At 45.0% G+C, this 288,358-nt stretch overlaps 1 protein-coding gene across 1 annotated transcript; it reads right to left on the bottom strand.

The window, feature by feature from the left end:
• Window positions 1-64,309: 64,309 nt before the first annotated feature.
• CAP2 (cyclase associated actin cytoskeleton regulatory protein 2) lies at window positions 64,310-208,072 on the bottom strand. The gene is made up of 13 exons (XM_040432692.1): window positions 207,847-208,072; window positions 175,601-175,733; window positions 174,170-174,270; window positions 130,396-130,473; window positions 107,719-107,862; window positions 104,457-104,542; window positions 88,294-88,396; window positions 81,611-81,791; window positions 78,360-78,532; window positions 75,260-75,383; window positions 75,044-75,126; window positions 73,244-73,384; window positions 64,310-66,312 (listed from the first exon to the last, which is right to left on the bottom strand). Exons 2-13 carry the CDS (start codon window positions 175,722-175,724, stop codon window positions 66,229-66,231), a joined length of 1,422 nt encoding a protein of 473 aa, XP_040288626.1. The 5' UTR covers window positions 175,725-175,733; window positions 207,847-208,072; the 3' UTR covers window positions 64,310-66,228.
• Between the last annotated feature and the right edge of the window lie 80,286 nt (window positions 208,073-288,358).

The following is a 288,358-nucleotide window of genomic DNA, read 5'->3' as shown; positions in this document are numbered from 1 at the left end:
TGAACGAACCAACATCTCCCTGAGGCCTAGTAAACAACAAGCAAATGGGAGCAACACTTTACTAAGAGAAGTACACTTATCTTCAATAAAATAATGTAAGTATAATGTTACGCGTTTCAGACCTCTTTTAATTCGGGTCCTTTATCATGGCACACTAAACACTCAAATGGATGCACTATATGTGCTTACCCGCCACCTGGCTCTAAAATTAGAGGATCATGTGATTGGGGCACACAGAGCGCGATTAAAGAACACATGTGCACACATATAAAACATTTGCAAAACATTTACAAAGAAATGTGCTAATAAAATCCTACTATAGCTCCAATTAGTTGCCAAAGGCAGTGGCTCTATTAGTATTAAATCATGCCCCTTGTTGAGGCCGGTCGGATGACAAGTAGCTAGCTGAAACATCTAGTACGCCTCCCTATTCAATCATTTTCTTTTAGAATCTCCCCCTCTCACAGGAATTTTTACTCCCTCAATACCTTGTGCCTTGAGTCCAGATGTAATCCCACCATGCACAACCGCAGACATGTTGCAACTTTCATAGTGGGGAACATCTGAAATGTGTTTGCGAATCCTAGATTTTATTTGGCTGGAGGTACACCCAACATACTGTAGTTGGCATTCTTCACAAGTGATTAAATATATTGAGTATTTTGTATTGCAATTCAGGTACGCTTTTATTGCAAATTCCTTGCCATTTGCTAGTGATTTAAAATGGCCACCCACCTTGAAATGATCACAACAAATACACCTGTTGTGACCACATTTGTACCTACCTCTGCTTACTAGCCAGGTTGGTTGAGATGTTTTTTTTTTCTCCTGAAACAAACTAGGACTAATTAAGCTACCCAAAGTGGGAGCTTTTCGTGCAGCACATCTTAGTCCAGCAGACCATTGGTGTCATAGCTTAGCACCGGTAAATGTTTTTTTAACAATTTTGCATATTTTACCATATTCTTCACTATATTGTGTAACAAAAGTGGTGTCATGCGTTCTAGAATGGCTCTGCTCACACAAAGCATCAGAGTGCCGTTTTACCGGGAAAATTAACTCATTCCTATCTATACTGGATATACACTGTCTCTGTTTTAGCATCCGCTGACGTGAATATGATCTGTTCGAAAGCCTGTTGATTACACTATCAGTTTCAAGAATGAAAGTACCTACTTCAGAACAGTTACGTCTTGCGCAGATTAATTCACCCTTAGGAATATTGTGCAAAGCATGGAGCGGATGACATAAGGAGGCATGAAGGATCGTATTACCTGAAGATTCCTTTCTATACCTAGAGGTACATATCCCTGATGTGGTCCCATCTCCCCTCAGACACAAATCCAAAAAATCACCTTCAAAGTGGTAGGCATGCTGTATAAATCCACTGTTACAACCTCCCCAAAAATCCACATTAATTCCAGCTTGTAATACAACAAAACCCAGAAAAAAGACCAGTAAGGGGAATGCCTTTGACTGCATTGTATGTTTTCATCTAATCATCCTATTTAACAATCCAACCTCTTTCCCTCCGTTGTTTTACATTTTGTGGAGTAATTGTGTAATTACCTGCTATGCCTCGCTAATGTGGGTGTAAAATGCAAACCTTTAAGCATCTGCCTGTTTCCTTTCTTGTTAACAATTGGCAGCTCGTGTTTCCTAATTTGTAATTTTATAATGCAATTTTATATATTGCTTGGATTTATAGAACACCAATTTAGTTTGTAAAATATTTTATTGCAAAAAGAATAAAAGATGTCATCATCTTAGACATATAAGATACATCAGATCGTTTCCAAACATTGCACGTCAAGAGTCCGACATTTACATGGACAATTTTGCATAGTTTTACATCACATAAAACAAAATCAACAACAAAAAGCGACAATAAATGAAAAGCAAAAATAAGCATAGTATTTCTAGATTTTGTCTGCCTAAGTACTGTAGTATATCGGGTGTCTGTACATCATTTTCCTATGCACAGCGGGGATGTACATTTTGATAGAACAAACGAAAAATACAAATGTGATAGCACTCTACATCCAGCAATTTGCCTCCATGCTGGATGAGGCATTGGTGTACATTTTGGCCAAAGCGTAGTAAGCCACTCACCACGTCAAGGTCGCCTCTATTTGAGTGGTCCCTAAAGCAGAGTGTGCTTGGCGTGCACGCTGACCTGCATTCCCTGGATTTTGTGTGGCTGTCATGGCCCATAAACAGGTAGGAACTAGTGTTAGGGACCACTCAAATAGAGGCGACCTTGACGTGGTGAGTGGCTTACTATGCTTTGGCCAAAATGTACACCAATGCCTCATCCAGCATGGAGGCAAATTTCTGGATGTAGAGTGCTATCACATTTGTATTTTTCGTTTGTATATGTATTTCGCCATAGTGATGTGCACCACATACAGGTTGTGCTGACCCAATTCCCCACATTTTTTCTTTGTAGTATATATTGGAGGCGTGGCGATCTCCTTGGAGTCATTGCACACCTGACCAGTCAATCTGTCCTGGAGGCTGGTTTTAAAGTCAGTATAAAACTGAGTCTGCTTATATAGAACCTACCAGTAGCCATTTGGCTCCAGGAGAAGTATATGGTGGGCTCAGCGTGCATGTTGGTACTTGCATCCCTGGATCCGATGAAAGCTGTAATGGCACCGGACGGGGTTAAAAGCAGAGTGTGCTTGGCGTGCACGCTGACCTGCATTCCCTGGATTTTGTGTGGCTGTCATGGCCCATAAACAGGTAGGAACTAGTGTTAGGGACCACTCAAATAAGGGCGACCTTGACGTGGTGAGTGGCTTACTACGCTTTGGCCAAAATGTACACCAATGCCTCATCCAGCATGGAGGCAAATTGCTGGATGTAGAGTGCTATCACATTTGTATTTTTCGTTTGTATATGTATTTCGCCATAGTGATGTGCACCACATACAGGTTGTGCTGACCCAATTCCCCACATTTTGATAGAACAGCTCGTGAACAATTCAATATCTTTTAAGTGAAGTCACAGAATTTTTTCCAAGGCCCCCACACCCTCTCAAAAAGGTGGGTGTTGTTGATCTCCCAATGGGTTATTTGCTCCATCCGGAACACCTGGTCACAACGGGCCAGCCAGTGCGTGATATTGGGCACTAATGTCGACTTCCAATTTGAGGCTATAAGGAGTCTAGCTACCGCTAATAGGTGTTGGTGTAACCGATTGGCATAAGGAGAACGACAGGTCATCGGTTTTAGACCAATAAGACAATACTGTGGCAAACGTAGAAGAGTTTCGCCCTGCAGCTTAGAAATAGTGTCACACACTCCTCTCCAGAAAGGTGTCAGTAAGTGACAGTCCCACCAAATGTGAACAAATGAACCCTCAGCATCCAAACATCTCCAGCACTGCGAAGGGGAGGAAGGAAAGATCCTGTGTAATCTCTTCGGAGTGTAGTACCATCTAGTAATCATTTTGTAATAATTCTCTTGCAGGCGTACACATCTAGATATTTTATTAGTTTGAGACAGCAATAATTTTATTTCATAGAACACCAATTTAATAAAAAATAAAAAAAAAGGTGAGAATATGGCTGCCTATTCTGGATTGTCTGGGTGTCTTGGTGTATTCCGCGAGACTCAGACACCTGACAGAGAATGCAAAGAAAATTCATTGTAAAATTGTGGCTATTGAAAGTGAAAAAAGTTATGTTGTACAATTTTAGTTTTGGAATATTATATGGGATGATTTTGTAATGCTACAGTTTCAGTTTTCTCTAAATATTAGGAAATGTCTTTACTCCTATTTATTGATTAGTAAGATATGCTGCATTTCAGCAAAGCTACAGATGACAACTCATCCAAATACTTTGTCCAGTGGCCCCATATGATGGAGACATTGGGGGTGGTGTCATCTGTGGGTCTGTGTAAATGTTTCTGACTGTTTGTGTATTTTCTTTGATCATTGGTCTGTATGCCTATTATAAAGTGTTATCTATATAGTTATTTTGTGAACTTTGTCTTTATTGATACGTAATGTGTATCAACGTGTGTCGTTAGCTCTTTAAACAAGTGTAAAAATCAGTTCAGAGGTTGTCTAACTTCAGCTAATGACATTTATCATGTAGAAAAAGTTAAAAGAAATGTCACTAAAAATGTTATCTGCCTGTTGCATACCAGATAGTAACACATCTCCTTTTTTCTAATGTTTTTATTTTCTGATTGCAGACTTTTATTATTTTATTTCCTGAACATTAGTATGAGGCTGTCATCTTCCCTGAGCTGTTCTTAAAGGGGTTCTCCAGGAATTAAGAAAATGGAAATGCTTAAATATTACTATTATAAATATATTCCCGAATACCTTTCATTAGTTATAATGGCTCGTTTTGTCTAGGGAGCAATCATCAGAATAAATAAAATGGCCACTGTCCTACTAGTACACACAAAACCTGTCCTAATCACACATCAGGACAAGTTACTTCACAACACTGAGCCAAAGAGCTCCCTCACCCTCCTCTGTGCTCTACTTGTCAGGGTATAACACCTCCTGACTCAATATGGCAATAGGAGAAACAGTGCAATTAGGATATGAACTTTTCAAAAATCCTGTTCATCCGCTTCCCATTGTTGTCCAAAAATAAATTCCCCTTGAAGGACCAATACAATTTGTGAAACATCCATACAAAATATCACTTTTTATTTAAGCAGTTAACTCCAAAGACTTGACATTTCCCAGGTCATTACCACTAGCATGTATAATGATCAGATCAGAATCGGGCAATAAACCTTCAACTAACCCTAACTGCTGCTGGACCTACCACTATCTTAAGCGCCGAACCCCAAACAAAAAAAAACAAACTAGAATCCATGCCCAAATTTAAAGAGTAATTGTGGCCCAAAGCTCTCATCCTAGCCCAGTGGATATAGGAATGGCCTTTGATCCACGCACAGAATTATTTGCGACCTAAAAGGAAACAGAGCTAAATTAAAACTAGCTGACACCTAACATATAAACTATACCTGTTAGACTTCCATCTGCCTAACTGTTTGACCCCACACTGAGGCTCAACCAATACAGGGAGTATCTGCAAATGGTTTGTAATGCTATGTACACCCAGCCTGACTTGGTATGATTGGCAGAGACAGGGTTAATGACCCTTTTCCACCCCTCTCAAGAGGGGCAGGATTGGGATGGTCCTACTTCCTGATAGAGCAGGTATCTGCAACCTCTGTCACTCCAGTTGTTCTGAAACTACAACTCCCAGAATCCTCCTTTCACTTCTATGGGAGTTACAAGAGCAGTCAAGTAAATATGCATGCTGGGAGTTGTAGTCTCAGCAGCTGGAGTTCCAGAGGTTGCTGACCCCCCTGTGATAGAGAGTTTTAGTCTAGTGAGTGAGCAGGGAGGAAGCAAGTGTATGTGTTCCTTCTCCTTGGGACTCTGGATCCAGAGATTACCAATCTCTGTGAAATGTACTGCTGACCACTGCACTACTACACCTCCTGCCAGGCACCCATACATCCTCTCTCACACATTGATATTCAATATTTTGGACATGTTGACCTCATTATTATATTGTCATATTTTATTCTCCCATAAGAGTTGTAACCTATTTATAATTGAATGTTATTAGGTGGTATCATCCACATGAACTAATGCATTGATTTAAAATGACACTTGGTATTGTTGTACAACGCAGCACATTTTATTATATATTTTAATATTTTAGATCACATATCTAGTTTAAGGAGGAGCCATATAAACAATGCAATGGAAGCTAATTGTTCTATACAATATCTATGCCCACGTAGTCCAGGCTCCGGATTTTAGGTTTAACAATATGACATCAATCCACAATTCCCCATAAAAAGCAGGGATCCGGAGGAAGACCCTTACTCACTGATGAAGGGACGTTGTGTCCCGAAACGCATTTGGGAAAAGAAAGGGTCCACCTCATACCAAAGTGATCACTAAGGACTTAAAGGGCTTCTGTCACCCCACTAAAGTGTTTTTTTTTTTTTGGGCTAGTTAAATTAGTTATATTGCGATATATGAAAATATAATGCTCTTACTTACTTTGATTCAGCAGTTTCTTCTAAAAACGAAGTTTTATAATATGTAAATCCGGTCTCTACCAGCAAGTAGGGCGTCTACTTGCTGGTAGCAGCTGCAGAAATCCGCCCCCTCGTCGTGTTGATTGACAGGGCCAGCCGGGATCTCCTCCTCCGGCCAGCCCTGTCGGCATTTCAAAAATCGCGCGCCTGTGTTCATTCGGCGCAGGCGCTCTGAGATGAGGAGGCTCGACCTCCTCAGAACTCCCTCAGTGCGCCTGCGCCGATGACGTCTTCTATTTCGGTGATGTCATCGGCGCAGGCGCACTGAGGGAGTTCTGAGGAGACGAGCCTCCTCATCTCAGAGCGCCTGCACCGAATGAACACAGGCGCGCGATTTTTGAAATGCCGACAGGGCTGGCCGGAGGAGGAGATCCCGGCTGGCCCTGTCAATCAGGGGAAGGTCAGAACTAGAGGTAAGATCAGTGCCATAGACCACACGGGACGCTGCGTCTAGGCACATCCTCGGAACGACACTACCCCCAGAAACGTGAGTTATCCTATTAGACCAAAAGGTGGAAAATTGTTCTGATGACCATTAATTGCAGCGCATGAAGGTTGTATTTGGAGCTAGTATTTGTATAGTGGCGTCGTGTGAAACCACTAATTGATTACTATACACAGGGCCGGCGCAACCATATAGGCGTTTGCCTAGGGCGCCGGCCTGCAGGGGGCGCCCTGGTGGGCTCCCCCTGACTGGGGCTGCAGCCCTGGGCGAGCGGCTCTTGAGCCGCCCCCAGCGCCGTTACAGGGGGGCCAGGAGGTGGAGGTCCTTCTTAAATATGGCAGAGCAGGCATCTAGCAGCTCCCCACTCCTCCCTTGTGCGCCCTCTGTGATGCTAGAATATGATGTCATTCCGGCCCCGGCATACTAAATGGCGCGCTGGAGGACTGAGGAGCTGCACCACACTGGACCCCAGGGAGGTGAGTGTCTGCCTGTGTATTTATGTCAGTGAGTGTGTGAGTGAGTGAGTGTATGTCTGTCTGTCTTTCTGTCAGTAAATGTATGTGTGTCTGTCATTGAGTGTCTGTGTGTATGTCAGTGAGTGTGAATGTCTGTCGGTCAGTAAGTGTCTGTGTGTTTGTCAGTGAGTATGTGTGTGTTTGTCTGCCAGTGAGTGAGTTCCCATCTACAGATAAGGTGGAGTAATAATACTAGTTTCATGTCACAGAGTATGTGACAGCTCGGGGGACACCAGACTCCACAGTCACCTCTCTATTTATTTAGGTCGCTGCCTTTGGGCGCCCTACTACATGCAGCAGGGGTGCTGTGTGATCATTACTGGGGAGGGGGGGGGGGGGGTAACGCTTTATTAACCACTTCAGCCCCCCTAGCTTAAACCCCCTTAATGACCAGACCACTTTTTACAATTCTGCACGACACTACTTTCACGGTTTATTGCTCGGTCATACAACTTACCACCCAAATGAATTTTACCTCCTTTTCTTCTCACAAATACAGCTTTCTTTTGGTGGTATTTCATTGCTGCTAAGGTTTTTAGTTTTTCCGATATTAATCAAAATAGGCCACAATTTTCAAAAAAAAAGTGTATTTTTAACTTTCTCTGGTTAAATTGTTCAAATATAATTACATTTCTATACAAGTTTGTGTCATAATTTATTGTGCTATATGTCTTTGATAAAAAAAAATCCAATAAGTGTATATTTATTGGTTTGCGCAAAAGTTATAGCATTTACAAACTATGGTACAAAAATGTGAATTTCCTCATTTTGAAGCAGCTCTGACTTTCTGAGCACCTGTCATGTTTCTTGAGGTGCTAGAATGCCAGGATAGTATAAATACCCGCCAAATGACCCCATTTTAGAGAGAAGACACCCCAAAGTATTCGCGGAGGGGCATGGTGAGTTCATGTATGATTTAATTTTTTTTCACAAGTTAGCGGAAAATTACACTTTCTGAGAAAAAAATAAAATAAATACATTTTCCATTTCTGCTAACTTCTGGCAAAAAATAAATAAATCTACCACGGACTCACTATGCCCCTCAGTGAATACCTTGGGGTGTCTACTTTCCGAAATGGGGTCATTTGTGGGGTGTGTTTACTGTTCTGGCATTTTGGGCGGGGCTAAATTGTGAGCAACCCTGTAAAGCCTAAAGGTACTCGTTGGACTTTCGGCCCCTTTTACGCACCTAGGCTGCAAAAAAGTGTCACACATGTGGTATCGCCGTACTCAGGAGAAGTAGGGCAATGTGTTTTGGGGTGTATTTTTACATATACCCATGTTGGGCGAGAGAAATATCTCTGTAAATTGACAACTTTGTATAAAAAAAAATGTAAAAAGTTGTCATTTACAGAGATATTTCTCACGCACAGTATGGGTTTATGTAAAAATACACCCCAAAACACATACCAGGGCAGTATAAATACCCCACAAATGACCCCATTTTGGAAATAAGACACCCCAAGGTATTCCGTGAGGGGCATGGCGAGTTCCTAGAATATTTTTTTTTTGGCACAAGTTAGCGGAAAATGATTTATTAATTTTTTTTTCTCTTACAAAGTCTTATATTCCACTTACTTGTGACAAAAAATAAAATTTTACATGAACTCGCCATGCCCCTCACGAAATACCTTGGGGTGTCTTCTTTCCAAAATGGGGTCACTTGTGGGGTATTTATACTGCCCTGGCATTTTAGGGGCCCTAAAGCGTGAGAAGTAGTTTGGAATCCAAATGCGTAAAAAATGCCCTGTGAAATCCTAAAAGTACATATTGGAATTTGGGCTCCTTTGCGCATCTAGGCTGCAAAAAAGTGTCACACATGTGGTATCGCCGTACTCAGAAGAAGTAGGGCAATGTGTTTTGGGGTGTATTTTTACATATACCCATTCTGGGTGAGAGAAATATCTCTGTAAATGACAACTTTTCCCATTTTTTTTATACAAAGTTGTCAATTTACAGAGATATTTCTTTCACCCAGCATGGGTATATGTAAAAAGACACCCCAAAACACATTGCCCTACTTCTTCTGAGTACGGCGAAACCACATGTGTGACACTTTTTTGCAGCCAAGATGCGCAAAGGAGCCGAAAGTCCAACGAGTACCTTTTAGGAGGGCATTTTTAGGCATTTGGATTCCAGACTTCTTCTCACGCTTTAGGGCCCCTAAAATGCCAGGGCAGTATAAATACCCCACATGTGACCCCATTTTGGAAAGAAGACACCCCAAGGTATTCCATGAGGGACATGGCGAGTTCATAGAAGATTTATTTTTTTTGGCACAAGTTAGCGGAAATTTTTTATTTATTTATTTTCTCACAAAGTCTCCTTTTCCGCTAACTTTTGACAAAAAGTTCAATCTTTCATGGACTCAATATGCCCCTCAGCGAATACCTTGGGGTGTCTTCTTTCCAAAACGGGGTCATTTGTGGGGTGTTTGTACTGCCCTGGCATTTTAGGGGCCCTAAAGCGTGAGAAGAAGTCTGGAATCCAAATGCCTAAAAATGCAATCATTACATGTATGGCCAGCATTAGGAGTTTCTGTTATTCTTCTTAGGCCTCATGCACACGACCGTTGCCATTCAATTCAATAAGGGCCGCAAAAGAAGCGGACAGCACTCTGTGTGCTATCCGCATTCGTGGCTCCGTTCCGCGGCCCCGCTAAAAAAATATAACCTGACCTATTCTTGTCCGCGCTTTGCGGACAAGAATAGGCATTTATATTGCCGGCGCCCGTTCTGTTCCGCAAATTGCGGAAGTCAACACGGGCGCCTTCCGTTTTTTGCGCATCGGCGTATTGCGGACCGCAAAAAACGGCACGGTCGTGTGCATGAGGCCTTATATTGAGCATACGGGTAATGAGATTTTTTTTTTTTTCATTCAGCCTCTGGGCTGAAAGAAAAAATGAACGGCACAGATTTCTTCATTCACATTGATCAATGTGGATGAAAAAATCTCTGCCAAAAAATGTGCAAAAAAAAAAAAAAGCTGCGATCGCTAATAAAGATCCAAAAAGCTCAAAAGTGATCTTTATAGCGCCGCAGCGATTTTACTGTGTTTTTGCAGTGATCAGAAAAAAAAACATTTCTGTCACTGTGGTGGGGCGGACTGAACGCAAGTGTGCGCACAAGATCAGGCCTGATCGGGCGAACACTGCGTTTTTTGTAGAGCCTAAGGTGACCCTAATGTACTGATATAGATCTGATTGCGATCAGTCTTGATCACTTACAGATACTATATAGTACTAGTGCTGATTAGCGACAGCGATGACGCTAATGAGCAACTAATCAGTGACTGCGGTGCGGTGGGCGCTAACTACCTATTAAGTGGCTAACTTACTGGCGGTGATAAGGGACCCTTAGGCCCCATTCACACGTCCGCAATTCTGTTCCGCATTTTGCGGAACGGAATTGCGGACCCATTCATTTCTATGTGGACAGACTTTGTCCCGCTCGGATCCGGAATTGCGGATCTGCACTTCCGGGTCCGCACTTCCGTTCCGCAAAAATATAGAACATGTCCTATTCTTGTCCGCAATTGCGGACAAGAAAAGGCATTTTCTATATAGTTCTGGCAATGTGCGGATCAGCAAAATGCGGAAAGCACATTGCCGGTGTCCTTGTTTTGCGTATCCGCAAAACACATACGGACGTCTGAATGGAGCTTTACAGGGGGGTGATCAATGACAGGGGGGTGATCAGGGAGTCTATATGGGGTGATCAGGGGTCAATAAGGGGTTAATAAGTGACGGGGGGGTGTGTGTAGTGTGGTGCTTGGTGCTACTTACAGAGCTGCCTGTGTCCTCTGGTGGTCGATCCAAGCAAAAGGGACCACCAGAGGACCAGGTAGCAGGTATATCAGACGCTGTTAACAAAACAGCGTCTAATATACCTTTCTGATGTTAAAAAAATCGCATCTACAGCCTGCCAGCGAATGATCATCGCTGGCAGGCTGTAGATCATATTGTTTACCTCGCGATCCTGTGAACGCGCGCTCCTGTGAGCGCGCGTTCACAGGAAATCTCGCGTCTCGCGAGATGACGCGTATATGCGTGATGACGTCATCGCGCCGCCTGCGCCGGCCTCTGATAGGCTGCCGGCCTAGTGCGCCGGCAGCCTATCAGAGGAAGGGGAAGGGACACACCTCTCCCTCCCCTGCACCGCCGCAGCACAGGCAGATTTCAATAGATATGAGCGCAATGGAAGCGCTCATCTCCCTGTGCCCGGCGGCGGCTCACTTGGGGGGGGGGGGCATTTTAGTTGGGGGGGCACAGCATGATGTAGGGGGGGCCGTGGCCCCCTCTGGCCCCCCCCTGGCGACGCCACTGGGACCACATCCCTAAATGCATTGAAGCAACTGCCATGTGATTGGTTGACTAGATAATTGCATTAATGAGAAATAGAACAGGTGTTCCTAATAATTCTTTAGGTGAGTGTACATATCTGGAATCTGTTACGTTCCGATTGCATTTATAGATCAGTTTAATACCACTGAGAGCTCTCCGCTTTGTCTGCAGAGAGCAGTATAGGCGTCGCTACAGGGGGGGCAATTGCCCCCCTAGGTTATTCCTTGCCCCCCTCGTGCTCCCCCGCTGAGCTCAGTTTTGCCAAACTGAAAATACTGCCCATGCTGCCCACCACTTCACTACGGGCTCCTCGGCAGTCGGCAGCCAAGTGAATCTTCCCCCGCCCACCTCAGCTGCTATTGGCTGGGAGGGAAAGGGCCTGCAGAGGCAGAAAAGAATGCGGATTGGGGATTTAACATCAGGAAACGTTGCGCGCCCCTCCCCCTGCCACCACGCCAAGAGGAAGAAGGCACGAGGACAGAGCACATCAGAACTGTAAGTACCTTTTCTATCTGTGATGCAACCATGACAAGAGCCCCCTGCGTTACATGCACCCCTGACCAGCGCCCCCTGCGCTACATGCACCCCTGACCAGCGCCCCCTGCGCTACATGCACCCCTGACCAGCGCCATCTGCGTGACATGCACCCCTGACCAGCGCACCCTGCGTTACATGCACCCCTGACTAGCGCACCTTGCGTTACAAGCACCCCTGACCCGCGCACCCTGAGTTACACGCACCGCTGACCGCCGCACTCTGCTTTACACGCACCCCTGACAGTCACATTCTGCGTTACAAGGAGAATAAGTAGTATTAGGCTACTTTCACACTAGCGCTTGATCGGATCCGTTCTGAACGGATCCGATCATATTAATGCAGACGGAGGCTCCGTTCAGTACGGATCCGTCTGCATTAATAACTTAGAAAAATTTCTAAGTGCGAAAGTAGCCTGAGCGGATCCGTTCAGACTTTCAATGTAAAGTCAATGGGGGACGGATCCGCTTGAAGATTGAGCCATATGGTGTCATCTTCAAGCGGATCCGTTCCCATTGACTTACATTGTAAGTCTGGACGGATCCGCACGGCCAGGCGGACACCCGAACGCTGCGAGCAGCGTTCAGCTGTCCGCCTGGCCGTGCGGAGGCGAGCGGAGCGGAGGCTGAACGCCGCCAGACTGATGCAGTCTGAGCGGATCCGCATCCATTCAGACTGCATCAGGGCTGGACAGAAGCGTTCTGCTCCGCTCGAGAGCCCCTTCAAACGGAGCTCACGAGCGGACAGCAGAACGCTAGTGTGAAAGTAGCCTCAGTTGCATACACCAATACCACAGGCTTATTTCACAAAAGGGTGAAGAGTTTGGAGAAGTCAGGAGAAGTGAACAATATAGGACAACATAGCTGATTTTAAAAAAATTCTCCAATTCAACTCACTTTCCTATTCAGTTATGTTGTCTTATATTGTTCCCTTCTCCAAACTCTTCACCCTTTTGTGAATAAGCCTGTGAGCGTCTGTTCATTGGTCTTCTTTAGTGACATGTTTAACATATAGGATTATTTACAAAGCCCTGGTGTTTGCTGAAACTGCTTTAAACTATAAAGAAAAGTTTTCGAGAGTGTTTCTCTCTTTCTCAGGTCTGAAGCAATACCGAGGAAGAAAGGAAAACTCTTGAAAGCTTGTCTTTTAAGTATTAGGTTAGTACAATAAAAAGGTATCCCTGCATACCGCAATTCTCTCACATTTTGTAATCTTATTTATATATACTTATTTCCAGGGCTTTTTTTTCTCAGAGAAAAGGTCGTGGAACTCACCCCCCCTCCCCTGGCCATGCCCCTACCCACCCACCCCTAGGACCGCCCCCTAAAACCGCCCCTTTAGAGATCAGGGGCTGACTGATTCACGCGCATAACAAAGCACAAGGTGCATATTAAAATATATAACACTATATAACGACTATATAAACTGACTATGGTCTCTGCTGCACTGGTCTCTGCTGCACTGTACCGTATTTTTCGCCCTATAAGATGCACCTAGTTTTAGAGGAGAACAATAAGAAAAAAATATTTTTCATTACACCTCAGGTCAGACCAGCAATCAGACCCTCAATGTTAATCAGACCTCAGATCAGACCACCAATGGCTCAGATAAACCCCCAAACCTTTAGCCATCTATCAGCACCCAATGTCAGCCATAAACCCCCCCAATGTCAGCCATAAACCCCCCCAATGTCAGCCATAACCCCCCCAATGTCAGCCATAAACCCCCCCCAATGTCAGCCATAAGCCCCCCATTAGCCCCTCATGTCAGCCATAAGCCCCCCATTAGCCCCTCATGTCAGCCATAAGCCCCCATTAGCCCCTCATGTCAGCCATAAGCCCCCCATTAGCCCCTCATGTCAGCCATAAGCCCCCATTACCCCCTCATGTCAGCCATAAGCCCCCCATTACCCCCTCATGTCAGCCATAAGCCCCCCATTAGCCCCTCATGTCAGCCATAAGCCCCCCATTAGCCCCTCATGTCAGCCATAAGCCCCCCATTAGCCCCTGATGTCAGCCATAAGCCCCCCATTAGCCCCTGATGTCAGCCATAAGCCCCTCATGTCTGCCCAATGTCCCCCAGGTCAGCCATCAGCCCCCAGTGCAAATAAAATAAAATAAAACACTTACCTCTCCTGCTCCTGGTCACCATCGCGATCCTCTTCCTCCTGCTGACGGCTGTGTATAGCGGCGCACAGCGTGAGGTCACAGAGAGACCTCACGCTGTGCGCAGCCATGCACAGCCGATAGCCGAGCCGTGGACCAGAAAGTGGTGAGTACAGATCCTTCACCGCTTCCTGGTCCTTCTGTACTAATGAAGCGCTTCCGGGGGCGTTCCGCCAGAAAAAAAGCCCTGCTTATTTTGTTTTTTTCAGTAGTATGATTAAGTGGTGCAAATTATTAGTGCCCCCCATTTTTGACTGTGGTATCTTATGTGCCCCCCCCCCCCCTATATATTGTTCCTAGAGTACCACTGGAGCAGTGCTAGCTCCAGCCCTCACTTACTTGATTCTACACTAGATGTCCACCTGTTTGCTCTTAACCCATTACTCATTTCTGCCACTAGATGTCCTGGTTAACCTGACTACCAGGATGTTTTGCTCTTGTCACTCTGTTTCCCTGCTGATTCGGAACCCAATCCCGGTTTCCCCAGGTACCACAAATTACAAATTTCTTCACAGTAGATGACTTTAATATTTTGTAACAATGATTAAATGATTTATTAAATGTTTTTATATGAATAGTTTATTTTATAGCCATTACTTTTTCAATACATGTTTATATATAATTTATTATGCTTGTTACCTGTGAACCCTAACCTAGATTGTGTATATAAATATGGATCTGGATATTTCCCATCTTATACTGGAAGTCAGGAAGAAAACAATCCGCTCTTGAAACGCATTTTTAAGTCTTTGCGACTTCCATTTCCATCTGGAATCTCTGCAGTTCCTTGGCAGCCTGATATAAACCCACCTTTACTGATTACATTTTCTTTCGTACTGGACAGCCACTACATAGTTAAAGGGGTTTTCCGAGACTTTTTAACTGATGAGGATAGCTCATCAGTATCTGATCGATGGGGGACCAACACCCGGACACCAGGTGATCCGCTGTTTGAGATGGCAGCGGCACTCGCAGAAGTGCCGCAGCCGTCTCCCAGCTTTTCCTGGGCCATGTGATGTCACGTTCATCGGTCACATGGCCTAGGCACAGCTCAGTCCCATAGAGGTGAATAGGACTGAGCGCGATACCAAGCACAGCCGCTATACAATGTACAGTAATGTGCTTGGTAAGCAAGGAGAAGCTCCAGTGCCTTATCAAACAGCTGATTGGCAGGGGTTCTGGGACTTGGACCCCCATTGATCAGATACTGATGACCTATACTGAGCATAAATCATCAGTGATAAAATCCTGGAAAACCCTTTTAAATATGGTTAGTCGGATATACCAAAAACAAAATGGCTGCACACAGTTATATATACAAACAATAGAGCTAAGAAATGGGGGTCATTCTAGATAAAAGTGGTACAATAAAGACTATAAATGAATAATGGAAGCTCTTAGCGCACATACGTGTCGGGCCCATCTACCAGGCGTCAAGGTGGCTTCCGCAGATGGGTCCCTATCACTAAATATACTGCCTCACTTTGGACTTACTTAGTCGGATATACATTCATACATGGCAAAGAAGCCATCCTGTGCAGAGGGAAGGGGAAAACATGTGTACACAGGGGCTTATTAAGTGTATGATAGGCCCGGGGCTGTCTACCCAGCTTGGGCCCCTCCCTCCATTTTATTTTTATTTATTTTTTGTATAAAGAGGCTGCTATGCTTCGTGAGTGCCACAGTCTCTTCCTAGGCCATATGACATCTTCAGACTAAAAAAAATACACCAAATTACCCCAAATTTAAAAATGTTGTCGCCAAATTTAAAATACATATAATTATAATAAAAAAGACATTGAGGAGAATACAGCACCACATACAGTCAGGTCCATAAATATTGGGACATCGACACAATTGTAACATTTTTGGCTCTATACACCACCACAATAGATTTGAAATGAAACGAATGTGCTGTAGCTGCAGACTGTCAGCTTTAATTTGAGGGTATTTACATCCAAATCAGGTGAACGGTGTAGGAATTACAACAGTTTGCATATGTGCCTCCCACTTGTTAAGGGTCCGAAAGTAATGGGACAATTGGCTTCTCAGTTGTTCCATGGACAGGTGTGTGTTATTCCCTTATTATCCCAATTACAATGAGCAGATAAAAGGTCCAGAGTTCATTTCAAGTGTGCTATTTGCATTTGGAATCTGTTGCTGTCAACTCTCAAGATGAGATCCAAAGAGCTGTCACTATCAGTGAAGCAAGCCATCATTAGGCTGAAAAAACAAAACAAACCCATCAGAGAGATAGCAAAAACATTAGGCATGGCCAAAAAAACCCTGTTTGGAACATTCTTAAAAAGAAGGAACGCACCGGTGAGCTCAGCAACACCAAAAGACCCGGAAGACCACGGAAAACAACTGTGGTGGATGACCAAAGAATTCTTTCCCTGGTGAAGAAAACACCTTTCACAACAGTTGGCCAGATCAAGAACACTCTCCAGGAGGTAGGTGTATGTGTGTCAAAGTCAACAATCAAGAGAAGACTTCATCAGAGTGAATACAAAGGGTTCACCACAAGATGTAAACCATTGGTGATCCTCAAAAACAGGAAGGCCAGATTAGAGTTTGCCAAACGACATAAAAAAAGCCTTCACAGTTCTGGAACAACATCCTATGGACAGATGAGACCAAGATCAATTTTTACCAGAGTGATGGGAAGAGAAGAGTATGGAGAAGGAAAGGAACTGCTTATGATCCTAAGCATACCACCTCTTCAGTGAAACATGGTGGTGGTAGTGTCATGGCATGGGCATGTATGGCTGCCAATGGAACTGGTTCTCTTGTATTTATTGATGAGGTGACTGCTGACAAAAGCAGCAGGATGAATTCTGAAGTTTTTCGGGCAATATTATCTGCTCATATTCAGCCAAATGCTTCAGAACTCATTGGACGGCGCTTCACAGTGCAGATGGACAATCAGGGCCGGCCTTAGGTGTTCAGGCGCCCTGTGCGAGCTAACCTTGTGCCCCCCCCCCCCCAAAAAAAAAAAACAACACTGCTTGTTGCTGGCATCATGGCATAGGCTGGCTGACTATCCAACCAAGTAGTTACCAGCCCACACAGGCCAGTGTAATGTTATACTTCCCTACTTCGTGAGATTTCCCTACCTTCGTCACTTCCGGTCGCACCGGACATGACGTGAGGAGGTGTGCAGCGCCGCGCAGGCGCATAACGACAGGTTGGGGAAGTTTCACAGCAGAGTGCGCATGCGCCAGGAGCCTCGCCGGCGGTTAGGGTAGGGAAAAACTATGGGCCAGTGCGCAGGCGCAGTGATCCGATGGATGTTCTCAGCTGGACACCGGCCGACATTGCGCATGCACCGGGAGCCTCACCAGCGGTTAGGGAAGGGAAAAATTACGTACAGGCCAGTGCTTTTTCCCTACCCTAACCGCTGGTGAGGCTCCCAGCGCATGCGCAGTGTCGGCCAGTGTCCAGCTGAGAACATCCATCCGATCACCGCACCTGTGCACTGGCCCATAAATTTTCCCTACCCTAACCGCCGGCGAGGCTCCCAGCGCATGCGCACTCTGCTGTGAAATTTCCCTAACCCATCGTTGTGCGCAGTGCGCCCCCCCCAATATAATAAACATTGGCGCAGTGCGCCCCCCAATATAATAAACATTGGTGGCGCAGTGCGCCCCCCCCAACACCCCAGTATAATAAACATTGGTGGCGCAGTGCGCCCCCCCAACACTCCAGTATAATAAACATTGGTGGCGCAGTGCGCTCCCCCAACACCCCAGTATAATAAACATTGGTGGCGCAGTGCGCCCCCCCCAACACCCCAGTATAATAAACATTGGTGGCGCAGTGCGCCCCCCCCCAACACCCCAGTATAATAAACATTGGTGGCGCAGTGCACCCCCCCTCAATATAATAAACATTGGTGGCGCAGTGCGCCCCCCCTCAATATAATAAACATTGGTGGCGCAGTGCGCCCCCCCCCAACACCCCAGTATAATAAACATTGGTGGCGCAGTGCACCCCCCCAACACCCCAGTATAATAAACATTGGTGGCGCAGTGCACCCCCCCTCAATATAATAATCATTGGTGGCGCAGTGCGCCCCCCCAACACCCTAGTATAATAAACATTGGTGGCGCAGTGCGCCCCCCCAACACCCCAGTATAATAAACATTGGTGGCGCAGTGCGCCCCCCCCCCCAACACCCCAGTATAATAAACATTGGTGGCGCAGTGCACCCCCCCTCAATATAATAAACATTGGTGGCGCAGTGCGCCCCCCTCAATATAATAAACATTGCAGTAGAGGCCTGGCAGAGCATCACCAGGGATAAAACCCAGTGTCTGGTGATGTCTATGCGTTCCAGACTTCAGGCTGTAATTGACTGCAAAGGATTTGCAACCAAGTATTAAAAAGTGAAAGTTTGATTTATGATTATTAATCTGTCCCATTACTTTTAATTACTAGTAATTTACCCCACACTGCCCCCACATAGTTATTTGCCCCCACACTGCTCCAACACAGTAGTTTCCCCCACACTGCCTCACATAGTAATTTGCCCCCACATAGTAGACCCTCCCATAATAATTTGGCCCCACACAGCCCCCACATAATCCCCCCAGTAATCCGTCCATAATAATTTTTCCCCACATAGTAATTTGCCCCCATACAGAAGCCCCAATATAGTAATTTCCCCTCCTATGTACTCCATGTCTCTTAATATGTCCTGAAGCCTATGGCGGTGATCGGCGGACGGCGGAGGGGCAGGGAACTATGCGCTCCCGTGCCCCGCCGCAGTATGTGGGCGTTCCGGTCTGCGTTGGGCCCCCCAGCAGTGCTGGGCCCGGGGCTGCCGACCCAAACGCCCCTATTGTAATCCGCCACTGTGTGTACACACAGGGTACTACCACACAATGCGGTTGTGATGCGGTCATGATGCGGTTATGGAACGCATGTGGTTACCGCATGCATAGTCATGTGTTTAGGGTGTGTTTTTTGTCCACGACTGTTGTTTGAACTGTTGTGAATTTTCCTGGTTCTTTAGCATTTTGATTAACTGCAAATAGTAGCACCTGTGGTAAAACATATTCTGCAGGCAGCTACTCAACTGTATCTCCCATGCAGTCAGCAGCCGCAAGGAGCAGGACATGTCTTATGGGCAGTGATCACAACTTTGAAGGTACCAGGTCTATCTCAGAAACATACACTGCTCAAAAAAATAAAGGGAACACTTAAACAACACAATGTAACTCCAAGTCAATCACACTTCTGTGAAATCAAACTGTCCACTTAGGAAGCAACACTGAGTGACAATCAATTTCACATGCTGTTGTGCAAATGGGATAGACAACAGGTGGAAATTACAGGCAATTAGCAAGACACCCCCAATAAAGGAGTGGTTCTGCAGGTGGCGACTACAGACCACTTCTCAGTTCCTATGCTTCCTGGCTGATGTTTTGGTCACTTTTGAATGCTGGCGGTGCTTTCACTCTAGTGGTAGCATGAGACGGAGTCTACAACCCACACAAGTGGCTCAGGTAGTGCTTATCCAGGATGGCACATCAATGCGAGCTGTGGCAAGAAGGTTTGCTGTGTCTGTCAGCGTAGTGTCCAGAGCATGGAGGCGCTACCAGGAGACAGGCCAGTACATCAGGAGACGTCGAGGAGGCCGTAGGAGGGCAACAACCCAGCAGCAGGACCGCTACCTCCGCCTTTGTGCAAGGAGGAACAGGAGGAGCACTGCCAGAGCCCTGCAAAATGACCTCCAGCAGGCCACAAATGTGCATGTGTCTGCTCAAACGGTCAGAAACAGACTCCATGAGGGTGATATGAGGGCCCGACGTCCACAGGTGGGGGTTGTGCTTACAGCCCAACACCGTGCAGGACGTTTGGCATTTGCCAGAGAACACCAAGATTGTCAAATTCGCCACTGGCGCCCTGTGCTCTTCACAGATGAAAGCAGGTTCACACTGAGCACATGTCACAGACGTGACAGGGTCTTGAGACGCCGTGGAGAACGTTCTGCTGCCTGCAACATCCTCCAGCATGACTGGTTTGGCATTGGGTCAGTAACGGTGTGGGGTGGCATTTCTTTGGAGGGCCGCACAGCCCTCCATGTGCTCGCCAGAGGTAGCCTGACTGCCATTAGGTACCGAGATGAGATCCTCAGACCCCTTGTGAGACCATATGCTGGTGCGGTTGGCCCTGGGTTCCTCCTAATGCAAAACAATGCTAGACCTCATGTGGCTGGAGTGTGTCAGCAGTTTCTGCAAGACGAAGGCATTGATGCTATGGACTGGCCCGCCCGTTCCCCAGACCTGAATCCAATTGAGCACATCTGGGACATCATGTCTCGCTCTATCCACCAACGTCACGTTACACCACAGACTGTCCAGGAGTTGGCAGATGCTTTAGTCCAGGTCTGGGAGAAGATCCCTCAGGAGACCGTCCGCCACCTCATTAGGAGCATGCACAGGCGTTGTAGGGAGGTCATATAGGCACGTGGAGGCCACACACACTACTGAGCCTCATTTTGACTTGTTTTAAGGACATTACATCAAAGTTGGATCAGCCTGTAGTGTGTTTTTCCACTTTAATTTTGAGTGTGACTCCAAATCCAGACCTCCATGGGTTGAAAAATTTGATTTCCATTTTTTTATTTTTGTGTGATTTTGTTGTCAGCACATTCAACTATCTAAAGAACAAAGTATTTCAAAACAATATTTAATTAATTCAGATCTAGGATGTGTTATTTTTGTGTTCCCTTTATTTTTTTGAGCAGTGTATTTTCCCATTGACTTCTACTGGGAAATGAGATGCTGCAGTTCCTAAGCACATCATGGCCACGACAAAACCGCGCCGTGTGGCTGTACCCATAGTCAAGGGTGTGCATCATCCATATCATGGAAATAGACTTCAAGCAAAACATGCGTGATAAGAACAGAAATATAATTTTTTTTTGCAACATGTCTCTTTGCCTGTGTGTCATTCTCGTCCCCTGTGTCAAAGTGAATGGGAAGAGCAGTTGTAATTACTCTGCAAGCAAAACAAATGAGGTGATTATTTTAAAGCGGCGCTCGAACTAGAGCTTCTACCGCTTCAAACAGCTGATCTTTGAGGGTTCTGGGAGTCAAACCCCTGCCAATCTGGCATTGATGACCTGTCCTGAGGATGGGTCATCAATATTTACCCTCTACACAACCCCTTTAATAGTCTATTTGTATTAATTAACAAAATGTAAACTGAATAAACAAGAGTAATAGCTAGAGTTGAGCGGACACCTGGATGTTCGGGTTCGCCAAGTTCGGCCGAACTTTGCAAAAAAGTTTGAGTTCGGGACCCAAACTTGACCCCGAACCCCATTGAAGTCAATGGCTCTAAAAAAGTCATGGAAAGGGCTAGAAGGCTGCAAAAGGCAGCAAAATGTGGTTAAGAGCATGGCAAGTGCTCTGCAAACAAATGTGGATAGGTAAATGACTTCAAATAACATAAAATCCGTAAAAATAAAAAATAATCTTGATCTAGGAGGAGGAGGTCCATATGGAGTAGGAGGTTTAGGAAGCGGTGGATGTGGCGGTGTAGGTGGAGGAGGAGGTAGCCAACAATAGTTTTTGGTTTTCTATTTTATTTTATTATTTTATTTTATTTTTTTGTTCAAATTTGGGTAGACCCCAAAACAGTGGGATATAAAAAAAAATAAAACAAAGAGAAAGTGCGCTGGAGTACAACAATGGCTAGGTGAGGCCAGCATTCATGTCTATTCTGCACAAGGTACGGACAAATCCTGTGGGATCCCTGCCTGGTTCATTTTAGTGAACGTGAGCTTGTCCACATTGGCTGTGGACAGGCGGCTGCGCTTGTCTGTGATAGCACCCTCCTGCCGTGCTAAACAAACGTTCAGACAATACACTGTCTGCAGGGCAGGCCAGCACCTCCAAGGCGTAAAGGGCAAGCTCAGGCCATGTACCCAATTTGGAGACCCAGAAGTTGAAGTGGTGAGAACCGTCATTCAGTACGTGTAGGCGTGTGCACACATACTGCTCCACCATGGATGGAATGAGTAATAAAAATTACAGAGAATGTCACTGCGGTATTTTGGATGAGGAAACGTTATACAAGAGAGGCCCTGCTGCTGCTTTATTGACTCTAGATAACTTCTGCCAGATTGCACGTCCCTGTGACGTCCACGATCCAATTGGATATCTTCCCTATCAACTTTTGATGTTCTTTTATGCGCCTACCATGGTGCTCACGGGTAACTGGGAATCAGGGTTCCATGCCGGAGAGGGAGCCTGACAAAGAGATACCACATCCAAGGGAGGTCTATGGCTGAAATATGATCGGGTGGAAATGTGGGACAAGTTATTAAAGCGGAAGAATCGAAGGAAAGGAGGGGGCGTGCGGCAATAACGATAAATAACAATACAGGACTCTTAAGATGTCCTGTTATTGGAATGAGTAATAAAAAATTACAGGGAATGTCACTGTGGTATTTTGAACGAGGAAACGCTATACGGGAGAGGCCTTGCTGCCGCTTTGTGGACTCTAGATAACTTCTGCCTGATCGCACGTCCCCATGACATCCACGATCCAATTGGATATCTTCCTTATCATCTTTTGATGTTCTTTTATGCACCTACCATGGTGATCCCGGGTAACGGGGAATCAGTGTTCCATGCCGGAGAGCGAACCAGAGAAAGGGATGCCATATCCAAGGGAGGTCAATGGCTGAAATATGATCGGGTGGAAATGTGGGACAAGTTATTAATTTAAATTCAGCACATGCGCCAGGCAAGGGATGTGCGTCAAACCGGCTAGGCCCAGAGCTGCTACAGGTTTTGCCCATTATCGCACACCACCAGGCCTGGCTTGATGCTCACTGGCACCAACCACTCATCGGTCTGTTGTTCTATGCCCATCCACAGCTCCTGCGCGGTGTGGGGTTTGTCCCCCAAACAGATAAGTTTCAAAACTGCCTGCTGTCGTTTCGCCCTTGCTGTGCTGAAGTTGGTGGTGAAGGTGTTACGCTGACCGGATGAGGAGGCGGTAGAGGATGAGGAAGCGGAGTAGGAGGAGGAAGCAACAGGAGGCAAAGAGAAACGCCCTGCAATCCTAGGTCGTGGAAGGACATGCGCCAAACTGCTATCCGCCTCAGGCCCAGCGGCCACTGCATTTACCCAGTGTGCTGTTAGGGAGATATAACGTCCCTGACCGTGCTTACCGGTCCACATATCTGTAGTTAGGTGGACCTTGCCACAGATGGAGTGGCGCAGTGCACACCTGATTTTGTCCCCACTTGGTTGTGCAGGGAAGGGATGGCTCACCTGGGAAAGTAGTGGAGGCTGGGCACAACGTACTGTGGGACAGCTAGCACCATCAGATTCTTAAAACTGTCCGTGTCCACCAGATGGAATTACAGCATTTCAAAAGGTTAGGAATTTTGAAATGGTGGGATTCAGGGCCAGTGATCGGGGGTGGGTAGGGGGGTACTTCCTCTTTCCCTCCAGTGTTTGGGAGATAGACAGCTGAACGCTTCCATGGGACATTGTGGAGATGCTTGGTTACCGAGGTGGTGGCGTTGCTGGCACATCCTCTGTTTGCGGGGTGGCAGGTGCCACTGTCACTCTAGAGGGGGATGAAGAGGCCGAGACTGCAGCAGAAGAGGAAGCAGGAGGGGCCAGAGTCCTTTTTTTGATTTTTGAGGTGTCTACTCCACTGCAGCTCGTGCTTTGCCCTTAGATGCCTGGTCATGAAGGTTGTGCTCAGGTTTAGAACCCTTATGCCTCGCTTCAGGCTCTGATTGCACAGCGTGCAAACCACTCATGTCTTGTTGTCAGCACATTGTCTGAAGAACTGCCACGCCAGGGAACTCCTTGGAGCTGGCTTTGGTGTGCTCGGTCCCTTGGTGCGGTGGGCAGTAACAGGTGTACTGTCTAGGGGACAGCCGCTCCGCTTTTGCACCCTGCTCCCTCTTCTGCTGTGCTGGTGGCTCTGTGCGACCACCGCCTCTTCCTCCAAACTAGACAGGTCACTCGCATGACCTTGATTCCATGTGGGGTCGAGGACCTCATCGTCCTTCACATCATCTTCCACCCAGTCTTTACCGCTGCCCTCCTTGTCGGTCTGCACACTGCAGAAAGCCACAGCAGTTGGCACCTGTGTTTCGTCATCATCCGAGACGTGCTGCGGTTGTCCTCCCATGTACTCATCCTGAAAGATAAGTGGTTGGGCATCGGTGCACTCAATCTCTTCTACTTCTGGGGCAGGGCTATGTGGATGGCCCTGGGAAACCCTGCTAGCAGAGTCATCAAAAAGCAGAAGAGACTGCTGCATGATTTGCGGCTCAGACTGCTTGGCTGATTTGCAAGGGGGTGAGGTGAAAGACTGATGGTGATGGGCTGCAGGTGCCAACTCTGATCTTTCAGCAGGGGACTGGTTGGGAGACAATGTGAAGGAACTGGAGGCACTGTCAGCCACCCAATCTACTATCGCCTGTACTTGTTCTGGCCTCACCATTCGTAGAGCGGCATTCGGGCCTACCAAATAACGCTGAAGGTTCTGTCACCTACTCGCACCTGAGGAAGGGGTTTCACTTGTGTGTGTAGCTGGCACAGATCGACCACATCCTCTCCCTGAAACAGGAGCTCCACCAACACCAGCAGCACCACGACCAGGGCCATGTCCCTTATTTGACGCGCTCTTAATTTTTTGCGGTCACCCACCGAAGTAACAGACGTTTTTACTAAAGTTAGTTCTCTGTCAGCAATGCAAAGCATGGGTTAATGTCACCCACCAATGGAACAGACGAATTTTAGAAATTTCGGTCCCTGTCACCTATGCAGAGCAGGGGTTTTTCAACGGCAAAAATGGGTTAATGTCACCCAACAATGTAACAGACAAATTTGTTAAAATTATTTCCTTGTCTGCTATGTAGAGTAGGGGTATAAGACAGCCAACAATGCAAATATGTCACCCCCCTGAACTCACAGACAGATTAACTATATTATTGTCCCTGGCACATATGCAGGTGCAGGTGTACTTCACACAAAAATTGGTTTGTCGCCCACCTAACTAACAGACGGATTAAGTATTAAATTATTAATATTTCTTTTAGATGTTGCATTGCGCCCACCCAAAAATTTCTGTAGGAAGGTCAGCCACAGAATAAACAGACAGATAAATTATCTTTCTGTGTCCGGGGTGTAAAAATGGTGTATTGCACATGTGCCCTGGCTGTACAGTTGTGTACCTGGCCTATGTTGGTGCAGGAACCCACCCGAGCCACTTGTGAATGACTGGCCTGATAACCGTGGAAATGTCACCCCACAATCCTACAGATGGATTTACTGTATTTATTTGCCTGGCTTTTAGATATGCAGCGCAGGCCGCAAAGGTACTTTCTGGCAAAAAAAAAAAGATTTTTTTCACCCACCGTGAAACAGATGGATTTAACTGACTTTCTTTCACTATCAAATTTGCAGCGCAGGGCGAAAAAGGTTATTTATGGCCAAAAAAAAAAGTTTTTTTCACCCACAATGTCCCAGTTGTTTTTCCTGATTATATTTCACTATCAGATTCGCAGTGCAGGCCGCAAAGGTACTTTCTGGCAAAAAAAATATGATTTTTTTCACCCACAGTGAAACAGATGAATTTAACTGACTTTCTTTCACTATCACAAATGCAGTGCAGGCCGAAAAGGTACTTTATGGCCAAAAAAAGTGTTTTTTCACCCACATTGTCCCAGTTGTTTTTACTGATTCTATTTCACTATCAGATTTGCAGTGCAGGCCGCAAAAGTACTTTCTGGGAAAAAAATATAGATTTTTTCACCCACAATGAAACAGATGTATTTAACAGATTTTTTTTCACTATCACAAATGCAGTGAGGGGCGCAAATGTCCTTTTTAGCAAAAAAAATTTTATTTGTCCCCCCAGAATCTAACAGAGGGATTTACTGAATTGATTACACTCACATATGCAGCACAGGGGTACTTTTACAGAAAACATTTTGAATATGTTACCCCATGGGTCCCTGAACTCACACAGACGGATTACCTATATTATTTTCCCTTCCCCTGGCACATATGCAGTGCAGGTGCACTTAAAAAAAATGGGTATATGTTGCCCACTGAACTAAAAGAACAGGATTAAATTATTGTCCCTGGCACATATACAGTGCTGGTGCACTAAATGGCCGCCGACGCCCACCTAACTAACAGACTGATAAAACTTATTTTTCTGTGTCACTGGGCTCAGGGCAGGTTACAAAAATATTGCATTGCACCCACAAAAAAAAAAAAAACGCTGTTGATCGCAGAGTTAACAACAAGTTCTGATATCAGATTCTTTCCTATTCTCTCCCTCACAGCAGCAGCATCCTATCCCTACACTAGTAAGAGCTGAGTGATGTGCGGCGCTACGTGACTCCAGCTTATATAGAGGCTGGGTCACATGCTGCACTGGCCAATCACAGCCATGCCATTAGTAGGCAAATGTCACGGATGTATGTGAGCAACAATAGAACTACACAGTACAGAGCTACTGACTGGACCCAGAACTAGGGAGGATAAAGGGTGACCCCTGTCCGACCCTCAACGCTCTCCCTATTCTGCTAAAGCACATGCCCGGATCCAAATGGCGGAACGAGGCATGCCCACGTGCCTAAGACTAATGACCCCTGTAACCCCTACAATAGTGGAAGGGACACGGCCATCAGTGCCCTACTCAGTATATGGAGGGAACCGTGGCCACCTCAGATCCAGTCAGAAAATAAACAGGAACACAACAATGTCTGCACACTTAGCTGGAGGTGTTGCAGCCGCAGAGAAGACGGATCCAAGGACAGGCTGGCAATATCCGGAGTGCTAGCTGCAGCAGAACACAGGTCCAGTGAACTGATAGCTACAAGTGAAGAAACTAAAGCAAGAGCTACAACTGAAGTGAGAACTATAATCCACATCCTATCATAGGAGGAGGGGGTATATAAAGAGAGGGAAATCAAACACATGAAAAACAGCTGTGGTGAAAGAAACCAAAAGTAAACAGAGTAGTGAGAACTCCTCCCAGCTCTAGTAGTGACATCATCACAGGGGTGGAGAAACAGAGCTGTGAGAACGTCCCAAAGCTCTGGTAGTGACAGTACCCCCCCCTCTACGGGTGGACTCCGGACACCCAGGACCCACCTTCTCAGGATGAGCCCTATGAAATGCCCTGATGAGGCGAGTGGCTTTAATGTCCGACACCGGAACCCACATCCTCTCCTCAGGACCATAACCCTTCCAATGAACGAGGTACTGAAGAGAACCGCGGACCATGCGAGAGTCCACAATTCTGGAAACCTCAAACTCCAGATTGCCATCAACCAAAATCGGAGGAGGAGGCAAAGAGGAGGGTACCGTGGGCTGGACATATGGTTTTAAGAGAGATCTGTGAAATACATTATGTATCTTCCAAACCCGTGGAAGATCAAGACGGAAGGCAACAGGATTGATGACTGACAAGATTTTATAAGGCCCAATAAACTTGGGACCCAATTTCCAGGAGGGAACCTTCAACTTAATGTTTCTAGTAGACAACCACACCAGATCACCCACATTCAGGTCCGGACCAGGCACACGTCTCTTATCAGCCACACGCCTATACCTCTCACTCATCTTTTTAAGATTACTCTGAATCTTTTGCCAAATGGTAGACAAAGACGAGGAAAATCTCTCCTCCTCAGGTAAACCAGAAAGAGCCCCTCCCGAGAATGTCCCAAACTGCGGATGGAACCCATATGCACCAAAGAATGGTGACTTATCAGAAGATTCCTGACGACGGTTGTTCAGAGCAAACTCAGCAAGAGGGAGAAATGAACACCAATCCTCCTGGTTCTCTGCCACAAAACAGCGCAAATATGTCTCCAGATTCTGATTGAGGCGCTCAGTCTGACCATTCGACTGCGGATGAAAAGCAGAAGAGAAGGACAGCCGAACTCCCAGGCGAGAACAGAAAGCCTTCCAGAACCTGGACACAAACTGCGTGCCTCTATCGGAAACAATATCAGAGGGAATGCCGTGCAATTTAACAATATGGTCGACAAAAGCTTGCGCCAACGTTTTAGCTTGGGTAAACCAGGGAAAGGTACGAAATGAGCCATCTTGCTAAAACGGTCCACCACCACCAGGATCACCGACTTCCCCGAGGAACGAGGAAGATCCGTAATAAAGTCCATGGACAGGTGTGTCCAAGGACGGGAAGGAATGGGTAACGGGAGAAGGGAACCTGAAGGCCGTGAACGAGGGACCTTAGCGCGAGCGCACGTCTCACAAGCAGCCACAAAACCCTCCACCGACTTACGAAGAGCCGGCCACCAAAATCTCCGAGCAATGAGATCTACCGTGGCTCTACTCCCGGGGTGACCAGCAAGAACCGTATCATGATGCTCCTTAAAGAGTTTGTGACGTAGCTCAGGAGGCACGAACAACTTCCCAGAAGGACAACGGGCAGGTGTCTCAGTCTGGGCAGCCTGGACCTCGGCCTCCAAATCGGAATATAGAGCAGAAACAACTACCCCCTCCGCCAAAATGGGACCCGGGTCCTCGGAGTTTCCTCCTCCCGGAAAACAGCGAGAGAGAGCATCAGCCTTCACATTTTTTATCCCAGGTCGGAATGTAACAACAAAATTGAATCTGGAGAAGAACAGAGACCATCTGGCCTGTCTCGGATTCATACGCCTGGCCGACTCCAAGTATGCCAGATTCTTATGGTCGGTAAAAACGGTGATAGGGTGCCTGGCCCCCTCCAACCAATGGCGCCATTCCTCGAAAGCCAACTTGATGGCCAACAACTCCCTATCTCCCACATCATAGTTTCTCTCTGCCGGGGAGAGTTTTTTTAGAGAAAAAGGCACAGGGTCGCCACTTGGCAGGGGAAGGGCCCTGGGACAAAACCGCACCCACACCCACCTCGGAAGCATCCACCTCAACAATAAAAGGTAAGGAAACATCGGGATGCACCAAGACGGGAGCAGACGCAAAATTCTCTTTAATCTTAGAAAAGGCTGTAAGCGCCTCCTCCGACCAAGAGGAAAAATCCGCCCCTTTTTTTGTCATGTCAGTGAGGGGTTTGACAACAGAGGAATAATTCAAAATGAACTTTCTGTAATAGTTCGCAAAACCCAGAAAGCGCATCAATGCCTTCTGATTCTCAGGAAGCTCCCACTCAAGTACAGCACGGACCTTCTCGGGATCCATGCGAAAACCAGAAGCAGAGAGGAGAAAACCCAGAAATTGAATCTCCGATACCATAAAAAGACATTTCTCCAGCTTGGCGTACAATTTATTTTCCCGCAGAATCTGCAGAACCTGAAAAAGATGATCCTGATGGGTCTGAACATCAGGGGAAAAAATCAAAATATCATCAAGATACACCAATACAAATTTCCCCATTAAATGATAGAAAATACTATTAACAAAATGCTGAAAGACGGCCGGAGCATTCATCAGGCCGAAAGGCATAACGAGATTCTCGAAATGCCCGTCAGGGGTATTAAAGGCCGTTTTCCATTCATCCCCCTCTCTGACCCTGACCAGGTTGTACGCGCCTCTCAAATCCAATTTGGAAAACACCTTGGCCCCAACAATTTGATTGAAGAGGTCCGGGATCAGAGGAAGGGGATAGGGATCGCGAATCGTGATACGGTTCAGCTCCCTAAAATCTAGGCAAGGTCTCAGAGAGCCATCTTTCTTTTTAACAAAAAAAAAACCCGCGGCCACAGGTGACTTTGAGGGACGAATATGCCCCTTTTCGAGACTCTCGGAGATGTAAGTTCGCATAGCGATTCTTTCCGGTTGTGAAAGATTGTAGAGGCGTGCTTTTGGCAGCTTGGCGCCGGGAATGAGGTTAATGGGACAGTCAAACTCCCGGTGAGGAGGTAGCTCCTGAACACCGCTCTCGGAAAACACGTCCGAGAAATCAGAGAGAAATGATGGCAGCGTTTTAGTAGACACCTCTGCAAAAGTCGCTGTGAGACAATTCTCTCTACAAAAATCACTCCACTCATTTATTTGCCTTCCTTGCCAATCAATAGTGGGGTTATGTCTAGTGAGCCAGGGTAACCCCAAAACTAGAGGAGACGGCAATCCATTAAGGACAAAACAAGATATATCCTCCACATGAGTGTCACCTACAGCTAGCCGGATATTGTGAACAATGCCCTTTAGAGATCTCTGTGAGAGTGGAGCAGAGTCAATAGCAAAAACAGGTATATCTTTATCTAATGTGCAAACCTGAAAACCATGCATGGCTACAAATTGAGTGTCAATAAGATTGACGGCCGCTCCACTATCGACAAAAATCTCACAAGAAATGACTTTGCTCTCTAGCGCCACCCTGGCAGACAGGAGAAAACGGGAACTGCAGGTCAGAGGAAAAGCATCAAATCCTACATCAACTTTGCCCAAAGTAGCAGAACTTGATGATTTACCTTTTGAGATTTTTCTCTTATTATCGCTCTTAGTACGGTTCAAGAATCTCCTAGACGGACAAACATTTGCCAAATGACCTATGCCCCCACAACAAAAACAGACCATACTCTGAGGACTAAATCCTCTTTTATCAGGGGCAAGTCGACCTAGCTGCATGGGCTCCTCCTCAGAGGGGAGCGAGACAGGATGAGGCCCCTGCACACTGAATGAGTCCGCACCACTGCCCCTAGACTGACAATGGCTGGACAGAGAGGTCTCGTTTCTTTCTCTTAGACGCCTGTCAAGGCGTACCGCCAATGACATGGCAGACTCTAAGGACGTTGGTCTCTCATGGAAAGCAAACGCATCCTTTAATCTCTCCGAGAGACCACTGACTCCGGAGTGCAGCATCATTCCAACCCGAATCAGCTGCCCATCTCCGAAACTCAGAACAATAAAGCTCCGCAGACCGTTTGTTCTGGCATAAAACACGTAGGTTAGATTCGGCCAGAGCAACACGATCCGGGTCATCATAAATCTGCCCCAGGGCCACAAAAAATCCTTCCACGGATCGAAGGGAGGGATCCCCTGATGGCAGCGAAAAAGCCCAAGTCTGAGCATTACCCCTGAGCAGGGAAATGACAATCCTCACCCTCTGCTCCTGATTACCAGAAGAGTGAGGACACAAGCAAAAATGGAGTTTGCATGCCTCTCTGAAACGAACAAAATTCTCACTGCCCCCGGAGAACGTCTCCGGAAGTGAGACCTTTGGCTCGCAACAGACTCCATGAGCCGGAGCAGGGCCCAATGCTTGAAGCTGGGTCATAGATTGACGGAGATCCGCTACTTCCAAAGAAAGACCCTGCATGCGGTCAAACAGGTCAGAAAGCGGATCCATGTCAAAAAAGGACGGTTTTGGTGGATTATAATGTCACGGATGTATGTGAGCAACAATAGAACTACACAGTACAGAGCTACTGACTGGACCCAGAACTAGGGAGGATAAAGGGTGACCCCTGTCCGACCCTCAACGCTCTCCCTATTCTGCTAAAGCACATGCCCGGATCCAAATGGCGGAACGAGGCATGCCCACGTGCCTAAGACTAATGACCCCTGTAACCCCTACAATAGTGGAAGGGGCACGGCCACCAGTGCCCTACTCAGTATATGGAGGGAACCGTGGCCACCTCAGATCCAGTCAGAAAATAAACAGGAACACAACAATGTCTGCACACTTAGCTGGAGGTGTTGCAGCCGCAGAGAAGACGGATCCAAGGACAGGCTGGCAATATCCGGAGTGCTAGCTGCAGCAGAACACAGGTCCAGTGAACTGATAGCTACAAGTGAAGAAACTAAAGCAAGAGCTACAACTGAAGTGAGAACTATAATCCACATCCTATCATAGGAGGAGGGGGTATATAAAGAGAGGGAAATCAAACACATGAAAAACAGCTGTGGTGAAAGAAACCAAAAGTAAACAGAGTAGTGAGAACTCCTCCCAGCTCTAGTAGTGACATCATCACAGGGGTGGAGAAACAGAGCTGTGAGAACGTCCCAAAGCTCTGGTAGTGACAGCATGGCTGTGATGGCTTCTAAGGGCACACGAGTTAAACGCTTGTTGACTAGCTCCCCTGCAGCATTTTAAAAAGCGCCATTAAATCGGCGAACACCGAACTCGAACCCGAACTTTTACTGAAATGTTCGGGTCCGGGTCCAAAAATTTTTAAAGTTCGGTATGAACCCGAACTGTAAAGTTCGGGTTCGCTCAACCCTAGTAATATCAATATTTGGTGTGACTGCCCTTTGCTTTCAAAACAGCATCAGTTCTAGGTACATTTACACACAGTTTTTAAAGGAATGCAGCAGGAAGGGTGCTCCAAAGAACTTGAAGAACTAAGGCTACTTTCACATATGCGATTCTCTTTCTGGTTTAGAGATCCGGCAGAGGATCTCAAAACTGAGGCCTCATGCACCCGAACGTATTTTCTTTCCGTGTCCATTCAGTTTTTTTGCAGACCATATATGGAAACATTGATTTTAATGGGTTTGCAAAAAAAAACGGACGTTATTCCGTGTGCATTCCGTTTCCATATGTCCGCATTTCCGTTCCGCATTGTCCTATTATTGTCTGCATTATGGACAAGGATAGTACTGTTCTATTAGGGGCCAGCTGTTCCGTTCCGGCTAAAATACGGAATGCACACGGACGCCATTGACTTACATTGTTTTGCCGAATCAGTTTGGCAAAATGGTGACAGAACGCATCAAGCCAGAACGGAGTACATTCTGGTCAGGGGCGGACTGGGAACTTAAAGTGGCCCTGTAAAAGAATCCTAAAAGAAATTATTATTAAGATATGGAGCAGGGGCCTCCTGTTGTGGCCACAGCAGTAAAATTCAGGACATCATGTGTGGTCGCTGGCCAGGTACCTGATTTTACCTGATTCTTACACTGCTAATTACCATTTAGAGCTTATCATGTACCTTGCCAGTGGCAGAAGGCAGGGCTTGTGTGGCCCCCTGTGCTTCGGCCCTTCGCGAAATTTCCCTGGAAGGTCTATAGCCAATTCGCCCCTGATTCTGGTGCACTCCTTTCTGGTTTGTTCAGTTTTATCCCTATTGACAATGAATAGGGATAAAACCGAAACCTTTTCCTCTGTTTTTGAGATACTCTGCTGGATCTCAAAACTGGAAAGAAAATCGCATACGTGAAAGTAGCCTAACCAAAGTTCTTCTGTGGATGTAGACTTTCTCAAATCCTTTTGTCTCTTCATGTAATCCCAGACAGACTCCATGATGTTGAGATCAGGGCAACGTGGGGGCCATATCATCACTTCCAGGACTCCTTGTTCTTCTTTATCTTGAAGATAGTTCTTAATGACATTGACTTATGTTTTGGGTTGTTTTCCTGCTGCAGACAAGGGATTAGGTCCTCAATATCGGGTGCCTGGAAAACCCTTTTAAAATGTCCCTGTGTTCATCCTGCATTGTGATGGAATGACATATTAGGCTTCTCTACATGTTCTGTCTCCCTGATAGTATCTCTGTCCATGCAAGTTTATCTCATAGCATTCACAAATGTATGTGAAAAAGCTACATTATAAATAGTAGCTTTAGTGTAAAAAGGTTAATATTGCAGCCTTTCTTCATTAAAAGGTGGTCAGGCTGTTTTATACATGTTGCATCTGAAATGCCATAGATCTCACAGTTGGTGGCGCTGTTGCGCCTGTGTCCAAGAGCAGGACTTAAAATGCATCATAATCATTTTGAATCCTGTACTGCGATGGGTAACGGGAGCTATAGATGTATAGTTTTTCATAATGAAAATGCTGGTTAGGAAAGTAACATCTTCAACAGATGTTCATAATGTGGCAAATACTGTCTTTTTGCATTGTCACTCCATACATTTTCTAATAAGAAATGAAGTAAAATGCAACTACTGCAACATTTAGGCCCCTTTCACACGGGCGAGTATTCCGTGCAGATGCGATGCGTAAGGTGAACTATGGGGCTGTTCACATGAGCGGTGATTTTCACGCATCACTTGTGCGTTGCGTGAAAATCGCAGCATGCTCTATATTCTGCGTTTTTCACACAACGCAGGCCCCATAGAAGTGAATGGGGCTGCGTGAAAATCGCAAGCATCCGCAAGTAAGTGCGAATGCGGTGCGATTTTCACGCACGGTTGCTAGAAGACGATCGGGATGGAGACCCAATCATTATTATTTTCCCTTTTAACATGGTTATAAGGGAAAATAATAGCATTCTGAATACAGACTGCATAGTAAAACAGCGGCCCGGCATCTCCTTCTGTTGTGCATTTTCATACCTATACAATATTATCTAATGACATTATAATCAAAATGAACGCTCATCTCATTGCCTTTAAGAATAAGACCAGCCTGAACCAAAGTTATATTATGTGGCTGAGGAAGCCAAGATGAGTTCATGGCAAGTTCAGTCTATATAAAAAAAAAAAAAATTGTTAACATAAACGGACATTGTATTAAAAGTTATTGCTTAAGATATGAGACCATCTGTAAGGAGTATACCAACTCCCTAAGACATATTTGTCTGGAGGTAACATGGTTACTTGATAAGGACTCATGTCCTTGGAGCACACCTGCTGTATGAGCTTCAATTTATATATTCATAATCATATTTTATATATATCTCTGCATGGTATATTTAGTCTACAACATATGTTAATCAATAATTCATATAATGTGTTATCTATATGTAACAATGTATCGATTTATATATATGTTATACCATGTATTTACATTTAGAAGGTATAGAAACAAATAAGTTTAAATTAATTGGATTTCAAAACAATAGTTATTCATGGATGTAGATAAATGAAATGTACAAGTTCCGATGCCAAGCATCAAAGCCGCTACATAAAATTTTCATCAAGTCAACCTATATTTCAAAAAGATAGGAGAAGGCAGTCAACTCCAACAAGTCCAGGATATAGGTAATTAAAAGTGTAAGGAAAAGACCTTCCTCAGTGATTTATATGGAAAGGTCAAAGAGGTCCTGAGAACGTATTATTAGATATTTAATTTTAATGCTTAAAAGTTGGGATGTTCACCTACAGTACCGCAGTGCCATCTGGAGGCAGGTGGGCAACATTATATTATTTCATTATTTGCTCTATACCATTTTAGGAGTTGAGATAACGTCATGAGGTTATTAGCATGCGAATACACCCACCCTACCTGATTGGGAATCCATAATCTAAAGGGGATGATTCTTAGATAAGGGGGGATATAATTACTCGTGTGCGGAGTAGCATGAGAGATTAGCAAGAGAAAAAAAAGAGCTAGAGAAAAAGATCCATATATCCATTGATCCATCCATTCATTCAATCAAAAAGAAAAACTTTACTAGAAGAAACTTGGATTATTATTTTTGGATTACTAGGAAAGTTCCTCAGAACTGGCCCCATCTGAACTCTGTCTACCTTTGACCCGGTAACGTATATTTTGTTTACTACTCATGATATTAATAAGATATTTCTCTCGGTATATAGCCAAGAGTTCCCATATTGTGGGAATATATAGTGTTAGGTGCCTCCATAATGCTGATTATTCTCTTAGCAAAGATGCATATTGTTAATGGAAGATCTGACATTATTTGAAAAGAGGACCAAAACCTTGGGAAGTTATTTTCCTTAGTCTGATTGCCGAGCTGAATATTTTATCATATTAATATCATATATTTTTGATTGGTCATAGGAAAACAGAGTCAAGGGATAACAGTTATTTTCCTGTAAATCCGTGTTTTATTGTTATAACCTGTTTGATAACAGAAGATCCAAAGTTTCTCTTGGTATATGAGTCCGTTTGTTAAAAGTATGACACTGGTTGTCATGAATCAATAAATCATACTGTGCTAATCAGATAGGGGTGTGTTCACACCACCGTGTGGTACATTTTGGATGTTACGTTGTAACGTCATCATTTGTTTTGCAGTTGTATTGTTTTTATATTCTTTGTTTTTATAATAAACTATTATATATTTTTGCATACAATTGTTCCTTTGTTTCACTGCTTGCACAAATCAAATAAAGATACTTGATAAAAAGAACTTAGAGGCGTTTTTTATGTCCGCCTTAAGGATAATATATTTTTATATTTTTTTTATCCTCTCTTTTATATGAAGATTCTTTTTCATATAGAAGATATATGACACTTCTGTCTCCTTTGCTAAACAGGACCTGTGGTGAGCATTAATTACAGGTAAAGGACCTTTGGTGACGTCACTCCGGTCATCACATGATCCATCACATGATCTTTTACCATGGTGATGGATCATGTGATGACCGGAGGGACGCCACCAAAGGTCCTTTACCTGTAATTAATTCTCACCACAGGTCCTGTTCAGCAAAGGAGACAGAAGGAGATGCCGGGCTACGCGATCAAGTGGACTAAGGTGAGTTAAATTATTATTATTATTATTTTTTTAACTCCTCCAGCGCTAGTTTACTATGCATTCTGTATTCAGAATGCTATTATTTCCCCTTATAACTATGTTATAAGGGGAAATAATACAATCTACAGAACACCTATCCCAAGTCCGAACTTCTGTGAAGAAGTTCGGGTTTGGGTACCAAACATGCACGATTTTTCTCACGCGAGTGCAAAACGCATTACAATGTTTTGCACTCGCGCGGAAAAATCGCGGGTGTTCCCGCAACGCACCCGCACATTTTCCCGCAACGCCCGTGTGAACCCAGCCTTAAAGGGGTTATCTGCATTTTTAAAAATTTTTTTAATGCCCCTCCCTTTAATGTGATAATGCACCTTAAGGCCTCTTTCACACGAGCGTGACAGATTAAGTCCAGATGCGTTCAGGGTGCGTTCAGTGAAACTCACACCATTTTGCAAGCAAGTTCAGTCAGTTTTGTCTGCAATTGTGTTCAGTTGTTCAGTTTTTTCCACGCGGGTGAAATGCGTTTTGATGAGTTTTTCACGTGCGTGATAAAAAACTGAAGGTTTGCAAACATCTCCTAGCAACCATCAGTGAAAACCGCATTGCATCCGCACTTGCTTCCGGATGCAATGCATTTTTCACTGAAGCCCCATTCACTTTTATGTGGCCAGGGCTGCGTTAAAAACGCAGAATATAGAACATGCTGCATTTTTCATGCAACGCAGAACTGATGCGTGAAAAAAAACGCTCATGTACACAGACCCATTGAAATGAATAGGTCAGGATTCAGTGCAGATGCTATGCGTTCACGTCACGCATTGCACCCGCGTGAAAAACTCGCTCATGTAAAAGGGGCCCAACAGTGATAATGTTGAAAATATTCCTACCGGGCCAGCGCTTCGCTCCCTGGTGTAATTACGTTGTGGGCAGTTCCTGGATCACTTGCTGTACATTCGGCGTGTGATCCTAGCCAGGTTATTTATGCAGATTATGCCTGCGCAGTCAGGCAGCCACGGGAACTGACTGTTCACAGCGCCCAAGATTGTCTGACTGCGCAGGTTCAACCCACGTACATTGTGGGTTGTAACTAGGTTTGGATCACATGTCAAATATATAGCACGTGATGCAGGAAGTGCCCGCAAAGTAATTAGAGCAGGGTGCGCAGCACTGGCCCGGTAGGAATATTTTCAACATTATCACTGTTAAAGTGCTTAATCACATGCAAAAAAAAAATAATTTTTTTTTATGAGATTACCAAAAAATGAAAAAGAACACCTGGATAACTTGAGCTTATTTGATAAAGTATAAACTGCTAGTGGTGCTTGGTCAATGATCACACCGCCAAGGTTGTGCCCCCTTTTTTTTTGGGTTCTGCTGCAGGGCCTATGTTGAGGCGGGGTCACATTAAAGGGGTTCTGCAGTCCTTTTAAACTGATGATCTATCTTTTGGATAGATCAGCATCTGCTGGGTGGGGATCTGACACCTGGGACCCCCGTCGATCAGCTGTTTGAGAAGGCAGCAGTGCTCCAGAGGCCTTCTCGCTGTTTACTGCAGGCCCAGTCACATCACGACTAGTATCATTGGCCTGGGCAAGGCTAAACTCCGTTCACTTGAATGAAGCTTAGCCGTTCCCAGGCCAGTGACACTAGTCGTGAGGTCACTGGGGTTGCGGTAGACACCATTTGACTTCAATGGATCCATGAACTTCATTTTGTGGGCAAGTATAGGACAGCATGTCCGGGCGGGTCCCTGTGGAGGTCGCTGTCAAGGGGTTGGGGTGCTGTGGAACTCGATGTTAAAGAGGCAGGCTGCTGTGAAGGTCAAAGTATAGGGAGTGGGCTGCTGTGGAGGTCCCTTTTTTTTTTTCTCGTCACGTATTGTACTACATGACAGTTGTAAAATTGAGTCAAAAAAATACATTTTCATTTTCGATACAATTTGGAAAAATTAGCTAATTTCCTAATTTCAATTTCTCTACTTTTATAATATATAGTAATACCTCCCAAAATACAGTCCTGATCAAAAGTTTAAGACCACTTGAAAAATGGCAAAAAATCATATTTTACATTGTTGGATCTTAACAAGGTTCCGAGCAGAGCTTCAACATGCAACAAGAAGAAATGAGAGTGAGACAAAATTTTTTTTGAATATTCAATTAATTGAAAATAACGATTAAACTGAAACAGGCTGTTTTTCAGCTGATCCAAATTTTAGGACCACCTGCCTTTAAAAGGCCAAATCTGTGCAAAGATGTGGATTCATTGTCATTTTCTGTCAGGTAGTCACACGTTGTGATGGCAAAGGCAAAAAAACTCTCCCTTTTTGAACGTGGTCGGGTTGTTGCATAAGCAGGGTCTCTCACAGCGCGCCATCGCTGCTGAGGTGGGACACAGTAAGACAGTCATTTGGAATTTCTTAAATGATCCTGAGGGTTATGGAACAAAAAAGTCAAGTGGAAGACCCAAAATAATTTCATCAGCACTGAGCCGGAGGATCCAATTGGCTGTCTGTCAAGACACTGGACGATCCTCGACCCAAATTAAGGCCCTTACTGGTGCTGACTGCAGCCCCATAACCCTCAGACGGCATCTGAGACTGAAGGGCTTCAAAAACAAAAAATGTCTTCAAAGACCTCGTCTCCTTGAACGCCACAGAACTGCTCGTTTGGACCTTGCAAGAGAGCACCAAACATGGGACATTCAAAGGTGGAAGAAAGTTTTATTCTCTGATGAGAAAAAATGTAACCTTGATGGTCCTGATAGTTTCCAACGTTACTGGCATGACAAGCAGATCCCACCTGAGATGTTTTCTACGCGCCACAGTGGAGGGGGCGCCATAATGGTCCGGGGTGCTTTTTCCTTCAGTGGAACAATGGAGCTTCAGAAAGTGCAGGGGCGTCAAACGGCCGCTGGCTATGTCCAGATGTTGCAGAGAGCATTCCTCATTACTGAGGGCCCTCGTCTGTGTGGTAACGACTGGGTTTTTAAACAGGACAACGCTACAGTACACAATGCCCGCAGGACAAGGGACTTCTTCCAGGAGAATAACATCACTCTTTTGGCCCATCCTGCATGTTCCCCTGATCTAAATCTAATTGAGAACCTTTGGGGATGGATGGCAAGGGAAGTTTACAAAAATGGACAACAGTTCCAGACAGTAGATGGCCTTCGTGCGGCCATCTTCACCACTTAGAGAAATGTTCCTACTCACCTCATGGAAACGCTTGCATCAAGCACGCCGAAACGAATTTTTGAAGTGATAAACAATAACGGCGGAGCTACTCATTACTGACTTCATGTTTGGAAGTTGGATTTCTGTTTTGGAGGGGTTTATTTTTTTTTGGGAGGTGTGGTCCTAAACTTTTGATCAGTTGAAAAACAGCCTGTTTCAGTTTATTCGTTGTTTTCATTGAATTGAATGCTCAAAAAATGTTTTGTCTCACTCTAATTTCTTCTTGTTGCATGTTGAAGCTCTACTTGGAACCTTGTTAAGATCCAGCCATGCTAAATATGATTTTTTGCAATTTTTCAAGTGGTCTTACTCTTAAACTTTTGATCAGGACTGTAGTTATTACTTCACATTCCCCATATGTCTACTTAATGTTTGGATCATTTTGTGAATGTCATTTTACTTTTTGGGGACATTAGAAGGCTTAGAAGTTTAGAAGCAAATCCTGAAATTTTGCAGAAAATTTCTAAAACCCATATTTTCAGGACCATTTTAGGTCTGAAGTCACTTTGTGAGGCTTGCATAATAGAAACCACCCAAAAATGACCCTATTTTACAAAACTACACCCCTCAAGGTATTCAAAACTGATTTTACAAACTTTGTTAACCCTTTAGGTGTTCCACAAGAATTAATGGAAAATAGAGATATAATTTCAAAATTTCACTTTTTTGGCAGATTTTCCATTTGAATCAATTTTTTCCAGTTACAAAGCAAGGGTTAACAGCCAAACAAAACTCAATATTTATGGCCCTGATTCTGTAGTTTACAGAAACACCCCATATATGGTTGTAAACTGCTGTACGGGCACACAGCAGGGCACAGAAGGAAAGGAATGCCATATGGTTTTTGGAAGGCAGATTTTGCTGGACTGTTTTTTTGACACCATGTCCCATTTGAAGCCCCCCCCCTGATGCACCCCTAGAGTAGAAACCCCTCAAGGTATACAAAACTGATTTTACAAACTTTGTTAACTCTTTAGGTGTTCCACAAGAATTAATGGAAAATAGAGATAACATTTCAAAATTTCACTTTTTGGGAAGATTTTCCATTTTCATAATTTTTTTACAGTTACAAAGCAAGGGTTAACAGCCAAACGAAACTCAATATTTATGGCCCTGTTTCTGTAGTTTACAGAAACACCCCATATGTGATCGTAAACTGCCGTACGGGCACACGGCAAGGCGCAGAAGGAAAGGAATGCCATACAGTTTTTGGAGAGCAGATTTTGCTGGACTGGTTTTTTGACACCATGTCCCATTTGAAGCCCCCCTGATGCACCCCTAGAGTAGAAACTCCCAAAAAGTGACCCCATTTTAGAAACTACGGGATAGGGTGGCAGTTTTATTGGTACTATTTTGGGGTACATATGATTTTTGGTTGCTCTATATTACACTTTTTGTGAGGCAAGGTAACAAGAAATAGCTGTTTTGGCACAGTTTTTATTTTTTGTTATTTACAACATTCATCTGAGAGGTTAGATCCTGTGGTATTTTTATAGAGCAGGTTGTCATGGACGCGACAATACCAAATATGACTACTTTTTTAGGTTGTTCAGTTCTACATAACAAAGCATTTAAAAAAAAAAATGATTCTTTTGTGTCTCCACATTCTGAAAGCCATAGTTTTATTTATTTTTTGGGCGACTGTCTTGTGTAGGGGCTAATTTTTTTCGGGATAAGATGACGGTTTGACTGGCACTATTGGGGTGCGTATGACTTTTTGATCGCTTGCTATTACACTTTTTGTGGTGTAAGGTGACCAAAAATGTTTTTTTGACACCATTTATTTTTATTTTTTTACGGTATCCCCTGCAGGTTATTACGAAGGTGGCGATACCTAATATGTATACTTTTTTAAGTTTTGATGTTTTAGTGTCTCCATATTCTGAGCCATAGTTTTTTTATTTTTTGGGCGATTGTCTTAGGTAGGGGTTCATTTTTTGCGGGATGAGGTGACGGTTAGATTGGTACTATTTTGGTGGGCATACGCCTTTTTGATCGCTTGCTGTTGTACTTTTAGTGATGTAAGGTGACAAAAAAATTGTTTATTTAGCACAGTTTTTTTTTTTTTTTTAAGGTGTTCATCTGATGGGTTTAGGTCATGTCATATGTTTTTAGAGCCGGTCCATACGGATGCGGCGATACCTAATATGTCAACTTTTTTTTCCCCCTATTTTCTTACCATTTTTTTTTTTACTTTATTTGGTGAATATGATTTTAATTTTTTTGGGGGAACACTATTTTTTCAATTTTTTTTTTTCACTTTATTTTTTGTCCCCCTTTGGGACTTCAACTTTTGGGGGTCTGATCCCCTACAACGCAGTGTGTATTACTGATACAGCTTCCTGCCTGTGAGATCCAGGGGGCTGGATCTCACAGGCTCTTCACCGTAAGGCAGCCCCAATGCCTAAGGAAGGCATTGCGCTGCCTTCCATGCTATCGGGCTCCCCGTCACAGCAGCACGGGGACCCGATGGCACCGCCGATCCCCGCCGGCAAATGCTGCAAACCGCAGGTCTGCCCCCTCGGCATTGTGGCAGAGTGCCTGCTGAATGATTTCAGCAGGCACTCTGTTTCGATCACCGTGTGCTGCGCGGCGGTGATCGTACATACACATGACGTACCGGTACATCAAGTGTCCTTAAGTACCAGGGCATCATGACGTACCGGTATGTCATGTGTCCCCAACATGTTAAGGAGATGGGGCACTCTGGGTAGGTCAATGTTAAAGGGTGAAGGGCTAGGGAGGTCACTGTTAAAGGGGTGTGCAGTGAGCCAGACTGACAGAGGAATTATATGTGAGGTCACGGTGTGAGCATTAGATGGGCCGAGGTAAATACAGTTCTGGTTACTCACGGTTATGTCGTCCTTGGGCAGGTCTGCATAAGTGATGAGGAGAACGGCACAGGAATTCTCTGGGGCACACTCTGTTGTAAGGGACACAGGCCAGATGGTGGTTCGAGGTGCCCTTGATGGTCTGTATTAATGTGCCTATGGCAAGGTCCCTTGTAGTCGTGACGCCAGTACCTTTTATGGTGGTACAACCATTTACTGTAGTGTTAACTGAGGAATTGGAGACTGAGACAGGGATGGTGCAATCCAGCTTATAATTTTTACTGAACGTTGCTCCTAATAACGGTTACATCCAAGTATAAAACAGTCTCTAGTACATCCAGATATGAAATACAGTCTCTTATGCATACGGGGGTAGGATATTGTAAGTTCTCAGGTAAAACAGGCTCTTTGTCTTTTATATATATGAAAGCTACTTCTTCAGACTAGGCTTTTGAAGTATAAAACTCTTAGGCTGGTATTAACTCTCGCCTTATTCTAACCTAAATTAAAGGTGGTTTTCAGAATCCTTGAACCTCTATTTCCAGTGCCTTTCTGTCAGTTGGCCTAACTGTCCTCAGGATTTAAACTGGAGGTGTGGATGCCGGAAGCTGTGTCCTACACCTAATTGCAAATGTGCCTGGGAAGCTTTTGAGTACGGCCGTTTGCTATCCTTTGACTTGAATAAAATATACTAGTCCCCTTGAATACTTGCTGTAGCAGCTTGTCACTGGTCACCCCGGAGGAGCGAGCTATAGAAGTAGATTTCTCACCTCTAAGCTGGATCTTGTGGGCTTCAACCCTGGACTGTGGAGCTAACAGGGAGAGAGCAGAGAGGCAGGAGGCCTCCCTCCAGCAGGCAGCTACATCTTGGCTGCACACTGACTAGACTAGTCTAAACCTGCCTAACTGGGCATGAGCTAAGCTATATATACACTGTAACACTGCCCTCATCTAGTGGAGAAACTAGTGTAGTGCACCCTAACTAGGCCCGTGTAAAGGATTTTACACATAAAATCACATAGTGACATGGGAGAATATGACATCAGATGAAGTACAGCATACAGGCATAATATATGACAATAAAACACAATAAAACAAGTTTGCGGTGCCCACGATCACGAGTAGGACAATGCAGGTGGGGTACTGTAGATGTCACTGTTATAGTGGATACTGTCAATGTCTTTTAATGAGGCACACAAACATTAAATTAAATAGATAAAATATACCCGTGCGAAGCCGGGTCCTTCTGCTAGTGCAGTGTCCCACTCAAGTAACCGTGGGCCCCGCAAACGTATCTTAATTATGTATTAATGTCATGTGATATGCCTGTATTTTGTATTTTATCTCCTGTCATATTCTCCATGTCACAATGTGATTTTACATTCAAATATCCTTTACACAGGCCTAGTCAGGGTGCACTACACTTGTTTCTCTACTTGATGAAGCAGTGTCAGTGTGTATAAATAGCTTAGCTCAGACCTAAGATAGGCTGTGCAGTTGTGTGCTGTTCAGTTCAGTTCCTGGTTTAGGCCTCATGCACACGACCGTTGTGTGCATCCGTGGACGTTGTGCCGTTTTCCGTTTTTTTTTTTCGCGGACCCATTGACTTTCAATGGGTCCGTGGAAAAATCGGAAAATGCACCGTTTTGCAGCCGCATCCGTGATCCGTGTTTCCTGTCCGTCAAAAAAATATGACCTGTCATATTTCTGACAGACAACGGTTCACGGACCCATTTAAGTCAATGTGTCCGTGAAAGAACACGGATGCACACAAGATTGGCATCCGCGTCCTTGATCCGTGGCCGTAGGTTACTTTCATACAGACGGATCCGAAGATCCGTCTGTATGAAAGCTTTTTCAGAGCTGAGTTTTCACTTTGTGAAAACTCAAATCCGACAGTATATTCTAACACAGAGGCGTTCCCATGGTGATGGGGACGCTTCTAGTTAGAATATACTGAGAACTGTGTACATGACTGCCCCCTGCTGCCTGGCAGCACCCGATCTCTTACAGGGGGCTGTGATCCACACAATTAACCCCTCAGGTGCTGCACCTGAAGGGGTTAATTGTGCATATCATAGCCCCCTATAAGAGATCAGGGGCTGCCAGGCAGCAGGGGGCAGACCCCCCTCCCTCCCCAGTTTTAATTTCATTGGTGGCCAGTGCGGCCCTCCCTCCCTCTATTGTATTATTTTCATTGGTGGCACAGTGTGCGGCCCCCCCCCCCGGCCCCCCTCCCTCTATTGTATTATCATTGGTGGCCAGTGTGCGCCCCCCCCCGGCCCCCTCTCTATTGTATTAATATCATCGGTGGCCAGTGTGCGGCCTCCCCTCTCCCCCCCCCCGATCATTGGTGGCAGCGGAGAGTTAGAAGCATCATACTTACCTGCTGCGATGTCTGAGACCGGCCGGGAGCTCCTCCTACTGGTAAGTGATAGGTCTGTGCGGCGCATTGCTTAATGATCTGTCACTTACCAGTAGGAGGAGATCCCGGCCGGTCACAGACATCGCAGCAGGTAAGTATGATGCTTCTAACTCTCTGCTGCCACCAATGATCGGGAGGGGGGGGGGGGGGGCCGCACACTGGCCACCAATGATATTAATACAATAGAGGGGGGGCGGAGGGGGGCGCACACTGGCCACCAATGATAATACAATAGAGGGGGGAGGGGGGGGCCGCACACTGTGCCACCAATGAAAATAATACAATAGAGGGAGGGAGGGGGGCGGGGGGGCCGCACTGGCCACCAATGAAATTAAAACTGGGGAGGGAGGGCGGTCTGCCCCCTGCTGCCTGGCAGCCCCTGATCTCTTATAGGGGGCTATGATATGCACAATGTTCAGCACCTGAGGGGTTAATTGTGCGGATCACAGCCCCCTGTAAGAGATTGGGTGCTGCCAGGCAGCAGGGGGCAGTCATGTACACAGTTCTCAGTATATTCTAACTTGAAGCGTCCCCATCACCATGGGAACGCCTCTGTGTTAGAATATACTGTCGGATCTGAGTTTCACGATCTAACTCAAATCCGATGGTATATTCTAACATAGAGGCGTTCCCCCATGGTGATGGGGATGCTTCAAGTTAAAATATACCATCGGATTGGAGAAAACTCCGATCCTATGGTATATTAACTCCTGACTTTACATTGAAAGTCAATGGGGGACGGATCAGTTTGAAATTGCACCATATTGTGTCAACGTCAAACGGATCCGTCCCCATTGACTTGCATTGTAATTCAGGACGGATCCGTTTGGCTCCGCACGGCCAGGCGGACACCAAAACGACATTTTTTTTCATGTCCGTGGATCCTCCAAAAATCAAGGAAGACCCACGGACGAAAAAACGGATCACGGAAAAACGGAACCCCATTTTGCGGACTGTGAAAAAATACTATCGTGTGCATGAGGCTTTAGGTGAATCCAAACCAGTGCAGATGAGCTCAGGTAAATCCAAGTAAGAGTTCAGTTGAATGCAGTTCTCTCATGAGCCTTCAAGAAAGCAACAGCGATGTAGCTGAATATCTGGAGGGAGGCCCCTTCCTAGCCTCTCTACTCTGTCCCTGTCGGCTCCATAACCCAGGGTTAAGGCCTGCAAGTATTCTTTCTAGAGGTGAACAATCCACTACTATAGATCGCTCTTCCAGGGTGACCAATGTCTAAACTGTATGCAGCCAAGTATATAAGGAATTATCACGTTTATGCACGACAAAGGATTAGCAAGATAGTCATTACCTGAGGACTTATTAGGCACCTTTGTAATAGGTGTAGGCGATAGCTTGAAGCATCTACATCTCCAGTTTAAATCCTGAGGACAGTCAGGCCAACTGTCAGAACACCATTGGAATAGAAGTTTCAGGATTCAGAAAAGCCCCTTTTTAAGGATTAGGATCAGGCCGGAGTTGTTACCAGTGTAAGACGTTCATTATTACCAGCCTAGTCTGAGCAGTAGTTTTCTTATATATTACAAGAGCCTGTACTTCATTGAGGATTTGCATTTCCCTTTCCCCATATGCATAGGAGATTGTGCTTAATGCCGGATTGTATCAAGATACTGTTTAATGCCTATGGATGTATTGTAATCAAGAGTCATCATCGGTAAAGGGCCATTTGGAGTTTCACCCTGTTTGCCTCAGACTCAGTTCCTCTATTAACACTATAGTAAATGGTTGTACCTCCATACAAAAGGTACTGGCATCACGACTACAAGGGACCTTGCTGCTGGCACATTAATACAGACCACCAAGGGCACCTCAAATCACCATCTGGCCAGTGTCCCTTACAGCGGAGTGTGCCCCAGAGAATTACATGATTTTCCTATTTTATGACGTAAAGTCATGATTTTATTAAAGACACGGAGGCGAGTATTGCTTTCTCTTTCTTTACTAAAACTCACAGCAGCAAAGAAAAAAGCATCAATCAAACTGATAACCATGGCAACAAGCTCCTCCCCACTGTGCCTGTATAATAGTCTCTGGCTCTGTTGACTCCTCCTCTTTCTTTGGTGACGACTGATGTCTATAACTCTGAAGGCTAGAACCAACTTCTCCAACCACGGAAACTGTAATCCAACGGAAAAACAATTCTACTCTTCAATGGAAGACAGAAACCGGAAGATCAAACACCATCCGTATCCAGAAGACAGTATATTTAACCTATGAAAAGAAATAAGATAAAGGTAGAAAACATCCTAATATCTCACAAAATATCGTCATTAATGTACAGTAATGAATATATCGCATAATCAGATGATGAGAGAATAATGTAAAAAGACTAGTAGATAATGTATAAACAGAAAAGACTCAGGGAGGGCAAATGAAATGGGAGGGGCAATACTCGCCTCCGTGTCTTTAATAAAATCATGACTTTACGTCATAAAATAGGAAAATCATGTAATTTTATTACACGACACGGAGGCTCCTATTGCGAGTTTAAAGCTGACCTACAACAGAAGAAAAAACATGAACCGTAGGCCTGAAATAAAACTCACGAAACGTAGATACACGAGACCAATCCGCCATCTTCATAATATCCTCCAAACGCGCTCCAGCTAGTGCCATAGATGTCGCAGAGGCTCCTCTAGTGGAATGAGCAGTGAAGATTGCAGTATCCACTCCTGCTAATGTCATAACCCATTTCACCCAACGGGCTAATGTGATCGTGGAGACTGGACGGAAAGGACGCCGATAGGACAGAAAAAGCTCAGGAGAAGACATGGAACGATGAGAGGCCATACGAGCCTCATATTCCTGAAGACATAACACTGGACAAAGAGCAGGAGAATCTGGGAAACTGGGGTATGAGACCGACCGAATACTGGTTTTGGTGCGACGTGTGATGTTGAACACGACCCCATCAGGAGTGAAAGAACGAGCGTCGTGATCCAAAGCGCGGACGTCTGACACTCTCTTGCAAGAAATTAAACAGAATAAAGAGACCAGTTTGGCTGCAAGTTGACGGAGGGAGAGGTCCGTATTAGAGGGCCATGAGGAAAATAAGGAAAGGATCAAAGAGACATCCCAAGTGGAAGAGAAACGAGGCCTGGGAGGGCGAGAGAGACGGGAACCCTTGAGAAGTCTGCAAACTAGAGGGTGCTGACCAGCGGGACACCCGCCAAATCCTTGATGAAATGCGGAAATGGCAGAACGGTACAAATTGATGGTACGGTAAGCCTTTCCTTCAAAAAGTGAAGCAAGAAACTGAAGAATTTCCGTTACAGAACTTGAAATGGGATCCAGGTGTCTAGCCAGGCACCAATCAGTCCAAGACCTCCAGGCTGATCGATAAGCTCGTCTGGTTCCCGGTGCCCAAGCTTCGTCCAATAGACGTCTAGCTGTTTCCGAAATTCCAGCGATGTCCCAGGGTTCCCTGAAATTCTGCATGCCAGGAGCTGAAGAGAGCCGTTGATGATGAGAGGGTGTCCTAAACCTGCTGGATCCAACAAGAGGTCTGGAAAGACCGGAAGAAGTAGAGGGCATTGGATCAGACATTCCATGAGTTGAGGGAACCAGGATTGTGTGGGCCAGAATGGAATTATGAGTACAAGATCCGCTCCCTGACGGCGGATCTGAGACAAAACTCGAGATACCATCGCAAATGGGGGAAAGGCGTATGCGAGGTGGCCGGTCCAATCCTGGAGGAACGCATCGATTGCTTCTGCGTCCGGGTCCGGACGCCAGCTGTAAAAGCGTGGAAGTTGGGCGTTCAAACGGGACGCAAAGAGGTCTAAAGAGAATGGACCCCAAAGGGAGGATATGGATGAGAATACTGTGCAATCTAACTTCCAATCTCCCGAGTCCGACAGGAAACGTGAGCTCCAGTCTGCGTGAGTATTGTGGAGTCCTGGCAAATACTCCGCCGTAACTGTGATTTCTCTGGCCAGGCAGAATGTCCAGAAGTCCCGAGCCAATCTGGATAGGACCGCAGAATGTGTGCCTCCCATGGCATTGACATATCGAACTGCGGAAATGTTGTCCATCCGTAGTCTGACGCAAATTCTGGATAAGCCGCTCGCAAAACTGCGAACTGCAAAACAACCCGCCAGAAGTTCTAAGGTGTTGATGTGGAGCTTGGATTCCTCTGGTGACCAAGGTCCTCCGGTCATTACACCCTCGCAGTAAGCACCTCAGCCGAGAAGGCTGGCATCCGAGTCTATAGTGAAGTCCGGTCGGGGATCCAATAATGCCTTCCCGTTCCAGGTCTCCAAGTTGTGGATCCACCACGTTAGTTCTTCTCTGGTGTCCTCGTCCAAGGTGACTAAATCTGCGTAAGATGCTCCCGCATGGAGGTGAGTAATCTTGAGACGCTGCATGCCGCGATAGTGTAAGGGAGCCGGAAATACTGCTTGAATTGACGAGGATAGGAGGCCTATGACTCGGGCAAGATGCCGCAGAGGAACTTGCTGGAGAGACAGAGTATGAAGAAGTTCCTTGCGGATGGCACGAACCTTGGCAGTTGGAAGGCTGAGAGACACTGTGGACGAATTGATAGTGAAGCCCAAGAATTCTATGGATTGGGCAGGAGTCAGTGACGACTTCTCCAGGTTGAGTAGGAATCCCAACTGGGACAACAGATCCATGGACCATTGTAGATGCGTAAGAAGGACTGAAGGGTCCTGGGCCATGATGAGGATATCGTCCAGATAAATAATCAGACGAATCCCCCGAGCTCGGAGGTAGGATATAACTGGGCGCAGAATCTTGGTGAAGCACCAAGGGGCCGAGGAGAGGCCGAAGGGTAGGCATGTGAATCTCCAAATTTCCGCGTCCCAGAGGAAGCAAAGGAGATCCCTGGACGATTCGGCAACCGGAACTGTCAGGTAGGCATCTTTCAGGTCTAATTTGACCATCCAATCTCCTTGGAGGAGCATATCTTTGAGGAGATGAATGCCCTCCATCTTGAAGTGCCGGTATCGCACGAAGGCGTTTAATGCCCGGAGGTTGATCACGGGTCGCATCTGGCCTCCTTTTTTGGCCACAAGGAACACACTGCTTATGATACCCTCGGATGAGGAGGGAGCTCGCTCTATGGCGCCTTTCTGACATAGTGCAGTCAATTCTTGATGTAATAGCAGGTGCATTGAGGACGAGAGAATCACAGGATATGGGTGAGGGATCTGGATTTGGGAGCAAACCAGCTCTATGTGAAACCCTTGGATGGTAGCAAGGACCCATGGATCGGCCGTGATGGTTGACCAGACATGGGAAAAAAGACGGAGCCTGCCCCCCACCCAAGGAATCAAAGAAGACATTGGTATATGACTTACCGAAAGGGCGTCTAGAAGATGAACCTCTGGCTCCACGTGAACGCCATGAAGATCCGCGGGTGGGGAAGAAGGTGGGCGGCTGTCGGTATTCCTGGTTGAAGGGACGATAGGAGAAGGAGCCTCGACCCGAACCCCGGGTCTGGTATGATGAACGGCCGGACAGGCGGCCCCTAGAGCTGCCAGCCCTGTTAGAGACCCGTCCCTGGAAGACTCGCCTCATCGATGTTTGAGCCTTATCAAGGGCAGTAAAGGCTCCTACATATCGGGACAGATCCTTAATGAAGGTATCTCCAAATAGCAATCCTTGAGCCTCTTTACCTGCTTCTGTCAGGGCTAAATTAGAGAGCTTAGGTTCAATTTTGAAAAGGATTGCTTTTCTTCTCTCGATAGAGAGTGAGGAATTCACATTACCCGTGATGCACACGGCACGTTGTACCCATCCCCGGAGTTCCTCCGGATCCACCAGAGTATTCTGGGTTCTGGCCGACTCCGCCAGTTCAAATATTTTTGTAAGTGGGCCCAAAAGGTCCAATAATTTGTCCTGACAGGACTTCAAGGCCGATTCAAGGCCCTTTCTAGGGTTCCAGCCCGATTTTGATAGGAATTGGCACATTTTCGGATCTACTACGGGCGTTTCACAGACCTTATTGGGAATAATAGGTCTGGGGCATTCAGCTTTTAGCTTATTACGCGCCTCCTTAGAAAGGGGTTGGCGCACACGGGCCTCTAGGTATTTGGCCACATGGGGAGATGGGAGCCACTCCGCCGACCTCGGATGATGGATTGCATCAGGGTCAAAAAGGGGTTCACCCGCGGGATCCAAAATGGCCGAGGATTCCAGAGGAACCTCAATGGATGCAGTAGGCAGTGTATTAGGTACTGAGGATGGACCCGGATGGTCCGTATCCAAAGAATCCTCCTCCTCCATATCTATAAAGTCCGAAGACTGGTACAGAGCCTCCTCATCAGATTCGGAAACCGAACCACTCTCAAATTGCGCTCTGGCGCATTTCCATTGCCTCGCCTTTTCTGCCTGGCGGGCGTAGGCTCTCTTGCGCGAATGATGCGCGCCATCTTGGGTGGCTATTACTCCACCAGTCATATTGGTTCTGGAGGCAGGTAACCCCTTTTCAGGTTTTGAGGAGGAAGGATGAGCCATAAGGGCCTCAGAGATGGAGCTGGAAATGGCTGAGGACATGGATCCCATAGCGGTCTGAATAGCAGCAGCCACAGAGCGTTGAATCGCTAAGGACTGCGCCTCAGAATAAATGGTATCTGATTCCTGGACATGAGGGGTAACATGCAAGCCCTCAGGGACAGGGCTACTCCCATGTACGTTGTCCCTAGACATGATGTAAAATGGGGCAACAGAAAAGCTATTTTACCTCAGTAAAGTTAATATTAATCACTCCCCAGGTAATGTACTGGGCAAGGAGAAGCTAATTGTTAAGAATATATAAGAAATTTTATAATATGAGGGTCCGGAGAGCAGACAGTATCTATGCTGTGTGACAGAAGTAAATCCCGGTGTTCATAGATAAGAAACGGCCGAAATCCCGCTAAATCTCGCGATATCTCGGCGTTTCTGAGCGCAGAGAGCGCGAAACTACACCGCAGCAGGAAGGAGACGAAATGACGGCCGAAATCGCGCGAGACTTCGGCCGTCTGAGGAGAAACTGTGAGCACCAGCGGCGCAGACAAGGTAAGGGCTAAGAGCCCGCAAAGCAGATAAAAACGCCAAGCAGGGCGGGAAAAAACGGGGAGACTGAACCCTAATAAGGGGAAAGGGAAGCCAAATAAATAAGACACCTATAAAGGAAAAACATATATTACCTCCAGAGCGGAGGGGGGGAAAAACCCCCCCCAAGCACAAGGAGGTTAAGCTATCACAGAACCGATAACTTGAATACCACAGTAAAACAAACGCAATTGTCAGAATAATATCCCCCACAGATATATGGAAAAAAACCAGTACTTATCTGTGAGAGGAGCAGCAAAGAAAGAGGAGGAGTCAACAGAGCCAGAGACTATTATACAGGCACAGTGGGGAGGAGCTTGTTGCCATGGTTATCAGTTTGATTGATGCTTTTTTCTTTGCTGCTGTGAGTTTTAGTAAAGAAAGAGAAAGCAATAGGAGCCTCCGTGTCGTGTAATAAAATCCTTGTGCCATTCTCCTTTTCACTTATGCGAGCCTGCCCAGGGACGACATAACCGTGAGTAACCAGAACTGTATTTACCTCGGCCCACCTATTGCTCACGCATAATCCCCCTGCAAGGTCTGGCATACCGCGCTAGTAAATAAATATAGCTCTATGTGTTCTTTTTCTTATTTCTCTGTCCACCTTGCTGAGGTGATCACACATGCTCAATTCCATCCTTCAAATGCCTTCAACGGTGTCTATTGTTATAAGCTGTGACAGTTATAGGCGGACAGCGGAAAGGGCAAATCATTTGAGAAAGTACACAGCCCCTGAGCTGCAGATTGAGGTAAATCTAGCAGAGCAGTTAAAGCAATGAATGGGGAGATTTCTGGATTCATTTGAGGTACAGTGATGGTTCTAGCTTTGTTAGGAAAAGATCCTCATGTACTATATTATGTCTTTTTTTTTTTACATTAATCATGGGCTAACGGGATACGGCCATGCAACAAGGTGCCAACTGTGGCACAGCCGCATCATGTAGACAGACAATTGATGCAATTTAGTGACCAAATATATACCAAATGGGTGTGATACCTATCATTTAGTAGTCAATGTAACTATCAGTACGGCATGTACATCAACACCCAAGGACTACAAAAACGTTTGCATACTTGTAAAGACGGAAAATGCAAATGTGATCGCACACTACATCCAGCACTCTGCCCTCCATGCTGGATGAGACATTGGTTTATATTTTGGCCAAAGCATAGTAAGCCACTCACCGCGTCAAGGTCGTCTCATGAGTGGTCCCTAACTCTTGTTCCTACCTGTTCATGGGCCATGACAGCCACATAAAATCCAGGGAATGCAGGTCAGCATGCAAGCCAAGTACACTTTGCTTGTAACCCCGTCCGGTGCCATTACAGCTTTCATCAGATCCAGGGATGCAAGTACCAACATGCATGCTGAACCCACCATATACTTCTCCTGGAGCCAGATGGCTAATGGTAGGTTCTATACAAGCAGACTCAGTTTTATACTGACTTTAAAACCAGCCTCAAGGACAGATTAACTGGTCAGGTGTGCAATGACTCCAAGGAGATCGCCACGCCTCCAATATATACTACAAAGAAAAAAATAAGGGGTTGGGTCAGCACAACCTGCCTGTAGGTGCAGATCACTATGGCGAAATACATATATAAACGGAAAATGCAAATGTGATCGCACACTACATCCAGCACTCTGCCCTCCATGCTGGATGAGACATTGGTTTATATTTTGGCCAAAGCATAGTAAGCCACTCACCGCGTCAAGGTCGTCTCATGAGTGGTCCCTAACTCTTGTTCCTACCTGTTCATGGGCCATGACAGCCACATAAAATCCAGGGAATGCAGGTCAGCATGCAAGCCAAGTACACTTTGCTTGTAACCCCGTCCGGTGCCATTACAGCTTTCATCGGATCCAGGGATGCAAGTACCAACATGCATGCTGAACCCACCATATACTTCTCCTGGAGCCAGATGGCTAATGGTAGGTTCTATGCAAGCAGACTCAGTTTTAATGTCTCATCCAGCATGGAGGGCAGAGTGCGGGATGTAGTGTGCGATCACATTTGCATTTTCCGTTTATATATGTATTTCGCCATAGTGATCTGCACCTACAGGCAGGTTGTGCTGACCCAACCCCTTATTTTTTTCTTTGTTGCATACTTGTAAAGGTTATATTGGCTCAGGGGAAGATTGGGAACTTAAAGTGGCCCTAGAAAAAAACCTAAAAGTGGCCACATGTTGTAGTTGGGTTCAAACTGACAGAAGACAGACCAAAACAAGTAGGTGGAAACAACCAAATTGGGTGGGGCTTGCAATACTGTAGTGCAGCGCAGAATGCCGCTCCAGCAGAACCAAATACCACAGGACAGCACAAAATACTGCCGTCCTCATCACAGTATTCAACTGTATCACCATCATGAGGACAGTAATACATTTGAGTTCAGGAGGGCACCTGCAGCCGTTGATCATCAGATGTCACGCCTTGCCCTGTGAATGTGGGGAGATCGGTCAGACTGGCTGCACATGTCTGACTTCTCTGTTTGTTTTGATTTGGGTCTGAGCTGGATCCACCTTCCCTCAGGTGTACTGGGTTTCATTGTTAGTGAGGCTATTTATCCTTCTTTCCCCCAGTGGCCTGTGCGGGTTATAGTTCTTTCCTGGGAGCTCTTGGTTTGTGGTGGATCGTCTGCTCCAGCTCTGCTCAAGATAAGTCTTCTCCGTTATTTCCCTTTGTGTGTTTTATCTAGGCCTCTAGGGAGACGCTTGCTTCCTCCTGGTTTGAAGAAGCTGGCTGCCTCTCCCCTTTTCCCTGCTGCTTAGGGTTTGCCCAGGGTGTTTAGGTTTAGGCACGAGGGCACGTGCATATCCACCATAAGGGTATGCACATGGGCACAGCAGTTTAGGGAAAGCTTTTAGGGATGGCTAGGAGGTGACCCTTTTCTCCCTAGCTTTTGGGCCTAGTCGGTTGTTCTGTTTGTTTTCCTGTGTTTGGTTATTTCCCCGCTTACCTACCTGTCGTGACATCAGATCATTATATACCTGGCCTGCAGCCATCAAGAGGGCTTGAGTGACCCACTGGACATCGCCCACCAGGAAATTTCCCTGTAGGGTCTATGGCCAATCCACCCCTGTATGGGCTATACATTGCACCATAGGTATGCCTTTCAAAGACTGATAAAGATTGTGATAATGTAAAACAAGCACCAAAATCCCTTTTGCAGCCCGTAAAAGTCTGGGTGATGCAATGCTGCTTTAATAGAGTGAGTTTGCCTATTCCATCAGTACAAAATATTGCAAACAAAAGTCTTTTTCATGGCTGAAATGATGTTGGCGTGTCTGTTTGTGTGTTTAGGCTTAGCATGAGGGTACAGTATTAGGCCCTTTTCACATGAGCGAGTATTCCGCACGGGTGCAATGCGTGATGCAAACGCATTGTACCCGCACTGAATCCGGAGCCATTCATTTAAATGGGTCTGTGTACATGAGCATTGGTTTTCACGCATCACTTGTGCGTTGCGTGAAAATTGCAGCATGTTCTATATTCTGAGTTTTTCAAGCAACGCTGGCCCCAAAGAAGTGAATGGGGCTGCGTGAAACGGATGGTTGCTAAGAGGTGTTGTTTGTAAACCTTCAGTTTTTTATCACGCTCGTGCAAAATGCATTAAATCGCATTGCACCCGTGCGGAAAAAACTGAACAACTGAAGGCAAAACTGAAAGGACTTGCTTGCGAAATCGCACATTTTTCACTGAACGCATCTGGACCTAATCCGCTCACACTCGTCTGCAAGGGGCCTTAGGGTGCATCCAACCGGGATACAACTGCGCCAATAACATAACGCAAACCGCAATAAATACCAGTCACACATTTGGATTTTAGCAATGTTAATGGAAATAGAAATACAAATAATCGAAATACAAATCATTATTTAAAAAAATGACGTAACTAGAGCTGGAAAGGAACAGAATTTTATAAGATATCAATCACTGCACTATAGGCAAGTCACAATAGCTAAAGGCCACATTATATGGTGGTAACGTATACTTAATACCCTGTACAAAACCTTGTCAGATTGTCTGTGGTGTCATTGATAATAAAACAGGACATTCACCTTTAGAGAATTACATTTTCTAACAGATACACAAAAATCTAAAGAACAACCATTTCAATCTATACACTTAATACAGTGAACAGCTCATAGGCATTAAAGAGGACCTGTCAGGTCTCCAGACATGTCTGTGCTAGTAGATACTTGTTCTGTACGATGCTCTATCATTCCTCCTAGAAATGTATAAATAGATTAACAATTGGGTGTTACCATTCTCCCTGTCAATCAGATATGTCTCCATGTACTCTAAGGCCCCTTGCAGACGAGCGTGAGCGGCTTAGGTCTGGATGCGTTGCGGATGCATTCAGTGAAAAATGCGCGATTTCGCAGGCAAGTTCAGTTTTGTATGAGATCGCATTTAGTTGTTCGGTTTTTATCGCGCAGGTGCAATGCGATTTAATGCGTTTTGCACTCGTGTGATAAAAACTAAAAGGTTTACAAACAACATCTCTTAGCAACCATCCGTGAAAAACACTTCGCATCCGCACTTGCTTGCTTATGCGTTGCGATTTTCACGCAGACCCATTCACTTCTATGGGGCCAGCGCTGCGTGAAAAACGCAGACTATAGAACATGCTGCTATTTTCACGCAACGCACAAGTGATGCGTGAAAATCACTGCTCATGTACACAGCCCCATTGAAATGAATGGGTCCGGATTCAGTGCGGGCGCAATGCGTTCGCATTATGCATTGCACCCGCGCAGAATACTCGCTCGTCTGCAAGGGGCCTAATACTGTTCACTTCATGCTAACACATCACATTTCACATCAAGTTGAATGGGTCTGGCCCGCTGCATGGATGTTGCCCGTGCATTGGGGACCGCATTTGCGGTCCCCAATGCACGGAACGGCCGCACCACGGCCTTGTGCATGAGGCCTAAAAAGGGAACGGTAACACACATTAATTCATACATTTACAAGAGTTATAAGAAAAGACTCTCCAGAACTGTTCTTTTCATGGGAAATACAAGCATTTACCAAAACAGAAATGATAGCAGATCGGATGGGTCCTCTTTTAATCATTCATAGTACACATAGATAAAGGCTTTGTATTCTGCATAGAAAAGTGTATCTATGTGACCGGCCAGCAGCCTACTGAGCCTTCATAAATACTGACTAGGAGGGCCCTAGAGAAGAAGCTGGAAAGGCCAAGAGCTGCATCTATCGAGCCTATCCATAAGGTATAATTATGGTGCATCCGTTTTATATTCGCAGTGGGCTCCAATATTATAATTCTGTAATTAAAGGAAAAAACTCAGCAGCTGACAAACTCTCCTTAAGCTCATAGCAGTTAAACCAGTGTCATAAACATTGAAGGGGTTTTCTAAGATTTTTTAACTGGTGACCTACGGTATCCTCTGGATAAGTCATCAGTATCTGACACCCAGAACCCCCACCGATCAGCTGTTTGAGAAGGCATCGGTGCTCGCAGTAGTGGACCCCCACCAATCAGATACTGATGACTATCCAGAGGATAGGTAATCGGTTAAAAAATCTCAGAAGACCCCTTTAAAGAAAAGCTATTGTTGGATGCTGCAGGTCTCTGCAAATTTGTGCTTTAATAAATAAACCACTAAGAAGCTGATATATAACAATAGGCTTAAACGAGTTCTCAATTTTTTAACACTTTTTGGCTTCCCCCGTTTTTGCCAGATCTGTGGAGGGAAGCATACTTACCTGCTCCCTTCTACTTAGTTCTGGATCCTTTGGTCCACTGCTGCATTCACCACCATCTGGTCACCGCTTGCTCACTTATGAGATGGATGGGGAGGTTACATGTGGAGCTGCAGCCAAGGACCGGCTGCAGCAGTGACTTATTCCCCAAGCAGCACGTGACTTGCTGGAGTTTACAGGCCGAGACCAGAGCGTATTGAATCAAGCAGTGGACTCAGCAGTTTGGAGCAGGTAAGTATTCTTCCCTCCACAGGTCTAGCAGGGATCGGAGGAGCCAAAAAGTGTTAAAAAGCTGGTGAACCCCTTTAATATTATCTACCAGTAACACACATACAAGAAAGGAAACTGCACAGTTCAGATTTCTATCGTGGGAATACATGCCAAGAACGGAATGCACTTACAAGTTGTAATCAAGTTGGTTTTGCATTTGACATTCTTTGTAACTGAGCTTATATACATGAAGAAAAAGATAGCACAACATAGAAAAAGACATAAGGGTGAAAAATCGGAATTTTGCTGATCTTTATAAAATTGGACATATGCCTAAGTATACTTAAAATGGTTGTTCACCTTTTCTGAGGACCCCCATGTGGGCAGATGCATGATGGTAATCATCCATACATGATCCGCGCCTCTGCGCTCCGGCTCCATCGCTGCACTGCTGGCTTTGTAGGTCCTAGGTCTCTCATGTCAACATCTGGTTTGACCCGGGGTCATGTAACCGCTGCAGCCAATGACTGGCCGCAGCGGTCACATGTCACCCATGCGTCATGTCCCTGGGTCATGTGACCTGACTAGGGATGAGCGAATTGACTTCGGATGAAACATCCGAAGTCGATTCGCATAAAACTTTGTTCTAATACTGTACGAAGCAGGAGCTCCGTACAGTATTAGAATGTATTGGCTCCGATGAGCCGAAGTTATTGCTTCACGAAGACTTGCGAGACTTCGCGCAATAACTTCATAAATTGATTTATACTGTAAAAAAACATTTTCCGAACTTGGGTTCGGTTCCAAGATACCACTTGGAACCGAACCCGAGTTCGGGAAATGTTTTTTTTACAGTATAAATCAATTTCTGAAGTTATTATGCAAAGTCTTGCGAAACTCTGTAAAGTTATTACTAATGACCTATCCTCAGTAATAGAACAAAGTTTTATGCAAAGTCGATTCGCTCATCCCTAGACCTGACATCAAATTGGATGTTGATGTGGGGAGACCTGGGACTTGCAGAACCAGTAGGGCAGCAATGGAGCAGCCACCCGTGGTGGGGATCAGGTAGGTATGATTACCACCGTGGGTCGCACCCCGCACTGCTGGAGGATGCACTTAATGTATGACAAGTTGCACACCTCATCATACGTTATGTGCATCCACTGGCAGTATGTGAGCATAGAATGAACTGGAACAGATTTCAGTCATCATTTACCCCAGAATACTGGTGTGAATGATGACAAATCTGCTGGGCCGATGGACCCACCGCTCACACCACTCCGTCCCCTTTTCAGAAGGTGAAGGTGGCATAAAAACGCCATTTGTGCAAACATTTTTGCGCAAATGGTGTTTAAAAAGTTGCAAACCCGCGTTTTTTTTTTGTTTTTTTTCACACCAGTTTTCTGGAGTAAGGGCTCATGCACACGACTGTTGTTGTTTTGCGGTCCGTTGTTCCGTATCTGAGGTTTTTTTCTCTCTGATTTAAGTCCTCTTCCGTTCCGTTATTGCACAAAACACATCCGTATGGTTTCCGTATTTGATCCGTTTTTTGCGGAACGTATGCAGAAAGAGTAACTTATTAATCACGAAACACATGAGCAATATGGGCTGGGCATAGCATTTCTACAGTATGGATCCGCAAAATACAGGTGAAATACGGATAACATACGGATGTGTTCCGTGTGCGTTCCGTATTTTTTGCGGACCCATTGACTTGAATGGGGCCTCGGACCATGATTTGCGGACAATAATAGGACATGCACAACTTTTTTGCGGGAACGGCCATGCGGACAAACGGAAACGGAATGCACACGGATTAACTTCTGTATTTTCTACAGCCCGATTGAAGTGAATGGTTCCGCATACGGTCCGCGAAAAAAAGGAACGGAGGCGGAAAGAAAATAAGTTCGTCTGCATGAGCCCTAAGAAGTTGATAAATCTCCTCCTATGGGTAATGTGAAAGAATGGTATTTGTCATAATGTGAACAATTATTTGCATTAAGGCAACTACTTTGGCCCATATGTCTGTTCTCCCTATGCACGTCCTTATTAGAGGGGATCTTTATATCTGTCCAGCTGTAGTATACACAAATGTAACATTTTTTCACTATGTATTTAAATGGGTTGTCCCATTAGAACAACCTCTGTTCATATGCACTATTAGAAAATGTGGAATCTGGACCATCTCTATTGACTATAGAGGAGATTGAGCGCGAGGACATCTCCTGACCCACATATATCAGGAGAGGAAACACAAGTGTGAAACATGGCCGAGTGTTTGCTTCGAGGCTTGGACAGCTTTGATTCAGCCGCTAGTAAAAGACCCCCTATAAGATTAAACCATATAAAAAATATTTGATAGTGGGAGACTAATTTAGAATGGTTTATAATATACATGAATATTTTGAGGGCATCTGTCAGCAGATTTGTATGCAAATGAGGCTCTAGGAGCAACGGGGGCGTTGCCGTTACACCTAGAGGTTCTGCCATCTCTGCAGTTGCCGTACCCTCTCCACACTGATTGACAGGGCCAGGTGGGCTGTTGCTTTCACTGCCTGGCCTTGTCAATCAATGTGCAGAGGGTGTAGCAGTTGTAGAGACAGCGGAACCTCTAGGTGTAATGGCAATGCCCCCATTGCTCCTAGAGGCTCATTTGCATATATTAAAGCCTCATTTTTCTCAGCAATGCGGGCACATATGAACATGGGACCAACACAGATGCCTTCAGCTGCCAAGTGCACATGCAACAGGTCAGCCAGTGTCATAGGTACAAATACTAATATACCATGTACAAATGATACCATGTTTGATCTGAAAATGACTATAAAGACATTGCTTTTGCTTGGATATTAATCTTGTGTATTGTAATGAGATAATCTTTTCAAATCTCCCATACTACAAAGTCCATAGATCATTTTAGGTCAGCAAGTAAGAAAAGCATGTTAATACATAGACCCCAGTGTGCAATAAAAAGTGCAAGAACGACGGCTTTGTCTTATGGGCATTTAACCTCAGCGTCAAACATCTCCTCCTGCAAACAATTTAAAATAAATACATACTGAATAAATGCACGCAGTGATATTAAAGTTTTTTCCCCCCTAGCGCTTTATACTGATGACCTATCCTCAGGACAGGTCATCAGTATGTGACTTGTAGGTGTCTTACTTCAGACTCCCTTGCTGATCAGCTGTTTGAAGAGACTGTGGTGCTCAGGCAAGTGCAGTGGCCTCCTCGCAACTCGCCAAGCACAGTGCTGTCCATTGGTGAAGGCTGTTCTTGGTAGTGCATCTTAGCCCAATTCACTTGAATGGGACTGAGCTGTGCCTAGGCCATGTAACTGATGATCGTGAGGTCACTGGCCCAGGAAGAGGCTGTGGTGCTCACCAGAACACCATGACCTCTACAAACAGCTGATCGACCACTACCGATCACATACTGAAGAACTATCCTGAGGACTGATTATCAGTACAAAACTCAGACAACCCCTTTAATTTAGACATTACTAAGCGTGGTCTTATCTGTAATAAAAAAATAAAAATAAACGGAGAATAAAATGGAATTTGTCAAAATCAGTAGACACTGGTGTTACCATCATATTCCACTATGATGAAAAACTTTTATTACATTTAAAAATAGTCTACGTGTGACTATAGTTTATTAAGTGGTTTTACACAGTATAAATAATTATTGTTTCTTAAAGGGGTTATGTCACCATTAAATGTTTATACACTGAACAAAAATATAAACGCAACACTTTTGGTTTTTCTCCCATTTTGCATGAGCTGAACTCAAAGATCTGAAACATTTTCTACATACACAAAAGACCCATTACTCTCAAATATTGTTCACAAATCTGTCTAAATCTGTGTTAGTGAGCACTTCTCCTTTGCCGAGATAATCGATCCCACCTCACAGGTGTGGCATATCAAGGTGCTGATTAGACAGCATGAATATTGCACAGGTGTGCCTTAGACTTCCCACAATGAAAGTCCACTCTGAAATGTGCAGTTTGATCACACAGCACAATGCCACAGATGTTGCAACATTTGAGGGAGCGTGCAATTGGCATGCTGACTGCAGGAATGTCTACCAGAGCTGTTGCCCGTGCAATGAATGTTCATTTCTCTACCATAAGCCATCTCCAAAGGCATTTTAGAGAATTTGGCAGTACATCCAACCGGCCTCACAACTGCAGGCCACGTGTAACCACACCAGCCCAGAACCTCCACATCCAGCATGTTCACCTCCATGATCGTCTGAGACCAGCCACCCGGACAGCTGCAGCAACAATCGGTTTGCATAACCAAAGAATTTCTGCGCAAACTGTCAGAAACCGTCTCAGGGAAGCTCATCTGCATGCTCGTCATCCTCATCGGGGTCTGGACCTGACTGCAGTTCGTTGTCATAACCGACTTGAGTCCGCAAATGCTCACATTCGATGGTGTCTGGCACGTTGGAGAGGCGTTCGGTTCACGGATGAGTCTCGGTTTTCACTGTTCAGGGCAGATGGCAGACAGCGTGTGTGTGGCGATGTGTGGGTGAGCGGTTTGCTGACGTCAACATTGTGGATCGAGTGGCCCATAGTGGCGGTGGGGTTATGGTATGGGCATGCGTATGTTATGGACAACGAACACAGGTGCATTTTATTGATGGCATTTTGAATGCGCAGAGATACCGTGATGAGATCCTGAGGCCCATTGTTGTGCCATTCATCCACGACCATCACCTCATGTTGCAGCATGATAATGCACGGCCCCATATTGCAAGGATCTGTACACAATTCCTGGAAGCTGAAAACATCCCAGTTCTTGCATGGCCAGCATACTCACCGGACATGTCACCCATTGAGCATGTTTGGGATGCTCTGGATCAGCGTATACGACAGCGTGTTCCAGTTCCTGCCAATATTCTGCAACTTCGCACAGCTATTGAAGAGGAGTGAACCAAAATAGGCCACAATCAACAACCTGATCAACTCTATACAACGGAGATGTGTTGCACTGCGTGAGGCAAATGGTGGCCACACCAGATACTGACTGGTTTTATGACCCCACCCCCTCCCCCCCAAGAAAGGCAAAACTGTGCACATTACAGAGTGGCCTTTTAGTGTGGGCAGTCTAAGGCACACCTGTGCACCTTGATATGCCACACCTGTGAGGTGGGATGGATTATCTTGGCAAAGGAGAAGTGCTCACTAAAACAGATTTGTGAACAATATTTGAGAGTAATGGGTCTTTTGTGTATTTAGAAAATGTTTCAGATCTTTGAGTTCAGCTTATGCAAAATTGGAGCAAAACCGAAAGTGTTGTGTTTATATTTTCTTTCAGTGTATAATTCAGTGTGAAAAACCTGTTACTTTTGTGATTTACTTTCTGTTACAAAAATGCTACAGTTATGAGATATTCTCTTTACTTTAATATACTGCAATGTCGCTCCCCGGTGTTTAATCTGTATAGTAATGTGCTGGTTGGCCTACTGAATTGGTCGCACATGCTCAGTTCCATCCTTCAACGGCCACTAGCTATATCTACTGTTATAGGCTGTGACAGTTACAGAGAGGGCTGCAGCAGAAAGAAAACACCCCCTGAGCTGCCAGCTTGAAGACAATCTATCGGAGCAATTGGCCCAGTGAATGGGGACATTTCTGGATCCATGTGAGGTACAGGGCTGGTTCTAGCTTTGTTAGAAAGAGATTGCCCTGATTGAGATCATCATATTAATTGTTGCATAACCCCTATAAGTCTGGAGACAATGACAAACCCCTATAACAGTGCTCCCAAACCAACACCCCAATGGACCAGCATACATACCAAATGTGCTAGTGGGCATATGTGGCAGCCAGGACGGCCTGATGCTGAGTGGTGCCCTGTCCTGTACTTTCTGTTGGTGCGATAGTGTACTATCATACAGTGTACAAATAACCATAGCATACAATACCTAATTAACAGCATCATATTGTATGATGCCTAAATAACAGTGCCCTACTTTGGCCAAATAACACTTCTATGCAGTTGCCTAAAGAGCAATGCTATACAGTGCCTCTAGCACCACATACTGCAAGAATAGGATACAATACAGTGCCTAAGTAACAGTGCTTCACAACGCCTAAGTAAATACCAACATACAGTGATCAACTACTAACATACAGTGACCACATAACAGCTCTATACATACCTTAATCTAATAGTGTATTACAATGTCTAAGTAATATTGCTATACAATTAACACTGAGATTCTGTACAGCCGCAAGCCTTGAACAACAAGACATCGGTTACACCTCCTTAAGCTGTGATGGGTGATGTACCCAGGTGACTGCACAGATCACACAAAACTAAGGTCGGCCCCAGCGGAGCTTACTCCCTTTCTTGTGACAGCACATAGACATCTCATCTGGACTTGTAGTTCTCACAGAGCTGAAGAGTGACGAGGGTTTGATATTACTAAGTAATATAGTGCTCTAAACATTTTCCTTTTCATGTGTAATAGTATGAGTTTAAAAAAGTTACAAGTTAGAATATTAAAGGGAATGTATCCCCCATATTTATTTTACTAATTTAAACCAGATAGTGATAGATGTTCCTTTTTTCTAACCTGTTTTATTATGTTTCTGATTGTAGACTTTTTATTTTATTTGTTTTGTATTTTTATTTCCTGAGCTGCTAACGGCACATAGAGATATGCTTTACTGCAGCCACATGGACCACAGACACAATAGTCCTGAGGGGACCTCAGTAACACCTATGGAAGAGATTTCTAGACATGCTATGTAACCTGTGCAATAGTCATTGTTCAGGGTGCAGATAAGCTGTGTTCATCATCTAGAAAATTTAAAATAGCAGCGCCAAAAATCCCTTCTTTAATGATATGCAAGCTATTATTTTTTCTGTCTTCTATATAGAAATGATATAGATATTTTAAAGGCTATGTATACCTTTGGAGGCATTTTTTTTTATTGTTGCATTGTACTCTTTTTGAGCAAAATTATTTTTTTCAATTGGTCTTTATTAAAAATTTTCAGCCCCTTTCTCTGTACAGCCTTCAGATTCTCTAGTAGCTGCTCTGTACTTTTACTGCTCCTCATCTCGGCTCTCTGACCTTCTAAACACTCATTATAGCTCAATTTGTATCTTATTGATAGAAATGTGGCTTAAGGTGGATTTACATGCCCCATTGTTAGGCAGATTATCGTTCCCTTGAACACTTTCCCGACAATCTGCCCATCTAAATGTGCCGCCAATCACCTGATGAATGAGTGAAATGTTCGTTCATTGGGTAATCCTGCTATTCGTGCAGGCACATCAATCATTGTTTCTGGGCAGCAGAACGTGCTGTCTAAACAGCGATCTGCTGCCCAGAAACAATGATTCTGTATGGGGACGAGGGATCACTGTCTTCATATTGTGAAGGAGATAGCTCCATGTAAATGCAGAGGTCTACTTCACTGAACGAGAAGCCAACTGTCGGGAAGGAATGCTTCCTTCACAACAATCGGCTTCTCCTCAACTAGTGTAAACCCGCCTTTAAATAAGTGTTTCAGACCTTTTAGTAATTTAGAGTTAAGATTTATTAGATGGCCGACACAAAATGAAAGTACGATTCAAACACATAGACAGTTAACCCTTTGTGACAGAACGGCTGAATATTTTTAACTAAGACCGATTGAAAAAAATTTTTTTAGCCCAAAATTATTAAAATGCAATCATAAAAAAAAAATGCTCCTAAAGGTGTGCATAGCCTTTAAGTGATGTGTTTTCAGGCAACTGCTAAATGCTTAATATGTGCTAAGGAGCAATTCAGTATTCAAGATGGAGCTGTCACAATTTATTTGAGGCCCCACTCTGGATCTGTGGTGGGGAGAATGTAAAGGATGGTCTGTCTATCTGCTAAAATGCTGCCCCCTACGGTCAAGGAAGGATGCTGCTTGAAGCAATGGATTATGTTACTCCCAGCACCAGATCTGCTTTGATCAGTTTTCATTGCTAGGGGCCTAGCTAAGAAAATGACAAAATATAAGTGTGCTGCCAACGAGATTCTAGAAGTCCAAATAGGTAGTATCAATGCTCTACCTGATGAGTAATCTGTAATATATTGTAAAACTTTGTACATCTCAGATTTATTAGAAGTTGTTTTTTGGAGGATTTGATGCCACATTAAATGCCCACAAGAGCAGTAAGGTGATTTTTGTTCTGCATACTCCATGGGTACATGCAATATGTGCCATGTGTTCTCCATCTGGCGAGGCTGAAGCATGTACACAATTACTATATCCGATTAGCCCATCATTTCTGCAGGTTCAGTGACTAGCTTGGAGCCATCCCATGAAGTCTTGAACTGTTCAGGAACAGGAAATTCTTTCTGCAGAGACAAAACCAACACAGGAGATTACGGTATATAAACCTAGGGATACAATACAGAAAAGGGGAGAATGTATGAATGATTAGGTCTATACAAGTCAGACAAGCCTGGATTATGATCCTTTTCTCATTCCATCTCCCAGGAAGTTGTTCTAGTGCAGAGCTCTAAACCTCACTGGGTTCACACACAGTACAACCACTGCAGGCACATACGAAGAGATGCCATGCTCAGTCCTGGCACTAGAAAAATTAGTTCAGTGCTTCCGCAATACACTAATGTAAGGAATCGTGCACATGGCTGTACCTGATTCATGCCTTATACCGTGGAGGTCCGTGATTGGCTGCAGCAGTCATGTGCGGTATATGAGCACATCATCACTGCAGCCAAAAAATCGGGCTCCGGTGGCAGGGAGGATCGGAGCAGTGGTGCTGGAGTGGAGAGGTTCAGGGCGGTGAGTATTTTAGTTTTTAATTTTAGATATTTGAATAGCTTCCCTGCCTTAAAAAAAAGTTTTAACTCGGACAGATGTTCTCCAGAAATTAAAGTTACTGGCTGAGATGGGAAAGGAACAGCTTTAGCAGTGACGAGCTGCATCCCTTCTATGATGAATCCACAAAAAGTTATTTTTTTTTGGGCTTTGACCACATATTGGCATTTAGGCTGTATAGCATTAGTGTTAAGCGAATCGAAGTCCACAAAGTTCAAGAAAAATTAGATTCGCCGCAAAGCCAAATTTCCTCGTGCTTCGTGGTAGCGAATCGATTTTTCCCTGAAATGGTGTAAAAAAAATACATACTTACCTCATCCATTTGCTCGCGATAGGCCGGCCGCCGCCATCTTGATTGAAGATCTCACACGAAATCCAGTGCGCTGTGACGTATGATGTCACCACGCCAGACGACGGTCTGACGTCATCATGGGCTGCGCGATATTTTGTGCCAGATCTTAAAATCAAGATGTCAGCGGCTGGCCCGTCAAAAGCAAATAGATGAGGTAAGTATGATGTAATGTATTTATTTTTTACATTTTACAAAGGGTTATTACTGTCAGATGCCGCGATCAGCTATGAACGCGGGAAGGGGTACAATGATGAGTGTCATGGTCTTACCTGCTTGCTGCTCTCCTTCGTTTGACATGTGCTGGCGGCCATCTTGGATTCTGGGTTTCTTGTAGCCTTCCACCCTGCGGCTCCTCCTTCCCCTGGGAGGAGCTGGATGCCTAGCTCATATATATAGGAGGTCTGTGGCTTCAGTTCCTTGCTTGGTCCTCTTGTGTTCACATGCTTCTAAGACTGCTGCTGCTTCTGGTTCCTGATCCTGGCTTCGTCTGACTACCCTTCTGGTTCCTGATCCTGGCTTCGTCTGACTACCCTGCTGGTTCCTGATCCTGGCTTCGTCTGACTACCCTGCTGGTTCCTGATCCTGGCTTCGTCTGACTACCCTGCTGGTTCCTGATCCTGGCTTCGTCTGACTACCCTTCTGGTTCCTGACCTCTGGCTTCGCAAAGACTCTGCTCGGTTTCACCATCCGTTTGGACTTTTGCTTTACAGCTTTATTTTCAATAAAGCCTTCTCATTTTCACTTATCTCTTGTTGTACGTCTGGTTCATGGTTCCGTGACATTAGGACCAAGCCATGAATTCTGACGGTACAGGGCCATCCTCGCTACCCACGCTGGTTGCCAGACTTGATCAGCAGGATCACCTGTTGGGTCGGTTCGCTGTGGCGTTGCAAACCCTGCTTGAACGCACGGCTCATTTCGCTCCCGTTGCCGATGGGTCGGTTGTCGCTCCTGGGCTCGCTCCTACTGCCGCTCCTGTTGTTGCGCCAGAGTCTACCCCGACACCTGTTGTTGCGCCTGCGGTGTTTCGGGGTATGACCGGTTCTGCCCCTCTTCCACAGCGCTTTGGGGGAGAGCCAACTCAGTGCCGAGGTTTCCTTAACCAGGTGGGCATTTATTTCGAGTTGCTGCCACATGCCTTTCCTACTGAGAGATCAAAGGTGGGCTTCTTGATCTCGCTGCTCTCGGACAAGGCCTTGGCCTGGGCCAGCCCTTTATGGGAGAACAACAATCCGGTGGTTGCCGAGTTTTCCGGTTTTGTTGCTTCTCTTCGGAAGGTATTCGATGTGCCGGCTCGTGCTGCCTCTGCTGCGAAGCTCCTTATGTCCATCAGACAGGGTTCACGATCCGTAGCTGAATACGCCATTGAGTTTCGTACCCTGGCAGCAGAGGTGGGCTGGAATAATGAGGCTCTGGTCGCTGCTTTCTCTCATGGTCTCTCGGATGCCTTGAAGGATGAGGTTGCAGCTAAGGACCTACCAGTTGAGCTCGAGTCTCTTATTTCTTTCCTGATTTTGATTGACACCAGACTCAGGGAGAGACCTTCCTTTAAGGAGAACCTGCGGAGGTCTTCTAACAGATTGGTGCCTACGTTTGCTGTCCCACCCGTGCCTCCCTCTCCTCCCACGCCTCCTGGGGATGACTTGTCTGGGGGTGAACCCATGCAGCTGGGGTTTGCTCGCCTGTCCGAGGGGGAGAGGGCACTCCGGAGACGTGAGGGCCGATGCATGTACTGTGGTCTCGGTGGGCATTTTCGGTTGGCATGTCCGAACCGTCCGGGAAACGCTCGTACCCTGAGATCCTGTCGGGGGCAGATCTTGGGTGGAGTCTCCTCGTCCCCGGTTTCCCCTGTTGACAAACCACTGATCACTGTTGTCCTCTCCTGGGTCGGGGGCTCGGTGACGACCCAGGCGTTGGTGGACTCTGGTGCTGGTGGTTTGTTCATTGATAGTGTGTTCGCTGCCGCCAATTCCATTCCTCTGCAGGCTCGAGGTTCCCCACTGGCTCTTGAGGCGATAGACGGCAGACCCCTTCTGCCGCCACACGTGACTCATGAGACCCTTCCAGTGGGGATAGCCATTGGTGCCGTTCACAGAGAGTCGGTCTGCCTCCAGGTTATTTCGTCTCCACACTACTCGGTGGTCTTGGGGTACCCCTGGCTCCAGAAGCATAATCCGACTTTCGATTGGAGATCGGTCGAGATCCTCTCGTGGTCACCGCAGTGTGGGGCTAGTTGCATCCATGGGTCTGTCAAGTTGCTGTGTACTTCCTCGGACTCTCTGTTGCCTCCTGAATATGAGGAGTACCGGGATGTATTCGATAAGGTGCGCGCGGTTGCCCTACCTCCGCACCGCCCATATGATTGTGCCATAGAGTTACAATCTGGTGCCGTTCCTCCTCGTGGCAAAGTCTATCCACTGTCGGTAGCGGAGAATGAGGCCATGGAGGAGTACGTGAGGGAGGCGCTTTCACGCGGACACATTCGCAAATCTTCGTCCCCGGCAGGGGCTGGATTTTTCTTTGTGAAAAAGAAGGGCGGTGAGTTGAGGCCTTGCATCGATTACAGGGGTCTCAATCGCATCACGATCAAGAACGCTTACCCGATACCCTTGATTTCCGAGCTGTTCGATCGCCTTAAAGGGGCCACGGTCTTTACCAAACTCGACCTGAGGGCGGCATATAACCTGGTAAGGATCAAGGCGGGCGATGAGTGGAAGACCGCGTTTAACACCAGGACCGGTCATTACGAATCCTTGGTTATGCCCTTTGGGTTGTGCAATGCGCCCGCAGTCTTTCAGGAATTCATCAACGATGTTTTCCGTGACCTGTTGCAGCAGTGTGTGGTAGTCTATTTGGATGACATCTTGGTATATTCTGAATCCATGGAGGCCCACATTCTGGATGTCAGACGAGTGTTGCAACGGTTACGAGAGAACAAGCTGTTCGGTAAGCTTGAGAAATGCGAATTTCACCGATCCCAGGTAACCTTCTTAGGTTACATCATTTCCGCTGAGGGGTTCTCCATGGATCCTGAGAAGGTTTTGGCTGTCTTACAGTGGCCCCAGCCCAGTGGTCTTCGTTCCCTGCAGCGCTTTTTGGGCTTCGCCAATTATTATCGGAAGTTCATCAGGGACTTTTCCATGCTGGCCAAGCCTCTCACGGATCTGACCAGGAAGGGCAGTAATTCCCAGGTCTGGCCGCTCGAGGCCATCCGAGCTTTTGAGGCCCTAAAGTCCGCCTTTGTGTCGGCTCCGATTCTGTCGCATCCCAACCCTGGGTTGCCCTTTGTCCTCGAGGTGGACGCGTCTGAGACGGGAGTAGGCGCCCTTCTGTCTCAGCGTAGAACACCAGAGGGTCCTCTGCTTCCTTGTGGGTTTTACTCCCGGAAACTGTCTTCCGCGGAGTGCAACTATCAGATTGGTGACAGGGAGTTATTGGCCATCGTGCAGGCCCTTAAAGAATGGAGGCACTTGCTCGAGGGTTCGGTGGTTCCGGTTCTCATCTTGACGGACCACAAGAATCTGACCTACCTTTCTGAGGCCAAGAGATTGACACCACGTCAGGCCAGATGGGCTCTGTTCTTGTCACGTTTTAATTACGTGGTCTCCTACCTACCCGGTTCCAAGAACATCAGGGCGGATGCCTTATCACGGCAGTACTCCGAGCTGTCCAGGGAGGAGTCGATTCCGACTTCGGTCATACCTCCGAATCAGATCCTGGCCGCCATTCGCACCAGCCTGACCTCTCCCCTGGGTGAGCAGATTTTGGCGGCTCAATCTGGTGCTCCCTCTGGGAGACCCAACGGCAGATGTTTTGTGCCTGAGGAGTTGCGCACTCGGTTGTTGCGTACCTACCATAACTCCAAGACCGCGGGGCATCCTGGAAAGAATCAGCTGTCTTGGGCTGTTTCACGTCTGTTCTGGTGGCCTTCCCTACGTTCCGACATCGCCGCATATGTAGCGGCATGCTCCGTTTGTGCCCAGAGTAAGTCCCCTCGGCACCTTCCGTTGGGCCTTCTGCAACCCATAGCCACCGGGGAGCGTCCATGGTCACACCTGGGGATGGATTTCATTGTGGACCTCCCTGCATCCCGAGGCCATACGGTCATTCTCATGATTGTGGATCGGTTTTCCAAAATGTGCCACTGTGTTCCTCTCAAGAAGTTACCCTCTGCACAAGAGTTGGCCACGATTTTTGCCAGGGAGGTCTTCCGGTTGCACGGTTTGCCTAAGGAGATTGTGTCGGATCGGGGGAGTCAGTTTGTGTCCAGGTTCTGGCGCGCCTTTTGCTCCCAGTTGGGGATTCATCTCTCCTTCTCCTCGGCCTACCACCCTCAGTCCAATGGGGCCGCAGAACGATCCAATCAGGCCTTGGAGCAATTCCTTCGTTGCTATGTCTCCGATCACCAAGACAATTGGGTTGACCTCCTGCCTTGGGCTGAGTTTGCCAGGAACACGGCGGTGAACTCTTCCTCTGGGACATCTCCCTTCATGGCCAATTATGGGTTCCAACCTGCCGTGTTACCGGAGGTATTCTCTCCCCAGGATATTCCGGCTGTGGAGGATCACCTTTCCGTCCTACGTGCTTCTTGGGTACAGATCCAGAAGTCTCTTGAGGTCTCTGCGCAGCGCCAGAGATTCCAGGCTGATCGCAGACGAGCGCCTGCTCCTTCCTACCAGGTCGGAGACCGTGTATGGTTGTCCACCCGCAACCTCAACCTTCGAGTGCCCACTCCCAAGCTGGCGCCTCGCTTTGTTGGTCCCTTCCGAGTGCTTCGCAGGGTAAACCCGGTAGCCTATGCCCTTGCGCTTCCTCCTGGCATGCGGATCTCCAACGTGTTTCATGTCTCCCTGTTGAAGCCACTGGTGTGTAATCGTTTCACTTCCTCGGTTCCTCGGCCTCGTCCGGTCCAAGTGGGCAATCGTGAGGAATATGAGGTGAGCAATATCCTGGACTCACGCCTGGTCCGCGGTCGGTTGCAGTTTTTGGTCCATTGGCGTGGTTATGGTCCAGAGGAGCGTTCCTGGGTTCCCTCCGCAGATGTCCATGCTCCTGCCTTGCTCCGAGCCTTCCACGCACGCTTCCCTCAGAAACCGTTTTGTGCTCCGCGGAGGAGGGGTCCTTGAGGGGGAGGTACTGTCATGGTCTTACCTGCTTGCTGCTCTCCTTCGTTTGACATGTGCTGGCGGCCATCTTGGATTCTGGGTTTCTTGTAGCCTTCCACCCTGCGGCTCCTCCTTCCCCTGGGAGGAGCTGGATGCCTAGCTCATATATATAGGAGGTCTGTGGCTTCAGTTCCTTGCTTGGTCCTCTTGTGTTCACATGCTTCTAAGACTGCTGCTGCTTCTGGTTCCTGATCCTGGCTTCGTCTGACTACCCTTCTGGTTCCTGATCCTGGCTTCGTCTGACTACCCTGCTGGTTCCTGATCCTGGCTTCGTCTGACTACCCTGCTGGTTCCTGATCCTGGCTTCGTCTGACTACCCTGCTGGTTCCTGATCCTGGCTTCGTCTGACTACCCTTCTGGTTCCTGACCTCTGGCTTCGCAAAGACTCTGCTCGGTTTCACCATCCGTTTGGACTTTTGCTTTACAGCTTTATTTTCAATAAAGCCTTCTCATTTTCACTTATCTCTTGTTGTACGTCTGGTTCATGGTTCCGTGACAATGAGGAGCAATCGCTGTTCCCTGTCATGCTACTTACAAAGAAATGCGCTTTGAGATGAAGCGAAGCAGCCGAATTGAATTTTTTAATACTTCGCTCATCACTATATAGAATATAAGAAGCAATTTTTTTGCAAAATCCAAGATGTCAGGAGAGTACAGTAAAGTGAAAGTAATTTTTTGGAAGGATAAAAGATATAAAATATAATTGCTGGTAATCTAATATTCCAATCACTTGAAATAAATGTATTGTAATTAAAGTGGGGACTAGATACAGGTCTAGGACATCTATAAACCACTGTATAAACCAATATACTCTAGTCTAGAGAATTAGGATAATACCTGCCTTCTTGATATTGGCTCTAGATCATTACACAAGACAAACAAAGTGCAGTAGTACATCGAGAAACGACTCCAAGCTTTGTGACTTACATAATCACCATTGTGTGGGACGAGGATATTCATCTCTGATGATTTGGCACTTACGATCTCACAGTCTATTGAACTTTCACTCAGGTAAACATGGCAGCCATCTGTCTTGTTAATGGAAATGGTTGGCACTTTGCCTATGACCTTTGTAACAGCAGAAATATAGAACAGTTTATTGGCAGTTCTGAAGGACAAGGTCACTTAACGAATGAATATTGTTCAAAAATAAAGTCCACTTTATACTAATTAATGCCTGCCCCCCTGTGGAGCATGGCGGGAAAAGAGTCTAAAACCCTTAAAGGGTTGGCCACTTTCCGGTTATGTTGACCAATGTGTTTGTGAGATGATTATACGGCACTTACTAATATAGCCTTTGTTGAAATCCTGAACCATTTTCTATATTTCATAAGGTTTACCCCCCTTGTAGGTCCTACCCATAAGATGGCTGCTAATTGAGGGTCATGTGACCAGGCAAATCACCTCAATATGCTGCCTCCTCCATTCAAATGTAGGCTACACCTGCCTCTGCACTTTACTGCTGTGAGTCTAGTAAAGGTACAGTGTGTTAGAATGGAGGAAGCTGAATGATTTGCCTGGTCACATGACCCTCCATCAGCGGCCATCTTATGGACAGGACCTCTGTGTGGGCAGCACAAAAGACTTTGTAAACAAGGGCATACCCGTATGCCTTATGGAATATAGAAAATGGTGCAGAATTTCAACAAAGGCTATATTAGTAAGTGCTGTATAATCCTCTTACAAGCCAGAAAGTGGAGTGAGGCAATAGTAAATCTACCTTGCCCGAGTTAACAACTAGGTCCAACTAAACCCTCAACAAGATACATTACTTCATCATAAAATTACAACATCATTAGTTCAAAAGATAACTGGTCCAGATTTACTAATGTGTTTGTGCCCAGAATCTGTCTAAAAAGAGGTGCAGATTGGCACAATTTAGTTCAACTAGGGTTTCTACAATTTTTTCCAACTTGCTTGCAAAGGGGTGAGGCTTCACAGACAGGGGCAGCCTGAGGAGCCTAACATGCAGCCTTTTGCACCAAAATTTAAAAATTCTGTCTCAATGTAATCCAACCAATAGTTGGTACAGAGTGAGAGAAAAGTCACATTTATCATCCAGCCTGAACCTCTGTGATAAATCGGGTGCAGGTCTAGACAGCCTTAATAAATTGGCACATCCATGTCTTGTGTAATAGTCCCAGGAACATGACATAAAAAAACACATTTCTCTGATTGTTGCTCAGCTACTATTAAAAGAAATGAATGAAGAGAATCTAACATATAGACATCCACCTTTCCATTCTTTTTGGCGGTCAGCGGCCACTTCACAAGGCTAGGTGCATGTTGGGGCACCCTGTTCTGGAGACAGGTGCGAGATGCAGAAATGGGACCCACATCAATCAGATATTTATGGCATATCTTGTGGATACGGCCGGCCAGTTTTATTTACACTATTTAAGTGAGATTCTGAATATAGATCTTCATATGCCTATATATGATAAAATCATCCAAAAATGCCTTAGAAAATGGAATAATGAAGTATTTGATCAGAAGAATACACAGGACTTAAAATGGGCTCCAATAAGAGCTATACCAAAAGTGGTAAGCCATTTTTTTAAGTTAATGTCAGTCTTTATGTTTAGGTCCAAAATTCAGTGCTGATTAATTCCATACTATATCTGTATAGGCAAGCTGTATCTGGGCTCCCCCTAGTGGCAGACCCAGAGAGCTGCTATAACAGGGGAAGCAGTCCAATGCTGAGGCTTTTAACATCCCGATCCTTACCTGTATCTGAACATCTTTAGAATTAATAACTTCGACAATGCCCACAACATCGTCAAACACTAGGCCAAGTTTAGTGCAGTTGTCTGAAACACAATAAGAGAAAAATCACAGAAAATGTCTATACAACATGTTTTCCAAGTGACTACTCATACAAATCATAAAATGCAGTCAGCATTTATTACAGCCATAATCATTTCTCACCGTAGGCTTCCTTACCTATTATTATGGAATTTATTTTCCCTTTAATTTGCAGGGTTGTTTTCTTGCACTTGAAAACGTAAGCTACTTGCTTCAGCTCAGTTTCAGAAATCACTAAATCCTTTACACCCTCCTGGTACTCCTACATGTCAGAGACAGATAAAGCAGAGCTGAGCATTGGCATTGACCAGTACATAATTCCTGTAACATGAGATAAAATGTGAGCACTTATATAATAGGACATATTTATAAGAAGAGCTCGATGGCTTGGCTTTCCATATATAGAGTCATCCCTGGGGGTATCCCCAAACACTGTTGGCATTCAGACAGTGTTTGGGGACACCCCTATATATTTGTATTTTTTTATGTCACAACTTTTACATTGTTACTGCTAGGTCTCAAACCCAGGATCTTCTGTATGGGAAACTGACATGCCAACCAGTGTGCTACAGAGCACAGGAGGGAGGGTGAGAGGATGAGGATTGGCTCCTACTAGTATTCTTCCCATGTACAATATACTGACATACAGATACATCTCTATATACCAGTATATTTTATGGTATTACAGTAAAAAGTATAATTTATTTAGTAATTACAAAAAATGTAATGGAGTAAAATAAATTACAATAGACACATTTCTGCCATGGTCAGATGCCGTGACCCCTTAGATGCCATGGTCAATTCCGATCACAGCATCAGAGGTGTGTTTTTCCAGGAGTGGCACCTGAACGGTTCCTCTACGTTGAAATCGAGGAAGCCGTTCAGTTGCTATGGCCGTCTTGGGCTTTTCGGAAGGGTCCAAGGCCTGCTACAGCGATGTTCCCATGCCTGTGGCAGAGCTCCATAGGAAAAAAGTGAATCACCCATTAGGGGTGGGCGATATAGGCGATATAAATTTGGGTCACGATATGGATTTTCGCCATATCGCCGGACCGCGATATGATCGCGCTCTCTGCACGCACCATTTTCTCCTGAGCAGGCACAGTGGAGAAGGAGGGAGTCCCTCCCTCCCCACTGTGCGCGGCTGCCGCTGACCACCAATGAGAACAGAGTAGGAGGAGGAGGGGAGGGACTGTGGCCACTGCGCCACCAATGAATGTGCCGGCCATATCCCACAGGGTCCCCCTCCCCCTCATTGGTGGCAGTGGGCAGTTCCGATCGGAGTCCCAGCAGTGTAATGCTGGGGCTCCGATCGGTTACCATGGCAGCCAGGAGTCACGCTACTGAAGTCCTGGCTGCCATGGTATGTTAGTGAGCAGCATTATACTCACGTGCGCCGTGGCCGTCGGTCGCTCCTTCTTCTGTCTGTGCGGCGCATTGCTAATGCTTATAGCATTGATGGGGGGAGGAGGGGGACCCTGAGGCCACTGCCACCAATGATTAATACTGGGGAGGGAGAGGGGGCGGGTTTGAGTTACCAGAGGGGGCTGATAAGAGGGAGAGGCTGGGGGGCTGATCAGAGGCTGGGGGACGGATCAGGGGCTGGGGGGCGGATCAGAGGCTGGGGGGCACATGAGAGGCTGGGGGGGTGGATCAGAGGCTGGGGGGGCACATGAGAGGCTGGGGGGGCACATGAGAGGCTGGGGGGGGGCGGATCAGAGGCTGGGGGGCGGATCAGAGGCTGGGGGGCACATGAGAGGCTGGGGGGCACATGAGAGGCTGGGGGGCACATGAGAGGCTGGCTGCCATGGTCAGCTCCCTGCTGTTGTGTGCACAAAGCACAGGGCAGCAGGGAGAGTGTAAAGTCCTATTCACCCTAATAGAGCTCTATTAGGGTGAATATGACAAGGGTTCTAGCCCTTAAGGAGGCTAATAGTTATTAAATAAAAAGTAAAAAAAAAAAAGTTTTAACACCCCCCCAAATATAGAAAACAATATATTGCGATATATATTGCATATCGCACATGCTTAAAATTATATTGCAATATAGATTTTAGGCCATATCGCCCACCCCTATCACCCATAGGCTGCAAGGGTAAATAATTTGCAGTCTATGGTAGAAGTGATCAGACAATCACATGTTAAAGACCCCCAGGAGGACTCCGGCACCAGAACTAGCAGTTCGGAACGGAAAGCACAGCTCTGTTCATAGTGTAATGGCCTTTCTGGGTTACTACAGCTCAGCTCCCTTTCACATCAATGGGAGATGAACTGTAGTAACCTAACGTGGCCACTACACTTTGAATGGAGCTGTTCTTCCTATTCCATTCAAAGAGCCAATTCTGGAGCCGGAGGCTGCAGGGAACAGCTGATAGGTGATGGTGCAGGGTGTTAGACTTTCATGGATCAGATATTAATGACCTATCTGAATGATCAAAACATGGAAAACAAAGCCTGGAAAACATGTCAAACTGTTTAATGGTGGCCCTGAGCTCATCATGGGACCACTTATTTATTTTAATTCATTCTTGCCAACTCCCCCGGAATATCTGGGAGGCAGTGTGGAGTTCTGGAGTGCCTTAGGCCCACCAGAGGAAATTATTCTTGAGGTCTATCAATAAAGTCTAAAAGGTTTTAAATCAAAGAAATAGACCCAAGAGGAAAGTGACTGACTCTAAAAGCAGCCAAACTTATTTTATTTTTTTTCCTAGACCTTTGGGGCCCACTATGGTTAGAGCCTGGGTCCACAGTAGGATCCTCTGGTACTCTGGTGGGCCAGTCCAGCCTTGCTTGGGAGGCTCCCAGAAAAAGGGGAGACCTCCCAGACTCCAAGTAGAGCTGGTAAATCTCCTGGGTGTCTCAATGAACTGCATCTGTATGTGGTGTCAGGATGCTGCATCATAGGAGTCAGCCCAGGGACCCAACCATGCATTGTGGGGCAGGGCATGTCACAAAAAGGGGTGTGAAATATCATGAAATGGGTATGACCTACAAAGGAAGGTTGGTTGGAGAAAAGGGATCTGTCACACACTCTCTTGTGATGCCGACAGTGAAAAGTTAGCAAGTATGTTTTAATTACAATAGTCTAAACCAGTGTTCCTTAACCTGTAGCTATGCAGATGTTCCCACATGCCATGATAACTTGTAGTTTTCAGGGCATGCGAGGAGTAATGGTCTTGCAACAGCTAGAGAACTACAGGTCAAAGAACTTTGGCCTAAACAAAAAAAGGCAACCTACCACTCTCCATTTCTTTCCTTCCAGCTCAAGAAGAGGGGGATAGGACTGCCGTGTAGCAGATTTACTAGAGGTGGAGCCGGAAACATGACTTTTGGTAGGTGATCGAACTGGTGCTTGGCCGCGAAGCCTAGGGTTCTTATGAGTCTTCTGATCATCAGAAACATGTTTTAGCCCTGTAGAATGCAAGGGAGAAAAAATATAGATGTTTGCACATTTATTTTATACTTATGGATATATCAAAACTCAGTTTATGCTCTGTTTAAAGAGTATCTTCACCCTTGTTCTCCTATGTGATCTGACCACATAGTGTGGTGCAATGCTTCCACATGCTGGTGGGTACAGTGCCCATGGCGACCACATCACGTCTGGAGAGCATTTTGTGCAGGCCCAATTTTAATTAGGCTTTACAAGGCTTTTTTTGTGAAGTTATTTTCTACTAGTTTTTAACATGCAACTTGATGAATTTTTGCCGCAATTTGGTGCATCTAGTTGTAGAAATATCCACTGCTAGAAGTTAGCCACTGTTATCTAGCTCATGCTAGCTCAAGACTTTAAACTATTATTTTGTGCCAAAAAAGTGGTGCACGTCATTAACGTCTGTCGTATTTACAGCTTTACAAAGCCACATGCCTTTCATAGACCCTTTTGAAAAGTGTCTAGAAAGGTACCAAAAAGTTCCTTAACACATTAACAGCACTGTAATAGTATGGTACTATGATGGCGCATACATAAGAGCTGTGCCATCACTTGCGGTTGCTATATGTATTATACAGCCAGCACCCTGTTCTTACTGCTGGGATCCTAGATAACCTGATCCTGTCAGTTTAATCCCTCTGATTAGACAGAGGGGGCTCATTATGTCCTTTGGCATCCCTGTAACGTAATTAGAGGGTGGTGAGCAGTTGTCATGGCAGCCGAGGGCCTTCTGAATGTGCCCATGGCCACCTTGGTACCGCACCTATTACACCCTTCCTCTGAAAGGATGTAGGAGAATTCCAGTAAAAATCCCTATGCAATGGAATATAGGTTCTAGCCCCCAAATGGGACTAAAAAATGTAAAAAAAACATCTAAATCTTTTTTAAATATTAAAAACAAAAATATGAAAGATTATAAAAATATTTTCCCCATTTATTATATATACATAAACAAATAATACAAAGGCTATGTTGAGCCCTGGAAACACACTGCATGTGATATCTGCATTTACCGGACAGAGCTGTACTTCTCTAGCCTCCTGCACCGTGGCTGTGCTGCGGCCAACAAATTGCAGGCCGCAATGCACGAACACCGGAGGGCAGCCATAGCGGATCGCGGACCCATTCACTTTAATGGGTCCGCAATCCGCCCATTCTGCAAAAAGATAGGACATGTTCTATCTTTTAGTGGAACGGAAGAACTGGACGAAACCCCACAGAAGCACTCCATAGTGCTTTCGTGGGTTTCCGTTCCGTGCTTCCGTTCTGCATCTCTGGATTTGCGGACCCATTGAAGTGAATGGGTCCGCAACCGTGATGCGGAATGCCCATGGAACGGCGCCTGTGTATTGTGGATCCGCAAATGCGGTCCGCAATACGGCAACGGGCAGCACACGTTCGTGTGCAGGAGGCCTTATGATGTGAGTACCTGCCTGATCACACGTCTTCTGTATTAAACTCACAGCATTCTCTGAGTAGTGTACACTAGACCAGCGGGCAGACAGGAATTTACAGCATCATAAATGATTGTGATGCTGTGAGTTCGGGTCAGAAATAGCGGTCCAGGTATAGCGGCGCTCACACGTAGTGTGATTGCAGGACCAAACATTATCCATGTTAAACTGGCCTAATGTTCTTTCTTTTCACTACACTAAGGCCTCTTTCACACGGGCGTTATGGATTGGGGCCGGATAGGATACGGGTGCGTGGTGGGGAAATCTTGCGGTGAGCACACAATTTCAGTCAGTTTTGACTGCGATTGTATTGCGTGGTTCAGTTTTTTCCGCGCGAGTGCAATGCGTTTTGCACGCAGGTGAGAAAAAACTGAATGTGGTACCCAGACCCGAACTTCTTCAATGAAGTTCGGGTTAGTTGTAGTGATGGACCATGTGATTGGGCCATGTGATGTGACGTCACCACAGGTCCTTTTAGCCGGCAGCTCATGATTAAAGAAGTAAGAAGAGATCGGCAACTACGCAATCAAGAGGAAGAGGTGAGTTAATTTTATTTTATTTTTAATCCCTTAATCCACATTTTAGTAAGCATTCTGTATTCAGAATGCTATTATTTTCCCTTATAACCATGTTATAAGGGAAAATAATAATGATCGGGTCCCCATCCCGATCGTCACCTAGCAACCATGCATGAAAATCGCACTGTATCCGCACTTGCTTGCGGATGCTTGCGATTTTCACGCAGCCCCATTCACTTCTATGGGGCCTGTGTTGCGTGAAAAACGCACAAAATAGAGCATGCTGCGATTTTCACGCAACGCACAAGTGATGCGTGAAAATCACTGCTTATGTGCACAGCCCCATAGAAATGAATGGGTCCGGATTCAGTGCGGGTGCACTGCGTTCACCTCACGCACTGCACCCGCGCGGAAATCTCGCCCGTGTGAAAGAGGCCTAAAATTAATCAAAAGGTTGCATTCAGCCCAAAAATGGTATCTATAAAAACCACTGCTCCCATGGGGGGGAAAAAACAACCCCCAGCATCATCGGCAGCAAAAGTAAAAAAAAAATTCAACATAAACATGCTTTATTTATTTTTTTAAAGCTCTTTTTTTTTTAAATATTAAAATATGAAACTATCTAAATTTGGTATCTCTATAATCACAGAATAAATATAGCTTGTCATTTTTACTATACAGTAATCATTGTAAAAATGAAACTCTAGAAAGAATGGCATAATTGTGTTGTGTTTTTGTCTTTTGAATTGAAGTGAATGGGTCTGCATCCGACCTACGAAAAATGCGGATTTGATGTGGATCAAAAATACATTTGTGTACATGAGCCCTTAACCAGCAGTTCGTGCAGGGACATTCACAACATAAAACATTCCTGTCTGATTTCCATCTGACACTCCACAAAAGGACAAACCCAGATGTCCTACAACCATCCAGATACATCTGTGTTTTGTGGCTGGAACTTAGAACGGACGTCTGAATCAGGTCTCATAAACTAAGAGTCCGTGTAACAGAAATAGCATTTACATTTAGAGGAGACAATAAATCATGGCTAAATTATATACATATGCGTCTCTTATTAGCTAACCTCTTGTAATTTCTTCTCCTTGGTTCAGCTGGTCAAACAATGCAGATCGGTCTTGAGAAATGTCATCTTTGGGTTTACTATTAAAAATATCATAACTGGGAGGAGGTCCTGGGGGTGGAGGAGGTGGAGGGGGATGACTTGGTGCTGATGTTGCATCCTTAGGTTTAGCTTCTGAAAACATCTAAATAAAAATAATACATATCTAAATATAAAAATGTAAATACAAATAAGTAAAAATTTGGATTTGCTAAAGATTTACCTTTAAACCAAAAAATCACAATGAAACAGAGGCAAATACTTGTACAGACATGTAGCGCATCTCAATAAATTAGAATATCATTGAAAAATTAATTTTTTTTCTGTAATTGAATTCAAAAAGTGAAACTCATATTATATAGATTCATTACACACAGAATTGCTGAAATAAATTTTTGATGTTATTCTAATTTATTGAGATGCTCTAGTACAAATATTAGATGGAGATTCTAGAGAAAGCCACCATGGGTGATGGATGCTCCTCAAACCATGATCTCCCACCCCTCATATTTATTTATGTTTGATTTTCTTTGCTATCATCTATGATATGCATGGCATTGAGCATACCTCTGTTAGGCAAAGTAGGTGCATACAAGGATGAGGCCAGATCTTGTGAAACAAATAACAGTTCTTTACTGGAGGTAATGGTGGGAAAGCGCAGTCCTTAGCAAATTCCCAGTTTGCCTCCAAAGTGTGTCCAGGCTCCAGAAGCCTTACATCTCCCAGACTAATTTGCTGTGGAAGCCATAAGTTTTACACAAGTTTTCTCCACAGACTCTTTTGCACGCACCTCCTCTCAAAAGGCTGGTTTTCACCCAAAATGCATCTTCAATTGCTACCTCAAAGGCTGGTTTAAGGCTCTGTCTGACAAGCTGGCTAGTTATCCTACCCAGGATTGGCCTTTCTGCCTCCTCACTCTTCACAGTGTCACACTATTCTGCTCTTACTCCTCAGACTATGGTGAGGGTGCAACGCTCCCACCTAGCAACTGTAACTAAGTGGGCCGGTTAACCCCTTATACAGCCTGTAAAATAGAAAATAAATCTTTAACCCTTTATGCAGTGGGCAACCATCACACTGTATTGTGCACAGTGAAGACACAGTATGGCCTCATACACGCGACCGTTCTGTTTTTTGCGCTCTGCAAACCGCGCAGCCGCAAAAAACAGAAGCCGCCCGTGTGCCTTCCGCAATTTGCGGAACGGAATGGGCAGCCCATTGTAGAAATGCCCTATTCTTGTCCGCAAAACGGACAAGAATAGGACATGCTATATTTTTTTTGCGGGGCCTTGGAACGGAGCAACGGATGCGGATAGCACACGGAGTGCTGTCCGCATCTTTTGCGGCCCCATTGAAGTGAATGGGTCCGCACTTAAGCCGCAAAAACTGCGGCTCGGATGTGGACCCGAAAAACGGTTGTGTGCATGAGGCCTATAGGAATAGTGCACACAATGATGTCACAATATCGGCATAACACACATGATCACAGTACAGAGATAATAAAGACAATGAAGTCCCATGACAGGAATAGTCTACTCAGTGATGTTGCAGCACTGGAACTATGCAAACAGTGATACAGTCACATATAAGAATACTGCACACATTATGTCTTCCAGGAAGCACAGCACAAAAAAAATGCTAAAAGTTATGTTGTGCGGAAGAGATATCATTTTACTGTGAATTTGCCAGTGTAGACAAAATTTCAGGTTTTTTTTTAATATATAACCTAACATTTTCCTAATACTTTACTGCAATAATTGATTGCTTTTTATGCATGTAGTGTTCCTACTATACTATACGGTTTCTTTCATAGCATTCTTATATACAATATATTTTATGTATATAAAGCAGAAGGTAAAGCCACCACAGATCATATGTCATCTGAGGAGAACAGGTGGATAGTCAACCAGACACTGATCCTTTGTTGAGGTGCTTCTGCTGTAAATGTAGATGCTTGTCTTATTGAGGTCAGTCTTACAGCCACCTGTCGGCCTGCAGCCATGTGCATTCATGTATAGAAATTACAAGACGAAGAAGCTGATGTCTATGCACTTCTGTTATTGCCATCGTGCAGACAGCATTGCTTGTTTCTTGTGAGCGGGCTCTGCGCACTTATGTTATTTGTTTATACCACTGATTGCCAACCTTAGAATGGCAGGGAGACCCCTATAATTATTTCTCTACTGTGGAACCCCTAATACTTTTCCTGCCTCTAAGGGTATAGCTACACAGCGACATGACACTGTCGTGCGACAAAAAAGCGACTTCTTGCTGCGGAAAAGTCACGCAACATTTTTTGTAATGATAGTCAATGGTGTTGCACTGCGACATGCTGTGACTGTGACGCAACAGCTGCACAAAAATCCAACTTGGATACATTTTTTGCGACTGTCGCGTCAAAGTCGCAGCATGTTGCATGTCCCATTGTAACACCATTCTTGTCCAGTAGTTCTTTTCAGATATGTTTACTGCTGTGCAAAGCATGTTTGAGCAGGCTAAAAGCAGTTTGCTTTCCCTAGTGTAAAAGTGACAGGTCTTATTGTTTCTGTGTTCTGGGGAACCCCTGATCAGGCCTGGATGCATCAGTGTCTGTGAAAAATAACATTTCGAGTTGGGTTATCCTTAAAGGGGTTATCCACCGTTGGGAGCTTTTCAGCCATAACCCCCCTATGTCGCCAAACATGCGCAAGGAAGCATACTTACCTGCTCCCCGTCACAGGGTCCTGGCTTCTTTGGTTCCCAGCTGCCACGCTTTGGCCCCACTTTTCAGCATCCATTTGATGAGTGTCATGTGTGCTTCTGCAGCCATGACTGGCCTCAGCAGTGACATGTCTATGCGTCACAAAATGGCATTGAAAGAGCAGTAACCCTGCAGTGGGGAGCAGGTAAGTATGCTTCCCTCCACAGGTCCGGAAACGTGGGGGGATCTGGCCGAAAGGCCATCAAAGATGAACATACACCACCTTTCCTTGGACAGAGCACAAAACTTTTTTATATGAGACATAACTAGTGCCTTTACTAGGACATGTGACATCTGAAAAACCAATATAATGCTTAGCACTAATATTATTAGGGATGGCAACGTTTTCTGTCCCAGAGCTGCCTTTTTATGTCTCAATGGAACAGCAACATTCCTGTAGGATGTAAAAAGGGGTCCTCGTGTTGCCCCAGGGATAGTGCTGCTAGGGCACCCCTCTCTCTTAGCTCACTACTTGCTGTAAGTATAGACGCGACAATGGGAATGAGTGGGGTGGAATTACTGTTATTTCTTTAGATGGCATGGACAATAGCAACTGCAGCATCTAAGCAATTTAAGAGAGGAAAGCGTCTTCCTCTGTCAGCTCATGTAACTACAATGGTCCTAAAACATTACAACACATCCCGCAAAAAACAAGTCCCCATAAGAACACATTGAGAGAAAAATTTAAGGTAATGGGTTTCAGAAGCTGGTATTCCAAAAAAGATAGGTATGGCCATATCTTTAAAATTTAACAGGGTTTTCCGGGACTTTTATACTGATGAACTATCCTCTAGATAGGTCATCAGTATCTGATCAGTGGGGGTTCAACATCCGGGAACTACACCGATTAGCTGTTTGAGAAGGCACCGGCACTTGCAGTAGCGCCGCTGTCTTCTCACAGCTTAACCTAGGCCATGTGACGTCACGTTCATCAGTCACATGGCCTAGGAGCTTCTCAGCCATTGAAGTAAATGTAATGTGCTGTGCTTGGTGAGCTGAGAGAAGGCCACGGTGCTACTGCAGTAGGTCATCAGTATAAAAGTCCCGGAAAACCCCTTTAACATTTCATTTATACTACATAGTCTATGGTGTAAAAATAACACAAAAACAAGCACTCATGAAGCTTTGTTGATTGAAAAAATCAAGTTGTAGCTCTTGAAATGCGTTAATGAAAAATTTGAAAAAAACAATTGGTCCTGAACAGTGATGGCCAGTTCGCCGTGTTCGCCCGCGAACACATGCAGGCTGCCATCTTAACTCACAAGTCCGGCGATGCACAGGTAAGCCCTTACCTGTGCCTGTGCCGCGAGCCGGTCTGAAACAAATGCGGTCACCGGGAGCAGGCAGTTCCGAGAACAGCCTGATGAAGGCCCCTGGCGGCTGTTCTCGGAACTGCCTGCTCCCGGTGACCGCATTTGTTTCATACCGGCTCGCGGCACAGGTAAGGGCTTACCTGTGCATCGCCGGACTTGTGAGTTGTGGGCGAACACGGCAAACTGGCCATCACTGGTTCTGAAGGCCCAAATTAGACTGGTCCTTAATGGGTTATTGTACTTGGCATCAAATTAAGACCAATACATGACTCATTTGACTTGACTTTAGACTTTTTTCAGTATCTGGCACATGAAACAACAATAGACCGCAACAAATATATCACTATGCTTCATAGCAACCTACTTCTAGGGCCCTCCATCTTCTTACCCAGGTGCCATGAACCCCACAATGACTTAACCGTGATCTTAATGATTTTTTTAACCTATAGACAAACTTTTTAAATTGTTTTTGTAACAGAAACTCCTCCTTCGACTCCATAATTTGCTACCAGCTGTCTTCATATTTCATGGAGCGTGTAAGATATCACAAGGCACACGTGCCTATACTAGTTAAGCTCTTGTTTTTGTATAGCTTTTTTGTTCCATTAATACATTCACAAAACCCTTCTATCCTGCTGCCACCGAGGCATGCTACTGACTATCATTTCCTTAACGCATGCCTTTTGGCCGACACGTGTTTAATGCTATTAAGAGCCACCAGTTGTTCAGTTGTCTTCTGAAAGTGTGACGATAGCCAAAATGACCAGCGCTGAGGTCTTTCTAAGCCCTTCTTGTTAGGCTGTGGCACAGCTGTTGGGTTTCTTCCTCTCCTCACTTAGCAGTGAAGCAAACCACAATTCAGTAACATCACCAAAGGAAGTCTTACTTTTTTGGCAAGTGCTAATAAAATAAAAGGAACAGTTGCACTCTACAGCTGTTAGTTTCTTAGGGAGGTCAGCTATGGTCAGTTATCCAGGGTAGGTTTCCATCTCCTTATTTCACAGGTAGAAACAATTCATGCCGGGACAAAAGGTCTGTAATTCATGACTCTGTCATGACATACAAACATTGTGATATTTAATATTGTGATACCTGCTGAAAATGAATGATAGGGTGAAGGAAAATAAGTTAAGCAATATTTGTCTCTACAATGAAAAATTCCACTACAAATATAAAGGCCCTTTAGGGTATGTGTGCAGCAGATTTCCCATGTGAAATCTGGCACATATTCTGCACCAAAAATCAGTGGGAAAACAGTCACTGGGTCATGTATTGCGTGAGTGACACGTCACTGCTCATGTGCCCCGTGTAAAAATGGATACTGATGTGGGGGGGCCTGGGATATGCAGATCCTGTGGGGCATCGATGGAGGTGGAGCACTAAGGCAGGGATCAGGCAAGTATGATCACCACTACTGGTCCAGCCACGCTGTGGGGTCTGTTAAAACCCCCATCCTTTTAAATGTCTCTTATTGTTTCTCAGTGGAAATCTTCACTATGGTTCATAAGGATCATAGTTCAAAAAAAGAACTGACATGCATAATTGCTGCAGAAAGCCCTCGTAGATTAGCCCCATTGAATAGGGTTAAATTCGTTGAAGGATCTGCAGTATGTACAGCTAAAAATCCATGGCAGAATTCCAACCGTCAGCCTTAGGCCCCTTTCACACGGGCGAGATTTCCGCGTGGGTGCAATGCATGCGGTGAACGCATTGCACCCGCACTGAATCCGGACCCATTCGATTCTATGGGGCTGTGCACACGAGCGGTGATTTTCACGCATAATTTGTGCGCTGCGTGAAAATCGCAGCATGCTCCTCTTTGTGCGTTTTTCACGTAACACAGGCCCCATAGAAATGAATGGTGTTGCGTGAAAATCGCAAGCATCCGCAAGCAAGTGCGGATGCAGTGCGATTTTCACGCACGGTTGCTAGGTGACGATCGGGATGGGGACCCGATCATTATTATTTTCCCTTATAACATGGTTATAAGGGAAAATAATAGCATTCTGAATACAGAATGCATAGTAAATTAGGGCTGGAGGGGTTAAAAAAATAATAATAATAATTTAACTCACCTTAATCCACTTGTTCGCGCAGCCGGCATCTCTTCTGTCTTCTTTTGTGAAGAATAGGACCTTTTATGATGTCACTACGTTCATCACATGGTCCGTCACATGATCCATCACCATAGTGTAAGTCAAAACGGATCAGTTTGCATTATAATGCATTTTTTTTGTTCATGGTAATGCAAACGGATCCACACCTAACGCAGGTGTGAAAATAGCCTAAGTTATCATCCCTCTCCACTTTAGGTGACCTACCCAAACACAGACAAGATAACACTCTAATGGAACCTGATCTCAGCAGGGAATCTACCTCCAAATGCAAAAAAAAATAAAACATTTACACATTGTAGAAAAAATCTGCATAGTTTTTAGTGCATAGTGCACATTTGTTTCTTAGATCTGTAACATTTTAAGATTTTTTTTCTCAGCAAGCCAGTTACCTAAACTAGTCTAAAAAGGCCCATGGTAATGCAAGAGTCAAGAAACAGACATAACATAGATAACAAGAAATGCTTGGTAAATACTTACACTACTCCAAGAAGTTCCTGTGGTATGATGCTCCTTGATGTATGCCTGAAGATCATTCCAAATACTCAGGTATGACTTCACCCAGTCAACATGGCGCACATCACTATGGTCACATGAAAGCCAAATAATTATATCCATCGACGTTCTAAATTCACATCGTACATCAGCATCAAGAAATGACTACAGCAAATCCATCCAACTGACATCAACCTTATGCTTCATTTTCCTTGTGTAACGTTCAGTAGACGCTTAAAGCCATTGTCCGTGAATAAATATTAATTTATCTGTTAAGTTGAAATTATTTGTAAAAAAAATATGATATACTTGCTATGACGCCCCTTGGTGTTCCTTTGATTCCCTCTCAGAACTTCCACCTAGTAGGAAGAATTTATCAATGTGCCAGTTTTGTGGCGTAGATTAGATGTACAATTTTGAGCAAGCCCACTTTTGCACAAAAAGTTGTGAATTTTTGGTCATTTACACCGAACTCACCACTTTTTCTAAAAAATGGGCAGGGTGAGGGTGGCAGGGTCAGGACATATGTGCTTCAAAGATTAAGGATTACTTATGACAGAAATGTGACGTAAATAACACCTGAAATCTACACCAGCATCAAGTTGGCATAGTTTTCAGCTTCTGACGACCAGACCTCTTGCATCCTATGCCAGAAGATTTTATACTAAGACCATGTTATAAAAAGCCGGTCTTAGTAAAATTCCCTCAATGTGTCCAGTGATGGTGAGAAGAAGCTGCTTCTAGTGCACTGATTCTTATTGGCTGCCTGTGAAATAGCAAGAATCTCTCTGCCACCCATTTACAAGAGGATCCAGGCAGTGGGACTGAGCTACCAGGCATGCCTGATCACTGGTACTGGGCGCAATAGTTGGACGTTCTGAAAGAACAGCAGGGGGCACCATAACAAGCATGTAGCTGTAATGTCTAGACACAGGAGGCTTTTTTATGATTTCAATTGAAACATTACATATTTGGTGATAACTGTCTACACGAGGGAGATTCCATTTAAAGAGGTTGTAGAATATTCAAAAAACATAGATGTTTCTTCTAGAAAGAGTGCCACAACTGTTCATTGGTTGTCTCTGGTATTGCAGCTCAGCCAGACACAACCTTTGGGTGGTTGTGGTGCTGTTTCTGCAAGAGACCAGACATTTTTTTCAATCCTGTGCAACCCCCTAGAGCAGTGGTCCTCACTCCAGTCCTCAGGGCCCACCTACCAGTCAGGTTTTCAGGATTTCCTTAGTATTGAGCAGGTGATGTAATTAGTGTCCATGCATCAGGACTTACCTCAGGTATTCATTCTGTAGGATATTCTCAAATCATGACTGGTAGGTGGGCCCTGAGGACTGGAGTTGGGGAACACTGCCCTAGAAGGCTTGTCTGGTTTCAGGAAGAAACCAATCAGAGATGATCCGCTTGCAATAAAGAAGTGATTTTTACTTACCTGGCAGATCTTGCTCCACCGCTTCAGTTCTCATGCCTGAGATCTGTTTTCTGGGCTGCAGAGGTGACATCATGTCAGCAGTGCACAGAAGAGGCCAGGGATTGGCTGCAGTTGTCGTTTGTTGTCGATGTGATGTTACCGCTACAGCCAGGTAACAGATCCTGGCCCTGGAGAACTGGAGTGGTGGAGTGGGATCTGCCCGTTAAGTAATGATCATTCCTTTATTACAGGCGGGTCCTCTGTGTCATCCAGTTTCCTCCTGAAACCAGACAAGCCTGTTAAAGAGCACCTGGTTTTAATAGCTTTATGCATTTCCCATGTAATATCAATTCTGGAGCATCTATTCTTATGGCTCTATGCTGTGCCGTTCCTTTATTATTGCAACTACGGTAGAAGTTATGAATTGCTAGCAGTCTGCAGTAAGGGTACAGAGGGGAGGTAACCAGTTGGGGGTACAGACTCACTCTATCCAATCAGTGCTGCCATTTTTAGTGTCGATTGCGAATATTCTAATCGCAAGTTTTTATTGCAAATTTTCAGAGTGACGATTTTCGCAATCAAGAAAATGACTAGAGATCACAAATTCTCAAATTCGCGAATATATGACGAATATTCGCCCAAATATTTGTGAAATATCGCTAATTCGAATATAGCCCCTGCCGCTCATCACTGGCCATTTTCAGACTGGCCCATCTCATTTACCATTTTCTACTCCTGTTTTAGGTTTAGAAAATGGTCTAAATGTAAGACAGCTAGGAAGCTGTCTTACATTTAGAAGTGGCAGAGGATCTACCGGAGTTATGTAGAGGTCTGCGCCTCTTCATAACTCCAGCAGATCCATCGCCAGGTATGGGGATATTAAGACCGGCATCTAAAACGCCAGTCTTAATAAATGTGCCCCATAGAAATCACTAGTCAGACCACACATGGAGTACTGTGTACAGTTCTGGGCTCCTGTGAACAAGGCAGATATAACAGAGCTAGAGAGGGTCCAGAAGAGGGCAACTAAAGTAATAACTGGAATGGGGGGGGGGGCTACAGTGCCCTGAAAGATTATCAAAATTAGGGTTATTCACTTTAGAAAAAAGACAACTGGGGGGGATCTAATTACTATGTATAAATATATCAGGGGACAGTACAGAATCTCTCCCATCATCTATTTATCCCCAGGACTGTGACTGTGATGAGGGGACATCCTCTGCGTCTGGAGGAAAGAAGGTTTGTACACAAACATAGAAGAGGAATCTTTACGGTAAGAGCAGTGAGACTATGGAACTCTCTGCCTGAGGAGGTGGTGATGGTGAAATCACTAAAAGAGTTTAAGAGAGGCCTGGACGTATTTCTGGAGCGGAACGCACCGGAACAGCGTTCCGCCACCTTTTGAAATCGCAGCCTGCGATGTATCAGCGGGGAGGGACTGGGAGGAGGAGCTGGGGGCCGGTACGTTCACTGTGCTCCGGCCCCGCAGCTCCAGTAGAGACTTATAAAATGTGTAATTAAATTAATAATGATTCATGCTGCCCCCTCTGTAGTATAACATTCAATATATCCTACTCACATGGCTACTGTTATCGTAATGCAGGCCGGCCGGGCAGACGAGCGGCAGCGTCACTGACTGACGTCACGTGCCTGCGCCGCCTACTTCATTCATAAAGTAGGCGGCGCAGGCACGTGACGTCAGTCAGTGACGCTGCCGCTCGTCTGCCCGGCCGGCCTGCATTACGATATAACAGTAGCCATGTGAGTAGGATATATTGAATGTTATACTACAGAGGGGGCAGCATGAATCATTATTAATTTAATTACACATTTTATAACTGTACTGGAGCGGCAATGGGGGGGTCTGTGGATGACACTGTTATGGGGTGGAGGGGGGTCTGTGGATGGCACTGTTATGGGGTGGGGGGGGTCTGTGGATGGCACTGTTATAGGATGGGGGATCTGTGGATGCCATCCACAGATCCCCCATAACAGTGCCATCCCCAGATCCTCCACCCCATAACAGTGCCATCCCCAAATCCTCCACCCCATAACAGTGCCATCCCCAGATCCTCCACCCCATAACAGTGCCATCCCCAGATCCCCCATTAACAGTGCCATCCCCAGATCCCCCATTAACAGTGCCATCCCCAGATCCCCCATTAACAGTGTCATCCCCATCTGGGGGGTTTCTTTGCTGGGCTGGACTTTTATAGCCCCCCCAAATTTTACTTGCATCCCTGTTCATTAAAAAGGGGTGGTTTTAGGGGGCGGTCCTAGGGGTGGGTAGGGGGGCGGGTCTAGGGGGTGGGTTGGGGGGGCGGTCCTAGGGGCGGGTAGGGGCATGGCCAGGGGAGGGGGGTGAGTTCCACCACCTTTTCTCTGAGAAAAAAAGCCCTGATTACAGGTTATAGCCACTAGAAAGGGGTTGTTGATCCAGGGAGTTATTCTGATTGTCTGATTGGAGTCGGGAAGGAATTTTTTTCTCTTTGTTGTTGTTTATAGGCCTCTTTCACACGGGCGTTGCGGGAAAATGTGCGGGTGCGTTGCGGGAACACGCGCAATTGCAAAACATTGTAATGCGTTTTGCACTCGCGTGAGAAATATCGCGCATGTTTGGTACCCAAACCCGAACTTCTTCACAGAAGTTCGGGCTTGGGATCAGGGTTGTGTAGATTGTATTATTTTCCCTTATAACACTTCTATGGGGCCTGTGTTGCGTGAAAAACGCAGAATATAGAGCATGCTGTGATTTTCACGCAACGCACAAGTGATGCGTAAAAAAAAACTGCTCATGTGAACACCCCCATAGAAATGAATGGGTCGGTATTCAGTGCGGGTGCAATGCGTTCACATCACGCATCGCATCCGTGCGGAATACTCGCCCGTGTGAAAGGGGCCTTAAGTGGGGAAAATTGGCTTCTACCTCACTTTCTTTTTTTTTTGCCTTCCTCTGGATCAACTTGCAGGATAACAGGCCGAACTGGATGGACATAAGCCTTTTTTTGGCCTTATAAACTATGTTACTATGTTCATCAAATGAAAAGTGGAATCTGATTGGTTGCTATGGACAACAAAGCTAGTTTTCCTTTACATCACTTTGGTAAATCTCCCCCATAATGTGTGTGGTCTCTAAAACACCAAAATATCTGATTCTACTGCATTTGATCTGACGGAAACTTTTAGATGGTCCTGAAGTGTTTGTTTCTTGAGACTAAAGTATAATTGTTTTCTGTCATTACCGGGCGAGTGATGTACAATGTTTCTATATTGACGTCGCCTAGATACAACTAACATGGCTGCTAGGATTTCTGTCTCAAACTGCTTTCGCTGGGAAAGTGACACTGTTGGCTAGATGTCAAGCTTCAATGACATACAAAGAGTAAATCTCAATCGCGGTTAACTTGCGTCAGCCGGAATAACCATTTTACAAAAAGTAAGCCTTGTTGTTTATTGTTAAAAAAAAAAATCATCCTAAAAATCTAATAAAGTCGTATACTTTTGTCTTAATATTATCTGTGGTGGGTGCCAAGTAGTATGGCTGCTATTACAGCTACAGTGTCAGGCCTTGTGTACGTTGCAATGATGATATATAGAATTTCTAACAGCTTCACATAAGAGGGAAATTCATTTACTTACAAAATTACAGGTCATTTTTTTTTTTAATTTTTCGTTTTTATTTTCAGCCTTATAAACTATGTTACTATGTTAGGTGGATGTGGTTTTAAAAGGCATGTTTTATCAGGATCAACCCTTTTAAACCGTCCATATGCCTAATATGGCTGACCCTGCTGATTAAATGCATACTGCTCCTCCCCAATCCGTTGCTGCATTTAGTGTGTTTTTTAATATGCAACTTAGGGCTTAAGTGCACAGATGGTAGGTCCTAGCCACTCAGTGCACCTTAGCTCCTGCGCTCTCCACTTGGAAGGTTGCAGTGCACTAACTGTCCAGTAGTAGCTGCTGTGGCGCTCACAAAGCAGATCATGTGTGCTATGAAAATGTATGCATTTTTATTTTGGGGGGAGGGGGCATTTAACAGCTGGAGCAACAGTACATAGGTAACAGATCTCCAGTTGGTATCACTGACTACTTAGTATGCGGATTGAATCAAAAGAAATGGACGGCACAGTGCTTACTTTAAAGTCCGGGTGCACGGTCAATAGGTCGGATCCCCACAGGCATATAATAACGAGACCGGCACTCCGTAATTTCTTTGCAGAGTAGAAAACTTCTTTATTCGTCACCCATACGTATGGGTGACGAATAAAGAAGTTTTCTACTCTGCAAAGAAATTACGGAGTGCCGGTCTCGTTATTATATACTTAGTATGCGGGTCTTGTGGAACATACTGAAACATACCACCAGCTCTTCTGGAAGCAACAGCTAAAGCAAGAGCATGGCCCAGTAATCCTTAGTGCTGGTTCTGCTGGATTTTAATTTTTTTTAGTAACTGCTTATGGAGATTAAGTGAACAAAATTCAGGCTTACAAACACAGGAACCCAAAATGTTTAAAGGGGTTGTCTGAAATGTTTAAAGTGTACCTAACTTTTGTATATATTTAAAGGGGTTCTCTCACTTCAGTAAATGGCATTTACCATGTAGAGAAAGTTAATACAGGGCTCTTACTAATGTAGTGTGATTGTCCATATTGCCTCCTTTGCTGGAGTGATTCATTTTTCCATCACATTATACACTGCTCGTGTCCAGGGGTTATGGCCACCCTGCAATCCATAAGCAGTGGCTATGCTTACACACTATAGGAAAAAGCTCCTGTGTGCTGGCCAGGACCGCAGCCACCAGAGGGGCCGCACTTTTTCCTATAGTGTGTAAGCACGGCCACCGCTGCTGGTTTGCAGTGCGGTGGCTGCAGTGAGTGATGTACAGGCAGAAGCACACTTCACTACTTCTGTATGTGCCCGCTCGGCTAAAATCTGTGAATACCACATCAGTACAAGGTCTCCTGCACTGATGTGGTATGCAAGGCTTTTTAGCAGAGTGGAGCGGGCACAGGCAGGAGCAGCGATGTATGCTCCTGTCTGTACATCATTCACTGTGGCCCAACATCGGAATCAGTACACCAGTACACCACTGTCTTGTGTATGGATTCCAAAGAGCTATAGGCACCTAAACTTCAGGTGTATATTTCGTAAGAAAAAAATAAAGTATATTACAAAATACATTTTATGAAATTTAGAATAGTTTTTAATAAGCTATTGTGACACAGTGAGAGGTTTTGTCTGGAAAACAGGTATTTTCCTCCCAACATGTGCTGCTGGGCTGCTTTCCAGCCAGGTGAGGTCAAATACCAGATCGGATTTTAAGTGCTGGTCGGGGTTTTGGCAGCACCTGGCTGTCCTTAAATAGGCAGCTGGGCTCAGAAGCCAGGTCTCTGTGTTGGGATCTGGGAGCCTTGTGTCTGGATGACGGCTTGCTACCTGTTTGGCATGAAAACAGGTTGGTGCTGCTATGGTCAAGGACTCTTTGAGGCAGAATTGCTGCATGGTGGGAATTACCATCAACACCGCAAGGTGACTTTTTGTTTGAATATGACTGCTTGTTTTGTCACTTGCCTAAAGTGTGAATAAAACACTGAACTGTTTAATCCAAAGAACTTGTTGTTGCCTCTATACGGCGCCTGCTAATCATGTCTACCAGAGCGAAACCCCACAATTGGTGGAGGATGCAGGCAGTAGCAGTGAGGCTGGCGTGAACGTCAATTTTTTTGGGTTTCTGCATTTTTCATGCATGGTCGCATGTTGTACATTAAACCAGCTGTATTACAACCTGTGCCCCACGACAAAATGGAGGCTGTTGTGAAAGCCCTCATGGAGGCTAATCTGCAGCAGCGAAAGACAAGCCTGCAGCAATGCGAGGCTAATAAGCAGCAGCAGGAGACTAACCAGTTGCTGCTACAACACGTGATGGCTTTGCAGACAGCAGGAGCAACCCCGAGCGTCCACGATGCCCGGAAAGCAGTCCATGCCACAATTCCTAAGATGACCCCCTTGAAACCTACCTGGCTATGTACGAGAAAGTGGCCATCAGGGAAAAGCTACCCCATGACCAGACCTGGCTCCGATAGTCTGCTGGCAATGTCAGGAGCCGGGCCATGTAAGGGCTGACTGCCCCCAGCCACATTTCCGTAGTCCGCTAGTACCTCTCCCGATTATCGAAGTACCGTTTGACCGAATAGCTATGGACCTCCATAGGCCTGGTACCGAAGTCCACCAGAGGACATCAACACATCTTAGTCATTCTAGACTACGCCACTCGGTACCCGGAGGCGGTACAGAAGATAGCCCGCGGCCGGGTTTTCTAGGAGAAGAGGTACCGGCCCCTCTGTCAAGAGAGGCAGCTGACACAGTAAAAATTGCTGACAGCCTCTCCTCTAAACAGACTCAGGAGGCCAGGGAGTTCGTTAGTTTGAACACGGATGTTGTAACGGGGTTCCGAAGGTGCACTTGGTCCCCCATTATCCGCAGACCTTTTGCTTAGCTTTGGGAATGAGGATCTGTGTTTGACCTCATTCCCAGGGCGGCTTTACTGCTGGGTGGCTCCCTGCTCCTAAGTCTGCCTTGAGCGCTGAGCTGATCACTCGGTGCTCAACTGGTTGGTCTGTCGCTCATGTGACGCTGGCCACGTCACATGACCCTCACTCCCCACTATAAATACAGCCAGCCTGCTAGCCACAGGTTGCCTGTTAATTTCTAGGTTCCTGGCTATTTGTTGGACTACTGAATACTCACCTGATTCCGTTCCCTGACGATCCTTTGCCTGCTCCTCCTGTACTGCGTATCCATCCTGTTATTGTGACCTCGGCTCCCTCCTGACTACTCTCTTAGGACTCCTCTTGTACTTCTCTACTCTCCTGGTATTTGACCCCGGCTTCTCCTGACCATTCTTTGCTTAACCCTTTGTACTGCGTAGCTCTCTTGGTTCTGACCAGGTCCGTTCATGTTCCGTATTTTGTCTTGTCTGTCTTCCCTGCACGTATCCTAAGTTAGGGACTGTCGTCCAGTTGTCCCCTGTCATCAGGACTCGTGAGGCAAGTAGGCAGGGCCAGGGGTGAGGGTGGAGCGCAGTGGTCACTATCCTTCCCCCTGTGTGTGTGTGGACGTGACCGTTACAGATTAACAGGCCCGAACGCAAGGCTATGGAAGATTATATTAAGGAGAGCCTTGCTAAAGGGCATATTAGACCTTCAGTCTCTCATATGGGAGCAGGGTTTTTCTTTGTTAAAAAGAAGGATGGTGGTCTTAGGCCTTGTATTGATTACCGGAGATTAAATAAAATCACTGTCCAAAATAGATACTCTCTCCCATTGATTCCGGATTTATTTAACCAGGTTTTGGGGGCAACCTGGTTTTCCAAGATTGACCTGAAAGGGGCATACAATCTAATCCGAATCAAGGAGGGAGACGAATGGAAGACAGCGTTCAATACGATAGGGCACTTTGAATATCAGGTGATGCCTTTTGGACTCAGCAATGCCCCAGCTGTGTTCCAAAACGTAATGAACGATATTCTTAAAGAGTTCTTAGGTAAATTTATTATTGTCTATCTTGACGACATTTTGATATTCTCTCCTGATTTCGAATCTCATGTGTCTCATGTCAAACAGGTATTAGAGGTGTTGAGGGAGAACCAGCTATCCGCTAAGCAAGAGAAATGTGTCTTTGGTGTACAGGAGATACTGTTTCTAGGGCATGTTTTGACTCCTCACGCCTTTAAGATGGATCCTGGTAAGGTTTTAGCAATTAAGGAATGGGTAAGGCCTTCATCCTTAAAGGCTTTACAACGGTTTTTGGGTTTCGCTAATTACTACCGTAAATTTATCATGAATTTTTCTGTAATTGCTAAGCCACTGACCGACCTTACTAAGAGAGGGGCAGATTTGGAGAATTGGTCTACCAAGGCCATTTCTTCATTTGAAACATTAAAAAAGGCATTTAGTAGCGCTCACATTCTGATCCAGCCTTATCAGGAGAGACCCTTTATTGTGGAGGTGGATGCGTCGGAGGACGGCGCAGGAGCAGTCCTTTCACAAGGTCCTGCTAGCCTCACTAACCTGAGACCGTGTGCCTTCTTCTCTAGGAAATTCTCTCCCACGGAGAGAAACTACGACATAGGGAATAGGGAGCTGCTGGCTATTAAATGGGCATTTGAGGAGTGGAGGCATTTTTTGGAGGGGGCAAGGCATCGAGTAACTGTTGTCACTGATCATAAAAACCTAATGTTTCTCGAGTCTGCTAAGAGGTTGAATCCCCGACAAGCCCGATGGGCTCCTTTTTTTTTACCCGTTTTCATTTCTCCATTACGTTCAGGCCGGGAAGTAAAAATGTGAAGGCAGACGTATTATCTCGGAGCTTCCATGCTTTTCAACCCACTGAGACGCCGCCTGAATCCATCCTACCAGCAAACATCTTCTTAGCGGCTCTAACCCAGGATATCTCGGCTCGCATTAAGGCTGAACAACATCTGGCACCGGCATCCACCCCAACAGATAAGTTGTTTGTTCCCGTACAATTTCGTCTCCAGCTGTTGGGTGAGTGTCACGATTCTGCCTTTTGTGGACATCCGGGTGTTGAGGGCACTAAGGATCTGGTTTCTAGATCTTATTGGTAGCCCACTCTGACCAGGGATGTCAAGTCCTACGTGTCAGCCTGTGAAGTTTGTGCCAGGTCTAAGACACCTAGGACTTGCCCTGCTGGTAACCTACGACCCCTACACATTCACAGTAGACACTGGTCCCATATCTCGATGGACTTTATAACTGACCTACCGCTGGCGGAGAGTAAGACTGTGGTTTGGGTAGTGGTCGATAGGTTTAGCAAGATGGTTCATTTCATTCCCCTGTCTAAACTTCCGAATGCTAAAACCCTGGCGTCTATTTTTGTGAGAGATTGTTCGTTTACATGGCATCCCGGAAAATATTGTTTCTGACAGGGGTGTGCAGTTTGTGTCCAAATTCTGGAGGGCCTTCTGTCAAAGATGTAAAATTTCGTTGTCTTTTTCTTCCGCCTACCATCCTGAGAGTAATGGGCAGACTGAACGCCTTAATCAGTCTGTGGAACAATTCCTGAGGTTGTATGTTGCTGATGACCAGCAATTATGGGTCAAATTCCTTCCGTTGGCTGAATTTGCTTTGAATAACCGTGTCAATTCTTCTCCTGGGGTCTCCCCTTTCTTTTGTAACCACGGTTTTCATCCCCGTTTTCATTCTGGGTCGTCCGTCTCCTCCTCTAACCCTGAAGCTGATAAACTCTCCTCCGAACTGTGCACAGTTTGGGCCCGGGTTCAATCGAACCTAGAAAAGGCTCAAGGTTCTCAAAAACTCAAGGCCGATAGGAGACGTTCAAGGGGGGTGAACTTTCAGGTTGGGGATAAAGTATGGTTGTCCTCCAAAAATCTATCTCTCAAGGTACCTTCTAGAAAATTTGCTCCTCGCTTTATTGGACCATATAAGATCACGGAGGTGATTAACCCGGTATCATTTAGGTTGGAGCTGCCCGAGTCATTCCACATTCATAATGTGTTCCATAAATCTCTACTTAAAAAATATTTTGAACCAGTAGTACCATCGAAAGCCTCGCCTCCGCCGGTTCTTGTTAATGATGCTGTTGAGTATGTCGTGTCTAAAATAGTGGATGTCAGGAAGGTGCGTAATTCCTTGCAGTACCTGATTCACTGGAAGGGGTATGGACTTGAAGAGAGATCTTGGGTACCTGCCAGGGAGGTTCATGCTCCTAGACTGGTTCGTAAATTTCATTTAGAACACCCTGAAAAGCCATCGCCTGAAGTCTTGGGTCCGGTGGCCCCTCGTAAAAGGGGGGGTACTGTAACGGGGTTCCGAAGGTGCACTCGGTCCCCCATTATCCGCAGACCTGTTGCTTAGCTTTGGGAATGAGGATCTGTGTTTGACCTCATTCCCAGGGCGACTTTACTGCTGGGTGGCTCCCTGCTCCTAAGTCTGCCTCGGTGCTCAACTGGTTGGTCTGTCGGTCATGTGACGCTGGCCACGTCACATGACCCTCACTCCCCACTATAAATACAGGCAGCCCGCTAGCCACAGGTTGCCTGTTAATTTCTAGGTTCCTGGCTATTTGTTGGACTACTGAATACTCACCTGATTCCGTTCCCTGATGATCCTTTGCCTGCTCCTCCTGTACTGTGTATCCGTCCTGGTATTGTGACCTCGGTTCCCACCTGACTACTCTCTTAGGACTCCTCTTGTACTTCTCTACTCTCCTGGTATTTGACCCCAGCTTCTCCTGACCATTCTTTGCTTAACCCTTTGTACTGCGTAGATCTCTTGGTTCTGACCCGGTCCGTTCATGTTCTGTATTTTGTCTTGTCTGTCTTCCCTGCACGTATCCTAAGTTAGGGACTGTCGTCCAGTTGTCCCCTGTCATCAGGACTTGTGAGGCAAGTAGGCAGGGCCAGGGGTGAGGGTGGAGCGCAGTGGTCACTATCCTTCTCCCTGTGTGTGTGTGGACGTGACCGTTACAGATGTGTTCTCGGACCTTCCTGGATGCACTTCCATAATCCAGCATGGCATTGTCACTGAGCCTCAGGCAAAAGTCCGATTAAAACCATACCGGGTACCTGAGGCTCGGCAACAAGCCATATCGGAGGAGGGGCAGCTAATGTTGCAGCTAGACGTCATTGAGGAGTCAAAAAGTGAGTGGGCCAGTCCTATAGTATTGATACCTAAGCCAGACGAGACGTTGCGGTTTTGTAACGACTTTCGAAATCTTAACGAGGTTTCCAAATTCGATGCATATCCCATGCCTCAGGTGGATGAGCTTATCAAGAGGTTAGGACAAGCCCAGTATTTTTCTGTTTTGGACCTCACAAAAGGGTACTTTCAGGTGCCCTCAACGGAGGCTGCGAAAGAAAAAACTGCCTTCATCACGCCTGAGGGGCTGTATCAATATAAGGTCTTACCCTTTGGTCTGCATGGCGCCCCCGCCAACTTTCAGCAACTAATGGACATCGTGCTTCGTCCACATTGTCGGTACGCTTCGGCTTACTTGGACGATATTGTCATCCACAGTACCGACTGGGAAAGTCACCTACCCAAAGTGCAGGCTGTAGTGGACTCCTTTCGGAAAGCTGGCCTAACCGCTAACCCAAAAAAATTTGCGATAGGCTTAGAAGAGACTAAGTACCTGGGGTATGTCATTGGGCGCAGAGTCATCAAACCCAAAGTGAACAAAATAGAGGCGATACGGAATTGGCCCCGACCTGTCTCCACTAGGCAAATAAAGTCATTCCTGGGAATGGTGGGCTATTACATGAGGTTTGTTCCCCACTTTTCTACTCTAGCCGCGCCCTTGACAGGACTCTTGAAGGGACACAAGTCAAGGATGGTTCGCTGGGATGATCGGGTTTTGGTGACGCCCGACTTCAAAAGGGAGTTTATAGTACAGACCGATGCCTCCGAAATAGGCCTCAGTGCTGTACTGTCTCAGGAAGTCAACGGGGAGGAGCCGTAAGCTCACCCCAGCCGAGACCCGGTATAGTATAGTGGAGAGAGAGTGACTGGCTATCAAGTGGGAACTATAATCTCTCTGCTATTATTTATTAGGGAGAAAATTCCGCCTGGTGACTAACCACTCCCCTCTCAAGTGGATGAGCCAGACCAAGGACAGAAATGCCCGGGTCAACCGATGGTTTCTCTCCCTAGAAAACTTCAACTTTTTGGTGGAACACAGGGCAGGCCGACTACAGGGAAACGCGGATGCCCTATCCCGGGTACACTGTCTGGCATGTGTTCACTCCCTCAGGGTTGAACAAAGGGGGGGTATGTGACACAGTGAGAGGTTTTGTCTGGGAAAACAGGTATTTTCCTCCAGCCTGTGCTGCTCGGCTGGTTTCCAGCCAGGTGAGGTCAAATACTGGACTGGATTTTAATTGCCGGTCCGGGTTTTGGCAGCACCTTGCTGTCCTTAGATAGGCAGCTGGGCTCCGAAGCCAGGTCTCTGTGTTGGGATCTGGGAGCCTTGTGTCTAGATGAAGGCTTGCTACCTGGTTGGTGCTGCTATGGTCAAGGACTCTTTGAGGCAGAATTGCCGCATGGTGTGAATCACCACCAACACCGCAAGGTGACTTTTTGTTTGATTGTGACTGCTTGTTTTGTCACTTGCCTAAAGTGTGAAAAAAAAACACTGAACTGTTTGATCCAAAGAACTCCTTGTTGTCTCTATACTGCGTCTGCTAATCCTGTCTACCCCACACTCCATTCAGACTGCCCCAGAAGATCAGAGACTTTTATCTTTAATTTGTCTTAATGGGACAACATCTTAAACCCCTTCCCAACTGCCCAATTTAAATTTATGCAGGGTACCTGCTGTTTTAAACAGCAGACACCCGGAGCTAATGCATGCGATGGACGATAACATTGATCACACACATTTAACCCCTTATGATGCCATGGTGAAATGTGACCACGGCATCTGGGAGCTCAAAAACCTGGGAGTGTGCACCTGGGTATTCAATAGCTACCCCTAGCGGGAATTGGGGGAGCCAGATGGTGTGTGCAGCAGCCTCGGTCCTCCTAAATGATCCGAGGCTGCCACAGATAGGTTCCTATGGAGACTCTGCTAATGCATTGGAGTCTAATGATTGCTTGTTCAAGTTCCCTAGAACTATTAAAAAGTGTATAAAAGAAAGAAAAAAGTTTTTAAAACTAAACTGTAAAAATATATAAAAATTCAAATTACCCCCTTTCCCCAAAATAAAAATAAAAATGAACAATTAAAAAATTAAAACATCATAGGCATTGTTGTGTGCAAAAAGCCTGTACTATTAAAATATAAAAATATTTATCCCATACTGCGAATGGCCTAATGGAAAAAAACATAAAAATTGCTGATTCGCAGTTTTTTTGTCACTTCACCTCCCCCAAAAAACTGAACAAAAATTTATCAAAATGTCATACACAGTTTAAAATGATATAAATAAATACAGATGTTCCCACTAAAAATTAACCCTCACACAGCTCTGTACACATAAAAATTAAAATGTTCTTTATATGGCGATACAAAGAAAAAATTTGTTTTTCCAAAGTTTGAATTTTTTTCAAAACACAAGAAAAACTATATAAATGTGGTATTGTTGTACTGACCCAGAGAACAAAGTTAAAAGGTCAGTTTTACCGCAAAACCCCATAATACTGTGTTGTTTTTTTATAATTACACCTCATTTAAAAATCATTTCCAGCTTCCCACTACATCAGATGCAACAGTAAATGGTGCTGTTAGAAAGTACAACTTGTCCCACAAAATACAAGCCCTCATATGACTTTGTGAATGTAAAAATAAAAAAGGTATGAATTTGGGAAGGCTGGGATTAAAAAATGAAAAAAAAAAAACAAACAAACAAAACAAAACAAAAAAAAAGAAAATGGCCCAGTCCTGAAGGGATTAAAAAGACTGCAGTTTTCTAATCTTTTGTGGGATTTCAGTGCATAAAATTTATTTTTTCCATGGATATTTTATATGTGAATTTAGCAGGAAAATCTGCACCGATAAACACCAATGAGAGTGCTGTACTTAGATTCTGCTGCAGCCATCCATAACATATAAAAATACCCAAGTCTAAGGGGCAATAGGCTTAAAAGGAAGTTATCAGCAAATCCAAGGTTCCCTCATCACCAATAACTATGATTTAGGGCTCATGCACACGACCGTATGTATTTTGAAGTCCGCAAAAAAAAGGATGCCATCCGTGTGTATTCCGTATTTTGAGGAACGGAACAGCTGGCCCCTAACAGAACAGTACTATCCTTGTCCGTGATGCGGACAATAATAGGACATGTTCAATATTTTTGCGGAACGGAAATACGGACATATACGGAAACGGAATGCACACAGAGTCACTTACGTTTGTATTGAAAACCATTGAATTTAAGGGTTCCGCATACGGTCCGCAAAAAAACGGAACCGACATGGAAAGAAAATACGTTCGTGTGCATGAGCCCCTAACTCTGAAACTTTGTGGCATTTCAGAGAAAACATACTTTTAAAAAGAGCTGGGCATAGGGAGGAGTGCCCACCTCTGGTACTCCTTGCTCGGCTTGGCTTGACCATTTGTGTATAGAGAGATCACTCAATAAAGTCTAGCTGACCAGCATGAAACTACTGACAAGTTCCCTTTAACAGCAAAAGTTTCAAAATATCACTTTAAAGGGGTTTTCCAAGATCTTAGTAGTGATGACCTATCCTCTGGATAGGTCCTCAATATCTGACCGCTGGGGGTCTGACACCTGATTGAGAAGGCACGGGCACTCGCAGTAGTACTGTAATCTTCTCTCAACTTTCCCTACGCCAAGTGACGACACGTTCATCAGTCACATGGCCTAGGCGCAGCTCAGCCCCATAGAAGTCAATAGAGCTGAGCACAATACCAAGCACAGCCACTATACTATGTACACCGCTGTGCTTGGTAAGCACAGAGAAGGCCACAGCCGCCAATGCTTTGGTGTTGGACCCCCACCGTTCAGATACTGATGACCTATCCAGAGGATAGATCATCAGTATTTAGATATCTGAAAACCCTTTTAATGTACAAGAGTGTGAATGAAGCTGGACCATGACAAAGGCACATTAAAGCTATCGGTCCTTAACATTCCAAACCAGTACTGTACATTCTGTGAATCCAACATAACTTTTGATTAGATGTTACAAACAATCGACATGATAAAGGTGAATGGTTTACCTATTTTTATAGTCCTTCAGTACCCTGTTTGTGTAAAATGCAGCAGCATCTGCCATCTCCTTCACGAAGGGACCTGGCGCAGGTGTCTAAACATAACACAAGATAAAAGTCTACTAATTCTTAAATCCTCTATTTTTTCATTGTTAAATTCTCTCATTCTAAAATCCTAAAACAATAAAAACAGTCATCTAGGTATACAAATATCTGCATCGACTATGGGGGTGAGTTTCAGATTGAAGTAGTGTAACCATAGAAGCTTAAAGTTATATTCCCATCTAAATGTTTGGAGCATATCACTAGGATATGCCACATATATCAGATACCTGCAGGTCCCACTACTGCGACCTGCTCTTATCTCGAGAACAGGGCCTCCGAAGTGAGGGGAGAGAAACTGTGCATGCGTGGCAAGTCAACCCTCCATTCACTGCTAAGGGAGTTCCAAAAATAGCCAAGCACTGGCCCAACTATTTCCAGCAGTCCCATAGCAGTCCCCCAGTTTGCTCTCTGTTCACTGCTATGGGACCTCTGAAAATAGCAGAGCGCACTTGCTTGTCTATATTCAGAAGTCTCATAACAGTGAAAGGAGAGCATGCTGCGCATGAACGTGTGCTCTCCTTCACTTCAGAGGCCCTGGTCGAGATAAAAAATTTAGATAGGAAAACCCCTTTAAACAGTGTATTGCATTATTAGGGTCTAACAGTCAAAGAATTCAACTTATACCGGTTAATCACACTCCACCTTTAACAATATATTTCATATAAATCATAAACTTCACATATTTCCATGTGAAAATTGTCTGCTTTGGAGGATAATATAATGGTCTTGTGTAGAGATGAGCGAATTTCATATTTTGAAATTTGTTTGCGCTTCGTTTGGTGGTAAAAGAATAATTTCTGTTACCACGGACCATAACGCATTTCTATGACGGAATGCATAACGGAATGCCTTTAGAGGAATTCCGTTATTCATTCTGTCATAATAGAAGTCTATGGCCTGCATAACGGATCCATCCCGTTTCCGTTATGCAGGGGAGTCCTCTCCTGCATAACGGAAACGGGACAGATCCGTTATGCAGGCCATAGACTTCTATTATGACGTAATGAATAATGAAATGCCTCTAAAGGCATTCCGTTATGCATTCTGTCATAGAATTGCGTTATGGTCCGTGGTAACAGAATCCAAAACGCAATTCTGCTTTTACCACCAAACGAAGCGCAAACGAATTTCATAGCATGAAATTCGCTCATCCCTAGTCGTGTGCATGATCTCTATATGTGATATTATTTTTGATCCTCCCTTCCATCAATTCAACATAACTGTATCTATTTGTTTTCTGCTTTCTAATTTGCAAGGTGATTTGGATAAGCTAAAACATATATATGATATAAAACATCATATATGATCAATATGAACAGTAGAGAAAGTTTTGAAAAATTTGATTCGGCAACTTCACTGAAGTTCGCTAATTAAGACATTAAATTCATTATGAATTTATTCATCACAAATCACTCTAAATCAGGTATATCCAGCCCACTCTGCCTTAGGGTACGACCACACGGAGCGGCTGTGCTGTGGGTAGGTTGTAGCCATACTGCAGTGAAGAACCACGAGGCCAATTAGCCTGCAGCTGTCTTTTATTTAATAATGAATACATACCACACTGTATAGTCATTGTTAATGGCAGTGCGGAACCTTTAATGTACCTTTAAACAGGGACTGTTGCTGGTATGGGGTTTGTCTGGTTAGGTGGAGGCACAATATGCATATTATTGCAGTTCTGGCCTGCAATCTCCTGAAGGTTATTTGACACTACACACAGAATATTAATCGGCTCTGGCAAACCCACTTCTCCAACCCCACCACTCTCCTGCCCTAAAGGTGGGAGCCCTTCTTCTGCCATCTCCTTACCCTCCTTTTCCACATCATTTAATATCAATGAGAATATGTCATCAGGAACATCCAGCTTCTCCTCTCTCTGCATCTTGCTGACTTTTCTAGGACATGGAGACTTTGAAGGATGATTTGGAAGAAGTAAAGCCAGCAAAAGATGAGGATGGTCATCATTAAGACCTGGCCCCCTCTAAGGTGTGCAGACTGGATGGTATTGGTTGGAACACTGGCACTGGAATAATAAAGGCTTCCATCTTATTGGTATTGAATAACATGTCTTAGTTTATGGCTGATGTAGGAATAAGTAAATGTAGGAATAAATAAAACTGATGCAGAATAAGTCTCCCTGCACTCTCCATGCACTGTCCCAGCACTCTCCCTGCACTCTCTCTCTCCAATATTCTTCTATTAATTATTTTCAGCAACACTGTCCCGAGCGCATGACCACTTGCCACGTCTCTTCCTATGCTCAGCTCTCAGGACAATGGCAGAAACCTGGGCTGTGATATCACAGAAGATGGCTCTGCGAATTGGCTCGCTACACAGCATTATGGGTGATCTTGCTTTTCCGGGCTTCTTACTCTCACTTTGTAATATATGTAGCCATCATTTTAGGAAAACCTGATTTCTTTCCACGAAGAGCGAGGAAATTTGGATTAGTTGCGAATTGAAGTTTTCCTAAACTTTGGACCAAATTCTGCTTCGAATACTTCGCTTCGCTCAACACTAATGAACACATAAAAGACACGCACTGTATTTGTTTCCATGGTGGGTAGACTTCTATGTACTCATGAGCTGGTAGGATGCTGCCACAGCCCATGAAGTGTCTTTTAACACTGTATGTTGCAGTGTCCTTTGGAGGTATATGTTTGGAGAAGTATACCTCGGATGGATTGAGTTCCACAGAATAGACATCAGTAATCTATAGGGTCTCATTGCAAAAAAAGTATTCAGTACAGTATGCCTTTATTGTATGCCTCTGTATGGAACAGTAGGCTGCCCAATTCTATATGGTAGAAAAAGGCACACCAACGTATACCAGCTCAACGGAGGCCAAAAAGACATTGTTAAATTCCCTTAACTTCAGTGGATTATTAGAATTTTTCTAGATTCTTCTTAAAAGAAGAACAGTTTTGAAGACTTGAATGTCATCTCGTTTTATTTGAATATTGGTTTACTTTTTTACCAGTAACTGGATAGATCCAACCATGTCCAATATTTGAACAGAGAAAGCAGACAATGATATGCTATGAGTCTTACTATAGTTCTTTTGCTTTTTTTTTTAAGATGAAGATATATTGTCCAAACATCACTTTTAATCACCTGGTAATTAGGGTTCTTATAGGATATGGGAAAAGTAAGTATAACTTACCACTGCAATCCAGCCAAGAGCTGGAATACTTTCACTTATTGCCGAAAGGTGGTTGAACATTTGACTTCCTCGGTTTTTCTCTCTGAATGTCTGTACTTCAAGAATCTTTTCTGATATGGGTTTTAGGAGCAATGCCAGCTCAGCCTATGGAAAAAACATTTGTATGGATAGTAAGATTACAGCAAAACCATTCAGTTATGTTTTGAGGCCTCCTTAACACTATTTCCATCCTTTCTCAATCCTATATAAAAGCTTATAGGAAAATTGCCAGAAAGACTACCGTATCCAGAGCACGCTATATTTAAAAAATAAATCCAACTGACCCTGAAAACTACACAAACCAGAAACACTTTAGGAGAGATTTCATAAGACTGGTATTTTCCACGCCAGTCTTGATATCCCCTGTGATGCCAAAGGATGCACCTAATTTATGGTGAGGCGCACACCTCATCATATATTAGGTGCATCCTCTGGCAGTTGTGCTGCTAATCTGAAACCTACGGCAGCTCAGAGCTGCAGTATACTTCTGTCTTCATTTACTCCAGAAAACTGTGTTCCGGGCGAGTTGGCCCTGCCCATCACTACCATGCACCCTTTTCTGAAAGTGGTTAGGGTGATGTATAAACACCACTTTTGACAATATTTTGCCACATTGACGTTTAAAAAGTCATAAACACAGCGTTTGAGATTTTATTTTCACCAGAAAGGGCGATAATAAATCTCCTCCTTTAAATACAGTATTTTCTAGAATTACCTATAGATGTTAAAGTACATGTGGCTGTAGCTTTTTTTGACCAAAATAATTGTTGTCAAAAGTGCCAACACTAAAGAATCTACAACCTCGTCCACAAAGAGTTATTCCCACACTAGACTTAAGGCCCCTTTACATGGCCGGAGACAGCAGGCAATTATTGGGAATGTACCATTTGTTCCTGATAGTTGCCTGCTCATTATAGGAGGTGAAACTTGCATTTACAAGCAGCAATCATCTCCTGTGTGTGGGTAGGAATGGTCACTTTCTGCCATCACTTCTCTCCATAAAGAAAAATTGTTTCTGGGCAGCAGATTACAGTTTACATAGAACGATTTGCTGCCCAAAAATGATGACTTAGGTGACTGCTTGCTCATTTATCATGTGAATTTACATATAAGAAAAAAGTATCTTAGCTTGGGAATGGTTCCTCAGATCAACAAAAGAAAAACAGCACTTTAAGGATTTACCAGAAACGTCACAAAAGCCTTTTTTTTTACATTATTTAAAACATATTTACTGTCTGGACAAAATTATTAGGGAATACCTCATAAGCATTGAATTCAGGTATTTCATTTAGCCCCGTTGCCACAGGTGTATAAAATCCAGAACTTAGCCATGCAGTCTGACTTTACAGCCACTTGTGAAAGAATGGGTCGTTCTAAAGAGATCAGTGAATTTGAGCGCATTACTGAAACTGAGATGTTCTACAAATGCTCGTAATAGAGATTATAAAAAAGTGAAAGCATATAGGAACCACAGCAACTCTGAGGCACAGAGTGCATAAAAGTTGCCAATGCTCTGCTGACTGAATAACTGCTTCTAAACTTCCTCTGGCATTAACATCAGCACAAAACTGTTCCCCAAAAGCTTCATGGATTGGGTTTCCATGGCAGAGCAGCTGCATGCAAGCCTTACCAAGCGCAATGCCAAATGTTGGGTGGAGGGGTGTAAATGACACTGCCACTGGAGTAACAAATCACGCTTCTCTGGGTTTGGTGAATGCCAGGAGAACTTTAACTGTAAAGTTTGGTGGAGGAGTGATAATGATATGGGGTTGTTTTTCAGGGGTTGGCCTAGGCCCCTTAATTCCAGTGAAGGGAAATGTTAATTCTTCAGCACACATTTTGGACAATAATACGCCCCATCTTTGTAGGAACAGTTTGGGGAAGGTCAGTTTCTGTTCTAGCATGACTGTGCGACAGTGCACAAAGCAAGGTCCATAAAGGCACAATTGTTTGAGTTTGGTGTGGAAGAACTTAACTGGTCGTCCCACAGTCCTGACCACAACACCATTGAACAACTTTTGGATGAAGTAGAACTGAGATTGTGAGACAGGCCTTCTCAATGAACATCAGTGTCTGGATTCCTCTGGATGAATGGGCAACACGTTCCACAGACACAGTCCAAAATCTTGTAAAAAGCCTTCCCAGAGTGAAAGCTGTTTTAGTTGCAATGGAGGGACGAACTCCATATTAATGTCTATGGATATAGAATGGGGTTTCATAAAAGCTCCTGAAGGTGTAATATGTAGGTGTCCCAATACATTTTTTCCATTTAGTGTATATTCCAGTCAGACATTGTAAGCCTGGAGAATTGAGAAAATACAGAACTAATTCTTAGGTGCAGAGGAGAGAAAGATGGGTCAGTATGGTGAAAACAATAGAGGCCCCCAGTGCAACACGTTGGGCTCCTCTCTGCTGGAAATATGAGTTCATGACTGGGGACTAGACATGCTGGACCTGCCAGATATCTACATCTCAATCTACTGGTTATCTACGTAGGCAAAACTATCCATATTTAACTTGTAGGACCCATGAAACACACTATACATAGTATATTTAATGATGTAATTGCGCCTAGACTTTGTTGTACAATATAGCAAAACTTGGTGCATTTCAGGCGCAGAATGTTGCATCAAGCTTTATTCCTATTTATGGACATGGCTTAGTGGAAAGGAGATCCTGGCAAAAAATGTTGGTAGAGAGTAAGCCAACCAATAGGTAGTGTAAAGTTAGACTACAATGTCTAAACACCAAATTTATCATCCAGCATTAGCCCCTGTGATAAATCTGGCTCATCTTTAGACTGCTTGTCTAAGTTTTCTCTATCTACATTTTATACAGGCCTAGTAAATCCCCCCCCCCCCCCCCCCCATTAAATGGCAGTGGGCCCAGGCACAAACCTGGACAGAAAAGATGCATACTGTTATAACTATATTCAGTCGGACATGAGCACAGTATTTTATATTTCTGTGTTATAAACTGACAGTAAGGCTCTGTTCCCACTAACATTATGATCTCCCTATATACTGGAATATCTGTCCTTCAACGCATTAAAGCAGTGACCGACAGACACCATTGACTTTGTCCATTGGGGTTTTGCAATGGTTGTCATTATTTTGAAGAGTGGCACAATCCTGATGCAATCAAAGATTGACCTATATGAACATGAGTGTTATTTGGTCGCCAGGAGACCTCACCTTTTTTTAAATAAAAAATACTAAATGACATTTCTGTTTCAGTGTATTTTTCTAGCGGACTGAGCTTACTTAACACAGTAAAACATTATAGTTAAGTTTTTCCAGACAATGTAATGATTTAACTCCTCTAATGTTGACTACGTCATGACCAAGAATTTATTTTACTACTGTTTTTAATTCTGTTTGCATATATTCACAGTGCCAGGGCCTGACTGTTTGCCTGAACAGTTGGACCAGAAGCTTGTAGTGGGAACTGTGTACACTATTCCCCCAGGTTCATCTCGAAAGAGTTTATTTGCAGCTTTAACTATATTAGGGTTCCCGGCTTTTAAACAACCAAAAAGCCATAATATTTTGGTAGTGTTGTCAATTTGATGAAGACCAAAGGCATAAAAAGTATGGTGACTCTGGCCCAGAGCCACAGATCCAGGAAGAAAATGTGTCTTGAAAGCATGAACAGAAGCTAAGCTCAACATTGTGCCGTGCACGAAAAGACAGAAAGGAGATGTATTTTCCAGAGGCCCAGACGCTACAACCAACTCTTTTAGCATTTTTGTTTTAGGATTTATTTTTTAAGCACTCTAGGAAAAAATGAACTCTCAACATTTCCTGTTGAATGGTAGGGAAACTACAGTAACTAGAGGGGTTCGCCACCTTTTGGGGATTTTTTTGATAAACCCTTTAGTAGCCAGACCTGCAAAAATCATTTGATCCCTGCAGCTGGGTCCCAGCCCCTTTGCTCCCCAGCCAGGAGAGTAGCTATAGGGGAAGCAGGGGAAGCTGCCGCTTTGGGGCCCAAACTCAGAAGGGACTCACCCAGGAGGAGGACTGAAATATTTTGTTGTCAGGGCCCCTTCAGGCACTAGGGGAAGCGGACTGGGCTGCTGCCTGGCTTAGTCTTAAGAGAGCAAACTAATGGAGTGGGGGTAGCAAAGAATTTGCTGGAGTGGTGGACCCCTGTTCAAAAATTTGCTGTGAGGCCCAGTCATTTCTACTTACTCCCCTGCCTCAGCATATCGTGTCCCCCTCTGTAAATATCTGCTTTAATGCCGGTGCAGCCAATGACTGGCTGCAGCAGTGACCTACTCCTCTTGCATCATGTCAATTGTTATGTGATGCAAGGTCACGGCTTCAGCAGCATCATAGTAGCTGTTTACAGCAGAGGATGCAATCGAGGCAGCTGAGGCTGGGAAGCAAAAGAGTCAGGACCCAGCGGCAGGGAGCAGGTAAGTATTCTTCACTTTTGCAGGTCTAGCCAGGAGAGGAGTGTGCCAAAAACCCTCCAAAAGGTGGCCAACCCCTTTAAACATTGGCGTATCTACCAGGGCAGCAGGCATAGCAGTTGTTGTGGGGCTCAGCTACTAAGGGGACCCATTTCTACTCAGACATAAGGTGTAGTTAGAGATAAAATGTATGTAAAATGTCATGTATGTAAAATTGTACTTAGATTCGGTTTGCATTATCCTTTCTGTGTGGCATTACTTTTTATTTTTAATTTTTTTCATCTCTGTACTGTAACATCGCTATGTATTATGGCAACACTGACATCAATGTGTGTACTATTCCTATACTGTGACTTCACTGTGCACATTATTCCACTATTATTACATCACTATGTGCATTATCCCTCTACTGTGACATCAATGTGTGTACTATTCCTATACTGTGACTTCACTGTGCACATTATTCCACTATTATTACATCACTATGTGCATTATCCCTCTACTGTGACATCAATGTGTGTACTATTCCTATACTGTGACTTCACTGTGCACATTATTCCACTATTATTACATCACTATGTGCATTATCCCTCTACTGTGACATCAATGTGTGTACTATTCCTATACTGTGACTTCACTGTGCACATTATTCCACTATTATTACATCACTATGTGCATTATCCCTCTACTGTGACATCAATGTGTGTACTATTCCTATACTGTGACTTCACTGTGCACATTATTCCACTATTATTACATCACTATGTGCATTATCCCTCTACTGTGACATCAATGTGTGTACTATTCCTATACTGTGACTTCACTGTGCACATTATTCCACTATTATTACATCACTATGTGCATTATCCCTCTACTGTGACATCAATGTGTGCCTTAGCCATGTGCATTAAGGGGCCCGATCATAAGCTTTTCTGAATATTTTGTTTGAAAGTGGCTATGGTGGAAGGTGACACCATTCCAAGTTTTGCTATGGCGCCCCAATATTACTTGTTACACCCCTGTACTTAAAGGGGTTGTCTCATCACAGACAATGGGGGCATATCGCTAGAATATGCCCCCATTGTCTTATAGGCACTGGGACCCACACCTATATCGGGAACGGAACCCGCAAGGTGGAGGCTGGAAGACTCCGGTCTGGCCACCACCAAGTGAGCTCCCCATAGAAGTGAATGGGAGCGCACCACGCATGACCGGCCACCGCTCCCATTCACTTCTATGGGCCTGAAGGAAATAGCCGAGCTAGCGCTCGCCCATTTTTGGTGGCCCCATAGAAAATGAATAGAGGACGGCTGTGCATGCGCAGTGCGCCCTCCAACACTTTTGGGGCTCTGTTCTCGATCCAGCGGTGGGACCCGCACCTATAAGACAATGGGGGCATATCCTAGCGATATGCCCCCATTGTCTTTGATGAGACAACCCCTTTAAATGTTGCTTTTATCCATTTTCAGGGAGACCACACTCTTTAGAAACCGATTAGGGTATTTTGGCACATGGAAGATTTTGGTAAAAGTCAATAAAGTATATTTTTTTTTAAGAAACTGAATGTACTGTATGCACTGATGGGCAGCAACAGAATGTAGTCCTTTGCCCATCCACTTTGCTGCAGGCTCACCCTGGTGAATTCATTTTGGTGATTATATGGTATCTGTGTCATGACACAAGTGAACTTCAGAGATAAGCAAGAAGAGGTTGTATCCATTAATGCACTGCGGGACAGCAGCCACTTATGAGTGTACAGTGACAACTGACAATCCCAAGTCACCAGCAGACAGTATAGCCCTGTACAACCGCAGGGGACCAACAGCTGTGACTCCAGAATGGGCCTGACTATCAGTGATTGATAATGAAGAGAGTTGTAAATGAGAAATCCCAGCTGCTGCTTTTTTTTTTTATTACTGTGCCGTCTATCTTGTACATTCTTTGCACCTGTCTTGCAATCCAAGTTTTTTGTTTTTTTATACCCTGGTCCCAGATTCTTTACTTAAAATAGCATGACTGCAAGTGACAGGGCAATTTCAGCCAGAGTGTCCTGTAAGAAAACAAACTTTAGTGTTTCAGAGTATGGATCATTTCAAAAACTTCAGATCTTAGAGATATTTTTTTTAATAGTGTTTATTTATAGCAAGCATTTAAAGTTTTACGAACTTCTCCAAATCCAAAGGAATAAAAAAAAACAAGACAACAAGTCCGTAATCCAGTACTCACATCTTATAGATATAGTTTTGTAGTGCAAATGTTTAGATTTTTTGCTATATAAACATAGAAATGTCTCTCAATGTATGAAGGTGTATCACAAAAGAGACTATATAGGTGGTACCTACCACACATCTGATAGCTCTGAGGCTAGGGCCACACGGCAGCTTGTAGTTGCAAGACATAAATTGCACTACTAAAATTGCAACTAATGAAAGGGTTCTCCTGGAATGGCTGCCAGCAACCTGTCCTAGAATGTGAGCGGGACGGGTTGGGGAATGAGGGATTGGGGCCTCACTGCACTCTACACTGCTGTACAATAGATGGTTATGGTGTCATCCCGCTTATGATATGCCAACATGGCTGAGTAGCCTGACAGGAACACTCACCAATATGTAGTATATGTCAGAGCATAGTGCAGGCATGGCCAACCTGCAGCTCTCCAGCTGTTGTAAAACTACAACTCCCACCATGCCCTGCTGTAGGCTGATAGCTGTAGACTGTCCGGGCATGATGGAAGTTGTAGTTTTGCAACATCTGGAGAGCCTCAGGTTGGCGATCCCTGGCATAGTGTATAGTGAGGTCCCGACCTATCACGCCCCAGGCAGCTCTGCTAGTGGAGGCAACCTGTTTTGCTCTCACATTCTCAGACAGGTTGCTGGAGATCACTTTAAATCATTCCCGGAGAACCCCTTTAACTAGGATTTGTTGGGACATAGCAGAGCAACATTATGATGTTACATCATGCACCCACAAGCTTTCGTTTAGTCCCAGCATTCACATTATTGTATGTATTTTGCGATCTTCAAAACACGGATCTGCAAAAAAATACGGATGACGTCCTTGTGACGTCCGTGTTGCATCTGTTGCATACAGATGTGGACAGAACATGGTGTGCTATCTGCATTTTTTGAGAACCCATTAAATGAATGGGTCCGCATCCTATCCACAAAAAATTCGGATTGGATGTTGGCTAAAAGTACAGTTGTGTGAATGCACCCTAAAATATTTCAGATGGCCCATATTTGTCATACAAAAGAGGTGCCCTTTATTCCTGGTTAGATGGGTCAATCTTAACAGTTACTGTCCAGCCCAAACATTGCTGCACGGATGATCTATGTTTGACATTCACCTGATTTGACTGACTGAGATGCTTTAGTGCAAATCTGCCCCTTTAGCAATAAAGAACCGTCATCACAGTTTACAGTTATCACCCATTTTAGGCAACATCTTATTCCCCAAAGCTAACAGTAAATCCCATCCATCATCTCCTGTAACCACCATACATTACTGAGGAGGCTACAGCATATATTTTATTTAAAACAATGTAAATTTCTAATTTATACTATAGCTAATCTCAAGACAGAAAAAAGGCCATTTTAGAGGAGATGCAGAAGTGATCTGGAAAAAACCTCCTGCGTGACTAAGGCATGTGCTCTATGAAAAGTCTTGTCATTTTAGACAGGGTACAGTTGCTTCAGATTACTTTACGATTCTTTGAGTAAACACTTCTGCTTTATTACAGAGTTTCTTAAAATTGTTTAGAGCAAGCAATAAGTGCTGCTCCGCAAGATGACTCATCTTAAAGCATCCATTGATTTTTACTAATTAAAGACTAAAGTTCATCTCAGTCTTAACGAACTAAGGCCTTATCTCATTGTAAAGGATGCAATAAGGCAATATTTTATATCTGGATTGCGGACAGGATAGAGAGTACTCACACTATCCTCACTAAAGGTAATACTAACGGATGACTTCAGCCAAAACAGTCGATCGTTGGGTGCAGTGTGGAGTTCCTTGGGCCCACCAGAGGAAATAATTCGGAGGGCTCACCCACTGTTCATACAGGACATGTTTGTTAAAGCAACTGTTATCATTGCACATGTAGGACACCTGAGTAAGAGGTTGACATAGACTGTAAAGGGGCCCTGTGCAAGAAAAATTATAAAGTAGACATTAGGGGTACGGCCACATGGTCAGGTTTTTTCCTTCAGTTTTGGAAGTCAAAATCAGAAGTGTATCAGAAAGTATAATGGTTGACAGATACAATTTTTTCTTATTTTGTATTCACTTCTAGTTTTGGCTTCCAAAACTGCATGCAAAAACCTGACTCCTGGTCAATCTCTTGGAAGTATTGGTGCTTTTTTTTCTAAGATGGTAGTGGGCCTCTTTTCCTACTGGGAACTTGTGCAACTGCACAGACTGCATATATAGTATGTCCACCAGGTTATCAGTTATAAGGTCAGCTTTAGCGTCTGCTAGACCTTAGTGGCCCTGTTTTTTTAGAGGTCCATTACCGTTTCAGAGCTTAGGCCCATTGGAGGATCCTCCGGTGGGCCAGTGTCACCCCCCGTTGGGTGAAATTTAACAATGGATGAATATTTTAGCCAACCAATATCATCTGAAAAGAAGTCAACCCTGGTCGTATCTTTTTTTGAAAGAATGTTCCATGTCTTTAGTCCATCGCCCGGTTTCACTGAATGTGTATGGCTAGTTGGATTGACTCTAAGGCCTCATTCACACATACGTGGACCATGGTTCGTGAAAACCCGTCCTGCTGAGTGCACGAGTGCACGTCGTCATTGGTCGCTATGACGCTGTGCGCTTCGTGCCACCGCCGCTGTACAGTAATACACTTGTATAGATCATACCAGTGTATTACTGTAAAGCGGCGGCGGCACGACGCACACGGCGTCATAGCAACCAATGACGCCGTGCACTCAGCAGGATGGCAGGACGGGTTTTCATGGACCGTGGTCCACGTATGTGTAAATGAGGCCTAACTGCCAATGTGGACTGAAATGTTTTTGGCCATGTCTGCAAAAAAATTGTTCACCAGATGATTGTTCATTCAATGGCTATTCAACTGTCAGACACTTCTATCTAACTTGTATGGCCACCTATAGTAAGATTATATACCTCCCTCCTGGTGCATTCCATTAGCAGCAGCAGCCCTGCCGACTGAGTGCACTGAAACCACTTAATTTACTGTGATTAATATGCTCTTAAACAGAGGCGTAACTTGAAGCTCCTGGACACTGTTGTAAAGCCTATAAAATGCAATCCAGCAGCTATTACATGTCACTTAAAGCATTTATGTTTCCTTCACACACAGGTGGCATTTTTGTATTTTACTTCAAAGGCTTGTAAAAAAAAAAAGCCAGGAAGAGTTTTTTTTAAACAAACTGCAAAAATTATAATAATGCACAATCGCAACAAAAAAAAACTGCCACAAACCTGCATTGTTTGCATTGCATTTTATAATTCCGTATTGGTTTTTAGAATTTTTTGCCAAATAAAATGCAGTGAACTTTGCCCCCCTGCATAGATTTCCGTGCAGATTTCTGTGCGTTTCCGCTCCCGAAACCACAAACCACATGTGCAAGCCTGTTCCACAAGTATAACTAATGTCATCAACCCATAATACACCAACCCAAATACCAAATAAAATACATCAATCTTGACTCTTAGACCCTCATTTATGTTAAAACATTGTGATTCCTCCTTTTATTTGTATTCTTTAGCTGAAATGTCATAGATTTTCACAGTGGATTTCATGAAATCTGTGGCAAAACTTTTGTAGCAAGGCCCGGAAGAGCCAGTGGTGAGTAGGGGAGTGGTACTGGCAATGATGAAGTATTGTGTCATGGTGTACTCCCTCAGGTGATACTCCCTGGGGATCGGTGCAATGGGAATGTAATTTTGAAGAACAAGGCCAGAAGTAAACGTCTCTTTTTACTAAGTGCAAATTATAACTTCAGGTATATTCAATAGCAGCAGATTCCAAGTGCAATTTTCTGGTACCGGTAAGGAATATGGAGGTAGGTTGGATGGCTGCATTTAGCACTTGTAAGTGTAGATGTTCACTATCAGATCCAGACTTGTATTGTAACTGGCCTAGTAGTAGTTTGGGTGATGGGTGTCTTATCTGTAGTCCCTCACCTTCCAGCAGTGTATTTGATGACGTTCGCTCTGTTTTCTGACTTCTCAAGGATTTACTTGAGGACGTGTTTAATAGTTCCTTCTGGAGAATCCTTTGCAGGAGCAGGAGATCTGTGGGGTGCTTCCTCTCCTCTCTCTGGTTACACAGGAACTTCCCCTCCTGGCAGGAAGCAGAACCAGCCCACTCCTACCAAGAGGGGGTGGAAAAGGTGGTTAACCCTGTTCCTTACTAACCTTTGCCAAAACATTTAGGCCTCATGCACACAACCATGGTGTGTTTTGCAGTCCGCAAATCGTGGATCCGCAAAACACGGATGGCGTATTTAATATAAATGCCTATTCCAAGAATAGGACATGTTATATTTTTTTAGCGGGGACGGAGCAACGGATGCGGACAGCACACGGAGTGCTGTCCGCATCTTTTGCAGCCCCATTAAAGTGAATGGGTCCGAGCCGCCAAAACGGCGGCCGTGTGCATGAGGCCTTAATATAAGGCCAAAACATATAATATGAAATACATAATAATACAAAACGATGTATAGTAATTGTAGATACTGCGTTGGCATGTCCCATGCATATAAACGCTGGTGTGTGTTGCAGTATCTTTATTCCTCCATTTTATAGTACAAAAATTGGGGAACCACATTTTGGTTGTATTCACTGTTTGCCATTTCAAAATCACTTAACAGAGGCAAACATAATATAGAATATATATATATATATATATATATATAATCAGTAAAAAAAAATTCTAGGGTAAATAGGTTCACTATTGTACAAAATGTCCGAGCAGACATGCTGACTACTCGGTTGCCTGCTCCTAAACAGTACAACGAGCGGTTCTTGAGATCCAGACCTGATTTCTTTAGTAAATTCTGATCGCATTCCTGGGTGGTCTGAATCCTAATAACATAGTAATATCTCAGACATTTGGTAACGCTCTCCCATCACATTTTACCAGCAGAATATTTTTCAGCTGTAGATTATTTAAACATTAAGGGGTATATACAAGGATTCCAAATTGTTCGTAAAAAGGAGCTGACCATCTAAGACTGCTGTCACCTCCGCGATAGAAGAAATATGAAGAAACAAGCAGGTCACGTCAGGATATAATGTATTTTTGCCCTTTCTCTTCTATTTTTAAAGCGCTTTTTCATTACAAGAAGGCAGCCTAATAATGACAGGAGATTATTGCATATTAAAATGTACTCGGCAGGAATGTCTGCCTGTAACAGGGCGTAATTGGAACGGCTGGGAGCAGCTCTGCTTTGTGCTTCAAGCGACCACTAGTTGGTACACATAAACATTTCTATCAGGTAAGGAAGCCATCTGACTGTTCCCATCGTACATTCAAATATAGAACATGACCATAAAAAGTCAGAGAGCAGGTCCTCTGCACAGTAACGTATTACAGTTGCTGCGGGATTGGTATGCCAGCTGGAATTAGAAGAACAGCACAAGTTCACTTCACAATATATGCAGGACGCAGGTGGAAGGGGGGCTCCCAGACCGGCGGACAGAAGGAAAATAAGCATGAATCAATGCATGAGAATAATGCTGCAAAACAATACATTCAATGGCCAGGGGTGTTGCTAAGGTCTGAAAAGATCCGGGGCCCAAGCCCCAATGAATATGGCCCAGTTCTCTAAGTCGTCCCCCCTCCCCCACACACAGCATTTTGCTGTACTTGCTATGCAGCAGCACATACCTCTCACATCCAGGGCCTCCCAGGTGACGTAAGAAAAAGGAGCCCCCCATAGTAATAGTGCTTCTCATAGTCCCACCAATAGTAAATCCCTTCTAGAATGCCCTCATTAGTAATACTGCCCCCCTTCAGTGATAATGCTCCCCAAGAATGCCCCCATTAGTAATACTGTCCCCTACAGTGCCCCCAACCGTGATAATGCTCCCCAAGAGTGCCTCCATTAGTAGAAGAGCCCTCCAGTATTAATAATACCCTCACAGAGCCCCCAGTAGAAATAAGGCCCCCCAATTGTTACCCCAGTGGTAATAAAGCTCTCTACACTCAGTAGTAATAAGGCCCCCCATAGTGCTCTTAGTAGAAATAAGGCAGATCTATAAGTCCCTTCTATAGAGCCCCCAGTAGTAATAAGAATGCCTATTATGTCCCCTGTATTTAAAATACCCCTACAGTGCCCGCAGTATTTATACTTCCCCCTACTGTTATAATGCTCACCATAAAGTGCCCCTAGTATTTATAATGTCCCCTGCAGTGCCCCTGTAGTTATATCCCTTCCTCCACCAAACAGTCCCATGTAAATAACTTCACATCATTTCTCCTGCGACTCCAAAATACAGCATAGAAGAGAAGACCAGCACTCACTGTATAGATGCGCTTATATTTTTATTGTCACATTTATGTATAGCTGTGACATATCTATGTGACAATAAAAATATGAGCGCATCTATACAGTGAGAGCCGGTCTTCTCTTCTATGCTGATCTGTGGGACGCCGACCCTAGACACGTGCACCACGCCAATTACAAGGACGGAGTGCTGACTGTTATTTTCTGTATCCCTCTAAAATACAGTCCCATGTAAATAACATCATCCCCCTCCCTTCAGCACCTCCAATATATAGTCCCATGTAAATAGAATCCCATGTAAGTAACATCACACCATCTCTCCAGCCCCCTCCAATATACAGTCCCATGTAAATAACATCCCTGTCTATCTACAGTCCCCTTCAAAATACAGTCCCATGTAAATAACATCACCTCCTCCCCAGCAGCCTTCAACATACAGTCCCAAGTAAATAATATCACCCCCTCCCCAGTCACCTCCAACATGCAATACCATGTAAACATCACTCCCTCAACATTCAGTCCCATGTACATAACATCACTCCCTCCCTCAGACCCCTGTAACATTCAGTCCCATATAAATAACATTGTTCCCTCCCACAGCCGCCATCAACATACAGTCCCATGTAAATAAGATGACTCCCTCCCACAGCTGCCTCCAACATACAGTCCCATTTAAATAACATCACCCTGCCCCAGCCCCCTCCAACATTCAGTCCCATGTAAATAACATCACTCCCTCCCACAGTCGCAATCAACATACAGTCCAATGTAAATAACATCACTCCCTCCCCCAGTCCCCTCAAACATACAGTCCCATGTAAATAACATCACTCCCTCCTATAGCCACCATCAACATACAGTCCCATGTAAATAACATGACCCCCTCCCCAGCCACCTCCAACACACAGTTCTATGTAAATAACATCCCTCCCTTCAGCCCTAACATACAGTCCCAGTTAAATAACCACAACTCCCAGCATTGCTCTGCCTCTCCCTTCACTTACCTCTCCTCATGTAGCAGACATTACTATAGCTTCTTCTCCCAGGTCTTCTCCTCTTCACTGCTGTCCTCTCCTATACTGGTCACATGATGGTGACATCATCACAGGTCCTTCTCAACCACTGTCTGTTTTACTGGTCTGATGTCACCACAGGTCCTTCAGCTCTTCCAGTGCGTTAGATTCAATTGTATTGCCGTCCTGAGGATGGAGGACATTCGGGGCCTGGGACAAAACATCAGGGGCCCAGGCCTCGAATGTTTTAACCTAACAACGCCCCTGCTGTAGGTACACATGGTGTCAGCACATCAAGTGTTAGGGTACGGCCACAAAGTCAGGTTTTCTGCGTGCAGTTTTGAAAGCAAAAATCTGAAGTGGATCTTAAAAGCAGAATAAATAGAAAAGACAGATAGGACTTTCCCTCTTTTTTTTTTATTCTCTCCGGAAATCAGGAAACCTGACCATGTGGCCGTACCCGTAGACCTTTGTAACAGACCTGCAGCCGTTATGGCAGTTTCCGGCTCCAATGTACATTTTGCAGCTGCTTGCAGTCTCCGTACGAGTATGCATATGGAGCAGTTAGGAGGGCAGGGGAAGTGGGGACAATGCCCTCCTCATTAATACAGTCCACTATGCTGTATAGTCCTTCTAATTTCATAGTACACAAAAACTAAGGCAGGCCACCTCTATGGACAGACGAGGGATGCCACTGCCCAGGGTGCCAGCCCTTTAACTGGGGGTGTCTGGCCGACAGGTTCCCTTTAGCGATAGCACAGGGTGCTCATCCAGCTTTCCGTCCTATCATAAAGAGCTGTGCGACCGTTCAAACCTTTAATACAGCATATGTGGTGCGGTGATGTCTACGCTGCCTGGCCCTGTCAATCAGCGTGCAGCGCTTGCAGAGAAAGCAGAACCCCTAGGTGTAATGGCAACACCCCCGTTGCTCCTAGAGGCTCATTTGCATATATTAAAACATTTTTCTCTGCAGTGCGGCCACATATGAACATGGGAGCAACACATGCAACAGGTCAGCCAGTTTCATAGGTACAAATCTGCTGACTGGGCCGGCTTCGTTTTTGCGTTTTCATGTTTTCCTCCCCACCTTCCAAGAGCCATAACTTTTTACGTTTTTTGTTCACATACAGTATGAGGGCTTATTTTTTATATTTTTTTAATGGCACCATTTAATTAACCACAGCTTGTATTGGAAAACTGGGGAAAAAAATCTTTGTGTGAAAAAAAAAATGCATGGCATTGGCGGTGCGCTAAAAATGACATGATGCCATTATGCCTGCGATTGGCCAGCGTTACAACATAGGAGAAAGAGACGCCGGCAGGCTCAAATGGGTGGAGCCTAACTATGACTTTACCGGAGCCTGTAACCGGAGAACGGAGCGGCGCCCGGGGATAATAGTAAGTGCAGGGGGATCCCTGGGCGCCGCTCTACATGTCTGTATAGTCAGTTTACATACTTGATGCTGATGAAAGGTCCTCTTTAAAAAAAAAAATTTAAAACCTTTAAGATTTTTTATTTTTATTTGCATTGCTATATTCTGACAACCATAACATGAGTATTTTTTCATATACAGAGCTGTATGAGGGCTTATTTTTTGCGGGGCGAGCTGTACATTTTATTGATACTATTTTGGAACGCATACAACGTTTTGTTTTACTTTATAGTCCAAATATATTTTTTTAGGGGGGACAATTGCAGCGTACTCAAGTTGTGTGTAGAAATGTGTTCCTGGGTGTAGTAGTGCCATAGACACTAACCTGAGACGGCTGACTCTCTGCATAGGCAGGTGATGGTAAAAAAATGTTCGTGACGCCAGTGCCAATTAAACGGTGGCACGCCGTTTGCTGATGGCAGGAATAAATGAGGAACACCGTGATGTTAAAACAGAACTCCAACTTTAGTAGTTTTCATAGAGACATTAACGGAAGCACAGTTCCTTTGCATACAGTTGATTTTTCAATACGGTCGATGCAGGCAATACAGATTAAGCAAGGTGACTTCAGAGTGTGAAACACAGGACTTGCAGTACAGGAGCTTGCACTCTATTTCTGACTGATCCTGGGACATAGAAAATCTTCTCCAAGGCCCAATACCTTAACTCTGGCGTATATCCTTGGTTCTCTCTTTATAAAGTACCTCCTCTGTTATCTTGAGTACCTCTTGCTTTTCTGGATTTTGCCTCTGTCTCTCTCCCTCTTTCCTCAGACTCTAGAAGCTTCTGAACGGTGGTCTTCCTGCTTCTGCATATATATATATATTCAGGAGGGGAACCTTCTCCTTGGATTCGGAACCCGGTTACAGGGACTGCAATACCCTCTCCTGGTCCGCAGGCTTCAGGCCTGGACTTGTCTCTGACATAGTCTAAGCTCCAGCTTCAGACTACGGGCTGCAGCTTTAGACTGACACTTAGACTAGACTCCCTTTCACTTCCCTGACTGGGCCTTATATAAACTAGGGCTCTCTAGCTCCCTCTAGTGACTAGAAGCTGGAATGACACCCCTAGCAGGCCTGTACATGCAAGTGTCACAGTAACAGGGAAATACATAACATTACATTACATGACAATTTATAAAGATGACATATACCAACTTCCCCATAAATAAGGAGGGACGACAGCACACCAAGTGACACTTTTGTAGTGACGGGCATTACAGTCCCCGTACACTACACAATGCGACCAAAAAACAGCACTGAACTGGATGACCGACCTCTTAGCGAATTAGGACATCATGTAAGTGAACACATGCTTTAACATCTTTTTTTTTATTTGTTTTTTACCTTACTAAGTTTACAAAAGTTTACTTGAACATATATGAGGTTAAAAAAATTATAAAATATATAGAAAGACATGGAAAGAGGTTAATAAGTTTCATTACAATGTGGAGTCATCTACTCAAACCCTCAGTTATTGTACTTTCAGTGTGACAGGAGCAGAATTCCTAACTTTTGTGGATGAAGCAGCAGTTACAAAAATGACTCAATGACAAATGGCTGCTATAATCCCACTGGCAAATCTTTCATTGTTTGTGGTTATACTATAAATTATAAATGACAGGACCTCTGTTTCGGAAATGAAGACTCAAACGCCCCTTACTCCTAAACATACTACACATTGTATTAAGAAATTCCAGATCTACTTACACCATCTATTATAGAAACATATGATATGACAAGGTTGTATTTATGGTGTATCTTTTATAAGCGTGATATATGTTATGTGTTACTGCTATTATTACAGTATTATCATAGCAACAGAGGTCCATAATGGCCTAATACAAAAGAAATAGTATCTGGTATATGCATTCTTTCTAATGCACTCCCAACATGTCACGTGGTTAAAGAGACCTGTGCACATCTGTGTTTCTACCAGATTACCAGGACAGAATTAAAGGGGTTGTCTGCTTATATATGCATATAAATACAGTATATTTGCTTAAATATATGTGTAGCGGACCGTTCAGCACACAACTCCGTTCAGACGATATCTTCCTTTCAATGCACAGGCAGCTACTGCAAGCACCAGTCTGCCGAACTGCAAGCTACACGAATCCTGGAAACCGCGGAACAGGAAAAGCATACAATCGGCTTACATTCCTGGCAATCAGCATACAATCCAATTCCCCCAAGAACGAGACGACACTTCGCTTGAGGGTTAAGCAGAACTGACTTTCCTGGGGCATACAGCCTCTTTTATTCACAATCCACAAACATAGTACTGCCCACAGGGTTTTGAAATACAACCAATCAATCCGTACAATAAACACAGACACTCCCACACAAAATCCTCCTCTCGGCCTGTGATAAGATTACTGAACACAATGGCGAATATAATTATCCCAGGCAGAGAAATACAGTTTTATAAAACATATCACAGGAACCCCAAAACATGCAATAACCCTATAACATATATATCCCCGGAACCAGGGGATCTGGGTGAACCACATATCCGAAATTCACCCAGATCCGTCCAGTAGTTTTCTAGATACAGTTTTATGCCAGTTACACCGAAATTACACAAGTTATACAGAAAATAGTCACTAATAAATGTGTCCCCTGTTTGGTAGTTTAAAACTACTGCCCGATGTCTTTGTGCACCAAATACCGGCGAGATGAGACCGTGTAGAAAAGTCTAAATAGTGTCTGTGAGTTAAAATGGCCGCCATCCATTGTTCTCACCATGTGCCTCTGATACATGAAATGGTGGCCATCCAGTAACTCCACAGTATGTCCCCAGATGGTTCTTAAAGGGCCGTAATCCAGAGGCAGGAGGCGGGCAAACAGCCCCCTCCAAAACACAGTGGCGAAGTGGCTTTCGCCACAATATGTTCAAAACATATGACACTAATATAGCTTAGTTTTCAATTCTGCTGCTTTCCCAACGTCTCTAGTAGTAAGTTGTGTGCAGTACTGTGTGTGCATCCTTTCATATCCATGGGTTATAGTGCAGCGACCCGCAGGGGAGGCGAGGATGAGCAGAGTGGCAGTGGTAATAGTGATCACAGTTGGCAGTAGTTTGCTCCACCCTGGCGCATCCTAGTGCAGTACAGTAACTGGAGGGCGCACCCTTTCTTTCCTCTTGGCACACCCTGATATTGGTGTGCCCTTGATGGTGAACAGTTGGCAAGGAGCAAGGCAGGAGGCCAGATGCAGTGGCCAGTGGATGGATGGTGGTGTCAATAACTAGGCCTGTTGGTTGTAATTAATAAAATCTTTCTTTACTAAACCAATGATAGGAGCAGTAGTAGTGCAAAGTGCATCAAAAGGCACAGTGTAGTCTTTCTCCCAATAGCGGTGTATAGTCAGCAACAATCATGGAGGTAGTAGTAATCCGTGACTCTCTCTCTCTCTCTCTAAAGGACACTTTGCAGTCTTTCTAAAATAACCACAGGCATGCGGTTCTGTTCTTGTTAAAAGGGTTGTCTGAGAATTTAATACTAATGATCTAGCCTCTGGATAGGTCATCAGTATCTGAAAGGTGGGGGTCCAACACCCAGGACGCCTGCAGATCAGCTGTTTGAGAAGGCACTGGAGCTCATCTGAGCGCTGCAGCCATCTTAACAAGCACAGCGCCATACATTGTATAGTGGCTGTGCTTGGTATTACACAGTAAAGTCTCTTAAAATGATGGAATATCTTACTGACGTGATCTTACACGGCCTGAACAATTCTGGACCTTCTAGGATGGCTTATATATTTCTCTCAGGGGTACTCTGGTGGCAAAGTTGCTTCTTTGGCAGCTGAGGGAGATATTCTCTGGTCATGGGCCTGGTCTGCAAGAGCACTCACCCCTATCCTTCCTGTAGCTCTGCTCATACAAGACTCACTAACTAGCCAGGGGGTGGCCTAAGTCCATCACCCTGTTACCTAAACAGTCCGCCAATATTAACTGTCTGTTGCCCAAGCACTGCTGTTAGGATCACACAGTGCAGAATGAAGTGAGTGCTTCAGTAATAAATCACAACAATTAACTTGGCAACATTAAATTAACCCTTTACAGTAGTCCTCTGGAGTACTTCACATGACGCCATTGGGGATCATCACTTCATAGATTGAGTGGCCAAACCCTTTAAAGGGTTTCTGTCACCCCACAAAACTCTTTTTTTTTTTTTTGGATAGTTATATTCCTTATAGCGCGATATAGGAGAATATAATAGTCTTACTTACTTTCATGCGGCCGATTCTTTAGAAAACGAAGTTTTATAATATGTAAATCAGGGCTCTACCAGCAAGTAGGGCGTCTACTTGCTGGTAGCCGCAGCAGAAAACCGCCCCCTCGCCGTGTTGATTGACAGGGCCAGCCGTGATCTCCTCCTCCGGCCGGCCCTGTCAGTATTTCAAAAATCGCGCGCCTCTGGTCATTCGGCGCAGGCGCTCTGAGATGAGGAGGCTCGCCTCCTCAGCACTCCCTCAGTGCGCCTGCGCCGATGACGTCTTCTCTTTCGGTGATGTCATCGGCGCAGGCGCACTGAGGGAGTGCTGAGGAGGCGAGCCTCCTCATCTCAGAGCGCCTGCGCCGAATGACCAGAGGCGCGCGATTTTTGAAATACTGACAGGGCCGGCCGGAGGAGGAGATCACGGCTGGCCCTGTCAATCAACACGGCGAGGGGGCGGTTTTCTGCTGCGGCTACCAGCAAGTAGACGCCCTACTTGCTGGTAGAGCCCTGATTTACATAGTATAAAACTTCGTTTTCTAAAGAATCGGCCGCATGAAAGTAAGTAAGACTATTATATTCTCCTATATCGCGCTATAAGGAATATAACTATCCAAAAAAAAAAAAGAGTTTTGTGGGGTGACAGAAACCCTTTAAGGTTTCTGTTAAATGAAATCTTGAAAACCATACAATTGATACATAATCTTGATTAGCTGAAATCATAATACAGTTTATTAACGCAAATCTACAAAGTTATGTCTGGAGCAAACTATGTGTCCAAAAACAAAACAGACTGGTCATATGGATACGCTAATGGATGGAGAAAAACGGAGGGATCTGAGCAATCAGATTTAGCGTAGTATGTTAGATCATATCATTGACTTGTTAGCTGCTAAATCCTGAATTGTAATAGGACTGGAAAGAGCAGAACCTCTAATGAATGAGCAGCTATTTGCACTATACATAGGCGCTAGACATAGATAGTGACAGCAATCAAGTCCAAATAGTGATTAGAAGAAGTAGAGTTCCTTGGTGCAATAAAAGTCACTTCTAATCACTATTTGGACTTGATTGCTGTCACTATCTATGTAGTATGGACCAGCTAGACCAAGCCCACCTGGTGACGTGCACCTAACTTGCTTCATGTAGGGGTGCTGCTCCTTTACCATTTATTATATATGGCTAACACTCACACTGGAAGTATACTTCACATTCTGAAACCCAGAGGGTGTAGACAGCTGAGAGCCTTCCTCAAAATGATGTTTCTCTAGGCCTTTGGAGAAAGTGCTATGATAGATATAGTCTGCCGTGTGTGATGGTGATCGTATTCTAGTAGACACTACAACTGTCATTATAGTCAATGGGCTCTGGCGGTGAATGGCAGTATGTGGCTAGGTAGTTCCCCTGCCAGAACAGCCTACCAGAATGCTGTGCCATCTGTGTGAAAATATCCTTAAAATCGTTTTCTGGGATTTTAATATTAATGGCCTATCCTGAGGATAGGCCATCAACAGTGGTGTAGCTAGAACTGACTGGGCAAATTTTTGAATGGCCCCTTCCCCCTCAGCGACTTCTTCACTACCCTCTCCTCCCGTGCAACCCCCACTCTTGTGGCTAGTAAAGATCACTTTCTAAGATGATGCCCGGAAGCAACTCTGTCCGTTTCCTACAGTGTCACTGTAGATAATGTAATTTTATAATACTATTGAGAAGGCCCTGACAATAAAATCTTTTAGTCCGCCTCCTGGGTGGCCCCTTATGAGTTTGGGCCCCAAAGCAGCCGCTTCTCTTGCTTCTCTTATAGCTATGCCCCTGGCCATCAATATCTGATTGTCAGGGGTCTGACACCCCGTACCCCTGTCAATAGGATGCTTAAGAGCAGCTTTGGCACCAAAAGTCGGCACAGGAACTACACAGGTTTGTGCATTGTGTAGTTGACAGCACTGGTAACTGCAGCACTGTTCCCATTCACTTCAGTGGGAGCTGTGCTGCAGTAACCAGCTCCATCCACTACACGATGGATGGAGCTGTCTGAACTGAGCTATTGTTCATCTGGTTCATCATGGTGTCAGACTCTGATGATCAGATACTCATGATCTATCCAGAAAACCCCTTTAAACAAAGGACATTCTATTAAACATAGTCATATATTTAGTATTGGTTTAGTTTTATAATACAAAATATAAGATGAAGTCACCTTGTGTGACATTGAACTGCAGAGCAAATCCCCTCAGTCTCCACTCCGCTGTCTATGAATCTGTGCAAAGCTTCCGTGCCTTAACGGTGACTCAGTGGTTCATTCACAGCTTGACATTACTAAAGCAAACAGTCTAGACAGCTGAATGATAGAATTACCCCTTCTCTCTGGCATTCACACTTATGCTGTCATCTTCATTAGCTCTTCTCATCCCTCTGCATTTTTATAAACTAATGGTTAGTTTTCCTGTTTGGGTCCAACAAAGACAATGTAGATTTAGCCATTCATTTTAGGCAGAACTCAATGAGATCTACTGATCTACGCTGAGAGTGGCACGTGGGTTTCTATTTCCCAATCAAAATATACAGCACACATCTAGCATTAAAGGCGATGTTCACATCTGCAATCATTATTTACTGCCTCATATAAAATAAAAAAATAAGCAACACTGAAATATTCTAGAGATTTATGTCCACAGCTCCTAATCAGTCCTATATGTCTCCATGGTAACAGACTACAAACAAACCTTATGAAATCCCATCCTGCAGTCATACCCCCTCCTTTATCTTGTTAACACACTGAATATGTAAGTACTGTACATACACTTCAACATTCTTTCAAAAATAAAATAGAGTGTCAAGAACGTCTTTGTGGACAACAGGCCCTATTAATTTCAGTCTATTATGTAGTGTATAACCAAACCTTATGTAGAGTCCACTGACATCAATACTGACCCAAGCGTAACTTACTAATGTACAACATTATATAGGTCTTTGTATTTGATATCTGTACCAACCATCAACAGTCAACAGGAGAGTAATGAAATCCTAAAACATTTCTAATTGCAACACACTTAGCCATATCAATGTATCTTACCTCCGAGGGCTGCTGGTGCTGGGAAGCATAAACCAAAAATACTCTTTCAGCTTTAAATGCATTTTCCACTAATGTAGCCTAGAAGAGATAGGAGAAGAAGGTATCAATCAACAGTGCTATTCTGGGTGTAGATCCTTCAATTTCAGGAGACCATTTATGTACATCACATTCCTTTGGTGCACTGATAACAAACTTAATATACCATGAGAATCACAATGTGGCATACAATGCATTCGGAAAATCTTCAAGTCCTTTCACCTTTTTCACATTTTGTTATGTGCAGCCTTGTGCTAAAATAAAATAAATAAATAAATAAAAGTTTTCCACATCATTCTTCACTCAGTACCCCATAATGACAAAATGAATTTTAGAAATGTTTTCAAATTTTATAAAAAAGTAAAAACTTAAATTTTGCATGCACATAAGTATTCAGGCTCTCTGCTATGACACCTGAAATTTAGCTCTGGGTCCTCCCATTTCTATAGATCATCTATGAGATATTTCTACACATTGGAGTCCACCTGTGGTAAATTCACTCGACTGGACATGATTTGGAAAGACACACCCCTGTCTATATAAGGTCTCACAGTTGACAATGCAAATCAGAGCAAAAACCAAGTCATGAGGAGGAAGGAACTGCCTGTAGAGCTCAGAGACAGGATTGCGTGGAGGCACAGATCTGGAGAAGGGTATAAAAAATTCTGCTGCACTGAAAGTTCTCAAGAGCACAGTGACCTCCATAACTCTTAAATGGTAGAAGTTTGGAGCTACTAGGGCTCTTCCTAGAGTTGTTCACCCCACCAAACTAAGTAATCAGGGGAGAAGGTCCTTGGTAAAAGAAGTGACCAAGAACCCAATAGTCATTCTGGCTGGGCTCCAAAGATCCTGTATGAAGATGGAGAAACGTCCAGAAGGTCAACCATCTCTACAGCCCTATCCAACATGACACAGCTCGAGAGGATCTGCAGAGAAGAATGGCAGAAAATCCCTAAATCCAGGTGTGCAAACCTTGTGGCATCACACCGAAGAAGACTGGAGGCTGTAATCACTGCCTGAGGAGCTTCAACCAAGTCCTGAGTAAAGAGTCTGAATACTTTGTCAATGCAAAATGTTCGTTTTTCCATTTCAATAAATTAGCAAAGATTTTGAACATTCTGTTTTCACTTTGTCAATATGGGGCATTGACTGCAGAATGATGGGGAAAATGTTTTTTTTTCTTTCTTATTTTAGCACAAGCCGCAACATAACAAAATGTGAGAAATAAGAAGGGGTCTGCAGATTTTCCATATGCATTGTATGCCTAATAGACCATCATGTATAAGAAATGATTAGCACATTGTATGCTTTTTTAATTTTTTTCCATTTTGAAGCAAATAGAGGAGTACTACTATTCCCTATTTGGGGGTCACCATTAGTGCTCTTATTAAGAGAAAATAAGAGTCACGTGACCCTCTTGTAGTATGGCTGACGAAGAGACTGAAGTTATCTTGAAAGCTTGCTATGTAACATCATTGCTTCTATTTTTCTTGGCTATTAAAATGTATCAAACCTGCAAGACTCTTATTTTCTCTTAGGCTACTTTCACACTTGCATTTCTGCTGGATCCGGCAGGGTTCAGCAAAAACGCTTCCGTTACTGATAATACAATCATCTGCATTCGTAATGAACGGATCCGGATGTATTATCTTTAACATTGCCAAGACGGATCTGTCATGAACTCCATTGAAAGTCAATTGAAAGACTTGCATTGGGGGTCATGCCGGATCTGTCTTGCTCCGCATCCCAGGACGGAAAGCAAACTACAACATGTTGCGCTTTGCTCTCCGGTATAGGAACACAACTAAATGGAACGGAATGCATTTTGGAACATTCCGTTCTGTTCAGTTCAGTTTTCTCCCAATTGACAATGAATGGGGACAAAACGGAAGTGTTTTTTTTTCCGGTATTGACACCCTATGACGGATCTCAATACGGGAAAACTAAAACGCTAGTGTGAAAGTAGCTTTAATAAGATCACTAAACTAGTTTTCCACTGGCTAACACTGTACCACACGTTTTCCTTTTTCTTTTGAGTATATCCATGTGTAATGTAAATGTTGCAGTTCAAATCTCAGAATTTCAAATTGCTGAATTTCTGTCCGTGGAAACTGACCTATGGGGCAGATTTTTTAGGTCTGCAGTATGTCATACATTTGTTGCAAATTTTCCCCATTGAATTCAATGTGGAAGAAGAAATGTCATCCAAATCCTAGTATTGGAGCATAGTTCTACACCTGCAATGGGCTGTCCCAAAAGCTGAAGATGCTTCCTCTTCCACTTGACAGGGCCCAACATCTGGCATCTGCGCCGCTGCTCTGAGTAGTGGCGCAAGCACAGAGGCTCTGCTATTCAGTAGCGGAAGCAAGGCCTCTGCCCTTATGCTGCTACTTGGAGCAGCTGCGCAGGTGCAAGATAGTCAGGGCTGGCTGATGTCCGGACTTGTCAGTCAAGTGGCAGGGGAAGCGTCTTCAGCTTCAGGGACAGTCACTTACAGGTGTAGAACTCTGCTTGCTGAGAAGAATCGATTCACTGATCTCTAGTTGCATAATTCATACTGGATTACCTATGGATAATACTTTATTTGATAGGGGAGCATATTGCTTTTTTTTCCATTTTAAATGATTATCTGCACAAAGTAAATCTGCTAAATCTGTGTGATTTGGTGTGGACTTTGCGGCAGCTGTTTGCAGATTTGATGCGGAAATCTGCTGCAGTAAATCCTTTACATGTGGATGTACCCTTAGCAATAGCACTGATTTGCAGAAAACGTAACCGGGTTATTTTCTGTAAAATTGTATATTACTCAATACTGAGGCACCAAAAAGAAATGCCTCTCACGACACACAGTAAAGTGGTGCAAACGATGGCATGAAATGCAAAGGGTAAACGGAGGCACGGAATCAGTCAGAGAGATTCAGGTAATTAACATGACAGGCGTTCATTGTTATCTAGAGAGCAAGCTAGCTTTAGCTAGAACACAAACAGAACTGTACAAACTAGGAGTGGTGATGTCCCTCTAAATGTCACATTGGTGCATACTGGCTGAGCCTTTTCATACGGTTATCTCGCTAGGTCCCCATGGTGTGCCACGGGTTATCTGTGAGTCTTGTTTAGTACAATGGAGCTACAAGCTGTAGTTCAGACCTCATTGTTGACATTTCTGCTGACGGCAAGCGATAAACTTATTCTTCTATATTCCAGTTCACTAGGTTCTAAGCTCTCCCTGACACATCTATGGGTCAGCGAGACGCAGAATGCACAGTAAGACTTAACATCATGTGGGTTACAGAGGCACGGCTATCCATTTTTAACTGGTAACATACATCTATTTTGTTATCTATGGGTTGATGGACACAGCATTTGTCCAACTCATGAGCTATCTTGAATTTCTAGGTCATCTAAAAAAAATGTATGGTATATAATTTGTTAATTTTAGGTCATATAATTGATGCACTCATACCAGCCAAATAATTACTCTGTAACTGAGCTAGAACTTGGAGGTTCTGAGCCCTGATTCAAAATCTGTAGATGCCATGTACCATTAATAATGCTTATGTCTTCTTTTGTGGCAGAAGGGACTTTGCGCCTCTTAGACACCAAGGCCGGGTGCAACTTCAATCCCTGTACCCCCTATTGCTATGCCCCTTCATACCGTGAACAGTTTTGGAAGTTAACATGCAAGACAGACATAGCAAACGCCAAAAGGCAGGTATATTAATATAAATAATAGGTGAGTTGATAATCAATAAGGTCCTTCCAAAATATAATTCCAGAAGAAATCTTCCTTATTTTTATACATACATGTTTGAAAGACTACAGATAACATTCACCATGACCTGAGCCAAACAAAAGCCGCCTGACAAACATTTCTACATACCAATCAGACCAAAGTCAATATCTGGATGTTTGGACTGAGCTGGCTATTTAGGCATATTGGATATGGCCACACGTTCAGGTCTTTTTATGATGTTTTTGAAGCCAAAATGTAAAAACTAGGCCTTAAGGCCCCATTACACGGGCAGATTATTAAGGTGATTGCTAACGAGCGTTCATATGAAGTCTTCTTAGTGATCATCTGGCAGTGTAATCCTGCTGCCGATTACCTGATGAATGAGTAATCCATCTGGTAATCGGGATCTTTTAACATGTTAAAACGCATACAAACTGATAGCATTTGCCAGACGGATCAGGATCCTGATCTGTATGACAAATGCATTGAAATGGTGGATCTGTCTCTCTGTTGTCAAAAACTGAGCATGCGCAGACCGTAATGCCGGATCCGGCATTAATGCATGTCAATGGGAAAAAATGCCGGATCCGGCATTCCAGCAAGTGTTCTGGAATATTGGATGGAGATAAAACCACAGCATGCTGCGGTATTATCTCCGTCCCGAAAAGTCAAAAAGACTGAACTGAAGACATCCTGATGCATCCTGAACGGATTACTCTACATTCAGAATGCATTAGGATAAAACTGATCAGTTATTTTCCGGTATTGAGCCCCTAGGATGTAACTCAATGAATAACGCCAGTGTGAAAGTACCCTAATACTGGTGACTTCCTATGTGGCAGAGAGGTCTTTGGGCTTCCTCAGGCTCCGGAGCCCACTAGCGACTGCTACCCCTGTACCCCCTATAGATCCCTGCTAAACCTCCTATTAGATTACTCTTAACATACTGTGGAAGATTTATTAAAACTGGTGTAAAGGAACAATGATTTAGATGATATAATGATCTCTCCTCCCTGGAGGAGATCAAGATGTAGTGGGGGAGATTTATTAAACTGGTGTACAGGAAAAATGTTTTAGTTGCCCATAGCAACCAATCAGATTCCACCTTTTATTTTTCAGAGCTCCTATGGACAATGAAAGGTGGAATCTGATTGGTTGCTATGGGCAACTAAAACATTTTTCCTGTACACCAGTTTAATAAATCTCCCCCACTACATCTTGATCTCCTCCAGGGAGGAGAGATCATTATATCATCTAAATCATTGTTTGCCGGAAGCAGATCGTGATTAGACATCATGGTAAATCTGTCAAAAGATTTGGATTGCCCAATGAACGAGCGTTTGCTCGTTCATCGGGTAATCGGCGGAAGTATTACACTGCCAGATGATGGCTAACGAGCGGTACTACGAAGGCTCGTTAGCCATCATCTTGCAGAAAATCTACCAGTGTAATACAGGTTTTACACATGAAGCCGACAAGGGTTCCAGTAAAAGCAAAACAGACGTATCTCTATTGGTCTTAAGATCCGAGGTGTTATTGAACTTGAGTTATAATTCTCAGTGCTTGCCAATAAATCCTGATTTTATTACAAGACCCGGAGGCTTCGTATTGCTATTCTCCTTCTTTACTTCTGACCAATAGCAGCAAAGAAAATATAAAAATATTGAAACATGTCATCAGCCCCTCCCCATAGTCTCTCTATAACAGGCAACACCGCCTGCAAAACCTCCTCTTTCTTTGCTGCTGACCGCAGATAAGTAGTGTGATTTGCTATTTTCATGTCATTGTGATCCATATATATATATATATATATATATATATATATAAATGTTGTTTGGTTTATCTATACTTTGTTTTTTCCCCCCTTTTGGGGCAAGTTGGGGGTGTTTTATTTATAAATATATACTGTCTTTTGCTTCGTCTGGGGCTACCTTTTAGCTCCTCGCCTGCCTGGCGTTTAGGAGGTTCATTTTGCGCCCCTTATATGTATTCCATCGGTATTCCGTTTCACCCCCCATTTGCTTTTAGCCACCTTCTGGGCCTTCCTTTCTGCTCCCCCTCCCTTATCGGGCGGCTCTTTTCCCGCCGCTTACCTCAGTGCGGCTGCGGCAGCTCTCCCTGTCTTCCTTGCTAGTGCGGCCGAGATCTCGGCCACTTCCGCTTCCGCCGTGACGTCACCGCACATCGGAGCTCCGGCAGCATCAGCTCGTTCCTCGGCTCTTTTGACAGGTTTTTCCCCGGCGTTTTTCTTCCTTACTGGCCTGGGGCAAATCCCCTTGCCAGCTTATCAGCCCCACTATAGTTATATATATTAGTTTTTTCCACTTGCAGTCTCAATCTATAATAAAGATTTGCCAGCATGCCCAATAAAGTACTCAGTGCCCAGGGCCCTGCAGAGGAGGATTTTCCTCTTGTGGAATTAACCCCTTCGGGGGAAGATGACCATGCCCCGATCACTGGGGACAATGGATCTGATTTTCAGGCGTCTATATCGAACGCCATAGCTGCAGCCATGGGATCTATGACTTCGGTCATATCCCAGACGATTGCGCAGGCCCTTGCTGCTCATCCGGCTACCTCACAAACCCCGCAGCCCGTCATGGTGTCCTCACCCACCGGGCCAGGGATTCATGCCTCCAGAAAACGTATTAATAAAGGTGATGATGTTTCCACCAATGTTGGCGCGCTTGGTCCGCGCAAGAGAGCCTGTACGCGTCAGGCAGAACGCACGCGCAATTGGAAAAGTGCTAGAGCACTACAAGATTTGGATTCCGACTCTGAAGTCGGATCCGAGGAGGAGGCTATGGATGACGCCTTTGAGGAGGCAGAGGAGGACCCATCAGGGGTCATGGATGATAACCCCCTACCCGGGTGTAGCTCCCTTATGTCCGCTGCAGAAGGTATGCCTGCATCATTAACGGACCCCTCTGGGGAACCCTTGTTCGACCCAGATTCGCTCCACCACCCCCGCTCGGCTGAGTGGTTACCGTTGGAGCACGTCTCCAAATATTTGGAGGCTAGAGTGCGCTGTCCTCTTTCCAAAGAGGCTCGCAATAAGCTTAGGGCAGAATGCCCCAGACCTGTCATCCCTAATAGGGTATGCGAGACTCCTACTGTCGATCCTAAGATGACGCAGTTCCTCGCAAAATCAGGCTGGAACCCGCGTAGGGGTCTGGAGTCGGCATTAAGGTCCTGTCAGGATAAACTCCTGGACATCTTTGGACCATTAGCAAAGATTTTTGACTTAGCGGAGGTGGCTAATGCAGGCAATAAACAGGTTGACCCTGTTGAATTGCGTGAATGGGTACAACGTGCCATTTGCATAGCAGGTAACGTAAATATGTCCCTGGCTATAGAAAGGCGAAAAGCCATACTTTTCAAAATAGAGCCCAAGCTATCCAACTTAGCTCTTACGGAGGCCGGTAAGGAGGCCCAGGGCCTATTATTTGGAGAACCTTTTATTAAGGACCTTGGGAGATTTGTGGGGGCTTTCACTGCCCTAGACAAGGCCCAAAGCTCTATGAAAAGAGTTTTTCACGGTAGGGTCTCTACCAGGGCCGGCAGCTATAGGGGCCGCCTGTCCGGCGGTGCCCAGTTTCAGTCCCGTGGTTCGGGCCGAGGCTCCTTTTCTCAGAGAGCTACCTTCCAGGAGCATAGACGGGACTCGTCATCCTTCTTCCCTTCACGAGGAAGTTCCTGGCGTCCAAGAGGATATAGAGGAAATCCTAATTCCAGACGTCCCTACGGTGAGTCTACCAACTCTACCAATTTTTCAAGTGTTTGTGTAGGGGGCAGATTACGCCTTTTTTCTCCAGCTTGGTCCCGTATCACCTCAGACCAATGGGTCCTATCCACGGTCAGGGGTTTCCACATCGAGCTGACGTCCTCCCCGCTGTCCATCCCGCATCCACATCCTGTGGTGCTGTCAGCGGAAAGCCGCATACTGGTCGAATCAGAACTGTCGGATCTTGTCCGCAAAGGAGCCATAGAACCGGCTCCTGTATCCCCTTACGTGGTAATCAGCAATATATTTCTGGTGGCAAAGAAGGGGGGCCAACTTCGGCCTGTTATCAATTTACGCGCCCTCAACGCGTTTGTCAGATACCGCCATTTCAAAATGGAGGGCATCCATCTCCTGCGGGACCTTCTACAGATGGGCGATTGGATGGTCAAGTTGGACTTGAAGGACGCTTACCTTACTGTCCCGGTGGAGGACGCGTCCAGAAATCTTCTCTGTTTTTCTTGGCAGGACAGGATTTGGCGGTTCACGTGCCTCCCATTCGGCCTCTCTTCAGCTCCCTGGTGCTTCACCAAGCTGATGCGTCCGGCTATGGCATGGTTACGCAGTCGAGGAGTTCGCCTCATCATATATCTGGACGACATTCTGATCATGGCCCAGGATCGATCGGTACTGCTGAATCATCTGCATTGGACCATGGATCTTCTGGCGGATCTGGGCTTCCTCATCAATCAGGAAAAATCTTGCCTCATCCCGTCGCGCGAGATGGAGTTCTTGGGTTTTCTGGTGGATTCCACGGCGGGAACACTCAGCCTACCTCCGGCCAAGGTTCGATCAATACGGAAGGAATTGTGCAAAGCCAGGTCATCTGCCCAGATCCCTTTACGCCAACTGGCCAGGATCATAGGTCTGCTGGCCTCTTCTATCCAGGCGGTTTTTCCGGCTCCACTTCATTATCGGGCCCTTCAGCGCCTGAAGATTTCCCACATACGGGCGGGAGTTTCCTACACGGATTGGATCTCTCTGGACGAGGAGACCAAGGAGGAGCTTTCCTGGTGGATCCACAATCTGCAGGCTTGGAATGGCAAAGCTATCTTCGGCCATCGTCCGGATTTCGTGGTGGATTCGGATGCCAGCCTGTCAGGCTGGGGTGCTCATTGCGAAGGGATTACGACTGGAGGCGGTTGGTCAGAGACCGAGGCAGGATTCCATATCAACGCGCTGGAACTGTTGGCTGGATCGTTCGCGATCAAGAGCTTCACGAGGGACACGGCCAGATCCTGCATCCAACTACGCATGGACAATGTGTCAGCGGTGAGGTACATCAACGGCATGGGCGGAACCCGTTCCACCATCTTGTCTCGTTTGGCGAAGGATTTCTGGGACTACTGCCTAGACAAGGAGTTGGTTGTTTTGGCGGAATATCTTCCAGGGGTCCAGAACATTCATGCGGACTGGAGTTCTCGGTATCTTTCCGATTCCAGCGACTGGCAGTTAGATCCAACGGTGTTCCGTTCCTTAATGTCAGTTTGGGGTCCTTTCTGCATCGACCTCTTTGCTTCCCGTCTGAACTCGCAACTAGACCGTTTTTACAGCTGGCGTCCGGACCCGGAAGCCGAAGCGGTGGACGCGTTCCTGCAGGATTGGTCCAGAGATCTGCTCTACGCATTTCCTCCATTCCAGCTGATTCCCAGGGCCCTGATTCAAGTACGACGATATTCGGCGGATCTGGTGCTACTGGTTCCGTTTTGGAACTCCCAGTCCTGGTTTCCCCACCTTCTGGAGATGTTGATAGAGATCCCGTACCTGCTCCCGACATCTCAGACTCTCCTCCGAGGCCCGAATCACCAGCTACATCCTCTTCTTCTGGACGGTTCCCTGCGCCTGTTGGCGTGTCGGATTTCAGGGGACCCTGGGAGGTCCCAGGTGTTTCGGGAACAGCTAGAGTCCTTTTGGAAAATGCATGGGCCCCAGGCACCAGAAGATCTTACAAATCAGCCTGGGGATCTTGGGCTCGCTGGTGCGTGGCTAGGGACATGGATCCTGTATCGGCACCTGTAACGGAGATCTTACATTTCCTGTCTTCTTTGTTTGACCAGGGCAAGGCTTACCGCACAATTGGCCTGTTCAGGTCGGCTATTTCGGCCTCCCATCAAGGTTTTGATGGTACTCCTGCGGGGCAACATCCTTTAGTATGTCGTCTCCTGCGCGGTTCTCGGATGTCTCGTCCTCCTAGGCCTAGATTTTCTGCCACTTGGGATGTGTCTTGTGTCCTTTCCTTTTTATCTTCTTGGCCTCAGAATGCGGACCTTTCCCTACGGCAACTGTCGGCGAAGCTGGTCACTCTTTTTTGTCTTATATCCTGCAAGCGGGTTTCAGACGTCCGGGCTTTGGACTATGATGCACGTTCGTTCACCCCGGAGGGGGTCTCCTTTGATATCTCCAGGAGGACTAAGACCCACATACGATCGGTCGCTTATCCTGCTTTCCCGGCCTCGCCTTCTCTTTGTCCCGTAGCGTGCCTTAAGGAATATGAAGCTCGCACTTTGCTTCATCGTTCGCGAGAGTTTCCTCAGCTCTTCCTTTCTACCATTCGTCCTTTTGCCCCAGTGACCACTCCCACGCTGGCTAGGTGGATGAAGTGGATCATGGAGCTGGCGGGCGTGGACACTTCTATATTTTCGGCACATTCCGCTAGGGGGGCATCTTCTACCTCTTTGGCGGTTTCTGGTGCCAGACTGGAAGACATTTTGAAATTGGCGGACTGGTCCAGAGTATCAACGTTTAGGGAATTTTATTTTCGGCCAGGTCCTCACGTTTTCTCAGCAATTATTGAGAATTTGTCTTAACTTTGAACTTGCAATACGAAGCCTCCGGGTCTTGTAATAAAATCAGATGATTTTCCTATTTCATGACGTAAAGTCATGATTTTATTAAAGACACGGAGGCGAGTATTGCCCACCCTATGTTTTTCCCTCCCTATGGGGTTTTTAAAATTGACATTGATTTTGACTGTATATCATTTGCATATTGCTTTAACTCTATGAGTTTTTTCCTGAGTAGGTTTGTCGCAACCATTTGTTTTTGTGAATACAATGTCACAATTTGCTTCTATCATGGTTCTGTTTTCACCTTTTTTCAGGTTGAGAGCGGCCTAATGGGCGGTATCCTGTGGTCTACCTCTTGGTTCGGAGGGTCGGCAGTTTGGTTCCAGCCGATCGTGTGATGTGGACAGCTCCAGGAGATTCTTCAGAGTGGTTTCCTGTTGTTCCAGTTCGCTTCCGGATGGATGGCGCTTTTGTTTCCAGGCTATTCCGGTTCCTGGTTGGCGGTTCTGTTGGACTTTTCGGTTTGGACTTACAAAGAAAGAGGAGGTTTTGCAGGCGGTGTTGCCTGTTATAGAGAGACTATGGGGAGGGGCTGATGACATGTTTCAATATTTTTATATTTTCTTTGCTGCTATTGGTCAGAAGTAAAGAAGGAGAATAGCAATACTCGCCTCCGTGTCTTTAATAAAATCATGACTTTACGTCATGAAATAGGAAAATCATCTGATTATCTCCCACAAAAAGAGCAAAAGGAATCCGCATGAAACCCCATCTTCTGCGCTCCTTATTAAACCCCAGGGATCTCAAGTCTCTTGGAGGTTCAGGGAGTCTCCCGCTATTAGATAGCGGCTCCCTGACACCCGCATGTGAGACAATACACTGCGTGCAGAATTATTAGGCAAATTAGTATTTTGACCACATCATCGTCTTTATGCATGTTGTCTTACTCCAAGCTGTATAGGCTCGAAAGCCTACTACCAATTAAGCATATTAGGTGATGTGCATCTCTGTAATGAGAAGGGGTGTGGTCTAATGACATCAACACCCTATATTAGGTGTGCATAATTATTAGGCAACTTCCTTTCCTTTGGCAAAATGGGTCAAAAGAAGGACTTGACAGGCTCAGAAAAGTCAAAAATAGTGAGATATCTTGCAGAGGGATGCAGCACTCTTAAAATTGCAAATCACTGGTCAGACCACACATGGAGTACTGTGTACAGTTCTGGGCTCCTGTAAACAAGGCAGACATAGCAGAGCTGGAGAGGGTCCAGAGGAGGGCAACTAAAGTAATAACTGGAATGGGGCAACTACAGTACCCTGAAAGATTATCAAAATTAGGGTTATTCACGTTAGAAAAAAGACGACTGAGGGGAGATCTAATTACTATGTATAAATATATCAGGGGGCAGTACAGAGATCTATCCCATCATCTATTTATCCCCAGGACTGTGACTGTGACGAGGGGACATCCTCTGCGTTTGGAGGAAAGAAGGTTTGTACACAAACATAGAAAAGGGTTCTTTACGGTAAGAGCAGTGAGACTATGGAACTCTCTGCCTGAGGAGGTGGTGATGGTGAGTACAATAAAGGAATTCAAGAGGGGCCTGGATGTATTTCTGGAGTGTAATAATATTACAGGCTATAGCTACTAGAGAGGGGTCGTTGATCCAGGTAGGTTTTCTGATTGCCTGATTGGAGTCGGGAAGGAATTTTTATTCCCCTAAAGTGAGGAAAATTGGCTTCTACCTCACAGGGTTTTTTTTGCCTTCCTCTGGATCAACTTGTAGGATGACAGGCCGAACTGGATGGACAAATGTCTTTTTTCGGCCTTATGTACTATGTTACTATGTTACTTCTGAAGCGTGATCATCGAACAATCAAGCGTTTCATTCAAAATAGTCAACAGGGTCGCAAGAAGCGTGTGGAAAAACCAAGGCGCAAAATAACTGCCCATGAACTGAGAAAAGTCAAGCGTGCAGCTGCCAAGATGCCACTTGCCACCAGTTTGGCCATATTTCAGAGCTGCAACATCACTGGAGTGCCCAAAAGCACAAGGTGTGCAATACTCAGAGACATGGCCAAGGTAAGAAAGGCTGAAAGACGACCACCACTGAACAAGACACACAAGCTGAAACGTCAAGACTGGGCCAAGAAATATCTCAAGACTGATTTTTCTAAGGTTTTATGGACTGATGAAATGAGAGTGAGTCTTGATCGGCCAGATGGATGGGCCCGTGGCTGGATTGGTAAAGGGCAGAGAGCTCCAGTCCGACTCAGACGCCAGCAAGGTGGAGGTGGAGTACTGGTTTGGGCTGGTATCATCAAAGATGAGCTTGTGGGGCCTTTTCGGGTTGAGGATGGAGTCAAGCTCAACTCCCAGTCCTACTGCCAGTTTCTGGAAGACACCTTCTTCAAGCAGTGGTACAGGAAGAAGTCTGCATCCTTCAAGAAAAACATGATTTTCATGCAGGACAATGCTCCATCACACGCGTCCAAGTACTCCACAGCGTGGCTGGCAAGAAAGGGTATAAAAGAAGAAAATCTAATGACATGGCCTCCTTGTTCACCTGATCTGAACCCCATTGAGAACCTGTGGTCCATCATCAAATGTGAGATTTACAAGGAGGGAAAACAGTACACCTCTCTGAACAGTGTCTGGGAGGCTGTGGTTGCTGCTGCACGCAATGTTGATGGTGAACAGATCAAAACACTGACAGAATCCATGGATGGCAGGCTTTTGAGTGTCCTTGCAAAGAAAGGTGGCTATATTGGTCACTGATTTGTTTTTGTTTTGTTTTTAAATGTCAGAAATGTATATTTGTGAATGTTGAGATGTTATATTGGTTTCACTGGTAAAAATAAATAATTGAAATGGGTATATATTTGTTTTTTGTTAAGTTGCCTAATAATTATGCACAGTAATAGTCACCTGCACACACAGATATCCCCCTAAAATAGCTAAAACTAAAAACAAACTAAAAACTACTTCCAAAAATATTCAGCTTTGATATTAATGAGTTTTTTGGGTTCATTGAGAACATGGTTGTTGTTCAATAATAAAATTAATCCTCAAAAATACAACTTGCCTAATAATTCTGCACTCCCTTTATATCCCTGAAAGGTTTACTGATAGCAGAGCAGAGAGATAAGAGAAGTGACAGGACAGAGTTTAGATTACAGGTTGAATTAACCCTTTAGGGTCAAATTGGCTTCTCAAGGAGATTTATATGTTAAAGGCATCCCTTCTTCTGCCTCCTTCAGTAGCTATAGAACTATTGAGAGAGATGTATTTTTTTTTAAATACATTTACACATTTAATACTCCATTTTAATTATATTATTTACCCCAGTGTTAAATTCAACCCCCCGGATGCTTGTTTTTTTCCTACAGTGGGGTAGATAATTACACACAGGGTTTTAAAGAATAAACTTCCTGACTTCCTGACCAAGAGCCGACTCAGCGAGTCAGCAAGTGAATCGAAGCATCCGTGCATGCGCATTGCGCAACCTAAGCTTCGGTTCACTTGCTTCTTGTCAGCTCAGCGAATGAACCGATTCATGTGAAAGATCCGAACTACCCATCTCTAGTTTACTCGCAGTAAACCTTTCCGGCAACCTGTAGCAGTGTCCCCTTCTCGGCGCGTGTGCACAGTGCAAGAAGAAGCCAATCCCAGCAGTCCACAATGGCGCATCAGGCTGAGCCTGTGCGCACGCGCGGGATCTCAAAGCGGGAGGAGGGGGAGGCAGGGAGAGGCGGCACTGAGGAGTAGAAGGCGGTGCTGGGCACGAATGGCGATGCGTGCGGCCGGGAACCATGCATCCACAGACCTTTCCTGCTTGGGCACCTTAATTCAGTGATTGACAGGTTAGTAAAACCTGTTTTTCCGCAGAATAAAGCCACAAATAGCTTTTATAAGGCCACCTTAGAAATCAGAATGCTGCCCTGGACATGAGCAAATGTTTAACTCACAGGGCTTATAGGTGGTGACAGAATCCCTTTAATCATATACATAAATATAACCATTTGGGGCAGGGTAATGAGCCCAGTCCTCCACACCATAAAGCAATGTGTGCAGATACTGCGTATGTCTGGAAAAGGTAATAAAAAGTTCTTGAAGGAAAAAAAAAAGAAAACCTCCCTGAAATGAGACGTGCACCTCCCTGAAATGAGTTTTTGCAGGTTGGGATGTCTGAAACCCAGACATCTCAGGAAATGTCTGAAGGAACGTTGTCAGCATCTCCACTGCTATGGCAAAAAGCAGGTGATGAAAAGGGCACGTATAAGTAGCCTGTAATTTCGGTGCTCGATACATAACTCTGTATAGGGGATGAAATGCCATATCTACACGAACAACATGTTTCCTTCTCCAGCAAACTTTTTGTTAAAATCACAAATTTGAGTCCTGGTTGAAAACATTAGAAGAATTCCCAACAGACGCTTACGAATTTTGGACAGTGCAGTCTGTCCGTCAGGACTAAAGGCAGACTACGCAGCCCGAAACGCGTACGTTTCTGCTGATGTTTTAAACCAGGACTCAATAAACGTGTGATTTTAACAAGGCATGTGCTGGAGAAGGAAACATGTTGCTGAGATGAATAGGGAACCTGCTGACCAGCAACCATTAGCTCACTGCTGGGATAAAATACAACAATTTTACCCAGGACAAAAAAGATGGTCCAAAACTCCCAGGGCCATAGAAAGTGTCATTCAACACTATCCAATGCATCTAGTGACAACATAGCCCTATGTAGCGTATCATCAGGTGGCACATGCATATTAAGAAACAGACAGACCTCGCCGATCAGCTGTGCTCCTGAGTGCCCCGGCCTTCTCGCAGCTTACCCTACCAATGACGTCATGTTAATCGGTCACATGGCCTAGTCGCAGCTCAGTTCCATTCAAGTGAATGGGGCTGCGCTGCTTTACCAAGCACAGCTGCTATACAGTGCACAGTGCAGTGCCTGGTATGCAGCGAGGAAGCAACAGCGCTAACTGGAGCACCGCGGCGGTCTCCTCAAACCGCTAATCAGCAGGGCTCTTAGATGTCAGACCCCCACCAACAGATACTGATGACCTATCCGGAGTATAAAAAGTCAGAAAACCCCTTTAATTGCTGTGGATTTTTGGGGCATGAATACCGTCTGGTCCATATGTATTATTGAGGACACTACCCGGGCCAGCTGCTCCGCCATATTTTTTATACTCCCTTGTCAGTAGTAATATAGGTCAATATGATTCAGTTAGCTAGGCATCTTTGAACAAAGCAATTAGCGCATTCAAATTGCCTGGGGTATCTTCAACTACCTCTTTAATAAGAGTTTTCAGTCTGGTAATAAACAATGACCTATTCTGTGACATATCTGCCACTAAAATATAGTGCCTTGCCCACCCACCATATTTAAAATAGTTCAGGATTTCAAAGGAGTGTTTCATATCTTCAACATGCAGCAATTTTTGATTAACCATAGGCTGGGGCCATCTTCAGTCTGTTATGAATTGCACATAAGGGTTGGCACCATCTGAAATTTTTTGTAACATGACAATATACTGTAGAATAACATTCTAGAAAAGTGCCTGAACTAAGTATCTCCCTCTCTTTCTATAATAGGGTAGCATAAGAGATCTGACAGATCAACTATAAAGACTATGGTCACCTTTGGGAAGATTTTTATTAAAGAAGACCTGTGATTTCTCCAGACATGTCTGTTTTAGCAACTACTTGCATTCCTCATGTAATAATAATTCTGGAGCATCTATTCTTCTGTCTCTATGTTGCACCATGTATTTATTATTCAGGCTAGAAGTTGTGAATAAATTGCCAGCAGTCTGCAATAAAGAGCCTAGCACAGTCTGACATGATCCAATCAGTGCTTCTGGTGGCAGACTGTGCAGAGACACACCCACAACTGGTATACAGTAGTCACTGCATTATCATTGGAGGCAGGATTACAATGCATGATAAATGGGCTATAGGGAGGTTAGATCAAGGGAGGCGATAGGCCACCCTGAAACTATGTGTTTTTAGCAAACGCTTAAAACTGTGCATGTTGTGATTAGACCTGATTTCTTGGGGTAGGGCATTCCAGAGAACCGATGCAGCTCGGGCGAAATCTTGGAGCCGGGAGAGAGAGGTTCGGATTTTTGTGGAAGTCAGTCGTAAGTCATTGGCTGAACGGAGAGCAGGGGTAGGGTGGTAGACAGAGATGAGGGAAGAGATGTAGGGTGGTGCAGCACTGTGGAGGGCTTTGTGGGTGAGGACGAGCAGTTTGAATTGGATTCTATAGAGCAGGGGTACTCAACTAGTTTTATTAAAGGTCCACATACCTGGGTCTGCAGTCAGGTGAAGGTCCGAGCTGAACGCCAACAGTAAAGATGCCATGCAATCATGTGATCCATGCGCGTGGGGCGCTCTGACGTTATAGTGGAGCGCCCCGGGTAAGTCCCAGAATTAGTAATGGCCACATTAGTGCCCCAGTAAGAATAATGTCCCCATTAGTGCCCCCAGTAAGAGTAATGCCCCCATTAGTGCCCCCCTTCTCTGCTTTTGCAAAAAAATAAAATAAAATTAGCATTCACCTGGCTGCGGTGAACATTCGCTGCTGACTGCAAGCTCAGGACCGGTGCTCCAACGTGATGACGTCTTGTAGGTCCTGTCCTGAGCTTCTAGTCAGCAGGGAGTGTTCTCCACAGCGTGAGCAAATGGAGGTGAAGGTACCGTAATTTTATTAATTTTTTTACTAGCACAAGTTGCGGTGGAGGTAACGGCTGTACTAATGGGCGTTCCATGATGGAAGCGCTCATTAGTAAGGGTACTTTCACACTTGCAGAAGGACGGATCCGACAGGCTGCTCACCCTGTCAGATCCATTTTGCCACTACTTCGCCGTGCCGCTGCTCTGTGCCCATCGACTATAATGGGGATGGGGGCAGAGCTACGGCGCAGCACGGTGAGAGGCCGCCAGACTAAAAGTACTACATGTCCGACTTTTTCGTCTGGCGGCCTCACGCCGTGCACTGCCATGCTGCACCGTAGCTCCACTCCCGCTATAGTCAATGGGGGGTGGCAGTCCAGCGAAATAGCGGCAGGACGGATCTGACAGGGTGAACAGCCTGTCGGATCCGTCCTGCCGCAAGTGTGAAAGTACCCTAACAGTCCTTACAGGAGAATTCTGGCACCGGCAAGGGAACTAAAATACCAGCCTTGCTGGTGAACTACTGGCCGGGTGGCAACCCAAGCCACAGAACAGACATATGATAGTTTTGTTCCGCATCCAATTCCCATTATTGGGGGATTGGATGCGGCCCCTTAATTACAATGGGGCCCCAAGAGATGCAGACAGCACACTGTGTGCTGTATGTATCTTTTTCCGCTCCATTGAAACTAAGGGGTCCCATCCAATGCCCCAATAATGGGAATTGGATGCGGAACAAAACTATCATGGTTTGATGGGGCTTAATTACTTTATTTAATCAGGTTACCTAAAGAAGATGGCCCAGGGGAGATGGGAACATGACACTGGAGTCAGTGACGTGTTCCCGCCTCTCTGTAGCCCTCTCCACGCACCCCTTACTTTCCAAATGTGACATTTATTTTATTGGTGGCAGTGGTGATGTCCCTCCCTCTCCAGCAGCACGTAAGTGTCCTTTGGAGCTTGAAGCTCCCTTATGTGCTGCCGCTGCTGCAGGGGAGGAGGGACCTGTGAGCGCACTGAGGGAGAAAGCGCTGGTGCCTGCCTGTGGAGGGAGCCGTCTCTCACTGCGCCCCTGGGAAGGAGGAAGTGCGCCAGTAAGCTCCTCCTCCTGCACGTACCAGAGTGTGCAGGAGGAGGAGCGCTATATGTGGAGGGTGCCGGCCTGTCTCACTGCGCCCCTGGGACAGGAGGAAGTGCGCCGGTAAGCTCCGCCTCTTGCCCGTACCAGAGTGTGCAGGAGGAGGAGCGCTATATGTGGAGGGAGCCGGCCTGTCTCACTGCGCTCTGGGACAGGAGGAAGTGCGTTGGTAAGCTCCTCCTCCTGCACGGCACAGTGTGCAGGAGATAGTGATGGGAAGTTCGAATCTTTTAGGCGAATCGGTTCATTTGAATCAGCTCATTCGGATCAGAATCGGATCTTCGGTTCACTTGGCGAGTCAGACTGCTGAGCTGACTCGCAAGTGAACTGAAGACTCTAGGTGCCGGTGCGCATGCGCAGCTGCTGACTCAGTCAGTGACACTGCAGTGAGTCGGCTCTTCAGCTCTCTGAAGTTGAACTCGTCTCTGATTAGTATTGAGTGAGTCAGGAAGAGTGATTACTTTATAGTAAAGGGAAGCTGAGGCTGACGTTGGACAGGCGGACAGGAGGAAGCTGTCACTGTGGTGTGCAATATGAATTGTTGTCTGTTGTGCATTGTTCCCCACAGTGACAACAGTCTGACACTGACAGTAGTACAACGAACCAAGTGAAGTGAAATGTGAATGCACAGGGAAAACTATGTGCTGAACTGTGTCATCTGTCCCTTCTCTTATCTCTGCTCCTGTCCCTTAATCTTATCACTGCTGCAACATGAGCCGACAGCCTCAGTGTAACCTGTTCTACAGTCTGACAGCCTCAGTGTAACCTGTTCTACAGTCTGACAGCCTCAGTGTAACCTGTTCTACAGTCTGACAGCCTCAGTATAACCTGTTCTACAGTCTGACAGCCTCAGTGTAACCTGTTCTACAGTCTGACAGCCTCAGTGTAACCTGCTCTACAGTCTGACAGCCTCAGTGTAACCTGTTCTACAGTCTGACTCTCGGCTCTTCTAACTCAATGAATCGAATGAGTCACTAACTGAGTCGGATCTTTAGATTCTTGTGACTCATTCCATTCCTTTAGACTCCCTGACCCTGCACTACTCCGAGGACTGGAGTCAGAGCTGCTAGTGTGCTGTGCTTGCCTCGCCCCCTCAGCTCTGGTCGGTGATTGGTTGGTGGGCGGGGAGGGGTGGGGCTGGCAGAAGCAGCTTCCACTCTAAGATCATATTACGCTCCTCCCAGTCCCTCCCTCAGGCTCCTGCTGCCAGTGTGAGCTGAGCTGAGCGTCTCTGTCAGCATTGCTGTGTGCTGTGACTGAGCTGAGCCGATTCAAACGGATCGGATCACTCTGAACTGAATCGATTGGAGGAGCGCTCTGAAGGATGGCCGGGTCCGGACAACTGGCGGCCGCGGTCCGTATTTGGACCGCGGTCCGCCAGTTGAGTACCCCTGCTATAGTGTATGGGTAGCCAGTGCAATGACTGACACAGGGCGGAGGCATCAGAGTAGCGGTTGAACAGATAGGTGACCCTGGCTGCTGCATTAACCACCTCCGGACCGCCTAACGCAGGATCGCGTTCCGGAGGTGGCAGCCCTGCGCAGAGTCACGCATATATGCGTCATCTCGCGATGGGCGAGATTTCCTGTGAACGCGCGCACACAGGCGCGCGCGCTCACAGGAACGGAAGGTAAGAGAGTTGATCTCCAGCCTGCCAGCGGCGATCGTTCGCTGGCAGGCTGGAGATGTGTTTTTTTTAACCCCTAACAGGTATATTAGACGCTGTTTTGATAACAGCGTCTAATATACCTGCTACCTGGTCCTCTGGTGGTCCCATTTGTTTGGATCGACCACCAGAGGACACAGGTAGCTCAGTAAAGTCCCACCAAGCACCACTACACTACACTACACTACACCCCCCCCCCCGTCACTTATTAACCCCTTATTAGCCCCTGATCACCCCATATAGACTCCCTGATCACCCCCCTGTCATTGATCACCCCCCTGTCATTGATTACCCCCCTGTAAAGCTCCATTCAGATGTCCGCATGATTTTTACGGATCCACTGATAGATGGATCAGATCCGCAAAACGCATCCGGACGTCTGAATGAAGCCTTACAGGGGCGTGATCAATGACTGTGGTTATCACCCCATATAGACTCCCTGATCACCCCCCCTGTCATTGATTACACCCCTGTCATTGATCAACCCCCTGTAAAGCTCCATTCAGACGTCCGCATGATTTTTACGGATGCACTGATAGATGGATCCGATCCTCAAAACGCATCCGGACGTCTGAATGAAGCCTTACAGGGGCATGATCAATGACTGTGGTGATCACCCCATATAGACTCCCTGATCACCCCCCTGTAAAGCTCCATTCAGATGTCCGCATGATTTTTACGGATGCACTGATAGATGGATCCGATCCGCAAAACGCATCCGGACGTCTGAATGAAGCCTTACAGGGGCATGATCAATGACTGTGGTGATCACCCCATATAGACTCCCTGATCACCCCCCTGTAAAGCTCCATTCAGATGTCCGCATGATTTTTACGGATGCACTGATAGATGGATCCGATCCTCAAAACGCATCCGGACGTCTGAATGAAGCCTTACAGGGGCATGATCAATGACTGTGGTGATCACCCCATATAGACTCCCTGATCACCCCCCTGTAAAGCTCCATTCAGATGTCCGCATGATTTTTACGGATGCACTGATAGATGGATCCGATCCGCAAAACGCATCCGGACGTCTGAATGAAGCCTTACAGGGGCATGATCAATGACTGTGGTGATCACCCCCATATAGACTCCCTGATCACCCCCCTGTCATTGATCACCCCCCTGTAAAGCTCCATTCAGATGTCCGCATGATTTTTACGGATGCACTGATAGATGGATCCGATCCGCAAAACGCATCCGGACGTCTGAATGAAGCCTTACAGGGGCATGATCAATGACTGTGGTGATCACCCCATATAGACTCCCTGATCACCGCCCTGTCATTGATCACCCCCCTGTAAAGCTCCATTCAGATGTCCGCATGATTTTTACGGATGCACTGATAGATGGATCCGATCCGCAAAACGCATCCGGACGTCTGAATGAAGCCTTACAGGGGCGTGATCAATGACTGTGGTTATCACCCCATATAGACTCCCTGATCACCCCCCTGTCATTGATTACCCCCCTGTAAAGCTCCATTCAGATGTCCGCATGATTTTTACGGATGCACTGATAGATGGATCGGATCCGCAAAACGCATCCGGACGTCTGAATGAAGCCTTACAGGGGCGTGATCAATGACTGTGGTGATCACCCCATATAGACTCCCTGATCACCCCCCTGTCATTGATCAACCCCCCTGTCATTGATCAACCCCCCTGTCATTGATCACCCCCCCTGTCATTGATCACCCCCCCTGTCATTGATCACCCCCCCTGTCATTGATCACCCCTCTGTAAGGCTCCATTCAGATATTTTTTTGGCCCAAGTTAGCAGAATTTTTTTTTTTTTTTCTTACAAAGTCTCATATTCCACTAACTTGTGTCAAAAAATAAAATCTCACATGAACTCACCATACCCCTCACGGAATCCAAATGCGTAAAATTTTTTAGACATTTATATTCCAGACTTCTTCTCACGCTTTAGGGCCCCTAGAATGCCAGGGCAGTATAAATACCCCACATGTGACCCCATTTCGGAAAGAAGACACCCCCAGGTATTCCGTGAGGGGCATATTGAGTCCATGAAAGATTGAATTTTTTGTCCCAAGTTAGCGGAACGGGAGACTTTGTGAGAAAAAAATTAAAAATATCAATTTCCGCTAACTTGTGCCAAAAAAAAAAAATTTCTATGAACTCGCCATGCCCCTCATTGAATACCTTGGGGTGTCTTCTTTCCAAAATGGGGTCACATGTGGGGTATTTATACTGCTCTGGCATTCTAGGGGCCCCAAAGCGTGAGAAGAAGTCTGGTATCCAAATGTCTAAAAATGCCCTCCTAAAAGGAATTTGGGCACCTTTGCGCATCTAGGCTGCAAAAAAGTGTCACACATCTGGTATCGCCGTACTCAGGAGAAGTTGGGGAATGTGTTTTGGGGTGTCATTTTACATATACCCATGCTGGGTGAGAGAAATATCTTGGTCAAATGCCAACTTTGTATAAAAAAATGGGAAAAGTTGTCTTTTGCCAAGATATTTCTCTCACCCAGCATGGGTATATGTAAAATGACACCCCAAAACACATTCCCCAACTTCTCCTGAATACGGCGATACCACATGTGTGACACTTTTTTGCAGCCTAGGTGGGCAAAGGGGCCCATATTCCAAAGAGCACCTTTAGGATTTCACAGGTCATTTACCTACTTACCACACATTAGGGCCCCTGGAAAATGCCAGGGCAGTATAACTACCCCACAAGTGACCCCATTTTGGAAAGAAGACACCCCAAGGTATTCCGTGAGGGGCATGGCGAGTTCCTAGAATTTTTTATTTTTTGTCACAAGTTAGTGGAAAATGCTTATTTTTTTTTTTATTTTTTTTTTCATACAAAGTCTCATATTCCACTAACTTGTGACAAAAAATAAAAAGTTCCATGAACTCACTATGCCCATCAGCGAATACCTTGGGGTCTCTTCTTTCCAAAATGGGGTCACTTGTGGGGTAGTTATACTGCCCTGGCATTCTAGGGGCCCAAATGTGTGGTAAGGAGTTTGAAATCAAATTCTGTAAAAAATGACCTGTGAAATCCGAAAGGTGCTCTTTTGAATATGGGCCCCTTTGCCCACCTAGGCTGCAAAAAAGTGTCACACATCTGGTATCTCCGTAATCGGGAGAAGTTGGGGAATGTGTTTTGGGGTGTCATTTTACATATACCCATGCTGGGTGAGAGAAATATCTTGGCAAAAGACAACTTTTCCCATTTTTTTATACAAAGTTGGCATTTGACCAAGATATTTATCTCACCCAGCATGGGTATATGTAAAAAGACACCCCAAAACACATTCCTCAACTTCTCCTGAATACAGAGATACCAGATGTGTGACACTTTTTTGCAGCCTAGGTGGGCAAAGGGGCCCACATTCCAAAGAGCACCTTTCGGATTTCACAGGTCATTTACCTACTTACCACACATTTGGGCCCCTAGAATGCCAGGGCAGTATAACTACCCCACAAGTGACCCCATTTTGGAAAGAAGAGACCCCAAGGTATTCGCTGATGGGCATAGTGAGTTCATGGAAGTTTTTATTTTTTGTCACAAGTTTGTGGAATATGAGACTTTGTATGAAAAAAAAAATAAAAAAAAAAATCATCATTTTCCACTAACTTGTGACAAAAAATAAAAAATTCTAGGAACTCGCCATGCCCCTCACGGAATACCTTGGGGTGTCTTCTTTCCAAAATGGGGTCACTTGTGGGGTAGTTATACTGCCCTGGTATTCTAGGGGCCCAAATGTGTGGTAAGGAGTTTGAAATCAAATTCAGGAAAAAATGAGGAGTGAAATCCGAAAGGTGCTCTTTGGAATATGGGCCCCTTTGCCCACCTAGGCTGCAAAAAAGTGTCACACATCTGGTATCCCCGTACTCAGGAGAAGTTGAGGAATGTGTTTTGGGGTGTCTTTTTACATATACCCATGCTGGGTGAGATAAATATCTTGGTCAAATGACAACTTTGTATAAAAAAATGGGAAAAGTTGTCTTTTGCCAAGATATTTCTCTCACCCAGCATGGGTATATATAAAATGACACCCCAAAACACATTCCCCACCTTCTCCTGAGTACGGAGATACCAGATGTGTGACACTTTTTTGCAGCCTAGGTGGGCAAAGGGGCCCATATTCCAAAGAGCACCTTTCGGATTTCACAGGTCATTTTTTACAGAATTTGATTTCAAACTCCTTACCACACATTTGGGCCCCTAGAATGCCAGGGCAGTATAACTACCCCACAAGTGACCCCATTTTGGAAAGAAGAGACCCCAAGGTATTCGCTGATGGGCATAGTGAGTTCATAGAACTTTTTATTTTTTGTCACAAGTTAGTGGAATATGAGACTTTGTAAGAAAAAAAAAAAAAAAAAAAAATCATAATTTTCCGCTAACTTGTGACAAAAAATAAAAAGTTCTATGAACTCACTATGCCCATCAGCGAATACCTTAGGGTGTGTACTTTCAGAAATGGGGTCATTTGTGGGGTGTTTGTACTGTCTGGCCATTGTAGAACCTCAGGAAACATGACAGGTGCTCAGAAAGTCAGAGCTGCTTCAAAAAGCGGAAATTCACATTTTTGTACCATAGTTTGTAAACGCTATAACTTTTACCCAAACCATTTTTTTTTTACCCAAACATTTTTTTTTTATCAAAGACATGTAGAACTATAAATTTAGAGCAAAATTTCTATATGGATGTCGTTTTTTTTGCAAAATTTTACTACTGAAAGTGAAAAATGTCATTTTTTTGCAAAAAAATCGTTAAATTTCGATTAATAACAAAAAAAGTAAAAATGTCAGCAGCAATGAAATACCACCAAATGAAAGCTCTATTAGTGAGAAGAAAAGGAGGTAAAATTCATTTGGGTGGTAAGTTGCATGACCGAGCAATAAACGGTGAAAGTAGTGTAGGTCAGAAGTGTAAAAAGTGGCCTGGTCTTTCAGGGTGTTTAAGCACTGGGGGCTGAGGTGGTTAAGAATAGATTGCAGAGGGGAGAGTCTGGTGAGGGGGAGTTGCAGTAATCAAGGCGGGAGTGGATCAGGGCAACAATTAGAGTTGTGCGTCCAGCTCAGCAAGGTGGACAGAGAAATAAGGAAAAGAACAAACAGCAGGTACAATACAGATACATTTTATTGAATAACTCAGTAGCTATACAAAATTTTGAATGACATCTAATTATAAAAGTATTCAGATCTAGGTGAAGCTTTGGAAAATATTTTTTGTAGGACCTTTATCATTAAATGTTGATTTAAACGATATATAGTTTTCTGACGGCACATACACTTTAACCTGTTCTGGACACATGATGTACCGTTACGGCATGTTGTCCCGGTACTTAAGGACGCATGACATACCGGTACCCGGTGCCTGCTCAAATCATTGAGTGCTGCACATCGGATCGCTGCACGGATCTCCAGCCAGCACCCCAGCACCCCCATCTGTGCCCCAGCACCCAGGTAATTAGGGAAAGGCTAGGGACAGGTTAGATTAGGCAGGGATATTTTAGGGAAAGTTAGTGAGAAGAAAAAAACAACAACAATTTTTGATTGTATCACCCTAAATCGGGTGTCTTGGGTCCACAGCACAGCTGCGCGACCCTAGACCACCCAGGGGTGCTGCAGCTTACCCCCCTGCCCCTCCCCCCACAACTTTTTTTTTTTTGGGGCGCAAGCAGTTAATTTTTTTTTCTTGTGTGCATACGCTGACTGTGGCCGGAACTCTTAGCGTCCAGAAGCGCATCGCACACCCCACCGCTGATCAACTTCGGACGGTTGATCAGCGATTGGCCCGCCGGATGTTCTCGGCCGAGGAGGCATACGCCCAGCTTGCCTCCGAGTCCGAGAGTCCCATTGAGGACGAGGATGACCCCACTTTCCTTTTGTCATCCGCGTCCTCCTCATCATCTAGCGATGATGATGAGCCCCCAAGGCGACGGAGACGCCGCCAGGTGGAGCAAGGGGACCGCCATGCTAGGGACCCTGTGGCCCACCCTAGTACGAGCAGCTCTGGGGCTCGTACTAGTTTTCCGGCCCACCAGTTAAGTCCACCGGAGCCCCCTGCCGGTGAACTTGTCTGGTATACCCCAGAGCGTTATGAGCCTGTGATTCCTGATTTTGTAGGCCAACCAGGAATCCAGATTTCCACAGTGGGCTTCACTGAATACGACTATTTTAGTCTTTTTTTGAGTGACCACTTTGTAAATCTGATGGTGGAGCAGATGAACCTGTACGCCCAACAGTTCGTTGCTCAACACCCGGGCTCCTTTTTGGCTAGGCCCAGTGGCTGGACTCCGGTCAGTGCAGCTGAGATGAGGATGTTTTGGGGCCTCGTGCTGCACATGGGCCTAGTCAAGAAACCTAGTGTCAGGCATTACTGGAGTGGGGACGTCCTCTACCAGACCCCACTTTACAGTACAGCCATGACACGCTCCCGGTTTGAGGCCATCCGGAAATGCCTGCATTATTCAGATAATGCAGCATGTCCCCCCCAAGGTGATCCTGCCTATGACCGCCTGTATAAAATCAGGCCGGTCATCAATCACTTTGGGGCCAAATTTGTATAGGCCTATGTACCTGGAAGGGAGGTCGCGGTTGATGAGTCTCTCATTGCTTTCAAGGGGAGACTCATTTTCCACTAGTATGTCCCCTGTAAGCGGGCGAGGTATGGCGTGAAGCTGTACAAACTTTGTGAGAGTACCTCAGTGTACACTTACAAGTTTCGTGTGTACGAGGGGCGAGATTCCCGTATTCAACCCCCAGAATGTCCCCCCACTCTGGGTGTTAGCGGGAAACTTGTGTGGGACCTTATGCACCCACTGCTAGATAAGGGTTACCACCTGTACGTGGATAACTTTTATACTAGTATCCCCTTGTTCCAGTCCCTCGCCGCCAGATCCACGTCCGCTTGTGGGACCATGCGGAAAAATCAACGCGGCCTCCCTTCCCACCCCCTCCAGGTACCTATCCCCAGGGGTGAGACTCGTGCCCTTACCAGTGGAAACCTGTTGCTGGTCAGATATAAGGACAAGAGGGATGTCCTTGTACTGTCCACAATTCATGGTAACGGCATAACCCCTGTCCCTGTGCGAGGTACCGCGGCAACGGTCCTCAAACCCTATTGTATCGTCGACTACAATCGGTATATGGGAGGAGTTGATCTATCTGATCAAGTCCTCAAGCCATATAACGCCATGCGCAAAACCCGGGCATGGTACAAAAAAGTTGCGGTCTATTTGGTGCAGGTTGCCTTGTGCAACTCTTTTGTGCTGTCCCTTCAGTTCTATGAGGCAGTCCTCAAGGACCTGATCTTTTCTGACCGGGAAAGAGTAGGCCGGAGTACCTCGGGAACTGGAGGCGCCCAGATTGTCCCTGGCCAACACTTTACAGGTGTGGTCCCCCACAGTGGCGTAGCTAGAAATGACTGGGCCCCACAGCAAATTTTTGAATGGGGCCCTCGTCCCCCAGTAATTTTTTTGCAACCCCTTCCTTTCATGCTGCCCCCATTCCTGTGGCTAGTAAAGATCGCTCTCTCAGACCAGGCCCGGCAGCTGTTCCATCCATTTTCTACACTGTCTATACTGTCACTGTATATAATATCATTGTGTAATACTGTTGATGGGGCCCTGACAAAATCTTTTAGTCCTCCTCCTCCTGGATGGGCCCCCTTCTGGGTCAGGGCCCCAAAGCAGCCGCTTCCCCTGCTTCCCCTATAGTTACTCCCCTGGTCCCCCATACTGGAAAGAAGGGACGGACCCAAAAAAGGTGCAGAGTGTGTCACAGGAGGGGGATATGGAAGGAGACCACTACTCAGTGTGACACGTGCCCCGATCATCCGGGCCTCTGCATTATTGGTTGCTTCAGGGAGTACCACACTTCCATGGAGTACTAAATTTATATCCCAATTTAGCCACTGACAATCGGATAAAAAACTGGTTCTCAGACTTGAGACACTAAAACAAATAAAAAAATATTATTCAGTAAAACGAAAATAAATAAAAAAGTAGACATATTAGGTATCGCCGCGTCCATAAGAATCTGCTCTATAAAAATACCCCCCCCCCACCCCTCAGATGAACACGGTCCAAAAAAAAAAACGGTGCAAAAAAAAGTTTTTTTTTATCACCTTCACAGAAATTGTAATAGCAAGCGATCAAAAAGTCATATGCCCCCCAAAATAGTGTCAATAAAACCGTCCTCTCATCTCGCAAAAAATGAGCTCCTACCTAAGATAATCATCTAAAAACTAAAAAAAAATGACTCAGACTATGGAGATACTAAAATGTTTTTTTTTTGTTTATTAAAAAATAATATAGTGTAAAACATAAATAACTAAAAAAAAGTTGACATATTAGGTATCGCCGTGTCCGTAAGAATCTGCTCTATAAAAATACCCCATGACCTAACCCCTAAGATGAACACGGTCAAAAAAATAAAATACATTTTTGGGTAAATTTTCCATTTTAATCACTTTTTTCCAATAACAAAGCAAGGGTTAACAGCCAAACAAAACTTAATGTTTATTACCTTAATTCTGCAGTTTACAGAAACACCCCATATGTGGTCGTAAACTGCTGTATGACCAAACGGCAGGGCACAGAAGGAAAGGAACGCTGTATGGTTTCTGAAAGGCAGATTTTGATGGCCTTTTTTTTGGCAACCTTGCCTCCCAAAAATGTAATATAGATAAACCAAAAATCATATGTACCCTAAAAATAGTCCCAACAAAACTGCCACCTTATCCCGTAGTTTCCAAAATGGGGTCACTTTTATGGAGTTTCTACTCTAGGGGTGCATCAGGGGGGCTTCAAATGGGACATGGTGTAAATAAACCAGTCCAGCAAAATCTGCCTTCCAAAAACCACCCAGTGCACCTTTCCCTCTACGCCCTACCGTGTTCCCGTACAGTTGTTTACAGCCACATATGGGGTGTTTCTGCAAACTACAGAATCGGGGCAATAAATATAGCATTTTGTTTGTCTGTTAACCCTTGCTTTGTTACTGGAAAAAATTGATTAAAATGGAAAATTTGCCCAAAAAAAAATCGAAATTCTGAAGTTTTATCTCCATTTGCCATTAACTCTTGTGGAACACCTAAAGGGTTAACGACATTTGTAAAATCAGTTTTGAATACCTTGAGGGGTGTAGTTTCTAGAATCTGGTCATTTTTTGGGTGGTTTCTATTATGCAAGCCTCACAAAGTGACTTCAGACCTGAACTGGTCCCTAAAAATTGGGTTTTTGAAAATTTCAGAAAAATTTCAAGATTTACTTCTAAAAGTGTCATTCCCAAAATGATCCAAACATGAAGTAGACATATGGGGAATGTAAAGTAATAACTATTTTTGGAGGTATTAGTAAGTATTATAGAAGTAGAGAAATTGAAACTTGGAAATTTGCAATTTTTTCCACAATTTTGGTAAATTTTGCATTTCCTTTATAAATAAAAATGAATTTTTTTACTTCTTTTTACCAGTGTCATGAAGAACAATATGTGACGAAAAAACAATCTCAGAATGGCCTGGATAAGTCAAAGCGTTTTAAAGTTATCACCACTTAAAGTGACACTGGTCAGATTTGCAAAAAATGGCCTGGTCCTTAAGGTGAAATATGGCTGTGTCCTTAAGGAGTTAAGTTGAATTCTAATTCAAAATTAATGGGTTTATGAGCCCTCAGAGAGTGCAGAGATAAAGACTACAGATTAAGACTCAGACACCTGACCTGGGGGTATCTGCAAATATTTTATTGTGTTTTATTATGTATTGTTGTGTATTTTCATATGTTTTGGCCATTTTTTCCAGCAAGAAAAGGTATGGATGGCAATGGTTGGCAGGAACAGGGCTAACCACCGTGTTCCTCCCCTCTTGGTAGGAGTGGGCTGATCCTATTTCCTGAGAGTTCCTGAGCAGACAGAAAAGGAAGGACATGTCTCCTATTCCTAGGGACCTCATCCAGTTCTCCTGTTCTCCAAAGAGATCATGAGAATCAAGAACACTGCTTCCAAGAAGCTTCATTGTGCCTTGACAACAGAGTGATGAGCAAAATGACAGCTTCACAAACACTACTGCAGGTGAGGGACTACGGCTCAGACACCCATCACCTAGAGTAACCACCAGGCCAGACAAACATCAAGCCTGAATCACACAGTTCACACCTATAACTACATGTGTCCGCTATTGCCATTTAATTGCCACACAACCAGCCAGCATACCTTCTCATTTGGTGCCAGAAACTACACTTTGTTCTTAATACTGCTGGATGTGCCACATTGTCTATTTTGAAGAACTAAGTAAAGAGAGACTATTACACTTTTATACTCTTGTAATAATAAAAACATATTGGAAAAAGACCAAAGTAAGAACAATGTAATATGCAATAATAAAGAATGTCCCCAAAGGTGATCATAGCCTTTAAGAACTTCTGTTACAAGAGAATGCCCTATAGGGTTATCAATGGTTGATACATGGCTTATTTTAGATTTAGATGGAAATTAGATTATGAGAAATCTATGTGTATGAGAATAAAATTTACATGAGAAGAAACAGGTTGATTCAGTCAAATTGTAACTGGTCCATATGTTCATAATGAATTCAATACAAAACTCCTAGTAAACATATTCATTTATCATGTAAATGCTTCATAATGTATCTAGATAAAAACTCCAATGAGGCATACACATCATTTTTGATAGGTGACACAGCTTATTTGTATGGTAACAGATGGAGCTGTGATTCTGTAATAACAGATGGCGACTGCATTATCATAAAGCAGCATTTATGTGTAGTACAAGAGTGAAGAACTGTGGAGTGGAGAATTGTGCTTAGATCTTGGCATAGCTGTTAATGATTATATGTATTTATTTAAAAGAGTGGCACGACTTTAAATAAGATAAGATTTAGCTTCTCTGGACAAATGATATAATAGTAAAAAAGCCTCAAAAAGTACGTTGCCTAATAGCGTCGCAGGTCCCAATGGTGAAGTGGGTGTAGTTCACACAAGTAAATGCGTTTCTTTTTGTTGGACCGCGCTGCCTCAGAAGTCGCAGAAATTCCACATTCGAAGCCAGTCAAATAATCGCGGACATGGGAAAGCAAACAGGCCAATCGAAGCCTCTCCTCCTCTCCCTTCCAAGCTTCTATGGAACACCAAAAATGCAGCCAATAGTGAAGTACCATCATGCAAATTGGAGTAAAACTGGTTTTATTATACTCACAATATATAGGTATAAACAAGCAATGTACAAAGGATCAATCACCCGACCCGGGTTTCGCTCAGTCGAGCTTCGTCAGGGGTATTCATCCCGCCCCTTCCAGGGCGGTCTTATAAGGGGTCAGGTTGGTTCACACCCACCTCCCCGCTCACACATGATCCAATTCATTATAAAATTTAATATTTAAAGCATCCAGTAATATAAATACATATCCATCAATACCATGTCAAATACATAAAAATTACAGATACATAAAAGCAAGGACATTTCACATTAATCTACCATATATCGATAGATAAACTTCTACACCAATCTTAGACCACACGCATCACACTGCAACCAATTTCATTCATTCTACTCCTTCTACGTCATTTAACACATGACCACATTACTCCTATCCACCTTCTTTGGATCAACCAATCACAGGTTACACATTCCTTGGACCGCCCTTCTCCATTCATAAAAACAGCAACTCCCCCACATCACATGATATTATTCAGCCAATTCAATCCTACACTCTCAAAGGTCCTAGATCAACAGGGTAAACTACATCATTCAGGTAAGGCAAGGTTTTAAATCAAATTCAGCGTTCAGACCTCTTGGCTGTAGCGTTCCCATTCTGTATATCCATTCAACCTCCCGCTTGTTTATCTGTTTAACTCCATCTCCTCCGCGCCAATATGGTTTAACCTGTTTCAACTCCACAAAAAATAGACCACTTGGATTTTTTTGGTGCACCATTTTAAAGTGCATCGAAACACTGTGGGTTTCCAGCCCCTTCTTAATGTTCCTCACGTGTTCCTGAATTCTTACTTTGAGCTTCCTTAGGGTCCGTCCCACATATTGGAGGCCACACGGGCACTCCAACATGTAAACAACTCCTACACTCTCACAGGTGATCTGCCCTTTAACCTTTATATCCATGTTTTTTTCATTTGAGTGAGCAAATTGGAGTGTTCATTTTCTTTTCTTCCCTTTTTCGATTTCTACATGGCAAACAAAACCCACACCAGCTAAACTTATTCCCTTTTATTATTTTCTCTTGGTGATTGGAGCTATGCACTAATTTAGTACGTACACAGGTTGCTGTGGAATATCCTTTCCTAGCACAGGATCATTTTTCAAAGTGGACCAGTTCTTCCTAATCGCATCCTTTATCAAGCCTGCTTGCGTGCAGATGTGGGAACTTACCAAAAAATCCCTCTTTGGAGTTTCAAGCCAAGTTAGAACAATTGCTAACTAGGGGCCTCAAGGATGGGATTATTAACAAGAAGGAATTTGATTATTTGAACAATAAACATCCAGTAACCCCTGTTATATATTTCTTGCCTAAGATCCACAAAAGTCAGACCAATCCGCCGGGTAGGCCGATTGTTTCTGGTATTAATTCACTTACTAGTCGTTTGGGAGAATATGTTGATTTTTTTCTCCAAAAGTATGTCCCTTTTAATGCCGTCCTTTTTGAAGGACACTGGTAGTGTCCTGGACTTTGTCAGAGACCTTGGTAATTGCCCTGTGAATTTATGGGGTTGGCCACTATTGATGTGGCTTCATTATACACAGTGATTCCTAAAGAATTGGGGCTCAAGGCGATTGAGCAAGCTCTGAATAATGATCCCCAAATGACAGGACAGCAGGAGAGTTTTATTCTTGAGTGTGTGGATTTTTGTTTGAGTTATAATTATTTCTTGTATAAGGAGCAATATTATCTGCAACGGACTGGCACAGCAATGGGGGCGAAATTCGCCCCCAGTTTCGCAAATATATTCATGGGGTTCTGGGAAAGTATGACCATCAAGCCTATATTGAATAGGATCACGGAAGCTGGAGAATTAATAGTGTGGAAGAGATTTATCGACAATTGTCTGGTTCTATGGAAAGGGGAGAAGCAGGGCCTGCTAGAATTTATTAAAGGGTTAAATGACAACCAGTGGAATTTATCCTTCACCAGCACAGTTAGTGGCACTTCCATAAATTTTTTGGATCTGACACTTTTTGTTGAAGATAATCAGCTTAAAACGAAAACGTTCTTTAAAGAGACGGATGTCAACGGCTATATAGATACCTCCAGCTGTCACTACACACCGTGGTTGAAAAACATTCCTAAGGGGCAAATAAAAAGGGTCTTTAGAAATTGTACCAAAGTGGAGGATTTTAGGACACAAAGTGAGATCATTAAAGAACGGTTCATGGAAAAAGGATATCAGGTAGAGGAATTAGCCCAATGCAGCAGGGTGGTAGAGGAAGAAAAAAGAGAAGAAAGGAAAAAGGCAGAGACTGAGAAAGATTTTCGCTTCTCCTTTTTAACCCAATTTAATACGCAAGCAGGCTTGATAAAGGATGCGATTAGGAAGAACTGGTCCACTTTGAAAAATGATCCTGTGCTAGGGAAGGATATTCCACAGCAACCTGTTGTGATATTCAAAAAGGCTCCCTGTCTACGTACTAAATTAGTGCATAGCTCCAATCACCAAGAGAAAATAATAAAAGAGAATAAGTTTAGCTGGTGTGGGTTTTGTTTGCCATGTAGAAATCGAAAAAGGGAAGATAAGAAAATGAACACTCAATTTGCTCACTCAAATGAAAAAAACATGGATATAAAGGTTAAAGGGCAGATCACCTGTGAGTGTAGGAGTTTTTTACATGTTGGAATGCCCGTGTGGCCTTCAATATGTGGGACGGACCCTAAGGAAGCTCAAAGTAAGAATTCAGGAACACGTGAGGAACATTAAGAAGGGGCTGGAAACCCACAGTGTTTCGATGCACTTTAAAATGGTGCACCAAAAAAATCCAAGTGGCCTATTTTTTGTGGGGTTGGAACAGGTTAAACCATATTGGCGCGGAGGAGATGGAGTTAAACAGATAAACAAGCGGGAGGTTTAATAGATATACAGAATGGGAACGCTACAGCCAAGAGGTCTGAACGCTGAATTTGATTTAAAACCTTGCCTTACCTGAATGATGTAGTTTACCCTGTTGATCTAGGACCTTTGAGAGTGTAGGATTGAATTGGCTGAATAATATCATGTGATGTGGGGGAGTTGCTGTTTTTATGAATGGAGAAGGGCGGTCCAAGGAATGTGTAACCTGTGATTGGTTAGGATGTACATCAGAGAAAGAAGGTGGATAGGAGTAATGTGGTCATGTGTTAAATGACGTAAAAGGAGTAGAATGAATGAAATTGGTTGCAGTGTGATGCGTGTGGTCTAAGATTGGTGTAGAAGTTTATGTATCAATATATGGTAGATTAATGTGAAATGTCCTTGCTTTTATGTATCTGTAATTTTTATGTATTTGACATGGTATTAATGGATATGTATTTATATTACTGGATGTTTTAAATATTTAATTTTATAATGAATATATAATTTTATAATGTGTGAGCGGGGAGGTGGGTGTGAACCAACCTGACCCCTTATAAGAACGCCCTGGAAGGGGCAGGATGAATACCCCTGACAAAGCTCGACTGAGCGAAACCCGGGTCGGGTGATTGATCCTTTGTACATTGCTCGTTTATACCTGTATATTGTGAGTATAATAAAACCAGTTTTACTCCAATTTGCATGACGGTACTTCACTATTGGCTGCATTTTTGGTGTTCCATAGAAGCTTGGAAGGGAGAGGAGGAGAGGCTTCGATTGGCCTGTTTGCTTTCCCATGTCCGCGATTATTTGACTGGCTTCGAATGTGGAATTTCTGCGACTTCTGAGGCAGCGCAGTCCAACAAAAAGAAACGCATTCTCTAGACAAATGGTCCAAACAATGGAAATTGCGGTTCAAGGTTACCAAATGTAAAATAATGCACTTGGGGGAAGAAACCCTCTATAGGAGTATCATATTGGCAGTTCTGTGTTAGCAGGGGCTTAAAGGAAATGTGCAATCAGAAAATGACCTATTGTTTAATTCATGTATTTATGGTTAAAATTAGGGATGAGTGAATTGACTTCGGATGAAACATTCGCATAAAACTTTGTTCCAATACTGTACGGAGCAGGAGCTCCATACAGTATTAGAGTGTATTGGCTCAGATGAGCCGAAGTTATTGCTTCGCGAAGTCTCGCGAGACTTCGTGTAATAACTTCAGAAATTAATTTGTACTGTAAAAAAACATTTCCCGAACTCGGGTTCGGTTCCAAGGTACCACTTAATCATGTTCAGGAAATAGAATGCAAAAATCTGAAATCAGAAAATCTAAATTGGTTAGAAGAAAAGGATATGTGTTACTATCTGGTTTTAACTGGCGGAAAAAAAATTGGTGACAGATTTCCTTTAAGAAGAGAAGTGTCTAGGGGTCCCAATATCTGACAGCTACAAAATAAGTGCACAGTGTGGGCAGCTGGCCAGGAAAGCGAGTAGAATGCTTTTCTATATATAGCTAGAGGTATAACCAGGGGCGGACTGGGAACTTAAAGTGGCCCTGGAAAAAAAAATTGGCCCTATTTTGTAGGCCAATCCAAGTTGACAGAAGGCAGGGCAATACAAGTAGGCACTGCCAACACAAGCCACAAGTAGGTAGGGCCAAAATACTGTAGTGCAACAGGGATATAGTTGAATTCAGGAGGGCATAAGCACCTGATACTCCTAGCATTAATTAATGCTGAGAGCATCAGATTTTTATGTACCTGGCCAGCGGCCATGAGTAGTGCTTGGGCGGCTCTTCAGGCCAACTACGAAATTCACCTGTAGGGTCCATGGCCAGTCAGCCCCTGGGTATAAACAGTAGGAAGAGAGAGATTGTGATCCTGCTGTATAGAGCACTAGTGAGACCACATCTGGAATACAGTGTCCAGTTCTGGGAACACCACCTACAAAAAGATTTAGATAAAATGGAACGGGTGCAAAGGCAGGGTACAAAAATGGCGGAGGGTCTGTGTATAAAACATATCAGGGGGGACTTAAAGAACTTAAGGGGAGGATTTATCAATTGAGGTGGTTTTGGTATCAGTTTTAAGTGTCTTTATGAGGTTGTGCCAGATTTATGAACTTTTAAAGAAGTAATAATATATTTTGGCGCAAGCGCAATGTGGTGTACTCCTGTATCTGTGAAAGTACATCTTTTGTGGATCGCACGCAGACCCATTAATTTCTATGGGGCCACAAAAAAAAGCAGACAGAACATGGATGTCATCCACGTGCTGTCCTCAGCCGCAAATTCTAGAACATGTCCTATTCTTGTCCGTTTTGCGGACAAAAATAGGCATTTTTTTTAATGGGGCCCGCAAAAAGTGTGGATGGACATGGACAGCATCCATATTTTGCGGATCCGCCAATTGTGGACTGCAAAAAAGATATAGTGTTGTGATTGCATCATTAATCTGCATAACATTGAGGTAAGAAGGGAAAGAAAGACCTGAACAAAACCTTTAACTACTGTATGTTAAAAGTATACATAAGATTCAGGAGGGAAGTGCTTTGAATAAAAAAAAAAACTAAAAAAAAAACACAGGAACAAGGGGGCACAATCTAAAATTAGTTGGGGAAAAATAAGAACCAATGTCAGGAAATATTAAGTAGTTGAGGCTTGGAAAAAAAACTCCCATTAGATGTTTGAGAAATCTACAGTAAGGGAATTTAAACATCCTGGGGTCAACACATCTAACCTAAGACTGATAAGAAATTATATAAGGGGCAGACTAGATTGACCTTCTTCTGCTGTCAGTGCTCTATGACTCTATGTAAGTATTGTGTTGGGGCATTGCATTAGGTTAGTGAAAAGGTTTAATAATTAGAGAAAGATACTGAGAAGATAAATCATATGAGGAAGTAGAATAGTTTTGCATAATGTACATATAACATATACATAATTGTCTAAACTGTAAAGTAAAAAAATAATAATTTGGGGAACTTTTTGCTTTACATGCAGATATGGTTTTAAAAACCCCAACCACGTGTACTGTCCTGTAAATTTCCACAAATCCACACCAATCTCACCCTGTCTGAACATTATGTAGAATAGCTGGTATTTCTAACCGGCAAGTACAAGCAGATCACCAAGATCAGGGATGCTACATACTGTATGTGAGATTGATTTACAGAGGCTACATGGAAACCATCTGCACATAACTTTTATTTAAAGGGGTTGTCCCATCTCAGCCTTTGATGGCCAAGATGGGAATAACCGAAGTAAGCCCCCACCAGGGGAGGCAGAGTCATGGAAATGGGCGAGTAGCCAGCTTACCAGATTTATTGTTGTTTACTTTTATGCTGTATATTGATTTTTTTTTTGTAGATTTGGTTCTATAAATTAGGCCATAGGCCTGTGTTTGTGACTTTTGGGCAAATTTTTTGTAGACTTAGAGTATTTATCTGATAGGCATCATGTTACTATGGATGAAACGATTAGCACATAACATTGTACATTTTTCTGTTTGTTTTTTGTATGTTTCCATCCATCCATCCATAGCAGTGAATGGCAAATAGGCAAACAATGTAGCAGAGCAAGCTATGCTGTTTCCCTAAAGCAGGCATCCTCAAACTGCGGCCCTCCAGCTGTTGTAGAACAACAACTCCCACAACGCCCTGCTGTAGGCTGATACCTGTAGGCTGTTCGGGCATGCTGGGAGTTGTAGTTTTGCAACAGCTGGAGGGCCGCAGTTTGAGGATGCCTGCCCTAAAGCCTGTATTAGACAGGAGGTTATGCAGGTGATTGTCGGGAAGGAAGTGTTCCTTCCCTTCAATCGCCTGCTCGTTAGCAAAGGAGACCGCTGCTATTATATGCAGCGATCTCCTCCAGAGAATGGGGAGGAGGAGCGATCACTAATGCTATCGCTTGTCGCTCATACTAAATCATTGTGTGAAGAAAAAGTGAATTTTGTCCAGCTTGTATTTGTGGCAATCCGAAGGCTTTTATTCAATAATCAGTAAAATCCAGGTACAGAAAGCAGAGTCTACATGTTTCGGGCACAATGCAATTTCAGCCCTTACTCATGACAATTTCAAATACACTGTGAGTTGTTCTTATAGAGGAGAGGGGAAGAGCTATTCAGCTGAAGTAATCAGACTGAGAGTCAACCCCTCCCTACTACAGGTGTGCACATAGGTAAAAACATACCAAAGTTACGTTTTCATATAGTTCATTAAAACAATACATTCAAAAAGATATAGAGGAAAAAAGTGGGGAGGAGAAAGAAAGGAGAAATAAATGGAAAATGAATTTATAGTTAATACTGTAAAATAAGGTCCAGTCTTTTATTTAAACCAAGAGGCTGGCGGCTTTCCAAACGGAAGATCCAATAGGATTCTCTGTTTAAAAGTTTCCGTTTTCTGTCACCACCTCTTATTGGTTTTTTAACTTTTTCAATACCTTGTACTGACATATGAGAGACATCACCACCATGTACCATGGCAAAGTGAAGACTTGCCGCAGATATGTTGCGGTTCGCATGGTGCGGTATGTCTGATATATGTTTTCTGATGCGTGTTTTAATTGCGTTGGTTGTGCATCCTACATATTGCAACCTACACTTTATGCATGTTATACAGTAGATTGCATGTGTGGTATTGCAATTAAGGAAGGAATTTATTTTAAAAACCTGGCCATTAACAGTAGATTCAAAACTTTGACAGATTTTCATGTATTTGCAACAAGTGCAAACGGAGTGACCACACTTATAATTCCCTTTTGTAGACAACCAGGTACTCTGGGTTATACGGGATTTATCATTTTTGAAAAGGGATGGACTCACTGAGCTTGCTATAGTAGGTGCTTTTTTGGCTGCACATTTAATGCCTTTTTGTGCCATTGCTGCCCATTTTTTGTCGCACGCTAGGACTGGAAAGTGCTTTTTCACGATGTTGCAAATTTGAAAATATTCCTTACTATATTGTGTAACGAAAATATTTTTTCTGTCATGATTAGGTGTCCCTCTAGTGTTATCACCCTTTGTTTTTGCGTTTGTGGTTAACAATAGATTTCTATTCATGTTTAATACGTCTCTATTGCATTTTTCCATCATTTTTTGCGAATATGCTCTATGTGTCAATCTTTTTATAATATTTTGGGCCTCCGCTTTGTAGGTTGATTCATCACTGCAATTTCTTTTGGCCCTGATTAATTCTCCTTTAGGTATATTCCTGATTGTATGTGTGGGATGGCATGACTGTGCATGCAATAGTGTGTTGCCTGCTGTTAATTTCCTGTATGTGCTAGTGTATATGGAGGCTGTGGCGGAGTCCCCCCTGAGTCTGAGATCCAGGAACTCGATGTTATCAGTATTGTATTGGACGGTAAATTGGATACCGTTCACACATGCATTCAGATAGTCAGTAAATGGTGGTATGGCCGCCACACTACCCGACCAAATAAAGATCAGGTCGTCGATGTAACGGCCATACCACCTTATGTGACCCGAAAAAGGGTTGGTGTCGATGAGGAGAAAGCTTCTCTCCCACCATGCCATAAAAATATTAGCAATGGAGGGAGAGAACTTGGCCCCCATCGACACCCCCGATGTCTGCAGGAAAAATTTTCCATCAAACATGAAATAATTTCGTCTCAGGAGGAAGTCCACCACAGCCACCACATACTCTGATAGCACCGCAGTAAAATTTCCAAAATTTTCCAAAAACCACACTAAAGAGGTATTCACCAGGTCATGGGGAATACTGGGGTAAAGTGCAACTACATCTGCCGTTACCCATGAATATTTTTGGGACCATTCAAGGTCTTGTACTGCTTGTAAGACCGATTTGGTGTCTCTCAAGAAACCTGGAATATTAGGAATCAAGGGCTGCAGTAGTGAGTCAACCCACTGGCAGAGGCGTTCTGAATACGACCCTATACCCGAGACTATTGGTCTCAAGGGAGGGGGAAAAATTAGTTTATGCACTTTTGGTAGAGCATGTAAGATTGGGATGACTGGAGATGCAACAAAAATATAGTCATGTTCTTTTTGGCTAAGGACACCTAAATTGAATCCATGTAGCAGCAAGGCTTTTAATTCTTGCTGGAAAGCGGGGAGCGGGTCATTTAATAGTATGCCATAGATCCTGTCATTATGTAACATCTGATTAATGAGGGATCTATAGAGTTCACAATTGAGAATGACCACTGCTCCCCCTTTGTCAGCTTGCTTCACAACAATATCATCTCTATTTTTGAGATTACGCAATGCTAGTGATTCTTTTTTGGATAGATTGTTAGTATTTAAATCCTTATGTTGTAAAACTACAGAATTGTTTAGTGAGACTAGATCCCTCTCAACCAGTTCTTGAAATCTGTCCAGTGCATGAGATCTAGATTGCACCGGATAGAAATCACGGTTGGAAGGGTTAAAGTCTGACGAACAATGCGCAGCATCAGAAGGAAGACAAGTATTTTTCAATTCCATTAGATCATATATATGTACCATTTCATTAAAAGACATACTGGTTGGATTAGGCATATGGTCTAAAGTAGAAGTAGCATTGATAGTGTCTGGATCTGGAATCAAATTGGAGGCGAACACACTGGCCGCAGCATCCCCTGGACTACACACCTGTGAGTCTATTGATTGGAAGTGCTGCTGCAGAGTTAGACTGCGGGCCAGTCTGTTCACGTCCAATATGGTTCTATACAAATCGAAGTGACAGGACGGCGCAAAAGTCAAACCTTTGCCCAGAACTTTGAGTTCATGTTCAGATAGTATACAGGTCGACAGATTGATTATCTGTAGTTCATTTTCCCCCGTCTGGATCTTGCAGGATAACGGCGGTTTACGGTGTCTCCGACCTCCTCTGCGTTTTTTGACGTTTGTCTGTGTGAATTAGTCCCTTGTGCAGAGCGATTGCTGAGTGTCTCCATCTGTGTCAGGTTGGTGTCACATTCTGATTCAGGAGAATCAGCCTCTGTAGAGCTGAATGAGACTTTGCGGCGTTGGTTTTTTTTGGAGCGTAAGCCTCTCAGTATAGATCTTGGTGTATGTGTTCGCATTTCTGACCAGGTGTACACTTCTTTGCGGTTATAGTCAAGTAGATCTCTGTTAAATTTTGACTGCTTCATTTGCATGAGAGCTTCCTCTGTTAACGCAAGATCCTCTTTTAGTTTGTCGTCAAATTTGAGAAACGCTGGATTGTTGATATGTTCCAGTAGTGAATCTTGCGTAATTTTAATCTCCTTTCTTAGCTCCTCCAAAGTCTGTCTTTCATTTCGGACAATTAAGTCCATCAATTTTAAGGAGCAGTTTGACAGAATAGATTCCCATTCCTCTAGAAATAGATCTGAATAAGTAATGGACGGTTTCTTTTTCAGGCGTAAGCCCCTGGGGATCATTTCTTTTTCAATATACTTTTGTAGTGACGTATAGTCCCACCAGGTGCGAAGCTCTTTTAGTAACAGTTTTTCTAGTGTAGACATCAGTGTAATTGATAGCAAACTGTCCTGGATATCCTGCTGTGGCTTTTCAAAAATGGCATTAATTTTTAGGAATCTTTCCTGTTCATCCTCTAATGGGCGTAGTGAGGCATGTGCCATGATCTTGCCAGTATCGCAGGAAACACTGTAATATAAGCCGAGGTAGGGAGTGCACGCTCTCGGGTTTAGATTAAATATTGTGAAAGTTAGGGGTTTGAGCAGCTCTCACCTGTCGAGGATTCCACCGGTATAGCACGGACCAACTCCTTCACCCGAAAATAGGAGAGATATGTAGATATGAAGAAAAAGTGAATTTTGTCCAGCTTGTATTTGTGGCAATCCGAAGGCTTTTATTCAATAATCAGTAAAATCCAGGTACAGAAAGCAGAGTCTACATGTTTCGGGCACAATGCAATTTCAGCCCTTACTCATGACAATTTCAAATACACTGTGAGTTGTTCTTATAGAGGAGAGGGGAAGAGCTATTCAGCTGAAGTAATCAGACTGAGAGTCAACCCCTCCCTACTACAGGTGTGCACATAGGTAAAAACATACCAAAGTTACGTTTTCATATAGTTCATTAAAACAATACATTCAAAAAGATATAGAGGAAAAAAGTGGGGAGGAGAAAGAAAGGAGAAATAAATGGAAAATGAATTTATAGTTAATACTGTAAAATAAGGTCCAGTCTTTTATTTAAACCAAGAGGCTGGCGGCTTTCCAAACGGAAGATCCAATAGGATTCTCTGTTTAAAAGTTTCCGTTTTCTGTCACCACCTCTTATTGGTTTTTTAACTTTTTCAATACCTTGTACTGACATATGAGAGACATCACCACCATGTACCATGGCAAAGTGGAGACTTGCCGCAGATATGTTGCGGTTCGCATGGTGCGGTATGTCTGATATATGTTTTCTGATGCGTGTTTTAATTGCGTTGGTTGTGCATCCTACATATTGCAACCTACACTTTATGCATGTTATACAGTAGATTGCATGTGTGGTATTGCAATTAGGAATTTATTTTAAAAACCTGGCCATTAACAGTAGATTCAAAACTTTGACAGATTTTCATGTATTTGCAACAAGTGCAAACGGAGTGACCACACTTATAATTCCCTTTTGTAGACAACCAGGTACTCTGGGTTATACGGGATTTATCATTTTTGAAAAGGGATGGACTCACTGAGCTTGCTATAGTAGGTGCTTTTTTGGCTGCACATTTATCATTGTGTGCCAGCAGCAGATCGTGATTAGACACCACAATCTGCCGCCCGCAAACGATGATTTTTAAACCTGTTGAAAGATTGGGCTTGCCTGATGATCGGGTAATTGGCGGCAGTATTACACTGGCAGATCTTCACTAACGAGCTTTTATATGACTGCTCATTAGAGGTGATCTGGCTGACTATCTGCCAGTCTAATACACCCTTTACTCCCAGGACAGCACAAATGAGGGAAAACCCTTTGAGAGGAGTCATAAAATGTACCATAAAAGACATGTGACTTTTTTTTGTTAAAGAATGTTGATGTATCCATGAGGCGGTATAAGAAATGTACCTAATGAGTTGCTCCAAATATATTATGCCACATAGGTCATTCAGTACAATTATTTTTGCTGATTCAAAGTCAGACATCCTGCAACACTATTAATGTATCTCCCCCAGTGTTTTCAGTTAAAGGGGTTGTCTGCTTTTTACTATTGATGACCTATCCTCAACATAGGTCATCAATATCAGATCGGCGGGGGTCCGACTCATGGTGCTCCACTCGATCAGCTGTTTGAAGAGAAGGCAGCGCTGGTACAAGTGCTGCCTTCTCTGCTCTGTTTACCTGCTCGCCGCAGCAATTGCAGTGTTGAGCAGGTGTAATTACAAGTATGGAGCCCCCTTTCACTTCTGTAGGTCGGCTCTGTAGTATTATGTAGACATGAACAGACAGAGACGTCCCATAGAAGTGAATGAAGAGTATGAACAATAATTTACAAATCTCCCTCGTTTACAATCATGTGACAACTAAGCACTATGTGACTTCACATAAAAAATGGTTGATATGTATACCTTGTATCATTTCCACACCTGACCATCGCTGAGTTTGTATTCATTTTCAATGGAAACTGCCACAGTACTGCAGTGGATGAATACTAATACTAATCTGTAGAGCTAAGCCAATCAATACAATACAATAAATACTGTCAATCTGTGTGCTACATAAATTGTAATCTTATATTCACCTTTTTCTATTTTGAAAGTTATCATGATATTACTCAAAATTTGGCCCCTTTGACGAGCCGCAAATGACAGTTAATTGGCATACAATATGCAGAGACTGAACAAAAGCCTGCACAATTATAATAACGGTGAAAATCTTACTTTTGTTTAAATATAGTTTAATCTAATAGAAAAAAATAAGACTTACATGAGTTTCCACATCCCCACCAAGAATCTTGCTGTTTTTGAGATACTGTTCCAAGGACCCAGTCACCAAGGCATCAAATGCTTCCACATATGGAGCAGAACCTGCAGGGTACGCAAGGGTTTAAAAACGGAGAAAAAAAATGCATGCACACTACTATTAACACCTAATCACTACAGAGTCTATCCTACTGTCTTTCCTATCTATCTGTCTGTCTGTCTATGTAAAGGAGTTGAGGGATGGAGATGGGAGAGGAGCTACAGGAGCCAGCAGATCCTACTACAGACGTTTAATAGGGTGGAAAGCATATCCACCATTAAGACTTGCACTTGTGCATTGGTATACAGAAATGGGCATTATGAATGATACATAAGGGAAAGGCCAGATGGGGCAGCCAACTGAGATGTAGTCGCTGTGGGGCTGAGAACCACGTAATCATGCAAGCCACGGCTGTATTCTATTAGCTTGTCAGAAATAGATTGTTTATTCAGAGTTAAGCTGGCTTTACACGGTCCGACTGAGTGGCAGATTGTCGGGAAGGAAGATTTCCTCCCCGACAGTCGGCTGCTCGTTCCATGAAGGAGACCTCATACAGAATCATGGTTTCTTGGCAGCAGAACGCTATTTAGACCACACGATCTGCTGCCCAGAAGCCATGATCACTGGTGTCTGCCTGAACGACAGGATCACCCGATGAACGAGCGTTTCACTCGTTCATTGGGTGATCAGCGGCACACTTACATAGCCAGATTGTTGACAATGGCCTTTTGCAGGAATGGTCGTTCCAGATAATCTGCCTAAATCTTGGACCATGTAAATGCACCTTTAATTGTTGAGGGCCACAAAGTTTTGCAGGTTACCGTGGCCAATAACAATGAACCCTGAATGAACAATCTGTTTCTAATGAGCTAACAGGATGCTGCTGTGGCCTCCATGACTGCACTGTTCTTGGTTGCATGGAGGCCTTATCATGCCTGCCACGTGTGGCCATACCCTAAGGATGCAGGCAATTTTTTGTAAAAGGAAGATGATGGGATTAACTCATATAAATGAGTTAATCTTCAGTGACTGAAGGTGATAGAGCACATTCTAAATGCCCTGCCTTCAGTACTACGGCCCGGGGCTTGTCCTGCTCAGAACTGCAAATCCACTAACAAATGTATGGGGTCAGCTACTTTTTTCTGCTGTGTATTACTCAATCTAACTCCCCCCCTAAAAACTGTTAACCTAACAAAACCCCTAGCTCTATGAACATTGTCACCTTCATACTTTGTGCTGACTGAGAGCAGAAGTGATGTCATTTAGTTTGAGGGTATCGTCTGGAGGGGGGCACCACACAGGAAAATCATTACAATCATGCTACATAGCATTTTTTGGCACTAAATGCAGGCTCTCTATTAAGCTTTTGCTACATACAAGTCGAAGATATCTTACCTCCATTTATTCCATTCACAACATCATTCCCTGTAGACTTTGAAAAGCAAGACGTAGACAAGACTGTTTCAAGTCGAATCACGGCTTTCTCCAACCTGTCCATTAATCCATGCACCTCTGCCATCTTGAATACCTGATTTAGAAATGTACAGGGATATATCAAATGCATTCAAATCAATACTGATGTTAAACTAAAGCCAGACCAGTGCATCACTTGATCTGATCTGTTCTACCTATCTGCTTTTTCTCTTTCTGGCAGTTACATGACCGTATCTACTAAATATCACTTTATTCCATCACTGACTGAGAAAACTGTATATATATTGACTATATACTGAATCGCCTTTAAAAAACAATCATAAGACTATTAAACCCAGAAAGGAATGATCAAGGTAAACAGAAGGCAAAATTGCAGTGAACGCCTCATCATAAATTAGAAGCATCCTACAGCAGGCTGTGCTCCTAAACAAAACTCTACACCAGCTCAGCGCTACCGTACAGTCCTGTCTTCATTTGCCCCAGAAAACTGGTGTAAATGAAGATACTTTTGTCTTGGCTGTTGGCCACACCACTTTCCCGCCCCTTGTCACGCCTCCTTTAGGAAAAGTGGCGAGGGTGGTGTAAAAAGAGGCACTTGCAACTTTTCTTTCAAAAAGTCACATTTTTAAAAAGTCAAAAACATACAGCTTGCAACTTTTTAAAGCCACTTTTCTGGGGCAAGGGAGATGATATATCTACCCCATTGTTTTGATTTTTTACTTTTTTAAAGTATTTTTAACATTTACTGTCCCTTTAATGGGAATTTCCGAGAGTTTAATATTAATGGACTATACTGAGCATAGCAGTAAAGGAGGATCGGCACTCGCTGTTAGTAATAATATTACTCTGTTTATTGCCACATATTAGTGACGCGTTTCAGCACGCTATGTGCCTTTCTCAAATAGAGTAATATTATTACTAACAGTGAGTGCCGATCCTCCTTTACTGCTATCTTCACGGGACTCCAGTCCTAGGATACGCGCACCACCACTCTAAACTTACCGTTGTGCCGATCTATTATGGTTCATATACTCAGATCAGTCATCAATATCTAATCTGTAGCAGTCCAATTCCCTCTTGGAGCAATGGAGCACTGTAGCCTCTTCCTAGGCCAGTGGCTCCCATTCATTAGTCACATGGCCTAAGCACAGCTCAGTCCAGTTTAAGTGAATGGACCAGGGCTATAATACCAAGCACAGCTGCCATGCAATATACACCTCTGTGCTTGCTATGCTGTGAGGGGGGAGGCACTCACCAGAGTGCTGTGGCCTCTTTCAAACAGCTGATCAGTGGGGGTGTCTGGTGTTGGACCCCCACGATCAGATATTGATGACCAATCCTGTGGATAGGCCATCAATGTAAAAGAGGCTGTCCAGGCTTTTACTATTGATAACCTATCCTCAGGATAGATCATCAATATCAGATCGGCGGGGTCTGACACCCGGCACCTCCGCCGATCAGCTGTATGAGGAGACGGCGCGCGCAGTGCGCACGTGCCGTCTTCTGTCTCCCTTCCAGTCTGCTGCTGCTGTTCCATAGACATACAGCAGCGGACAGGAAGGGAGACAGAAGACGGCACGTGCGCACTGCGCGCGCTGTCTCCTCATACAGCTGATCAGCAGGGGTACTGGGTGTCGGAACCCCTGCCGATCTGATATTGATGACCTATCCTGAGGATAGATCGTCAATAGTAAAAGACCGGACAACCCCTTTAAACTCCCGGAAAACCCCTTTAACTAGCAAGTGAAATTGTGCTCACAAAACAGCCGTAGAAATGCACAAGTTCAACAGAATCAAGAATTCTCTTTGCTAGTAATGAAATTTGAAACATTTGCAGGAAATTTAAATCTAATCCTGAAAGGTATGCCGACAAATTCACAGAAATGCCCACTTTGGTGGGCACAACTACATGAACCCCATTAACTTTTTGCTTCATTTAGTGGTAAAATCTGTCCAAAAACTGTTTGGAGATAGTACCTGAAGGATCCATCAGGTGCCACACATGGCATCCCACTGATTGTAAAAAACAAAAAAAAACGTCCTTCAGATATGTATGGCAGAAAAAAGCCCTCCGCATGCCTTAAGGGTGTATTAGACACCCCGATCATGCAGACGTTTGTCGGGAGGGAAGCGTTCCGTCCCGGCAATCTCCTGCTCCCTTACTGAGGAGACGGATGCAGCAATATCCTCAGCAACAGGGCAGGAGCGATCACTGCCATCGCTCGTCCCCATGCTGTTCAGTGGTTTGCAGGCAGCAGGTCGTAATTAGACAGCACGATCTGCTGCTGGCAAATCCTGATGTTTTAGCATGCTAAAAGATCTGGATTGCCCAATGAACGAGGGTTTGCTCGTTCATTGTGCAATCAGCAGTGGTGTTACATTGCAAGATGTAACGAATGCTTATTAGTGATCTTCGGACAGAGAATCTGCCCGCCTAATACACCCTTTACTTCTGCCATATAGCACTTTTGTATGCAATTTCATGCTTCTATATTGTGAAATTTTTTTTATTTTCATGGAACATTTAAAAGTAGCAGCAAGTTCCCCTAAATCATACCAGTAAGCTGGCAGGCCTCTCAATACAGTTCTTAAATCTTACCACAATAACTATCCTTTTCTACATTAGCATACGCTAGCGGGGCATGAACTTGATTTTTAAGAATGTCACATTTTACCTTTGACATATTGCAAACAAATCTATTATTTACGTCTAAATGTTAGGATCAGAGGAATGCTTTGTTCCCAGAGATAAAGCAGAGAAAGCTATCAGCTACTTCCTTAGCTTCGTTAGATTGTTCTCAATGTCCTTCATGTTCTGTCTATAGATACAACTGAAATTCTGATACATTCTGCCAAGTAGCAACACCCTGTGTCAATGAACCATACCATCAACCGTCTTTGTATGTGCCAGCTAGCTCCTGCTTCCTTCATTGCATCATTCACAAATCAGTCTGAAGAAATGAATGTCGGTCCCTCCATATAAAAACAAGAAGACAAGAAAAGCACCATAACCGCCCACATGTACACAATGCACAGAGGCTGAAGAGGATTACAAAGAACTTGGACATCCTTCCAAAGACATTGGTTAATCAGTAAATTTACAAGTGTTTTCCACGTTTTTACCACAGTGCGGTGCCATGCTTGGATGCTGACATATGTCCATGTGCAAACAAAACAGCCGGCACTCACTCGAAGGGGCGGTCGGCGTCCGCGTTAAGGAGGAGGCGTGCGAGGCGCGCAGGCCGGAAACATCGTAGACACTGGCGAAGGGATGGGATCGAGTCAAGCGATCCAGACGCGCTCTCAGGTAAGAGCACGTCTCTTGTGATCAATTTGTCTTCCAGGAGTCTTAATGCTGACCAAATGAAAGCGTTACAGAAAGGACTTTCCTTTAGTCCATCGACTCCATTCGATTCTTTTCAGTTTGAGATCGATCTTAATAATTGTTTTCGAAAATTGAGATTGAAGGCACATTTTGTGGAATCTCATGAAAAACCGCACAGTGTGCATGGGGGAGAGGGGGGACATTCTGGTCTACGTCTAGGTGATCTAGGTTTGAAGATTAAGAGTCACTTTATGCCTCCAAAGGTCTACCACCCTATAGAGACTTATGTTCACTTAGTTAACAAGGATATACAGAGTCAGATGGATTCGATAAAGAGGGGGGAATTACGGTTTTCGCATAACATGACATTGCAAGAAAAAATGGCTATTCGATTGCTAATGGAGGATAAAGATCTTGAAGCCTGCGGATAAAGGTGGCGCGATCGTTTTGATGGATCGAGGAAAATATGTCGCAGAAGTTATGCGTCAACTTTCTGATGGAAATACTTATGAAAAATTATCGGGTGATCCCGTTTTTCGAATCAAAGATAAAATCATGCAAACTGTTAACCATTTTCTATCCTTAGGGGTTATTGATGGTAAATTGCATACCTTTTTGATTAACCATACACCTATCACCCCGGTTTTCTATATTCTGCCTAAGGTGCATAAGACCTTAGTGGACCGCCCGGGGCGACCTATTGTAGGGTCGATATTATCACCCCTGGCAATTGTGTTAGAAAAGGCATTGACTCCTTTAATTAAGGATACTAAATCTTTTTTGTCTGATACGCAACATTTTGTTAACACAATTGCCAGTCTGGAATTTTACCTTCAGCGGCGAGGGACCGCGATGGGGTCTAATGTGGTCCCGCCCTATGCAAATGCATATATGTCAGATTTTAAGGATTTATATGTTTATAATACCATTTGGTACCAAAAGAATGTCCTCGTTTGGAAGAGATTTATTGATGACATTTTTTGCATATGGGCGGGGCCAAGTGAGACCCTATTGTCCTTCCTCGATCACTTGAAGCATGCACATGAAGAGTTACGATTTACATTAGTCTGTGACAATCATAAAGTGAGCTTTCTTGATACAATGGTGAATAAAGACCAATGCGGTTTATTATCCACGGATCTGTTTAGAAAGGATACTGACAGGAACAGTATTCTCCATTTCTCAAGCTCTCATCCACCAGCATTAAAGGGTTTCTATCACTTCGTTTCACCTATTTAGCTTTCAGACACTAGCGATCCGCTAGTGTCTGCTTTATCTAACCATCCTAATATAAGAGCTTATTGTCCTGCCGTTTAGCTAAAAAAATAACTTATATAGATATGCAAATGAGCCTCTAGGTGCTATGGGGGCGTGATTAGCACCTAGAGGCTCCATCTACCTTAACAAACTGCTGCCGCCCAGCGCGTCCCTCCAGCCCGCCCATCTCCTCCGGAATGCGATGCTCCTCGTATTCGGCGCATGCGCAGTGAATGTCTGATCGCTTCCCTGCTCAGACATCTCCACTGCGCCTGTTCCTCGGAGCACTATGACGTCATCGGTGCAGGCGCAGTGGAGATGTGTGAGCAGGGAAGCGATCAGACATTCACTGCGCATGCGCCGAATACGAGGAGCATCGCATTCCGGAGGAGATGGGCGGGCTGGAGGGACGCGCTGGGCGGCGGCAGTTTGTTAAGGTAGACGGAGCCTCTAGGTGCTAATCACGCCCCCATAGCACCTAGAGGCTCATTTGCATATCTATATAAGTTATTTTTTTTAGCTAAACGGCAGGACAATAAGCTCTTATATTAGGATGGTTAGATAAAGCAGACACTAGCGGATCGCTAGTGTCTGAAAACTAAATAGGTGAAACGAAGTGATAGAAACCCTTTAAAGAGGGCTATTCCCAAATCCCAATATCAACGGGTGCAGCGAATAGTTTCTGACCCTGACTTGCAATTTATCAGGACTAATGAGATGACTCATAGATTTGAACAAAGGGGTTATCCCCTTTCAATTTTGAGTAAAACCAGAAGAGAACTTGATAGTCCTGATAAATTAGCAAGAATTAAATCACCTAGAGTGGCGCTTGTACATAAGTTTCATCCCTATAACCAGAAATTAGACAATATTATACGCAGACACTGGCATTTGTTGGAGAAGACTTATCCAACTATTGAAGAGTTCAAGAAGCCTCCTTTGATATGTAACAAAAGGAATTCCATTTATAGGGATAAGCTTGTGCACTCTGATATTGGGAGTACAAAAAAGTCATTAAAACAAATGGTGTTAGCTACTCAACGTAAGGGCACGTTCCCATGTTTGCACTGCTCTCAATGCTCCCATATAATTAGAGGCTCCACATTTTATCATCCACATAGTGGGCGACCCTTTTCAATTGAGGGATTTTTCACGTGCGAATCCACTAATGTGATTTATTTGATAAAATGTCCCTGTAGTCTATTATACATTGGAGAGACCACACCGACGATTAAGGATCGCATTGGGAAACATAAATCTACTATTCGAACTAAGAATTTAATGTTACCTATTCCATTTCATTTTGATCAGTGCAAACATGGGATAGCTCAACTAAGGTTCCAGGTTTTGGAACAGGTTTGAAGAACCTGTTATTACGCAGAGAGGCGTATTGGATCTATATGTTGGATACTTTGCACCCTAGGGGCCTTAACAGAGATTATGAGATCATGCATATTTGATGATATGTTATTCATATATACACTCACCTAAAGAATTATTAGAAACACCATACTAATACGGTGTTGGACCCCCTTTTGCCTTCAGAACTGCCTTAATTCTATGTGGCATTGATTCAACAAGGTGCTGATAGCATTCTTTAGAAATGTTGGCCCATATTGATAGGATAGCATCTTGCAGTTGATGGAGATTTGAGGGATGCACATCCAGGGCACGAAGCTCCCGTTCCACCACATCCCAAAGATGCTCTATTGGGTTGAGATCTGGTGACTGTGGGGGCCATTTTAGTACAGTGAACTCATTGTTATGTTCAAGAAACCAATTTGAAATGATTCGAGCTTTGTGACATGGTGCATTATCCTGCTGGAAGTAGCCATCAAAGGATGGATATATGTTCTCATTCTGTTTACGCCAAATTCGGACTCTACCATTTGAATGTCTCAACAGAAATCGAGACTCATCAGACCAGGCAACATTTTTCCAGTCTTCAACAGTCCAATCTTGGTGAGCTCGTGCAAATTGTAGCCTCTTTTTCCTATTTGTAGTGGAGATGAGTGGTACCCGTTGGGGTCTTCTGCTGTTGTAGCCCATCCGCCTCAAGGTTGTGCGTGTTGTGGCTTCACAAATGCTTTGCTGCATACCTCGGTTGTAACGAGTGGTTATTTCAGTCAACGTTGCTCTTCTATCAGCTTGAATCAGTCGGCCCATTCTCCTCTGACCTCTAGCATCCACAAGGCATTTTTGCCCACAGGACTGCCGCATACTGGATGTTTTTCCCTTTTCACACCATTCTTTGTAAACCCTAGAAATGGTTGTGCGTGAAAATCCCAGTAACTGAGCAGATTGTGAAATACTCAGACTGGCCCGTCTGGCACCAACAACCATGCCACGCTAAAAATTGCTTAAATCCACGTTCATCGCTGATCGCAACATCTGAGATTAACATTAAGGCCTATTAGGGATTAATCCGGTAAAAAAAACAAACGTATCCATCTGATCACGTAGAGGCCGCAGCGGCCATCTTGATTGAAGATACAGTGACTTAATGACATCATCACGCCGGCCACTGTGGTGACGTTATTTGTCACTGTGTGTGAGATTTCACACAGTATCTTCAATCAAGATAGCCGTGGCAACCTCTTCATGCGCAAATGGATGAGGTGAGTATGATTTTTTTTTTTTTACTGCCATTTCAGTGAAAATTTATTTGCGAGGAAATTCGGCTTTGTGGCGAGCTGAATTTTTCCTGAAATTTGGATCTAAGTCCACTTCAGATACTTTGATTAACTTAACACTCTATGGGGTGTCTGACCCCTGTTGATCAGCTAATGATAGCCTATTCTGATAGTAGAGTAGGATAGGAAATTTCCCTCCAAAAGATGGCGGTATGGTGTAGGACATTTAACGGGGATTGTTCAAGATTAGGTTACATTCAGAAGCTGTTAAAAATGGCAAAATGGTCCGTTCTTAACAGCTGTTTTTTCACTGATGCCTTTCTGAGAAACGGCTGTAAAAAATAGTCCCCTTTCTTTTGTATGGGGGCTGTGAGTCCGTGAAAATTGACTAATTATATCCTATTTTTTTTTGTTCACAGGCCACCAAAACACGGTTGTGTGAATAACTCTGTTGTGTGAATATAGGCTTACCGGGGTTTACATTCTGACTTCTACAGTGTATAGTGGATGGCACTGTTAGGTGCTATTATTGGCTATTTTGGACTGCTCGGGTTGTATTCACACATGTTTATTTGACATGATGTATCAAAAATTATTATTCGAGTACACAGTACTGAAGAAATAATATAGATCATCTAGATATTTGTGGCTGCTACAAATAACACTCAGTAAATCTTTTAGAGACACATAAATGTATAGTGTATAATATAAGACCTGCTGATTTATCCGTAGGGATGTAGTCCAGATCTGTACCACAGCCAGCATCTATCTCTTCCCAATTCCTTCCATTCTGCCAGGCATGTTTACAAAGCCGGGAATGCACAGGCCTTAAGTCTAAAATATACCAGTGTGACAGATATTCACAGATGGCACCTGTCTTCTACTTGGATTGCTTGGCGTGTGCTTTTGATTTTAGAGCTCTTTTTTAGTTTTGAAATACCCTTTATACTTAATTAAATAAATAAATAAATAAATAAATAATCTTAAGGTACTGTAATTCCTGGTGGTATGCAGTCCATGTATTAATGATGAGTCTCACTTTTATGGTGATATTGATTATCTATTGATTAACTATTTTGGGATATGCATTAACCATACTGTATGTTACAAAACAGCTGAAATATATAGGGGCACATTTATTGAGACTGGCATTTTAGATGCCGGTCTTAATAAAGCCCCCTAGCTGGCGGAGGATCCTCCAAAGTCACGAAGAGGCGCTCTACATAACTTTGGCGTATCCAGCACCAGTTCTAAATGTAAGACAGCTTCCTAGCGGTCTTACATTTAGACCATTTTCTACATCTAAACCAGTTGTAGAAAATGATGAATGAGACGGGCCTGCCAGTCCATCCCCTTCCCCACCACGCCCACAATTTCAGATCTGGTGTGAACGGGGCGAAGTCGCAACTAACCTATGTGCCGCCATCTGCGCCTGAAATATACCTAATATAGGTGTATTTCAGAATAGTAAATGACACCCATAATGTGTATCAAAATGTACTTCATACTGGAACTTTACATTTCCAAAATTCATACATGTTGGTTTATCACTCGAAAATATAACTAAATCTTCTAGAAAGAGAATTAAGGTAATATTGTGCAATTTAGACGCATGAAAAGAAAAACTGTGTGTATGTCTTTTTTTTATTTTTATTTAGGAGTGAACCAAGCAGGGTATAACTCAGGGGTGCACAAACTTTTCTGGTTGGGGGCCGCATTGTCACCCTGAACCAATTCCAAGGGCCGAAAATAAAACTTAAAGGTGTTTACCAATTGAAATACTGTATTTTTGGCATATTGAACATTCAGTGGATACCATAAATGTCTGGTTACACTTCTAGTACTCCCATCTAATGGGAGAATACATGAAAGATACATGTGTGTAGCCAGAAGACATAGACATAAATGTCTGTTACCAGATGGTTGGGGGGCGCACAGAATGGTATCAAGGGCCGCAGGTTGTGCACCCCTGGTATAACTTTAAGTGGCACTGTACTTTTGATATGTCATAGCAATCTCTAGATGAGGAGAGAGAAGGGCTCACATAGCTCTCTGTCTCCTCATTGCAGGAGATGGAATCCAGGTGGACCCATAGACTTCTATTGAGTCTGTGTCCTGCAGTGAATGGAGTGATCGCGAAATGTGAGCACTTCTCTCTTATACTTATAGCGTTCTGGGGGTCTCAGCACTCAGACCCCTGACGATCCAAACCTTTTATATGTCGCTATGACATATCAAAAGTTTTTTCAAAGTACAGAGACACTTTAAAGATTAAAGAGGTATCCCGGTTTTAATGATTACATTTATTTATTTTATGTAGAGAATAGGATGTTGTTGAACAATTTTCTAGTTGACATCTATTTAAAATTTAGCTTGTAGACCTTTATTATATCCATACAGTAGCCTCTCCCTAAAGAAAAAAATGGTACAGTCTATTTTAGTCCTGTAAAATGCATCCATAGGAGAGCTGGATAGGACTAAACATGGCATCATCATGTGAGCTGTCATGTGACCCTCATAAGTATCATTTGACCTAACTTTCATTTAACTGCCCAGGTATCTTACAGGTGAATAGTAGTGTCAAGCATCGCTACCTGCAGCAGCATCTCATCATGACTGTCTGTGTAGAAGCAAATTTGTTTACATTTTTTTAACACTAAACTTTATTAACAACTGTGGCGAAACCAACCTCGCCACTGTTCACAAAGGACTTGTACTAACTTGAACCCCTGGTCTAATTCGTGCCATTTTGGGATGTTAAATGACTATGTGTATTGAAAAGGGTGGGACATTGTATACGTTGATTAGTGAGGTCTGTTCCATTGCCTCTCTGTGTGTATTGGCGATGTCCTTTGTCATGAGAGATAATTGAATTACGTCTCGGTTGTCTTCAGGACAGAGGACATTGTGTATTCTCCTGCCTGTGATGATTGCATCAACCCAGAGTGAGGTAATTGTATCGCGGGCAGAGGGGAGGATTTTGTGTGGGAGTGTCTGAGTGTATTGTATGTGGTTATTGACTGTTTTTACAAAACCTTGTGGGTGTTAACCTTGTTGGAAAATGTGTATAAATCAATGCTTGTGTGTTCAAATAAAGAGTTCCTGTTTTACCCTTCATCATGTTGAGGCTGGTGTTTGGGTAACTGATCGACACTGGGGGATTGCTATACGCTGAAGATTTGCTATACTGTTGGTACCCGGTCGGGGTGCTAGGAGATCCGTTACATTGGTTAATGTAACGGATCTCCTAGCACCCCGACCGGGTACCTCCGTTGATAGTTGATCCTAGTGCTTCCCGAGGTCCCCAAGCACTCCAATTGACACCGTCAGCGCTGCAGACCCCACGAACCGCCGAAGCTTGGTTGAGGTCTCGCCGTCTCCTACCCACCCTGGAACTACGACAAGGCTCCAGGCTCCAGTGGGTGAACCTCTCCTAAATCCAGAGAGCAGGAACAGCTCTTACAAGAGCTAGTAGTTATGCCAGGGGAGTATAACAAATCTTCAGCGTATAGCAATCCCCCAGTGTCGATCAGTTACCCAAACACCAGCCTTAACATGATGAAGGGTAAAACAGGAACTCTTTATTTGAACACACAAGCATTGATTTATACACATTTTCCAACAAGGTTACCACCCACAGGGTTTTGTAAAAACAGCCAATAACCACGTACAATACACTCAGACACTCCCACACAAAATCCTCCCCTCTGCCCGCGATACAATTACCTCACTCTGGGTTGATGCAATCATCACAGGCGGGAGAATACACAATGTCCTCTGTCCTGGAGACAACCGAGACGTAATTCAATTATCTCTCAGGACAAAGGACATCGCCAATACACACAGAGAGACAATGGAACAGACCTCACTACTCAACGTATATAATGTCCCACCCTTTTCAATACACATAGTAATTTAACATTCCAAAATGGCACGAATTAGACCAGGGGTTCAAGTTAGTACAAGTCCTTTGTGAACAAAGGAAGCCTTGCTGATGAGAGGGCCCATAATCCTGGGGCAAGAGGCTGGTAGCTAGGCCCCTCCAAAACCCAGTGGCGAGGTTGGTTTCGCCACAACAACATAACAACATCACCTAGAGACAGGCAGCCGTTTTACAACATCACCTAGAGACAGGCTGCCATGTAAATACAAACAGTAATCTAGTTACTGTAATAACCACAATAAACATCATTATACCAACACTAGTCCTATATTTTTATCACATGGATGTGTCCTGTTTGCTGACCAACACAAGTATGTCATTTAACATTGTCTCTTACTGAATGTCAGGGATTATATGATGTGAGGAGTATCACATGACTGATGCCATGTTTCAGTTAGGCCATGGATACATTACATAGGACTGATACATGGGCTATACCACTCTACTGCATATAGGGGTCAACTGCCTGATATAAGAAAGATACGTATGCTGTTTCAAATACATGTATATTACAAAATTGTATGCTTTCCTATAAACAAATAAATTTAAAAAATAAAAACTGGAATATCCCTTTACTGCATTGATATTAATAATTTATATACCACTTACATATTCTGCAGCGTTGTACAGAGATTGTCATCACTCACTGTCCCCTTTGGGGATCATACTCTTACATACATGTCAATTTTTGGCACAGAGACCTTCAGAGGATTTGCTAAAATTATGAAGAGGCATGTGCCTGTATAATTTTGGGCATCATATAACAGTGAGGTTTTTTTTTAATATTACGTCAGGCATACCCTCCACACAGTACCAAAATGAGACTCCTTTTGCATACCTCTACACAAAAGAAACCTATGGATAGGTAGTGCTTGGGGACACATCACTGCTGAGGCCAGTAAATGACTGCAGGAGTGCACATAACCACGGTCGAGACATCACATTTCCGCTCTACAGCCATCCCATTCACCTAAAAGGCCCTTACAGAAATGTATGTGCATGCCCCTAAAACAACCCCATTCATTTATGGAATATGTATCTACGGAATTCATGCATGGAATAGATTTTTATTTGCAGAATTTTCTGCTGCGTGAGGTCCAATTCACATCACATAAAACAAGGCGATGCAAAGAGAAAATCATTTGAAGGGGCTTTTTCCAGCCTTGGAGCCAATAATCCCTATGCTATTGACCACTGCCCCTGAACATAAAAAAGAAGACTAACCTGTCTGCGGTCCAGCAGCTGCTTCGGTCCTGGCCACTTCTGGTCCCCGTGGGCAGTCAATCACAGACCTCAGTGGTCAAATTGTCTTGGATGTTAAATCACACAATGTAACTGCTGAGGCCTGTGATTGGTCACAGGAGTCACAGGCCGCAGCAGCTTCCTGGTCCTGCTGAGACCAGAAGAGGTTGTGAACAGGGCAGCGTCGGGACTGTGGACAGGTGATTCTTCTTTTTTATGTTCGGGGTGCAGGTCCGTAGCAGGGGTTGTCGTCTCCAAAGCCTAAAGATTTATGTGCTTTGTCTGAATGGGGCCCTACTAAGTCCTGATCACCCTGCCAGCAAATGAGTTCGAGATGGGGAAAGTTATGGTTATTTTGATTTTAACTCGTCCTCTTTGTCTTTTCCTTCAATTTCTCAATGCCTCCCCTGTGTAAATAACTTCCATCTTCCACAGTGATTACTAAATATCCCCTACCTGTGGTGAGGGATTCCCAGCTGCCGGACCCCATGGCAGCTGCTGAGTCTGCTGCAAGTCCATACTGCTATATACTGAAATCAGCTGTAAAGCATTGCTAATATATACAGTGCCCAATCTTCAGAATTAGCATAGTGTGATGAAATCTCATCAGGAGAGGTGTCTGCGTTCATCCAAAAGAGAGTCATAAATATCACAGTGTGTGCACAGGTCACTGGCAGAACAGCTGAAACCTGATGGATGCCAGAGGATAGCTGCGGCATGCAATAGGGACCATTAATCAGGTAGCGGGCACACACTATACAGCTTTATATATTGCACTGGTCTATTTTTATTTCTATAGCTATTTTTATTACAGACAAGAAATGTAAGTTCCGATAAAACATTAACTACTGCTAATATGCGTTAATTAAATTCTGCAAAATGCGTTCGCTTCACCAGAGAAGCCAAGCAGCCGGCTAGCATCCCTCCTCTGCATCCTTCTGTCTCCAAACTGTCATCTTCTCCTGTTGTACATGAATCTATGCCACAGGGAGCTGCTGTAGTAATTTGCATGTCAATCATAGTATTTTTTTTTCCGGTGAGATCTGCATTACGGCGCTCCACATTTAGCATTCATTCCCATACACCATTAGATGTAATCATCTTTTCTGAAGTGCAGTGCGCCCCATATAATTATGTGTTACCTACAGCTAAGCCCATTATGCAGCGTATAGAGCAGAACACAGGACATCTTAGGAAGCTTTCTAATCAGATGAAATTGACATTTTTCTTAAATGCCATAAAAGAAATGATTAATACAGAATTATAGGCGCCACCCGGTGTATGGTTAGGGATTATTTTCTAGGTGACTGAGCAGGATCACCCACACAAGTCTATAAAAATCTGTTTCTGAACCTTTTGTTCATACTTAGAAGAACGTTCTCATTTCATGGATGTTTTCATACTGTATGGACAAAACAAGTGGTAGAAGCATCAGTGTTCCTTTTCTTCTATTAAACATCCCTATATTTTGTACTATGACACCATCATCTTTGTAAGAATTATTATTTTTCATATTTCGCAATCCAATGCCTCCATATTTCACTTCTACTTCCAGTATTTACAAGGAAATCTTGAAATAATTAGAAGCATCTTCACATTGCATGCTTAAAGGGAACCTGTCAGCACCAAAATGGCCCACCGTACCTTCCAACTGATAGCATCTGGTTTCTAAGTCGCCACTTTTATTCCGCTATACGCTGTATTCAAATGAGGATCCTAAAGTCAAGGAGGCAGCGGCTTTCACACTTGAAGTCAAGCTTGATGTGCCCATTCCTGACCCTTCGTGTTTGATTGATGGGCTTTTTGATTTCCTTCATGTGTGATTCCTTCTTGTGATCTTGCATGAGCACACCAGAGAACATTATCATACTGCGCATGCGCGAGATCTCAAGTAGGAAAGCAGGTGGCATCAGCTGTAAGGTACTGTGGACAGTTTAGGGGCCTTTTTTGGTGCCGACAGGTTCTCTTTAAATAGAAATTTACACAGGAATATCAGAAATTAAATATTCTCATTTAGTAGTATTAGAGAATATGATACGCTGTGTAACTGGAGATACTAACATGTTTTACTTCTTAGTTTTTTTAATATTGATGGTCTTCCCTCAGAGCAGGGTATTTTTTTAAACTCAGGATTTACATAAAAAAATTGAATTTAGAATTTTTGGCTTTTTCATTTTGGCATTACTGTACCACTGAAAATGAAATACTAAATATTGTGCATCTGTAGCAGTCCGCACAGAGAGATATAGCATCTATAAAGAAAGGTAATCTACTATTTAGTTTACTGCTGCATGTGAGGGAAAGATGTTACCTGTGTGTAGTAGAATTAGAATAACAGTAGGACTGTATTGTTCTCTTTATAAGCCTAGATGAAGATGCCCCAGAAGAGCATTGCACTTATTAGTGTAATGTGTGATACTCTAATTGAGTCACTCATCTCCCTTCCCTCTCTGTTCCGACTGAGGGTACTTTCACACTTGCGGCAGAGGATTCCGGCAGGCAGTTTGGTCGCTGGAACTGCCTGCCGGATCGAGCAAAACGTATGCAAACTGATGGCATTTGTCAGATGGATCCGGATGCGTATCCGTCTGACAAATGCATTGAAATGCCGGATCCGTCTCTCCGGTGTCATCCAGAAAGACGGATCCGGTATAAAAAATGTTTGCATTTTATTTGGTCTGCGCATGCGCAGACCGAAATGCCGAATCCGTTTTGCCACAGCACTTAATGACGGATCCGGCACTAATACACTTCAATGTAAATTAATTCCGGCAAGTGTTCAGTCTTTTTGGACGGATATAAAACCGCAGCATGCTGCGGTATCATCTCCGTCCTGAAAAGTCAAAAAGACTGAACTGAAGACATCCTGATGCATCCTGAACGGATTGCTCTCCATTCAGAATGCATTAGGATAAAACTGATCAGTTCTTTTCCGGTATTGAGCCCCTAGGACGGAACTCAATGCCGGAAAAGAATAACGCTAGTGTGAAAGTACCCTGAGAAAGCCAAGTGAGGCTATTTGCTCTACCACTGAGTATGTGAAAATGGAGGGTCTCTCGGCCCGCCCGGCTGGGCATGATTGACAGGTCTCTCCCTATTTATTCACAAGTCCGTCCTCAAGACATGCATCTGTTTTCTGACTGAGCAATGGCAATATTAATGGTAATGGCTGTTCACAGAATGCAAACTCTGCATTACAATGCTAAGGGGATGGGGAGCCCATTAGCTGTTTCCACACCTAGAGCACCTTGATGAAGACAGATTTACTGCATGCAAGTTCAGGTTCAGCAGTCAAGATGTCAGTGAAATCTGCAAGAGTGCTTTATCAAACATTCAATATCTAACAAGCATAACCCTTAAAATTCCTTATCTTTCATATAAGATCTTTAAGACGAGCGCGTTTTCTGCGCGGGTGCAATGCGTGATGTGAACGCATAGCACCCGCACTGAATCCTGGCCCATTTATTTCAATGGGTCTATGTACACAAGCGTTTTTTTTTTACACATCAGTTCTGCGTTGCGTGAAAAACGCAGCATGTTCTATATTATTTCACGCAGCCCTGGCCCCATAGAAGTGAATGGGGCTTCAGTGAAAAACGTATTGAATCCGGAAGCAAGTGCGGATGCAATGCGTTTTTTACTGATCTATGCTAGGAGATGTTGTTTGTAAGCCTTCAGTTTTTTTATCACTGGCGTGAAAAAAACGCATCAAAACGCATTGCACCCGCGTGGAAAAAACTGAACAACTGAACGCAATTGCAGACAAAACTGACTGAACTTACAAAATGGTGCGAGTTTCATTGAATGCATCCTGAACGCATCCAGAGCCAATCCGACACGCTCGTGTGAAAGAAGCCTAAGGCTGTGTTCATATTTATGGGAGAGGCTTAACTGTGATGAGTGGGTGAAGCGCTTCCCCTGACCTAGCTGGCTGTGTTGTGCCGGAAGCCAGGAGCGAGGGTAAGCCTAGTAGTGGGCGTACCCTAAAGGGAGTGTTTGAGAACAGGGGGGGTGGGTGGGTGTGAACAGAAGCGCCCTGAGGAGCTGGGGGCTGGAGCTTAAAAAGGTAAGATGCCCCTCCCACAAATTCAGGCTGACTTTTCAGCCTTCCACTTGTGTTAAAGAGGCATAATGCTTTATAATCTGGTAAATTGACACCATGATGAAACCTAACAACCCCCATTATAGTGGTAACACCCCAGAGTGGTGTTACCACTTCTGCACCTTGCTACTGTCTTTATTGGTCTAACCTCATGTCATCTTATGCATTTATTTCCAGGTCCTATACACTGTGCATTTCTAATGTTATGTAACTGTTCATATGTAATATGCCTGGTTCACCAGCAGGTGGCAGCAAACACGGCAGAGCTGTAATTATGTAGAATGGAGCTAACCATTCCATTCTAACCCCCTCTCTGTGGAGGAGTGGGCTCTCTCCCCTTCCTGCGGGAAGGGTGGGGCAGAAGTTCTAGTCAGTCTAGCTTACCCCCAGCTAGGGGAAGGGTGTGCAGCAGGTGCACGTCCCTGCTAGACATGCCCCAGACAAGCAAAGCGAGCCAGCTAGAGCACCTTCAGCTCTACTGGATATAAAGGCCATAGCTTGGAGTCTCAGGAGTCAAGAGGAAAAGTTACCTGGATTAAGCTAGAGTCAGACTACAGAGAGACATTGCAGCATCCTGCAGAAGCAGAGACTATATTTAAGCCTGTCAGCACAGCAGAGTCAGAAAGTAACCGATGTAGCAGAGAGGAATTTGCCTGCAAGAGTTACATGCTAAAGCCTGCTGGGAACCAAGACAAAATCTGTAAATCGTTTGGAGAAACATTTATTGAAAGTAAAGCTGCTTTTCAACTTCATCACAAGGTCTGGACTAAATTTATTCTTCATCCCACAATTCAACTACCCCCTTTGTCTGCTTCAGAGCCAACGCCTGGGGTTCCAGCGTATCCAGGTAGGAGCACCGTGACATGTGCACAAAACATTAAGGGACATTGTAGGCAACCCTATACCACTTGGCCACTCCTACACCTGGGTACCATCACCATTTCTTAAAGGGACTCTGTCCCGTTGTTGCTTCATTGCAACTGGCGTCACAAAACACTTATCTCATCTTAAAGGGACCCCTTGCGGACCAAGCATCTGTTGCATAGTCAATGGGATCTGTTGCGTGCTGTTGGTGTGCACTATGTGCCAGATGCATCCATTCAGTTATTTGTATTGTTCTGCTTCTAGGATGGAGCAAAAACTGGAATCCATATTGGAGATGTGAACAGAGGCTAATACCATGCTAAAATTACTTTATTATTTTCCAGTTCTCTGCTCATTTAGGGCTCATGCACACGAACGTATTTTCTTTCCGTGTCCGTTCCTTTTTTTGCGGACTGTATATGGAACCATTCATTTCAATGGGTCCGCAAAAAAAGCGGAAGTTACTCCATGGCATTCTGTTTCCGTATGTCCGTATTTCCGTTCCGCCAAAAAATAGAACATGTCCTATTATTGTCCGCATTACGGACAAGGATAATACTGTTCTATTAGGGGCCAGATGTTCCATTCCGCAAAATACGGAATGCACACGGATGTCATCCGTATTTTTTGCGGATCTGTTTTTTGGCGGTCGTGTGCATGAGGCCTTAGACTGTTTTCACATCAAGTTTGAGACATGCATTGGAAAATACTCCTGACATACGTATACCATACCATCGGTGAATACCTCCAACATACTGTATGTAACTGTACGTCATATAGGCTGCTTTCACATCAAAACTTTTATAGGAGCATAAGAACAAAAATAACCGAAGTGCCGCATTCAGCAAATAACACTGGCAGAACCTAACAGATCCCATTGACTATAATGAGATCCGTTCAGTTTCCGCTTGAGAGAAGATTTTTTTAGCAGAGAAAAAGTCCCGCTTGAAGAACTTTTCTCTTCTCTATTTTTGACAATTTCTGTGACGGAAGCCCCGAAGGGAGCCATAGTTGCCCATATGTTACACATAGATCACACTTGTTTTTGCAGTACTACTAACCACTGTAAATGAAGGTTGGATTTTCCTATAAGGATAAAAGGCAAAAAGTATAGTGTTGTATACCAGCAAAATGGACAGATGCAAAATGGACACTCTTTTGGCATCCAGTGGGCCCATGGGTGTATATGGACGCCATCTAGCATGATCTATTCACATAAGATTTAATGGGTTTTCTCTAAATAGTGTTGTGTATTTGCTCTTTCCCAGTGACCTACGAATTATGTGGTATGTGCTCCCCAGATCCATGGAACACTATGTGAGAAGAAGGATAATATTTAAAGGGGTTATCCTATGACTAATATAAAGAATGGAAATCAGACATCATAGTACATGACAGTCTCTTTCTAGCAAAGCTAGAACCATCCCTGTACCTCACATGGATCCAGAGATCTCCCCATTAATTGCTCTGCTAGATTTATAGCAAGCTGACAATCTCAGGCTACTTTCACACTTGCGGCAGAGAGATCCGGCAAGCAGTTCCATCGCCGGAACTGCCTGCCGGATCTGACAAAACGTATGCCAACTGATGGCATTAGTAAGACTGATCAGGATCATGATCAGTCTTAAAAATACCTGATCAGTCAAAAAAATGCATTGACATGCCGGATCTGTCTTTCCAGTATCATCTGGCAAAACGGTTCCGGCATTTACTTTTTCCCCCTTTTTTTCGGTCTGCGCATGCGGAAGGACGATATTTTGAACTATATTTTGGCACTAATACACTCCTATGGGAAAAAATGTTGGATCCGGCATTCAGGCAAGTCTTCAGTTTTTTTCGTCTGAGATAAAACGTAGCATGCTACGGTTTTCTCTTTTGCCTGATCAGTCAAAATGACTGAACTTGAAGACATCCTGATACATCCTGAATGGATTGCTCTCCATTCAGAATGCATGGGGATATGCCTGATCAGTTATTTTCCGGTATAGAGCCCCTGTGACGGAACTCTATGCCGGAAAAGAAAAACGCTAGTGTGAAAGTACCCTCAGTGAGCAGGACAAAGTAATAAGAAAAAAACAAAAAAAACAACAGGTGTCGTTATACACATACATTTTAATGAATAACTTAGTGGCTATGCTAAATTTTTAATTACATACAACTACAAAACCACTGGGTGGTGGTTTGAAAACTGTAGAATATTTTTCGTGGGACAACCCCTTTAAAGGGGTTCTCCAGGAATTAAGAAAATAAAAATACTTAAATATTACTTTATAATAAATATATTCCCAAATACCTTACATTATTTATAATTGCTCATGTTGTCTAGGGAGCAATCCTCAGGGGAAACAAAATTGCTGCCATCCTGTTAGTACACACAAAATCTGTCCTAATCACACAGCAGGACAAGTTACTTCACATCACTGAGCTAAAGAGCTGCCCCACCCTCCTCTCTGCTTGTCAGGGGTTATGAATAGGGATAAGTGAATCGACTTCGGATGAAAAATCCGAAGTCGATTCGCATAAAACTTTGTTGTAATACTGTATGGAGCAGGAGCTCCGTACAGTATTAGAATGTATTGGCTCCGATGAGCCGAAGTTATTGCTTTGCGAAGTCTCGCAAGACTTTGCGAAATAACTTCATAAATTAATTTGTACTGTGAAAAAAATCATTTCCCGGACTGCCCCAAAGAAATGAATGGGTCCGCAATTCCGTTCTTCAAAATGCGGAACGAAATTGCGGACGTGTGAATGGACCCTAATACTGTACAGAGCTCCTGCTCCATAGAGTATTAGAACAAAGTTTTATGCAAATCGACTTCAGATGTTTCATCCGAAGTCGATTCGCTCATCCCTAGTTGTGATCCTGAATACAGTTAATAAGATCTTCAGCTGAATCTCTGTAGGAATGGAGTTCATGAGGAGACGTACAGACATGATTAAGGTATTGGTTGATACTCCGGGTCTTCACCAACACTTAGCCCCACCATTCCTATACCCGTCTACCCACCATTATCCCGAAATAACCACACCACTCATCAAATGGATTTAATTGGCCACAGCAGCCATTTATTATTAATATAAATACATAACATATATATAACATAACCACAGACGAAGGAGGTCCTGGAAGCCCCAAATTGTCCACTTACAAACCACACGGCAAATCCACCTTGCCTCCAGCCGCAGTATACAAGCTCGGAGACACCCGGTGGTGGACGCCTCGCCAAACCGAACAGGTAAGCCCCACCATGAGAGTCCAGCCCCCACCATAAGGGGCCCTCTCAACCTCAAATCCCGATCTGTAGTCCCAGCTTCCAGTACCTCCTACCGCCTCGACTGCCATGACATACTTTTTTCCCCACCACCACAAACAACCCACATAAACGCCTCTTATTGCCTTATATCCACTCCAATTAATATCCCCGTTATCAAACCAACACGCCTCTTTCCATCCACGAACCTGGCTCGCTCACCTCCTTATCTCACCTCCTCACTACTTCCAAATATATGGGAGGGTGGGTGGGAGTTTTCTTTTTTCACAAAATGGCACCCCTCACCTCAGTACACCCCCATAAATAGCCCCCCAAACTCCTCCCACTATAGCAACGCCCCCCACCCCCATTCAATTCAAATAACTTAACCCCTAAACCAGTGTTTGAAGTGGGCCGGAACGCGGCGGTACTCAGTACCGCCACTTCCAAAAATTGCCCTGGAGAGTACCAGCACCTCTCCGTGCGCCCAGTACGTGGGTTTCCGGTACCGGAGCGCAGCGGAGAGCTGGCAGTATCTCCTCCCTAATGTCGTTGGCTGGGCAGCTAGTGGAGGGGGGCGGGTCGTTGCAGAGTACGGCTCAGGCTGGCGCAGGCAGGGAGTTGACCTCACGTTAGGTGACGTCAACTCCTTCCCGCGCGCCTGTGACTGAGGAGCGATCAGTGCGGCGACCAGTGACTGGTCCTCCTTGGAGTCAGGAGTCGGACGGTGCAGCAAAGAACATCGACTTTGCTTTGGAATCCAACTTCTGAAGAGTACTGGTGAGTGACAGGCACCCCCCCTCCCCCCACACACATTAGTTCCTCTCTGTACCAGTACCCCCCCCCCCTGGCAGGGGGGTACTGGTACAGAGAGGAATTAATGTGTGTGATGAGGGGGGGGGGGGGGGGGGGGTCTGATGTGCAGGGGGGTACTGGTACAGAGAGGAACGAATGTGCGGTGGTGGTGGTGGGGGGGTACTGGTACATAGAGGAACTAATATATATGTGTCTGATGGGTGGGTCTGATGTGTAGGGGGCCCCTGCACATCAGACCCCCCCATCACACACATATATATTAGTTCCTCTATGTACCAGGACCCCCCCCCCACCACCGCACATTCGTTCCTCTCTGTACCAGTACCCCCCTGCACATCAGACCCCCCCCCCTCATCACACACATTAGTTCCTCTCTTTACCAGTACCCCCCCCCCCCCCACCACCACCACACATTAGTGCCTCTCTGTACCAGTACCCCTCTGCACATCAGACCCCCCATCACACACATATATATTAGTTCCTCTATGTACCAGTACCCCCCCCCCCCCCACCACCGCACATTCGTTCCTCTCTGAACCAGTACCCCCCTGCACATCAGACCCCCCCCTCATCACACACACACACACACACACACATTAATTCCTCTCTGTACCAGTACCCCCCTGGCAGGGGGGTACTGGTACAGAGAGGAATTAATGTGTGTGTGTGTGATGAGTGGGGGGGGGGGGTCTGATGTGCAGGGGGGTACTGGTACAGAGAGGAACGAATGTGCGGTGGTGGGGGGGGGTACTGTACTGGTACATAGAGGAACTAATATATATGTGTGTGATGGGGGGGTCTGATGTGCAGGGGGGGGGAGCACCGGCGCCTAATAGAGTACCGGCACCTCTTTTGGCCCACTTAAAGCACTGCCCTAAACCCACCAGACCCTACAACCAAACCTAATCATGCTGGCCTACCCTTAGCTGCGCCCTAGTCCGGCCAAACTTGATTAAGGTATTGGTTGATACTCCGGGTCTTCACCAACACTTAGCCCCACCATTCCTATACCCGTCTACCCACCATTATCCCGAAATAACCACACCACTCATCAAATGGATTTAATTGGCCACAGCAGCCATTTATTATTAATATAAATACATAACATATATATAACATAACCACAGACGAAGGAGGTCCTGGAAGCCCCAAATTGTCCACTTACAAACCACACGGCAAATCCACCTTGCCTCCAGCCGCAGTATACAAGCTCGGAGACACCCGGTGGTGGACGCCTCGCCAAACCGAACAGGTAAGCCCCACCATGAGAGTCCAGCCCCCACCATAAGGGGCCCTCTCAACCTCAAATCCCGATCTGTAGTCCCAGCTTCCAGTACCTCCTACCGCCAACAACGCGCAACTTGACCCCCCGCACCCCTCAAGCTTGCGCGTTCCGCCACACCCCAACGCTCTCTCAATGCCATCCTGCAACCCTAGTGACCACAAATCAATGCCCACCGCATTTAAATGCACTCCATCCCTTCTCCAGAACTCCCCCACACCATCTTCCAACTCCCTATGCCTCACAGCCACTGCACCATGCTTCGCCACAAACTTCCCTATCGCTCTATTCACTTTAATCCTCGCCTTATTTATCCTCTCGACCGACCGTGCATCCCGCCATCTCTTACGAGGCACAATGTCAGACCATACAACCACTATCCCTGGAAATAACGACCACATCCTCAACAAATCAAATTTCACATCCCGAATCAAGTTACGCACCGGCGTAACCCCCAAATCATTCCCCCCACAATGCACAACCAACACATCTGGAACACGATCCAAACGCGCAAATTTATGCACCTCCCGTAACACCCCCCCCCATAACATGCCCCTAAACCCCAACCACCTCACTACCGCAACCTCCTCCGACAACCCCAACTGCCGACCCAGCTTCCTGACGTCCGCCCTAAGCGCTCCCCACCAAACAAAGGAGTGGCCCAGGATCCAGACGAGAGCCGTCGAGTAACCTGAAACAACAAAAAACACATTAAGCATCAAAAACCCCACCAACCCCACTCAAATCAAACTATCCAGCCTGACATACGACCTGAACCTAACCGATTCCCATCTCCCCAATCTCATAATCTGCTCGTCACTCAACCCCAGCCTAGCTGCCTCAGTAGCAGCCCCAATCCTAAATGAATGACCAGAATACCTTGCAGACTCCAAACCCAAAGCTGACAGACACTTTTTTAACACTGCCACAAATTGGTACCTCGACAAAAACGAGCCATCCTCATGCCTGAGCAACGGTCCCACCACAAAGTCTGCATACCTTCTAAAATCCCCCAGGGTGGAGACCGGACACAACCCGCACCCAGGAACCGTAAATAAAGTAATCCTACAACCCCTGCCTTCCAAATCCGTCTTGGACCCCCGCAACCTGATACAGACCCTGTCACCACCCAACTCTACGTCCTCCGCAGACAAACCCCCCGAACACCTCACACTCCTGCCTACCAATTCGCCCACCCTAAACGCACCAAAGAATGCGAACGAGAAGGCCAACTTAAACAACCGCCGTTCCCATGCCGAAGAACAAACAACCTCCACCTGCCTCCCAATGCCCAGCAATAACTCGAACGATATTGGCTTCCTGCCGTCCTGGTACCGCCTACCCCGCCTCCAACCCCTCAAAACCCGCTTAACCAAAAAAGTCTTAGTCACATCCGCTAAACCCCGGAACTGGAACCCAAAAGCCAAACCTGCCATACACCTGTTAACCTGCGCAACCGACCACCCTTCCTCCTTCATCTGCCCCAAAAATAACAACAAAGGAACTTCACCCCCGTCGACTCCCAACCTCAAACCTGCACACCAACGCTCCCAACCAGCCCAAGCCCTCCCATAAGCCGCCCATGTTCCATCACTAAGAGATGCCCTAAACAGACCCGCTACAGTACCTCCAAGATCTCCCACATTGACGCCGGACAAACCAAACCTTCCCGATCCGCCTCCGGTGCCAACTGCCGAAACCGCTCCCACTGAAAACGAGAAAGAGCATCAGCAATGGAATTAGACACCCCCGGGACATGACACGCAACCACCCAAACATTCCTAGACAAACATTGTAACACCATGTGCTGCAACAAACGCACTACAGGAGGGGATGAGGCGGTCAGGGAATTGATCGTCTGCACCACCCCCAAATTGTCACAATGAAAACGAATTTTCTTATCCCGGAAAACCTCACCCCACAACACCACTGCTAACACTATCGGGAAAAGCTCCAATAACGCCAAATTCCGCACCCAGCCCCTGCTTATCCATGACTCAGGCCACCTACCCGCACACCAACTCCCCTGACAATACACCCCAAAACCCACCCCCCCAGCGGCATCCGAAAAAAGCTCAAAATCAAACGTATCAATCACCTCCTGCATGACTAGCGTCCTCCCATTAAAATGCTGCAAAAACCCATCCCACACCTCTAAATCCGTCTTCAGCTCTCTCCCTAACCTAATAAAATGATGCGGAGCCGTCACCCCCGCCGTCGCCGCTGCCAACCGTCTACAAAATATTCTGCCCATCGGCATAATGCGACAGGCAAAATTCAACTTCCCCAACAGCGATTGAAGGTCCCTCAACCTTATCTTCCTAGCCCTCCCCGCCCTAGCCACCGTCTCCCGCAAATCCTGAACTTTTTCCACAGGGAGTCTACACTCCATCCTAACCGTATCGATGATGATCCCCAAAAAACTCAGTTCGGTCGTCGGACCAACCGTCTTCTCCTCCGCTAACGGAACCCCAAACGATGCATAAACTGCCTGCAACGAACCTAACAACAACGCACACACCCGTGAGTTCGCCGGACCCAAACATAAAAAATCATCCAAATAGTGAATGATGGACGAACAACCCGCCACGTCCATCACTACCCATTCCAAAAATGAGCTAAACCTCTCAAAAAACGCGCAAGAAACCGAACACCCCATAGGTAAACACCGGTCCACGAAAAACTTCCCTTCCCAACAGCATCCCAACAAATGCAAGCTATCTGGATTAACCGGCATCAGGCGAAACGCAGCCTCAATGTCCGTTTTTGCCAATAGCGTCCCGGGCCCCAACTTCCTCACCCAACCCACAGCCGCATCAAATGACGTATATACCACCGAACAAATATCGGGGTCAATACCATCATTGACCGACGCCCCTTTCGGAAAGGAAAGATGGTGTATCAACCGAAATTTATTCGGCTCTTTTTTAGGCACCACCCCCAAGGGCGAAATTCTCAAATTCGCCAACGGGGGTGTATCAAACGGCCCATCCATCCTCCCCAACCGAACCTCACCTGCCAATTTCTCCGCCACCACGCGACTATACTCCAATGCCGATCGCAAATTCCTACCCCCCCAAACCGCCGGCATAGGATCTGACGGAATCACAAACCCAACAGTAAAACCCTCCTTCAACCATTCCGCCACCTCCCTATAAGGATATCTATCTAGGAACGGGCCCATCTTTTCCACCCGCACCGGCGTCCGACCCTTTTCCAGCCCCATCTGCACCCCCCCTGTGCTTTGACCCCTTAAAACATCTGTTCGCCCCGTGATTCCCCCCGCAACTGGCACATTCATGTTTGAATCTGCACTTCGCGCCAAACTTACATCCCCCCTCATTAAACAAAAAACACTGTCCCTTTGCGGATGCGGACGCCAAGGTAAACTGCCCAGCTCCCCCTGCCTCACTCCGAAAGGGCTGCCCCTGTCTCCCTGGCGCCGTCACCCTCATCCATAAACCTATATCCTTATGGTCCCACCGCATATTAGGGCGGACCGCTTTTCTCTGCCTAAACTGTTCATCATACCTTAACCAACCGACACCCCCGTACACACGGTAAGCTTCCCCTATCGCATCCATGTAACAGAATAACGGCGAGCAACACTCCGGATTCTTCTCCCCTATAACACTCGCCAAGATTGCAAACGCCTGCAACCAATTCCCGAACGTACGCGGTATCATTCTGTACCGCCGTTTTTCATCCTCATCTTTCCTCTTCTCATCCTTCCTCTCCCTATCCAGATTAAAACGCTCCAGCGGGAGAAGCGAAAAAATCTCCACGTATTCACCTTTCCAAATCCTATCCCGCACCTCCTGCCTCAAGTGCGCCCCCAACGGTCCTTCAAAACAAACGTATACCTCCCCTTGAGCCGCATCACCCACCTTATCCCCTACCGCTTCCCCCCCCGCCTGCGTCTGCACAGAAACCGACCCGCCATCCTGCGTCACCGCCTCACCATTCCCCCCGACGTTCCCCGCCCGGACTCCCCCAGCCTGCACCGGAACCCTGCCCGCACTCCCCAACCCCGCTACCAATCCCGCCAGACTACTTAACAACTGGCCTAAACCCCCGGCTAACTCCCCTTGACCACCCCCCAGCCCGCTCCCCCCTTGGGCACTCAACATAGAATTAAGGGATCCCCACGGGTTCTCACCTTGCTGCCAGGGGGCTGTGAACCCTGCAGCGGAAAATCCTGCATCCTGACGAACATCCTCCCTCTGGACCACCACGCTCCTTCTTGGGACTTCATTGCTGCAACTCTGCACCCCAGCAGAATCCATGCTGGGTGCGCTTCTCTCAGAGGCCACCAGAGGGCGCTGAAGCGACACCGATCTTCCCGACACATCTTCTTCCTGAGGCCTGCGCTCCCCACCATCTTGCAGCTGCGCAGCCTCGTGTGCCTCATTGCTCCTGCCGTTCCCACGCTGAGCAGGCCTCCCAACCAGCGTACCAGTAAGGGATCCCGCCGCACCTGTTCCCGCTCCACCGCCGCTTGCAGGAGAGGGCAGAGGGAGGGACCTCCTGCCCTGTGCTGGGTTCCGCCTTGTTATCGGATTCCTCCCACGCCGGGAGGACACAGAAGCAGGCTGCCCTGATGACTCCCGGTGTGAAGGGTCCCCGGAGGGGCTCCTAACGCGGCGCCGAACCCGGGGGGTCTCTGTGGGACTCAGGCGCGCCGGCGGCCGTACCCGCCGCGTCCGTCTGCCTTCCGGCGGTGAGCTGACAGTACTCACCGCCTCCCCCCTCAACATGCCAGCCATCTGCTCGCTCAGCCATTCGTGTCCCCGTTCTGCCGCCGCCTCCCGCAGCCTGGACAGCATGTCTTCCACGGTAAGTGTCTGTGACATCTTCAGTTTTCTTTTTTCACAAAATGGCACCCCTCACCTCAGTACACCCCCATAAATAGCCCCCCAAACTCCTCCCACTATAGCAACGCCCCCCACCCCCATTCAATTCAAATAACTTAACCCCTAAACCCACCAGACCCTACAACCAAACCTAATCATGCTGGCCTACCCTTAGCTGCGCCCTAGTCCGGCCAAACTGGACTGTGGGCTGTGGTAATGGAGACTAAATACAAATGCTGCTGATCCTCATTATCCACACCCTCCTCTCTGTACTTCATGTCTCCTCATGAACACCATTCCCACAGAGATTCATTTTAACAGCTGTATTTAGGATCATAATCCCTGACAAGTAGAGCAGAGAAGAGGATAAGGTAGCTCTTTAGTTCAGTGTTGTGAAGTAACTTGTTCTGCTGTGTGATTAGGACAGGTTTTGTGTGTACTAACAGGATGGCGGGCATTTTGTTTCTCCTAATAATTTCTCCCTAGACAAAACGAGCCATTATAACTAATGAAAGGTATTTGGGAATATATTTATCATAAATTAATATTTAAGTATTTTCATTTTCTTAATTCCCGGAGAACCCCTTTAAGGATTACGTCAGCACCTCAGATGTCCACCGAAATGACATCATGTGATCCAAGGTGGAAGATATACCTGTAAAAGGGAGCTCAAGGCCCTGATACTACTAGTGGCAGCCATGATGCCTACATTGAAAATAAATTCCATAGTCTTATCGGACCATGCATTACATGAGATAGTCATTAAAATATTTTTAGGCTGTTGTCTTTGTTATGATGTGTGTGCTAGTTCATGGTCCTGAAGACACATTACACTACTAGTCTGATCTGCTTTTTACTTTTGAGATGCTATCTACATACACATCACTAAATCATGTATGAATCTTCTTAACTTAAATTAATAATTTGTCAGCCTCCTTCAGCCACAGTGCTCAAAGAGTGCTATTGTCCTCATCCTCAATGCCATGGCTTGATGCATGGAGCTTCATGGAAAAACTGTGCAGAATGTGTTATAGATAGATACAGTTATATGAAACAGTATTTGTCCCATTCCAGATCTTCTGTATTAATGATATTTATCATACTACATAATAAACTGCTGTGGGTGCAACCCACGTGGTAGGACACTCACTTTACATAGAGGCTTCACTTTAAGGTAAAGGACCACAGTCTTGCTTTTGCTTAGGGCTTCTCATGGAGAACGTGTTTCACCTGTAGTTACCATGTGGACAGAGTTTCTCTGTTGTAAGGGAAGATTTATAAATTTCCCGTCAAATATAATTGGAGAACTTTTACGATAAGTGGCATATTGCTACGTGGCGCACAAGTATGAGATTTTAGTGTAGCGTGACAGGTGCCTTTGGTAGTTCTTAGGTTATTGGCACAAACCAATAACCATTGTCATTTATACTTAATTTAGAAAAAAAGGTAGACAACATGTGGCCAAGGATCATTACTACATAGCAGATTATAGGCCTCTATATAGGACTATTTTGATAGTATTTACAAGGTGCACAGTGAATGCTATGAGCAGACATCCAGAGAACCAACTCATCTTCTAAGTAAGGTTCCTTCAACATATAGAGATGATCTGGCAGACGCTCCTAATAACTGTCAGATCATGAGTGGAGATGAAGGCGGCATTCACATGCAACAATCACCTCCGCTGAATGGGGACAAGTTATCGATATAGCAGTCACTTCTCCCCATGATCACCCACTCAATGTGCGTTTGTTCGTTCATCCATCGGGTGATTGCCGGCACTCTTCACACAGGTAGATGATCGTGAATGAGCATTTATACAAACTTTCATCCCTGATAATCTGCCAGATCATTGGTCCATGTAAAAGGACATTAAATAGCAATTTATATGCAAGTAAAGTCAACCCAGTGTTCCTTGTGTCCCGGACAGCTTCTCTCCATAGAGGCCCACATATGAAGCATCAATGCTGGCAGTAGTTTTCCTGCACACCAGTGAACTGTATGCTATAGTATCAGGCTACCTGCCATACAGGGTTAGGGTTCCAATCACACAATTGTCAACTGTCCCGAATTTGGTGGGACTGTCCCTGATTTTCAGAGATAGTCCGGGCAAATTTGTGCTTTCCTGAGCCAAAAATGGGTGAGTTAGCATAAACCCCAACCATAAGTGGCCATTTCTGGGTGGGGTAAGGGCATTCGCAAGGGCAGAGCATAAATATGCCCCTATTTTACCAACCAAAATGTTGGTAAGTATACAACCACAGTGGCATAAAAGGCCCTAAAACAATGACCTTTTCACTTGGATGCCCCCTCAAATCTCATTAAATCCTGTGGGGTTCTGTGTGGTCTCTTCTGTGAGCTAGTAGGTTTAAGGTAAGGTGGTTGTCATGGTTTCTGTGGATCATTTGTGGGCAGGGTGGGATTCTCCTAGGATCCCATATTTTCTAACCCTAACCATGCTCCTTATCATTTTGGCTACACCTCCGATAATTCTTTTTTTCTCAGCAGCAGATTTTAGATAGGGGATAACTTCATCTAAGGCCTCCTGCACACGAACGTGTGCTGCCCGTTGCTGTATTGCGGACCGCATTACACAGGCGCCGTTCCGTGGGCATTCCGCATCACGGATGCAGACCCATTTACTTCAATGGGTCCGCAAATCCGGAGATGCGGAATGGTGTGGAACAGAAGCACGGATCGGAACCCTACGGAAGCACTAGGGAATGCTTCTGTGGGGTTTCGTCCCGTACTTCCGTTCCACAAAAAGATAGAACATGTCCTATCTTTTTGCGGAATGGGTGGATCGTGAACCCATTTAAGTGAATGGGTCCGCAATCCGCTGCCCCACGGTCGGTGTTAGTGCATTGCGGCCCGCAGCGGCCACGGGGAGCACACGTTTGTGTGCAGGAGGCCTAGCTGGAATACCCCTTCAAAGGACAGAGCATTCCGTTGGTTACAACAGATGGCTTCATTTAGGCTGTGTTTACACAGGGGATTTTCTGCTGTGTTTTTGTTATTGGATGGCCTTTTTAAAAAAAAATATACCTCTGAAAAACCTCAAGTGTTTTTCCCTCTATGCAACAGCATAGAAAATTACGACTGATAAGGCCTATTGCACACAACCGTATGGCTTTTTCAGTGTTTAGCAGTCCGTTTTTCACGGATCCGTTGTTCCGTTTTTTGTTTCCGTTGTGTTTCCGTTTCTGTTCCGTTTTTCCGTTCCGTTTTTCCGTATGGCATATACAGTATACAGTAATTACATAGATAAAATTGGGCTGGGCATAACATTTTCAATAGATGGTTCTTCAAAAAATGGAACGGAAACAGAAGACATACGGATGCATTTCCATATGTGTTCCGTTTTTTTTTGCGGACCCATTGACTTGAATGGAGCCACGGAACGTGATTTGCGGGCAATAATAGGACATGTTCTATGTTAAAACGGAACGGAAAAACGGAAATACGGAAACGGAATGCATACGGAGTACATTCCGTTTTTTTTTGCGGAACCATTGAAATGAATGGTTCCGTATACGGACCGTATACGGAATGCAAAAAACGGCCAGTAAACGGGGAAAAAAAACGGCATTGTGCAGGAGGCCTAAAGCAGCGGCAAAGCCATGTGTGGTTTTTAATACCTGCATCCTTTTTTTTCGGTGCGGTTATTCTTATGGCATTTAGTCAAAAACACAACAAAAATGCATGAAAAAAGCAAAGAGTAAACCCAGCCTTAAAGAGGTATGTCTTATTAACACATAGGGGGAGATTTATCAAAACTGGTGTAAAAGAATTCTGGCTTAGTTGCCCTTAGCAACCAATCAGCTTCCACCTTTTGTTTTGTAAAGGAGCTCTGAAAAATGAAAGGTGGAATCTGATTCGTCGCACCAGTTTTTATAAATCTCCTCCCAAATTTCTAAAGATATAGTCAAGGGCCCTGGATCCACCTGCTCTCTACTATTCACATAACGCGTCACATTTTATGATGTCATGGCGTCCAGGATGTACATAGCTGCAATTTCTAGATGCCCCTATTACTGATGTGACATGTATGACACACATGCACACACTAAGCATTGTATGTGGCACAATTCATTTCTATGGAATGCAACATGGCACAGAATCATCACCTAGCTCCAGACTAAGGAGAAAATCGGAAAAAAAGGCATTACGAAACAACACAAAATAAACCATATACCATTCCAACCCTACCAAGAATACAATGCAATGTAACTTTTAGTATAAGACTGAACGTAGGTGAGGTGAAAATCTGAATTATGCCAGTTTTTGCCAGATTCGAACCACTTGCTTTAACAGAGGACCCTCTATAGAAAACAGCATCATGCCCAGTTATCCAGGGAAGAAGGAACTAGCAGGCCAGGCTATGGCAGATTAAAAAGGAGGGAGTGGGTGGGAGCTCATGGCCATGCTGAATGACTTCAAGCATCTAAAAGGGGAGGTATTTGGATGTGACCCGTCAGTGTGATTGAACTTGAACATTAGGATAAGAGACCTGGATGTGGGGATTAGGACGCTGTCACATGCAGCCTGCTCTTCGGCGGCTCATCTCCTCCACAAGCCTGGCATGACAAGCACGAGCAGATAGCAGCACTCACACCGCGGCAGAAGGAGCTGGCATTACCTGCTGTCTGGTGACGGCCTGGTACAGATCCGATGAAAACCCGGTGCTATCAAAGGAGCAGGTCTACGGAAGATGAAGCAACGGGGATGGAGGCGCACACACATAAACACAGGATGCAGCTCAGTCTCTCCGTGTGTCAGTCATGAACGAAAGAGGTGGATGGGGTTTCCGGGAGCTCCAAATAAAGACAAGTGTTCTGGAGGCTGCAGACGAGGGAAGGCGGAGGGGAGGGACGTACTGAAAGGAATGACAGCTCCAGCCTGAAATAAGAAATGCCAAGGGAATCGAGGGAAAGATGAGCAGTGCCTAGTCTGAAAAATCTCCCTCATGTATCACATTTTTTTACTATTTTACTTACGGAAGGATGGAGATGAGGAATAAACGCTGCTTAATACAGAATATGGCCTGTTTTAGGGAACACCGGCGTGTATACTTGTAGAGAAAGCTGAATAAAAAGATCACCTGTTTTACAAGACACCCTAAAATCACAGAAATGGATCTTCAACATATGTATTCCCCAATACAAAAATGTTTAGAAAGGCCCAGTTCACACGTCAGTGTTTGGTCAGTGATTTCCATCAGTGATTGCGAGCCAAAACAAGGTGAGGAGCAAATCTTTCCATGATTCCTGATCTCTGAGGAGGCTTCTCTCCTGATTTTAGCTCACAATCCCTGATGGAAATCACTGATCAAAAGGGCGCATTCACACGACCTCTCAGTGTTTTGCGGTCCGTAAAACACGGCTGCCCCCAGATTGTAGAACGGAACAGGCGACCCAATATAGAAATGCCGAGTCTTGTCCGCCTGATTGCGGAGAAGAATAGGACATGCTCTATATTTTTTGCAGGGCCGCAAAACAGAATAACGGATGCGGACAACACACAGCGTGCTGTCCGCGTTTTTTGCAGCCCCATTGAAATGAACGGGACCATACCCATTCCGCAAAATTGCAGAACGGATGCGGACCCATTCATACGGTCGTGTGAATGAGCCCAAAGACTGATGTGTGAACTAGGACTTAGTGCCTGTTTTGCCCAAATTCCTCAGGCCAACATAATGGGGGGGGGGGGGGTCATTTATTAACATTGCTACGCCAGATTTTGGCATAAAAAAAGTCGCAAGACTCTTTTTACGCCCGTGCAACAATCTTTTGTCGCATGCACCTTTTTCTACACTGTCCTCACCACTTGGAAGTGGCGGGAGCCAGGGCAGGGACATCGGCTCTGGCAAATTTACCAACAGGGGTAAAAGACGGGTAAAAACGACTTCAGTCATCCGTATGTCATCCAGAGATTAGGCCATCAGTAGCAAAATCTTGGACAAGTTCTTTAACTTTACATTTTTGGATCCGCTTCTGTGTGTCTGTCCTTGCAAATGGAGATTTCAAATCAAAATTCTTCAACGTGGACATTAGTTGGTGACAGCATTTGGACACAGCAAGAAAATGCAAGTGTAGGTCTCCAGAAGATATGAAGAATAAAATTCGGGTCAGCAGTGGCGCAACCAGGAAAGTCCAGGCTTGAAGGTAAGTTTATAGCTTTTATTTATTCATTTAAATTTTTCTATGAATGAAAAAAAATAAAAGCTATAAACTTACCTTCAAGCCTGGACCATCCTGGTTGCGCCACTGCTGACCCAAATTTTCTTCTACATTTTCTGCCTGGCATGCTCTACCTTAAGACTAAATGCACACGACAGTGAAAAAGGGACATGTGATGAACATTTTTTTAACGGCCATCACACGTCTGTTTTAACACCAATGGTAGTGAAAAACGTATGTCAAAAAATAGAACATGCTCTATCTTGTCCGTTTTTCACTGATAGACTGCCCCCATACAATTGAATGGGTCCATTTTTAATGTCCATTTCTGGTACTATCGAAGGAGAACACAAACAAAAGTCATTGAATGCACCATTCCTCAGCAATAATTGTAAAGGAGCATTGGTTTTGGAGCAGGAAAGGCTAAGGGCCCTTTTACATGGGTCAAATGAAGAATGCTCCATTCCGAGGCATTCCGTATTGCATTCCGTCATAATAGAAATATTAGACTTCTATTATGGCGGAATGCCTCTTATAGGCTTCCGTGGTGCATGCCATCATAGAATTGAGTTATGGCCCGTTACAGAATACTTAGATAACCCGAATGACAAACTTGCAAATTGCAAGTTCGCTCAACACTATCTACAACCAATACGTGTCCCACCAAACATGAGAATGGGGACCCATGCTCCCTATTTGAATGTGTATCTGCTGCTCTATTTAACTCTATGGGACTGCCGGATATAGCCACTTACAAGTGCATAGCTATCTTTGGCAGCCCCATAGAGCTGAATGGAGCAGCAGCGCTCATGCATGATTGCCGCTCTATTCAAACATGGGGAAATGGGCCCACATAATATACTTATCCTGTGTCCTATGGTTAGGGATAACTTGTCTTTATGGGACAACCTCTTTAACACCCCCACATTTTTTTTAAATTGGATTCCAAGAACTATAACTTTTTAGTTTTTTCATCAATGTACTTGTAAGAGGTCCTATTTTTTGCAGGACAAGTTATAGTTTTTAATGCACAATTTTGGGTACATGTAATGATTGATTAAAGCGAGCTGTTTAGCTAAAACCCCTTTGTTTACATCAGTAAAAAGGCGTATTAGTGGTCACTAAGGGGTTAAGGTCCTTTTACATGAGCTGATCATTGGGACAATTATGTAGAAACAATTGTAGAAACAATGAACCAATAAATGCTCCTTCATTGGATGATCGTGTCTTTTGACCCACCACCAAAATTCATTGTTTCTGGGCGGATGATCATCCTGTATAAACAAGGATCTGCTGCCCTGAAACAAAGCTTTTGCATTAGCTCGTCTCCACATGGCAGAGGTGATTGCTGAATGCAAATACAGCTTTTTCTTTGCTGACGAGCAGGCAATTATCAGGAATATTTGGTTCTGTCCTGTTAACTGCCTGAAACATCAGTCCACGTAAAATGACCATTACTGTATGTTTACTATGATCTTTATCTTTATTTAAATGGGGGCATGTATGGGCATGGTATAAAATCCAGATCAAGGGCCACTTGTGTTTATGGGATGCACCGCTTAAAGGGCATGTGTTCCTTCGGTCTCAGGTTACCAGGGTTCTGGTCTCCCCCCTGAGCCGGGCCACTCTGCTAGGGTTACCCTTGTCTCATGGGTATCAGTCACTCTCATAGCAGGCCACAGTGCTGGAAATCCCGGGAAGTCTCTTCCTCTTACGAGTTCATAATGCAGATTTGTGGGTCCATCTACCGGCCACTATAGTTAGAGACACCAGCGCGGTGGGGTAGTCTTTTAAGTCTCTGTGGATGCACATCACCCCAACTTTTCGGGCAGTATACGCAGGGGACCGTGTAAGCCGTGTACCAGGGTGGGCTCCCCAGGATACAGCGAAGTCACAGACCAGAAAAGCGACACAAACTCCAGATTTTAGTAACCAATAAAACTTTACTGAACATTGACAACCAACATAACGATGTAGGAACACACAAGGTAATATTTTCCCACCCTTGACTCCTGTCCTAGTCTGGCTAGCCGACTCTAACTCGGTGGCGCGCACAGCAGAGCCTGAAAAGTCGATACTGTGCCACGAAATAGAACAACCCTGACCGATGGCGCCCACAGCAGAGCCTGAAAAGTCGATACCTTGCCGCAAACAATCCCAGGCAGCCTGCCGAATACAGATCCAACCTATCTAACTAATGGCAGGTACAAGCTCAGTCTCAGATTCTTCAGGTACCACTAACATAACAAAACCCGGGTTCACTGACCTGATACCATCTGGTAACAGAGGATGTCTCTCATCAGAATAGTTCCATGCCTGTAAGCACACCTGCGGCCTTGCTGAGTAGATGTCCTTTTCTTTCACAGCTCCAATCAGCTCTGCTGGAGACAATCCCTTCTCCTGAGGATAGGATCTGGGTACAGAACGGGTGACAGTCCCTCTCTACTATCACCCAGATCACTGCAGGACACTCCAACATCGTGATGAGACTGGCTTGTCTCACACACACCATCCTCTCAAGATGTCTGTCTCTTTCCTTCCTGTTCTTCTCAGAAAACAGCCTACATGAGTCATAAGAATGAGTCATCAGCTCCTTTGAATATTCAAATTCGGCAGTCACTTTAGCTGTGTGGGGAAACAGCGGCCTCCAGTGTCCAAAATGCCAAATGACAGTTCCAATACAATTATGCACAAACATTATACAGGAAGAGCTGTTCCACAATCTCATGTACCACCTCACTAGAGGTTGTCGTCTTCGGCAACTCTCCCCATACAAACTCATCCTGTGCATAGCGCTGTGGAGGCACACCAGCTTTGGGCCTCGCTGACCTTCTTGGATTGAGGGGCTCAGAAATACTGGGGACATTAGGCATAGTTGACAAGGGAGGAGCTGTTGACTGCTCAGCATTGCACCTGGGTGGCAAACCTGCCACGAGCCGAACCTCTGTGGACACCTAGACAGGGACAACTTACCATTCCTCCTCCTCCTCATCTGAGAGACTTTCCTCCATACTCTGAGCTTTAGGAGGCACAGCCTCCACGCACACCGGCTCATCAAAATTGCAACGTCTTAACATATTGCGGTGCAAGTTTCGTGAGGGCCTTCATGTCCCTACTGGCTCTACCTTATAGACCGGAATAGTGGGGTCTACCCTTCTCTTCACCATGTATGGAACCGCCTCCCACCGTCCATCCAACTTCCCAGACGGCCGTTTGGCTTTGACCATTACTTGATCACCTGGGGCATACCCATCTTTCTGCACTGGTTTTGGGTTAGGGTGTACCACCTGTCCCCCACACCTTGTGAGCTGCTCTCAGCCGATGGCGGTGCTCCTGTACCCACGCGGTGGTACTTCTCAGTGGGGGCTCCATCGGGTTAGGCATGTGGAGATCTTCAATCTCCCGTCCGGGAGATTGAAGTAGAGTATGTGGAGAGTATCCGGTGGTACTGTGTACCCTGTTGTTATAGGCCCACATCAACTCAGGTAGACTTTTTTACTGTCTTCCAGAGTTCGCAGCATCTTAAGCAAGGTGTGATTGAAGCGTTCGCACACCCTGTTTCCTTATGGGTGATACGGAGTGGTGCGGGAGCGTTCAATCCCATACAGCTGGTACAGTTCGTTCATTAGAGTACCCTGAAAGCATGCTCCCTGGTCAGAATGTATCCTCCGTGGACACCTGTATAAAATGTTTACAGACAGCTTCGGCGGCCAACTCTGCAGTTTGGTCTCTGGTGGGCACGGCATACTTAGTGAAGTGATCTGTCATGACTAGACAGTACGAGTGTCCCGAGGTACAGTATCCAATCTGTACATAATGGATCATCAGAAGTTCTAGGGGCGCTGAGGTGCAGATGGTCTGCAACCTGCAGGATCGGCACTTAGGACATGCCGCGGCCACCATGTCGGCCAGATCTGGACAGTATACCAGCCGTTGGAGCCACTTGAACGTTTTGTCGCTCCCAAAATGAGCTCCCTTTTCATGAGCTTCCCTGTCGGCCTCAACGACATGGGAAGTACAATCTGTTGTCAGTACTGCAGCTCTGACTGTAAGTATACAGTCCGGCACAGGAGGCCCGTGGTAATTGTCAGCTTGTCCCACTGCCTCAACAACTTCTAACCCTCTGGGGTCAGACAGGCTCGTTCTTTTGGCTGAGGCCAGATCTTGCTCCAAACCCATTCTTTCACTTTCCACAAATCTCCCAATCAGCCAATGTTTTCCCCAGCACCAGGGTCATGCCAGATGCCACCCCACTTGAATGTGCCACATCTGGGAACAGAGGTAAGCAACCAAGGTCAGTGTCCTCTAACTCCTTATCGGCTCTCTGAGTCAACTGTACTGGAACTCGAGAGAGTGCATTGGCATTACCATTCTCCCTACCAGGCTGGAACTTGATGTGGTATTGGTACTTAGAAAGGTAAGCCAACCATCTTTGCTCGAGTGCACAGAGCTTGGCATTCTCACGGTGTGCCATTGGGTTGTTGTCCGTCATCACGGTCACTTCTGCACCAGTGAGGTATTCTGCAAACCTTTCAGTCATGGCCCACCCCAGTGCCAGTAGTTCCAGTTTAAAGGAGCTATAGTTATCAGGGTTGCATTCTGACTCTCTTAGGCAGTGGCCCCCATAGGCGATGACTCTCTCCCGTCCATCCTGGACTTGGGATAGTATGGCCCCCAGACCATGTAGGTGTCAGGATTCGAACCCAGTAATGCTTCAGTGCCTGGCTGCAGCTCTGTCTGCTGAGCCACCTTCACTCCTGATTTGTTACCCTGTCGGATCTCTTGTGCTAGATACATTGCTTCCCAGTTCCTTGCTGGACTCTGAACTCCTGGCTCCTCCCATGTACTTCCTTTAAAAGCCATGTCCTTGCTCTGTTTCATTGCCAGATTATTGTGCTCTCTGCCAATATCTTGCTCCTTGCTGCTTCCTGTGAAATCAATGTTATCATCCGTGTACTGACCCGTGGCTTGTATTATCCTACTACGCTTGCTCGTACTCCACTTATCTGACATCCTCGGCTATTGACCCACGCTTGTCCAGACTTCCATCTGCTTGCTGCCTCTCATCTACCTCTGCTTGTGCATTGCTGCTTTCAGCTACTGTACTCCGAGCCTGAACCTAGATCGTTACAGTAGGCTTCTGTCAGTATACAGCGGAATGGGGTATCAAACCGCGTGTAAGCCAGGATCAGAGCATTGGTCAGAGCCTCTTTAACCGCTTCAAAGGCCTCTTGTTGCCGGGGCCCCCAGTCGACGGGATGTTTCTTTGGGCCCCCAGCCGTGCCTCTTAGCAACTCGTTTAACAGGCCCACCAGATGAGCGAATTTGGGTATAAACCTCCTGTAGTAGCCGGCCAGTCCCACGAACGCCCATACCTCTCGTAGTGTACTTGGCCGGGGCCACTTCTGAATGGCCTCCACCTTGATGGTGGTCGGTTTTACCCCCTCCTGGGTGACCACATGTCCTAAGTACTCTATCTGCTGTCGGAACAGCTGGCACTTTTTGGGCTTGATCTTGAGCCTATGGTCTCGTAGCCGTCCCAAGACTTGTCGCAGCTTCTGGAGGTGATATTCAAAGGAGGCCCCAAACACTACTATGTCATCCAGGCATATCAATACTGATTCGAAGTTGAGATCCCCAAGACAGTGTTCCATCAATCGCTGGAATGTCCCCGGAGCATTGGAGAGGCCAAAGGACATCCGGTTGAACTCGTAGAGTCCCATAGGTAGAATGAAGGCCGTCTTGGCTTTGTTCTTCTTGGCCACAGGCACCTGGCAGTACCCACGAGCCAGGTCAAGAGTCGAGAGGAACTTTGCTTGGCTTAGGGCTGACAATGACTTCTCAATCCACGGAAGGGGGTAGGCATCCCGGACGGTCTGAGCATTCAGCTTCCAATAATCCATGCAGAACAGGAGACTCCCATCTTTCTTCCGCACCAAGACTACCGAAGAAGCCCACAGACTTTGACTTTCCTGGATCACCCGGTTCTCCAACATGCTGGCCACCATATCTTTCACCTCCTGGTACAACTTAGGTGGGATCTGCCAGTAACGTTCCCTGATTGGTGCACTATCGCCGGTTGGGATTTCGTGTTCAATGGCAGTAGCACACCCACAGTCCTCGTCATGTCTCGAGAAGGCCTCCTGAAATTCCCAAAGGGTGTCTTCCAGCAGATTTTGTTCCCCTGGGGTAAGGGTTCTGCAGTCCACCCCCATCCGGGCCATGATCACTCGACCGTTCCACTCCGCTGTTGGCGTTTCCCTTGAATGGATCTCCACAGCATAGGTCCAGGCTGATCTCCTATCAGGCTGTAGCGTGAAGCCCCTTCATCGAGCGATACCCCCTTCAGACACATAAACTTTGGCCAGCAGGGTGTTTCCGGGGATTTCTAACTCGCAGTCCTGAACATTTCAGCAGCGTACAGGCATACATCCATCCTTCACAATGGCGAGGGCCCTGGCTACCAGTGGGCGAGTCTACGTTTCTTCTTGATAAGCGGGCTCAATCAGGACCACCAGTTCACTCAATCGTCATCCAGCCCCCGCCGGCAGCATCAATACTCGCTCTTTTCGAGGTGGGATCTTCCACGGAGTCCTCCATGGCACCCTCACGACTCCAATGGCCCGACCGGACAGGTTACTCTTTTGCAGGCTACAACTCCTCACCATCTGTTGTAAGACCTTCTGGGTAGGCCGCTGTGTGGTGGCCCGTTGCCAATACAGTACTTTGGCCCTTCCTTGGCATAGAGTTGATGGTCTCGGTCTCTCAGTACATTCATGCCCAGGGTCACGTCCATTCGTTTCCGGGACGAATGGTCCACCAGCACGATCCCTTTCTTGCCGATGCCTTGCCCAAACAGTCATACCCGCATCCAGACTATCCCTCGAACATCCATCTCTCTGTTATCGGCAGCCATCAGCCTGATGACGCTCCCATCTTCGGGCTCCATCATTTGCCGGAAGTGCCTCTCGAAGAACTCCAGAGGCATAAGGGTGCACTCTGTATCGACGAGGCAGCAGACCTTCCGGCCTTCCAACTCAGCTTCTAATACGGGCTGCTGGCATACAGATCATGTTCTTCACGCAGAGGGCTTAACTTCTAGTGCACCGCTGCAGGACGCCCAGCTACTGCAGCGGTTGGAAGGTTAACGTTGGCTCACACGCTACCTGTTCTGCATACTCTCCGGCCATATGGCCGTACTTTCGGCAAGCCCAACAGAGGGGCCCTCTTCTGACTGGTCCCCTCACCTGGGTTGTTCTGGGTGGAGTGGCACGAGGTGCGGGGACCGTTTCCAGAGGCCGGGACGGCTCTGCCTTCATCTGGGACACTTCCAGACGAAGCTCTTTCAATTCCGCCCACAGGGCCTGGACCACATCCTTTAAGGACTCAGATTCTGAGTCCTATTCACTACTCTCTCTACGGTGGCTAAGTAGACATTGTAGAATGTCATGTCGGCCATTGTTTGGGTCATCTCTGTCTTGTAAGAATTTATTGGAGAGCCCAACTATGAACTGATCTCGTAGTAGCCGACTCCTGTCCTAACACCTGGGTTGTTCTGGGTGGAGTGGCACGAGGTGCGGGGACCGTTTCCAGAGGCCGGGATGGCTCTGCCTTCATCTGGGACACTTTCAGACAAAGCTCTTTCAATTCCGCCCACAGGGCCTGGACCACATCCTTTAAGGACTCAGATTGTGAGTGCTATTCACTACTCTCTCTACGGTGGCTAAGTAGACGTTGTAGAATGTCATGTCGGCCATTGTTTGGGTCATCTCTGTCTTGTAAGAATTTATTGGAGAGCCCCACTATGAACTGATCTCATAGTAGCAGACTCCTGCCCATGTCCTCAGGGTCTCGTCGTTGTATCTCATTCAGCGTCTCCTGTAGAGCATTGGAATATTGCATCAGGGTCTCGCCCTCTCGCTGGGGTCGGTTAAAGAAGTGACTCCGTAACTGTACCACTTTGGCATGCCCCCCTTGGGCTCTCTCTAGCAGGGAGAATATCTTCTCTAGGGTATCTCTCTCGGAGTCAGGCCTTACCATCACTGTCCACCTGACGTCACCCTCTGGGGCTCCCAACGCAACCTCTGCCCGCAATTCGGGGATCAGGTTACACATTTTAACCACACTTCGCACCCTTGCAGTCCAGTCCTGTAATATCATGTTTCTACCGTCATACTTTGGCAGATGACGCAGCAGTGCCCCTACGGGAATGTATCCTACTGGGGTGGCCATGTTGTTGGGGGCAACAGACCAGAAAAGCGACACAAAATCCAGCTTTTAGTAACCAATAAGACTTTACTAAACATTGACAACCAACATAACAATGTAGGAACACACAAGGTAATATTTCCCCACCCTTGACTCCTGTCCTAATCCGGCTAGCAGACCCTAACTCGGTGGCGTGCAAAGCAGAGCCTGAAAAGTCAATACTGTGCCGTGGAATAGAACAACCCTCACCGATGGCGCCCACAGCAGAGCTTGAAAAGTCGATACTGTGCCGCAAACAATCCTGGGCAGCCTGCCGAATGCAGATCCTACCTATCTAACTAATGGCAGGTACAAGCTCAGTCTCAGATTTTTCAGGTACCACTAAAACAGTGCGATGAACACAACAAAACCCGGGTTCACTGACCTGATACCACCCACTGGGCCCGGACCAACACATTCACCCCCAGTCTTGCCAGAATCTCACCCTTGATTTTATGGTAGTCGGCCACTTGATCGTCTGGCAAGTCAAAATACCCCCGCTGGGAATCGGATGCCAGGAACGGAGTGACGACCTCAGCCCACTGGTCACGGTGTAGCTTTTCCCTGATGGCCACTTTCTCGTACATCGCCAGGTAGGTTTCGATGTCGTCTACGGGGGTCATCTTAGGATTCCTTTCCGGGCATCTGCTTTCCGGGCATCTGCTTTCTGGGCATCTGCAAAGCCATCATGTGTTGTAGCAGCAACTGGTTAGTCTCCTGCTGCTGCTTATTAGCCTCGCGTTGCTGCAGGTTTGTCTCTCGCTGCTGCAGATTAGCCTCCTCCATGAGGGCCTTCACAACAGCCTCCATTTTGTCATGGGGCACTGGTTGTAATACAGCTGGTTTAATGTACAACATACTACCGTGCCTGAAAAATGCAGAAACCCCGGCATTCACACCAGCCTCACTGCTCATATCCGCATCCTCCACCAATTGTGGGGCTTCGCTCTGGTAGTCAGGATTAGTGGACGCAGTATAGAGGCAACAACAAGTTATTTGGATCAAACAGTTCAGTGTTTTATTCACACTTTAGGCAAGTGACAAAACAAGCAGTCATAATCAAACAAAAAGTCACCTTGCGGTGTAGGTGATTATTCACACCATGTGGCAATTCTGCCTCAAAGAGTCCTTCACCATAGCAGCACCAACCAGTATTCACGCCAAACAGGTAGCAAGCCTTCATCCAGACACAAGGCTTTCAGAGACCTGGCTTCTGAGCCCAGCTTCCAATTTAAGGACAGCCAGGTGCTGCCAAAACCTGGACCGGCACTTAAAATCCGGTCCAGTATTTAAACTCACCTGGCTGTAAATCAGCCCGGCAGCACATGCTGGGAGGAAAATATCTGTTTTCTCAGACAAAACCTCTCACTGTGTCACACTATGTACATAGGTTCCACTTCTAGCTTGGCTTACAAAGACTGACCAGATAAACATGGTCTTAAACTGTCTTCTTTGTATGACTACCACTGATGTGCCCACAAAACTAAAAATCATTAAGATTAATGCCTTGGCGACCCTTGGCGTCCTAGTACATCATGACTGCCAGTGCCTTGATGACCTTTGAGGTACTAGTACATCAAGATGATTGGGCGGGCACTGGAGCAGTATGCACACGATCAATGCAGGTGCCCTGCTAACAGTGACTGACAACCGGGACCCTGCTTTATCCACTTGCATCACTGTAAACGGTGATGTCGGAGGATTAACCCCAGGGGGTTTGCGGCTCCCTCCCCATCACCATCGGGTCCCCGTGCTGCAGCGATGGGGACCCAATGGCTGGAAAGACAGCCCAATCCCTTAAATAGGCATCGGCGCTTGCCTTCTATAAGAACCTATAAGATTCAGCCTTATTAGACTGGGACTCCTAGGCAACTTTCAGCGTAATGCTGACAGACAGTGCTTTACAATACAAAATGTCCCACAGTGGGACAAAAATAAAAAGTTTCAAAAAAGTTTCAAAAAAAGTGTTTTTCATAATAAAAAAATAAAGTTTCAGGTAAAAAAAATTAAATAAAAATGCCCCCTTCCCATAAAGTTGTTAAATATAGAAAAAAAAAGAAAAGCAGGCATATTAGGTATTGTAGCATCTGTAACCCATGACTCTATAAAAATAACACATAATCCACCCCGTCAGGTGAACGTCATAAAAAAAAATTCAACTGAGCCAAGAAAGTCATTTTTTGTCACCTTTAATCACGCAATTTGATCGTTTGGTATTTCAATAGGTCGTATGTAGCCCAAAATAGTACCAATCAAACCATCACCTCATCCCTACATAAGACAATCACCCGGAAAAAAAAATTGCTTTCAGAAAATGGAGAAATAAAAACATTAGAGTTTTTTTTTCCTAAAATACTTTTTGGGTGTAAAACTGAAATTAATTTTTAAAGGACATGATATTAGGTATCGCCACATCCATAACAACCTGCTTTATAAAAGTATCACATGATCTACCTCCTAAGGTGAATAAAATAAAAACTGTGCCAAAACAACCAATTTTGGTCACCCTGCCCCATAACGGTACCAATAAAAACGTCAACTCTTCACACAAAAAACGAGCCCCAAACGATCGGCAGAAAAATTAAAAAAATTACAACTTTCAGAAAATGGAGACACAAAAACATGATGTTTTTTCAAAAATGCTTTATTATGTAAAATTGAAACAAAAAAATAAAAATAAAAGTAGACTGGTCTACCTGGCTTGCAAAGTCTACGATACTTTGTCCATCCCTGCATAAGTGTACTGTAACGTCTAATACTTTGATGCTCTGCATTTATATAACAAGAATAATATATCTGTATTTCCATGATGTATAGTAGCCATCTCAACAAGTATAAAGTCAACCAATGTTCTTATTCACGTGTGCACTACACAGCAATGGATTGTTATCTTTTACATCTGGTGCATGGTTAGTTTGCAGTTGCCTACCTTTTTATGACTGGTGTTTTTGTGTCTTTGTTATTAATTAGCACTTACAAAGTGGCTCTAACATTTAAAGAAATAGCACGTTCTTAATGCCCCTTTCACACGAGCGAGTTTTCTGCGTGGGTGCAATGCGTGATGCGAACGCATGGCACCCGCACTGAATCCTGACCCATTCATTTAAATGGGTCTGTGTACATGAGCATTGTTTTTCACACATCACTTGTGCGTTGCGTGAAAATCGCAGCATGTTCTATAGTCTGCATTTTTCACGAAGTGAATGGGGCTGCGTGAAAAACGCATTGCATCCGCAAGCAAGTGCTGATGCAGTGCGTTTTTCACTGATGGTTGCTAAGAGATGTTGTTTGTAAACTTCCAGTTTTTTATCACGCGCGTGAAAAACGCATCAAAACGCATTGTACCCGCGTGGAAAAAACTGAACAACTGAATGCAATCGCAGACAAAACTGACTGAACTTTCTTGCAAAATGGTGACAGTTTCACTGAACGCACCCTGAATGCATCCAGACCTAATCAGTCACGCTAGTATGCAAGAGGCCTTAACTGAACTGTTGAGTGTGACAGCTGCACATTTTTCTTGAATATAAATGAGGGGTTGTCACAGCCTTGACCCTATTAGATGCTATATATTAGATGTCAGCACATGATAGTTCAAATGGGGAAGAATAACATTAATCAAGTGCAAAGTATATTCATGATGGCCTTCAGGACTCAGTTTGTAGGGATTGAGGTACTATAGTAGGACATTTTTCACAGTCCACGAAAGTGATTATCACCTTAAAGGCGTTGGTTTTTAAATCATCCCCCAACCACTCTCACTGGGATTTCTGTACTAAGTGGGCTTCCGAATAAGTGGAATTTAAAGAACCGGAGTTTAAGACTAGGAGCAAGAAACTAAGGTTTGATAGATTTTCCTTGTGTATTGTTGGCTTGATCCCCATCTAAACATGTGCTCCATGGACAATGCTACTAAGTGTGCGTCCTGTGCAATATGTGCATGCCTTGAAGAGCCATTCGAGGGTGAATACATTTGCACTAGATATGGTCACGTTGCATATTTGGAAGCCCAGATCTTGGATCTAAATAAGCAGCTTGAAATACTTAGAGGCATTGCAGACCTGGAGAGAGGCTTAGACCTCACTGTGCAGGCACTGACTGGGGTCAGTGAAATGGAGGTGGGAGGAGGAGGGCAAGATCAGGACTATCAGGTCAGCAGTTGGGTTAATGCAGGAAGAAGGGGTAGAGAGAAAAGTGCCAGGGAGGCTAGTCCTGAGCTGGAACGCCCTAGTAAATATGCCTGTTTGGCTGATATTAGGGATGAAAGTTAAGGGCCAGCAACACTGCAGCAGGACGTTTCTCCTACAAACCAGACCATGAACAGTGTGTTGTCTTCCAGGTGCTCGGGTTCGGCATATGGCGGATCGGATCGACAGATTGCTGGGTGGGGCTGGGGAAGACCCGGTGGTCATGGTACACATTGGCACCAATGACAAAGTCAGGGGGAGATGGAAGGTCCTTAAAAATGATTTTAGGGAACTAGGAGAGAAGCTGAAGTCCATGACCTCCAAGGTAGTGTTTTCAGAAATAATTCCAGTGCCACGAGCGTCACCAGACAACAGGAGCTTAGGCAGTTAAATAAGTGGTTCAGAAGCTGGTGCAGGAAGGAATGTTTTGGAGTTCATGGAGAACAGGGCCGACTTCTCGGTCGGTTACAGTACAGGCTCTACAGTAGGAACGGGATGCACCTTAATGGGGAGGGTGCAACTGCTCTGGGGGGAAAAAATGGTTAGATGGCTGGAGGAGCTTTTAAACTAGGATCTGGGTGGAGGGTGGGGGATCATACTAATAAGGGGGTAGATAGTGTAGATAGAGAGTGGGATATAGGACGGGACAGTGGGGATTTAGTGGGGGCTGGGGTTAGTGAGGAAAGTAGGGAGAAGACTGGGCAGAACTATACATGGATGAAAAATAGAACTGCTGGTAACAAGAACCTGTTACATACAAACATCAACCAAGGTAACCCAAAAATCCCAGATACTGACTTTACAGGTAATAGTAATTTTAAATGTATTTTCACAAATGCCAGAAGTCTAGCTAGAAAAATGGGGGAGCTGGAGGCTATGGTACTAGAAGAACACATAGATGTAGTTGGTGTGGCTGAGAGATGGTTGGACTCTTCGAATGACTGGGCTGTAAATATTGAGGGTTTTACACTATTTAGGAAAGACAGGGTCAATAGAAAAGGCATTAGCGTGTGCCTGTATGTGAGAAGTGATCTGAAGACAAGTGTGAAAGAGGCAATTGTGGGTGCGGATGGTGAGGAAACCTTATGGGTGGAATTTCAAAGGGATATAAACACTGAAAAAATAATACTTGGAGTAATCTATAGACCCCCTAACATCACAAAGGAGATAGAAACACAACTGTATAACCATATAGAGCAGGCTGGCACATTGGTCATAATGGGAGATTTTAACTTCCCAGACATTGACTGGGGTCATGGTTCTGCCTCAACCGCAGAGGGAAGATTCCTCAACTTGCTGCAGGACCACGTTATTGGCCAGTTTGTAGAAACTCCCACTAGGGGCAATGCTCTGTTGGATCCGATAATTTCTAATGATGCAGAGCTTGTTGGAAATTTTACTGTTCGAGAAACACTAGGTAATAGTGACCACAATATAATTATATTCCCCCTAAACTATAAGAAGCAAACTCTGTCAGTCAGAGCAAAGACACAAATTTTAAAAAGGCTAAATTCCCTGGGTTGAGGGCAGAATTTCAGGGCATAAACTGGGAGCAGCTACTGTAGCAAAATAATACTGAGGATAACTGGGAGAGCTTTAAATCCACATTGAGTAACTGCACTAAAAATTTTATTCCTTTAGGTAACAAGTATAAACGGCTAAAATTAAACCCCCCATGGCTTACAGCCACTGTAAAAAGGGTAATGAAAGACAAAAAAGGGCATTTAAAAAATACAAATCTGAGGGTTCAGCTGTAGCGTTTGAAGTTTACAAAGGGCTTAATAAAATCTGTAAAAAGGAGTTAAAATTAGCAAAAAACACAAAACGAACAGCAGGTGGCAAAAGAGAGCAAAACAAATCTCCAAAAATTCTTTAAATATATAAATGCAAAAAAAACAAGGTCTGAGCAGATAGGTCCCCTAAATAATGGTAAAGGGGAGTTAGTCACTGATAAGGAAAAGACAGAGTTACTAAATGTTGTTGTTTTTTTAGCTCTGTTTATACAAAAGAAGAGAAAGGAGCTGATATCTGTGGTGCTGGGGCTGTTAGAACATCCAGTAATATACTCAATTGGCTAACTAGATATGGTTGAAGATAAGTTAAATAAGGTAAATGTGAACAAGGCTCTGGGTCCAGATGGATTACACCCAAGAGTGCTTAAAGAGCGGAATTCAGTCATTGCTGTGCCCATGTTTATAATTTTTCTCTAGGTACTGGTACAGTGCCAAGTGATTGGCAAAAGCAAATGTGGTGCCCATATTCAAAAAAGGATCTAGGTTCTCCACAGGTAATTATAGACCAGTTGGTTTAACTTCTGTTGTGGGAAAATGTTTGGAGGACTCTTAAGGGACCTTTACACAGGAGTATGTGAAAAAATTATTAGAAGTGATAACCAACATGGGTTTACCAAGGACAGACATTGTCAGACTAACCTGATTTGTTTTTATGAGGAGGTGAGTAGTATCCTTGAACAGTCTCACAAGGGGCAAATTCCCAGAAAAGGGGTTTTATGGGAATAATTAACTATTAACTCAAGGCCCCTAGCTTCAATCATTTACAGCAAGATTCATAATTATTTGGTCACCCCCGCTCCAGTCCTGTGTGCTGGCTACTTTTACTCCATCTTTTGATATCTGACTTGTTTTCTTTCTGGACTTGGTCTTGTGTGCCAGTGCAACCAATGACAGGCTTTAGCAGTGAAGTGACCCTAAGCGACATGTTACCGCAGAAGCCTATCACTGATTGCAGCAGTGCAGGTGACCATGTTCCTGTTTTGACTGGAAGACAAGCTGGGAACCTGAAGATTGAGGAACCATCGTGCAGTTCCAGAGTGGCGGGGAGCAGGCAAGTATGAATCTTGTATTATTATTGTAAAAATACACCTCTGCGCTCCCGTATGTGCAAATCCTATGTTATATCCTGCTGACAATAGCAGGATGCCGCTGCTGCATATAGGTTCCAGTCCCCCTAATAGGGCTGGCAATAGAATATAATTATATTTGTGGGAGGAGCTGAGCGAGGAACAGAATAGGCATGCCTACATACCGTCCTGACCTAACTGGCTGGAGTGTGCCCGACGCCAGTGACGAGGTAAGGCCTGAATAAGTGGGCCACCCAAGAGGAGAGTAAGAAGAAGGGGATGGGAGGGAGGGGCAAGAACCGGGCGCCCTCCTGCTTGTAGGAGGGGGTTTAAATAGGCTAAGTGCGCTCCTCCCACAATTACAGGCTGCAGGCAGCCTTCAACATTTGTGGGAGGAGCTGAGCGAGGAACAGAATAGGCATGCCTACATACCGTCCTGACCTAACTGGCTGGAGTGTGCCCGACGCCAGTGACGAGGTAAGGCCTGAATAAGTGGGCAAAAAGAGAACTGGCACGTTGCAGGGTATGGAATATTTATTGAAGCATTGTGCCTACAATGCCAAGGAACAAAAGGCTCTGGATATCTCAGCCCGTGGATTCGGTATGTACCTTGCGAAGCAGGACAACCTCCAATGGCCCATCTTGCGGATGATGTGCGCCGGTAGCTGGTGACTAGAAGCTGCGGACGCGGCCCCTATACGAAAGGAGAGCCCGGATATTGCGCTAGGGTTGGAACCCAACCCTGCGGCCAGGGTGCGGATGTTGGAGATGAACAGGGTTGAAGACAGGGGCTTCCGTTAACCGGGAGCAACGGGTTGTCTAAAGCGGGAGATGGAGGGAGGCCAGGAGCTCCTGGAGCACCTTGATAGGACACCAACAGTTGGCCGCAGGGTAAAATTCCACCTCCATGGGAGGACCGGCTTGATTGGTCTTGGAGGACGGAATGGACAGGATGAAGTGGTCGGAGTGCCAGGCGAGATGTCGCCTGAGCAAGGTTGCCCGGGAGATGGCGCTGCAGGTGAACTTCCCGGGTCGGAGGAACCCATAGAACCCGAGGTACATGGCCGCTTGTAATGATGCTTGCTGATTGGCCAAAAGGGAGACCGTCTAGGCCTACAGACAATCTGTGGAAACTCGCCTGACACTGGTTGCCTACGCACCCGGACCGCCGTGCTAACGCTGAGGGCTTGAGCCTCAAGCCTGGCGAAAAGCTGGAGCAACTAGCCCAGCCCGAGGGGACACCCTGAGGTCCCCTGATCAGGAATCAGGGTGCAGACCGCCCAGGTGAGATTTGAGCAAACCATGATGTAGCAAAGAACATAAGAATGCCGTTTGAGTGGGAGCAGAGTACAATACCTGATGTAACCATAGTTGTCGAGATAATGGATGACCATGTCCAAACCCCCGTGATGACCCGGATCCAATGCAATCAGGGATTCAAAAAATGCGGAACCCGAACCGGATAACAGAAACCACTGGATACTGCTGGAAAACCCAGAGCGTCTCAGGCCAATGTATCGGATCCCGAATGATTCAGGCAAATGTGTACCAGCAGCGAGAAGAGACCTGAGTGATTTCAGGCAAATGCGAACCACCTGCGGGAAAAAGAGCTGAGAGAATCATGCAGATGCGAACAGCCTGTGGGCAAAAAGACCTGAGCGATTCAGGGAATACGTAACCTGGGTGAATCAGGAAAACATACGACCTGGAAATACCGCCAACCTGAAAGAGACAGGAAAATACAGAACCTGAGTGATTCCGGGAATACGTAACCTGGGGAAATCAGGAAAACATACGACCTGGAAATACCGGCAACATGAAAGAGACAGGAAAAATACAAAACCTGAGCGATCCAGGGAAACCTAAACCTGAGCGATTCAGGAAAATACCTGACCTGAGCGATTCAGGGAAAACACCTGACCTGAGTGAATCGGGGAAAACGTAACCTGAGTGACTTGGGCACATACACAACCCGAACAATCCAGAACATGAACCTGGGCGACTCTGGAACATGAACCCGAGAGATCCAGGTAAAACATGGACCCGAGCGATCCAGGAAACACGCAACCCGCGCGACTCCGGGGAATCAGACCTGGGTGAAAGGGTAATACGTGAATTTTGAGCTGATCTGGGAAATACATGGCCATGTCCAAACCCCCGAACCTGAGAATCATAAGGAAACAGGAATGAACATGGTATAGAAAGGATCGCAACCCAACCGAATCAACGGACAGCGCTGCCAACTCCCCGGCGATACCGGAGACCTAGGAATGGAGGTTCGTGATGAATGAAGGAAGGCTCTGAGCTGCGGAGAAGCGTCATGCCGCCACTCGGCTGGAACTTACCTGAAACCCGGCACCGTGGAGTGACCGGGCATGGAGGAGCCCTGCGATATAACTGAGGATGGATCGACATTCCGGTGGCCTGAGGCCCTGCTTACAGGAAATAATAAGCTTGCTTCGGTACGAGACCCGGAGAGAGGTGCGATCTGGTGGCACTGGAAAGAGGCGATGGAGAATCGGGATGCAACCTGGGCGTCATGGCCAACTGCTGGGTGACCCTGGACGGCCAGAATCAGAGCCCGAAGTCGCGCCGCATGCAACAAACCTGCGGAAACAGAAATCCAGACACACAGGACACGAATCGGGTAACCAGGAACCAACCGGACGCTGCTGAACAAATCCCTGAGCGTTTACAGGTTGATGCATAGAACCTGCGTCATTCGGGCGATGCACTGACTCCTGAGCGGTTCAGGCGACATGGAATCCTAAGCAACGCAGGCAATTACATGCACCTTCATGAAGATGACGGACACCCGGGAGGGTCGGGCAGTACCTTGAATCTGGTTGGACCTGACCACTACCTACTCCCTGGGAGACCAGGGAAAACAGAGACCTGCGTGAATCAGGGGAATACATAACCAGACTGTTCAGGAAAATATGCAACCTGGGAACAACTGACCTGGAAGAGGAAGGAAAACAAAACCCGATTTCAGGGAAATACATGACACCCGAGCGATTCAGGGAACACACCACACCTGAGAGATTCAGGGAACACGCAAGACCTGAGCGATTCAGGGAACACGCAAGACCTGAGCGATTCAGGGAACACGCAAGACCTGAGCAATTCAGGGAACACGCAAGACCTGAGCGATTCAGGGAACACGCAAGACCTGAGCGATTCAGGGAACACGCAAGACCTGAGCGATTCAGGGAACCTCACCCCTAAGTGACTAAGGGAGGCAAAACACCAGAGCGATTCAGGGACCTGACCCCTGAGTCACTTAGGGAAGAATGGCACATGCGATTTTTGGGAACATGACACCTGTGAATTGGAGAAAACATAACCCTGAGTGATTCCGGGAAGACATGACACATGCGGTTCTTGGGTAAAATGACACCTGTAATTTGGAGAAAATCACGACGCCTGAGCGAATCAGGGAAGACAAAACCTGAATGATTCAGGGAAGACATGACACTTGTGACTCCGGGAACATGACCCCTGTGATCTGAGGAAAACATGACACCTGAGCGATCTGAGGAAAACATGACACCTGAGCGGTTCATGGACGACATTACCCCCGAGCGATTCAGGGACGACATCACCCCCGAGTGATTCAGGGACGACATCACACCCGAGTGATTTCAGGGAGGACATTACCCCTGAGTGACTTTAGGGGAGACATACACCTGGGTGATTTTTAGGGAAGACATTACCCCTGAGCGATTCAGGGAAGACATTACACTAGAGCGATTCAGGGAAGACATTTCACTGGAGCGATTCAGGGAACATTAGACTAGCGATTCCGGGAAGACATTACACTAGTGATTCCGGGAAGACATTTACACTTGAGCGATTCAGGGAGGACATTACACCTGAGTGACTTTTAGGGAAGACATTACACCTGAGTGACTTTAGGGAAGACATTACACCTGAGTGACTTTAGGGAAGACATTACACCTGAGTTACTTTAGGGAAGACATTACACCTGAGTGACTTTAGGGAAGACATTACACCTGAGTGACTTTTAGGGAAGACATTACACCTGAGCGATTCAGGGATGACATTACACCTGAGCGATTCAGGGATGACATTACACCTGAGCGATTCAGGGAAGACATTACACTAGAGCGATTCAGGGAAGACATTACTCTATTGATTCAGGGAAAATTTATTTATTTATTTATTTATTTTTTCTCAGCAGTGCGGGCAGCATGCCAACAGCCGGCGACTCGCCCACACGGAGAAGCGGCGCCCACTGGACAGTGGCGGCTGTGCTGCTAGTCCTGCCGCCCGGATCCCCACACTGGGTAACATAAGCAGGAAGGCACGACTGCCACAGACAATTTTGGGCACATGACACCTGTGAATGGAGAAACATCTGAGCGAAACAGGGAACAAAAACCTGAGCGATTCAGGGAAGCCAGAGCACCGGCGTGCTTCAAGAAATACCACAAAACACAAGTGCCTGAGCGGTTCAGGGGACGTACGGCCCCTGACTGGTTCCAGGAATTCGCAGACTGAAAGAACCCTGGACTGAAACCACCTGCTTGGGTTGAGGCCGCAGCCGGCCGGCAGAACCCACCCCCTGATCTGTGGGGGACAGAGGAACGGCGCCCGCCGGGGGCCGGCTGTCAGAGGACTGTGACTCGACGTGCCGCCTGCCAGCCACCCCAAGCTCCCCGGGAACAGCCTGCCCCCCCCCCACGACCCCAGGTGACAGGACAGCCGAGGTGCTTGTGGGAGGACCAGGCATGGCCAGCAGGAGCGGCGCAAGCCCAGGAAGACAGGGATTGACCGGGACCCCGCCGCCTGACTGGATAGTAAGGCCATATTTACAGAGAACCTGTCCCTCATTTGAGGACCGGACCTGCTCTAGTCTGCAGGGAGAGAAGCGGGGGTGCGTCCGCACTGCCAACAGGGCTCGGCTACCCAGCCGGGACCACTTACCGGAGGCGCCGCGGTCTGGATTCCACGAGGACGCGAAACCGGAAGTGACGTCACGGAAGGTATCGAAACCGGAAGTGGCGTCACGGACGGGCGGAACTTCACAGGCCCTGCTGGCATCCGTCGACATATTGGAAAAAACATAGCGCTACAGCCCCCAGCCGCACAGGGACGCCGGCCGGGAGATACAAACAGCCGGGAGCAATGTGGGAGGAGGCCGCAGAAGCCAGGGCCTCAATTAGTGGCGTCCCCGGCGGCGCCCCGGACCGGAGAAGTTGCGCCAACACTGAAGGGCCTCTGGAGCAGCTGCCACCAGGCAGACCAACCCGCCGCCGACCCGCAGGGATCGAGGAGCGGTGCATGCTGCCGGCCTAAGAACGGGCCCCCCTTTTCCTCTGGAAGCCAGGCGGTGGTCAGGACCCGAGATGACGACCGAAGACGCGACCGGAAGAGACGTCAGGTGCTGGTAAGGCAAGAACCGGGCGCCCTCCTGCTCGTAGGAGGGGGTTTAAATAGGCTAAGTGCGCTCCTCCCACAATTACAGGCTGCAAGCAGCCTTCAACATATGTGTGTATTAATGGTATATCCACGCAGGCTCTTATTAGTTAATTCAGGAAGTGTACATTACTTCCTCACAAGTTCCTTTCAGTTCGCATGTACAATCTCATAACTTTCCTACCTTACAATGTTGTAGTTCCTTGTTCCTCTATGCGGGCATGCGCCGGGAGCTTGTTATGGGATGTTGTGATCTTCAGCTCAACTGCTACTTCACGTGCCGCCCCGGCCGGTGGCAGACGCGCGAGCAGGAGCCGCTGTGTGCGCGGGAAGCGTTTGACGTCACACTCGTTTCTACTGATGCCTCCGTGGGACAATTCTCATCCTACGTGTTTTGGGGCCTACGGGCTCCTTTGTCAGGGAGTCAAGTATGAATATTGCACAAGGCTATGGGTCTTCAGCTAATAAATAGTTAATTATTCCCAGACAACCACTTTAAAGGAAATCTGTCATCAGTTTTATGGTGCCCTATCTGAAGTCAGCATAAGCTGGTGACAGAAACCCTTAGCAAAAGGCTGGGTCACTCACATGAACTGACCCAACTGTTATGTTAAAATCCTCATTGAGCAGCTCCAGAATGAGCCGAGCTCTGGAGTCCAGATGATACAGAGTATGCGCCAGTGAGTCCTCATGTGCATGTGCTCCTGGCTTTCCCCGCTAATGATTGTGATATTAAAATAGATGTTAATCAGTAAGGGAGCAGGGAAAGCCAGGAGCTCATAAGTATCATGAATAATGAAATCAGCAAACAGTGGTGGAGCTGTTCAGTACAGATTTTTAGCAAAATGGCTGGGTCAAGTCAAGTAAGTGACCCAACATTTTGCAAAGTTGTCTGTCAGTAATGTATGCAGCCCTGAGATAGAAACTATCTATTTAGCTGAAAGTCTCTTTGGTATCTCTCATGGAGTCCTGTTCCAATCAGCTCCTGCTCACCCCCCCCCCCCCCCCTCTCCATAGACTTGACATTTCCCTCTAAGATACAAGGTATTTCTTTCTAAGATACATTACAAAGTTTCTTATAGTTTCTTGTACTATTGATTTATGCAGTTGTGTGAAAAGTTAGTGACTAATTATAATTCTTGCGTCTCACAACAGCATGAGGAGCATTGCATGGAGTATCATATATAGCATTTTGCCACATATATACAGAATAAGTTAGAATGTCACATAATAACATTACTGGTGGTTTCCACAGTAAATAGTCACATAACCATTCAGCAATTCAACATGAGTGGTATTGCAACCTTCTGCTGTTACTGAAAAGTAACTGTGCATAATTGTCTGCCAAAGTATTAAGGTAGGAATATGGTGCCTAATGAATGAACCTAATTGCCCTGGTCTATACTTAGTTCCATGTAGGGATGTAATCAGATGTTATAACAATGGCCCTACACCTGGCCTCCATTCTGTAGATTCTTTCCCTCTGGGCTAAGTTTGATCATGCATTGTATTTAATACTGTCTCTTCCCATAAATGGAAACACATTCTGTAGAACATCTAATATAGTGAAAGGTTAGCACTGAATTCTTTAGTAAGAACAAATAGTGTTTGATTTTTCTATCCACAAAGTTCAGTTGAAGTGCCATGCATAAACATAGATGAGATTGTGGTAGCAGTCAGGACAGGCTTGGCAAACTCTCCTACAAACAAAAAGCTTAGGGGGGTTGTCCGATTTATATAAAAACCTCCCAGCTCCCCTAAATGTGTTAAAATAACAAAATAGCACGTATTCCCCACTTAATCACCTTTAATTTCCAGTCCTGCCACTCACCTCCGGTTTGTGTTCAAGCTGCAGCAGTGACTTTGCTGTATACGACACGTGATCGCTGCAGCCAATCACTGGCCTCAGTGGTATATGGCAAGTGACCATTGAGGCTAGCGATTGGCTGCAGCAGTAATGTGCTGTAGAAGGCTATGTCACTGCTGCAGCCTGTAAATACAAATGGAGCATATTGTTATAAAGTAATAAAGGGTTGAGTTTATGTTATTTCATTGCTATTTATTTCTTTTTATTTATCATGACATTTGGGGACATTGGGAAGGTTATCAAATACAGTAAGTTGAACTACTCTTTTAATCAGTTGACAGGATAATTTCTGTTTAACGCTTGTAGATAGCGACTGACACAGACAGTGCCTGACCTGGAATCCAGTAGCAAGACCGAAGCTGGTGGATGGTTCCTATGCTACTAAGCAATCATCCCACTGCTAATCTCCTCCGGCACACACCCACTGTGGGGAGAAAGAGCATTGCATCCTGTTGCTAAGGATGCTGTTGCATCACCAGGGGGTGTGGCGTAGCAGCATGTCCCTTCCAGTGCTAGATTTACTCCAGAATCTCAAAACAAACTGGACAGTTCTTTGGCATCAGCAAGTTTTCTTCAATTGAATCAGATGACACATCTTAGAGAATCAGCGACCACCCAGACAACCGTCTTTCGCTGAGAGGGTGGAAGGTCCGAAAGAAAAATTGAGATGTGGGTCCAAGGTCTCTGTGGAATGGGCAAGGGGCAATGTAAACATCTCCTGGTTACCTTTGGCCTAGCACACACATCACATGCCGAGACAAAGGCAACCACATCTTGTGACCAAGTAGGCCACCAGTAGGCTATGGAGACCAAAATCCCAGCAATACCCAGATGACCTGCCAGTACAGAGCAATGAGACTCCTCCAAAACCTTAAGGCAAAGATTTGGAAGAACAAATAATTCACCAGAGGGAAGGTTATTAGGAACCAGATTCTGACAACATTGTATTTCGGTGGCAAGATCAGGACTAATGGCAGCAATGACAACGCCATGGGAAAGAATAGTAGTTACATAGTTACTTAGTTAATACGGTTGATAAAAGACATAGGTCCATCAAGTTCAACCAAGGGATAGGTGGGGACGTGAATCCCAAAAGGAATTGAGACTCAGATTTCTACACGTTTTCATAAGCATTAATGTTGTTTACTTTTAAGAATTCATCGAAACCCTTTTTAAATCTGTCCACTGTTCCTGCTGTGACCACGTCCTGAGGAAGTCTATTCCACAACTTCACCATTCTTACAGTAAAGAAGCTTTGATGTTTCCGGAGAGTGAACTTTTTCCTCTCCAATCGGAGGCAGTGCCCCCTTGTCTTTTGAGCGCATTTTACATGGAACAGTTTTTCACCGTATTTTTTATATATATTTGTATAGGTTAATCATGTCCCCCCTTAGACGTCTCTTCTCAAAACTAAATAAATTCAATTCTTTTCATCTTTCTTCATAACTAAGACCCTCCATGCCCCTTATCATTTTAGTCGCTCTCATCTGTACTTTTTCCAGCTGTAGTGCGCCCTTTCTATGGACTGGTACCCAGAACTGAACTGCATATTCCCGATGAGGCCGTACCAACGCTTTGTAAAGTGGTAATATCACATCCCTGCCCCGCGAGTCTCCATGCCTCGTTTAATGCATGACAGTATCCTGGTGGCATTAGAAGCAGCTGATTGACATTGTATACTGTAATTTAATCTACCATCCACAAGGACACCCAAACCCATTCTCTATAAGTGACTCTCCCAGTGTTACATCACCTAGGACATATGAAGCACAGAGATTATTACTACCAAGATGCATAACTTTACATTTGTCCACATTAAACCTCATATGCCAAGTTGATGCCCAATCACTCAGAGTGTTCAAGTCAGCTTGTAGTATATGGACATCTTCCATAGACTGTACACTTCTACATAGCTTAGTATCATCTTCAAAAATAGAAATGGTGCTATTAATCTTGTCCTCGATATCATTAATAAATAAATTAAATAATAAAGGGCCCAGCACTGAACCTTGTGGTACACCACTTATAATCCGGGACCATTCTGAATAGGAATCATTGACCACAACTCTCTAGACACGGTCCTTCAGCCAGTTTTCAATCCAATTACAAACTTTCCAAGCCTATAGACCTTACTTTACCTATTAAACGTCTATAAAGGACAGTATCAAAAACCTTTGCAAAATCCAGAAATACTACGTCCACAGCCGCCCCTCTGTCCAGGCTTCTACTCACCTTCTCATAAAAACAAATCAGGTTAGCCTGACAACTTCTGTCCTTGGAAAACCCATGTTGGTTATCACTTATAATATTATTTTCAGTCACATACTCCTGTATACCCTTAAGAGTATTTCAAACATTTTTCCCACAACAGAAGTTAAACTAACTGGTCTATAATTACCTGTGAAGGACCTTGATCCTTTTTTGAACTCGGGCACCACGTTTGCCTTGCTCTAATCTCTTGGCACTGTACCAGTCTACATTTATAGATCTACATTTATACAAGCAGGCAAATAACAAGAGTTTGTGAGCGTTCGTGTGTTTGATTTTTAAGTGTGTGTTTGATTTTTAAGTGTGTGTTTGTATTAAGTGTGTGACTTTAGATTACGTGACTTGAGATTCAGGGACTTTAGAAGGAGACTACAGTAAGTTAGATTCTTATCACTGCACTATATTGTATTTTTTCTCTTTTCTTGCGTGATCCCCATTTAGTATGTGTTCCATTATTGACAGCGCAGTCCAGTGCACATCTTGTCTAATGTATGCAATTCTGGAACAGCCATTTGAGGGTGCATATCTTTGTTCAAAATGTGAGCAAATTGCCCGTTTGGAATCACACATCGAGTATTTACCTGTTCGAATTTAAACACTGAGCAAGCACTCTATGGGGTAGATGTGGGGAGGGTGGTAGCGAGGAGGCTCAGGAAAGTGAGGTAGCTCACTGTGTAACAGTTAGAAAGCGGGATAGAGGGAAGAGTGCCATGGAGGCTAGCTCTGATCTGACACACCCCAACAAGCTTGCACGGTTGGCAGATGAGGGGGATGTCGGTTCAGGGAGAGCACTGCTGCAGCCGGACCCTTCCTCTGCCAGTTAGGGGAATGTCAGCTCCAGTAAGCAGGGAACCAGGAGAGCAGGGCAGGCCAGACAGGTGCTGGTAGTGGGAGACTCAATTATTAGGGGTACAGATAGGGCAATCTGTCACAAAGACCGGGATCGTCAAACGGTGTGTTGTCTTCCTGGCGCTTGAGTTCGACACATCGCGGATCGGGTTGACAGATTACTGGGAGGGGCTGGAGAAGATCCAGTGGTCATGGTACATATTGGAACCAATGAAAAGTTAGAGGCAAGTGGAGCGTCCTTAAAAATGATTTTAGGGATTTAGGTCAAAAGCTTAGTGTAAGGACCTCAAAGGTAGTATTTTACTAAATACTACCGGTACCACAAGCCACGCAAGAAAGGCAGTGGGAGATTAGGGAGGTTAACAAGTGGCTCTAGAACTGGTTTAGGAAGAAGGGGTTTGGGTACCTGGAGATCTGGGCCGACTTTTCTGTCAGTTACAGGCTCTATCGTAGGGATGGACTGCACCTCAATGGGGAAAGGGCAGCTGTGTTGGGGGAGAAGATGGCTAGAAGGTTGGAGGAATGTTTAAACTAGGGACTTGGGGGGAGGGTAATTACATTATAGCACAGGAAGATAGTGCAGATAGAGACTGGGGGCAGGGTAATGGGACTGGGGGAGGAATGGATGGAGGGACTAGAACAGTTCAGAAGGAAAGGTGTAGGGTAAAAAATATACATAAGCCTCTTAAATGTATGTATACTAATGCCAGAAGCCTGACTAATAAAACTGGGGAACTGGAATTAGTGATGTGTGAGGAGGACTATGACATAGTGGGAATTACTGGGACATGACTGGGCAATGTACAGGGTTACAGTCTGTTTAGTAAGGATCGCCAAAACCGGGGAGGGGGAGGGGTCTGCCTTTATGTAAAGTCCTGTCTAAAGCCCACAGTCCGAGAAGATATAATTGTGGGACATGAACAAGTCACTGTGGGTAGAAATACATGGAGGCAAAAACAATAACAAATTACAAATAAGAGTTTATTATAAACCACCTAATATACCAGAGTCCACAGAAAATCTACTACTAAACGAGATAGACGAGGCGGCAAATCATAATGAGTCGTTATTATGAGGGACTTCAACTACCCAGATATAGACTGGGAAACTGAAATCTGTATATCTCATAAAGGAAACAGGTTCTTGGCAATAACCAAAGACAATTACCTTTCCCAACTGGTTCAGGACCCGACTAGAGGGACGGCCAAACTAGACTTAGTATTAACCAATAGACCTGACAGAACAACAGACGTGCAGGTTGGGGGACACCTGGGAAATAGTGACCATAAAGTAATAACCTTCCAATTATTATTCAAAAGAGTGTTTCTTCAGGGAGGAATGAAAATACCAAACTTTAAAAAAGCTAAATTTAGCCAACTAAGAGAGGCCATAGGCCTAACTAACTGGGACAAAGTCCTCAAAAGTAAAAATACAGCCACAAAATGGGATATTTTTAAAAGCATCCTAAAATCTAATTGTGAGAGGTACATACCTTATGGGAATAAAAGGTTAAGGAACAAGAAGAAACCAATGTGGATAAATAGAACTGTAAAGAAAGCAATAAATGACAAAAAGAAAGCATTTAAATCACTAAAACAGGAGGGTAGCGAGGAAGCACTGAAAAAGGAAAAAAATTGAATATGTAATAAACAAATAAAAGCGGCCAAACTAGAGACCGAGAGATTAATTGCCAAAGAGAGAAAAACTAATCCTAAAATGTTCTTCAATTATATAAATGGTAAAAAGTATAAATCTGAAGGTGTCGGCCCTTTACAGAGTGATGAGGGGGGAGTTGCAGATAGCGATGAGGAGAAAGCGAAGCTATTAAATATTTTTTTCTCCACTGTATTCACTGAAGAAAATAAACTGTTGAAATTAGGAATGTAAAAGTAAATTACCTATTAAAAGTGACCTGTCTGATCCAGGGAGAAGTGCCAGCGGCGTCTTAAAAAGATTAAAATAGACAAATCGCCAGGATCAGATGGCATACACCCCGTGTCCTAACAAAATTAAGTAATGTCATAGCCATACCCTTATTTCTGAAATTTAAGGACTTTATACTGACAGGAAGTGTTCCACAGGATTGGCGCTAAGCAAATGTGGTGCCAATATTCAAAAAGGGTCCAAAAACAGACCCTGGAAACTATAGGCCGGTAAGTTTAACATCTGTCGTGGCTAAACTAATTGAAGGTTTTCTAAGAAATGCTATCCTTGCGTACCTCAATGAAAATAAGCAAATAACGCCATATCAGCATGGCTTCATGAGGGATCGGTAATGTCAAACTAATTAATGAGTTTCTATGAGGAGGTAAGTTCTAGACTTGACAGCAGCGAATTAATGGATGTTGTATATCTGGACTTCTCCAAAGCATTTGACACTGTACCGCATGAAAGGTTAGTATATAAAATGAGAATGCTCGGACTGTGAGAAAATGTCTGTATGTGGGTAAGTAACTGGCTCAGTGATAGAAAACAGAGGGTGGTTATTAATGGTACACACTCAGATTGGGTCACTGTGACTAGTGGGGTACCACAGGGGTCAGTATTGGGCCCTATCCTCTTCAATATATTTATTAATGATCTTGTAGAAGGCTTGCACAGTAAAATATACATTTTTGTAGATGTAGTAATTGACACGGAAGAGGACAGTATACTGCTACAGATGGATCTGGATAGATTGGAGGCTTGGGCAGAAAAGTGGCAGATGAGGTTTAACACTGACAAGTGTAAAGTTATGCACATGGGAAGGAATAATGCAAGTCACCGTACATACTAAATGTTAAAACACTGGGTAACACTGACATGGAAAAGGACCTAAGAATTTTAGTGAACAGCAAACTAAGCTGTAAAAACCAGTGTCAGGCAGCTGCTGCCAAGGCCAATAAGATAATGGGTTGCATCAAAAGGGGCATAGATGCCTGTGATGAGAACATAGTCCTACCACTTTACAAATCACTAGTTAGACCACACATGGAGTACTGTGTACAGTTCTGGGCTTTTGTGAACAAGGCAGACATGGCAGAGCTAGAGAGGGTTCAGAGGAGGGCAACTTAAGTAATAACTGGAATGGGGGGACTACCGTACCCTGAATTATCAAATGATCAAAATTGGGGTTATTCACTTTAGAAAAAAGACAACTGAGGGGAGATCTAATAACTATGTATAAATATATCAGGGGTCAGTACAGAGATCTCTCCCATCATCTATTTATTCCCAGGACTGTGACAAGGGGACATCCGTTGTGCCTGGAGGAAAGAAGGTTTGTACACAAACATAGAAGGGGATTCTTTACGGTAAGAGCAGTGAGATTATGGAACTCTCTGCCTGATGAGGTGGTGATGGTGAGTTACTAAAAGAGTTCAAGAGGGGCCTGGCTGTATTTCTGGAGTGTAATAATATTACAGGCTATAACTGCTAGAGATGGTTCGTTGATCCAGGGAGTTATTCTGATTGCCGGAATGGAGTCGGGAAGGAATTTTTTCCCCCTTAAGTGGGGAAAATTGGCTTCTGCCTCACAGTTTTTTTTTTTTGCCTTCCTCTGGATCAACTTGCAGGATAACTGGCTGAGTCTTTTTTCGGCTTTATGTTATTATGAAAAAAAGCGGTGGCAAGTAAGTATGAGGTAAGTATGACTTTATTTATTTTTTAAATTAAAGACTTAACTCCTTAAGGACACAGCCTTATTTCACCTTAAAGGGTTTCTACCACTTCGTTTCACATATTTAGCTGTCAGACACTAGCGATCCGCTAGTGTCTGCTCTAACAAACCATCCTAATATAATAGGTCTTGGGGCAGCCGTTTCACTAAAAAAAGAACTTATATCGATTTGCTAATGAGCCTCTAGAACCTAGAGGCTCGGTCTACCTTCACAAACTGCCGCCGCCCAGCGCGTCCCTCCAGCCCGCCCATCTCCTCCGGAATGCGATCCTCCCTGTGAGCGTATGTATTCGGCGCATGCGCAGTGAATGTCTGACCGCTTCCCTGCTCAGACATCTCCACTGCGCCGATGACGTCATAGTGCTCCGAGGAACAGGCGCAGTGGAGATGTCTGTGCAGAAAGCGGTCAGACATTCACTGCGCATGCGCCGAATACATACGCTCACAGGGAGGATCGCATTCCGGAGGAGATGGGCGGGCTGGAGGGACGCGCTGGGCGGCGGCAGTTTGTGAAGGTAGACCGAGCCTCTAGGTGCTAATGACGCCCCCATAGCACCTAGAGGATCGCTAGTGTCTGACAGCTAAATATGTGAAATGAAGTGGTAGAAACCCTTTAAGGACCAGGCCATTTTTTGCAAATCTCACCAGTGTCACTTTAAGTGGTGATAACTTTAAAACGCTTTGACTTATCCAGGCCATTCTGAGATAGTTTTTTCATCACATATTGTACTTCATGACACTGGTAAAATGAAGTCAAAAAAATTAATTTTTATTTATAAAAAAATACTAAATTTACCAAAAATTTAGTAAAAATTGCAAATTTCCAAGTTTCAATTTCTCTACTTCTATAATACATAGTACGGTAATACCTCCAAAAATAGTTATTACTTTACATTACCCATATATCTACTTCATGTTTGGATCATTTTGGGAATGATATTTTATTTTTTGGGGATGTTACAAGGCTTAGAAGTTTAGAAGCAAATCTTGAAATTTTTCAGAAATTTTCAAAAACCCAATGTTTAGGGACCAGTTCAGGTCTGAAGTCACTTTGTGAGGCTTACATAATAGAAACCACCCAAAACTTACCCCATTCTAGAAACTACACCCCTCAAGGTATTCAAAACTGATTTTACGAACGTCGTTAACCCTTTAGGTGTTCCACAAGAGTTAATGTCAAATGGAGATAAAATTACCTAATATGTCAACTTTTTTAAATTTATTTATGTTTTACACTTTTTATTTAAAAAAAAACATTTTAGTATCTCCATAGTCTAAGGCCTCATGCACACGACCGTTGTTTTATTCTGTGTCCGTTGTGCCGTTTTTCGTGATTTTCTGCGGACCCATTGACTTTCAATGGGTCCGTTGAAAACTCGGCTAATGCACCATTTGTCATCCACGTCCGTGATCCGTAGTTCCAGTCCGTCAAAAAAATATAACCTGTCCTATTATTTTCGCGGAAAACGGTTCGCGGACCCATTCAAGTCAATGGGACCGCTAAAAAACACGGAGGCACACAAGAGGACGGTTTTATTGGCACTATTTTGGGGGGCATATGACTTTTTGATCGCTTGCTATTACAATTTTTGTGATGTAATGTGACAAAAAAATACCCTTTTTTGCACCGTTTTTATTTTATTTCTTTACCGTGTTCATCTGAGTGGTTGGGGGGTTATTTTTATAGAGCAGATTCTTATCGACGTGGTGATACCTAATATGTCTACTTTTTATTTATTTATTTATTTATGTTTTACACTATATTATCTTTTTATAAACCAAAAAAAAACATTTTAGTATCTCCATAGTCTAAGAGTAATTTTTTTTTTTGTTTTTAGCCGATTATCTTAGGTAGGGGCTCATTTTTTGCGGGATGAGAAGACGGTTTTATTGGCACTATTTTGGGGGGCATATGACATTTTGATTGCTTGCTATTAGTAAGGTGACAAAAAAAAACTTTTTTTTGCACCGTTTTTATTTTATTATTTTGACCGTGTTCATCTGAGGGTTTGGGGGGGGTATTTTTATAGAGAAGATTCTTACGGACACGGCAATACCTAATATGTCTACTTTTTTTTTTATTTGAGTTTCACTAAATAATATTTTAGAAAATTTTTTTGTTTCGTTTTAGTGTCTCAAGTCTGAGAACCAGTTTTTTATCCGATTGTCAGTGGCTAAATTGGGATATAAATTTAGTACTCCATGGAAGTGTGGTACTCCCTGAAGCAACCAATAATGCAGAGGCCTGAATGATGAGGGCACGCGTCACACTGAGTAGTGGTGTCCTTCCATATCCCCCTCCTGTGACACTGTCACTACCAGAGCTTTGGGACGTTCTCACAGCTCTGTTTCTCCACCCCTGTGATGATGTCACTACTGGAGCTGGGAGGAGTTCTCACTACTCTGTTTACTTTTGGTTTCTTTCACCACAGCTTTTCTTCATGTGTTTGATTTCCCTCTCTTTATATCACCCCTCCTCCTATGATAGGGGTTACAGTGGTCATTAGTCTTAGGCACGTGGGCATGCCTCGTTCCGCCATTTGGATCCGGGCATGTGCTTTAGCAGAATAGGGAGAGCGTTGAGGGTCGGACAGGGGTTACCCTTTATCTTCCCTAGTTCTGAGTCCAGTCAGTAGCTCTGTACTGTGTATTACTATTGCTGCTCACATACAGCCGTGACATTATAATCCACCAAAACCGTCCTTTTTTGACATGGATCCGCTTTCTGATCTGGTTGATCGCATGCAGGGTCTTTCTTTGGAAGTAGCGGATCTCCGTCAATCTATGACCCAGCTTCAAGCATTGGGCCCTGTTCCGGCTCATGGAGTCTGTTGCGAGCCAAAGGTCTCACTTCCGGAGACGTTCTCCGGGGGCAGTGAGAATTTTGTTCGTTTCAGAGAGGCATGCAAACTCCATTTTTGCTTGTGTCCTCACTCTTCTGGTAATCAGGAGCAGAAGGTGAGGATTGTCATTTCCCTGCTCAGGGGTAATGCTCAGACTTGGGCTTTTTCGCTGCCATCAGGGGATCCCTCCCTTCGATCCGTGGAGGGATTTTTTTTGGCCCTGGGGCAGATTTATGATGACCCGGATCGTGTTGCTCTGGCCGAATCTAACCTACGTGTTTTATGCCAGAACAAACGGTCTGCGGAGCTTTATTGTTCTGAATTTCGGAGATGGGCAGCTGATTCGGGTTGGAATGATGCTGCACTCCGGAGTCAGTTCTGTCATGGTCTCTCGGAGAGATTAAAAGATGCGTTTGCTTTCCATGAGAGACCAACGTCCTTAGAGTCTGCCATGTCATTGGCGGTACGCCTTGACAGGCGTCTAAGAGAAAGAAACGAGACCTCTCTGTCCAGCCATTGTCAGTCTAGGGGCAGTGGTGCGGACTCATTCAGTGTGCAGGGGCCTCATCCTGTCTCGCTCCCCTCTGAGGAGGAGCCCATGCAGCTAGGTCGACTTGCCCCTGATAAAAGAGGATTTAGTCTCAGAGTATGGTGTGTTTTTGTTGTGGGGGCATAGGTCATTTGGCAAATGTTTGTCCGTCTAGGAGATTCTTGAACCGTACTAAGAGCGATAATAAGAGAAAAATCTCAAAAGGTAAATCATCAAGTTCTGCTTCATCTGCTACTTTGGGCAAAGTTGATGTAGGATTTGATGCTTTTCCTCTGACCTGCACTTCCCGTTTTCTCCTGTCTGCCAGGGTGGCGCTAGAGAGCAAAGTCATTTCTTGAGATTTTTGTCGATAGTGGAGCGGCCGTCAATCTTATTGACACTCAATTTGTAGCCATGCATGGTTTTTAGGTTTGCACATTAGATAAAGATATACCTGTTTTTGCTATTGACTCTGCTCCACTCTCACAGAGATCTCTGAAGGGCATTGTTCACAATATCCGGCTAGCTGTAGGTGACACTCATGTGGAGGATATATCTTGTTTTGTCCTTAACGGATTGCCGTCTCCTCTAGTTTTAGGGTTACCCTGGCTCACTAGACATAACCCCACTATTGATTGGCAAGGAAGGCAAATAAATGAGTGGAGTGATTTTTGTAGAGAGAATTGTCTCACAGCGACTTTTGCAGAGGTGTCTACTAAAACGGTGCCATCATTTCTCTCTGATTTCTCGGACGTGTTTTCCGAGAGCGGTGTTCAGGAGCTACCTCCTCACCGGGAGTTTGACTGTCCCATTAACCTCATTCCCGGCGCCAAGCTGCCAAAAGCACGCCTCTACAATCTCTCACAACCGGAAAGAATCGCAATGCGAACTTACATCTCCGAGAGTCTCGAAAAGGGGCATATTCGTCCCTCAAAGTCACCTGTGGCCGCGGGTTTTTTTTTTGTTAAAAAAAAAGATGGCTCTCTGAGACCTTGCCTAGATTTTAGGGAGCTGAACCGTATCACGATTCGCGATCCCTATCCCCTTCCTCTGATCCCGGACCTCTTCAATCAAATTGTTGGGGCCAAGGTGTTTTCCAAATTGGATTTGAGAGGCGCGTACAACCTGGTCAGGGTCAGAGAGGGGGATGAATGGAAAACGGCCTTTAATACCCCTGACGGGCATTTCGAGAATCTCGTTATGCCTTTCGGCCTGATGAATGCTCCGGCCGTCTTTCAGCATTTTGTTAATAGTATTTTCTATCATTTAATGGTGAAATTTGTATTGGTGTATCTTGATGATATTTTGATTTTTTCCCCTGATGTTCAGACCCATCAGGATCATCTTTTTCAGGTTCTGCAGATTCTGCGGGAAAATAAATTGTACGCCAAGCTGGAGAAATGTCTTTTTATGGTATCGGAGATTCAATTTCTGGGTTTTCTCCTCTCTGCTTCTGGTTTTCGCATGGATCCCGAGAAGGTCCGTGCTGTACTTGAGTGGGAGCTTCCTGAGAATCAGAAGGCATTGATGCGCTTTCTGGGTTTTGCGAACTATTACAGAAAGTTCATTTTGAATTATTCCTCTGTTGTCAAACCCCTCACTGACATGACAAAAAAGGGGGCGGATTTTTCCTCTTGGTCGGAGGAGGCGCTTACAGCCTTTTCTAAGATTAAAGAGAATTTTGCGTCTGCTCCCGTCTTGGTGCATCCCGATGTTTCCTTACCTTTTATTGTTGAGGTGGATGCTTCCGAGGTGGGTGTGGGTGCGGTTTTGTCCCAGGGCCCTTCCCCTGCCAAGTGGCGACCCTGTGCCTTTTTCTCTAAAAAACTCTCCCCGGCAGAGAGAAACTATGATGTGGGAGATAGGGAGTTGTTGGCCATCAAGTTGGCTTTCGAGGAATGGCGCCATTGGTTGGAGGGGGCCAGGCACCCTATCACCGTTTTTACCGACCATAAGAATCTGGCATACTTGGAGTCGGCCAGGCGTATGAATCCGAGACAGGCCAGATGGTCTCTGTTCTTCTCCAGATTCAATTTTGTTGTTACATTCCGACCTGGGATAAAAAATGTGAAGGCTGATGCTCTCTCTCACTGTTTTCCGGGAGGAGGAAACTCCGAGGACCCGGGTCCCATTTTGGCGGAGGGGGTAGTTGTTTCTGCTCTATATTCCGATTTGGAGGCCGAGGTCCAGGCTGCCCAGACTGAGACACCTGCCCGTTGTCCTTCTGGGAAGTTGTTCGTGCCTCCTGAGCTACGTCACAAACTCTTTAAGGAGCATCATGATACGGTTCTTGCTGGTCACCCCGGGAGTAGAGCCACGGTAGATCTCATTGCTCGGAGATTTTGGTGGCCGGCTCTTCGTAAGTCGTGGAGGGTTTTGTGGCTGCTTGTGAGACGTGCGCTCGCGCTAAGGTCCCTCGTTCACGTCCTTCAGGTTCCCTTCTCCCGTTACCCATTCCTTCCCGTCCTTGGACACACCTGTCCATGGACTTTATCACGGATCTTCCTCGTTCCTCGGGGAAGTCGGTGATCCTGGTGGTGGTGGACCGTTTTAGCAAGATGGCTCATTTCGTACCTTTCCCTGGTTTACCCAATGCTAAAACGTTGGCGCAAGCTTTTGTCGACCATATTGTTAAATTGCACGGCATTCCTTCTGATATTGTTTCCGATAGAGGCACGCAGTTTGTGTCCAGGTCCAGGAAGGCTTTCTGTTCTCGCCTGGGGGTTCGGCTGTCCTTCTCTTCTGCTTTTCATCTGCAGTCGAATGGTCAGACTGAGCGCCTCAATCAGAATCTGGAGACATATTTGCGCTGTTTTGTGGCAGAGAACCAGGAGGATTGGTGTTCATTTCTCCCTCTTGCTGAGTTTGCTCTGAACAACCGTCGTCAGGAATCTTCTGATAAGTCACCATTCTTTGGTGCATATGGGTTCCATCCGCAGTTTGGGACATTCTCGGGAGGGGCTCTTTCTGGTTTACCTGAGGAGGAGAGATTTTCCTCGTCTTTGTCTACCATTTGGCAAAAGATTCAGAGTAATCTTAAAAAGATGAGTGAGAGGTATAGGCGTGTGGCTGATAAGAGACGTGTGCCTGGTCCGGACCTGAATGTGGGTGATCTGGTGTGGTTGTCTACTAGAAACATTAAGTTGAAGGTTCCCTCCTCCAAATTGGGTCCCAAGTTTATTGGGCCTTATAAAATCTTGTCAGTCATCAATCCTGTTGCCTTCCTTCTTGATCTTCCACGGGTTTGGAAGATACATAATGTATTTCACAGATCTCTCTTAAAACCATATGTCCAGCCCACGGTACCCTCCTCTTTGCCTCCTCCTCCGATTTTGGTTGATGGCAATCTGGAGTTTGAGGTTTCCAGAATTGTGGACTCTCGCATTGTCCGCGGTTCTCTTCAGTACCTCGTTCATTGGAAGGGTTATGGTCCTGAGGAGAGGATGTGGGTTCCGGTGTCGGACATTAAAGCCACTCCCCTTATCAGGGCATTTCATAGGTCTCATCCTGAGAAGGTGGGTCCTGGGTGTCCGGAGTCCACCCGTAGAGGGGGGGGTACTGTCACTACCAGAGCTTTGGGACGTTCTCACAGCTCTGTTTCTCCACCCCTGTGATGATGTCACTACTAGAGCTGGGAGGAGTTCTCACTACTCTGTTTACTTTTGGTTTCTTTCACCACAGCTTTTCTTCATGTGTTTGATTTCCCTCTCTTTATATCACCCCTCCTCCTATGATAGGATGTGGATTATAGTTCTCACTTCAGTTGTAGCTCTTGCTTTAGTTTCTTCACTTGTAGCTATCAGTTCACTGGACCTGTGTTCTGCTGCTGCTAGCACTCCGGATATTGCCAGCCTGTCCTTGGATCCGTCTTCTCTGCGGCTGCAACACCTTCAGCTAAGTGTGCAGACATTGTTGTGTTCCTGTTTATTTTCTGACTGGATCTGAGGTGGCCACGGTTCCCTCCATATACTGAGTAGGGCACTGGTGGCCATGCCCCTTCCACTATTGTAGGGGTTACAGTGGTCATTAGTCTTAGGCACGTGGGCATGCCTCGTTCCGCCATTTGGATCCGGGCATGTGCTTTAGCAGAATAGGGAGAGCGTTGAGGGTCGGACAGGGGTTACCCTTTATCTTCCCTAGTTCTGGGTCCAGTCAGTAGCTCTGTACTGTGTATTACTATTGCTGTTCACATACAGCCGTGACAGACACACTCTGCACCTTTTATGGGTTCGACCCTTCTTTCCAGTATGGGGGACCACACCTGGAAAGTGTTGGCCAGGGACGATCCGGGCGCCTCCAGTTCCCGAGGTAGTCTGGCCTGGAACAAGGGGATACTAGTATAAAAGTTATCCACGTACACGTGGTATCCCTTGTCTAGCAGTGGGTGCATAAGGTCCCACACAAGTTTCCCGCTAACACCCAGAGTTGGAGGACATTCTGGGGGTTGAATACGGGAATCTCGCCCCTCGTACACACGAAACATGTAAGTGTACCCTGAGGTACTCTCACAAAGTTTGTACAGCTTCACGCCATACCTCGCCCACTTAGAGGGAACATACTGGCGGAAAAGGAGCCTCCCCTTGAATGCAATGGGAGACTCATCAACCGCGACCTCCCTTCCAGGTACATAGGCCTGTACAAATTTGGCCCCAAAGTGATCGATGACCGGCCTGATTTTGTACAGGCGGTCATAGGCAGGATCACCTTGGGGGGGACATGCTGCATTATCTGAATAATGCAGGCATTTCAGGATGGCCTCAAACCGGGAGCGTGTCATGGCCGTACTGTAAAGTGGGGTCTGGTAGAGGACGTCCCCACTCCAGTAATGCCTGACACTAGGTTTATTGACTAGGCCCATGTGCAGCACGAGGCCCCAAAATGTCCTCTTCTCGGCTGCACTGACCAGGGTCCAGCTACCGGGCCTAGCGAACTGTTGGGCGTACAGGTTCATCTGCTCCACCATCAGATTTACAAAGTGGTCACTGAAAAAAAGACTAAAAAAGTCGTATTCAGTGAAGCCCACTGTGATAATCTGGATTCCTGGTTGGCCTACAAAATCAGGAATCACGGGCTCATAACGCTCTGGGGTATACCAGACAAGTTCACCGGCATGGGGCTCTGGTGGATTTAACTGGTGGGCCGGAAAACTAGTTCGAGCCCCAGAGCTGCTCGTACTAGGGTGGGCCACAGGGTCCCTAGCATGGCGATCTCTTGCTCCGTCTGTGTGGGGGCACACACACCCGATTTAGGGTGATGCAATCAGTAATGTCTTTCTTTCCCTAAAATATCCCTGCCTAATCTAACTTGTCCCTAGCCTTTCCCTAATTACCTGGGTGCTGGGGCACAGATGGGGGTGCTGGCTTTGATGATCCTTGCGGCGATCCGACGTGCAGCACTCCTCTCTCCTCGGCTCCCGGACACAAAAGGAGGAGGGGAGGAGCGCTGTGGTAATTTGAACCTCCCGCCCCTGCAGCCAGCCAATGAGAGCGATCCTGAGAGGTGATGTCACCATCACCACTCAGGATCTAAGGATGGTGATCGGTGGTTTGCTATCACACCACTGATCACTATCCTGTTCCGGGTTATCGTGTCCCCAGAGACCCGAATAACCCGGAAACGCAGCAAACCGCAGGTCTGAATTGACCTGCGGTTTCCTGCGATCGCTTACATGGGGGGGTCACAGGACCCACCGGCGCATTTAGCCAAGGTGCCTGCTCAATGATTTGAGCAGGCACCGAGTTCCGATCACCGCCCGCCGATCGGTGGAGATTGGAACTATACATGATGTACCGGTACGTCATGTGTCCTTAAGTACCGGGACAACATGCCGTACCGGTACGTCATGTGTCCGGAACAGGTTAAATATTAAGACATCTTCTTACCAAGCTCAACAAGCCCAATTTTAAGCATCTCATTATAAGGGTTCATTCAGATGACCATATGTGTTTTGCAGTCTGCAAATTGCGGATCCGCAAAACACAAATACCGGCCTTGTGCGTTAGTAATTTTGCAGAACGCACATGGCCAGCCCTATGATAGAAGTGCCTATTCTTGTCCGCAATTGCGGACAAGAATAGGACTTGTCCTATCTTTTCTGTGGGGTCGCGGAATGGAAGTACGCTGTCCTCATCTTTTGTTGCGGCCGCTTTAAAAATGAATGGGTCCGTATCTATTCCACAAAATTGCGGAACGAATGCGGACAGATAGATACGGTCATGTGAATAAGCCCTTAGAGGAACCTTTCATCCTATTTAATAATAATAGTCCCATTTAATAGCCCAAATCTAAACCCTTTCTAGCTGTTATCTATATAGATATATACAACTGCAAAAAAAATAATAAAGGGAACACTTAAACACCACAATGTAACTTCAAGTCAATCACACTTCTGTGAAATCAACCTGTTCAGTTTTGAAGCAACACTGATTGTGAATCAATTTCTCCTGATGTTGTGCAAATTGAACAGACAACAGGTAGAAATGAAGGAGTCATTCTGCATGTGGTTACCACAGACCATTTCTCTGTTTTCATCCTTTTTGGCTGTTGTTTTGGTCTCTTTTGCATTTTGTCATTGCTCTCAACTCTAGAGGTAGCATGAGGCGGTGTCTACAACCCACAGAAGTTGCTCAGGTAGTGCTACTCATCCAGGATCGCACATCAATGTGAGCTGTGGCAAGAAGGTTAGCTGTGTCAGGACAGTGTCCACAGCATGGAGCAGATACCAGGAGACAGGGCAGTACGCCAGGAGATATAGAGGTGGCCGTAGGGGGGCAACAACCCAGCAGCAGGACCATTACCTCCTCCTTTGTCCAAGGAGGAAATGGAGGAGCAGTGCTAGAGTCTTGCAAAATGACCTCCAGCAGGCCACTAATATCTATGTGTCTGCTTAAACTGCCAGAAACAGACTCCATGAGGGTGGTATAAGGGCCCGACGTCCACAAGTCAGTGTTGGGCTTACAGCCCAACACCATGCAGGACAATTGGCATTGAACACATGTGACAGACAAGTCTGGAGACGCCGTGGAGAACATTCTGCTGCCTGCAACATCCTCCAGCATGACCGGTTTGGCAGTGGGTCAGTAATGGTGTGGGTAGGCATTTCTTTGGAGGGCCACACTGCCCTCCATGCGCTAGCCAGAGGCACCCTGACTGCCACTAGGTACCGGGATGAGATCCTCAGACCCATTGTGAGACCATATGCAGATGCAGAGGGCCCTGGCTTCCTTCTGATGCATGACAATGCTAGGCCTCATGTGGCTGAAGTGTGTCAGCAGTTCCTACATGATGAAGGCCTGCCCATTCCCCAGACTTGAATCCAATCCAGCACATCTTAGGCATCATGTCTCGTTCCATCCACCAACGCTACGTTGCACCACAGACTGTCCAGGAGTTGACTGATGCTTTAATCCAGGTCTGGGAGGAGATCCCTCAGGAGAACATCTGCCGCCTCATCAGGAGCATGCCCAGGTGTTGAAGGGAGATCATACAGGCACATGGAGGCCACAAAACCAACAAGAGAAAAAACCAATAACCCCGCAAAAAAATAAGAAAAGCACTCATATAAAATATATGTAGTTTATTAAGATATGGAATAAATATACAGTAACACAAAGGCACCAGGTAATGGGGGATGGAACGCCCCGTGTGTCGGAGCCGTGAACCCCCACCCTCACATATACCATACTAACAAGGGAACATGCCAGAAACACAGGGTGCTGAACCGCATTGTAATGGGTGAGGTGTATATTCACCCAAAATAACATATAATTATACGCATTCTGCAAATGTAAAAAATCACAAGGTCACACATATCAGGGTTGCCCACCACATATGACAATCATGGCCTGCCTGTGTAGAGCAAACAGCCAAGTCACATAGTAAATGGGGTCGTGGTAGAGCAACAGTGGTATGCGTAAGTGATAACAACAGAATAAAGCACTAAACATATAAACATATATTACAGAATGCATAAGTTACCCATGATGAGCGGTAGCACCCGGTGTCTGACCAGAGCTGCACCTCAACGCGCGTTTCGCCAAGAGAGGCTTCGTCAGGAGGTAGAGAGTAAACACAGGTGTCCGTCTTAAATAGTGTGGTCCACATCCGGCATTATTATCGCGCATGCGCCCAGTGATTGAGGATATGACATCATAGGAGCGCGCCACCGGTCGCCTGGAGACCAAGCGAGACACACCCATAACGCCGCACGGCCAGGCGAGGAGGAGGGAGCCACGCTAGGAATGCGCAGCCACACCCCCTCCCGCCTGATCGCATGGCCAGGGGGCGTGCGTCGGTCGGCTTCCATGGAGACCAGATGTAGGAGCGCCCCCACAATGTCGCACCACAGCGCACCGGTGCGATGCGCAAATGCCAGGTGGAGACAGGAAATGGAGAGCAGGATGGGGCAAGTATTGTAACATTATCATCTGGGCAATACAACACATACAAATAACAATAGATAGATAACACTACTCCATACAAATGGCATAGCTTGTCATAAGTGCAATAAACCAATCCAATACATGTAAAGACAGTTTGCAGAGTACAATAATTGCTAAAAATGCGGTAGTGGAAAAAACAGTATTGGCAAACAAGAGAGGATTTATTCCCCCCCTCCTCTTTTTTACTCAATCATTCCACATGATGCATTGCTAAAAGTGACCCGTGCTAGAAGTGATATTCTGACAATAAATAATCATAATAAATACTAGTTATATAATTCATGTATGAAAGTGAAATAATACTGTGCTAAATTTCTAAAATTGTAGCCGTAAATAATCATGACATCTAAAATGTAATCCAATAAATATATATAATCAATATATAATTCATGTAATATAGTGCAAACACGCGTGACACGTGTCGAAAAAACTGTGATGTAATCAAAACATATTGGTCCAATACAAAATATACATAATCCTGTGAAAAATTATTATATATATAAACCATATGTGATAAAGTGCAACGTGCAGTTATGCCCTAAGACAAATCATCACAAAGCATATATGCAACCTGCAAATATAAGTGCTGAATACATAATTAATTGTAAGTGCAAGCACAACAACTGCATCATGAAATCGCCAGATACTGTCAGAAAAGTATATAAAAAAACAGCAGCAAACACCACACACACTTATGTGTGGGTATTATGATGTTGGTAGGTTTCCATTGCTCCAATAGCGGTTATTCTTCCCTAGACCCGAATCTCCCATGTCTCCAGTTGAACCACACAAAATCGCAGCATAATTAGATGTACTATAGAAGAAACAAATAACAAACAATAAATAAATTACAAAAGGACAACCAATAATTTAAAAAAACGATTTACAAAAAAGACTTGAAGCTGTCTCATTTAAGCCTCTAGGGATCTCACTCTTGAGTAGTACTATCCATTTTTTTTCCAACTGCAGGAAGCGCTTCTTGATATCACCTCCTCGGCCCATGGAGACCCTATCTATGCCTCTAACCTGTAAATGTCGGGGATCACAGTTATGTTTATCCCTAAAATGTAGGGCTATAGGTTGGAATTGGGTCAACTCCTCGTTCTCAGTGGTGGCTGCTTGGCGGATCTTGCTTGCATGTTCAAATACCCTTACACGCAACTCCCTGGTGGTCATCCCAACATACAGGAGATTGCAGGGACATATAATCAAATATATCACAGATGTAGTTCTACATGTGATGTGGTGTACAATTTGGTAATCACGTAGACCCTTCAGAGTCCATGAATATGGATGTCCGAACCATGTATCTACACACCTGGCAGTTGTTACATGGAAAGGAGCCCCATTTAGGACCCTTGCTCTCAAAGATGTAAGATGGAGATGGGGTTACATAATGGCTTTTCTATTACCGACCAGGAGGGCATCGCTATTTGTAGACTTAGCGCGTGCATAACCCCTCATAATGTCCCGTTGATTATATGCTCTATTTTGAAATCTCCTGGACAACTCCCTTGACTGCACCTCAAATCTCTGATTGCTTGAGCAGACACGACGAAGGCGCAAAAATTGTCCCACCGGGATGGCCCTAAAAGTCTGTGGGTAATGTGGAGGCCACAATACTGAGCCTCGTTTCCTTGTCTTGAGGCATTTCCACTGAAGTTGGATCAGCCTGAAATTTGATTTTCCACTTTGATTTTGAGTATCATTCCAAATCCAGACCTCCATGGGTTTTATTGTTCTCAACGCATTCCACTATGTAATGAATAAAGATTTGCAACTGGAATATAAAATTCATTGAGATCTAGGATGTGGCATTTTAGTGTTCTAAACTTTTTTGAGCTGTGTATATATAATAAAAAAAGCAGCACTCCAAAAATCTAGTGAAAAAAGTGGATGTCAGCTTAAAGGGGTATTCCGGCTACCATAAAAATGACTTATGTTTTAGACTAATTCATCATCAATAATTACATAATATAATGTAAATTTCACATATTTACTGTTCAGTAATGATAAAAGTCGTTTTCTTTTTCAGCTACCCACTGTGTTTCCTCATAAATTACCATTACATTGACCTGCAGTTCTGAGCCTTTGTTAGGTCGAGCATGCTATCAATTCTCTAGCTAAATGTCTTGTGAAACAAAGGGAGTGGTACTGGTGATTACTGAGGGGGTGTGACTGCACTGTATATCAGACAGCCAATCAATAAACATCAACACTAACAGCAAGAAAGCTAGGGATTGTGGGAATTGTAGTTTTGTGAGGGAAGATTAGGCGCCATGATACTCTCAGAGTGTTGCAGGTTCGCACAGGAGCTAGACAAATGGATTGCAAAGTAAATTGAAGCTCTGGTTATATGTGTAGGTATGGGTTCTGGTTGGGTCACAGTGCAGCGGGCAGGCTCTGGGGGATGCAAGGTCCACGCTAGGGGTCCCTTTAAGATGTTATGAGAGTTTTTGTTGTGACGCCAGTTGCATTTCAGCAACAAGGGATGAAGTCACCCTAAGTAGATGGTGATGGTGGAACCCAGGTGTAGGAATGCCAGAGTGGTGGTGTAAGGGTAGCCTATAATGTCCCTTTAGGTGTTGTGGCTGTGCACGTGTCACGGGGCTCCTACCTGGATATCCTGGAACCCCAGGCGTAGTCGCCCGCTGCAGAGCAAGGGATAGTTGTTGAAGGGATTGGTAGGAATGAATTGAGTCCACACTGGTATTGAAGTTGAAAACAGCTTTACTTGTATAAACTTGCATCAGGGAACAATCTTCCAACTTGATCTTGGTCACCAGCAGGCTTTGGCGTTAATCTCTGGCAGGAAAACACATTTGGCTCTGCTACATCTGTTATTTTCACTAGCTCTGCTGTGCTAACTGTCACGGATGTAGTAGGGGAGAACACCAAAAGACAACAAGAAGGAAGGGGAAAGACACTAGGCCTCACCGCTAGGGAAGGAAAAGGGTCACCACCTATAAAACCCTGCTCCTGGCCCTAACTCCTATCCGTATGGGCACCTCTCAATGGTAAAGATACCCATACACAGGAACCTAGAAAACTCTGGTGACCCTTGGATGCCCTAAAGATAATGACAGGGCAGAGACCACCCGTTCTTTCCCTAGTGAAGGAACTAGCGTCTCACTGAGGCCTAGTAAACAACCGGGGGAAGGGGGGATGCAAAACACAACAAGCAGAACACTTAACTTCTGAGGATGATGGATGAACAGGACTCCAACAAGAACCACACTCCAGCTCTTCCAAAACCAAATGAAGCTATCCCAAGCAAGGAGTGATGGGTAAAGTCAGACTAAATAGGGCGAGGTAAAGGTCACATGATCCACACCTGAACAGGAGGTGTGGACATACCAGCAACACACAGACAAAAGTGAAACCAAAAGAGGCTGTCAGATCACTAATGCGTAGATAATCTTTCAGACCTTCTGAGACCTGTCACAGATGTGACACTAACTTGATTAAATATAAACTTTTTCTTTGCTGTAGGCCGCAACTTAGCTTTCTGTAGTCTGACTCTGTCTTTCTCTTCATCAGTATCTTTATCTTTATCCAGGGAACTTCTCTTCCTGGCTTCTGAGGCTCTTTACTTTTTTTTCCTCTTCCAGCAGAGCTGATGGTGCTCTGCTGGCCTTTAGCAAGACCTGTCTAACAGGGACGAGGGCCTGCTGCACTCCTTTCCCCTTACAGGGGGTAAGCTAGTGTCATGGTCTTACCTGCTTGCTGCTCTCCTTCGTTTGACATGTGCTGGCGGCCATCTTGGGTCCTGGGTTTCTTGTAGCCTTCCACCCTGCGGCTCCTCCTTCCCCTGGGAGGAGCTGGATGCCTAGCTCATATATATAGGAGGTCTGTGGCTTCAGTTCCTTGCTTGGTCCTCTTGTGTTCACATGCTTCTAAGACTGCTGCTGCTTCTGGTTCCTGATCCTGGCCTCGTCTGACTACCCTGCTGGTTCCTGATCCTGGCTTCGTCTGACTACCCTGCTGGTTCCTGATCCTGGCTTCGTCTGACTACCCTGCTGGTTCCTGATCCTGGCTTCGTCTGACTACCCTTCTGGTTCCTGACCTCTGGCTTCGCAAAGACTCTGCTCGGTTTCACCATCCGTTTGGACTTTTGCTTTACAGCTTTATTTTTAATAAAGCCTTCTTATTTTCACTTATCTCTTGTTGTACGTCTGGTTCATGGTTCCGTGACATTAGGACCAAGCCATGAATTCTGACGGTACAGGGCCATCCTCGCTACCCACGCTGGTTGCCAGACTTGATCAGCAGGATCACCTGTTGGGTCGGTTCGCTGTGGCGTTGCAAACCCTGCTTGAACGCACGGCTCATTTCGCTCCCGTTGCCGATGGGTCGGTTGTCGCTCCTGGGCTCGCTCCTACTGCCGCTCCGGTTGTTGCGCCAGAGTCTACCCCGACACCTGTTGTTGCGCCTGCGGTGTTTCGGGGTATGACCGGTTCTGCCCCTCTTCCACAGCGCTTTGGGGGAGAGCCAACTCAGTGCCGAGGTTTCCTTAACCAGGTGGGCATTTATTTCGAGTTGCTGCCACATGCCTTTCCTACTGAGAGATCAAAGGTGGGCTTCTTGATCTCGCTGCTCTCGGACAAGGCCTTGGCCTGGGCCAGCCCTTTATGGGAGAACAACAATCCGGTGGTTGCCGAGTTTTCCGGTTTTGTTGCTTCTCTTCGGAAGGTATTCGATGTGCCGGCTCGTGCTGCCTCTGCTGCGAAGCTCCTTATGTCCATCAGACAGGGTTCACGATCCGTAGCTGAATACGCCATTGAGTTTCGTACCCTGGCAGCAGAGGTGGGCTGGAATAATGAGGCTCTGGTCGCTGCTTTCTCTCATGGTCTCTCGGATGCCTTGAAGGATGAGGTTGCAGCTAAGGACCTACCAGTTGAGCTCGAGTCTCTTATTTCTTTCCTGATTTTGATTGACACCAGACTCAGGGAGAGACCTTCCTTTAAGGAGAACCTGCGGAGGTCTTCTAACAGATTGGTGCCTACGTTTGCTGTCCCACCCGTGCCTCCCTCTCCTCCCACGCCTCCTGGGGATGACTTGTCTGGGGGTGAACCCATGCAGCTGGGGTTTGCTCGCCTGTCCGAGGGGGAGAGGGCACTCCGGAGACGCGAGGGCCGATGCATGTACTGTGGTCTCGGTGGGCATTTTCGGTTGGCATGTCCGAACCGTCCGGGAAACGCTCGTACCCTGAGATCCTGTCGGGGGCAGATCTTGGGTGGAGTCTCCTCGTCCCCGGTTTCCCGTGTTGACAAACCACTGATCACTGTTGTCCTTTCCTGGGTCGGGGGCTCGGTGACGACCCAGGCGTTGGTGGACTCTGGTGCTGGTGGTTTGTTCATTGATAGTGTGTTCGCTGCCGCCAATTCCATTCCTCTGCAGGCTCGAGGTTCCCCACTGGCTCTTGAGGCGATAGACGGCAGACCCCTTCTGCCGCCACACGTGACTCATGAGACCCTTCCAGTGGGAATAGCCATTGGTGCCGTTCACAGAGAGTCGGTCTGCCTCCAGGTTATTTCGTCTCCACACTACTCGGTGGTCTTGGGGTACCCCTGGCTCCAGAAGCATAATCCGACTTTCGATTGGAGATCGGTCGAGATCCTCTCGTGGTCACCGCAGTGTGGGGCTAGTTGCATCCATGGGTCTGTCAAGTTGCTGTGTACTTCCTCGGACTCTCTGTTGCCTCCTGAATACGAGGAGTACCGGGATGTATTCGATAAGGTGCGCGCGGTTGCCCTACCTCCGCACCGCCCATACGATTGTGCCATAGAGTTACAATCTGGTGCCGTTCCTCCTCGTGGCAAAGTCTATCCACTGTCGGTAGCGGAGAATGAGGCCATGGAGGAGTACGTGAGGGAGGCGCTTTCACGCGGACACATTCGCAAATCTTCGTCCCCGGCAGGGGCTGGATTTTTCTTTGTGAAAAAGAAGGGCGGTGAGTTGAGGCCTTGCATCGATTACAGGGGTCTCAATCGCATCACGATCAAGAACGCTTACCCGATACCCTTGATCTCCGAGCTGTTCGATCGCCTTAAAGGGGCCACGGTCTTTACCAAACTCGACCTGAGGGCGGCATATAACCTGGTAAGGATCAAGGCGGGCGATGAGTGGAAGACCGCGTTTAACACCAGGACCGGTCATTACGAATCCTTGGTTATGCCCTTTGGGTTGTGCAATGCGCCCGCAGTCTTTCAGGAATTCATCAACGATGTTTTCCGTGACCTGTTGCAGCAGTGTGTGGTAGTCTATTTGGATGACATCTTGGTATATTCTGAATCCATGGAGGCCCACATTCTGGATGTCAGACGAGTGTTGCAACGGTTACGAGAGAACAAGCTGTTCGGTAAGCTTGAGAAATGCGAATTTCACCGATCCCAGGTAACCTTCTTAGGTTACATCATTTCCGCTGAGGGGTTCTCCATGGATCCTGAGAAGGTTTCGGCTGTCTTACAGTGGCCCCAGCCCAGTGGTCTTCGTTCCCTGCAGCGCTTTTTGGGCTTCGCCAATTATTATCGGAAGTTCATCAGGGACTTTTCCATGCTGGCCAAGCCTCTCACGGATCTGACCAGGAAGGGCAGTAATTCCCAGGTCTGGCCGCTCGAGGCCATCCGAGCTTTTGAGGCCCTAAAGTCCGCCTTTGTGTCGGCTCCGATTCTGTCGCATCCCAACCCTGGGTTGCCCTTTGTCCTCGAGGTGGACGCGTCTGAGACGGGAGTAGGCGCCCTTCTGTCTCAGCGTAGAACACCAGAGGGTCCTCTGCTTCCTTGTGGGTTTTACTCCCGGAAACTGTCTTCCGCGGAGTGCAACTATCAGATTGGTGACAGGGAGTTATTGGCCATCGTGCAGGCCCTTAAAGAATGGAGGCACTTGCTCGAGGGTTCGGTGGTTCCGGTTCTCATCCTGACGGACCACAAGAATCTGACCTACCTTTCTGAGGCCAAGAGATTGACACCACGTCAGGCCAGATGGGCTCTGTTCTTGTCACGTTTTAATTACGTGGTCTCCTACCTACCCGGTTCCAAGAACATCAGGGCGGATGCCTTATCACGGCAGTACTCCGAGCTGTCCAGGGAGGAGTCGATTCCGACTTCGGTCATACCTCCGAATCAGATCCTGGCCGCCATTCGCACCAGCCTGACCTCTCCCCTGGGTGAGCAGATTTTGGCGGCTCAATCTGGTGCTCCCTCTGGGAGACCCAACGGCAGATGTTTTGTGCCTGAGGAGTTGCGCACTCGGTTGTTGCGAACCTACCATAACTCCAAGACCGCGGGGCATCCTGGAAAGAATCAGCTGTCCTGGGCTGTTTCACGTCTGTTCTGGTGGCCTTCCCTACGTTCCGACATCGCCGCATATGTAGCGGCATGCTCCGTTTGTGCCCAGAGTAAGTCCCCTCGGCACCTTCCGTTGGGCCTTCTGCAACCCATAGCCACCGGGGAGCGCCCATGGTCACACCTGGGGATGGATTTCATTGTGGACCTCCCTGCATCCCGAGGCCATACGGTCATTCTCATGATTGTGGATCGGTTTTCCAAAATGTGCCACTGTGTTCCTCTCAAGAAGTTACCCTCTGCACAAGAGTTGGCCACGATTTTTGCCAGGGAGGTCTTCCGGTTGCACGGTTTGCCTAAGGAGATTGTGTCGGATCGGGGGAGTCAGTTTGTGTCCAGGTTCTGGCGCGCCTTTTGCTCCCAGTTGGGGATTCATCTCTCCTTCTCCTCGGCCTACCACCCTCAGTCCAATGGGGCCGCAGAACGATCCAATCAGGCCTTGGAGCAATTCCTTCGTTGCTATGTCTCCGATCACCAAGACAATTGGGTTGACCTCCTGCCTTGGGCTGAGTTTGCCAGGAACACGGCGGTGAACTCTTCCTCTGGGACGTCTCCCTTCATGGCCAATTATGGGTTCCAACCGGAGGTATTCTCTCCCCAGGATATTCCGGCTGTGGAGGATCACCTTTCCGTCCTACGTGCTTCTTGGGTACAGATCCAGAAGTCCCTTGAGGTCTCTGCGCAGCGCCAGAGATTCCAGGCTGATCGCAGACGAGCGCCTGCTCCTTCCTACCAGGTCGGAGACCGTGTATGGTTGTCCACCCGCAACCTCAACCTTCGAGTGCCCACTCCCAAGCTGGCGCCTCGCTTTGTTGGTCCCTTCCGAGTGCTTCGCAGGGTAAACCCGGTAGCCTATGCCCTTGCGCTTCCTCCTGGCATGCGGATCTCCAACGTGTTTCATGTCTCCCTGTTGAAGCCACTGGTGTGTAATCGTTTCACTTCCTCGGTTCCTCGGCCTCGTCCGGTCCAAGTGGGCAATCGTGAGGAATATGAGGTGAGCAATATCCTGGACTCACGCCTGGTCCGCGGTCGGTTGCAGTTTTTGGTCCATTGGCGTGGTTATGGTCCAGAGGAGCGTTCCTGGGTTCCCTCCGCAGATGTCCATGCTCCTGCCTTGCTCCGAGCCTTCCACGCACGCTTCCCTCAGAAACCGTTTTGTGCTTCGCGGAGGAGGGGCCCTTGAGGGGGAGGTACTGTCATGGTCTTACCTGCTTGCTGCTCTCCTTCGTTTGACATGTGCTGGCGGCCATCTTGGGTCCTGGGTTTCTTGTAGCCTTCCACCCTGCGGCTCCTCCTTCCCCTGGGAGGAGCTGGATGCCTAGCTCATATATATAGGAGGTCTGTGGCTTCAGTTCCTTGCTTGGTCCTCTTGTGTTCACATGCTTCTAAGACTGCTGCTGCTTCTGGTTCCTGATCCTGGCCTCGTCTGACTACCCTGCTGGTTCCTGATCCTGGCTTCGTCTGACTACCCTGCTGGTTCCTGATCCTGGCTTCGTCTGACTACCCTGCTGGTTCCTGATCCTGGCTTCGTCTGACTACCCTTCTGGTTCCTGACCTCTGGCTTCGCAAAGACTCTGCTCGGTTTCACCATCCGTTTGGACTTTTGCTTTACAGCTTTATTTTTAATAAAGCCTTCTTATTTTCACTTATCTCTTGTTGTACGTCTGGTTCATGGTTCCGTGACAGCTAGACTGACTTTCACTCACTAAACTCCTCCCTCTCTAGAGAGGGCTAGAATGGAAAGAAGGGTTCCATTCTATGCAAACTAGCTGTCACGAGTTGGAGGTCCCAGGAGAGACCTCTGCGTCGTCAAGCAAAAACAAATGAAAATCAGGTACAGACACACAAGAGTTTATTAAACAGAATCCAAGGAGGGAAACACAGGGAAATTGAGCGCTCTATGTACCGTCCGCACAGTGGGAGGAAAACCCCCACTGCGCCACTGTCTAGTAATACTCCAGAGGGGCGTGAATAAGCAACTCTTGGTATTCACTAGGGCCCCAGATGGTAGGGTTAGGCTTTGCCGCAGGGAGTTGCCAGGGTCCACTCTGGAGCGTGAACTAGACAGTGACAACAGGAGCAAACGGACAACAGGTACCAAAAGGTACCGACGGTACATAGGCAAACATAACAAACAGGCAACTAAAAATACAAGCAGGAGTTCACGCAATGGAACAGGAGTGGAAATGAGCAGAGAAGGACTAGCTCCACCAGTGGTATACTGCGTGGCCTTGCCCATAGCACTCTGCAGCAAGGCATGCTGCAGCAAGGGCTTGCTGAACAGAGACAATTGAATATACACAAGGTGGCTAAAACATAACTGGCAGAACAGATAACAGAAACACAGGAAAGAGGATGTCAATGAACAAGTAGGAAACCCACAGAGCACAGACAGACAGACAGACACGGATCCCATGGGTCAGCAGCATGGGAGAGTGAGTACAAACAAGGAGAAGAACAAGACAACACACACCAGGAGAGCTGACCAAGAACTGAGGAAACCTCAGCCTTATATACAGGTTCCATGGGTGCAGCAGAGAGGCCACACCCATGGAGCCGACAGAGAGGATTAACTCCTAATAGGCACACAGGGGAGTTAACCCATAAAGAACCACAAATAACACACAGGAACGGAGCTGCAGCGAGAGCATAGACAGAAGGTCACAGCCAGAGGTAATGACTGTGACACTAGCTCTGCCATTGTTGCCGCCATCTGCTGGTAGACAAGGTACATTACACTTGAACAGTACATTTGTATAGAAATAGAGATACACATTTTGCAGGACCTAGAATAAATAAACATGATGACACAGAATCAACCGTAGGAGATAGTAGAGGGGCACAAAAGGTGGTAATGCCACTCTAGGGCGTTATAACAGCCTGCAGCCTTAATGCAGTTTTCAAAATTAAGTTACTTTACCGGAATACCCCTTTAACTCAACTGAGCCTTTTTCAAGCCAAAGGCTCAACAGGGTGTTTGTAGTCTTCTTATAGCCTCGGCCATCTTTATGTAGAGCAACAATTTTTTTTTTCAAATAGATAATGAGTATCCTGGCGTATCCTGGAGTATAAGAGAGTGTGAGAGCAATAACACCAAATTTAACACACCTCCTCCCCATTCACACCTGAGATCTTGTAACACATATGAGTCACATGACATCGGGGAGGGAAAATGACTAATTGGGCACAATTTGTACTCACTTATGTTGTCAGCGGTTTAGACATTAATGGCTGTGTGTTGAGTTATTTTGAGGGCATATGAAATTTATACTGTTATGCAGGCTGTATACTGACTACTTTACATTGTAACAAAGTGTCACATATTCAGTGTTGTCATATGAGATAGAATTAAATATTTACAAAAATGTGAGGGGTGTACTAACTTTTGTGAGATACTGGGTATATATAGAATAAAGAGAAAAGAAAAGCAGCACACTCAAAAAATGGAGGTGTGCAATCCCATATAGTATATCTATTTTAGTATGTCGAGCCCAAAACTGAACCCCATATCCAAGATGTGAACATATGAAGGGTTTATCTATCTGTTGTCCCGAGTTTTATTCCATTTAACGTGCATGCAGCCATAAGTATATTGTGATAATACATAAAATGTGGCTATATAGATATATGTATATATATATATATATACTGTATATATACACTCACCTAAAGAATTATTAGGAACACCTGTTCTATTTCTCATTAATGCAATTATCTAGTCAACCAATCACATGGCAGTTGCTTCAATGCATTTAGGGGTGTGGTCCTGGTCAAGACAATCTCCTGAACTCCAAACTGAATGTCAGAAGGGGAAAGAAAGGTGATTTAAGCAATTTTGAGTGTGGCATGGTTGTTGGTGCCAGACGGGCCGGTCTGAGTATTTCACAATCTGCTCAGTTACTGGGATTTTCATGCACAACCATTTCTAGGGTTTACAAAGAATGGTGTGAAAAGGGAAAAACATCCAGTATGCGGCAGTCCTGTGGGCAAAAATGCCTTGTGGATGCTAGAGGTCAGAGGAGAATGGGCCGACTGATTCAAGCTGATAGAAGAGCAACGTTGACTGAAATAACCACTCGTTACAACCGAGGTATGCAGCAAAGCATTTGTGAAGCCACAACACGCACAACCTTGAGGCGGATGGGCTACAACAGCAGAAGACCCCACCGGGTACGACTCATCTCCACTACAAATAAGAAAAAGAGGCTACAATTTGCACGAGCTCACCAAAATTGGACTGTTGAAGACTGGAAAAATGTTGCCGGGTCTGATGAGTCTCAATTTCTGTTGAGACATTCAAATGGTAGAGTCCAAATTTGGCGTAAACAGAATGAGAACATGTATCCATCCTCTGATGGCTACTTCCAGCAGGATAATGCACCATGTCACAAAGCTCGAATCATTTCAAATTGGTTTCTTGAACATGACAATGAGTTCACTGTACTAAAATGGCCCCCACAGTCACCAGATCTCAACCCAATAGAGCATCTTTGGGATGTGGTGGAAGGGGAGCTTCGTGCCCTGGATGTGCATCCCTCAACTCTCCATCAACTGCAAGATGCTATCCTATCAATATGGGCCAACATTTCTAAGGAATGCTATCAGCACCTTGTTGAATCAATGCCACGTAGAATTAAGGCAGTTCTGAAGGCAAAAGGGGGTCCAACACCGTATTAGTATGGTGTTCCTAATAATTCTTTAGGTGAGTGTATATATTAGCATACTTACAAACAATCTGGGGTCAGCACTGCAGTCTCTTTATAGGATTCTCATGGAATTGCGCTCGCATGTCATTCCGTGGCGGTGCTCTGCATCACAGACTCAGTTCACTTATGATGTAAAAAGAAGATAATTGCGGCACTCACCGGATTATTTTGCAGTCTCTTTATTTTTTCTTTAAAACATAGTCGCTGGTACGGGCACTTACTCAGATACAGGCGACGGCCGTTTCACGCTCAACCGCGCTTCGTCTGGCCTCCCACGTGATAACGTCGGCGACTTCACCAAGGTAACGATAACAACATTTATTTAAAAACAAAACAACTCAATACAACTCACTAAATGAATGCTGCTAAATCGTTCTTGTCATTGAGACCCAAAGATCCCATTGCATTAGTCTTTATAATTCAAGAGACCTCTTTTTGGAGTAATACAAGATGCCTATCTCCTCCATTCCTCAATACTCCTACTGTTTCTATACCTGCACACGTAAGGACGTTCCCGTCCCCCCCATGTGCCTCTTTAACATGCTCAATTAATCTTGGTGATCCCAACCCTGTCTCAATAGATTTTCTTATGTTCTCTAAATCTCACATACATGCACCTTATGGTTTTTCCTATATAAAATCTCCCACATGGGCAAAATATAACATAGACCACATACTGTGTTTTGAATGAAACGAACTGCCTCATTATATGTTTCACTCCTCCTACAGGTGAAACTCGAAAAATGAGAATATCGTGCAAAAGTCCATTTATTTCAGTAATGCAAATTAAAAGGAATTGCATTAATGCAGCTTAAAATTAGAATTTTGTGAAAAGGTTCAATATTCTAGGCTCAAAGTGTCACACTCTAGTCAGCTAATTAATCCATACACCCTGAGCAAAGGGTACCTCAAAATTGTAACTTTGGGGTTTCATAAGCTCAAAGCCATAGTCATCCAAATTATAACAAATAAAGGCTTGAAATGTCTCACTTTGCATGTAATGAGTCTATCTCATATATTAGTTTCACCTTTTAAGTTGCATTACTGAAATAAATGAACTTCGCACGATATTCTAATTTTTTGAGTTTCACCTGTATATTCAAATATTTCGATCTAACTATTGACCTACAAGCTGAGCATTGTCCACATTTAAAGTTTCCTTGTGGAATTCCCTTTTCTAACCAATTCTCCTTTTTACTCTCAAATCTACTCTTCACTATCTTGTCTTTAATGGTCTTACTTCTTCTGAAATTTTAGTTTTTTTCTTTTAGATCTTCATCATACGCCAATATATGCCAGTTGTTAAGGATGTTTTTTTTTTATGGTTAAGGTTTTTTTTGGTTATGGAGTTTATTTAAAGGGGTTGTCCCATTTAGCAATTTCATACTCCCCTGCTGCGAGCTGCGCTGTTCACTTCCTGGTTTCCGGCTTGTGAGGCTGGGTGGGCTTAGTGAGCTTGATTAAAGGCTTGTCCCGGCCGGCATCACTGTCTTGAATGTGCACGCCACCGCACATGTGCCATGGTGACTTTTTCCTGGCTGAGTAGAGTACAGAGACGTGCATGCTCTGTATGCAGCGCAGCTCTGTACTACACTCGGCCAGGAAGAACTCACCATTGCGCATGCGCGTTCACGGCTTTGTACTATACTGGCCAGGAGGAAGTCACCATGGCGCATGCACGGCGGTGTGCACATTCAAGACAGCGATATGCGTGTTCAAGACAGCGATGTGCAGCCCGGCCGGGGGAAGAAAATGTGTTCTACGCAGGCGCGCCCCACTGATGCGGTGGCCATATCTAGTGGATACCAGAAGACGACAGTGGGTTGGATTAAAAGATTTTTTCCAAGATAGGTAAGGATTTGCTAAAGGAACACAATTACAAACATGCTCACAGGCACTTCTATAACTAATTAAAATAGGATCAATGAGATGGGATAATCCCTTTAAAGGATAACACTGCTCTTTCCTTCTTCTGTCTATTATCACTCCTACTCCTACCTCCTTGTTCTCTTCTTTTCCTTGCTCTCTCAAAGGAACTATTTATTATTTTCTCTGAATAACCCCTATCCAATAGTCTTCTCTTCAATTCCTTAGATTGCTCAATGAAGTCTATGTCCTTGCTCGCTATTCTCAAACGCGTAAATTGCCCGTACTGCTTTTTTTTTTTTTACATATGGGGGGTGGGAGCTCCTTTAGTGCAAGAGGGAATTTGTGGAAGTCAATTTTCTGTACACTTTAGTGACTAAGGTCCCTCCTTGTACACTAACTTGTACATCTACAAATTCCAATTCCCTTGATTTAGTAGTGAATCTCATATTCATATTGTTCTGAGTATTTAAATACTCCACAAATTCCTCAAATTGCACTTCAGTTCTTCTCCACACTATAAAAAAATCATTGATAAACCTCAAAAAAAGCTTCAGGAGCTCCCACCCCCATATGTAAAAAAAAAACGGTACCATACGGCATTGAGAAGAATAGCGAGCAAGGACATAGACTTCATTAAGCAATCTAAGGAATTGAAGAGAAGACTATTGGATAGGGGTTATCCCAAGAAAATAATAGATCATTCCTTTGAGAGAGCAAGGAAAAGAAGAGAACAAGGAGGTAGGAGTAAGAATAGACAGAAGAAGGAAAGAGCAGTGTTCTCCTCATGGGGCTACTTTTGCATAAACCTGACTTTATATAGATTCTGGGATAATGGCTACCAATGATGAGCCAATTCATGGTAGGCAGCAAAAACGAGGTGTTTGCAAATAGTCTGCAGAAAGAGACTCAACCTAATATTCCACATTTTAGAGATTATCCACATGGATTCCACACTCTGATCCACTGCAGTACCACAGTAAAGTGTAAGTGGATGGAGTTTTCTAAACCCTATTCCTGTGATGGCTAACCTCTGGGACTCCAGCTGTGGTAAAACTACAACTCCCAAGATGCTTGGCTGTTCTCAGAACTCCACAGAAACGAATGGAGCATGCTGGGAGTCATAGTTTCACCATAGCTGAAGTGCTGGAGGTTAGCCATCACTGCCCTATTCATACATTTTGGAAAAATCTGCACAAATTTTAGTGCTTGCTGCAGATTTTTTTTTTTTTTCTGATCTGGTCTGCAGACAAAGCTTTAGCAGGTATGACCACTCCTTTAAAAGGGATGGCCTATTCTCAGGATATAAGGTCTTATTATCTGGTTGTTCAAGTCCGACAACCCACTTTTCCTACTGATCAGCTCTGGTGTCAGTGGATGGAGCTGGTAACTGCACCGCTGCTCCCTCTCGTCCAACATCACTATGGACCTCTCAAATGCTCTTCTGGATGAATGGTCTAAAATTCACACAGTCCAAAATCTTGTAGAAAGCCTTCCCAAAAGAGTGGAAGCTGTTTTAATTGCAGGGGGGGGATAGGAGCAACTCCATATTAATGCCTATGGATTTAGAATAGGATGTCATAAAAGCTCCTGTTGCTGTAATGTGTAGGTGTGCCAATACTTTTGTTCATATACAGTATTTATACAATGATATACAGTAGGTAAACTCTGGAAAGTACAGTCCTGTGTATAGTACAATATATGCCAGGTCTGAATGCAATGTATATTTTTTATCTTTGCATTATTTCATAAAATGCATTATAATACTGCAAACTCTAACGCTATTATACTGTAGGCATTTCTCGCCCCCGGCTATAGCCAGGGGTGGGCCTATAATTAGGTATATTAAGTGAGTTGCTTCAGGCGGTGGGTAGAAAATAGGAAAAAGCTAATTGTATTTTTCTCTGTATAATGACTTACAAGATCCTGAAACAGACCTGAAGAAATCTGCTTAGTCCTTCGCTTCATGCACACGAACGTATTTTCTTTCCGTCTCCGTTCCATTTGTTACTCCATGTGCATTCCGTTTCCGTATGTCCGTTCACCAAAAAATAGAACATGTCCTATTATTGTCCGCATTACGGACCAAGATAGTAATGTTCTATTAGGGGCCAGCTGTTCCGTTCCGCAAAATACGGAATGCACACGGACGTCATCCGTATTTTTTCCGGATCGCAAAATACATACGGTCGTGTGCATGAGCCCTAAGGCTGCTTTTACACAATCCGTGATTTCCATCAGAGATCATAAGCCAAAACTAGGAGTGAAGCCTACACAGAGATAAAGTATAATGGAAAGATCTGCTCCTGTTCTGTGTTGTTACCCTGCACCTAGTTTTGGCTCACAACCACTGATGAAAATCACTGATCTAACACTGGCCAAACACTGACTGACACCATGTTTATCTGGAACTTCGAAAGAGATGAGACGTCAGTTAAAGAGTTCTGAGCAGACAAAGTAATGATGGAAAGTTTTTGCTACAGCAAGTTGCCTCCAAGTGGACACAGGGAACAGGCCATAACTTCCTAATTTTTCCATCAATGTAGCTGTATAAGGTTTTTTTGTTTTCATGACAAGTATTTGTCAGCACTACCTCTATGCGCACTTTTTTAGCCCTGGCATGAGCGGAGAAGAAGTTGCAGATTCTGCCACACCATGGCGTGCGATAGAATCTGCGCCAGATATATTCCACAAAAGTGGCATATATTGGGTCATAAATGACCCCGAAAATGTTTTTTTTTTCCATTAGGGCTCATGCACACGAATGTATTTTCTTTCCGTGCCCGTTCTGTTTTATTTAATTTTTTTGCGGACTGTATGTGGAACGATTCACTTTAATAGTTCCGCTTAAAAAAAAAACGGAAGGTACTCCGTGCGCATTCCGAACCTGTCCTATTATTGTCCGCAAATCAAATTCCGTGGCTCCATTGAAGTCAATGGTTCCGCAAAAAAATTAAATGCATACGGAATGCAACCGTATGTCATCCGTTTTTGCGGAACCATCTGTTCTACATTTTATGCCCAGCCCACTTTTGCCACGTGCTTAGTGTTTACAAATATTGGCTGAGCACATGTGCAGGAAGTGGACTGAGGCCTAGATTAGCTGCTGAGCAGAGCTTTGAAGATGGATGTGGAGAGCCTCATTTCTCTTATCCAAGAAAGACTACAAATCTGGGACACCCACAGTGAGGGCTACCATGATCGCCCAGCCAAGGAGAGTGCATAGGAGGAGTTTGCGTGACACATGCTGCCGACCCAATGGGAAAAGTGCAATTCCAAAAAGTGCCTTGACCTAGGTAAGACCACCCATGCTTAAGTATTGGTTTATGACAATTTATTTGTGTCTACATTTTAAGCAGCTGCGTAGCTACAGGGGAAGCAGGGGTAGTCTGTGTTTTGCGCCACAACTATGAAGGGGGACACCCAGGAGGATTTAAATTAATTGCAAAGATGTACCTCCTCCTCAGTACTTGTTTTGAGATTTAACTTTTAAAAATGCATTAATTTTATGAATTCTATGTTGTGTCTTCAACACTTTTCAAATTTTTAGCATATATGTTATTTCGCCAGTCATATAATATTATGTTTAGATATATAAAATCATATGTACATGCTTAAAAAGTTAATGAAGGTCAGCTCCCAGTAATGTATGAGTTAGCAACAACTACTGCGCCATACTTGTCTTTGATAATATCCAATAATACACGTTTTTTGAAAGATGTACATTATACTTTTTTTTTGTTAAAAAGTTAAGACATGATGGCAGTCCTGCCGTGACCAATATCGGCGGGAGTTAGTAGTGGCCAAAAGACATAGTTGCGATGGCGGCCTTAAAAAAAAGCCCCATATTGGATTTACGGCCGTAAATATATTCTTCATGGGTTTGTTAACAAGTAATTATATCTTCCACTGTTTCTTTATTAAGAGATAATGTGTAATGCTTCCTAAATATTAATAATTTTGTCATCCTCCGTTTATTTCCATTTCAGCACCGTTGACAATCTGGAGGATGAAGTCCCAAATTACAGCAGCTCCACTGAGGAGTAGCAACCTACTCTAGGACCCCATTCACCACGTTCTGTGCCTGGTGAGGAGGATTTCAGCACCCAGGAGCTGCCCACTCAACAACAACGCCAGGAGGAATCTTCTGCAGTTGAGGCTGGAGGAGGACCTGCTTCCAGTCCTGAACCACAGCTAAGGCAGCAACAGCTAAGGCAGCAACAGTGGAGAAGGGGGGCTAGCGCCAATCCTTTATCTCGCTCAGATACTCGAGCTCTGCTTGCTAGTCAGGTGCTCGAGTATTTGAGCGAGAGAAGGAAGGAAGGGAAGGAGGAGAGGATGATTCGTGGCCTAGCTCTCCTCATCCAAGACTGGCCCCCAGAAAAAATCTGGCTATTCGTCAATGTGATGTCATCAGTGGCCACAATCATGGAATCCAAACCAGATACTATGGTGCTGCTTCGTATTGTGGACTCCATGAAGCAGAGTGTTTATGCGGTCTTTAGAGAATCAGCCGGGACCCAGTCTGGCCCCAACTCAGACCCGCCCAACCACATTTTCCATGCCCCTATATTCACAGGACCGGCAATTGGCTTGGCGCCTGCAATACCCGGGACAAAGCTCATTCCCCCCACATTACCATCCACCTGGTGATGTGGGTGTTGATCTAGGCCAAACGCATGGACCATTCACCCGTGAACTGTTTGATATGTAATTTTTTTAAACCTATTTTCTATATTTATGTCACGGCTAAATGTTAAGCCCAAAAATTGTTTTATTTTTAGTAAATATACATTATAAAATCAAATCTTGTGAGGACCTCTTTAATAAGCATTGTCAGCATCTTGATATATGACATGAAATTTTATTTGATTAGTCAATGCTAACATGTGTAAATGAAAACACATAGTGATATTTTATTTAAAAAAAACATTATTTTAAAAAGGGATTGTATGTAGTGCAAAATCCGTCTTCAAACATAAATAGATAGGTGACATCTTCATCATGGAGTGAACATTCCAACCAGGAAACTTCTACACCGTCTTGACATCTCATCCAGTAAAACCTAAGATAAGACAAGGGCAGATAATGGGAAAATTATTAAAAACATTTTCCATGACACACATATAAACATTTATGAACTGAAATCCAAAGAAATTATGCAATTGTATGGTGAAAGAGGTATTAGAAGGTTTATGTAGTCCAAAAATTAGACACTTTGGCTGGTAACATATGTACATTTTCATTGTACAAAAAATATTGGGAACATTTGGTCTAATAGTTTTGACTACAATACACCCCAACCTGCAAGCCCACGTCAAGGGTCCTCTTTGTCTTGCGAGTCCCTACACTATCTACATTAGGAGGAAAAAAAATGACTCTAAAATAACAAAATACTAAAATGGCCAAAGTCCAGATCACATCATTGTCTGCCAAGAACTACGTCCATCTGCCACGGTAATGCACCCTCAGGGCTGGAAAAGTAAATGGCATAGAGCAGTGTTTCCCAACCAGCGTGCCTCCAGCTGTTGCAAAACTACAACTCCCAGCATGCCCGGACAGTCATTGGCTGTGCGGGCATGCTAGGAGGTGTAGTTTTGCAACAGCTGGAGGCACACTGGTTGGGAAACACTGGCATAGAGGTCTCGAAATGCAAGTCCTGCAGATCCAGGCCGTCCATGACGAGTCTGATCCAATCCTGTGGATGAAGAATAGGTACCAGACTCCTCTAAACCAGCATCTAAGGGAGCATCATGAATCATGACGAAGTTGTGCAGGATCACACATGCTTTTAATAACCAGGGTGGCATTGTCCGGCGCCATCTGTAAAGATGACAGGAATACTCTCCACTTGTTGGAAAGTATTCCAAATGCACATTCAACATACCGACGGGCTCTAGTCAGCCGATAGTTAAATATACGTCGCCTGTCATCCATATTGCGTCTGGGGAAGGGTCGCATGACATGTGGGGCCAAAGCAAAACCTTCATCAGCCACTATTACAAATGGAGTCGGGGGACCCGCAGAACCTGGCAGCATTCTGGGCTCTGGGAGGGCTAGTTGGTTGGCTTGAAGTCTCTCACTTAATCTGGAAGTACTGAAAATGGGCGCCATAGTCCTCTGATATCCACAATTATAAACTTATATGTAGTGTCAGCTTAAGCCAACACCACAATGGAAAAATATTTATTATAATTGTAGTACTGGGATCCTGAGTGAGGCGGCATCTTAACATGAATGTGTTTGCCATCCAGTGCCCCAATGCAGTTTGGAAACTGCGCATCAAGATGAAAGCCCTCAGCAATTCGGATCCAATCCTATGCTTTGGGCTCTGGCATCACAGCTTCCCGGAGTCGCTGCCAAATGAGATGCAAATTACCAGTCGCCAGAAATCTGTGGAAAATACAAAAAAAATAAAGAATTTGTTCAACATATTAACAAGACACTACTGAGGTCACTAATCATACTGGTGTAAAGTAGAACTGGCTTAGTCACCCATAGCAACCAATCAGATCGAACCTTTCTTTTTCAGAAAGAGCTGTCCAAACAGAAAGGTTTGATATGAATGTTTGCTACGGGCAACTAAGCCAGTTCTACTTTACAACTGTTCAATTAATGACCCCAGATATGTACACATAGCAAAGCGAGTCTGACACACTTAATAACCATTGTAATAAATATACATACCTCAGCGTAACGATGAGCCGTTCCTCTTGAGAAATGCAGCGCCTCATATTTGTGTCCTAGTAGGTGAGGCCAGGGCGCAGAGTCGCTAACAAAATGTCAAAACTGCTCACAGACATACGACAAAACCCATGAAATTTCTCAGGATGCTGTCGCAGATCCATGTACAGCGTGTGGAAGTGGCCCTTCCTGCTTTGCTGAGAGACAATTGGGTGAACCCACTGCCTTCTCCTCCTCGGTTCGTTGGTCAGCATAGTTGGCTGCCGTACATCGTGCCGAGAAAGCAGACAGCACATGAGGAACTCTTCCTCAAAGTCGTCAGCCATGATACAACAGATAGCCAAAGTCAGAAACCAATGCCAGCAAAACACCGACTTCTAACAAAGCTCTCAATGCTGCAAAAAGCTGAATAAAATGGAGTCTGAACAATCACATGACTATATAGGGTGTGTGAAAAAGGGGAAGAATCCAAAGTTCTGACTAGTTCCTGCTTCAGTTTCCATTTACGATCCGCAAAAAACGGATGACATACAGAAACAATATGGACATATTTTTGCGGAAAAATGGAACGGAAATGGAATATATACGGAAACGGACCGTTAGGCACAACGTTCGCGTGCGTGAGGCCTTAGATCTCATGCACACGAACGTATTTTCTTTCCGTGTCCATTCTTTTTTTTTTGCGGACCATATGCAGAACCATTCATTTCAATGGGTCTGCAAAAAAAAGGGAAGTTACTCCGTGTGCATTCCGTTTCCGTATGTCCGTATTTCCGTTCCGCAAAGAAATAGAACATGTCCTATTATTAAATACCTATAAATTGCTACCAAACCTCTTATAAATCAATATCAATTTATTACAGGATTGCAAAAACATATATAACATATATAATTAAAAATGGGTATAAGTGCAGGGAAAAGGCGGCATCATCTGGAGGAAGGACACATCGGATACAGAGTTTATATATATGTCCAGATACACAAAAGCATAAATTCTCAATAAAGTTAAATTATATCACATAACAATCAAATGGACAAAGAAAAGTTACCTATGCTGTGCTCCCTCCAGGATGGTGCCAGCTCGACGCGCATTTCAGCGAATCTTCATCTGGTGGTGGCGTCATCACTGGGGAGCACAGATTAAATACACCAACCAACCAATCAATCACCATAAATCCAGTGATTATCATGATATATAAAACCTGTAGCTTATGTGTGTAGTCCTACTTTTGACAGTGACTAGCTAATGATCATAGATTCCTGTAGTTGGGGCAAAAATTGGTTCTAACATGTCCTATTATTGTCCGCATCACGCACAAGGATAGTACTGTTCTATTAGGGGCCAGCTGTTCCATTCCACTAAATACGGAATGGACATCATCCGTATTTTTGGGGGATCAGTTTTTTGGGGACCGCAAAATACATATGGTCGTGTGCCCGAGCCCTTAAGCTGTAAAAAGGCTTGGTGTTTTTGGGGTCAGTACTATTTTTCAAAGATATCTCTTTTTAGGGTATAAATATGGTATATTTTACATTTTATATTTAATGTGTAGGGACAGTGATTTAAGGGCTTTTTCTAATAAACTTTATTAGGGAATTATGTTACCTTTTCTTAGAAAACGGCATCTAAAGTTTTCTAAAAGTCAGTTTTCGGCATTCTACTGAATGTTGAAGATGGCTACCTGTAAGATACCCAGCCTGCCTCTCATCTCCTTGCCCCAGCCCCCAAACCCTACCACACTCATGCCTCCCTACATGTGTAAGCATCTTACTAAACTGTTTCATGTTTCCCTGCATGTTTTATCTATTGCCAGAGCTGATCACTGGCAGCAGCGATCCTCTTTATCATGTTAGCGTGTCATAGAGCAGGGCTCTAGAGAACAGCATTGACAATAAGTATACATACAAGAACATAGTAGACTTACTCTCAGTGTTAACTGCTGTAGACCCACTTATCTTCCTATCTTTCCAGCACAAACTAAAGACAAGTTGAGAAGACAGAGGGCAGCAGGGCTGAAGAAATCAGCACTGACGGCAAGTGACAGTAAGTGCATTATGATCTTGTATACTAACTGTCAGCATTGATTGCGGCAGTCCTGCTTCTTTCCCTATTTTACTTGTGGTAAACAGAGATGCACTGAGAAGATGATGGAGAGTTCTATTACAAGTGATCAGCACTGGCAGCAGATGAAATGTGCCAAGGTAGGGAGGCTAGGACAGGGAGAGGAAAGGTAGGCTGAGAAGCCTGCCACTACATTTTACAAGAAGCTTTCTCAGAGTTCAGTAGACACTGATGGGGTCATTTATCAAACTGGTGTAAAGTAGAACTGGCTTAGTTGCCCATAGCAACCAATCAGATTCCCCTCTCATTTTTGACAGCTACTTTTGAAAATGAAAGGTGGAATCTGATTGGTTACTATGGGCATTTAAGCGAGTTTTGATAAATGACCCCAATATAGAATTAGCAACATTCAGTTGGGTTGATATGGGAACACTTTACAGCTCGCCGCTACCCCCCTACTTTGGGTATGTCACAGTTCCGACACTCCTGCAGTGGGCCGGGGAGACGGTTTCCTGTGTGTCTTTTGGGAAAATGTATTATGATATTCTTAATTGAACCTCACCTTATTCTGCAGCATTGCAAGAGTTAACTTCCCACTTGGTTCTGTGTGCAGCTGCTAAGCTGTTTCTAAAGTGTTAATCAACCTCTGCTATATATGCTATGCTGTTTGTCTCATTCTCTTCCTGAGCAATAGGTTATCTAGCTTGCTAGTTCCCGCTAAAGTGTGCTGTTCTGTTTGTCTGCCTGTGTACTGGCATCTGTCTGTTTCCTGACTCTGGCCCTCCACTGCCTCATCTGACCTCTGCCCGATTGCCATATTGATCCTTTGCTGCCTGCCCTCACCTCAGACTTGTTTTGCAGTTTTGCCCAAATTCTGCCTGCCCTAACCTTGGTCTGTCCCTGGCTATGACTCTGCCTGACCCCTCTCGTGTCTCTGACCCCTGTGGGTCAGCTGTCAACAACACAGGGACAACTTGAAGAGGTAGCAGCCTGGTGGCTCCCTGCAGCAAACACCAGATCCCTTTATAGGGGTTAAAGGGTGAAAACCAGGGGACTGCCAGGATAAGGCCCTTAGGATTTGTTCAAAGTCAAACTTCTTGGTTGGCGCAGTGGTTCCACACCCACTACTTGTACCAGGGGAATTTTACGATAATTTAAAGTTTTAAATAATAATGCATCTGAATACTTCTGAACTCCAATGAATTATTGACTCCCAGCATAAAACTGACTGCCTAAGGCAGAACCTAATAGGGACTTGCTGATGGCAGTACTATTGGTCTTTGTCAGGCACTCAGTTTCCATAGTAACCTATTAGTAATGCAATGGGATAACAAGGGTAACAACTGACCAGGGCATTTAACTGGTTAACTAAGATCCTGGCTGTTTCCACAGGATTTCAGCCGTATTTACAGCTAACCTTCATATGTGATGGATGGTGCCTTCGTAGATAAGTCCATATCATACATTCATAAATTTAACCCCATCCTGGCTGTGGTGTAAATATATCATGTGGTATTGAAGAGGCTTTTTTATATAATCGATTTGTTTGAGTTAAGTTGTATCCAACTAGTTGGTAATGTAGGTGCTGGGGTTCTATAAGTGGCTCTCTGTAGAAAGAAGTGGTTGATTAAATAGAGCACATGTAGGGTGGCCATGTATATATATAGTAAACATTACACCTACAAGAGCTTTTATGACATTCCATTATAAATCCATAGGCTTTAATATGGAGTCAGTTCCCTTCTTTGCAGATAAAACAGCTTCCACTCTTTAGTTCCTTTCACACGAGCGAGTTTTCCGCGTGGGTGCAATGAGTGACGTGAATGCATCGCACCCGCACTGAATCCTGACCCATTCATTTTAATGAGTGTGTGCATGAGCGTTCTTTTTCACGCATCAGTCTGCGTCGCGTGAAAAACGCAGCATGTTTTATATTTCTCGTTTTTCATGCAGCCCTGGCCCCATAGAAGTCAATGGGGCGTCAGTGAAAAATGCATTGCATCTGGAAGCAAGTGCGAATGCAATGCATTTTTCACTGATGGTTGCTAAGAGGTGTTTCTAGACCTTCCTTTTTTTTTATCACGCACGTGAAAAATGCATCAAAACGCATTGCACCCGCGCAGAAAAAACTGAACGCAATCGCAGACAAAACTGACTGAACTTGCTTGCAAAATGGGGTGAGTTTCACTGAACGGACCCTGAACGCACCCAGAGCCAATCCGTATCGTTCGTGTGAAAGAGACCTTCTGGTAAAGCTTTCTACTAGATTTTGGAGTGTGTCTGTGGAAATTTTTACCAATTCATCCAGAAGGGCATTTGTGAGTTTAGACACTGATGATGGTTGAGAGGACCTGGCTCTCAATCTCAATTCTAGATCATCCCAAAGGTGTTTGATGAGGTTGAGGCCAACCATACCTCTATGAACCTTGCCCTGTGCTCTGGGGCACAGTCATGCTGGAACAAATAAAAAAGTCTTCCCAAACTGTTCCTACAAAGTTGGAAGCATACAGTTGTCCAAAATGTCTTAGTATGCTGAAGCATTAAGATTTCTCTTCAACACGCCTAGGAGCATTATCCTTCCTCCTCCAAACTTTACAGTTGGCACAATACAGTCAGGCAGGTATTATTCTCCTGGCATTTGCCAAACCCAGACTCATCCGTCAAAAATCCAGTCACTCCACAGAATACGTTTGCACTGCTTCAGAATCCAGTGGTGGTGTGCTTTATACAACTCCATCTGCCGCTTGACATTGTGCTTGGTGATGTAAGGCTTGCATGCAGCTGCTCAGCCATGAAAGGACCTAGGAGTATGAGGGTGAAGAGGAGCATTCTGAAACCAATGCCTAGGACACCAAGAGGGTTTAAGCCTGCAACAGAACAAGCTTAACCCCTCTAGAGGAGGGAGAACAAGGCGAAGGGAACAACATGAATGCCTATAGATATATGGAGAAAAAAATATATCAATCTTTGCCTTGGAGGACACAGGCAGTACCATTACATTATTCAAGTGATGCAGCTTATATACAATATAGTATACAGTACTGTAAGTACTGGTGAGTGATAACCTACCTACTATATCAATATGGCTGTTTACTTAAAAAAAGAAAAGAAAGAAAAGTCATAAACACATGAGAACATAGTTGATACAATTTTAGGTGCATTCTAACAAATATGGTTCTTTACAAGTGACAATACCTCCTGGAATTGCTTTGCAGGATATCTATGAATACTCTGTTTGTTAATCACAGGAGACATGAAGGCGCAGTGGAAACAATATTTAGGCTAGGGCTCCATGTTGACTTTAAGATGGACAACCTCAATGTTTCCCTATGGAGCTAAGAAATAGCACAAAAATCACTAGAATTTGGACATGGGTGGAATTGTTGTAGATGTTACTAGTGGACAACACGCAGTTTTACCCCGCACATCATGTGACTAAGTCGTCATGGGTCCCCAGGCATAGCAGTCTGCTTTATAATAACCCGCTGCTCAGCACTACAGTCATGAGAAATGTTATGTAAAGGGTATTGTGTGCTCTCTAAGTATCTGCAGACATATCTGTACTAATTCACTTGTGTCACAAGTACAGCTTGGCTGAGTATCAAGCTTTATAGCAGATCACCCAAATAAGGACTCGCACTGACTTCTTGCATGTGCCGGGAAGAAATCACTTAGCAGTGAACAGCACTGACATTGTAAAGAGTCCTTTGTGCAAACCTAACTGATACAATAGAAGGTTTTTCTTCATGCTGGCTGTTCGTATCAGCCATTTTAACGCTCTGCTGTATGCTACATATCTTAGTTTTTTTCACAAACTGTTAACAAAATTCCACTTTACTTTAAATGCAGTTGTGAACGTGCCACAGTCCTGTCCATAGGCAGATATTTTGCCGCAGCCAGTGGTCTGCATCTACTGTAATGGACAGCGTTCAGACAAACTGCATTCTGCTGGTGTGATGAGCAAGCAATGGAATTATTGAAATTTCCCTGAGCCCAGGGGTGGATCCTGGATCAAAACATGGAAGGGGATGGGGTGCAAATTGTGCTTTATTAAGTCATACTCCTTGCACCTCCTTTAACCCCTTTCTGACCACCAAAACGCCTTTTTATGGCAGACACTAAGGGGCCATAGGCTGGGCCGTAGCCTCTTCATGGTGGCCCAGTCTAGGTGCTGCAAGGGTCTCCCGTACAGCAGACAGCGGGGCCTCGACTCTCACATAAGAGCTGAGCTCTTACTCTAACAGCCAGCAGGATTTAGGCTGTTTAAACTCCTTACCTGCTCCAAGTAAGTAGTTACAGAGGGAGGGGACTCCCTATGTCTCCCATTAGCACCCGCAAATGAGATTGCGGTATGCCGATGTGTGTAGGCCGGACCTAGTATAGGCCCCAAGCTTGCCTTGAGTGTTCCCTAGCAGGCTGCACTGATCTTATCAATGTCAGTTTACCACTGACATTAATATACAGGGTGGGCCATTTATATGGATACACCTTAATAAAATGGGAATGGTTGGTGATATTAACTTCCTGTTTGTGGCACATTAGTATATGTGAGAGGGGAAACTTTTCAAGATGGGTGGTGACCATGGTGGCCATTTTGAAGTCGGCCATTTTGAATCCAACTTTTGTTTTTTCAATAGGAAGAGGGTCATTTGACACATCAAACTTATTGGGAATTTCACAAGAAAAACAATGGTGTGCTTGGTTTTAACGTAACTTTATTCTTTCATGAGTTATTTACAAGTTTCTGACCACTTACAAAATGTGTTCAATGTGCTGCCCATTGTGTTGGATTGTCAATGCAACCCTTTTCTCCCACTCTTCACACACTGATAGCAACACCGCAGGAGAAATGCTAGTACAGGCTTCCAGTATCCGTAGTTTCAGGTGCTGCACATCTCGTATCATCTGAAGGCAATCGTCTATGCTGTGAAGATACGAGATGTGCAGCACCTGAAACTACGGATACTGGAAGCCTGTGCTAGCATTTCTCCTGCGGTGTTGCTATCAGTGTGTGAAGAGTGGGAGAAGAGGGTTGCATTGACAATCCAACACAATGGGCAGCACATAAAGTGGTCAGAAACTTGTAAATAACTCATGAAAGAATAAAGTTACGTTAAAACCAAGCACACCATTGTTTTTCTTGTGAAATTCCCAATAAGTTTGATGTGTCACATGACCCTCTTCCTATTGAAAAAACAAAAGTTGGATTCAAAATGGCCGACTTCAAAATGGCCGCCATGGTCACCACCCATCTTGAAAAGTTTCCCCCCTCACATATACTAATGTGCCACAAACAGGAAGTTAATATCACCAACCATTCCCATTTTATTAAGGTGTATCCATATAAATGGCCCACCCTGTATAATACACTAAGAATAGTGTATTGTATTTTAAAAGCGATCAAAAGATCACCTGTTATAGTCCCTTTGTGGGACTATTAAATGGTTAAAAAAGTTTAAAAAAATAGCATTTGTTAAATAAAAGAATTCCAATAAAAAATACGCTTTTCCATTGAAAAAACTAGCAAAAATAAAATCTCCCCTACATGTTTGGTATCCCTATATCTGTAACGACTCACACTATGCAAATATCATATAAATTATCCCGTACGGTGAACGCCATAAAAAAAAGAAACAACAAAAAAAAAAGCCAGAATTGCTGCTTTTTGCTTAGTCGCCACCAAAAAACATTATGAAAAGCGATCACGAGTGTTATGTACTCCAAAATGATACCAAAGTCATCCCGCAAAAATTAAGCCCCCACACAGAAAAAAAATAAAAATAAAAAAGTTATGGACCTTGGGATATGGCAATGCAAAAAATGTTTTTTTTATTGTGAAACTAGTAAAACGTAAAAAAACTGACATATTTAGTATCACTCACTGTAATCGTACTGACCTACAGAATAAAGTTATTGTTATTTATGCTGAGAAATAAATGCCACAAAATTTATACCATAAAAACTCAGTGGCAGTATTGCTGTTTTTTACCATCTCTATCCCAGAAAGAGTTAATATCTAAAGCTAAAATCAGTAAGTTATGTGTACCCCAAAATGGCACCATTACAAACTACAACTTGTCCCACAAATAAAAAACGAGCCCTCATAAGCTACATAGATGGAAAAATAATAAAAGTTATAGCTCTAGGAAGGCAACAATAAAAAAATGAAGAAAAAAAAAAACGCTTGGTCGCTTGGTCAGTAAGGCCCAAAACAGGCTGGTCACTAAAGGGTTAAATATGTAACCTACACCATCAACATGTTATCACACACATATGGAGAGGTGTATGCTATGAATATTCAAGAACCAATATAACCGATAATGCCACCATAGAGTGGACAGATACCAGTGCTACAGAGGCTGTCTGCAGACTATACAAGATAATGTAATACTTAGCAGACGCAATCACGGACAGAAAGGAGGATCTATCACGACTCTCCTGAATTGTCCGTTTTGGCAAATATTTCTACATGACATAAAAATTATAGAGCCTTTTTTCTTAGAATTCTACATTGTGCTGTTCCTTTACTGTTCCTACTGGAAATGTATGAATAAACAAAATTTTACCATTCTCCCTATCAAAGGGGTATGTCCGTTCAGAGTCTGACAGTGTGGAATCATTGATGACAATATCAGATTGTATAGGGACACACCCTATTAAAGGGGTTGTCTCACTTCAGCAAATGGCATTTATCATGTAGGCAAAGTTAATACAAGGCACTTACTAATGTATTGTGATTGTCCATATTCATGTTTCCATCACATTATACACGGCTCGTCGCCAGGGGTTACGACCACCCTGCAATTTAGCAGAGGTGGTCATGCTTGCACACTATATTGCGGGGGTGAGTCGCTCGAGGGATGTAATAAGAGATATTACATTGCATTTGTTGCGTCTAAGGACGGAGTTTCAAGGCTTGTTGATAGTTTGGTCTGAGGTGGTAGTTCGTCGGACATGGAGGTTTGCCAGATCAGTTGATCGCATCAACAAAGCAAGGGCAAAGTTGAACAAGGAGGTAGGGCGGTTTGTGCGGTGGCAAGGGGGGTTTGTTGTGCGCCATAAGGTATTGGAAGAGGCGTCTACTCAGTTTTTACGGGCCAACGGAGTTCCTCTGAACGAGGTGGGGATTGACCTGTGGGCATTGGGGTTGCAAGAATGATTGGAGTCAGCAGTTCGGGTATGGCAGGATGAACATACTGTAGGTGAGGTGTCACTGATGTTCGTTTGTGGCAGGTAAAGAGGGTATCCTGGGAGGCAAAAAACTATTTGGAATAGCTGCATGACTCTTTGGGTGAGCATATTAGGAGGTTTCGTGAGTTTAAGGCTGGGGGCTCCTGTTAGGGCATAAAGTTCTGCAGTGGCATAACGTTGATGTTTGGTGCCCTTGGGTTGGTGAGTGCGGCCAAGAGTAAGGTTAAATTAAAACTGGAGGATTAAAATAGTTGGGTGTCCTTCAAGATTACCTCATCATCGAGGGGTTAGGAAGTTGGAATGTTTTGACATTATTCAGTTACATATGGGGGCGCGGCCTAACCTGCATGGCATGAGGAAGCAAAGTCTCAGTGCTCCTCCAGAATCCTGATAAAAACCCTTAAAACACCCGGCAAAACAGGGGTTATTCAAGATCCCACAGGTTACATCAAGACCCTCAAGCTTTGGGGACATACCGCACTGACCGGATTGCTGTGGCTTAAGTGCCATCCTGAGAGCGCTGACGGCGCAGGGGCGAGAGCGGGAAGGTGCCGGGTGAAGAGTCTGTGGAGCAGCGCTGTGTTGGGTGCTGGCGAAGTGGAGGAAGCACTCTGCAAGGACGGCGCCACATCAGGAGTTATCAGCTTGAGGTGAGCTGCTGCTAGTGCCGGGAGGACACCCGCGACTAGTGGCGGGAGCGGAGACAGAGCCGCGTGGTGAGCGCCATCTTGGTGTGCCGGAGCTCTCCTATCAGACCGGACGGTCGGAGCGGAGTAGTGGGGCAGTGTGGGTGAGTGCCTCTCCCAGGATAGCACTCCCAGTGCAAGGCCTTATGTGACTCTCCTAGTAGAAGATCGTCTGCATAGACGCTGTAGTGGCTGCTGGAGGATCCCCTGGGCGCATACAGTGCTTCCATAGGGTGGGACTGATATACCTACCCCCTGCATAGTGGGGGAAAAACAATAGCAGTCTGACTGACTTATCCTAATGTTGCGCTGGACTCAGTGAAGTAATTACCTGATAGTCTGCAGGAGTGCCTTACTTAAGCTGACCAGTCAAGTATCTGTGGACTGTTTCTATGGGCAGCAAAACCTCTTCTGTGGCTTCATCTTCTGTTAAACTATACATGGATGCCATGAGTCAGACAGAGCAAGAAAGTGAGGGGTTTCATGTCCCTGTGCCCTCTGCTGAAGCATCTCAAATTCCGAAAGCTATTGCGGCTTGTCAAGCTGCTCTTACATCAAAAATATATCATCTCCAGTCGGATCTTAGCTGTCTACGGCACGATTTTGACAAAATACGTGAGAGAACGTCTGCAGTGGAGCAAAGAGTAAGTGACGTGGAAGATGCGTCCAGAATAGTGAGAAATGACACCAGGCAGTTATTGCAGCATGTTCAGATGCTACAAGCCAGAGCGGAAGATGCTGAAAATCGTAGCAGACGTAACAATATCCGTATTTTGGGCCTACCGGAGCGAGTGGAGGGGTCTACTCCAGAAACGTTTGCGGAACAACTCATAAAAGAGGTATTGCATCCTACCACTCTCTCCAATTGCTTTGTTGTAGAGAGGGCACATCGGGTCCCGACTAGGCCTCTATCACCGGGATCTCCTGCAAGGCCCTTCATTATGAGAATCCTGAACTACAGAAAAAGAGACGCTATTTTGTTGGCCGCCAGACAGAAGGGTAATATAACCTATGAAAATATCCGCTTGTCATTCTACGCGGACTTTACTGCGAAGGTTCAAAAGAAAAGGAAGCAATTTACTGAGGTCCGTGCACGGCTGAGAGATAAAAATGTGAAATACGCAATGATCTACCCTTCCCGGTTGCGGGTGCAAGATGGAGAAACTGTCCGTTTTTTTAATACTCCTGAAGAAGCGAAAAATTGGATCGACAGGAATTTTAATCCCAGGCCTCATCGCTGACGGACTGAACCCTGGCGGTGACATTTTGAAAAGTTTATAATTGATTTAATATCAGATTGCATTACTGGCAGAATTGTTCAGGGAGGGTGGGAGTGTTAGATTCCACCGCACTACTGTTATTCCTGCTATTATTCCTAATCTTGGGTGTTGTCTAGTGATAGGATTATAACCCTATCTACGTATGGTGGGTGCCAATACCCTGAACAGGCACGCACTGTAATACGAGGAAGTGTTTACTTGCTTTTCATCACTAAAATACCTATAGGGTATACATGTTCTAAAGTGTTAGGGTAGGGCGATCATACCTGAAAGTTTGCTAGTTAAGGGATATAGGCTCAACCATGTTAGAGCGGTTTAGGCAGGGAGAGTTGGGAAGGCTTGGGTGGGGTGGGGTGGTGAGGGTGTCCGTTTTGAAATGATCTATGAGAGTGTATGTGTATGTGGATGTTTTTTTCTGGTGGGTAAAATGGTGTTAATTAAACTACTTTCCTGGAACATTAGGGGTCTTAACAATAAGATCAAGAGGTCTTGAATGTTTAATTATCTAAAGAAGCATAATCCAGATATTGTGTTACTACAAAAAAACACACCTTCAAGGGAGGAAAGTACTCGCTTTGCGGCGTCCCTGGGTAGGCCCCACATATCATGCAGTGTATTTAAATCATGCTAGAGGGGTTTCAATTTTAATTGCTAAGAGTCTCCCGTTTCAGATAATCTCTGTACAATTAGATCCTCAGGGCAGATATGTGATTCTACATGCTAGTATCAGAGGGTTGCAATATTTAATTGTGGGACTTTATATCCCACCGCCGTTCCGCAAAGAAGTCCTAGACCTGATTATAGCTAAGATAGCAATGTTTCCAGTGATGCCCTGCATTATTATGGGTGACTACAATTCCACTTTGGATCCAATACGAGACAGATTGAATCCCCAGGCCTCTCACAACAATGCGCTTTCATGTTGGGCTGATACCTATAGTCTGATAGAGACGTGGCGTTATTTACATCCCACAGATACACAATTCTCGTGCTACTCGGCTTCCACTGGCTCATTATCCCATATAGACTTGGCTTTTGTCAGTAAAGATCTGTCTCCCTATATTAGGTCTAAGAAGTAGTTGTAGAGCCGCACATAATGGATCTCTTGACCTTTCCGGAATGCATCAGCCGTGGTGGAATCGCCAATCCAACGCCATCCCATAAGTACAGGTAGATAAAAGAGAGTTTCACAGCAGCATGTCCGGTGTGACTTTTTATTTGGGGACCAAAAGTGCACACACCAAAAAACACGCCGTTTCGGCTACGCAGTAGCCTTTCTCAAGTATACTGGTACAAAATTCAACACACATATAAATACTATAATAGGCCCCCCCTGTGATAATATACAGCCAATAGAAAAGAGACATACTACTTAATGTCACCTGTGTACTAAGTAAAATCATCCTAGCTGCCAATAGAAACGTTGCTTCAAAGGGTCAAAAATACCTGCTGTTCATTAGGCAATCACTAACTTTATCCCCGCATTGGCCATGCCTGACGGCATCCCCACGATCCTTCCGCGCATGTCTGTGATGTCATCACGTCCGTGAGTGGGCGGTACGCCGTCACCAGTATCAGCCGAATGGCCGATCTCCTCCTCTAACCAGTGCCACATGTGAACCAATGGGTAACCCCATTCATGGTCACATGCCAAGCGCGTCATGAGTCATGTGACTATCATATGACGCACGGAAGGTCCTAGAGTCGCAGGCAGGAATTAGAAATAGAATGAGTGTATGATCGATGTCAATATGTTCTAAAAATAGCACCTGAATAAAGCACCATCATATATCTAATATGCTTCTATATCTGATGTATATTTAAATGGACACTGACAGGCCTTCTGAGCATAGTTAGCTCTTTATATGCCCCCCTAGGTCTTATAATAAGTTCCCAATTCATATAAGTATTATCCCTGTGCGCATTATAAAACGTTAAAAATAATCTTTATAATCACCTCTCCTTTCTGCCCAAGGGGCGTTCTTTGCGGCGCATTTGTGCCCAGCCGCGTCCCAACTGCCGGGTCCTTAGACACGCCCATCTCATTAGTATTCACTTCGCTGGGCGGTATTTCTCAGTCCCCGACATTCGGAGATCATGCGCATGCGCCCGGCACACTCGCTCGCCGGGATCACATTGCGCCAAGTGAATACTAATGAGATGGGCGTGTCTAAGGACCCGGCAGTTGGGACGCGGCTGGGCACAAATGCGCCGCAAAGAATGCCCCTTGGGCAGAAAGGAGAGGTGATTATAAAGATTATTTTTAACGTTTTATAATGCGCACAGGGATAATACTTATATGAATTGGGAACTTATTATAAGACCTAGGGGGGCATATAAAGAGCTAATTATGCTCAGAAGGCCTGTCAGTGTCCCTTTAAAGCAGATTATTAGAATAAACGTGTCCATATAATCGCCAACTGAATATATGTATATACAGTCGTGGCCAAAAGTTTTGAAAATTTGATAAATATTGGAAATTGGAAAAGTTGCTGCTTAGGTTTTTATAATAGCAATTTGCATAAACTCCAGAAGGTTATGAAGAGTGATCAGATGAATTGCATAGTCCTTCTTTGCCATGAAAATCAACTTAATCCCAAAAAAAAATTTCCACTGCATTTCATTGCTGTCATTAAAGGACCTGCTGAGATCATTTCAGTAATCGTCTTCTCTCCAAAAAAAAACATCAGGGACAGATTTATCTTCTGCAGAAAGTTTGGTGAATGGACTGCTGAGGACTGGGGCAAAGTCATATTCTCCGATGAAGCCTCTTTCCGATTGTTTGGGGCATCTGGAAAAAGGCTTGTCCGGAGAAGAAAAGGTGAGCGCTACCATCAGTCCTGTGTCATGCCAACAGTAAAGCATCCTGAGACCATTCATGGGTGGGGTTGCTTCTCATCCAAGGGAGTGGGCTCACTCACAATTTTGCCCAAAAACACAGCCATGAATAAAGAATGGTACCAAAACACCCTCCAACAGCAACTTCTTCCAACAATCCAACAACAGTTTGGTGAAGAACAATGCATTTTCCAGCACGATGGAGCACCGTGCCATAAGGCAAAAGTGATAACTAAGTGGCTCGGGGACCAAAACGTTGACATTTTGGGTCTATGGCATGGAAACTCCCCAGATCTTAATCCCATTGAGAACTTGTGGTCAATCCTCAAGAGGCGGGTGGACAAACAAAAACCCACTAATTCTGACAAACTCCAAGAAGTGATTATGAAAGAATGGGTTGCTATCAGTCAGGAATTGGCCCAGAAGTTGATTGACAGCATGCCCAGTCGAATTGCAGAGGTCCTGAAAAAGAAGGGCCAACACTGCAAATACTGACTCTTTGCATAAATGTCATGTAATTCTCGATAAAAGCCTTTGAAACGTATGAAGTGTGTGTAATTATATTTCACTACATCACAGAAACAACTGAAACAAAGATCTAAAAGCAGTTTAGCAGCAAACTTTGTGAAAACTAATATTTGTGTCATTCTCAAAACTTTTGGCCACGACTGTAGACAAGAATACCTAACAGTATTTGACAATAGGTATTACTGGCAAGTATAGTGCCAGACACATGCACCCATGACACAAAATCAGCTAGTACTGGACAAGTGGAATGATCATATAAATAACGTGCTGTTAAATATTCCTATTATGTAAATGCAAAAATGTGAAACCATTATATATAACAATACCCAATAAAAGCATAATATACTGAATAGGACATCAATATTCAAAAAGGATCTTCTATCTATCTACATTGTTTGCATTAAACTCAATATTCAGCCCATGGGGTTGTAGAGCCTGTAAAGTAAAAATCCATTTTAGCTCTTTTTTCTTTACTATATACGTTCCCTGTCACCTCCTCTTTTTGGAATTGGCACAGAATCGATGACCCGGAATCTCAGTTGGCTGACAGCATGTCCACAATCAGCAAAATGTTTGGCCACTGGTTTGTCTAACATTTTTTTCCTTAACGTGCTTTTGTGTTTATTGATGCGCTCTCTAATCTCCATGGTCGTCTCCCCCACATAAATTAAACTGCAGGGACAGATGATCATGTAGATGACAAACTTGGAACGGCATGTGTAATACTCCCTGATGTTGTATTTTTTTCCACTGTATGGGTGACAAAGGTGTTCCCTTTCAACATATTACCACAATTACAACAACCCAAACAAGGGAAATTGCCTGTCTTCCTGGGTTTCAAATATGTCTGACCTCCCTTGTTAACTTCACCCATATCAGTCTTGATAAGCTTGTCATGCAAATTAACTCCACGTTTGTATGCCATCAGTGGCGGTTTCTCAAATTCACAAACTGAAGGAAGACCACTAGGCAAGATATGCCAGTCCTTTCTCAGGATCTGTGCAATGTCTGCACTATGGTGGCCAAAGGTCGAAACAAACGGGGTTCTTCCCGTATTCCTTCTCCTAGATGGAGCTTGTATGGTGGACAACCTGTCAGCCGAGGAGATCCGGGCCTTCGACCTGCGCAATAACCTGTTTGGATATTTTCTGTTAGCAAATTTATTGCACATCTCATCAATCCGACTGGTGAATACATCGTCATTTGACACCACTCTTCCCACACGCAGCATCTGGCTCCAAGGTAAGGAGTCCAGCATGCGGCGCGGATGATGAATCCTGTCATATCTTAAAAGGTTGTTCCTGTCTGTAGGCTTCTTATATAGGTCAGTTTTTTATTTACCATCCTCCAGATATACCCTGACATCAAGAAACTGTAGCTCCTCAGGGGAGGAAGTCACAGTGAATTGAAGCCCGGGTATCCTATCGTTAAGGTGTTGATGAAAGTCATTTAGACTGTCCATGGAACCACTCCAGATCATAAAAATGTCGTCGATGTAGCGCCACCAGCACAAGACCCACCGGCGATACTCAGACGCGTATACCAATTTGTCCTCGACCTCCGCCATGAACATGTTGGCATATATTAGGTCTAGTGATTATCTGCCGAGAGGCGTTTCGGATCATGCCCCCCATCTTCTGATTTTGTCCCAACCGTTGGCTTCAGCGGATAAACAATGGCGCTTGAATCCCATGTGGCTGGAAGTCTTACCGGTGGTGAGTGAGTGTCTAGATGTCATGGGAAACTATTGGATGGAAAATGAAGGATCTGTTAATCCCCTAGTGGAATGGGATGCCTTTAAGTCGTTGGTGAGGGATACATTGATTTCTGCAATAGCAACTCACAGAAAGGAATTGAATATCAAGCAAACGAAATTGGGGAGGGAACTGGTAGATAGCGAGAGGATGTACATACTAGATCCTTGTAGTGCGAACCAGAATTTGTGGCTGGATGCACAACGTAGGTTTAATCTGCATTTAACTGAGTATACTCAAAAGAAACTCTTGAATCAGAGACAAACCATATTTTCAGATGGCGATAAATGTGGTAGAGCTTTGGCATATCTGGCTAGATCTGAGACTGAATGACCAGGGAGTATTGTTGAGGGAGCCTAAAGATGTTTGCCTCCTATTATACGAACTTGTATGACCCCAAAACCACGAACCCCCCTGGAGAGATTGCCAAATTTCTTGCAGGTATTAACATCCCCTCACTTGATAGGGAGGCCCTGGCGGCGGACATATCAGATTCTGAGATTGAAACAGCCATTAACTCTTTAGCAACCAAAAAGACCCCAGGTCCTGATGGATTTCCAGCTGAATGGTATAAGGGTTTTTCAAAAGACCTTGTCACTAGAATGGGGAAGTTGTTGAGATATGCGCTGGAACAAGGTTCACTGCCTCCTTCTTTTTCGGAGGCAACAATAGTAGTAATACATAAACAGGGGAAGCCTTCTGATCAATGTAGCTCTTATCGGCCTATCTCACTTCTGAATCTCGACGTCAAAATCTTTGCGAAGATACTGGCATTGAGATTGAGGGAGGTAATTCTTTCCTTAGTGGGGGTAGGTCAGTCGGGTTTCATGCCTGGGAAGA

The sequence above is a fragment of the Bufo bufo genome, chromosome 5 (genome assembly GCF_905171765.1).
Source record: "Bufo bufo chromosome 5, aBufBuf1.1, whole genome shotgun sequence".
In the NCBI taxonomy this organism is placed as follows: domain Eukaryota; kingdom Metazoa; phylum Chordata; class Amphibia; order Anura; family Bufonidae; genus Bufo; species Bufo bufo.
This window is presented reverse-complemented; position numbering and strand designations above follow the sequence as displayed.

What these genes read in the sequence shown, in the direction of transcription:
- CAP2 (XM_040432692.1), bottom strand. Translation starts at nt 175,724, where the DNA reads ATGGCAGAGGTGCATGGATTAATGGACAGGTTGGAGAAAGCCGTGATT. An exon ending in AGGAGAAGAAATTACAAGAG is followed by an intron (nt 78,533 to 81,610) that starts GTTAGCTAATAA and finishes TGCATTCTACAG; the next exon opens with GGCTAAAACATGTTTCTGAT. An exon ending in TCCCACACAATGGTGATTAT is followed by an intron (nt 66,313 to 73,243) that starts GTAAGTCACAAA and finishes TTGTCTCTGCAG; the next exon opens with AAAGAATTTCCTGTTCCTGA.